We start from the raw sequence: 288,358 nt of genomic DNA, 5'->3' as shown, positions 1-288,358 counted from the left end.
TCTAGTGAGTTGTGTTGTGAGTGTAAGATACAAATTATATTTTGATGACTTAGTATGCAAAATAAAAATCTCATTGGTAGTTTTATATATTGCGTTGAAATGATAATATCTTGGATGTATTGCATTAAATAAAATGTAACTAAAATTAATGTCTTTTTAAAAACCTTTTAAAATGTGGTTATTAGAAACTTTAAAATTACATATGTGGCTCACATTCGATTTCTATTAGGCAGCTCTGGCATAGGCTAAAGTTCCAGAAAAAGAAAATCTGTTTCTTCTAAGAAATTTGTATGTATTTTTTGTTTTGTTTTCTCAAAGGAAATATGGATATTGTAGTCAAATTAATTTATCTTAAAGTGTAAATTCTTGATTATCAGAATCTCACAGCTCAACTTTTGGCTTAGTATTATTTCCTCTAAGATCTTATCACTTTCATGGAATAATTTAATTTTTCCTCTGGTCTTATCTTCCTGCTGTGTCTGTGTTTGTTCTTGCTGTGGTTTAATTTGGTTTACATTTGCCTAATTGATCATGTTGTGTGTGTTCTTGTGAGCAACACCAAACCATAGTACGGAGAGCCCAAACTTCCCTGTGAAGTTCGAGCTTAAACACGGCAGGACATGGACAGTGGTCTGATGAAACCCTTACATTTGAAAGGAAAATGACAGAAAGACAAGGGGTTGGTGTTTCGAGGGCCCAAAGCTCCATCTAATTCAGTGGTTCCCAACGTGGGGCACATGCCCCACAGGGGGGCAGTTTGACTTTTAAGGGGGGCAATTCGAGAATGAGTTAACAGTAAATTTTTTGCATTTCTTATGGTTCTAGGAGCCGCATATACTGTATATAAAAATATATTGTGACATATTTATGCATTTTAGTTATCTATTATATGTTTTGAAACATTATTTGCTATTTTTTCATATCACTTCATATTATTATCATTTAACAATTTCTTAGTGATTTCTTCCTCAATACTTCAACTGTCCTTTAATTCTTTTATTTTTCTCTTTCATGGATGCCATGTTCTTTGGAAGCTTGTTTAAACCAAGTTAATGGCCTTTTAGGCTTCCTCCACATGAATAGGAGTTCACTTTTTAAAAAAATATATTTTATTGATTTTTTTTTTTTTTTTTTTTTTTTTTTTTTTTTTTGCAGAGAGGAAGGGAGAAGGATAGAGAGTTAGAAACATCGATGAGAGAGAAACATTGATCAGCTGCCTCCTGCACACCCCCTACTGGGGATGTGCCCGCAACCAAGGTACATGCCCATGACCGGAAATCAACCTGGGGCCTTTCAGTCTGCAGGCTGATGCTCTATCCACTGAGCCAAACCGGTTAGGGCAGGAGTTCACTTTTTTAATAATAAGAATTATATGTCACAGGGAGGGCCATCAGGATTTCAGAGAGGCTTAGGTGGGGCATGGCCAAAAAATGGTTGGGAACCACTGGTCTAGTTCAACACAAGTCTTCTATGTCTGAAAGCCACTCAGGTCTGTGGCTAGAAATCTCTCTCCGAGTGTTTTAAATAAGACCCAGCTTTTCACTAATTGAATGTCGCCACTTAAGTGATAACGTCAGCGTTGCTGAGTGATTTCCTGCTGCTGGATAATGCTGAGGCGAATCTGAAGTATAAGAGCGCAGCACGAGAGATGTTGATAACATGGCCACACGATGCCACCATGGTAGATCGGCTGGTACATGGAGTGCAAAGTGTTTCAGTCCTTTTTACTATGAAACCCAGCTGAGTGGCTCACTATAATGATTGTATTTGGGGTTATATTAAAAGATCAGCTGGTCCTATAAACCCTGGGCATTCACAAAAACTTTCTTGTTTTGTGTTGTATTCTAGCACTTGCCTTTCTCAGTAGAGTGCCTTGATAAATTTCGTAAAACCTTGGATCCCATCTTTTCATCCGTGAAATGGAGGTGATGGTAGTTCTCTCTCATGGCTGCTGGGAAGTCATGTGTGAGGAGAATTTGGGGTACTCAAAGTCATGTCATTCTCTCCCCTTCCTGTCTTGCCCCCCATTATGTTCCAGGCCACCATTTGCTATGTGGGGACATGAATTTCCTGACTACTCCCACCTCCCCTGACGTCCACCTCCACCATCATTTCCTGAGTAGCTGAAATCTATTGAGTGTTTCTTCTGTGCCAGACACTTTACTCTTATGTTCTCTTACTAGCTTTGGACCAGATGACGATATCAGGTCTTAGGGAGGTTCATATCTAGGCTGGGAAAATTATAATTCTTTCTTATAGTTGCAAAGAAATAAAGCCGAGATTCACAAGCATGCCTGTCTGACTCCAAACTGTTTGACCCTTTCATCACATACATTAGGAGCCGTAGCTTGTTGTGGTCAGGCTCCGAAACATTGATTACTGAAACATTGATTACTGAACTGACACTTCAGGGTAATTCCTCTAAAAAAATTTTGCCTGCATTCAGGGGGTAGCCGCTCTGTGATTGGCGGGGACCAATCTGGCATGAGGCTCAGCTTGCTTCTTCCTGGTGAGGACTGCAGAGAGAAGGAAGGGCGTGCCATTTTATGTGATACATTTTTGTTGTTGTTAGTCCTCACCTGAAGATATTTTTCCATTGATTTTTTAGTGAAAGTGGGTGGAAGGGAGACAGAGAGAGAGAAGCATTGATGTGAGAGAGACACATCTATTGATTGTCTTCTGCACATGCCCCTGGCCAGGGCCAGGGATAAAGCCTGCAACCAAGGTACGTGCCTTGACAGAAATAGAATCCAGGACCCTTCAGTCTGCAGGCCGATGCTCTATCTCCTGAGCCAAATTGACCAGGGAAAGATAATTTTTTTATTTAGAAAGTGGCACATATATTAGATAACTTTATTATAAACACAAAATACCTCAATCAGAGTGAGGGTTAAACATTATAACCTATTCAAGCTCAACTCTAGGGCTTAGTTTATAAAGTAACTAACATAGGCTCATCTTTTTAACTATTACTTTCAAAGCAAGGGCAAAAGTCTGTGCTGGAGTCTTCCCTACCCAGTGAGCATAGGATTGATGGTTCATGAACTGTCCTTTGGCAGAGGGCAAGGAGAGACTACAAAAGGAGGCAGGCTGCTCCAGATGGCAGGTGGCAGGTTTAGTAAGCAAGGGAGATTACCTATGATGCTTGCCTTGGGTGACCACAAGCCCAGACCCCTGACCCCCTCTGCCAGCACCTTAGAAGTTTATATAGAGGCCTTGCCAGGGTTCAGCCACAGATCTGGTCCAAAGGTCTCCCCAACACACCACTATCTCAAGGCTGCGTCCTTGACAATGGCTCTGGCTGTGGGCATGGTGGGCAGAATGTACATTCCACGGACGGGGAGGGAGTGAAGACCCTGGGATTGCTTGGGTCCAGGTTCAGGGTCAATAGTGGTCACATCCTCTTGATGACCTGCTCCAACAGTGGTGTTAGCATCTATTGTAGGCAAGTATGTCACAGAGTAAGCCCCTCTTCCGATGCACATCTTCCATCTTTGGGTAATCAAAATTTAAATGGTCAGAATGAAGCAGAACAAACCACACTAAACCAAAAATGGATGCAAGAAACATCATTTTATTGGGCTCTAGATTTTCTTTCTTTCCCTCAGTCTGTCTCCTTCCAAATGTGTGACTTCTTTCTAAAGAGGAAAGACCTAATTCTTGCTAGTTATTTTGAGAACATATAAAGTTTATTCCAATAGACATAGTAAAGTTCATTTATTTATTCATTCATCAGAAAATATGTACTGATCACTCTGTTTAAATAAATGATAAACTTTATAGGTATGAACCATGTCCTACTTTAGGCACTGGAGAATGAGCAGATATTAGAGCTTTTCTGTAAATTAGGTGTTTTTTTTTTTTTTCTTAAATATATTTTATTGATTTTTTTACAGAGAGGAAGGGAGAGAGATAGAGAGTTAGAAACATCGATGAGAGAGAAACATCGATCAGCTGCCTCCTGCACATCCCCCACTGGGAAAGTGCCTGCAACCCAGGTACATGCCCTTGACTGGAATCGAACCTGGGACCTTTCAGTCCGCAGGCCAACGCTCTATCCGCTGAGCCAAACCAGCTTTGGCGTAAATTAGGTTTTGATGGAGGAGAGTATCAGTGAGCATGATGAGGTAAGAGGTGGACAGGAAGAGTCTAAAGAGCATGATGGAGTCATAGAGAAGGAACAGATGTTGGAGGGACAGATGGGGACACACCAAAAACACACTCTTTTCTTCCAGCTGCCTCACATATAACAGATATTCAAAAAGTAATTGTTGAAAACGCAAATGAATTTTGTCAAGAGTTGGTTCCTTTCCAAAAAATGCACCCCAAGCGAGCCTTATCATCAACTGCTTCCCAGTCCCGTTGATGGTATCATGCGGAGATCATGGTGAAGCTGAGACACTTGAAGACCCTCTCTGGTGGCGTTGAATATCATGGTCAAAGATAAATGAAAAGTGAGGTTGAGAGGATCCTTAAGAGGCTCCTTTGTAAAAGCTACAAGCATAAATGTCAGTTTGACTTGCCTTATGTTGTAAATCTTGCCTGTGGTTTTAAAATTTGGAGGTCTATGTATAAAGCAGGGAGAAGTAAGTCTGCGTAGGGCCTGCTCACAGCTGGGACAGCAGAATCAAAGGTGTTGCTTCCTGCATCACATTCTGCAAAATGCTCGCTAACATGTGTGCCTGGCTCTGTTGCTTTCAGACGTTTCCTTTATAGCCTTTTCTTGTTCATTGTCATGTGGAATGTGTAAGGTAAGATATGTTGAGCTTAAAAGTCTCATCAGGGATTACTAGGCCATTTTTTAATCACTCACTATCTTATTCGAAGTAAGTCAATGTTTTGTCATTTTGAGAAGACATTTAAGAGTTTAAATATATGTTCTTACTTAGTACAATTGCCACGTTATTGCTTGGGGCAAGTTGATGTAAAATATTTAAATAGAAACAGCAGATTAATCCCCAAAAGGAAAAATAACATTTTGCTATAAATCATTTTCCCTGCAAACCTTGGAGTGAAATTCTTATGGTGTTTCTATTCTCCTCTCGGTTCCTGAATGAATTTAGATTAGACTCATAACTTGGTTTTTGTCATTTCATTAGATAGTCTCGCTTGAGCTAAGTTGCATGCCCTTTCTTCATGGAGAAACTTTACAAAAGGAAATAATTTCTGGCTGAGCATCATGATGCTGTGTTTCACATGGGACAGAGCAGAGGAGGAGTGATGAAGGATGTTATATGTAAGACCACAGGGGTTTATGGAGGCCCACAGAAGATGGGTCACCATGGTGATATGCTTTCACTCATTAGGGAAAACTCACTCAAAGTTCTGTTTAAGTTGGGGAGAGCAACATTCATTGATTTATTTTTTCTTAAAAATTTTTTATTGTAAAATATATCATAAAATGTATCATTTAAACTATTTTTAAGCCCACAATTCAGTGGCATTAATTATATTCACAATGTGGTGTAGCCATCACTACCATTTCTAAAACTTTCTCACCACTCCTTCCCTCAAACAGACATTCTGTAACCATTAATAACCCCTCATCTTCCCCTACCCTCCATCCCTTGGTAACCTCTAGTCTACTTTCTATCTCTATTAATTTCTATCTCTATTAATTTGCCTATTCTAGATATTTCATGTAAGAAGATTCACACAATATTTGTCCTTCTTTGGCTGGCTTATTTCACTTTGCATAATGTTTTCAAGGTTCATCCATGTTGTGTGATGTATTGGAACTTCATTCCTTTTGATGGCTGAATGATATTCCAGTGTATGTGTATATCACATTTTATTTCTCTACTCATCTGTTGATGGACACTTGTTGGTTCCAAACAACTTGGGTTATTTCTACCTTTTGGCTGGTGTGAATGATGCTGCAGTGAACGTTGGCACTGAGAGAGTTAGAAACATCAATGAGAGAGAAACATCAATCAGCTGCTTCCTGCACGCCCCCTACTGGGAATGTGCCCACAACCAAGGTACATGCCCTTGATTGGAATCGAACCTGGGACCCTTCAGTCTGCAGGCCTACACTCTATCCACTGAGCCAAACCGGTTAGAGCTTGATAATTTCATTTGATGTGCTGAAGTTGTTTTTTTTATTTTTGAGAAGTCTAATTTATCTTTTCTTTTGCTCTTACTTTTGATTTTATATCTCGGAATCCAAGGTCATGCAGAGTTATCCCTGTGCTGTCTTCTAAGACCTTTATAATTTTAGCTTCTATTGTTAGGCTGTTGATCCATTTTGAATTAATCTTTGTATATGGTGTGAGGTAGGGATTCAACTTAATTCTTTTGCATGTGGAAATCTAGTTGTCCCTACTCACTGATTCTTTCAGCACAAATATTTTTCTCATCAGTGTCTTCAAAATTTTGAGAATTCAATTTAGATAACAGAGAAAAAGTAAGACAAAATAAACTCCTCACTGCCTCACACTTTAAGGGTTAACTCTACTTCTGATGTCTGTTCCAGAGAGGAGCAGCATCCACAAACTATCTTTTCTTCATAGCCCTGAAAAGTGCTCTTCCTTCTTTGAGGAGATGTATGTGTGACAGCTTGTTATGGAACTAGGAATCTTATGGACAACTTGAAATAGAGATTTTCCAGTGACCTTTAGGGTTAGACTGTTACCTGTACAGTTCCTTCATAATGTCAGAAGTAAGCTTGACCCAGCTGTTTGGGAGCCGCTGATATCATGAGGTTATTTTAGCAACTAGAAGATAATCAATATCTGGACACCAGTTGATGGGTTTGAGGAGAGATGCCTCTGGCAGAATCTCAGTGTCATTTTGATTTTGACAGCTCAGGGCCCATAACTTGTGTATGTTCATCTTTCAACAATTTTTTTTCCTCAGTGAAATATGTGGCTTTTCTTTTTTTGCTAGTAAATTTTCCTTAATAAAGGGTTGGTTATAGTTCCTATAGGGAAGTTGCAACTTTCTCCACTCATTGTATTTCAATAAAATATAATGAGCATCTATTATGGGTTAAGTGTTCTGCCAGGTATTGGGAATCCCATAAAGAATAAGAAACTATTCCAGCTCCAAGGCAACTTAACAGTGCAGTGAGGGAGATAGGTACCTATGTAGTCAAGCATACACAATTATCGAAGACTGAATACAGTACTTTCCAGAAGTACAAGAACTGTGAGATTTTACAGGGATGGTTTTCAGACCTCAAATGCCATAGTTCAGATACTGTCTCTGCAAACCACTGTGTGTGGGAGAGCTGGTTACTTAAACTCTCTGAGCCTTGGTTTCCCATGTGTAAAATGGGAGTGATTGCATCTAACTCAGAGGGTTGTTATAAGATAGTAGCGATACAGAGATATAATAGGTGAATGTTCCTGGTGAGCACAGAGTAATCATTCAAGAACTAATGTTTATAGAGTGTCCCAGGCAATCTCAGTCTCTCTACATAACGACCTCAAACAATCTGTGAGACAGCTATTAACCCCATTTCTGTCAAATGAAATGGAGACTTAATGAAGATTAAATTGTTTGCACCAAACCCCATAACTAGCCAAGAGTGTTGTTGGAATCTGAAGGTAAGCAGTTTATGCACAGACCTTACACTCCTAACCATTTTCTACTGCCTTTCAAGGGAACAAGTAATGTCTCATGGTCATACACTTGAAAGAATAATTATTTAGTGTTGGGGTAATCATGGAAGGCTTCCTGGAGGAATTAGACCTTGAGCCTGGCCTTGAGGTATAATAGAAAACCTTTATCTTCTCTCTCTCTCTCTCTCTCTCTCTCTCTCTCTCTCTCTCTCTCTCCCCCCCCCCCCCCCCGGCTTAAACACATTGTGTTGTGTTAACACTACATGGATAAAGAACAGTATTTTGATTTTTTAAATGCCCCAGGGTTATCTGCCAGCTTCCTCCTGATATTTATTAAACCTGATGCGGCTGTATCTCTCCAACCATCACATTTCGCTGTTTCATGCTGTGAGCGACAGCGTCTCCCACAAGGGCTCTGGTGCAGAGGCGCACACAGGGCCACAGTCCAGGGCTGTCGCTCAGGGTTCGGGCTTTCATCACCTTCGGCAGCATGCGAAAATCGTAGGTTAAAAGGGGGCAGAAGTTGAATTTGCTGTTTTGAGGCTAGCCCTGGTTGTTTAGTAAATATTCTTGATAATGAAGAGCTGTCCTAAAAGCCCCCCAAAATTTGTAATCTGATAAAACGACAGTTTAGGATGCTCAAGTGAGAACCCTGCCACACTATCCTGTAAGTCCCTCTGTTTACGTGTTGGTAGTACACACAGCCCATGATTATGGGAATTGGCCCCATTTGTACCCACTACGATGTTGTGAGCATATTCTTCTAATATGATTGACAGCACACACTATATCAAGATCTTTTTATTCCCTGTATTAAAATAATATGAACTGTGAGAAGATGAAAGCTTCATTTACATAACCTGAGATAAAGAAGGTGAAATATTGTAATTATCCTTTCAAAGGCAAGTTTTCACTGCTATTTAAATTAACCTTCACAAAGAGCAAGTTAACCCCAAGGAGAGCTCTTGTCCCATAAAATCTACTTGTGAAATCGGGGCAGTTTATAAACTGCAAATAGCTAATTGGTTGGTCAATTAGCTATTTGCTATTGAGATGCAAACTGCGAGTTGAAAATGATGACAGCGAATTAGGGATTGCTGTGCTGCTGTAGGGCATTTTCATCTTTTTCTCTGATAATGTTCCATTTTTATTTGGGTTAAATGACAAGATTATTACAACTGGCCATGCTTTCTTGATTTTTTTCAAAGTAGTGAGGCAGAAAGAACAATGATCTGGAGTCAGAAAGTGTGGGTTTCAGTCTGAGCTCTGCCACCCACTAATTCTATGAGCACATGAGACTCATTTTACTCCTAAGGTTCAGTTTGTTTGAATTCCAATGGTCTAGATGATATCTACCCACTGTGAAATGCCAGGATTCTAAAAGAAAGCTCACGGTGCCTACCAGAGAAATATATAGTTACAGTGATATTTTAAAATTCACTATGTCACAAATCCTTCATGTCTAACATTAAGTTTTTTTGGGGGGGTGGGGGGAGCAACATTACACTGAAACAATGTGTTTTTCCCAGCAAAGGTTCTTTTCTTCAGTCATCAAAGTTCCACTCCAAGGACAGATATATTTATATAATTTATATATTATCCTATATAATAAAAGCCTAATATGCTAAGTGTCCGGTCATCCTTTCAACCAATCAAAGCGTAATATGTTAGTGATATGCTAAGGCCGCTCAACCACTTGCTATGACATGCACTGACCACCAGGGGGCAGACAGTCGACCAGTCAACCAGTCGCTATGTTGTGCACTGACCACCAGGGGGCAGACACTCTGGTAGCTTAGCTTGCTTTTGGGGCCTGGCTTATCGTGACTGAGTGAGAAGGGCCAGACACACCCTGGATCCCTCCCTGGCTGGCCAACCTCCTGTGGCCCTCTCTAGGCCTGATCATGCACCTGTGGGGTCCCTCATCCTGGCCTGCACCCTCTTGCAATCCTGGACCCCTTGGGGGATGTTGGAGAGCTAGTTTCGGGCCCAGCCCAATCCTGCAGGCCAGGCCGAGGGACCCCACTGGTGCACAAATCCATGCATGGGGTCTCTAGTGTTTATATATTTACTAGTACATCTACCACTTTTTTGTTTTGTTTTATTGCTTAAAGTATTACAAAGGGTATTACATATGTGTCCTTTTTTTTCCCCCCGCCCTTGACAATCCCCTGGCCTCCCCTACCCCCCAGTGTCTTATGTCCATTGGTTATGCTTATATGCATGCATACAAGTCCTTCAGTTGATCTCTTTTTAAAATATATTTTTATTGATTTCAGAGAGGAAGGGAGAGGGGGAGAGAGATAGAAACATCAATGATGAGAGAGAATCATTGATTGGCTACCTCCTGCATGCCCTCTACTGGGGATGGAGCCCACAACCTGGGCATGTGCCCTGACCAGGAATTGAAATGTGATCTCTTGATTCATAGGTTGATAACTCAACCACTGAGCCACACCAGCTGGGCGAACATTATTTAAAAAACAAAACAAAAACCAACCCTGAAGTTTCTGAGTTATATAAAAATCAGAATGTTCTAATGGTTGTTTTCATTAGAAAAAAACAGAGAACAAGGAAGCCATAGCTTGTCTGATGCTTTGAATCTCATTACCAATTCAATAAAATATTAAAATAAAAATGAGGTTGGTTTTTTTTAACCACAAATCACAGTTTCATCATTTGGGGCTTTAAAAGAAAAATAATTCAAAAGATTCTCGCTTTGGTTATGCATTGCTGTCTATTTTAAGCCCAAAGTTAGTGGCTTAAAATGGCAACATTGATTATTTCATGGTTGCCATGGGTCAGGAATCTGGGTGTGACTTATCAGGGTGTCTCTGGTTCAGGCTGTGTGGTTGAAGTCACACTGTTTCAGAAGCTGTGGTTTCATGCGAAAGCCCAACTGTTGGGAGGGATTATTGTGTCCTCACTTATGCAGATGTTGGAAGAATCTAGTTCTTTTTAGCCTGTTGGAATGAGAGCTGTTGGTTAGACTCATCCTCTCTTAATTCTTTCCTTTGTAAGCTTCACATAGGATGACTCAAACATGGCAGCAGAGAGAGAGAGTGAAAGAGAATAAACACCAAGGACAGAAGCAACAATTTTTCTATAATTTGATCTCATACCTTATGTCATATTCTATTATTTAAAAGCATGTCAATGTTTCAACTGACCTTTAAGGGGAGGAAATTATATAAGGACATGAAAACTAGGAGGTGGGGATTTCTGGGGGTGGGGGTGGGGGTGGGGGGTTCTTAGAGGCTGTCTACCACAACCCCTAATATTCTTTTACCTTATTTATTTCAGGAAAATGATTCTAGATCTAGAAAATAATTATTCTGTATCTTTTACTGTAATGTAAAACCATCATCTTTACAACTAGATGCCATTTATTTAGGGCAGGTAAATTCCAGCCCTACCTTAAATCGATGAAATGTTGGTATTTTCAATGGCTTTAGTGGACTGTGGGTATATGAACAGTAATTATCAAATAATGTCAAGGGTATAAAGAAGAAGCAAAGGTGGATCACCTTGTAAATTGAGGTAAGTCTTCCAGGTTGGCTACAGGTAGCTTGTAATCATGGTTTATCAACCCTCTCTGTTCAGAAGTCACATGAAAATGGGTTTCTTTCAGCTTGGTTATTACTGTAGCCTCTTTGTTTACTAGGCATGGTGAGGAATGTGCTATTCTGGGCCAAAGAGATAAGTGGACATGATTCTCTCTGTGCCTTCACTAACTGCCATCTTTCCCTTTCTGGTATTCTCACCACCTCTGCCAACTTTTTGTTGTTGTTGTTAACCCTCACCCAGATATTTTTCCATTGAATTTTAGAGAGAGTGGAAGGGAAGAGCAGAGAGAGAGAGAGAGAGAGACATCAGTTGGTTGCCTCCCACACATGTCCTGATCAGGGCTGGGGCTCAAGGGTGCAAATGAGGTATGTACCCTCGACCGGGATTGAACCCAGGTCCTCTCAGTCTGATGGCCGACACTCTATCCACTGAGCCAGAATGGTTACTCTGCCAACTTGTACTGGCAGGAAAAGGTAGGAAACCTGCAACTTGGAGTCCCCCAAAGTATGAGCTCATTAATTGGTATTGCGTTGTAAGCGTGGCTTTACAAAATGACAAGCTCTGTTCCCTGGTGAAGGAATCGAGGTAAACAGGTGGGAAAGATGTTTTTCTCTCTGGGGGGAGCCTTCGGAGGGAAAGTGTCTCAGTTCACATTTAGGGGGGAACTGCCTACCCCACTTACAGGCAAAGTCCTGTTTCCGTTTCCAACCCAGGGTCATGGAGCAGGGTGCTGAGCCGAAGGTCATGCTGCTGGGGACAGCAGGTAGAAATTCCGTCTCCTCGTGTGTAGCTCTTACTCTTTGAGCAGGAGAAAAGAAAGGGATGATTCTAAGATGCTGGAGAAGAGCTCTAGTCTTTCGTTTAGTAAGCCAAGTGGAGATTCCGGAGAGAGACAAGTTGTGGGAAATGGTGAATAAGGTGGGTTTGGCGATAGGGCTAGGAAGGAAGGAAATTGACATGAATTGTAATTCACAGGTTTTTTTTTTATTTTTATCCTTGAGATGGGATGTTGTTATTTCTAGTTTTTAAAATGAGACAACTCGTGCTTCGAGAGGTTGGCTGAATTTTTGGGTCCTTCCTATGGGATAATGGTAGTTCTTATTTCACCGGGTTGTCTTGAGGGTTAAACGGGCTCACACATAACAGTGTTTCATAAGTGCTGCCTGTTGTTCTCATTCCTCTGATTGCTGTTTCACAAGGTCCCATAGCGAGGAATGAGCAGGGTAAGACTGCGAACCAACATACCTGACTCAACCTTTTCTGCTTCCTCTAAAATAAGCAATGTGATCGCTGGTGATGGGAGGGTGCCTCAGGTGGGTGAGAGAGCAAGGAAGGAAGAGGAGGAATTGCAGGGGGAGGAGGAGAGAGGGCTGGGAGCCGGTCTATGTGACAGCAGCTGGAGAGTGTGGGAGTTGATGTGGGCAGACATGAAGTGCTAGGAGGGTTTTAAAGTCAACTGTGATTTATTTGGATTTGATATGATATTGAACGCCAAGGGAGGCTGTTGGGAGGTGCATTATTGGGTCAAAGCAGAGGTGGGGAAAAAGTTTTAGAGGCGACATTCTCAGCTATTAATAAGGAAGGGAGGGCAGAGGATGAGAGGCTCCTTTTAAAAGTAAACAAGATCCAGAATAGTAGAGAATAGCAGGCAGACAATACCCGAGGATGGGCTGAATAAACATGGGCTTCAGAATGCTGCCTCAGTTCTTGGCCATTTTTTTTTTCTCTGCAAGGCTTAGAGACCATAATGGTTTCCATGAAATAATGTGGCTGGCACCTGGGGATGGAACATATGGGAATGAGAGGTTTTGCATGGAGCCAGAAATCCAGCCAGACTTGCCAACACGACTTCCTGGTTTTGTCTTTGCTGGCAATGAGGACCACAGGGTGTGGGTGCCTGCAAAGGGCCGCATCGGCAGCACAGATAAGGTTTGCTGAATTGAAAAAGTCGAATTCCCCACAGAAGCAGGGCGGTGACCAGCCCGGGAGTATGGCGAGAACCTCTGTGATCCATGGCTTCCCCACTTGGACTGGGGCCAAGATGGATTAATGTAAATTAGAGGCCACGGAAAGTTCTGGGGTAGAGAGGGTGCTGCCTGCAATGACAGACAGTTCTAGTCTGAAGAGACCTTTACACTAAACTACATGTTTGGGCTTTATTTATTAAATATATTTTTATTGATTTCAGAGAGGAAGGGGTAGAGAAATAGAAATATCAATGATGAAAGAGAATCATTGATCAACTGCCTCCTGCACGCCCCACACTGGGGATCGAGCCCGCAACCAGGGCATGTGCCCTGACCAGGAATCAAACCGTGACCTCCTGGTTCATAGGTTGACGCTCAACCACTGAGCCATGCCGGCTGGGCTGGGCTTTGTTTTATGGAAGAGTGGTAGGTCTACGCTCCTATATCCTCTGTTCAGTGGAGAAATGCCCACTCCAGTGGGGTGAGGAGGGGCGTGGTCCCCTGACTGCAAGTACTGAATGTGTCCTTTCCGAGGGGGACACCACCTTCTGGCAGCAGGGCCACAGTTTTCCAGATGCTCGGCCATGGGGGAGAGTGTCACGTTCACCTGTGCCTTCTGGAGGGACCCCTAGACCGAGTGGGTCCTCTCCATCTCCGAACCTTAGTCCCACCCATTTCTGAGCTAATCCAGACCTGGGTGGGAAATGCGTCAATAACCCCAGCTCCCTACCTGATGGGGCCTGGGATGCGCCTTGCTGCTTTGGCTGGAGAATCCCAAGCACCAAGGATGAGCCCTCCTCCCTCCCTCTGAGGGCCCCTGTTTGCTGTATTTCTGGTCTCTGGCTGGGTGTCCTATGAATCAACAGATTGTCCTTCTGTTCTTTTAATGCCCTTTTCCTCCTATATATATAATTCAACAAATTAGATATAATTGGTATTTTATAATTGACTAGAAGCCCAGTGCACTGGTAGGGTCCCTAGCTGCTGCCGGCTGCTGGCCGGGTACTCCCTCCCTTTCCTGGGTCACCTGCTGCCACCGCTGGTCAGGGCCTCCCTCCCTTCCCCTGGCTGGCCCGCCCCTTGGTCGAACTCCTGGAAGAACTCTGGTTGAGGGGACAATTTGCATACTATGCTTTTATTATATAGGATGTGCTGAAAGGTAGAACTTAAATGTTTTCATCAAGAAAAATAGGTAAATATGTGAGGTGATAAATGTAAGATGTAACTAGATGGTAGAATCCTATCACAATTGATACATATATCAAATCACCACTAAACATTTAAAGATTTTGTCATTTATACTAGAATAAAGCTAAAAAAAAAAAAGCTTCCATTTCCTATTGCTATATTCCACTTCTCCCTGAGTCATCAGAAATAAGTTAAATTACATCCAATGAACTCTGCTTGAGAACATAGGCAAGGAGGTCATACACTTTACCCAGATTTAAACAAAAAAGTTGGCATTTGATCATGGAAACTTCAGTTATCTGGGCAAGGTGGACTAGACAGAAAAAAGCAGCTGCTATAGTGCTTTGTCATATCAGGTGGCACCCTGAGTAATTACATCAAATATTGAAGAGTCACTTTTAATTTTGTCGCATGAGTGGTGACATGAGCCTTTTGCTTCTCTCTCTCAGTAGAGATCTGTTAACGCTGTCTTTACAAAATCTCTCAACTCACTGTTCACATCCAAACTTACTTCGTTTCTACAATTTGTGGGCTTTGATGTCATTATCCTTTTAAATATGTTTTTGTTGATTTCAGAGAGAGAGGAAGGGAGAGAGAGAGAGAAACATCAATGTGAGAGAGAGACTTGGATTGGCTGCCTCCTGCATGCCCCCTCCTGGGGTTTGAACCTGCAACTTGGGCATGCACCCTGCCTGGGAATCGAACCAGCGACCTTTGGGTGCACAGGACAACACTGAGCAAAACAGGCCAGTGCGTGATGGTGCTTTTTCTTAAACTAATATCAAGGAGATTAAAATTTCAGTAACTGAAGTTTCTCAAATCCAGATGTGATTTCTGAAGCACAATATGAATGCCTTTAAAATGATCTCTAGTATTGAACAACAGTGTCTATTACAAGCTTCTAGATACTTATTCTGAATCTTTTACCTGATATCATAGGCTGGTCACTTCTGTTCTCTCAACCCTCTTTTTCCCATTAAGTTGTATCTTTTTTCATTTCTGGCATAACATCCATTTTTCAACATTGCATTTTTGATTTGTCCATAAAAGAAAGGGCTGTGCTCTTCTAAATAGTGGCCTAGAATTGTCTTGCCTTTTGTGTGAAATGCTTTGATTGTTTCTGAAATCATTCTAAGGATCTATAATGTTCTATGCATTCTGTTTTTCTATGGAAACTTAGGTAATTTTCTGAAAAACACCGAATAGTAAGAATGGCTCCAAATGTACAATTTAGTCTTAAAGTTAGTATCAAAATCCAAATTCTGCTGAGATATATTCTAAAGATTCTTTCTATTGTTAAAATAACAAAGTATGTTCTTTTAAAAATACTTCATTTTTGAATGTGGTTTGAGCCACTTTCCAATTTTTTAATGTCCTTCCCTTTTTCCTCTCCCTCTTCCTCTTTTCCTCCCTCCTTCCTTCCTTTTCCCCCACAAGTAGTTCAAATCCCTAACCTGTGGCAAACCTTATTCTAGTCTCTGGTATGTTCCAAGAAGAACAAGTAAGTCCGTCTGGCTGAAGTGGAGTGAGCAAGGAGCAGATGGTAGGAGATGAGGCCGGAGAGGTGGAGAAGTGACAGGAAACATGATCCCGGAAGACCTTACAGGCCATTGTAAAATTGTCAGCTTTTATTCTTAAGAGATGGGGCCATTGGAGGGTTTGAGCAGAGGAGTGACACCATCTAGCTTTCAGGATCACTCTGGTTGTGTCCTGAGAATAGGTTGCAGAGGGAGCAAAGATAGAAGCAGGAAGACTTGGTAGAATGCTTTTGCAGTCACCAAAGAAAGAGTGATGATTCTTGGTGAAGATAGTAGGAATTGACCAGATTCCAAATGTATTTGAAGATAGAATCAACAGAGTTTGCAGGTAGAGAGAATGTGGGGTATTGATAGGGGCAGAAATAGAATATTGGTGATCAACTATAATTGTAAGAAATATTCATCATGATTTGTTAACCATGAGTAAAGAAGGCACATTCTAACCTGGCTGGGAATTGCACATGGGACCTGGGAGCTCACCTGGTAATGCGGCCCATTCGCTTCGTTGAACCCTGTTTCTGCTTAATTGGCTCAAGTAGTGACAGGCAGCTTGGGCCCATTGATTGTCCGGTTACAGGAGGAGAAGTAATAAACTATGCCATGTGCTGCCATTAGGTCCATTACAGTGAGGGTGAGAGCTGCCTACTGCACCTAGCGATGTGAGTAATCAGGCCAGATGGCAGGAACAGACAATTGCATTGATGTCTTTTGCTGACAAGAGGTACAGGAAAGTGGGTTCGTTGCTGCAGGAGAATGAGAATTCAAGGTAACCAAAATGAAGTCTTTGTAGTGGATGGTGGAAATACAAGTGACCTAGAATTTTTCAGCTGCTTTTCTTTTATTTTTTTTTACTAGAGGCCCGATGCATGAAATTCTGGCACCAGGACCTGGACTTCCCTCTGGCACCTGGGACCCAGGCTTCCCTCTGGCTGCCAGCAGGCACCTGTGCTTCCCTTGCAGCCCCGGCTTTGTCTGGAAAGTCGTCTGGAAGGACGTCCAGTCTAATTAGCATATTATACTTTTATAGATTTTTAAAAATCTTTATTGTTGACTGTATTAAAGCTGTCTTTCATGTTGTCCAAGAGGACTGAGTATCCTGCACACTTTCTTTATTCATCCGCTGAGATTTACTGATCATCAAACTTGGACTTTCAGGTCTAGAAACTTTTTCTTTTTTAAAAATTTATTTCTTTATTGATTTCAGAGAGGAAGGGAGAAGGAGAGAGAGAGATGGAAACATCAATGATGAGAGAGAATCATTGACCGGCTGCCTCCTGCATGCCCCCTACTGGTGATTGAGCCCGCAACCCAGGCATGTGCCCTTGGCCGGAATCGAACCTGGGACCCCTCAGTCCGCAGGCTGATGCTCTATCCACTGAGCCATGTCGTCTAGGGCAGGTCTAGAAACTTTTATGATGAAAGGAGTCTGCTAAGAGAATATTTCCATGGTTAATGAGACTATTAGAGCTCAATCTAATTAGGATCTGATAAGAAGCATTACATTTGTTTCAGCTATTTTGATTGATTTTTTTTCATGAAATTAATAATTAATTTATTCAGAAATATTGATCAAACACCCACTATGTATGCGTGAGTCAACAGCTAAGGATAGAACGATGAGTGTGGTGTAATCCTGAAGAGGTAAACACAAACTAACAGTGGCAGTACAAATTGACTTGGGCTCTGATGGAGGTCCATGCAAAGCGCTGTAGTAACAGGAAGTAGGAGAATACAGCAGGAGTAGATGAAAGATTAATAGGGCAACTGAAAGGAGATGTAACGGAGCCTTCAGCTCTTTATTGTAAGCAATAGGGATGCCCGGGGGAGCGATTGTAAGGCATCAGCTGACCTTATTGCAGCTCTTTAATACACACAGTGGTGCACAACCTCTCTCGCCTCCAGGATCCTGATAGATACTTTCACATAGCTATGGAAAAGCTCGGAGAGAGGACTGCAATCACTGTTTCCATGGAGTTCAAGTTTTCCAGGACCTCTCAACATTATCTAGTCCGACCCCCTAGTGGAGATCTAAATCCCCTTTCTCCCAAATCAGCAGATGAGTTAAGTGCTGGCCAGATCCAGCCAGCTGTGTTTACACCTAAAGGGAAGCAGAAACTCTCTCTAGGAAATGGGGAAAAAATTGTGATGTCTGAGGACAACTTCAAACTAAAGTTTTAAACTTTAATCACTCACCGTGTCTAAGAAAACATTTTTTTAAAGCAATGCAGTTTCAAGTTGAACATGACAGATAACAAGGATGATAAAAGATTCCATTGAAGTTGAGAGTGACCCTGAAAGAGTTAAGGACATGCTGGCGAGGGAGAGACACTCCAGGGTGCCTCCTTCCCCTCCCTTCGTGTGCTAAGCAGGTGATTATTTTGTTTAATGGTTAATTCAGGGCTGGTGTTTAAAGCTGGCAGACAGCAACATGGGCTGGATTTGAAGCATGGTTGGAGGAGGTAGCTATTATACATGGCTGAGCTGAGATAACCAGGGGATGGGGCAATGTAAAAGGATGCAGATCTGGGTAATGACAGGCCATGGTTTCCTGTTAAATATTAAGAGCTCAAGACCTGGCAATCACTGCTTTGAGCAACAACCACAGTAACAATAGCACTACAATTATAGGAAGAGGAGGAATTAACTTTTTTACAGAAAACTAACTCTATGGGACATTATGCTATGGACTTCTCATGAATTATCTCATTGAATCCTCATAACACATTTATGATATAAGTAATATTTCTATATATTCAGATGAGGAAATTGAGAATTACAGGCCAGATATGTTAGGGGCAGAAATAGAATATTGGGGACCAGCTATAATTATAAGACATATTAATCATGCTCTGTTAACCGTGATTGTTTGGGTCTGATTAAAGAAGACACATTCTAACCTGGCTGGGAGTTGCATGTGGGACCTGGGGGCTCACCTGGAAACACAGCCCATCCTCCCCATCAGGGAGCTGCCTATTATCATGGAAAGATTAACAAACTTGTTGCAGAAACCAGAGCCACCAGCCCCTTGAAGACCCCCAGCCTTTGCATACCCACAGACCTTTGCAAATCTCCAGCCTGCATTACCTGTTAACTGCCCAATTGACATACCCTTTTGCCTACTTCCCCATATAATCTTTGTCATTCTACCCAATATGAGCAACTGGCTTATGGGGAAGGGCAGAGCAGCTTTTTGTGGATGACATGCTGCTCTCCCATTCTGCTGGCAGGATTAGAATAAATGCTTATATATGATTATATGCTGTCTCTGCTTAATTGGCTCAAGTAGTGACAGGCAGCATGGACCCATTGCTTGTCTGCTTATAGAATGGAGCTGAGATTTGAGTAGAAGTACTTTTGGCTCAGCCTCTGTGCTACAGAGTTATCTTTGTCCATGATGCCTCTTACCTGACACACTGTAAGCTCTTTCAGTGGAACCGCATTCACTTGACCCTTGCAAGCTCCAGGTGTCTATCCTAGTGTCTTGTAGGTAGTAAATTCATTGCGTGAAGAAATGAACGAACAGAGCCTGTATCAACAATGACAAACACTTTACCTTAAGAAAGAGAATCCTGTAATTCCTAAAGTATTTCATTTTTAACAGAACTCTTGAAAAAAGGCAATGATAAAGTAATAAAAAAGTATGTAAAATATTAGTTTCAGCATCATTTTATTTAATTTTAATTTTTGAGATTGTTCTGGGATATTCCCATTTAAAAAGCGGACAATCTCATGAAGCCAGAATCCCCGAAACCCGCAATGTGCTCTATTGATGTGCGTGTTTTCCTTTCACATGGTGGTGACTTGTGTGTTTAATGTTTTATTTCTAACACAAAATTAAATTGTTTAGTGACTTAAACGTGGAAAATTTGCTCTGTACCAAAGTATCATTTCTGGACTGAGTGTGATAAATGTTCCCTGGTTACCACTTGAGTGCCTCACCAGGCCAATGTCAGAGATGTGTCCTTTCCAGATTAATTATTAGAGCAGGCAGACTACATGTTCTCATGCTTCACAATGAATACTCGGACTGTTTTGAAAGAAAGATAATTTGGTGCTGGAAAGGGAGACCATTTTGTGTTTTCTGGCTCATTCTTCAGGGATAAAAATAAAGTGGAGAATCTGCACTTTCTAGTCTTTATTGCAGTGCAGACGGCAGCTGATTAATTAAGCTGTCACCTAACTGTAAACAACCCCTGTCAGTTATTTTACAACTTTAATAAAGTTTTTAGAAATTTACATCAAAATTTTAATCAACAGTCCATGTATTATTTATAGTACCCGGGTAGTATCAGTGTGGTGTATTTATAAGCATTGTGCCTGGTGCCGAATTTCAAACTTGATTCTTCATTAAATTTTAATTCCCGAACTTAACTCCCGTAGGTGAGCACAGAAAGGAAAATTACGAAGTCCTCACCCATCTTGGAATGGAGAGCGCTGGCCAGGCTGCTCCAGGCTTCATGGAGCCCAGGGGGGAAATGTCTCATGGATGGCCCCCAAATCTCCCAAAGATTTTGACACTTTCTTTCCATCTTTGCCTGTTGAATTGCTGAGTGACCAGTATTTCTATATGCTCAGCACTGTCCTAGTGACCTGGAGGTAACACAAGTTCTTTACAAAATCACCGAATACCTTAGAGCAGCGGTTCTCAACCTGTGGGTCGCGACCCCTTTGGGGGTCCAACGATCCTTTCACAGGGGTCGCCTAAGACCACCAGAAAACACATATATAATTACATATTTTTTTCTGATTAATCACTACGCTTTAATTATGTTCAATTTGTAACAATGAAATTGCGGGTCACCACAACATGAGGAACTGTATTAAAGGGTCGCGGCATTAGGAAGGTTGAGAACCACTGCCTTAGAGGAAATAAATTATCCAAAGTCAAAGGATGAGGGGAGAGAAAGGCAGGAAGGTGAGGAGGAGGTGTGTGTGGGGGGGAGTATCTGACACAAAAAATGCATGCCGAGCTTCCTAAGCAGCTCACATGAAAAGTGATTAAGGCGAAACTAATGTCTTCATGTCATTTGCAGGAGGAAAGGCATAATTTTTAGAGCTGACTTTAATGTTATTCTTCGAATTTATGTGAAGGGAAGGGAATGTGGGGAAAGCAATTAAAATAAAATTTCGTTCAACGTGTGCTGTTTAGATTGGCACTCATATTAATTCAAAGAATGGGAAGATTATCATCAAATATTTAGCACCCTTTTGTGTGAGTCTAGCAAGTTCAGTAAACACAGTCTCTAACTTTTGGGAGTTATCTTTCTAAGGCAGAATTAAGATATAGTATGCAGAAATCTGACCATTCTGAGACAGGGACAATATTCACTGTGGTTTGAGATAAGCAGAATAAACAAATCTCTACTTATGCAGGAGCTCGATTTGTTGGTTTGAAAAGCAGAATTTTTAAAGCCTGAATGTATCACAAGCCTGCTTCCCATAGGATCACTGTTCTGTTCATTTAAAAATAGCCCTGGAGCTTGGCCAGCATGGCTCAGTGATTGAGGTTCGACCCATGAACCAGGAGGTCACAGTTAGATTCCCAGTCAGGGCACATGCCCAGGTTGTGGGCTTGATCCCCAGTGTGGGACGTGCAGGAGGCAGCTGATCCATTAGTCTCTCTTATCATTGATATTTCTATCTCTCTCTCTGTCTCCCTTCCTCTCTGAAATCAATAAAAATATAAACAAATAAATAAAAATAGCACTGGAATTGTTATAGGTGAAAGTGGGGGATCCCTTTCTCCACTGGGTGTTGGGGGTCTGGGTCCTTACAATATCTTGAGAAGAAGAATTTCCTGAGACTCGCATGGGAGGCTGAGTGGTTTTTATTTGCATGGAATTATATCCTTGGGTTTCCAAAGTCCCATTTCCCTTCATCCTGTCCTGGAAGAGGTGCAGCTAGGGATTCAGCAGAGCTAAAGGCAAAGCCAGTGTCCAGAGCTTCCTTTCCAGGAAGGATCTGAGTCCTGTAGCATCGGGCGAGGTGCAGTCCATCAGTCCATTGTGTGGGGGCCATGTGGCTGTGGGCCACCTGGGTGAATGCAGGAGCACAGGAGCAGGAGAGCCTTTCGGCCCCTTGGAGAAAACCAGGAGCACCAGAAGGCAAGGGTGAGAACCAAGAGCCCAAGGGCCAACTCCTTAAGAGTTTAAGAGATTAACGATTTTTAAACTAGAGGCCTGGGGCACAAAATTTGTGCATGGGTAGGGTCCCTAGGCTTGTCTGGTGATCAAAGCTAATCTGTGGGGCGACTGGCGGGGTGATCGGGGTGGGGGGGGGGCCCTGCTGGCACCCGCCTTGGCTGGCCTGGGGTCTGCAGGCTGGGGGCAGCTCCTGTGTTGAGCATCTGCCCCCTGGTGGTTAGTGCACGTCATAGCGACCAGTCGTTCTGCTATTCGGTCGATTTGCATATTAGCCTTTTATTATATGCAATCTTCCTGTGCTTGCTGTGGCCACACCTACTCTGTGTGACTGACAGGCAAGTACCTTCTCTATTTCACCCAGACCTGTGAAATTGTCTATTCATTTGTCTATCCTCCCCGTCTGGTGGCTTCCTTGGGAGTGTTAAACTGCAGTTTCCTGGCAAAGGTGCACAAATGAATACCTATAATATTTGGCCTTCCCTCTGCTCCTTTCCAGTTATTTACAACTGGGTTAAATTACAACAGTATCATCATGACTAAGGCTTCTTCTCCAAGATTATTGACACCTTGGTTAATATTGAAGTGTCAGAAAAATGTTTCTCAAATTTGCCAGTTGGCAAATGGTTTCCCTTTTAGATTAAGTGATGAACACTTTTCCTAAAAGGGTGCAACATGAATAATGCTTTTGCTCTCTGTCAAACTTAACTGATTGGTAACCACCAGATGCTCTAAGGATATAACAATTTCTTCATTTTCCCCTGAGGTATTAATTGTACACCAGCAGCTGGCAGCTGGCCCTGGAGACATATTTTGTTTGGCTCATAAGGACTCTTGTTAATTTTCTTTCTTTTTTTAAAAAAAATTTACTTACTGATTTTAGAGGGAGAGGAAGAGAGAGAGAGAGAAGAAGAGGAAGAGGAAGAAGAAGGAGAGGAGGAGTGGAAGGGAGAGAGAACGAGAGACAGAAACATCAATTTGTTGTTCTACTTATCTATGCATTCACTGATTCTTGTATATATCCTGACTGGGGATCGAACCCACAACCTTGGTGTATTGGGACAACTCTAGCCACCTGAGCTACCTGGCTAGGGCTTTAAATTTTGTTTTGTTTTGTTTTTATTAAAACAAAATAACATTTAATGATTGGGAAATTTTATCAAAATACCCAGGTTTATGCTTTCTCTTGAAAAATATGGCCAGGCTATTTTTTCACACGACCAAAAATCAGTTGGAGCTAAGAATTGCTGCCTCCTTAGATACTTAAGTTCTTCTGTTTACAATGTTTCTCAACATTTTAATCATTTTTGCTCTCCTGAGGAGCCATTGGAGACATTGCTTTTCTCCTAATTGCCTTCTGATCTCCATAAAACTTTTGTACCATGGATATACTGTACATCTGTTTATGTACTGTGGCCCTTTGGAGGCCCACAAATCATTGTAACATCTAAGCATTTTGCACCCTCAAGAACTTTTTGCCCCTTGGAAATGACATCAATCCCACAGTGAACACATGCTGCTCTAGACCCTGTGGTTCTCTGACACTGAGGCTGAGTGGTTCATGGGACTAAAAAGAAAGTGTGTCAAAACTGGACCACCATAAATCCTATACCTCCCTACTTTTACTCCTTGATGGGCCTGGCCCATGTGGGCAATTACATTTGCAGTCTCTGATCTGCTTGGCATAGAAATAAATCATCTCTGAGACCTCTAAAGGTTTTGAAATCAGGCCACAGGCCTGAGAGTGCCTTGTGCCAGATGGCTGCAGGCTTCTATACTGAGCTATATAGAGTGGCCATTTTCTTCAATGATTTCCTTAGGTGAATGCAAGATGCAAGGTTATCAAAAGAGGTCATAGAGAATGTGTTCTGGTCTTGATATAGTAAATTCCTTCATTTAACTGGTAGCTGGTGGTACTCAACAAATATTTATTGAAACATACTCTTACGCGAAGCACTGTGCTAGGTTATCGACACCAATAAACACTATGCATACTGAGCTGGGCACAGTGATGGATTTGATCATGAGAGTTTTCTTCTGGTTCCCCAGTTTAACTGTTGGTATTTGGTAAAAATTATTAATAAAGGATTTTAAATCACTAACTTTTAACTGCTGAAAATAGAAGGATCAGCAAAAGTAGGAGGGGTCTACTAATTTGCTAATCATTGATGCCCGTTAGTAAGTTGAAGCAATTTGTGATGTTTTTCCTTGCAAACAAAACTTGTATGTTTATTGAGACAAAACAAGAAGATATAGTAGAAATGCTCACAGTAGGAATTTAGATATTTGAAAGAAGTATCTTTTGATCTCATGAAGGGTAGAGTAGGGCTCAGTTGTTTGGGGTTCACTTGATAATTGGGTGGTGTGACTAGATCAGAGATAATGTTGAGCTGGAGGCATGATGCCCACGGAGGGGCTTTTTTTGTTGTTGTTAGCAAGACTGATTCTTGGACACTGTTCCTCTAGGTTCTGATTCTGGGGTCAGGTGCGTTCAAAACTAGCTTGATGGGCCTGTTAAGATGCCCGAGTTAGAATGACAATAGAAATCACTGGACTACATGAGCTCTTGCAATTCTCAATATCAGCCCCTCAAGAATACGTATGAGGACCTGAAGGATGAATCCAGCTGGAAATTCACCAGGTTTCCTAACTAGCTGAATGCCTTGTACTGGCTGGTAATTGGCACCAGCATATTTTGCTGCTTGGCGCCTATGAAAAGAGGTAAGTAACACTATTTGGGGAGGATGCTTTTCTCTGTCTGTGTGCACTACATATAATAGGATAGGTGATATGAACAAACCAATTCTCAGCTTTAAACGGATAAATGTAGGTCCAGCGCTATTGCGATTAAATACTATGTAAGGGTTCATTTTGTTGTTAGTGGTAGAAAATCAATTGAAATGACTTAAGCAAAGAGGGGAATAGTTAGTTCACATTTTTGAACAGGAGAGAAATGGATCCAGACAGAAAACTTTAGGTTACCTCTTTCTCTATTTTTCAGTTCTGCTTTCTTTTGGGATGGCTTCCTTCTCAGGCCAGGTCCTGCAATGGTGGGGAAAGATGGGCTGCAGCTCTGGTTTGAGGAATCTACAGGGTTAGCAACTCCAGGCACGGGGGAGAGTTTCTCTTACACAAGAGAGCCAACCAACAAAAGGGCCATAGCGGGTTCTCATCGGCCTGTTTGGATCATGTGATGGTCCGAGAACAATCACTGTAGTCAAGGGGAATCTGACTGTAACTGGTCTGACAAGGGTCATACTCTAGTCTTGTGGTTTGGAGCTCCTGTCAGTTCAACCTGAAATGCATGGGCTGAGAGTGGGGAGTGCTCTTCAAATGAACATAGGGTGCAGTTGCCCAATTGGTGGTAATGATTTCTGGGCAAATAAAACCCAAAGATGGTCACTGTAGATACCGTAAAATAGTAGCAAATATCATCTGTGAGGTTTCTGAGATAATAAAATCTATCCTTAATTCTAAGAGAACTTACTAATGTATGGGTGGGTACAACTGGATTTAATCTCCTTTTATTATTATTAGTGAAGGTCATTTCAGAAACATGGATTTACCTGAGGGAAACAGTTTTCCTATTCGAAATAGAGATCAAACATACCCTAGGAAACTAATAAGTTAGTGTGGAAATATTTTCACTACCTTCCTGTTAGGATGCCTGAGTTAGAATGACAAGATAATTTCTTTTTTTTTTTTGTTTGCTTTACTTTATTTTTGTTAAAGTTAAAGATGTGAATAGTTTAAAGATTCCAATAATATCACATATGTATTATGAAAAACAGTAGTTTATTGCCAGCCCACCCTCATTTCATCATTTACCATTCCCCAGAGACAACCTCTTGAGAACATTTTTAGTGGAAACAACCCAAATGCTCATGAACGACTGAATGGATGAATTGTGCTATATCCATACAATGGAATATTATTCAGCAATTAAAATGAATGGAACACTGTTACGTGATACAACATGGAGGAAATTTGAAAACATTACGCTAAGTGAGAGAGGTCAGTCACCAAAGACCACATAGTATATGATTCCATTTATATGAAATCTCTACATCCTACCGAGCCTGACCCAAATCACAAAACCATGAAAAAATAAATCCCTGTTGTTTTAAGCAACAGGGTTTGGGGATGGTTTATTAGGCATCAATAGATAATGGAAAGAAAAATAAATGGATAAAAAAAAGATACTATTTCTTTTCTTGCAAGATGGTCAGTATAAGACCAGAGAAGTCTGACGCTCAAAGCAAATCCAGGACCTGAGAAGTCCAGAATGCCAACACCTGCAAGACACTTGAGGAGGCCAAGAGGTGACAACTTGGGCACATATTAAAAACCTGTGCAAAGTTGAATAACAATAAAGTAACAGATGGTCATCTTTTCAAAGGGACGAGAACAGAGCCATTGAGAGACACCAGTGAGAGAGAATGTTTATCTGAATACCTTTTTATAGTTTGTGATATTTTAATCATTGACTGTTTAAAAATTTATAAATAAAAACTTGAAAGTTACTTATCTATAACAAAAAAAAAATCCTTATCCTTCAAGTCATCATGTAGGCAGAGCATGCCCTCCGTTTCCCTGCTGTGTTGATGGTGACCGGGTCCCTGTCTGCTTCCCAGGCAAGAAGTGGTTTTCCTGAAGCTTCAGGCTATGCCTCTTCTGTCTGGAACACACCAGAAGCGTCCAAGTCAGCTTCCCAGGTGCACAGTTCCAACCCCTCAATGATGATGCTTTTCTCCAGGAAAAGCCACTGGGCAGAAGCCTAGATGGCAAGCTGGTAACACACTCTACTCAGAGAAGAGAAAAATGACACTACCTAATGGGCAGATCCGAAAACTCTGGGCTCAGAAGTTCTGTTAAAAATCTGAGGAATTCCTCAGTTTACAGCCATCTGTGCTTTCTCCCCCATGGAATTCTTCCTCCCTCATATGAATTTCTCCTGAAGAATTCTAATTAAAATAGACGTACTCCCTCCCCCTCCCCAACCCCCGATTATTGGTCTATATACTCTATGTAGGGAAATGCTGTTTTAAAAAAGATTTTTGGAAAACTTGGGCTGTGGGAAAGTCAGCACACACAAAGGGCTAGTTTCATTTATGTAGAAACATAAGAATGCATTATGTTATGCATAGGAGGATTCTGGGAAACTGAGGCTGGGCTAGTAGTGGGTGGTGGGTGGTTAATGTGGTTTCTTGGACTTTCTTAGATGTCTTCTGCATTTGAAACATTGGCTTTTTATTGTTATTACTAGAGGCCCAGTGCATGAAAATTCATGCACTTGGGGAGGGAGGTTGGGGGCCCTCAGCCTGACCTGCATCCTCTTGCAGTCCAGGAGCCCTCAGAGGATGTCTGACTGATGGCCTAAGCTTAAGTCTGGCCTCCTTCTGCGGGAAGTGACTGGCTGGGAGATTGGGGTATGGTGCTGGCTTACGAGTGGCTGGCCCCACCCCACAATCACCCCTCCACCACTCCGGTTGCTGCTGATCTCTGATCACCATCCCCTCCCTCTGCCCACTGGCACCTGCCTTGTCTGGCCTGGAGCCGCCTGCTCACCTGCCCCGCCTTCTGCTGACCAGTCTTTCTGCCATTCGGTCAATTTGCATATTAGCCTTTTATTATATAGAATTTTTAAAAATCCTCACCAGAGGATATTTTTCCATTGATTTTTAGAGAGAGTGGAAGAGAGAGGGAAAGACAGAGAGAAACATCGATGTGAAAGAAACACATTGAAACACATCTTTTGGTTGCCTCCTGCACAAGTCCCAACCAGGGCCTGCGCCAGGGAGGAGCCTGCAACTGAGGTATGCGCCCTTGACCAGAATCAAACCCAGGACCCCTTGGTACGCAGGCTGATGCTCTATCCACTGAGCCAAACTGACTAGGGTGAAAAATTGGCATTTTAATTCCGTGGGACCACTACCTGGTTGCGTGTTTTCCTTCACTTTCCCCAGTTATCACCCGCTACACACTGATAATGCAAACTGACCAATAAAACTAAAGCAATTTGGTGGAAGAAGCAAGATAGACCTCCAGTCAACCTAAATTCATGTTTGAGAAAGACCCTTAGATGAGGAGGGAACTCCAGGACCTGAAGTCTTCTCGGAGTTGTGCTGACAGAGGCTTGAGTTAACCTTGCTTTACCTTTCTGAGGTCTGAAGAAGGCCCCGTGGCTGAGAATTGCTACCTAATTTTATTTTCTAGGCAGAGCTGACACCTCCTTCTCCCTGTCTTTACTTTGCAGGCTCTCTGTTGATCTGGCAGGAGCGTGCAGGTTTTTTTAAAATGATGATGTTATCTGTTTACTATTCAAATGCAATTTTAAATGGTTTGGCTCAGCACATTTGAATCAAAAATCCCATTAAAGATGCAATATTCCTCTGCTACCTTTTTTGCCGGGCGCATTCGCATGGCATTCCTTTCTCAATCGAAATATAATACTAGATACCTGTTCAGAATGATGTGATTCCTGGCATTGAATTTGCAGTCGTTAAACAGGCTGTTCACCTCCCTATCGCGGAAATTCGGTATTCATGCATAATTTTCTCCCCTGCATTTACAAAATGTGTTATTAGCCACGTGATCTTGCCCTTGCTCTGCCTTTTCATTTGAAATCTCCTAACTTATTATTTTTGCTCCTACCATCTGATAGAATTCACGAAATTGCTGAGTTAAGATAAACACCCTCTGATTTTTCCTCCTTTTTTTTTTCTTCTCCTAAGAATGATGGGAGATGGCTAGAAATGAAAGAAGAGGGGTGAAGAAAGAGCAAATTGATCACTTACTTTAAAGTAAAAAGTTCTGACCACAGGATTGATGAGAAGCGTGTGGGATTTTAAATATTTTGCATCTACTTAACTGCCTAATTGCATGGGTGCATGAGCTGGAAGAGGCAGAAGGTGGTTGAAACCAGTCAATTTTAGCTAGTTCTAAAACACCGAAGGCAGCACGAGGGACTGCGTTTGTTCTTTGGAAAATTTTAAACTTCTTCAGAAGGCACTGTTTATTAAACAAGGCCAACTTTCTGCTTGGGCAGCATTTTCCAATTACAGAGCCTTCTCTGCGGTACCTGGAGATGGAATCAGAGACCCCCCATGCGTTCTGGGCTGCGCCCGGCGGTCCAAAGCCAGCACGTCCGAGGCTGAGTTTTCCTTTCTCAGCATGCCGCAGCCTAGGGTTGTTTCCAAGTGCTTTGACATGTTTTCTGTGTGGTGAATCTGTGGGAACAGGATGCCTGCAATAATTGGCCAGCTGGGATTGTCTGGGTGAAGCTCCTGGAACTCGCCATCAACAATTGCATCAATTGAAATGGTTCTGTTGCTGCTGTTCCCCAAGTGTGCTTGTGTGTATGAGTAAGCGCATACATGTGTGCACGTGTATGCATGTGTGCTCATATTCATACATGTATATCTGTGGCTACTCAGGACATTGGCTTTTTTTTTTAAGAAAAAAATAGTGGGTAATTATTTAGAAATCTGGGACTGAATCATGAGAGCATGCTCATTAGGGGAAGAAAATTCACCAAGGTGGTCTTGGAAGGTAGATAATATGGTATAGACCAGCCGTGGGCAAACTACGGCCCGCGGGCCGGATCTGGCCCGTTTGAAATGAATAAAACTAAAAAAAAATAAAAGACAGTGCCCTTTTATGTAATGATGTTTACTTTGAATTTATATTAGTTCACACAAACACTCCATCCATGCTTTTGTTCCGGCCCTCCGGTCCAGTTTAAGAACCCATTGTGGCCCTCGAGTCAAAAAGTTTGCCCACCCCTGGTATAGACTGTTGGTGAGGGTATTCAACATTCTTTAGGTAATAGCTGGGCAATCCCAGTTGTGATGATCATGAGAAAATAAAATCCAGTAATACAAGTAATATAACAAACAGCAGCAGCAACAGCAGCTTAACCGAGGCCAGCTCTACTGGCCTAAGTCTTTCATGGATACAATCTTACGCAGTGGCCAGAGTGCTGCAGCCAAACTCTGAGTTTGAATCCTGGTTCTATCACTTACTAGTTATGTGAGTTGGGGAAAATGAGTTAACCTCTCTGTGCCTCACTTTTCTCAACTGTAAAATGGTAACAATAGTTACACCTCGCTCTACCAGAGTATTTGTTGTCAACTTGATGCATCTGTACCACCCTTGAGGTCTCCTGTGCATTGAGAAGAAGCCGGGAGGTACCACTCCTAGAATATCCTTGTATGTATGGTTTTGGGTATAGTGTGCCAAGGAGAGGAGTTTGTGTGAGATTTTCCTGGCAGAAGAGATGTGGCTACTATGTTCCAAAGGAGGCTGTTACCAGCAGATGTGTGCACAGGAGGATGAGAGGTTCAAACTGCCGTTCAGGTGAGCCTGTCGAGAATCACCTGTCTCTGAGTTGCTGGCCAAGATAGATAGTGAGAGTTTCCCAGAGGCCCTTAGGATGAGCAGTAGCCAGGGCTGGAGTTGAGTCCCGTTGCTCAGAGGCAGCAGGTCTTGGTGGTTTTCCTGGACAACATGGCCCAGCCTTTCCAAAAGGCTGTGTAAGCTTCTAAAATCCCTGCATTGGAATTATTGATATGCTAGGAACACACAAAGTAGCTTCTGTGTTCCTGACCAGATGCTGACCAACACACTATGTCATAAGGTTGTTGTAAAAGTTTTATAGGTTAAACAAATGTTTAGACTAAAAACAAGTGTTCTCCACTGCAGATCGAGTCCATCATGCCCACTGTTAGTCCTCACCTCAGCTCCAAGAGGTGGTGGTGGGCAAGGAAGTGGTTAAGAGTACAGGTTCTAGAGCCAGCTTGACCATGTTTGGGTGTTTAAGTTCATTCAGATATGGGCTGCAGGGCATTGGGCAAGTTTATACATACATTTCGGATAGGAATATTACTTGCTTCATATGATTGTTGAGGAGATTAGGAGAGTTAATTACACACAAAATAAAGTGCCTGCCTCAGAATAAAGCCTTATTATTAGTAGTATGTTTTGACAACTTGTCCAGGTGATTGGCTGAGATTATGGCCCCATCCATCTCATTTGATGTTGGGGTCCTGCCCCAGCAGGTCCAGGAGTTCCCAAAGGTATGGACGGAGTCGGCGAAGAAGGAATGACATGGAGACAGCGTTCAGTTGATCAGAATAGCCAGGTCCTCTAGCCAGGTTCTCCAGCCAGGTTCTCTATTCTCCTGTTACCTCTGTATTTATACCATTTGATTTTAATCCTATCCATTCTATTCCAAAGATTAGGGTGTTTGTTATTTCCATTCCAAGGTCACTACTCTATTGTTCTGTTACACTACAAGGAAGTAACTGAAGGAGATTATCCTTAGTAAAGATTATGTAGCTTAAGCGTGATTGTTCATAGTTAAGGTGATTAACTACCTGCCTGGTACTTAGTTAAGGGGTTTTACTGATTTATTCTCTTCTTTAGTCCTGTTAATCCCTAACTCCAGGGAAAAATCCCCACCTGGGGAAACAACCTTTCTCAGAGAGGTGACCCTGGTTAGAACACATAGCGCTAAGAAGGGGAGCAAACATATTAAGAACAGTATGCCATATACGCCAGGTCCCTTGAAACATATGCTGTGCAGATGTTCCTTCCCTGTAGCGACTGTGTCAAGCAGCGAGGATGGACTGGCTTCCGGCAACTTGAGACATCAAGGACACTGGAGACTTGCTTTTGCAGATCATGCCTGGGTTTGTTGTCAGTGCTCCCACATTTGCCTCCTGTGATCTTCACCTTTCTGTTAGACTGGCCTCCAGTCTTCCCTCACCCCCTGATCCTCTTTGCTGGCCTCCCTGTTATTGAATGGCCTGAATGGGTTGCCCTCATGATCTGCTGTTTTATGCTCCAAATTCCTGACTATGCTGGCCCATTGGACCTTCCTCCGACGTGTCTGGCTGAGATTGGCCAGAGGACCAAGAAATACTTACCTCCCCTTAACTAGTTATTGCCCCATGAAGTCCTTTAAGGGAAATAGTTATATTGAACAAAGCAGGTTAAGTGAATGTTTTCCTAGTTGGGCCTTTGGCCCCAGGCCCGGGGAAGGATGCCAGTGAGCCTGGCTGGACCATGAGGAGGAAGCCTTTTTCTTACGCTGGATCAGCCCACGTGGCCAGGCACAAATGCAGGCCCAAATAATGCAGACCACTCTGAATTTTGGATCATTCCAGTCCAATCTGGGGAAAAGGCAACACACTTTCTACCTCAGCTGCCTCTTTCATGATGGATCTAGGCAAAGTAAATCGCCACCAAGGCTGATACATAAAAAGATGATTGACCTTGGACTGATATGATGACGAAGCCAAGGATTGAGTACAAACTTCAGAGAAGAATATTTGATAATAGCCAAGAATATCATCAGATCTCGTTCTAAAAGCAAAGATAGAGATGAACACTGCAGAGCATTGGCAAGTAGAACAGGTGGAATCAAACAGATACTAGTACAGGTTAAAATGCTGGCTTAGTGACCTCATTGAGTCTACTAACCTTTCAGTACTTCAGCTTTCTCATCTATGAACACAGAGGTAATTATATTTATCTTCTTGAATTGTGGTCAGCATTTGAAAGAAAATGTCTGTGTAAAAGGCAAGCATATAGTATGTATTGAATACATTTGAGTTCCCCTTCTATTTAAGCAGTTTGTCCAAATTATCTCTTTACAGTAATAAATAAATGGGGACACAGGTTTGATTTCAGGATTAAATGTGTGTGTATATATGCTTAGGACAGATTGTGGAACATCAGCAGTGTTGCATGGGTGTGAGCTAAAATAAGCACTTAAACTTCATCATTAAAGATAAATATATTTGACAATGAGATGTGGACAATTCCTAATGATACATTTTAGAGCTTTAAAGATAAAGCTTGATTTGTGTGATAATGTCAATAATCGGAACATTTCTAAATTAGATCCCCCCCCCCCCCAAAAAAAAATAGAGCATTGAATAAATCCTCCTAAAAATGGAAATTTTATAATTAAATTGGAAGGATTTTAGCAAATGTCATACTCCCATCCTAAAGCATTCTTTGAACCAGGTCAATGGTTTTAAAGACTCATGGATAGTTGTGGAATTTACATCATGGTATACACAGTCAAAATGGTGGCTGGGGCACAGCCAATTCTGTGCAAACCCCTGAATTTGTGTTATTTGCAAAGGTGAAATTTTTGAAGTGACATCCCTGTAAATACTGAATAATCGTTTGTCCCAGACAGAGCCCTCAGGGGACAGGAGAAGAGAATGAGAATGGAGCAGATTTGAAACTGACAAGAGTGAGAGATGGCACGTGAGATAAACAGCAAGTGTGGCTCTGTGAGATGAACACGGGCTGCTCAGCCGTTCAGATGATTGCATGATTGATGGCGTCAGCCATGGAGGAAGTGTCCAGTAATGTAGCTGTAGATCGGCACTGAGAGATAAATCATCCTGCAATTGTACGCTGCTATCTCAACACTAATGGGGTAGAAAAACACTGCTGTTTTGAGGGAGGTCCTGAGATCATTGCTTTCTAACTACCTGCTACCGGGGTATTGACAAGAAAGTTAAATTGAACCCAGGACAGCATTGCGAGGCAACTGGTTGGGCTGGGAGAGCAACAGACTTCTGCCATGGAACTGTAATTTCAACTGTTCTTGGGCTATTTGCTAATCTAAAGGCGAGAGAGCCTCTTTTGGTTGCAAATAGAATTCAGATCTATCTCTCTGCCAAACCATGGCCTCACTCTCCTGTCTTCTTCCTGAATTCTCACAGGTGGTCCCCAGAGGGACATCTTGCTGTCAGCCCACAGAAGGTCTTCAGGGACATTGGGAAAACTGTTTTTTTTTTTTTTTTTTTTTTTTGAAGAATGCTAACTGTGACCTAACTTGGGCTAGTGATTTTTATAGGAAGGAGAAAGAATAAGGGAAGAAGACACTCACTTATTGAGTGCCCATGTGTGCGGTAGGCACAGAGCTAAGCTGTTTGCTTCAGGAATATCAAAGAATGAAATCAGATCCACCAGTAATAAGCTGAAGAAGCATTAAGTAAAGACAAAAAGACTCTATCTCATGGGTATATGAATTCTCAGCTCCTGACTGCTCGGAGAGGGACTGGGTGAACATTTGTCTGAGTTGGAGAAGGCATCATCAGACAAGGGGACTCTTGAGGACTTTCTCAGCATGGGATGCTATGGATTGTGGCATATTCTTACATTGCTTTTAGTCCATCACAATTTAAGGGTAAATGCTGTTCAGAGATGTGGAGGTGTTCTCAATGACATATTACTTTCTATTTCAATCTGGGTGACTATTGGGTTAGCCCCAAACCTGATCTTACAGGACTTGAAGGAGCTAAAGACAGTGGTTCTGGAACTTACTTTTTTCACAACATGTTCCTCTAGATTTGCATAGCATTTTCACATTTTGAAATTCTTTTTATATCTAAGAATGTAACAGCACATAGTAGGGTGTATACACACACACACACACATATGTATATAAAACATACACACATATATAATATACAGATATTTTATATATAAATATATGCACTATATAAAAAGTTTTATGTATGTATGGGATTTTATTTTATAAAAGAGGATTAATAAGTTTACCCTCACATGACCCAAGAAATTACATTGTCTGACCATGTTACAGATGAGACTATTAAAGTCCAAGAAAAGTAAACTTCTCCAAACTAGTCTTAGAATTGGGATCAGGCTCCACCCTTCCCCTCACCCCCTTATTTTTTAAATTACATTCTCTCTCTTTCAGAGAAGTGCCTTTCTTATGATGTGTGATTCCTTCTACAATCTTGCTCCCATACAAAGGCATCTAATGACAACAAAAGTCTATTTCACCTGAAATACTCTGAACTCATCACTCTGCCTAATTGCTAAGCAATCCAGCTAAATATACATTTGAACTGTATCTTTCCAAAACAGACACCAAGCTTCCCTTCCAGTTTCAGACTAGAATTTTTTCTTTACTGGGCTAAGTTTGCCCAGGCACTGAGGCAGAGAACTCTGATGCTTAATTGAGAGGAGTGGTTTAAGTTTAGAATAGATCATTGTAATTGTTGGGAACCTAACAGGATTTCAAATTGGTGTTATTTTTATTTGTGGACAGAGATTTTCAAGGAGCTCCCTATACCTTTGTAGCACTTCAGACCCATTTTAATCCTAAAGGACGTTACATTTCCTCATAGAATATTAAAGCTGGAAGGTAATCCTTAGAGATGATTTAGTCTTGCAACTTTATTTTACAGATGTGGAAGCCAAAGGCCTAAAGATTAAAAAAAAGTCCACACAAAAGATTCTCAAAGGTCAAGCCTAGCCAATGAACAGATCTGAAGCTCAGAGTTGGGTCTGGTTCCATGCCCAGTACTAGAGTGACTAACTTATGTCAGCCTACTCTGGACTTTCCCAGTTTGTGGGAAACTCTCTTAGTTCTGAGCAAGCTGGGATGATTGGTTGCCCTATTTTGTGCTGTTTCTAAGGGAGTAAGTTACTTATTTCATTGGCATAAATGCAAAATGGATAGACTTAGAGGCGAATCACCCACTGTAGTTATTGATGGTGTTCCAGCAACTGGACAGACAGATCCCACATGTTCTGTTGGGATTGTCTGGCACGGAACACACATTCCACAAACATTTGTTGGATCAGTGAATGAGTGAGTTTAAGCGCCTTGAAGTGGGAGGATCACACTGGTCTGCTTTTCTCATTGTCATTCCTGTTCCTTTAAGAGGGTGTCAATGATTATTTGCTTTCTTACCTGCCCAGATTTTGATCCTGAGATACTGGGTAAGATTAAGCCACATATCACCTATAAGGCTGCTGTTTTGCGGAAATTACTTCCCAAGGTGCTTTTCACAATGGTTTTGAGTCATCTTGCCAATATTTCAGGAAAAGTGGCAAAGAGAAGGCAAAGAAAAGTTATCATAATGAGAAGTGACAGGAAGGCAACTCCCTCGCAGGGCTTGTCAGGGGAAGAATTGCTGAATAATTCAAAGAACAGATTTATTCATGTCTAAGACATTTCCCATTCCAGCTTTGGAAACATCTGTAGAGCAGTTCAGGATTAGAAATTACTCAAGACCTAGTTTCATTACTGCCCAGCGATCAGTTGGAGGGACAAGTTTCTTTCGGGGGCTGGGGGAAATCGCTGTTTTAAGGCCATGAACAGGATTTCCTGGGTTGGCAGGCCCTCATTGCTTCCTCCTTGCCCTGGGAAAGTGTAGTCAGGGCCAGCAGGCCAACAGGTCTCTGGGAACAAAATGTACTGACCTCTCTCGGGGAAATCAGCAATTTCTACGGCAGCTGCTTCTGCGCTGCCACCGGTGGTCTTTGAGTTCTTGCAGCTGTGTCTGGGCATGGACAGAGGCAGGGACTGGTGGTGAAACTCACATAGGCTATGAGTCCAGGTTAAATGAATTTGGTTCCTTTTAAGGAATTTCTGCAAGAGTTTAGAGGTCGTAATGGTAAAAGTTACATTTATGGATAATCTGTGAAATGTGTTTATTTATATTACCCCTGGCCTTGTTATCACAGGTCACCGAGGGTTGGCTCTACTTGTTCCTTATCTGCCCCAAGAGGACTTGGGGGGATTTATTATCTCTTCTCACTAAATCCCTGACCATGTGTATATCAATTTGCGAACAGACACACATATGCTTGGGGACATCCCTGAGAGAGGGTCCTGGGAAGACTGTGTTTCATAAGCTTTTACTATTATAAACACCTCCTCACATTTGATAAGCTTTTACCTTTTTTTCTCAGGGTAATTTAGTAGGTATATTTTTATCGACAAGACTTTCCGAGGAAGGTAAGAGGACTGTTAATACCCCCATCTCTGGCAGGTAAGAAAATTGAGCAACAGAGAAACGAGGTGATTTTTTGCAGAAGTTACTCATGTCGGAGCTTCTCCTGGAACCTGATTTCCCATCGCCCAGCCCTGTTTGCCAAGTTGTATATGAGGACCAGGAATTTCAATATTCACCTTTTCCCACTCCTGTTGGGAAGTGTCCTCTAATACTGCTAACTGGATGGCCACCATTTGACGAGATGGATCAGAAGAAAACTCTTGCTTTGTTGAAAGTTCTTACTATTAAAGTCCGTCAAACTTAAACAAACATGAACTTACTTTAAATCTAAAAAACAACAACAAAAGACTACTCAAATTAAGCCGAAAAGGAGTTCGTATTTCTTAAGCGCTATGATAAGTGCCTCCTGTACCTTTTCTCCACAATGCTTGTGAGGTGTTTGTACAGTGTTTCTGTTTGTTGAAGAATGGTCTGAGCACATAGGAGATGTCTAGGAGAATGTGTGGCTACTAAAGTACAAGCTATTATAAACCACTTGGTTTAAGTACAAGTACATATTGGTACAAAAACATATATACTTAAGCTATAAGCCAATTCCATTTAAATAAAACCCAATAGATAGATATTAGTTGGGAATCACTCATTGTGCTGGGCCCTGAATAAAACATTATCCCCTTCCTCAAAGAGTTTGTGTTCCACTGAAAGAGATAAGACGCTAATTAAAATAGAATACAAAGACAAAGGACTGGCAGCCAGGTGGTAGAAACCGTCTACAAGAAGGTAGGGCTTTGCAAGGGCAGGAACCACGATTGTATTATTTAAGGTCATATCCCCAGAACTTAGCTGCTTGTTAGATTTGGTGAAGATAAAACATGAACAAATGAATAAATTATAACAGAGAAGCATGTCAGAAAGAGAACAGGACTGTCCTGAAAGAGTTGGGGAAGGTTTCATAGAAGATGAAGGTTGAGTTTCATATTAAAAGTTGAGTAGGATGTCAATATACCAAGTTAGCATCTCCAGGAGAGAAAGGGGCTAGTAAGAGAAATGCTGCAAGTGCATACAGCACTGGTGGTTCAGAAGCTAGCAAATAGGCCCTGGGGTGAGCTCTAGAAGGCTGGAAGGGGTAATGGGGAACTTTGAGAGATAAAGTTGAAGAAGTACCAAGTTAAAGGTTTAGATTAACTTGTGCTACAGGGAACCATCATGTATTTTTAAATAGTAGAGCAGGCTCCAATTTGTGCTTTAGTAAAACCATCTCTTGCATCTATGTGTAGGAGAATTTGGAGGTGGGAAGTGGGATTAGGCCAACCACTTACCCACTTAATTGGTAATGAGATCCTTAAATTGCCTTTTCAAGCAGTAATGGGGGTGGGAACTGGGGGAGTAGATTCCCAAATCATTGGATAGGTGGAATGGATAGAGTGTGGTGACTCATTAGGTGTGGGTGGGGAGGGAAGGGCAAAGGTCAAGATGACTGTTTCTTTCTAGTCAGGGACTTGGGTGGATACACCAAACTTGCACATTTACATAGTTTGTGGGTTTCTGAAAAACCCCCATGATTTAAAACCCTGCTAACTAGGTCAAAACCCTTAAATTAGAAGTGCGATTTCAACCCTAACCTCATGAGTGCTTTCTCTTGCAGCTTTGCTTCTTTTTTTTTTTTTTTTTTTTTTGCCAGTATGTATTTGAAACAGGACAAGATGATGCCTCTTTTCATTTTGTGGAGAAATCAGAGTTGGTAGTCATTTTTGTTTTGACATTTGCACAGTTTAGGCATGCCTCATAACTAGTTTTCAGGGCTTCAGTAAGTAACGCAGTGACCAGAAGCTCCAAAATGGAACTTAGAAATTTCCAAATGACACCCAATTAAAAAGTGTTCCAGACAAAAAAGCAGCAAACCTTGCTGTGAAACGTATTCACAGTTCCATTTCCCCAAGATGGGGAGGGAGCTGCAACTCCCGGCTGATGTTACTGCTGAAAGCATTTGACTGCAGCTGTAATTATGGACAAGCGAACTATAAACCAGAATTAGGGTTATTGGCAATTGCATCATATGAGTCAGGCCATGATGGGTTCATGGGTCTCTCAATTGTTTTGCTTGAGGCACAGAGATATACAGAGCGAAAAACTTATAAGATGCAGCATAGAAGAACGGACTAGGAAAGAAATTGTCTCCATGAGCTGTTTAAAAATATATAATTACTAGAGGCCCGATGCAGGAAATTTGTGCAATAGTAGGCCTTCCTTCCCCCGGCTGCCGGCACTGGCTTCCCTCCAGCACCCAGGACCTGGGATTCCCTCTGGCTGCCGGCAGGCACCTGGGACCCAGGCTTCTTTTGCAGCCATATGTGTGTGTGACTCCAGATGGCATAGTTTTTTTGTGTTTTTTTTTTTTTCCCCCAATGGTCATAAAAAATACAGAGCATGAGATATACCCTCTTAATGTATTCTAAGAGTATAGTATTGTTAACTAATTTGCATATTGTTATAGAGCAGATCTCTAGAACTTTTTCATCTTGCATAACTGAAACTATACTCATTGAATACTAACTGCCTATTTCCCCTCCTTACTTCTCTATCTAGGATTTCCGGTACTATGATGGATAGGAGTGACGCATGGGCATCCTTGCCCTGTTCCTGATCTTAGAGGAACAGCTCTCAACCTTTCACCATTGAGTATGGATATTAGCTGTGGGATTCTCATAGATGGCCTTTATTATGTTGAGGTACATTCCTTTTTACCCAATTTGTTGAGAATTTTTACTATCATATTGTACTGAATTTTGTCAGATGCTATTTTTTTCATCTATTGAGATGATCGTGTGATTTTTTATTTTTCATTCTGTTAATGTGGTGTATCACACTGATCAATTTTCATATGTTGAAACATCCTTGCTCCTCAAGGATAAATCCCACTTGGTCATGGTGTGTGTATAACCCTTTTAATATGTCACTGAATTCAGTTTGCTAATATTTTGTTGAGAAGCTTTGCACCTAAATTCAGATAGTTGGATTTTTAAAATTCATCCTTCCACTCTATTTCTTATGATAGGATATTTTAATGTTTACATTTAAAGTAATTAGTGATAGAGACTTACTATTGTCATTTTATTAATTGTTTTCTGTCTTTTAGCTTTTTTGTCACTCTTCTCTTGCTGTCTTTTTTTGTGTTTTGTGGATTTTTTTTAATAGTGACATCATTTGATTTATTTCTTGTTTTCTTTTGTGTGTCTTCTTTAGGAATTTTCTTTGTAGTTACCATAGGGCTTAAATAATACATCTTATGGTTACAATAATCTATTTTAATATATTAACAAAAACTTTACTTATTTACTCCCCCTACTACCACTTTAGCAAGATTACTTGCTGAATAACCTTTGTTCAAATCCTCACATCACCACTCTTGTCTGAGCCGCTATCTTTCTCTAGGGGGATTGCCATAGTTTTTTTTACTAGTCTTCCTGTTTTTTTTCTATGCTCCCCCTTCTTCACTGGCCTCCTTGCCTTGCCCATTTATTCTCCACACAACAGCCAGAGAGGTCCATCTAACACTAAATAAAAATAAAATTATGTCATCCATTTGCTTATAACCTATCAGTGGTGGTTTTCTATCTGATAGAAAAACAAAACCAAAGTCTTTTTAATGGCTTACAAGTCTCTTTATAATCAACTCCTGACTCCTCACCTCTGAGGTGGCTCAATTTCTGCCATACTGGCTATTTTGTTTTTCCATGACCACACCAAGAGCCCTGGCACTTGCTGTTTTCTCTCCTTGGGAATGCTCTTTCCCATATCCATATGGTTCACTTTCTTACTTCCTTCAGGTCTCTGCTCAAATATTGGCTTTTCTGGCCATTCTTTACAAGCAGCAATTCTCTATCCCTTATACACAGCTTCAGATTTTTTCCATAGCAATTATCATTCTTTTAAAAAATATATTTTATTGGTTTTTTACAGAGAGGAAGGGAGAGGGGTAGAGAGTTGGAAACATTGATGAGAAAGAAACATCGATCAGCTGCCTCCTGCATGCCCCCTACTGGGGATGTGCCTGCAACCAAGGTACATGCCCTTGACCGGAATCGAACCTGGGACCCTTCAGTCCGCAGGCCGACACTCTATCCGCTGAGCCAAACCGGTTTTGGCCATTTGCACTTTCATAAAATTAAATGAGCTACCTTGGTCTAAGTAGTGAGTTCCCCATTATCAGAGGTGTTCAAGCAGAGAGTGGGTGAGTAGGTAGTGAAAGGTGTAGGTAAGACCTACAAGACCATTGAGGTATCTTTAAACCTTGACATTCTAGAATTCTATAAACATGAGGGGGAAGCAAGAGTGTGTTGACCATTATTGCATATCATCTACTACTACACCATTCATTCATATCTAGAAACTATTCCATTTTTTGAAGAATAATAAAAAAAAAAGTTTAGTCCTGGCCACTGTGCTTAGAGGTTAGCAGTGGTTCTCAACCTTCTGGCCCTTTAAATACAGTTCCTCATGTTGCGACCCAACCATAAAATTATTTTCATTGCTACTTCATAACAGTAATGTTGCTACTGCTATGAATCATAGTGTAAATATCTGATATGCAGGATGGTCTTAGGCGACCCCTGTGAAAGGGCCATTCGACCGCCAAAGGGGTCGCGACCCACAGGTTGAGAACCACTGGGTTAGAGTAATGGCCTGGGCACCAAATGGTTGCAGGTTTGATCCCTGGCCCTTTGGGGTGCATGCAGGAGGCAACCAATCAATATTTTCCTCTCACTTTGGTGTTTCTCTCTCTCTCGCTCCCTCCCCTCTCTTCCCTCACTCCCTTCCACATTCTAAAAATCAATGGGAAAAATATCAACGTGAGGATTATCAAAACCACCCCCCCCCACATTTTAGTAAATATCTAATATTGGACATGAGAAAATATCTAATATCTCATTAAAAAATAACATTAGGCCTGGCTGGTGTGGCTCATTGTTTGGGCATCATCCATGCACCAAAAGGTTGACAGTTTGATTCCTGGGAGGGGGCATGCAGAAGGCAGCCGATTGATGTTTCGTTCTCATATTGATATTTTTTTCTCTCCCTCGCCCTTCTTCTCTCTCTAAAAATCAATTTAAAAAATCTTTTAAAAAATGACATTAGACCTGAGTGGCCCCGGCCCTGGATACATGTGCTACCAACAGTGGTCAGGGGGACTCTCAAAGGCAGCTCCCAGAGCAAACAAAGGCTCAGGCAAAACTGGGAGTGGGTCTTCAAAAATCTATTTTATGCCCTGACTGGTTTGGCTCAGTGGATAGAGCACTGGCCTGCGGACTGAAAGGTCCCAGGTTCAGTTCCAGTCAAGGGCATGTACCTTGGTTGCGGGCACATCCCCAGTGGGGGTGTGCAGGAGGCAGCTGATCAATGTTTCTCTCTCATTGATGCTTCTAACTCTCCATCCCTCTCCCTTCCTCTCTGTAAAAAATCAATAAAATATATTTTTAAAAATATTTTATATTTTTATTTTTTGGTGAATCCCTTTCTCTGTGTTGACTATTGTATATTGAATGGCTAAGCCCCAGATCTATTGTGATAGAATAATGAGGAGAGGAAGATATTTGGGGCCCTGAGTTTTTCCCATGTCTCCTAGATCAGAACTTCTCGTTCTTTATGTGCACACAGTCCCTGGGGTTTTTGTTAAAAATGAAGATTCTGATAGAGCAGGTCTGGTATGGGGGTGTGAATTTCTGTATTCCTAATAAGCTATTGAAGGAAGCTGACTGCATTGTAAAAAGAAAGGTCCTAGTTCATTTTTTTTAAGGGGCTCTCTATGAAATGGCCTCTTTCTGGAGTCAGAGGCAGCAAATCTCCCTAGCCTGAACACTTTCTGAATCTTATGATGTTAATTTTGCACCAAGAAAAGCAGTGACAATTGCTTACTAATGAATATAAGCTGTTGAAAGGGGCTGCCAATTAGATAGAAACAATTCAGCTTGCATTTCACTATCCGGTACTATATTAATTATGCATGGTATTTCCAATAAAAAAGTGTTTAGATAAATTTTTAAGTATTTAAATTTTTTAGTGGTGCATGGCTAATAAAATCAGTGGTGAAAGTGGGTAGTTACAGTATGTTACTGCCATCACCTAGAATCTAGACCTACTACCCTGTTGTGGGACTTGGTGTATGAAAGCTCCAATCCCAGGATGCGCAATGGCCACTGATGTCAATCTGCCCAAATATGGTATTTCTTTACCATAGGGGTTATTTGTGTCACTTAGCCTCTGATGAACATGACTCGTGATTCTCAGTTTGCCATTTTTTCCTGCCCTGAACAACAAGCAGGGAAAGATTTTACTGTTACAAGTGAAATAAAAATTGCTTGGCTGGATAATATGCAAATTTTATTTACTTTGCATTCTGATCAACAGAAAATCTAATACCAATGGATAATAAAAAGCTTGTATGACTTCAGAGATGATCACTGGAACACTAGGCATATGTGGCTTGAGTTTTATTTCAAGTAAGGATTTTGAAGGTTATAAGACCAGTCATATATGGTTATATATTTATATATCTTATACATAGATCTTTATATTTCTGTAAGATAGAGTTCTATAAGATATCTTTCTATAAGATAAAGACATGCAGTCCTTTCAACCATGTATCTTCAGTTCAGCTCTTTCTCATGAACTTTAGACCCTCCTTATCAATAATTGTTCCAAAGCACCATGTGTTCAACATGTCCTAACTCCAAACTTTGCCTCCTCTTGAACCGTTTCTTCTTCTTCCTCCCACTGTGCTGATGATGGCAGTGAGCACCCACAGGCTTATCCAATCAGAAACCTGAGTAATAGTCTAGATTCTTTTTTGTCATCAAATACAATCAATCTTTACGGTAAATAATGCTAATTATTTACTCATTATCCATTATTTTTCTTACTCAGAATGACAATTTTGTTTTTGTGTGACAACATGCTTCAATAAAAATAGTCACCACATAGACTCTCTTGCCTCTAAGGGTGATTGCACAATCTCGCATTGGTCTGTGGGATAAGAGAGGAAGTCTTCTGAAACTTCTGATAATGCTATTGTTTTCTTTCTACAAAAATACACCAAATAGTGATATTTTTGCTTCTTCCTTTCCTATATACCTGCCTGAGCACAGACAACAATACCTGCAGGAACAGAATGGTGAAATAAACAGGAATGGCTATGTCTCAATATATTTTTATTTACAAAAACAGGCAGCAGGCTGGATCTGGCCTGCATACTGTGTGCCAACTCCTGGTCTGAGTCACGGTGGGCATGCAGATGTACTGAGAAATTCTTAATGTAAAAGCTAGAGTTCTGTGCTGTATTTATTGAGATCTCAGAAGCCACTGAACCAAAAAGTGGAGCAGAAGTCACTCTGAAGCAATAGAAACAAAATAGGTTGATGTACTACTTCACAGTCCCCATGTCCCCAAGACATCTCTCTCTTTTTTTGTTTTGTTATTTTATTTTATTTATTGGTTAAGGTATTACATATGTGTCCTTATCCCCCCATTGCCCCCCCCCCACCCCCCAATCATGCCCCCACCCTCCTGGTGTCTGTGTCAGGCTTATATGCATGCATACAAGTCCTTTGGTTGATCTCTCCCCCTTACCCCCACCCTCCCCTCCCTTCCCTCTGCGGTTTGAGCATCTGATCGATGCTTCTCTGTTTCTGGATCTGTTTTTGTTCATCAGTTTATGTTGTTCATAATCTTGAATGTATTCAGTTGTTGCCACCCTTGTGCCTTGGACAACTAATTTGAACTTGACGAAAGAAATACTCCCTTGCATTTCCCCATTTCCCTTTGGGTTTTCATTCTTTCATATTCTGACTAGTCCTTTCTTTGCTCAGTGCCTGAGTCCTTTCCCCTTCTAATCAACATCCTTGACCTCACCCCTCTATTTTTTAGCTTGTTGACTACTTTGTACAATGTCTGAGGTTTCTGTTACAGTCCCTATTAAGTTCCCTTAGGTGGAAGGGGTCAGTAATCCTGGGAGTTCCATAAACTTGGAAGTTTTCTTAATCCTGAGCATGAATGCTTGCAAACTCCAGGAGACACCCTGGGAAGGAGCTCATCATAGAATTTATCTAAAGTTAAGGGTGAATCATAAACCCTAGTAAGTTATAATTCTGGAAGATCCTATATTGATACACACAGGGTATAGGAAGCAAGGCTGTGGGTGCTTAGCCTCATTAGAGGAGCAGGCCCAAGAATGTGACGTTTCTTGAAGGCAACAGCCACCTGATGTCAATGTGTAGCCTTATAAAAGATCCCCAATGAACAAGGTAGAGTTAAAAAGTTAAGTTCTTATGCCAGGATCTTATCCAATAGCCAACCAGCAATTCTATTTTTAGTATGTTTTCGTTCTCATTGGAAAACAATTATCTCTTAGGAAAAGAAATATTTGTAGTCTCTGCCTCAGCTTTTATTTTCTAGTGCTGGTGATGGCTTCAATAGTAATATGATCAACACTTCCCCAGCTCTTTGCTTAGGGCATTGTTAGTCTTTTATACATATTTATTTTATTTTATTTTGTGTGTCTTGGCACTTCTGACACTTAATAATGTAATTTACCTTGATTGCACTGAAGATGGGACTCTCCCTGACTCAATTTAAAAATTAATGCATTTAATTTTAGAAGTGTGCAATGAGATGCCTGGTGACTCAGTTTAGTCAAAGGCGGATTTCTAATTGCACTCCTAAATCAGAGTGTGCGCTAGTGCCCTTCTGGGGTTAAATCCTGCAGAAGTTGGGGGCTATTGAGGATTGCTGACTCAGTTTTCCCAGACTGTAAAAGGGAGTTGGAGGTGGTAATCTGTATTCAACAAACCCTGAGTTTCTAAATATTTAGTATTAATATTCACTACTCTTCCTAAAGTATAGTGTTTAGGGATGCTTAACAATGAATGAATTTCTTTTTCTCCCCTTAGGCAGTTTTTGAATTCCATTTGGCATCACCTGCTATTTTGTTACATATTTTCTCATAATTGCTTTTGTGTAATCAGGGGTTGTGGAATAAAGAAAAAATGACGAGTCATATCCCAAGATGTGGAATCTAGGGCGCACCTCAGCATTATTTTAGGATTATTTAAAAATGGATTAACTGCATGCTTTTTTTCTTTCTCAGAACAATATTTTCTCATTAGAATGGATTTATTATCATATTTCTCTTCACATTGTAGTTTGTGACAAGAGAATGAATTATAGACCTTTTCAGAGAGACTTTTTAAAATGACTAGATGATGCTTTCTCCCCTGTGCCATTTGTTAGTGTCACAGGGAGGAAGAAAACAACTTTATAATGACTTTTCTGGATGAGGAACTGAGCTGTATTTCTTGGGGAGGGTGTGGATCATGCTTTCAAGGGGTCAGGTCCAATTACCTAATGTCAAGGATGAAGAATCAACTTGATATATTTTGGTGGAGATTGTGACTTGGAGGCAGTTGACTTGGTTGATGAAGATGTTTCAGAAGCTGGCCACTTGATTGGAACCAGGTGGTAATCTTTGAGTTCTGGAGTTCAAGGCAGGAAATGAGAGGGAATGGGTTAGGAGGTGGCTGCGAGTTGATCATAGGAGTACTAAACTATCAAAGTAAAAAAGCTTTCCCCTAAAAATTGCAAAGGATACTGTTGACTTAAGAAGTGGCCCTGGATAAGTGATTAATATTCTTCTGTAGGCAATTAAAAATGAAGGACAGACATCATATGGACTTCTCTAAATAGAAGCCTTAAAAATGATGGAAATAGGGATTCAAGAAAAAAGTTGATAATGGATTTAAAAACTCTAACAATGAAAGTTGAAAAGGAATGAAAACGGGGCCCACTCACAGCTTGATACCCAGAGTATGGTCCATGGACCAGCAACATTGACATCACCTGAGAGCTCGTTAGAAATGCATGGTGTGGGGCCTCACTGAAACCCACTGCATTTTAACAAAACCCTGGAGTGATTTGTGTGTAGGTTCAGGTTTGAGAAACAGTGCTTTAGCTTTAGACATGAAAAAGATTTCTCTTTATCAACAATACTTTGGTAGCATAGGGTGACTTTTCCTTCTCTGTTCTGGGAACCACACTATTTGGTTCTATGTTGAATAATCTATAATAATGAAAGCATAATATGCTGATTAAACCGGACATCCTTCTAGTTGTCCTTCTGGAAGAAGCCAGGGCTGTGAGGGAAGCGCGGGTCTCCGGTGCCAGAGGGAAGCTGGTACCAGCAACCGGGGGAACGAAGGCTTACTCTTGCATGAATTTCGTGCATTGGGCCTCTAGTTGCATAATAATGAGAATGCTGTTTTATGATATTCAGTTTGTGCCTTGATATAAAGGAAAAGCTTGGTACACTTGAGGTTAGAGTTATAGAACAGAATGTAAAGGTTATAAACCTTGATAATTTACAATAACAGCAACCGCACCCTAAAAAGAAGGATTGAGAAGGGAAAGAAGAGCGAGAAAAAGCGTAAGTACTAAAGGGAGTAATTTTTTCACATTTCACAGCAAGGAATCAACAGATACTGGTTAAAGTTGAAAATTCAGGAAACAGAGTTTATTTGTCATATTTGAAGGCATAAAAGAAATACATTTAAAAATATAATCAACAAAATTAACCAAGGAGGTTGAAGCAGGGAGGGAGGTGGTAGGCAGTGTACATGAACTAAACTCTCCATCCTTATAGAAAGGAGTTGATGTCGGTGCTACCCAAGGTTGATGAATCACGAACTAAAGGCAGAATGCTCTTATCATTAAGTTAATTTATTTGAATAACACAAAGATCATGAGGGTTTCACACAAAGCTGAATTTCTGAGGAATTCCCTTTTGCCTCAGTCCGTAGTCATTGTGATCCCTCGATGGCAAGCATTTCACCATTTTTATGCCACGCAAGGACGTGGGCATTTTTGCTGAGTCTGAGAAACCCAGGGGCTGGGGTTTAACTTAGTAAAGGAAGAACTGAAACTGGATGGAAAATGGAGGTAAGAGTTTACTCCTCACTCTGTGCTCTGTTTGTTGCTTTCATTTTAAAAAAAAATCAAGTGCACGTGACATATTATAAGGTTATCATTACAAATACATCTTTTGTCCCTAGTTATTATAATACTTTGAAGCCTAGAGAAACCCGATAAGAGGACCTAGATATATGAGCTATAAATAGAAATGATGTGTTAAGATTCTGATCTAGCTTCAAGCTTCCTCCTGGAAGAAGTTCAGCAACAAGGGCAGAAGAAGGACTGCAGGTTGTGTAAGGAGAGTTGCATAAGAAGGGACCGTGTAGGCAAAGCTCCCTTTGCTTCTCCGAGCCTCAGTTTCCTCTCCAGCCTGACGTCGTGCACTACGTGCCTATCCTTCCCCAGAGTTGCTATGAGAATCAAAATCAATTGAGTTTACAGAACATTTGCTTCAGACTCAACAAATCCATATGAAAGCAGAGACACAAATTACGTACTACCAAGCTCCTATTACATGGAGTGCACCCTAGTGGATGGGAGTAGGAAAACATGAATTTCTGTATGTCAAAGACTTAAAAAAAAAAATCTGTGAAGTATTATAGCACGGTGTTATTATTTTTGCCTAACGTCATCTAGCTGCAGACCTTCTATTTGCTCAGAAATAGAAATATATTCTTAATCAGGGGCCCAGGTAAATCTCGTAGTTCATAATCAGAGGGGAGAAAACAGCTGCATCTCGGCTGCTCCTGGAATGAACAAGTAGTTCAGGGATGAATTTCTCTTGAAGAATGTGTTGGTCACATTTTTCATATCCATGTGTTAAACATGCCTGCAAATCTGTTTCCTGCCCCCCCCCACTCTACTCAGAATTATTTTTTCTTCCCTCCCATTTAGGAAAAAGTATTTGATTTTGAAATTGCGTTCTTGTTTACTCGCTGAAAGAGACTGGAAAAAAAAGAGGCATCATCCCTCCATCTTTTTAGGGCCTTAGCTTCTCCTCAGGTCAGTATCAATTGAACGCTTTCTAAAAAATTAAATGTGCCAGACCTTTGCTGGGTCTTCATGAGCATGAAGTCATCCAGTGTCACTCAGGGTGGGGCCGGGGGTACAGAATGATGCAGCTAGGAAACAAGGTGGGGTTGGAAGTGAAGGGTCCTGTGTGTAGTGTTGAGCGACGCACGCTTTATTTTCTAGGCATCGGATAACTGTGGAAAGTTTTGGGGAACAGGCCAGTATGTTATTGAAGGCAGATGCGAAGTTGCATCCCTAATAGACCCTGAGAGTAGTGATTTAAAGGTGATAGGTGATTTCCTCAATGTTACAGAATCAAGACAGGTGCTTTGTTAGTTTGCGAGGGATGCTGTAACAAACTGCCACCAACGAGGTGGCTTTAAACAACATGTATGGTTTCACAGTTCTGGAGGCCAGCAGTCCAAGCTCAAGGTCAGTATCTTGCAGGGCCATACCGCCTCTGAAGGCTCAAAGGGAGAATCTTTCCTTGCCGCTTCTAGTTTCTGGTGTTTGCTGGCAATCCTTGGTGTTCCTTAGTTGTAGATGCATCGCGCCAGTCACACAGCCATCTTCTCTGTGTGTGCCTTCACATCATCTCCCTGCTGGCCCTGTCTACCTCTGGGTCCGGATTTTCCTTTTTAATAAGGACACCAGTCATACTGGATCAGGATCCACCCTAATGACCTCTTCATAACTTGATTGTTTATAAAGGTCCCGTGTTCAAATGAGATCGCATTTATAGGTGTTGGCTTCATTGTATTTTTTAAGGGACATACTTCAACCTCAGAGGTATTGATATATTATTATTTTTTTATTTTCTTTGTTTAGTGTTCAGAGTAATGGAACCTCCTCTTTTTTTGGTCTACTCTTTTACCCTCCCAAGGGTAAAAGAGACTAACCTTTTGGTCTACTCTTTCACTGAGAGGTAAAGAGACTAACCAGTTAATTAGGCTATTTTACTCCTTTTTCATTCTCTCTCTCATCTCTTTTCTTTCAATCTATCATCTATCTATCTATCTATCTATGTAAATATACATTTATTTTTTCACTATGAACTTTCCTTGTTTTCACTGGTGACAGATATATGTGTGAACTCTATGAAAGATTAACATATATTTGACTCTACTTATTGGAGGGTGAAAAGACACTAAAGTAATAATGATAGCTAATTTCATTGAAGAAAAAGATGTTTCCCTTAAATAGTGAAAGATGCTTTTCATTTAAGATATTTATTTCCTAGTGAAAGAAATAGTTCTATCAGCGGAAACAATGTCATTTGTGAGCAAATTGTTGAGCGGCATTTCCTGGTCCAGCCAATAACATTGGTTTATGCACAGCAAATCATTTCAATTTACCAACTGTTCTGAAATTATTTGACCGAGGAGAAAACATTAATTCAAATCCTGTTACAACGGACATTGAAATAGGGTCATGAACCTTGGAGAAGATGAGGATGAATCGTTTTCTCTCTGATTTGGAATGGCCTCTTTTATCATTGCTCAGTGTTTTTCCTCTTTTTATTTGTAACTAATGGCTTACCACGGTTCAGGTCTGCCGGTCTTAATCTACAAACTAGGCCATTAGCAGCCCCAGTCTGCATGATGGCATGCCAATTAAAATTAGGAGATTAAAGAGTAATGTTCCTTGCCTTAGACCAGTTTGCATACCAATGACAATTTCCCCAGCTATTGAATGAAGAAATACTTACATGGCAGTGAACTTGATATCATTAAGTTTAGGGAACATTGAATAGTGTGTGAGGGCGGAGGGGGACCAGACTGCTAGAGGACTGGGAATTAAAAGCCAGAAACAGAGTTTTTAATACTTGTTTTACTTTTTAATATTTATACATTTACTTTTACTTTCAACAAGCATTAAATTTTCATCTATATAGAAGGAGGTCAGGCTAAAGGAAAAAAATAGTCAAACTGCATATTTCTCCATTCCAAAGAGAATCTCAGAGCTACAGTGTTTCTATCTGTGAAATAAGAACAAGGATACCTAGCCCTGTATTACAGCAAAGGGAGGAGAGATGATACGATAAATGAGATAAGTTTGGGATTCATTCTTAGAATTTTTAAGAAGATATCTAAAGAAGGATTCAGAAATAAGATGTGGAAATTCACTCAATTTAGCTTGAAAAGTGGAAAATTTAATGTAGGCTTAACCCATATAAATCTAGGGTTTTCATGTTCTGTGTCTCAGTTTCCAGTCATTTCTATACCAGCATAGTGTAGCATCTGAAATACATTAAATAAAAATGTTATTTTTTGGGGGGTGGGGGTGCGGCTTTTGAAGATGATTTAAAATAACCTAATTTGGAAACTATAGCAACGCTTTCACAAATCCCCTTTCTAATACACTTGACCCCCAGACCTCTCCAGAATCTTTCACTTCAATAAATTATCTCTAGAACCCTTTCTGAAACTCAGTGCTCCTGAAATTTTTTTCTATCTTTGTCCACGTTCTCGGTCTCCCTCCCCCACTCCTTTCTTATTCAGTCGAGAATTCTTCCCAGTTTCCTCACATCTTGCCAGAATTTTACCCATGTTTTCGATTTAAAAGAAAACTAGTTAGCAAGAGATAAACTTCCTTGTGTCATTGGGAAGTTCTCAGGGACTGAAACAACATCAGACAACTACCGCTTCCGCCTCTCTTGTTCCTGGGCATATGGTCCATCATTTGTTCTGCAGATCTGCTTGGCTTTTCTCTAATACAAGTCCAGGTTCTCTGCCATTTGCCTGTCTGCATGTAGTTCTTCACAATGGACCATCTCGAAATGATGGTCTCAGCCCTCTAATGTTTATGACCTTTTAGAAGGAATTGCCTTAATTGATTCCCAGGAGAGATAACTCCCAAATAGAGAGCCTACTAGCCCAATTTGGTTCAGGTATTTACCTCTGGTCAAAAGGGCAGCGGTCATGTGACATGTGCATTAGGACATAATGTTGCTGGGAGGGTTGGCGGAGTGGAGGAGGGTGTGGCGGAAGTAAATAATGTGGTATACCCAGTCCAGAGGAGACACTGCAACCTCTGTAGCATAGTGTAGTTATTTCAAACTCATTTTAGTCATCCGTCCATTGGCCTTTGTACTAGGTCCTGAGTCTATACTCCTTACCTTTGGACATAGACACCTGGTTTACTTGGACTTGACTTAAAAGCCTGTTTGGAAGTTTTGCTCACTCAGGAACCAATATAGAAGGAGGTCCTTACTACTGTCCTCCAAGGTTATGAAAACTCCTTGTGACAGTTGCAGGATATTCAATTTTCTTGGAGGAAATTCTTGGGGGGTGAAGGCAGTGTGTGTGCAATTTGAGTAGCATCCGAAGTAAGGGGAAGCTCCACACCCCCAGTGGAACCTGCTTTGGAGAAACTGATGGACTAAGTTCTCTTGGTGTGGCAAACATTTCCATTAAGCCCACCCAGTGCTCTGAATTTCCCTCCACACCCACGCTAAAACAGGAAACACTACTCTACATTTACATCATTCATACTATCTATTATCCAAGATAGAAAGTGATGAAAACGATTATCCAAGATAAAGTGATGATGATGATGATGATAATTAGTTTGGCTTGGACTATTGCAGTAGCCCCTTAACTCTTTTATCTACTGCAAATGTTACCCCTTTCTAATCCATTTCTAACATGGGCCAAAATTATATCTCTGAAATTAAAAAATAAAAATTCTATGGCTTTCTAGTTACTAAAGGACAGTGTCAAACTGCTTTATAAAAGCCCTTCATTCATCTTATCCTAACCTACCTTCAGAATTTCTTAAATCACCTACCACCTCTTTTCTCCTTGTATTTCTTTTTTCGTATTTTTAGTTTTTTCATTTAACGATGCAAAACACAAATGCTGATGACATAGTTTCACATATAACTCTTCTCTCTCACAACTCAACAGATGGAACTGCTTTCAACTCTATATGGAGCATACTGTATTAGTATTTAAAAAGTTTATTCTAACCTACTTCTCCTTTTATATTCTAAAACATCTTCATTATGTTGTTTGATGAGATAGACCCACAGGAAGATAGTAGTATCCAAGGCCAGCCCCACTTTCAGCCAGTCAGGTTTGTCATATAGCGGCTCCCGAACATAGAACTTGGACTGCACTGACCAGCCGCTCAGGAGCCTGGCCAGGGGCCAGAAGCCAGGAGAAGGGCTGCAGCAACATGGATCGTGCCATCTTGCCTGGCGGGCTCCTCTCCTTCTATTTCTTATTCACTGAAACATTCCCAGGGCTTAGAAAAATGTCTGGAACATAATAGGCACTCAATAAATTTTGTTTAATCTCTTTTTTTCACTGGTGTCACTCTTACTCTCTTTCTTTTTGAAGTAAATCTTTTATTTTTTCAGTATATCACTCTCTAAGTTCTTTTCTTATATTAATTCTAAATATGTTTGTGTTCATGCATATTCTTATTATTTTGCAAATCCACATGTGTGTGCACCTTTAACTCTGACATCATGCTAGAACCCCAATAAGAAATTATTTGATTGCATCTTCCTTTAGATTTGTGTTACCTTTGTCAAGGAAGACAAATGGAGTGTGCTCATCTGTGCTCAGGTCAGAAATAGGACCACATATTGATAGCAGCGGGTGTGACCCTGAGGCTCTGACTTGGAGGGCTGGACTGCACCATTGATTGGTGAGAGAGTGGATATTCTGCCTGCTTATTCTGATGAATAAGTATCTCATGATCTGACATCTACTAGAGTTCACATGCTGCAGTTACCTGGTTAGTCATTTGCCTGTCTAGCGTTTAATCTGTTATTATGGTTTCTTTTTTTTTTTTTTTTTTTTTTTTTTTTTTAAATATATTTTATTGATTTTTTACAGAGAGGAAGGGAGAGAGATAGAGAGTCAGAAACATCGATGAGAGAGAAACATCGATCAGCTGCCTCCTGCACATCTCCTACTGGAGATGTGCCCGCAACCCAGGTACATGCCCTTGACCGGAATCGAACCTGGGACCTTTCAGTCCGCAAGCCGATGCTCTATCCACTGAGCCAAACCGGTTTTGGCAGTTATTATGGTTTCTAAACTTGTTTACAATGAGGAGGTTATCTTGCTGATGCAAGAAGAATGATTTTTTTCCCCCATCATTGTTAACTTTATTCTCTCAGTTTCCTGCAGGTCTCAATGTGTGACAATCATTTTATTTAATTACCTGGATATTGGACTTACTGTTTCATTTCCTTAAAACCCCCCACTAGAAGAATTCAGACTTGTACATCTTAGGTAGAGGTGACAAATTGTATCTCTTTGACCAAACACTAGTTCAATTCCTCTAAGCCTTTTTCTCAACTAGACCTCAACTTTTGGACTTCTGTGTCCATCTTTGCATCACTGATTTTAGCCAAGTCCTGCTTTGTCAGTTTAGAGAGAATCTTCCACCCTAATTTTCTTATCACTCTTGATATCTGGACAAATTCTCCATCCTGAAAAATCCCCAGGTAATATCTAACCACCCTGACCTGCCTTCAGCAAGAATATTATTAAGTCTATTTAACCAGAATAGCACCCCCCACCCATCTCTGATGTTTCTTCTTAGTAATTGTACATCCACTGACAGCCCATCCTGCTCCTTGTCTATAATCTCAACTTTTCCTTGTTGTACTTGGAATTGAGCCCAATTTTATACTGAGATCCTTTTTCCCTTATCACGATAGTTTCTGAATAAAATCTGTTTTAATCTCTTTTAACTACTATCTTGTTTTTTTTTTTAATTTAACAAAGGATGTTTGTGTAATGCTTTATATGGTTGTATCCAAAGGTATCCTCTACATTTAGTCAACCACAGTGGAGACTAAGCCTCTTAGTTACATCAGTAACCAAATTCATGGCTCTGCATCTTTTTTCTCCTCTAGATTTTGATTGGAACACTGAATCCTATTGATCTGGGCCCAGCGACTCTTTGAACTGTAGGAAATAAAAGCCAATGTAGCTATTTTAGCAGAAAGTGTTTTACTATAAGGATCTAGGTCTAACAAAATTCTTGGAAGGGCTGTAGACCTCCAGAAATGACCTCCTGAGAAAGCCAACTAAACTTGTCTATCAGGGAAGCTACTTCTCTTGCCAGGAAAATGGGGAGTCAGGAGGCTGCCTGGAACTGTGCCCTCAGGAATACACCTTTCTCTACCCTGAGTCATAGGCGGCTAGGGGTAGGACATCCGATCGTGCCACAGTAAGTCCCAATGTTTCCAAGATTGTGTTTGCAAAGGCAAAACCAAAAGGGAGGAAGACCTCCACCTCCACATCTAAAATCTCATGAAAGTGCTTCTAATTTAGTGGAAACTAGTTTATATCCAGAAATATCTCTTCAAGGGAATATGGAATATAAGAAGGAAATTAGAATGGATGGTGAATGAGCTGCTCCACTATAACCTATCCCAAGTCCGTATCAAGCATCAAGCTTACACTGCTGGTTTTCACATGGCGTTCAGCATTCTAAAGGTATGGCTGGAGGGTAGGCCATATTTTTTGCAAGTGGGAGGATTATGTCCGTGGGACCCCCATCTCCCAGCTATTTGGTCCAGCGATTCCTCACTTCCCAAGGCTAGTGAACCCATAGTTTCACCAGTAGCTGATTAGAATCTTCCTCTGGGAATTTAAACTAAGACACATAGAAGGAGTTTTGACTATGAGGACCCAATCTGTATGTTCAGAGGGTGAGGTCCCCATTATGTGTACTATGAATAAACAATCAGAGAAACTTAGGAAGAGAAAAATGGATAACAAAGCACATAATCAGAGATAGAGCAGGCCCCTGAGAAACAGGAAGAGGAGACTCGGTTTCTGAATTTATAATTTCCAGAGAGGCCGAACTCTGTTTAATTTCCTGCTTTGGATGCTCAAAGAATGCCTATTGTATCCTTATAGTCACACCTTCCCTCCCCCATTTTTCTTGAGGTAGTTTGAATGGGTTTCTGTTCCACACAATAGAAAATTGATTAAAGTAAAAATTCACAACTTTTGGATTCCATTATTTTAAACATTAACATTAGTATTGGAGAAAGACTGCTTACATGCATTATTATCCTCAATTTTCTAACTTCTTTCTATCCTCAAAGACAAGTTTTTGGCTGATAGAGCTATTAGGCTGATCCACATTAGTGATGTATACAGAAGCCACAGAGACTGCATGAGGGAGAAAGTTTTAGGTCATTTGAAAAAAAATCATTTTTTTAAATCCTCACCTGAGGTATGATCATTGATTTTAGAGAGAGAGGGAGGGCAAGAGAGAGAAATACCCATCGGCTGCCTCTGGTATGTGTCCCAACTGGGGATTGAATCTGCAACCTAGGTATGTGCCCTGACCTGAAATCGAACCCACAACCTTTTGGTGCACAGTATGACACTTCAACCAGTTAAGCCACCCACCGTGGAAAAAAATCACTCTTGGTAGCAGATAAAGTTGAGAGAAAAGTGTAGAGAAAGGGTGAGTACATGGTGGTGTAGTGGATTACAAGTGGGTTTGAAATACTTTTTAACCACTTTTGGTAGTTGTGCTATTTGTTTTTTTGAATGGGGCATTCTGATTGAACCATATAAGTCCATAGATTTAAAGAGCTACATCCACAAAGACCACGTGCTTTTATAGAAATATTTCTGTTGTATTTTGGCTACATGTTGGAATATACACATATATTCCAACAATATTGGGGTGTTATATATTTACACACACACACACACACACACACACACACACACACACACTCTTCAATTTTCCTGTGAAGGTAGCAATAATACTTTGGAAGTCCCCACCCCCACCACTTTATCTACAGAACATTGACTTCACAGTGCGTTGGTGACAGATTGTGAGGAGCATTTTTGTAGAAGGCATTTTGTGGTCTGTCCACAATGATGTAGACTGTTCTGCAATAGATGCCCAGTTCAAATGACTAAACTGGCTTTGTCCATAAACATGATTAAGTTCCATAATAATCATGGAAACAAAATTTTCAATAGGTGTTAACTGTGGCTTGGATAGATATAAATGTTAGTGACTGGAACAGATGAACATATCCTTTTAAGATAAATGCTTGTATGAACAATGAAAAAGTACATCTAAAAGCCATTTCATGAGGAATTTTTTTTCACTGACTCATTGCCTGGTTTTAACTACATGGAAAAAAAAAAGCTTTAACCCTGCATCTTGCAAATAGTCATTGGGTATGATTCATTGTCCTTTGCTCAGCAGAGAATGTGCTTTGAGGTAACAAAACAAAACAAAATGATACCAATTCCTGTCTCTTCTGTGTGAAGCACTCTATATTTTTTAAAAATGTAAACCTTTCTTTGTTTTCAGGGCAAATAACATACTTAGACCCATCTGTGGTGCCAATTCCCACAGGCGTCTGCTGGAAGAAGGGCTTTCATAGCTTCTGGAAGGCTAAGGTAGAGATATTGTTCACTCCCTGGGAGGAGATTTGGCCTCTCCAACTTTGGATGCTGTTAGGTTTGGTTCAAGAACAGGAGAGCCCGGTATTTATAAATAATCCCTTGGATGGATAGTTCCTTTGAAATGGCAATGAAAGCAGCATAGAGATAAGGTGTTTATTTTTTATTGTTAACTTTCTTTTTAAGGATAGAAAATATCATTGGCATTTTCTGAATCCCTAGGGGCATGGGAAAATAAAAAAAAAATTACGTCTTCTTACGATGCTGCTTCTATTCCCAAATATTCCGTGTCTGAACAGCTCTTGTGTAGCCCCTAGCTTCCCCTAAGATTCAGATCTTGTGTTGTGATGAGTCAGAATAACTTTAAACTACATTTTCATCACTTGGTAGTTGTGCTATTTTTTCTTGAATGGGGTTCTCTGATGGAATCACATAAGTTTTCAGATTTATAATGGCCAAATCTACAAAGACCATAGCATAACACTTCAATTAAAAATTTTTTTATTAGCCAGTTTCTGGCAGAAAATAAAAAGATATTTCAGTTGCTATTTTGAAGATAATTTCATGACAGGGCTGCTAACAGATGTGTGGCAGGGGTAAGAGTCCCAGCAAGGGGCACTGATGTACCTCAGAACTAACAAGAGGGAGCTGTTGTGCCCCTGGGCCCCAAATCCAGGCTGGAGTTCCCAAGTCCCAGACTGGCTGTAGAGCAAGCCCAGGTCTGGTCACATGCTGTTGAGCCTGGAGCCAGGAGCCCAAGGAGACATCAAGAGCAGTATTTCTGGAAGAAACTGAAACCCAGAGCCAGGCAGAGAGTCCAAACCCATGAGATAGTCCAAAGGGAGTCAGAAGGTTGTTGAAAACAAGGTAGGCAATGACTGGATAGAATTTGGACATTTTATTTCAATAGTATGGTGGGAGGCATCCTGTGGAGATGTTCTTAGTCTTTATAGAATAAAAATGTATAGGATACCTTAGCCTGTCCTGCAGTTACTGAAAGAATTCAGCAGGTTAGGTATTAAACGCTAACTAAGCCTTATTGTCAACAATTTGGTAGAGCAGTAAGTCTCATATCTTGTGTCCTGGCTGTGTCAGGTATCTCTACATTTCTTGTTCTGGATCTATTTTGATGGCCAACCCTATTCTCTGGTTTTTGGCTCTCATTGAGAATGAATATGGGGTAAGAAAGACATTCACTTTGTACTCCCAAAGTCTTCAGCTATCTCACCTAAAAGCCTGGGAGGTACTAATGCTACTTGTTGTAACAAGAAATCGTTGAATCTCAGGGATTGAACTCTATATAAGTTTACTTCTTTTGTCTACTACAGTCCAATGTAGGTAGGGTGGCTCTCCACCATCTGGAACCGGTGGCCCCTCACCATAACCACAGAGAGATCTGGGGTATCTTTGGGATGCTTTTAAGTGTCAGGAAGAGAAGAGGATTATATGACTCCCATCCCATCCCATTGGCTAGAACTCAGTCAAATGGCCAACTGCAAAGGAGGTTGGAAGATGAAGCTTTTTTGTGGGTGTTTTAGAAGAGGATTCCATGGGTCACTGCCATAATCATAAGCGGAGAAAGCTCAAGATACTGGGAACAACTCTGTAAGACGATATCCCTCTTGGAGAGCTACCATATATGTGGCTTTGACATCTCTCAGAAAGTCTAAATCCATCGATGGGGGTCCTTTTGGAGTCAGGAGTTAGAGACTAAAAAGCAGCAGGTAAAATAACTTAAGTTTAACATATTAATGGCTAGGACTATGATGCAACTGCTGAGATCTACAGTATTGGGAGACTGGTATGTAGACAAGAGTAACAGGTCAATAAAAAAATCATTATGAAGAACTCCAAACTGGATAGACATAAGTAGTGATTTCTAGGTCTATGGTAGGGAAATTGAGAAGAAGCTGGATTCATTTTGACAGAAGATGATGAGATTGGTTTTTGATGTATTGGCATGAATTCCAAACAGAACCATCCTGGGGATCCTTGAAGAAGTACCTGGGGAGCCATATCACAGGTACTCTAAGCCAGGAAGCAAGTACTAGTAAATACTATAGAAACAAATGAAGGCATGACTAACTATAGGGGGAGAAAGAAAGAGACCTAGAACTCAATTTGGGGTAATATTCTTGGATAATGCAAAAACACATATGGCATATCATAGGTTTTGCTTGTAGAAAAATCTGAAATAAACATGGGAATGGTTTCAATAAATCAAAATTTTAAAATTTTATATGTTCATTTTTTGCCATTTTAAACCTTCCTTTTTAACATTTGGGATACATGATACATGATACATATTCTTTTTTCAGGGTAAAGCAGTTGATATTTAATACATGTATGAACTAGTTTGATATATTCCACAAAGTAAAACAATGACTTAATAATGCTATTATCTTAATGTAAGTGGTTATTGTATGGAGCCTTGATCTGTCATCTGTATACCTATATAAAACTCTAGCATCTTAATACTAAGGAAATCACATTTTTCAAACCTACTTAATACAGTTTTTAAGGGAACTATTTCTTGAAATTCCCCAAAGTTACTTAGCTTTTTCTAACCAGCCTTTTAAATAACCATCATTTTATTAAAAATAATTGGATGAGTTATGACAATGAAACAGGCTAGTGAAATATATTTCCTGCCTTGACTTGTTCATTTGCTTGCACGACTTTAACCTGTCTGGAAGGCAGATTAACAACAATTAACAACCCCAAAGGAAAAGTTAAATGATTAATAATGGATTTAAACAGATGGCATTATAGCTGAAATGTGGCAGTAGGAGGCAGAAGGGACTGGCATTCCGGAGGAGATAATTTTGAGACATTTTATTTCTCTCCATACATTGCATAACTAAAAGACTCTTTCATGCAGGCTTTGAAGAAATCCTCTTAGTTTAAAACCTCTGATAGGAACGCACAAGTGGGCTTCTTTAAGCACACACTCTGAGCTATATCTCTTGGTTTTTCTATAGAAAAATATCAGGGAGGATTTAATAAAAAAGATTAGAAAAAAGTTTTTTTCTGACACAAGTTGTTTTAAGAGAAAGTAGGTTCAGAGTCAAGAAGGCCAACCTCTTATCACTGTCACAAAACTTGGAAAGTTCCCTGAGGCACCTGAAGCCTGAGTAAAATGACTGTATTTTTGCTCATCAGTCATTGCTTAGTAAGGAAAGCAGATGTGTTTGATACTGGAAAGGTTGTGGTGTGTGTGTGTATGTAGAGTTTAAAAGACTCTGGTGTTTAGGCACCATTATTAAATAAAATATTACAAACAAAGATAAGATACTTTGCTTACTAGTAAAGATAATATAGAGTCATCTTTTGATTCCTTGTATACCCGAAATATAACAGGAAGCTATGGAGGAGGTTCAGGTAATGTGGCTGAAAACATATAGTGAAATATGTACAGAATATTATTTTCTTATTTGCTTTTTTAGTCAATAAGTATTTAACAATTACAGAGTGTGACTCCGGTAACAATTACAGAGTGTGACTCCGGCTCTCATTTTGAGAGTCCAAACCTTACACAAAATTTCTGGTTTATTAACCATAAAAGCAAAGAAAACTTACAACATTTTATGTAAACTGCCTCTAAGAATATGCTTGGAAATGCCTTTCAATAATGACTTAAAAGCAGGGCATAATATCTACATTTTGACCTTCGGTTAAAACAGTTGAGATTTCTTACTTGTTTTCCCTCTTTTTTTTCTTTCTGGCCCTGGAAATATCCGGGGAGTTAATAGAGTAGCCCCTCAACCTTCCCTGAATGTGACAAAATCTATGCCTCTGTAAGTAGAAAGTCCAGCCATGCTAACGGGTGGGGGCAACCGTGGCAACAGCGATTTGTAGGAAGGCCTCTAGGTTAGAACAAGTCTCCCCGTGGGGAACTGCCTGCCTTTGTGGACGCTGCTGCTGAGACATCTCTCAGGAAAGAAGGGGAATGAAGAATCCAGCAGAGCTAGGAGGCTATGCATCAAAGGAGCACATCCATGCAGGAGGGAAATGGAGCTGTGGCTCTCATGCATGTTGCCGAGGGAACTGGCATCTAGGTTCAGTATCTAAAGGGAAAGCCACATGTGCACTGATGTTATATAGTACACTTCTAGAACTCAGGAAGTCTTTTGAGAGCATATGAGCTTATATTACTTCACAGATCAGGAAGCTGAGGATCAGTTGCAGGGGTCCTCAAACTACAGCCCGCGGGCCACATGCAAATACACATATTGTATTTGTTCCCATTTTGTATTTTTACTTCAAAATAAGATATGTGCAGTGTGCATAGGAATTTGTTCATAGTTTTTTTTTTAAAACTATAGTCCGGCCCTCCAACGGTCTGAGGGACAGTGAACTGGCCCCCTGTTTAAAAAGTCTGAGGACCCCTGGTAGAGTTTGGACTAGAACCTAGATCTACGGGCATATTCCACTTTGCAATGCAGAGTTAGGGTGCAAGGAGTAAACAGTCAATGAAGTGTCTCTGCAGATCTTGTTCCTGATAAGATCAGCAGTTACACTCTGAGTAAAGCTAATGGAAGAAAGATAATCAAAGAATTTTAGTGTTTGAAAACCTTGTAGGTGGGAGTTCAAATGATACTATCTCTAGGGAACAAGAGGCCATAGAAACACAAGGGGTAAGCTGTTGTCTGAACATATTATATTGTTCAAATTCGGGCTGGTGCTTGATTACTGGACCCAGGCTGGGATCCTGGGAGTTCTGGCTGAGTGTGGGTGTGGAGCCAAGCTTGGCACAAGTCTGTAGAATGAGGAGCCCAGAGAGGTCAGGAATTTGATATCCTTGGGTGATGCTGAGATTAAAAGCCCACACAGACAGAACATACTAAATTATTTAACTGAGGAGATTAGTATGAGCAGTGGAAATTGGGTATGAGGCAACTGGATAGAAACTATGCACAACAGAGCAAGAAAGGTTAGGTTATCCCTAGCCAGTTTTCTCAGTGGTTAGAGCATCAGCCTGAGGACTGAAGTGTCTCAGGTTCGATTCTGGTCAAGGGTGTAGACCTTGATTGCAGGTTTGATACCTGGCCCTGGTTGGGCATGCATGGAGGGCAAGAAATCCATGTGTCTCTCTCACATCAATGTTTCTCTCTCTGTCTCTACCCCTCCCTTCCATTCTCTCTAAAAAGAAATCAATGGAAAAAATATCATTGGGAGATAACAACAACAACAAAAAAAAAAAATAGAAAGAAAGGATAGGTTAGCTAAAAGGTTATGGGTTGATTACAGTTGCCATTCTAGAAACTTTCAAAGGAGAGCTTGGTGTCACACCAGAAGGTGGTAGGGAAAATCTCAAAGGTGCTAGCCAGTATGGAACTCATTGTCTGTGACTGTTTAGAGAAGCTGAGTCATGAGATGGAGAAATGTGGCAGGGAAGAGATGTCCTAAGGTTAGCCTTCATCCCTAATTTAGAAAAATGTCTTCTGACCCACTGTGTACATGTAGGTCAAGATGGTTAGAATACAGGATGGTGACTGGGAAGAGCTGTTGACTATCTTTTTCATTCAGACAACAAATATTTTTGAGCACCAATTTTCTGCTGAGTATTGGAGATACAACATGATAGACAGGGTCCCTAGCTTCATGATGCTTATGATATTTTAAAAAAGACAATAAGCAGATACACAAATAAAAGTAAATAAAATTGCCGGAACCGGTTTGGCTCAGTGGGTAGAGCGTCGGCTTGTGGACTGAAAGGTCCCAGGTTCAATTCTGGTCAAGGGCATGTACCTGGGTTGCGGGCACATCCCCAGTAGGAGATGTGCAGGAGGCAGCTGATCGATGTTTCTCTCTCATCGATGTTTCTAACTCTCTATCTCTCTCCCTTCCTCTCTGTAAAAAATCAATAAAATATATTTTAAAAAAAAGTAAATAAAATTGTGCTATGAAAGAAATAAGTGATAGGATTTCTCATGATTGAGGAAATTCTTTAGAGTAGATGGTTTGGTAACACCTAGCTGACCAGATGTTTAAACTGATGAGAAGGATTTATCCTTTTGGAGAACTGGTGATAAAACATTCCAGACATAGGAAAGAACAAATACAAAGAAACTAAGGAAAAGTATATTTCAGGGTGTTCTAGGGACTGTGAAAGACCGTGTTACTATAGCATAGTTTGCGTGGGGAGAATGGCCAAGGTGAATTTGGAGGCAGACAAGAAGGAGCAAAAAGGAGATCACATTGGGCAGGCATTATTGGTCTTGCTAAATATGGTAGCCAGCCTCCAAGATGGCTCCCAATGATACCCTTCTGTGGTTCTTTCACACAGGGAATCAGGGTTAGTCCGTGTTATCTTGACGACAAGGAGACTGAAATTGCACATCAAAAGACAAAGTCTGGTCTAAGGGTTTCCCTTCCTCAGTTTCTTAATAAACGCAAGAACTGTTTGTAGTGTTTGCAGCCCTATGTAGAAACGGGACATTTCCCATCCAAAGAGCATTGGGCCCAGGGGTTGATAAGGCTTTGGATGGGTGCTCTTGTTGTTGGATGGGTGCTGAGGCAGCTAATACGAAGACTATAATCAAATTCATGTAGAGGCAACTGATGACTTACGCAAGGCCAAGGATGTTCTTACCCCATTTACTGCATTATCCAGGGCTCAGAAACTTTGGGTCCATCGTGTGACATCCAATCACGATTTTATATTATTATATATGGGACATGAGAAACAAATTTCCCTCCAATTTTATGTATCCATAAAAAGCAAGAAATCATGGTTTAAAAAACATGTGTGTGTCTTTGTTGCAGACAGTCTCTCTTAATGGTGTGCAGATGCCTTTTGTACATCATCCTTCAGAAAAATAGATAATAGACATTGTTCTTTAATTCTTTCTCTAGGAGAAGTGAAAACCATTACCTGGCAGTGACAGGAAAGCATCAGGCTGACTGTAGGAAGTTTCCCAGTGGCTTCTTAAAGCACAAATATACCCAGAACAAACACAACTATAAGATAAAGCCTGATAGGTGTGCCATTGGAGGTGCATATTTCAAGGTGCCTTTGAGGTTTGGGGACCTCATTTTGGAATTTTGAGCCATCTTAATAAGCAGGTGCATCATCTCGGTGAGGCAGGAGGTCAGCTGGGTGCACTGAGGCGGAACTGATTGGCTAAATTGCCAGTGGCCATAGAGCTATCCAGCTACCTCCTGGCGCCAGAAGGACAGAAACAGCTGTATCCAAGCTGCACTGAAATCTGTCTCTAATTACATTCACCCACTAAACACTTGGCTACTTACCATTGGAGAGGGGTTCATAATGGCCTTTACATCTTTCATCCTTTTAAATAATTTTGCCAGGTTTTCCCTTTCTCTGGTTTGAGACGTCAAATGTTGAGAAAGCTCATTTACAAAATGCTCTGTTTCTTGCCTGATGTAATGTAAAATCATCGAATAACTGCAGGGTGTTTACTTCTTGAAAAAGAGAGTGAGTCAGTTCACGGGGGCACTACTGCATCTATGTTGTTGCCCCAGGAAGATTCACCAGCCAAAGCTCTTCATTTTTCTGATGGCAGCTCGCCCAGGTTAACTGTATGTTCCCGAGTTAGTACTAGGGATTGCTATTTGATACAGCTTTCCACAGTTCCATCGTGGATAAGGTACTACTCCATTAGCACTGGGAGTGACATTAACAGGTCAGTTAAGGTCTCAGAAAGTGCTGTATATGCCAATGTCAGCTAGCACATGGCAGGACACTGGTAGTCATTAGACAGGTTGGGTCTGCTGAAGGGTGTTCATTTTCAGAGCCTTGACAGTGTTATGCTCCTAAACAGAAGTTTTGCCTTGACACATGGGAACTGTACTGCTTTCTGAAGCCTCAGTCTTAGCCCAACCAAGTGGCTGTAATTTGAAAATGACATTTAGCAGTTCCTGTAAAACACAGGGGCTACTATGATACATTTTGTTTCTTATATGATGCGAGCATGAGTCCCATTAATCTTGCTGAGCCTTGGTTTTTGTCATGTGCCAAGTGAGGATAATAACATAAATAAAGTAAAGGGGGAATGCCTTTTCACCACTTTTCTTTCCAAGAGAGATCTACCTTGACTTTGATAATATAAGCAAAATGCTTAGAATGTTGTCTAGTACTCATTAGCATTCAATAAGTGTTTATTACCATTATTGAAAGTAATTTGGAACCCTGGTTTAGTGATAGGGAAGTTGAAGGGCAGCTGACATGATCTCTGGTTACTCTAAGAATTCATTGTGGGAGCAGGATTAGATTTGCTGACTCTTGCATTCTGGTCTGATGTGGTGTTTATAATCTGTATTTGTCTTAGATGGTTTATACTGAAATCATCTGTGTAGGAACCATTTTTGCAGATTTTGTGTTAACAAAACAAACAGGAGAAATTTCTTTTTCTTTTCTCTCAAAATAAGCACTTTGCAGAGACCAGTTGACCCACTCCATCCTTTCCATCCTTTCTCAACCTACCCATCACTGTTACTCCTCTGAGCCAGAGACCTGCCAGCCAAGGTCTCCTGACCTCCACTGCTCTACTTTTCCTTCATTAGGACAGAATTCCAAGAAACTTAGTTAAAAGGAGAGTAGAAATAAAACCTAATAGAATACAGTCCTTTCTTTTTCGTTTTTTTGCTCAAATCCTTTCACACTCAATCTATATAATAAAGAGGGACTATGCAAATTGACCATCACTCTGCCACAAAGATGGCAGTGCCCACAGCGGAGGTGGGGGCAGCGGGGATGGTTTCTGTAACACAAGATAGCTGCATCCACAGCAGAGGTCGAGTTCCTGTAACAAGCCTTAAGGAGCAATCAGCAGGGACCTGAGGCTGCGCCCCCGCTGACCACGGGGCTTGACAGGGGACCCCAGGCCATCCCCCCACCCCAGCACCAATCTGAGGGACCTCAGGCCATTCCCCCATCCCCAGCGCCAGGCTGGGGGACTTCAGGCCATTCCCCCCACCTGGCGGGGCTTGATGGGGGAACTCAGGCTGCGCCCCCCGCCCTGGCACTGGGCCAGGGCACCTGAGGCCACACCCCCTGCCCAGTGGGGCTTGATAGGAGACCTGAGGCTATGCCACCCTCCCAGCAGGACTTGACAGGGTACCTTAAGGTACACCCCCTGCCCAGTGGGAGCTTGACAGGGGACCTCAAGGTGTGCCCCCCGGCCCAAGCTGTGGGACCTCAGGCCGTGCCCCCAGCACCAGGCCAGGGGACCTGAGACTACACCCCCCTCCCAGTGGGGCTTGACAGGGGTGGGACCGGCTGGGTCTGGATCTAGCCCAGTGATCAGCAAACTGTGGCTCATGAGCCACATGCGGCTCTTTGGCCCCTTGAGCGTGGCTCTTCCACAAAATACTGACTTCTGTGCATGGGCCACGAAGTTTCAATTGCACTGTATGTGTGCACCCACACATGGTATTTTGTGGAAGAGCCACACTCAAGGGGCCAAAGAGCTGCATGTGGCTTGCAAGCTGCAGTTTGCTGACCACTGATCTAGCCCAATGGGGGGGGGGCGGGTCTGGGTCTTGTGTGATTTTGAGGCGCATGTAGGTGGGCGGGGACTTTACTCTGGGTTCCGTGGTGTGCCCCAGATGCTGACAGGAGGAAGATTTTCATATACATTTTACTAAATTTCTTTCATCTATGACACTTCTATTATAGAGAAAGGGCAAATAGCAATATTAAAATATTTCCTCTAATTAATCGCCTTTTAATGTGCATGAATTTCATGCACCGGGCCGCCAGTTCAATATATTTGTAATTCTGAGAAATAGGTGACCAGGGTACATTTTCTTGCCAGTTGGATCAACTGGCGATGACTTTCTGGACCATTGTCTTCTGAACGGTTCGGATGACGTATCAAGGTTCAACAGTGAAAAATTATAGTGGTCAATTTAAATGACTCGAGTCTAGAAATTGAAGGGGAGATGGTGGTATCTGTGCCAAGTATTTGGCATTCAGGCCTTAAGATTTTGGGTTAACAGCAATTCTGAAAACTCTGTTAGAGCAGGAGTCATTGTTGACTCACCTTGGTTTATCCCCATGTCCATCTGAGCTTTGCATTTTATTTCTCAAACTTATTTTTTCAGAAAATATTTTTTGGGTGCCTACATTTTAGGAACCTGACTAACCAGATAAACAGGTTCCCCTGACAATATACAAGGTATTACCAAGTTCTATAGCTTATCAGCGACTTGTTCTGTCTCTCCCTCTTCCTTTCATTGCCATTGTCTCAGTTCAAGCCCCCATTATCTTGACCTGGGCTGTATCATAATGGTTTTCTAGGCAGAGGGGAAAACACTTCACTCCACCATCTCCACAACTGCTCAAGTTCTTAAAACACACATAAGAGTTCTCCCAAACGAAGGATAAAGAATGCCAAGAGAAGAGAGAAAGAAAAGAGGAAAGAAGAGAAGTGAGGAGAGGAGAAAAATGGTAGAAGCAGGTGGACAGATACTGCCACTGAGAGATTATTGGGATAAAAAGGCACTATTTGAAAATAGCCACTGATGTCAAGAAAGACAAATTTCTTCTCTTAGAATTTAGCAGATGGGCATAGGACCCTTCTTGTCTTTCTTTGTAAGCTGTAACAGCTTATGATTGCTACAGTGTCTTAAATGATGTTCTAACTATCATCTTGCCCTATTAATTCCATCTATCTCAATGTTTCTAGAAAAATGTTTCTAAAATATGCATCTCTAGTTATGTCACTCCTCTGCTTAAAACCCTTTGATGGCTCCCACTGCCTACAGCAGAAATGCTGTCAGGACCTATTAATGCATTAGGATAATTTGTGAAGTGTGAACCGCATATCTGCTACTAATTGAGTTAAGGTATTGAAGATCAATAGTGATTTGTTTTTTAAATATAGAGTTCACAATTTTGAACTTCAATATTCTTTCCTGAATGGAATAGAAAGAGGAGGCGTTGTGCATAATCAGCAGATAATCTTCTCTATGCCATGGGATGCACCGTGTGGCAACCACCATCGAGGACTGTGATGATGTCATTCTCATTTCACTCAAAATTTGAAATTGTCCAGGGATATGTGTCCTGCATTTCACCATCAATTGTAATAGATTTTATAACAGAAAAGCCTGTGGCCCATTGAATAAAGTCCAAATTTCATAAAGGCTAAATAAAGATGCCCCTGATATTTTGTTTTTCTCTTTCGACAACTATTTGAGAGTACCACCTTGCCCCCATCTACTTATTCCATCTACTCTCTGTCTGAAATGTTTTTTTTACCCCTCCCAATCAATTTGGTAAACCCCCAAAATATTTTAAGATCATGATTCATTTCAAGCATCATTTCCTCTATAAAGTCTATCTTTATACTCCTTCCTAACATCTCTTAGGATTGAGTGCTTACACAATTGCACGGAAAACTGGAAGAGTGAGGTCTTTCCTTTTGTGCTTCTCATTCATTTCATTAGGTACCATTAGGAAGTTTCTGTTGCATGAGTCAGAATCACTCAGGGCCTGCTTTGGGAACAAACAACTCCAAAATCTCAGTAGTGGCTTGCAACAATAAAGGTTTATTTTACTAGGACTGCTGACGCTCCATGTCCATTTTGAAATGGCTGGGATCTCTTTCTACACCATCATTCAGAGATCCAGGATAAGTAAGCAGCCATCATCTTAAACTTAGCTGGTTACTGTGCCAGAGGGAAAAGAGAGTTTCATATAATCCATTAAATGCCGATATTACTTGCATTCCTGATCTATAAATTATAACTGAAAACCTGATCCGGTCCAAATACAAAAGAAAGCCAGGAAATGCAATACTACCTTGTGCATGTCAGGCAGAGAGCCAGAGATATTTGGTGACTTACACTTACTATGACCATATATGCCCAACATAAAGCCAGTCTTGGTTCTCTCTTAGACTTATGGGAGAGGCCTATTTTCCTCAGCATACTGACATGGCATATTTAGATACAATTGACATTTCCTTAGCAAGGAGAAGGGAGGGGTGGTCATTGGACAGATAACCAACAGTGTCTGTCTCATGTTGTCCTTTTAACCCCTGGAACCAATTTCTGGGGTTGGAACATCTTGGAGCTCCACAGCCTACTCCATATTTTTCATTTCACAGATAGCAATGATAAGCTTTGCATAGCTAAAAACTCTTGGGAACCTTTGTTTTGGGAACTTCCTCTATAACAGCGGTTCTCAATCTGTGGGCCGTGACCCCTTTGGGGGTCGAACGACCCTTTCACAGGGGTCGCCTAAGACCATCGGAAAACATATATATAATTACATATTGTTTTTGTGATTAATCACTATTCTTTAATTATGTTCAATTTGTAACAATGAAAACACATCCTGCATCTCAGATATTTACATTATGATTCATAACAGTAGCAAAATTACAGTTATGAAGTAGCAATGAAAATAACTTTATGGTTGGGGGTCACCACAACATGAGGAACTGTATTAAAGGGTCACGGCATTAGGAAGGTTGAGAACCATTGCTCTATAAGATCTCACTTAGATTTCAACAACTATGAGCTAGGCATTGTTTTCCAGATGGAGAAACAAAAGACCAGAGAGAATATGCAGCTTGCTCGAGGTCACAGAACTAAAAATTACATTTGGAGGAACCAAATGTAATGCCAGTCTGCCTCCTGACTCCGAAACTCTTGCTCTTTATTTCTGCAGCATCTTACATGAAACCCTTAGAATACTAGTAACCTCTTTTAAATATATTTTTAACCTGTACCCATTGTTATCTGAGGGTATTCTAAGTCTTGGGTTTGTTCCCTGCTATTTACATCGTATTTCTTTTTGTTTTAAGCATTTCTCTCTCTACAGTTTTAAGGGAGGGTGCCAAGAATTTATCTTCCTGCAGCCCTGTTCTGACAATGTGAGGGCATTTTGCAGTGACAGCGTGCGTTAATTCAGAACAATGGATGGCACAGTGGTTTTTCTGCAGAGGGAGATTTATACCTAGTTCTTCCTCTCTGTTAACAAGATTTATTCACAGGTCTGAACAACGCACGCCAAGGGCTGCATTTTCTCTTCCTCCAGACCCCCAAAGAGCTATTGATATTTAATAAAATAATCATGGTTATGACTTGAAACGCCTGCTGTAATCAGATCAAACAAGGCAATCAGGTTGTTTTTTTTTTTTTTAAAGCAATGAAAGTAGTTAGTTTATGGTGCCTCTTTCAGAGAGTTTGGGTGGGGGTTTCAGCTACAATGATGCCAATGTTTTATAAATTTCTGTTGCTTGAATAGACTGAAATTAACATTTGATGACTTCTTCATTGATATCTGACATTTTTTTTTCCATAGGCAGACTCTAATAAAGAAGTCTTAGAGCTATTAGACATATTTTAGAAGAATCTTTTGATGCGTATCTTCACTGAGATTATGAAACTTAAATCATTGCTGCTATCAGTGTGAATACTAATGATATAGCCTGCCAGATGGAAACCTTCCATAAATTTTCACTTTCCTCTTACAGTCAGTTGTAAATCTTAAGTAAATGACTTCTTGGGTGAACTATGTTGATGTCAAGCTTTAATGCCTTATGTCCACACTGATTTCAATGTCATAAGTACCTGGAAGGCAGGAAACTCTTAATTAAATGTCATTTTTCCCTCCATTATTGAACTAGAACAGAGTGCAGACTCTCCTTGCATTGTCTGTGGCTTCCCGGCGAATAGCTCCGCTTGCATTGTCACCGGTGGGTTCTTTGGAGCTATTTAAATGCTTTGGTGTCATGCCTTTCCTCCTCTGTTAACTAAAACTGTCTTCCGCAATGTGTCTCTTAGACAGTAAAGCACTGTTTCCTTTGTCCTTTGTTCTCCATTTTGACAAAACACATTCTGTAGGTTCCTGCCTCATTTTAACAATTTTTCTTTCCTGCAGAAATTGATGTTTTACTTCTCTTCAGGAGTGCTCATCTCCACATGAGAACCACACTGCATAAACCTTCCTTTTTCCCTATGGGGAATATATCGGTATTCAAACCGAATCTTCCAATTATGAGGTGCTTCTCATAACCTGTGGTTGCTTATCACTTAAATTTCTTGTGGAGCATTTTTCTTTTCTTTCTAAAATAGAGTCGAACTTTGAAAGGTATTATCACTTCTATGTATAAAAAAAACAGGAGACTAAGCAAAATAAAGTTAAATTTAAGATTGTTTAAACTTTCTAGTCTTTGGAAATCCAAAGGAAAGAGGTGATAAAAAAAAATTCAACAAAAATACTTATGTAAGTCAATAAATAGTCCCTGTAGAAATCTTAGAAATCCTACAGGTAAAACAACTTTTTCCAGTTATTGAGTTATTTTTTTCAACAGCTGTTTATTTATTGATTTGTTTTGCCATTAAACCTGTGAACCAAGTGATAAATGTGCTACTTTTGTTGTTACAGTGTAATGCATTGAGCTTTCTCTTGAAGCTTCATTAAAATTATATCTAAAGCACCGATTATAAGAAAATGATTAATAATACAATAACATAGAACAACTGTTCTGTAGAGCTGTTTGGAGTTGAGAGCTTTTTCATCAACATTGTTTTGTTCTCTGCTTCCATCCACCCAGGGAAGCAAATGCCCGTCACCATTTTTTTTCTATCAAGTGACAAGAACCATCATTGTGTAGAAACAAAGGCACCAGCAAAACATTCTAAGCCATTAAAATAATTTTCCATCCTGGTTTCAGTAATTAGTACATTTCAGTTTCGATAACTGTAATTAAACCTGACCTTTAAGCTAATCGTGTCTTGACATTTATGATTTTGAACTGGCTTTCCTGTGGTGAGGGTGTGTTATATTCAGGCTCTAATGAGTAGTTTTGTAGTATTTACCTGTTGTCAAAGGGTCTCTGTTGTGGCTTGGAGGGGGCCACTTCACTCGGCATCCTGTTATTGGAGGCATAATGCTGCCACTCTGAAGGAGCATTATCTACCACAATATCAGGTTGACACTGAATTTTTGTTAAGAGCAAAATCCCTGCTGGAAATTAAAAACAAAAATTAACCCAGAGTTTGAGTACGGGTGACGTGGGCTTTCATGGGATCTAACCATTTTTGGTAGGATGAAGCTTTCTAGCTGCTATGAGAGAAAAGCTGAGTCAAAGAGGAATCCCTGAGGGAGGGGAAATCAAGATGGCTGGCATGGTCTTGCTAACTTTTATTAAGCTTGAATGGTAATGAAGTCTTTCCATGATTTTTTTAAAAATATATTTCATTGATTTTTTACAGAGAGGAAGGGAGAGGGATAGAGAGTTAGAAACATCAATGAGAGAGAAACACTGATCAGCTGCCTCCTGCACACCCCCTACTGGGGATGTGCCCACAACCAACGTATATGCCCTTGACTGGAATCGAACCTGGGACCCTTCAGTCCGCAGGCGGACAAAATCCACTGAGCCAAACCTGTTAGGGCTTTCCCCAGTTTTTACCTTCTTAGAGGCCACCTCCAACCCAGTGTTTTCCTTCGTGATATTAATAACCATAGCTAATATTTACCAAGCACTTACTACATGCCAAACACTGTGTTAAACCCTTTGTATATATAAAGTTTTAATATTTTAATGGTCCTATGAGGTAGGGGATATTCTAGTATCTAGCACAGTAAATCCATAGTGCTTTGATTTTCTTTAAGTGTTAAATGACAATATCTGATGAAGTCAGATAACATTTTGAAAGAGTAATGTCTGTGTTTCTTTTCTCCATTTCATTTGTATGATCAGACCCACCACTACTCCTACCCCACCCTATTAATCAGAGGCATCTATATTTCTTTTAGGAACCAGAAGAAAAAATCCAGTTTGATTTTCTGATCTCCAAAGAAGGTCTTGAGAAAGCAGGGCCATAACCAGAAAACTGGAAGGACATCCCTCTCTAGGCAGGTCTCTGCATGAAAGAGAGGAGGGACAGGGAGGATGGGTGTCCTCAGTTGATTGGAAGTAGGAGGGAGGTGAGTTAATGGGAGATGGTGATGCAAACTAAGAAGTGAGGTGGTATGGGGAGTAGATAATAGGAATGTCCAAGCAGAGCCCAAGCGGGTAGCCTGGAAGCCCAGCCATCACAGACAGACTCTTTGCTGCCAGTGGGGTATACTGTACATTGTCAGATAGGCAGAGAAGTCATGTTAGAGGAGCCTTTGGTCTCACTAACCTTGTGAAATGTGGACCTTTCATGGAGAGTTGCCTGCAGGTGACTCATGGATTGTCCAGAAGAAAGATACCTCTAATGAACCCCACTGAGGCCATCTAACTGCTCTGGGGAGACATCCACTTTTTTCTGTGGCCTCAGGGACATAAATAAGAGTCCCAATATCTGTATTAAATAGAGGTTGTTATAGAAAGGCAGAGAGAGACATTGTATAAAGGAGAGCCCAAGCTTCATGCTTGGATGGAGCAAGATGGTGAGGGAATGCTCTCCTCTTACATAAATTGAGATTTTTGTTCTCACTAGGTATTTATTTTTAGCTGAGTAATTTTGGTAAAAAACAAACAAAAAATTCTTGGAGACTCAACCAAATGGATCTCTAGTGGTAGAATTAGAGGCAGGTGGATACTTGGGTTCAAAAGGGCATTTTAAACTTCCTTTCAAGTAGACTCTCTGGGTTTCTCTTTCTTTCCATAATATAAGGATAAGTTTGCTTTTGGGGCATCAGAAGAAGGCACCAGAAAGTGCAAAGTGTGTTTCACCATTGTGTGATATGAAGGAGTAAGTTAGACTAATTGTGTCCATTGACCAAGCAGTGGGAAGGGATTGGGGGATAGCATTATCATAATAAAAGGCTAATATGCCAAGGGTCATCATGCCACCGTCACAGCAGGGACCTGAGGCTGTGTGGCGCCAGGGTGGGGGACCTGAGGCCGCGCCCGACTGAGGCCATGCCCCCCGCCTTGGCCCTGGGGCCTGAGGACCTGAGGTCGCGCCCCCCCAACCCCCCCGCCGAGGTTGCGCCCCTTGAGGCTGCATCCCCTGTCTGGGCGCTGGGTCATGAGGCTGCGTCTCCCACCCAGCAGGCCTTGACAGGGGTGGGGCTGGCTGTGTCTTGGTGTTGCCCAATGGGGGTGGGGCTATCTGGACACTTCTATTATAAAGAAAGGGAAAATAGCAATATTAAAATATTTCCTCTAATTAATTCCCTTTTAATGTGCACGAATTTTGTGCACTGGGCCACTAGTATATAAGATAAAAGGGGAACAAGCAGCTATAAAGTGATTAGAAAATTAGGATGTAAATTTTGGCAAAGCTATTCAAATTTCAGGATTAGTTTTCAGTCTTCCTTAATGCCATCTTCTTCACGATATAGAGCAGGGGTGGGCAAACTTTTTGACTCGAGGGCCACAATGGGTTCTTAAACTGGACCGGAGGGCCGGAACAAAAGCATGGATGGAGTGTTTGTGTGAACTAATATAAATTCAAAGTAAACATCATTACATAAAAGGGTACGGTCTTTTTTTTTTTTTTTAGTTTTATTCATTTCAAACGGGCTGGACCCGGCCCGCGGGCCGTAGTTTGCCCACGGCTGTCTTAGACCAATGGTTAGGTGGCAGTGCCATGCATTACTTAACTCTGCCTACCTGACTAGACCATGAGTGCTATGAAGTTGGGGGCAATGGATGGTTTTGTTCGGTTTTGTTTTGCTTTTTATCTGTGGTGCTTAGAACTTGTCAGAAATGTTTCTGGTTGTAAGTCCAGCTTTTGGAAAATATTTGCCCTTTCATGAAAGGGTGGTCTACATGTGGCCAGTCACCCCATTTAGTTGCTTTTTACCTGTCCCATTGCCCAAGAGGAGTCCGTTCAATAAGATTTGGAGGCTGCAAAGACTCCAGATTGTTGACTTGTTGGGGTTTGGGAACCTCCTGTCATCGACCAGCAGATGGACAAGGTACAGTCAGCCAGCTGATGACTCCAGGTGTACCTACTGTGACGAAGAACCCCAGGTCACTGGTGCTGTTGGCTTACAGAGGACAAGGAACTAGGCAGATGGTTCATTTGTTCTCCCTCTGGGGCATCCTGTAGACAGCAATGGGTCTGCTATCCAACAACTCCTCACAGAGACAAATAGGCAAGTCCTATCGGCACAAATGTATTTTATGGGTCAGATGTCTACCATGATCCTGTAGCTCTGACCCCTGGTGGATTTATTATCTGGGTCAGATAGTCCCTTGGTGTCTTGAAGGCTATAACCTGTGAAATATGTGGTGGGTAAAACAGCTAGCAAGATTGCCATTCCTGACGTGTTATTGGCCCATAACTCTGCCAAGGAGGCTCAGAAAGCTGTAAATCTGATGTGAATTTATAGTGGCAGACTGAAGTGTAGTCAATGACAAAATGGCCTGATCACTTGCTTACAGAGGAGCACCAAGACATCGAGACCCCCAGAGCTGGCCTATCATGAGTTAAAAATAGCATCCAGTTTAAGTTACTTTTCACTCAGGCCTACTCTAAATATTCAGCATGTATTTATCTACCTCTGCAGCTCAGAGCCTCTTCTGACTCCGATCTTTGCATTTCTGGGCTAGCACTCCATTCTTTATCAGTAATGATCTTCGTGGAGCCATTTGATTTGTCTGTGCATTGACACATGGTATTTGGATAAACCATGATTTATTTCCCCTCTTGCTCTGCATGTGAAGTTTGGTGGCACGTTTTACAGGAGGCCACCTATGATAAGGACAAAGGTCAGTGGACAGCTGTTCAAACAGAGAGGGTTAGCCTTGAGGATCCTGCCCGTTCATCTGAACCTCAGCTCTCGACCTGTTCATTGACTGTGTTTGCTAATTGGATCTTGAGTGCAAAGCAAGATACAATGCTCAGCGTCATTCACTGTTTGTTTATCCAGAACATGACTAAAGGGCAGAGCAAACAACATCCCTATGGAGTTGGGTGTTTTGGGCCTTGGCATTCACCAGATGGGGTCTGAGAGCTGGACATTTGCAGGTAGAATTTATTAGAGGATCCCGAGTGGCAGGCATCTCTTCTGTTTCCTCTCCCATTTAAGGTGGGAAGCTCCTTACTCCTTTCTCTGGTGCTTGATGATAAAGCAAGTACAAAGCAGGAAAGCATATTTTAATCAGGGGGCTGCCACAAGAAGTTCTATCGGATCTATCCAAGAAGACATTTTTCTTAATAACAGCACCTCTTTTTCTTGCTGTAACTGTCAAAATGTATTCCCAGCCAATCCCACTTCACATACTCTCTTTTTGACAAAGGAAGGAAAGAGAACAGAAAATAAAGAAGGAATAAATTGACTGTAATGTGGCAGATGCCTTTCTCACTGCTTATAACTGTGTAAAGAAACAATACGATGCAGTAAAACTCGGCACATTTTGTTTGCTTTATTAGCTCTCACTGCATCTCCAGCTGCCGCACCACTCCAATTTTAGACAACACATGACATCACAATTGCTTCTGGCATTTTACAATAATAGACACTGGTGAGAGTCGTATGAGCCCCCCACCCCCACCCCATTTTATGGGCACTTCTCTGGAAAACAGCAACCTCTCATTTGCAGAGCATGCACATTTTGACTGAGGTAGTTTTCCACTACGTTGCTTGCAGAGATAGTCTGCCCTATTTAACTTCGAAGGCAGCTCTCACCAGTCCCCCAAATAGACTCTCAGGGGTTCAGGTCACATCTGCCAGCTGATTCAGCGTGGCACACCTGTCCAGGGCCCTGAGCCTGGGAGGTTAGCACAATTAGCCAAGACCAGGGCAGCCACGGATCTGTTCTCAGAAATTCCAGATTCCTCAAATGCCACCTTGGACCACTTGGTAATCGTCCTGAAATAATATTTTAGATTCTTCAGATACATGGGGAGATGTACTTTCCCTCTGAGGGGATGGTCTCTGTTACGTGACAAAGACCCAGCTAACGAACGACCCGGAGCAAGGAGGTGGCTAAATGAAGTTACCAATGCAAATGCGAGCTTACGATGGACCCAAGCAGTGGAGGTCAAGAACATCTTTATAAATCTGTGAAGCGGCTGCTGGCTTAGACTGCTGCGCAGCAGCTGAGCATTGTTAAACTGTGTCACAGTCCAACAGCGCCTGGCTTGCATATTGATGCTCTTTAATCTTGCTGAGCAAACAGACTGTATTTATCCGCCGAGGGAAGGAGCTGCTCTCCCTCAAGGGCCAATGCGGCCAGAAAGTCTCCAGAAAGACATTCACTGATGGGACTGGCAGGGGTGGTGGAGATGACTCAAGTCCCGCCTCTCCGTGTGGGGAAGGAGAACCAGAGATGGGAAGCGACTTGTCCCAGGTGACGTAGTTGTTATGTGGTGGCACTGAGACTGGTTTTCTGGTCTTTCGGTCTCTAGAGAATCATTTTTTTTTTCTCATTGGCACAAGCTCTCTCATAGCTGAGGAAGAGCCTGTGAACCTACAGGTTCTGCCGTCCTGCAAAGTCATGTGGTGATCGCGGTCCTGAGCTGCCTGATGTGTTTTCTCTTGGATGCACCTTAGTGCTGGCCTCGGGGAGGAGCAGTGCAAAGGCCTCCCGTCCTTCTGCTGCCGCAGCCACACGGGCGTGCGGTGACACGGCCCTCTCTTTGCCTCACTAAGGTGCTTTCATGGCTCATTCCTGCAAGCCCCTCCCCTCTCTTGTGGCAGACATAGTGTGGGAATAGTGATAAGTTGCAATTTTTAAGAACTGTCACGAGGATAAAATGAGATAACGTATGCACCGTGCTTAGAACAATGCTTGTACTGAAAAGGCTGAACCAAATAAAAATATTTGACTCTATCCTATAAAAAGGGCAAATTAATATCCTAAAACTTCATAAAAGTTAGATTTTGCTTTACAGATCTTGCTAGTCTTGGAGGGTGGCCACAGGGGTTGGGGCGAGACTCAGTCGTGGATATGGGCTTAGGTCACTGGAGCGAATTGAGAGCTGTGGAAGCAGACCTGGGTTTTGAGCCTGCTTCTTACCAACTGTGTGCCCGTGGGCAAGTTACTTACCCTTGCTGCGTTCAGTCTCCTGATCTGTGAACAGAAATAATAGTCTACTCTCTCCTGCATTGTGACAGTGCCATAGAAAACATGAGTGTCTGCCCATGGTCGGCATCCACCATGAGCGGCTGTACTGTGGTTGACTCACATGCCCTCTCATTCCCATTGGTCCTTCAGTTGCTCACATGCTCTTCTCTGTAGCTATCATCCTCCTGTTGCTCTTTCCACTGGTAACAAACTTCACTCTGCCATTTTGTGGCCTCCTTTGGAATTTTTGCCTCCCATCCAGGTCCTCCCCTGACCCCCGGTTATCTGCCCCCCTCTTCTTTCCCTTCCTCCTCAGTTTCTCTGCTGTTAGCTCTGGCAGAGCCTGCCCCTTTTGAGTCTCCTCCAGTTACTATATCCCTGAGAGAGGCCTGCCATCTTCAGTGCACGTTTCCTACTTCCCATGGACTGGGGACAAGTTACACAGCCTTACACTGAGGCATCACCACCGGCAAAAAGTGTCCCTTGGTGATGACCCTGCAATCCTGTGACTCTAAGCAGAAGCTGGATACCTTGATGCCCCTTTCCTTAGGGTGAACGTGGTCACGCATCATCCCTTCATATGTTCTCTGGACTCAATTTTGTCTTCTAATATTTATGCTGCTGTCTGAGGATCTCCCCATCTTTCCCAAAGGTCTCTTTCTGTTTGTTCCCCAAGTCCTATATGATTTTTTATGTAAAGGGAACTCTTAGTAAACTACTTTAATATGCTAGGATCTCCCACCCAAAGTACACAGACCCTTGCTACATGCTGCTCGTACAATTTTCTTGGAAACATAATGTGGATCAGGATTGGGGAAGCAATCCATGGAAACGAATGTATTGTGTTTTTTTTTTTTAAATTTTTAGTATTTTTGTGGTGGCAGCAGACTTAGACATCAATGAGAAATGACTGGTGTCTCAAGCTTGGTAAAACCTCTCCAGATAACGGTCAGAAGGTACCAGTTCCTTCCGCTGTCTCAGCTGCCTCAGGAGGCTCTTCCCGCATGTGAGACGAGCTGCAAAATTCATGTGTGTCTGGCTTTATAAACATTTACTATCCTCTACTCGTTCCACCAGAGACCAGGAGGTTAAAACATGTACCTACACCCCTGTAACCTCTCTGAGCAAGTTGGGCTTTGCTTTTGATGAGCAGGAAGCTTCCCGAAGGGGTTGTAATGATACCTGACCCCACAGGCGCGCATGTCCTGAGATCACAGAACAGACTGCACCATTTAAGAGCATGGCATTGAAAATTCATGCTGTGCCTAAGGAAAAGCAAGTTTAAGAGCTAAATCCTAAACAGGCTTTTCTCAGTACTCATCCTTCTAAACAGCTCTTTGTTTAGTCTCAACTTTTGCCCTCTCTAACTCTTCCCACTGGAGGTGTTTGGTCTTGTAATTCAGATGTTTTGGCTGAATTATTTTGTATGCAACTGGGAAAAGTCACCCAACCTTTCTGTACACAAGGGGATCGCAATAGCTGCATCAGAAGGAAGTGAGACAGGTGACATTTATTGAGCTCTGACATGCACCGTGCGTTCTTTAATGTAGTAGACTTCCGTCACCTTGTGGGGTATGTAGCATCCATTCTCCTTTCCTCTGATAGCATTCAGTTTCCTCTGGGCAACTCACTTTGCCCACTCTGTGTGCTCTTCGTGGGAGTCTAGATCCAGGGGCCTCTTTTATCGTCATTGAAGTTGATGAGATCCCTTTTGCCAGATCGTTCTTTGCTTTAACCAATATACCTAAAGGGAAGTCACATAATTCAAATACAGTGCATCAGACTTTCTGGTTTGGGGGTCTTAGATATTGAGTAAAGTCAGTATTGGAACTCACACACTATAAGAACAACTCCACCGTGGGGTTGTAGAGTATTTCCTGCCATGAACACTCTCTGGGTGTCTCTAGGTTCCCACTGGGTGAGAGCCTGATCCTTTCTCATTAATCTTTTCACTCCCTCCATGTTTTATAAAACATGTTTTTTTTTCTTCTTCATTTTTTTGCAACTCCCCAAATCCTTATTTAGATATATAACATTATTGTATTTGATTCTGTATCCACGAGGCAGGTACAATAATTACTCCCATTGTCCCTATGAGGAGACTGAGGCTCTGAAGTGTTAAGTCATTTATCCAGGTCAGGTAGGAGAAGGAGACGTTGCAATCTGAACCCAGGGAAGGAGTGAAAGATTAGGTATGATGTAAGCATTTGAAAGCACTTTTGCACAGTCCTTAGCTCATAGGAAGCACTTACCAACGTTAATTAATTCTAAATCTCTGTGTTCAGTGACAAGTGAGTACCTACTGTGAGAGAAAAAAGTAATATAGTCAGTGGTGAAATAAAGTAAAGTGGTGATTCAGTGGTTTGTAATTTCACACTAATATTGTTCATCATCTTTGTTCATTTGTTGAAACTTGGTCTTTTTAAGGGCAATTTCTCTGCTCTGGAATCTCATTTCCAGAGAACATTAGGAATTTGGGTACTTGGCTGTCTTGAACAAGGTCTCTTAAAAACAAGCCAAAGAAAAAAAATAGAGAACTCATGGACATGGGCAACTGTGTTTATTGCAGGTGTTGGTAGGAGAGAAGTAGGGGGCGGTGGAAGAGGGCATAGAGGGGGTAAATGATGATGGAGAAAAAAAGCCACAAGATCTGGACTAAATTTCTTGGCGCTTAGTGTCGCCAGGCCTTGAGATAGCCACTGCCCAGCTTAAAGACCCCACTGACACCTTGGTTCTGCCTTAAGCAAGAACAGTCAGTCACTGGGCCCTCCCAAGGGAAGAACATGTACCACTAACAGTCTGGGGAACATTTCCATGCGAATTATTTAACAGAAATTCCACAGTGTGGCAGGGACTACTTACCAGGTGTTTGAAACAGGTAAAAACTAACTGTGTGGCAACCATTTCAATTAACCCTGTTTTTAAGTGTATCAGGCCTTCCCTCTGAATTTCTCAAGAGGCCAGTGTGATTTCTTCCCAAGGCGTATGTTCACCCAGGCACCTCAGTTTCAGATATGTTTATGGCATATACTTGGTGCTCTACTGATATATAATGAAACCCCAGGCTCAGGCCCTTGAGTGTTGATGGTTCATGGAAGCATTTTTAATAGAATGAATTCCTAAGGGAAAGTCAAATCATGTTTGTTATTTTTTTTCTTCTTCTTTAGGTGTTTTCTACTTTTCCTTTCATATATATATATGTTTTTTAATCCAAGGCTAACATAGAATGGACCCCGGGCTCCCGGAGGTGATTGTGTCAAATTCAATCTGACCACCTCCCAGTGGTCATTCCGCTCATTTGGAAATGATGAAGGATAAGTAGTACCAAGGCCTGCACTTGTTTCATAAGCAGCACCAAGGCCAGCACCGAGCTCTCCAGCTTCCTGCGGGGACATTTCCTGTTGCAGTGAGGTGGTGTGATCTGTAAGACTCAGATAGCTAGGCTTCCTGACAGTTCTGCCTTGGTCAATACGTCAGTGATCAGTGCGGGGGCTGTTCTGTCTAACACAACTCCTGGCCTTTGCACACACTCACTCTTCAGCTGAGGCCCTGATCACGCTGGGGGTGGCTTTCACACGCACCTCTTGTTAAGGTTGCGGCTGGGTTTTGAAACAATGAGGCCTGAAACTTCCAGAACTGTGAGAAGGAACAGATTACCGTTGTGTATGCCATTAAGTTTGGTAGGGTTTTTATGCAGCAATAGGTAAGCAGAACACATAATGGAACCACCAGAATTAGAACTCCACTCCTTTAACTTTTGTCCATTGCTTTGATTGCTTCATGCCAACAATTTCTTGACTTTCACTTGGCTTAAATTAGATTTTACAAAGTGTTTCTATTTCAAGTATACTGAGGGTTTTAGACTATTTTTAGAAAATGAGATAACTGGAAAGGATATCAGTTATTATTTATTTGAACTTCCCTATTATGTAGATTAAAAAAAAAAGAAGACTCAGAGAGTTCATCATTTAGGACCATTGTGAGTTGTGGGATGCATTGTAGATGGCAATGAGGAGACTCCTAAGCAATTGTGCTCAATCAAGTTGTTCCCACGCACAGTTGGCCATGCATGGGTAGTTTTATCAGGCCCGCTTGATCAAATAATTTGGGCTTCCACTTGATTTTGGAAGCCCTGAATTATGCCTGAGAAAAGAATTTATTTTCTAGTATCCACTTCATGTTGTGCTTTGTCGACAGAATCAAAATACTCAGTTAAATGTAAACAGAAGTGCACACACATCCGGCAATTCATTTGTATACTTTTCATTATACTTTGAAAGCTTTTTTCCTTTCCTCTTGAAAGAGATAGGAAGACCTGGATTAGAAAATTGAAAAAATAGAAAAGGTGTATAAAAACCAGGGTGTTTGCTGAAGAAGCCAGTCTTCTGTGGTTGGCGGAGGGAATACATATTGCTCGGAGAATGCTGGAGGAAGATTGCAAGAAGGTGATGGGGGATTTCTATTTTTTGCTTTTGCCCACTCTGCATATATCTGCCTGAGGGCTAGAAGTTAATCTTGTTACCCAGGGTTTTTTTTTTTTTTTTCTCTCTCTTCTTTTCTGCTGCTCCTGGTCCTTTTTAGAGGCTGCAGCTCTCAGTTCCCGGAGGCTGAGTGAAGGAGGAAGCCTTAGGAGGCCCAAGTGCCACCACCTAGAACAGTGGTTCTCAACCTTGGCTGCACATTAGAATCACCTGGGAATCTTTTTAAAATCCTGATTTCTGGGCCTCATCCTCTGGAATTCTGTTTCTTTGCTATGGGGTGGGGCCACAACATTAGTAACAAAGAAACAGAATTTCCGGAGGATGAGGCCCAGAAATCAGGATTTTTAAAAAGATTCCCAGGTGATTCTAATGTGCAGCCAAGGTTGAGAACCATTGACCTAGAACATTTGATACATTAAACATAGAGCCAGCCCTTCCCTCCTGCCGAGCGCTCAACAGTCTGCGTGCAATTTTACTAGTGCCCTGATACCTCTCTCTTAATGATACATTTTTAGATTTCTAAACTTTCACCCCTTTGAGTTTAATTTTAGTTGAATTATTGTGGGTTTTTAAGTGTGTTTTGTCCTCATTTTGGTTGGATGTTGATAGATTGGTCTTTGAGCTCCATAGAGTGTAGCTCTGGTTGTCAGGGAGGAAGAGTTGCCCCTGAGAGGAAGTACCCTGTAACTTTTAGGTATGCCTGAAGCCTTAGCATAGATAGGCATGGCCAAGGAAGGCTGGGGTGTGTGTGTGTGTGGGGGGGTTTCTTCTTTATTTTCTTGTTCAGTGCCCAGCCCATGACACACACTGAGTGGCCAGATTATTATGACCACCTGACGTTTGTAGGCAAATCAGCTATAGTTTCGCGCTTAAGTTGCTAAAGGGCCAGACCATTATAAATAGGGAAGCAGGTTGTTTACCACAACAGTAGAAGTGATTTTTTTCTGAAGATATGGGTAAATAACACGATTTAACAGCTTTTGAACGTGGGATATATTTGAACGTGAGTGGCCAGATTATTATGACCACCTGATGTTTGTAGGCAAATTAGCCGTACACTGCATCGTATGGAATATGGAAGCCGAAGGCCTGTTCGAACACCTTTGCTGTCTGAAGTTACCAAGATAAAATGTCTCCAATTCGCACAGGAACACAAGGATTGGACAGTCGAGCATTGGAAAAAAGTCATGTGGTCCGATGAATCACATTTCCAGTTGCCTCATGAACATGGCAGAGTGAGAATTGGGCGGAAACAGCATGAAAGCGTGCACCCCACATGCATGAGTACAACCCTTCAAGCTGGTGGGGGCAGTGTTATGGTTTGGGGCATGTTTTCCTGGCATGATTTGGGCCCTTTAATTTGTGTGGAATAACACCTGAATAGCACAACATACCTAAGTATCGTTGCTGATCAAGTTCATCCTATCATGTTGATGGTGTATCCCAATGGAGATGGCTTCTTCCAACAAGACAATGCGCCATGCCACCGTGCTCGTATTGTGCAGGAGTGGTTTCAAGAACATGAGGGAGACTTTACCTTGCTTAAGTGGCCCCCACAATCACCAGATCTCAATCCAATTGAGCATTTGTGGGATGAAGTTAAAAGAGCCATCAGGCAGCTGGTTCCACAGCCATCAAATCTCACAGAACTGGACAGTGCTATTCATCAGGCATGGTGTCAGATTCCTCGCATCACCTTTCAACATCTCGTGGAGTCAATGCCAAGAAGAATCGCCAAAGTATTGAAGGCAAAAGGTGGCCCAACAAAGTACTGATGGGGTGGTCATAATAATCTGGCCATCACGTTCAAATATATCCCATGTTCAAAGGCTGTTAAATCGTGTTGTTTACCCATATCTTCAGAAAAAAATCACTTCTACTGTCATGGTAAACAACCTGCTTCCCTATTTATAATGGTCTGGCCCTCTAGCAACTTCAGCGCGAAATTATAGCTAATTTGCCTACAAACATCAGGTGGTCATACTAATCTGGCCACTCAGTGTAGTATCTCTGATTATGAGAAGAGAGTGAAAGAAAGCTACCTTTGTTTTGGTCCTTTGGCTCAGAGAGTTGAGTGATATGAGAAAAAGCCACTTTGGTGTTAGGGGACCGAGGCTCAATCCTCACTCCCCATTTATGAGACAATGGGATGTTACTTAACTTCCTGGCACCTTAGGTTCCTCATATATAAAAGAATAATAATTATAATTACTTTATCAGTTAAGTGAGATGCAATTCAGCAGCTATCAATCCAAAATAGGGGATTGTTTTTTATTTTGTTTTGCTTCCTGATAACATAATCCATGCCAAAATTTGAATTTAGTATATTTAATATTCTGATCATCAAGTTGAAGTAGAGAAAAATCTGATAATTCCATTTTTATTTTTTATATGAAATACAGCTTAAAGTTTGAACTCCATTGAAGACAGAATTTTACCTGTCTGAATCTCTTTTGTGTTCAAAGTTCCTTTCAGAGACTCTTTTCAAGCGTTTCTCCTCCCCCTAACCACCCCCTACAATTTCCTGGGAGAAAAGATACTTTAACCCATTCAGTAGTTTCTGATAAACTTAAAATAAGTGGTATCACTTTCATTCCAGAAGATGAAAGCATATTACTATCATTATGCTAATTTTTCCCCCAAAGAAAATACTCCTGCTGAGTTTTATTATTGCAAACATTACATTTCATCTCAGGAATGCCACCAAACTGCAGTGGCTGTAGGTTTCATTGCACTAACTTACTTGTATGGGATAAAGACATAGTAGTTGTTAGCATGGGTGAAACAGTGATAAATATCCCTGTTTTCCTTTTCCTGACACAAGATTGCCATCCTATAAATCATCGAAATGCAATCCAATTAAGCTTAGAGTGTGACATTAGAAGGTCTGATCTGTTGCTTTAGAGAAGGAAGGAGTGAGGTTTCTTTCTTGTAGATTACGCTGAAGATCCAGGCAGGAACACTGTTATATACATCCTAGGAATCATGGGACAGTAGAGTTGCATTTCAGATGAGAAATCTGTTGTTGGGATTACCCTTGAAAATCGTAGGAGGCAACTCACGGGAGCCTGACATCTGTGTGAGGAGACACGGTGCAGCCAGTTCCCCAGCAGCGTGGGAGCAGAGGGCTCTGGCTCTGGTTGAGCACCAGGGGAAGGCTGGGTGGCTTTGGGCCAGGTGGTGTGAAAAGCAGCATGTCTCTTTAGCCCTTCATTCACACTCGCTGAGAGTCAGGTGAGAGCTCACACTAGAGACAAGGGACTCTACTGAGGGGTGGCTGAGTCGGGACCCCACGTCACTCACTCCCAGAGCAGGGAGCGGAATTTTGGTTTGAATCAATTACATGCCTTGTGTGGTGATTGCCACATCTCTCCTTCTCTCTTTTTCTTTGTACCTGAGATCATATAATTAAAGACTAAAAAGTTAAATGTGTCTATAATAGAACTCCCCTGAAGATGCACTGAAGTTTTCTCATTATTTTTCAAATTCCTCTGTTTTCAGACGCAGGATTTATTAGCGCTTCTGATTGACTTCTCCTTTTATCCCCAGAGTCTAGAGTTGCAGAGGCTGATCAAGGATGATACAGGTTTGCTGAATGGCTAACGCACAGTCTCCGTTTCTGAGACATTGATCCTTATGGTGTCTGCTCAGATCCACAGGGGACCACAGAGCTTTCTGAGGGGTTGGGCAGTTTCCTTTGTTGAAAAATGTTCAGCCTTTTTCTCTGTCAGAGTGAATAATTTATTTAATACAGTCAGCTACAGACAGGCATTTTTTTTTTTTCATTTGTGTTTTATCAAAGCAGAGACAAACTCTCTATTCACTTTGGTAAAGAATTTTTTAAACTGCCCACTAAGAGGAGTTGTGTCTTTTGGTTCAAAAAGTGGACATTTGATGCACTGAAGTTGAACCTCTGAACTCTAAAATTCTGAAGGAGCGTGGAACAGTGAAAAGAGCACCAGACTCCGAGCCAATTGAGTGTGAATTACAGGCCAGGCTTTGGAATGAGAGCTGCTACTTAACCACGAGCCAGATCCTGTTATAAGAGCTTTTCATATATTAGCTCATCTATAATCTTTCTCTTAAATCCTAGGAGGTAAGGCTTTATCTGCATTTTAAAGTAATGGAAACGTAAGCACAGAGAAGTTAAACGTCTTGCCCCAGGTTACCCAGCTTGGAAGTGGCAGGACTGGGGATTTGAACCTAGGCCATCTGGTTCAGAGCCCACATACTGCACTGTTCTCTGCTCTCTATCTCACTAATCCTCTGCAACACAGTCACTAGGATCCACAGTTCACATGTGAAGTTAAAAATGAACTCACATTTACCTGCTTGCAAGGAAAAGATACAGGGCTTGCGCCCAATTTTCTCTGAAAAGCAATAATTGTCAGAATACTGTTTCAAAGAGGGACTTGCGTTTAAGCTGTTGTTATGCCTTGCACAAGCTCTGTGACCTCGTGTCAGTCACTTATCCTTCTGAAGACTCAGTGTCCTTATCCCCAGAGTGGAGATGATGCTATAGCTCTGCCCATCTCACGGGTTTGAGAAACAGGTTAAATAATATCCGTGAAGCTTGTTTCTCAATAGTGTCCTCATCAGTGACTAGAAGAGGGATCACTTCCCTCTTTCATCTTCCCAGAGATGATGCAGTGAGCTGTAACCTGGAAGAATCCTTCCCAGGAGGCACTTGGATCCTGAAGTACTCAGAGCTCCCTCATCAATCTGTGTGGGAGAGAAGTCTCTAATGACTTAGCTTGGGAGCCCAGGCTCAGAGGGGACCGGGGTTGGGGGTAGGGGTGGGGCAGAGAAGGTACCTAAATTAACACCAGATATTTTTGTAAAAATGACAACATTTTGAGAAAGAGAACTGTCTCCTAAACCAAGCTACCATAGAAGATCGTAGAAGGTTTATTCCCATGGCACACTTATAATTTTACTAGAGGCCTGGCACACAAATTCATGCATGCGTGGGGTGTGGCCAGCCGACCTATGGGGGTGATTGGGCCGGCTGGCCAGAGGGAAGGGACACGGGAGGTTAGCCACCGGCCCCACACCCGACTGGGGTGGGGCGGTGGAGGTGGTGGGGGGTGGGACCACGGACAGTTGGCTGGCTGCCCCCAATCGGGGTGATGAACTCCTTTAGCTTTTAGTTCTCTGTGAAGCTCTTTTTCTGGCCTTCAATACTAAATGAGCTTTGCTGGGGAGAGAAGGGCATGGCAAGAAATATTCAAAGTGACAAAGAGCAAGGACCTGCAGCCAGGGTGACCTTCCTTTTGAAAGGATGCAGCTGCTCCGGGAGCCGTGGGTCCGGTCTCTGTGAAACCCGGGTCTTTGCATCAGGCAAGTGGAATTGCTGAGGCCTATTTGAGAGTCGCCAAGGCTAAGAGCATGATCTCAGAACAGTTAAAAACACTCTGAAGGGATGTTATGGGTTCTGTCTCACCAAAAAGCCCATGCCTGTCTGTGCTACACCAACAGGGTTTCTTTAACCCTGAAGCCTCCATGCACATGCCCATCTGCCTCCAGGAGCTGATGGAAGGTTGAAAGTGGCCCCTTAGATGAGGCCGGTGCCAGGCGACCTGGCAGGTGTCAACAGCTCGGCTGTCTGAGTCCCAGGTGTAGGAAGATGGGCTCTGACATCACCATCGTGCAGAAGATTTGATGGCATCGTCAGTGGCTTCAAAGCTTGTTGCTACTTTGTTTTATTTCCTTTTCCCTTTAAACCTCTCCAGGTTGCATGTGTTCAAGAGAGGAGCAGTCTTTGCAGCCTTCTCGGTGGAGAGCATGCCTTCCATCTGGGTTCACACGTAGCTGGACAGAGTCCTGTTTAGGAACATGTGTGGGTCTTGCATTATTTGCGCTATGACTGATAAAGAGGGTTTTCGATTCTGGCACATGAATATGTTTCCTGCTTACCCACGAGGGCAGGAGGCTGAGTACAGCCACAGGCACAGCTACAGTTCCTCACTCACTCACAGGCCTCCATCCAAGGGCGGCGATGCAGGCGCTTTGCACACGGAGGGGGTCGGGGAGCAGGGTGGGGCAGCAAATGCAGAACACGGCCATCCGTGGCCCTGCTTTTCCCAGACCTTCTGTCTCAGCCCCGATCTTCCCGCTCTGGGTCTTCCTCTTGAGGCAGATTCAGGCATTTGCAGGACATGATGTTTATCACACGCTATTTCTCCATGTGGGTGGTCAGCATGGGGTTTCCTGAATCAGGCTTCCTTCGGCATTGTTTTGGTGGGTGGGGTGGGTAGCATGAAGGTGTGAACACAACCCATGCGGACTCCTCACTGAGCACCTTCTGTATACCTGGCCGGTGTCTCCCCTCAGAAGGAGGGTCGACAGCTCAGTCATGTGCTCCCTGTGTCTGCAACTAGCAGGTGGAGGGCCCCATGAGGCAGGGGGGCGATGGGCCCAGATCAGGCTGGTTGGCTGCTGCAGTGCATGTCATAGCTACTGGTCATTCTGGTTGTTCTGGAATAATGGTTGCTAGGCTTTTATATATAGAGATAAGCTGGGCTATTAGAATACAGAAAGCCCAAGGATGCATTTATGACAACATATAAAGACTGATGTTATTTTAAAAACTTATAAACTTTGACTAAATATTAACAAGCATTATCCAAAATCCACAAAGAGTGACTCAAGGAGTCTTGGGGTGGAGGCAAGTGAGGGCAGGAGGTAGACTTTGATTCTGAGGAACAGGGTTTATGAGAGTGAATCTGGTACCATTGGAGGCAACTGAGTTTGCAGAGTAAATTGGGGGCTCCAAGTGCTAGAAAATGGCAATTAAATGGAACTTAGCTTCATTTTCTCTCAGTAGCTCCTAGAACCATGCTTCTGCTAAATTCTTATTTCAGTTATTAATGCTGTGAAATTATTCTGTGGATTGGCTGGGTGGTCTTTCTGTTGGTTTTCCTTGAACATTCACATGGCTGCATGGAACTGGAGGGTTGGCTGGAGGTCAGGCTCAGCTGGGATGGTTGAGATGGCTGTGCCTTTTCTTTTTATGGGTTTTCATCCTCAAGGAGGCTAGACATAGTGGGGGCGGCAACAGGAGGACAAGCCCCAATTAAACAAGCCCTTTTCATATCTCTGTGTCATATTTGCTGATGCCTTATTGGCCAAGGAAATTCATGTAGCCAAGCTCAGAGTCCAATCAGGAAGACACTTGATACAGGTGTGGCTCCTGGAAAGTGTGATTGACTGGGAGAAATTAATTTAACAATCTATGATAGTCTGTGCTCTGTTTCATATGCAAATACACTCATCCCTTCTAAGATTCTCAGTCTTACCTAACCATGACATCATGGAAGAAGCTTATGAATTTATGGTCTAAATCAGGTCTAAGTGTGGGTGAGGACCTTTGGGTCCAGTTCCTCCTGATCTTGAGACCTGTGAACTAAAAAGAGAAGTTATCTGACCCCTACCTACACTCAGTATACAATGGTGAGACAGAGTCAAGATAACCACAGTAGGCGGTCTCTAAAAGAAGAGGCAGGCCCTTGCCAGTGTGGCTCAATTGATTGAGCATCATCCCATGTACCTGAGAGATCCCCAGTTGGTTTGATTCCCAGTCAGGGCACATGCCTGGCTTTCAGACTCGATCCCCAGTAGGGGCATGCAGTAGGTGGCCAATTGATGTTTCTCTCTCATTGATGTTTATATATATTTATATAATCTCCCTCTCTCTCAAAAAATTAATAAAAACATTTTTTTTTAAAAGATGAAGCAAAAGAGGTAAGATACGAAGACAATAAGATCTCAAGCGTTGATTTGACTGATCTGGCTGGCTAAGTGGGTGTCCCCTTCCTTCCTCGCTACTCCATGTGTGTCCCTTTCGAAACTGGGTGCTAGGTGGACGAGGATGACCTTTCCTATAGAAGAGAACTGTTCTTTGGTCAAGGGTACATGACCCTGCTAGAGTTCCCAAACAAGCTCCCAAGTTCCATTTGTAAGAGAACACAGGGTAGTCAAGCTTTGAGACTGTAGACCCATCCAAATGAGGCACTGCCTGGATAGTCTGTCTTTCTTTGGAAAAACAAAACAAAATAAAACAAAACAAAAAGAGAAGGCTAGGAGGCCCATTGCAATCACTGGTCCACAACAGTTCTGAGCTCCAGGAAGGCATACAGTGTCTGGGCACCTTATTCTGCAGAAGGAACTGTTCCTTGATGAGGGGACCTTGTTCTGCCCCTCCAGTTGATTCCTGGTCCGTTGTTCTTTGTGGCCCCCACCTCTATCCTTTGGGCTTTTCTAAAATAAATCACTTGTGTTTGTAGCTAAGTAGCTTTCTGAACCTGCTGCCTGCTTATAGAATGCTGGGGCCCCAAGCCTCTTTTCAATTTGAACTGTCTCTGCTTCCCCACTTATTATTGAATTTATTGGATGACACTGATTAATAATCAAAGCATATAGGTTTCAAGGTACAACTCTATAACACATTGTCTGCATACCGCATTGGGCGCTTACCACCTAAAGTCAAGTCTCTTTCCACCCTTTCCCTCCAGTTGATACAGCTTTTACATTTGGCCACATGGTGGGGATTCTATGACTGGTTGGGTTCACCTCATGCCCCTAGTCACATGCATAATTCTTTTTGAGACAGACCTCTCTCTATTTTTGGCTGAGTGTCAGGGTGCTGTGGGACATAGCCTTTAGATTTTTACAAACTCTTTATTCCAGTTCAGAGGGTCTAACGAGGCACTCTGGTAAATCTTTCTGAAGTTCTAACAGAATGTCTTATAGATAAACTTTTAATTTGATCTCAACCCTGAGGTCATTTCTTACTTATTGAATCTTTTACTGACTAAAGGTAGTAAAAGTGTGAAATAGTTTTGTTTTCCAACCCAGGACAGCCTGGTTCTTTTATATTTCCTTGAAATTCTGCTTGCAAACTGAACAGTTCTCTATGACCAATCTCTCTCTTCCTTGTACAAGAAAGCCAGTTGACACTTTCAATGTTCTGCCTGAAAAATCTCCTTAGAAATATGCACAAGTTCTTCTATCTTGCAAATTAATATAGGCTACAGTTTTGCCAATTGATTTTACTACAGACCAGAGCCACTATTTTTCCAGCCTTTAATAGCAATTACCTCACTGTGGCAAACAGAATAATGACCCCCTCAGATGTCTATGTTTCAATCCTCAAAAATTGTGAATATACTACATTACATGACAAAAAGAACTCTGCATGTGTGATAAAATTAAGGGTCTTGAGATAGGGAAATATCCTGAATTATCTGGTGGACTCCATGTAATCACAAGTGTCCTTAGATGGGGAAAGAAAGAGGGAGGCAAAATAGGCAGAGGAAAAGAGATGTGATAGAAGCAGATGGAAGAAAGGGGGTAGGGGGGAGAGAGAGAGATTTAAAGTTTCTACCTTCATTTAAAGATGGATTTGAAAATGGAGGAAGGGGCCGCAAGTAAAGGAAAGCAGGCAGCCTCAGCTAGAAAAAGTAAGAAAATGTTGTCTTCCCTAGAGGTCCCAGAAAGAATGCACCTGTGTTAACACCTCGATTTCAGCTTTGTTAGACCCATTTTGGACTTCTGATATTCATAAGTATAACATAATAAATCTGTGGTTTTTTTAAAGCCACTATGGTGATTTGTTACAATACGTGATTGGATCCATCCCATTTAATGAGCTCAAGTCCGAGTTGAAAGATTCCCAAGAGAATGTCCCCTTCTCCTTCCCCTTTCCTCTTTCCTCACACCCTCTCCCTCCCTCTCTCTTTTTCTTCCCCTTTCCTCTCTTTGTCCTTTTTCTTCTCCTCCTCCTTCTTGCCGGTTGGAATGTCTGCATTTTTATTAGAATGGGCAGTCAGAACAGAATGGTTTAGTATTCTAGTAAATCTTCTGTAAACTATTGGTGTTTAATGGGAAATTTTAAGCATTTTCTAAGTATCTTGGTCCCTTTTAAATTATTCTTTTTCACTAAAAATAAAAGATTCTGAAAAGATATTGTTCCGTTATGTCATCTTGCAGAGAAAGTATTCAGATTGGTATTTGTTAGCTTACTTACAATTTGTATTATCTTTTAAAAAATATATTTTTATTGATTTTTAGAGAGGAAGGGAGAGGGACTAAGAGACAGAAACATCAATGAAGAGAGGGAATCATTGATTGGCTGCCTCCTGCACACCCCCTACTGGGGACAGAACCTGCAACCAAGGATGTGTCCTGACCAGGAATCAAAAGGTCACCTGCTGGTTCATAGGTATCATTCAACCACTGAGCCATGCCAGTTGGGAAAACTTGTATTATATTAACTCTGAGTCTTTAATAAATCAGTGAACAGATGATGGTGAGATAGAATCATAACCAACAAATCTTTTGTCTTTCAGTTTTATTTAGTGCATTCAGGGGGAAAGGTACTCGTTCACAGTAGAAAAGTAGAAGCTCTCACTTAGGATCTAACTCTGGGGTTTGAGAAATGTGAGCCAATAAAAACACTTGAATGCTAAATGTTTGCTGGGGACTGGACATCAAGGATTCACTTTCAGAACAGACCAAGAAAGACTCAGAGCTCTTCTGAACACTTTCATGGCTTGACAAATGGACATATGAGCCATTTATCATAAGCTGCTCAAGAGTTCCTAATTTAATTTCTTATTTTAAGCACTGTGAGAGTTCAGGGTGTCAATGTGTCTTGGGAATACTCAAGTGAAAATGAGAATTATAAGTAGAATTCCTTTCTTAGGACAGAAGAAAATGCCTATCATTCACGAGTCTAAGATTAGTCTTTTATTAATTAGTGAAGGCACACTTCCTGAATGTTCCAAAGAGAATGTGTGTGTGCACACTCTGCACGAGTGATGCTTGGTCAGAGGAGGTGAACTGTGGGCTGTGGGCAAGCGTGTGTATGTCACATGCCATTGAATCAGCACCGACTCCTGCTGACCCATGAGTGATGTCACAATGTCCTGTCCTCTACAGCCCTGCTCAGCTCCTGTAGACTCATGACTATGGCTTTTTAAATAAAGCCACTTCATCCCATATTTGGTTCTCCTCCTTTCCTGCTGCCTCCTATTTTTCCCAGCTTTATTGTCTTTTCTAAAGAACCCTGCCTTTTTATGATGTGCTGAAGTAGGGCAGCTTCAGTTTTATCAGTTTTGCCTCCAGCAATGTTTTAGGTTTCATTTGCTTAAGGACCCACTTGTTCCCCTTTCCTCCAACACCATATTTCAAAATAGAGCAGTGAGGGATGGGTAAATGTTTAATAACTGGACTCTCAAGGAAAAAGAAAAGCCTGATTAGTAGCACTTGCCAATTTCCATGCTGTAAAAAAACCCTACTGTGTCCAGTGTCAAGCTCCCTAACTGAATACCACTGAATAGGATTTGGGAAGAGATGTCCCCTGTTAGCTCTCATCAGCTGGTTCCACGTGGCATCAGCAGTTCCATCACTGCAAAGAAGATTTCAGGGGCAGAAGCCACACAACAGTCATTTCCATCTGGGGCTCTTCTAAGCATCTGCATCGGGCTTTAAAACATGAGGAAGGTGAGTAGGTTAAGGATTCCTCTTCCTTTATTTTCAATTTTTCCAGATGAAAAATAATTTAAAATTACACTGATAACATGAAGGACACTGTCATTGGTATACTCTTAGACCTGTCTTACATTAAAGCCTAAATCTTGAACTGCCTCAAATGGAGAGATGCTAGAAAAAGCAGCCGTCCCGAATGACAAATCCATCTAGGTGATTAGAACACTTGCTGGATTTCCTTTTTTCTTTTCTTTTAGTAAACTGTGATTCCAGTTTTAATTTTTGCAGAGACATGTTATATGAAAGATTAAAGGCCTTTTTTTCTCCAGTGATTCATTTAAATCAATTATGAATAAGTTGACATCCCTGGAAAGCCTTTGAATATTTTATTATGTGTACTGATGGCACTTTTAATTGGAGAGGGTTATACTTAGCTACTCCAACTCACTCTTTCCCCAATGCAGCCTCCCCACCCCATCAATCTTAGAGCTGCTGTGTTAAAAAACATATTTAAAGATTATTGAAAACAGAGTGGGAAGAAGAGAACCATATGATATGATCTCATGGTTCTGAATGTCTCAAGGCGATTCATTATAGGATAGGATGAGGTTCATGTTATCAGGTGGCTCCTCAGGCTGTGCCGAGTAGGGATAAATCAGCTGATGTGTCTGGGAAGTATGTGCTCAGTGTGTTTCCTACAACACAACTGTTGAGTCATAATCTGAGGAGGATGACAGTGTCAGAGCCTCTGAGGCTGCCCAGAAGGGCACAGCTCCCAGAAGTTTCTAGAACTGAGAAGGTGGTGCCATGCTTTCTATGAACCAGGCAACAGAACCAGGCCTACGTCATCAATCATAATCCAGGTATTGAAACTAGGGGCTGGAGTGGGAGGGATAATCAAACCACATGCCACCAGGATGTTTAGAACAATGCAAAATAATGTTTATCCCATAACACCCTTCTTAGTTGCTTATAATAGCTAAGACTTTGGAAATAATGTAAATGTATAAGAAACTAAAAAATTAAATTATGGCTCACTAATACACACGTGAGGAGAGGGAAGAGTCCCACAGAATGGTCTCCCAAGTAGGGAGGGGGAAAAGGTCCCACTGAGTTCCTGTTTCCATGGTTTATAGAGGCTGCAGTTCCTGTGTCCTGATAGCCCCTCTGATTGGTCTATATTCCCCTTTGAATTGGTTACTGTAGTGATTTCTGAGGCCCTCCTCCCTCATGGTCCTTCCATTCCTCTGGGCTTTCTTCTTTTCCATCTGAATGAAGGGCTTTCTTCTCTTTATTTTGTAAATATAGACCTTTCTTGGCTACTTCCAGTTCCCTTGTCCTATGGAAATATACCTTTGGTGCTCCCTTGTCTTATGGAAATGTAACTGCACCTGGCTTCCTTGTGTGATGGAGATGTACCTTCTTTCAGTCTGCAGCCCAGTGCTTTTCCATGGACCCCCAGTCTAAAAATTCCCTAAGCCTGCCTATATCCCCTAAAATTTCTGCTTCACCTGGAGAACCCTAATTACTACACACACACACACACACACACTCACACATATTGGATATATATGTATATACAATGAGTCCTCACTTAAAATCGTCAGTATGTTCTGAGAACTGTGGCAAAAGGACACATTAAAACTAATTCACCATAGGCTAATTGGTATAAAGAACAGTTAAGTTCCTGTGTCTTGTCACCTTGTTATAATCAAAAACATTGACCAAAGCAATGTTATTTGAGGACCTGCTCTGTGTGTGTGTGTGTGTGTATGTGTGTATGTACATGTAGAGATGAGAGAGAGAGAGAGAGAGAGAGAGAGAGAGAGAGAGAGAGAGATTATAGGAGTTGGTTACATGATTATGGAGGCTGACAAGTCCCATGATCGCTATCTGCAAGCTGGAGGCTCAGGAAAGCCAGTGGTTGGATTCTAGTCCAAGTCTGAAAGCCTGAGAACCCAGGAAGCCAATGATATAAGCCTCAGTCCAAGTGTAAAGGAAGACCAATATCCCAGCTCAGTCAGGCAGAGGGTGTGAATTCTTTCTTTTGACATCTTTGTTCAATCAAGGCAGAACCTTAAGGGATTGGGGGTTGGATGATGCACCCATAGTGGGTAGAGCAATCTGCTTTACACAATCTACTGACTCAAATACTAACTCACTTGGAAATGCCCTGCCAGACATGCCCAGAGTAATGGCTAGCCAAAAATCTGGGCTCCTGTAGCCAGGTGAAGTTGGCATATACACTTAACCATCACAGTGTTTTAGCTCAGAATGTATACAATTAAGTAAAAATCATTTATCGTAGATCTCATTTATATATATATATATATATATATATATATATATATATATATATATAAATATATAAAAGACTGGAAGGATTAAGGCATTTGGGGATTATGAAAATCCTTTTTCCTATTTTGTGTATCTACATTAAACAGCTGCCACGTAATAATGAAATAATAGCAAATGGTGAAAATGAAAAAAGAAACTTACGAATGCTCTGCTCAATTTAAGAGAGATGTTTATGAGAATCTGGCGATGGCCCTAGTGTTCTGGACTTATTTAACCCCCCACCCCCTAGTTCTATATGTGTCTCCCTGCCCCCCACCACCCCTCCAGCCTCACCTTTCTGGGAGGGGAGTGCAACATGAACCCCAAGTCCTAGATTGAATGGTTTTGCTTCCTATCCCTAAAGGTCCTCCTCTGGACCCTATTGGAAGATGAAGACCAGGACACCAGCGTTTTCTCCTGAGGGTCAAGGAAGCCAAAACTAGTCTTAAAGCTTCCAGTAGGGAAGCAGGTCCCACAGCATGACTGCCTCAGACACCAGGCCTAGCTCTCAGTTTCCCTGGCTTGTCTTCTATCCCTCCCACGGACATGCTCCTGCCACAAGGGACTGCAGAGCCCCCAGAAACCTTAAGCAGCTCATCAGGATGCAGCCGCCCTCGCGGCTCAATCCTACTTAATGTCTATGTCAGCATATCCCTCGCCTCCTCTAAGTTTCCGTCTGAGAGCCGTGTTTTTAGTTTTCCTAAATGGAAGCATGTCTCAAGAGGAGGATTAGCCAATTGGCTAAAGAACAAAGAATCAATTTAGGTTAAAATAGTTCCTTTAATGGTGGTATTTTGCATCCACAGTAGCTTTCCAAGGCACTGTGTGCTTTTGTCCGAAATCCCCAGTCCTCGGGGAGCCGCCAGCGGGCTTGCTCTTCACCATTAGGCAGGCAGGGATTGGCTGCAGTAGACCCTGCCTTCTGTTGGAGAGAGAAGCTGAGCCAGAAAAGGATATGACTTTTAAACTGTCTGAAATGTGATGGCAACTATTAGGGTGTTTTATTTCCAATAAAGAGAAGAAAGAAAATGATCAAAACCTATAGGGAGGGGATAGCTAAAGGTGTCTAGTCTTGCCTGTACACCAGCTAATGATTACAAGAGATGGTCTAGGAAGGTCTCCTGGGAGGGAGGGAGCGGCTTGGGTGCAGTCCCCTCAACCCGTCCTGCTTCCCTGCGCTTGTTGTTTACTTGAGTCCTTAGCTTCAGTGCCTTCCCTGCCTCCATGCCATACTCTCCCCCAAACCTCATTCAAGCCAGGAACCTTTCAGGGCCTCCGGGCCTCCTGACTAACACAGGGCGGCAAGAGCAGAGTGAGCTATTCAGTAAGAGAAAGGATGGCTGAGGCACAAATGATTTTTCTCTCCTTAGTTTTCTTTTTCCAAAGGAAAGAGAATGGAAGAGATCTTGGAAACTTGAATGAGATGGCAGGTGGCACCCGTCCCATGGGGGGATCCCTGCCACAGCCCAGGAGGAGCAGTGGAGGGCCCAGCACCCTTCTCTCCATTGAAGGTGACGTGTCCATAGTCCCCCAGGCCCCCAGACTGTGGAGGACCTGGAAGTTCCCAGTGCAGGGCAGGGTTGAGGCAGAGGCTTGCTCCAATGGACTCTAACCCCTCAGGAGGGAGGTGGCAATTGCAGCTGCTGCACGTGTGTATGTGTGTGTGGTGTGTGTGTGGTGTGTGTGTGGTGTGTGTGTGTCTGTGGTGTGTGTGTGTGTGGTGTGTGTGTGGTGTGTGTGGTGTGTGTGTGTGTGTCTGTGGTGTGTGTGTGTGGTGTGTGTGTGTGTGTGTGTGTGTGGTGTGTGTGTGTGGTGTGTGGTGTGTGTGGTGTGTGTGTGTGGTGTATGTGTGTATGTGGTGTGTGTGTGGTGTGTGTGTATCTGGTGTGTGTGTGGTATGTGTGGTATGTGTGGTGTGTGTGTATGGTGTGCGTGTGTGTTTGTGGTGTGTGTGTGTGTGGTGTGTGTATGGTGGGTGTGTGTGTGGTGTGTGTATGGTGTGTGGTGTGTGTGTGTGTGGTGTGTGTGGTGTGGGCGGGGTTGGGGGGGCTAGGGAGGCATTGATTACCAGAGGAGGAGCTCTTGGGGGAACAGCCAGGTGGAGAGGTCCCAAGGCAGAGCAGAGCATCAGGGAAGGAGTAACTGGCAATCCCATCGCAGCAAGAAGAGTTTGGAGCTCATCCCTTCTACTTCGTTAAGAACCGAAAGTTTTGGGAGTCGGGGAACACTGGACTCCGATGGGAGTCTTGTTAAGAGGTATTCGGTGCTGCGGCCCTACAAGGAAGATGGCATACATCTTTAGAACCCAGGGCCTAGATAGCCTCTGCAGGAAATAGATGTTACTTAGTACCGAAGCTAAACAGGTGAGGCTATAGTCAAAGCTTTGACTGTGCACATCCACACACACATGAGGTACACCGTTATATACGTGCACAATATCTCTAGGTCACTGTATCTCCATACATGAAGGTTAGTACCTTCATGTGCTAACGAGCCAGCTATGAAAATGTCTAAGCTTTGACTGTGCACATCCACACACACGTGAGGTACACCGTTATATACGTGCACAATATCTCTAGGTCACTGTATCTCCACACATGAAGGTTAGTACCTTCATGTGCTAACGAGACAGCTATGAAGATGTCTAAGCTTTGACTGTGCACATCCACACACACGTGAGGTACACTGTTATATGCTGCACCTCATATAACAGTATCTCTAGGTCACTGTATCTCCATACATGAAGGTTACTTCATGTGCTAACAAGACAGCTATGAAGATGTCTAAGACTTGGTCCCATACAGCTTTCTGCCCCCTCTATGCAGATAGTCACCTTATAAAGCTGAAATGGAAGTGATCATAAGGAAGGCTGCATTTTATGTATTTTTCACAATAAAAATTTACCCTCTTGCAGGCAGGGTCCCAGGGTCTTCTGTGGAGACTTCATTTTTTTACAACTGATTTTTCAATAAATGATTATGAAAGTAATAAACGCTGGTGTCAGGAAATCTGAAAGAAGGTGACTAAAAGGCCAATGGAGATAATGAAAATCATCCACTAGGAGCCCTTTTTGAGAGAAAGGGATCTCTTTGCTATTTCGATATAACCTCCTTTGCATTCAATTCAGCCGGAGAAGCAGTCACCGTGCCCTCGGACCTCTGAGCATATTGGAGTCGCACAGCGTCTTTGAGGACAGGGTGATGGAGTGAGGGCTGTCAGGAGTCTCCTTATAAGAAACGCTGTGCTACCTCAATGACCATTCTAATGAGGTTCCAGCCTAATTACACACGTCATATTTGCCAAGTCATCGAGGGCTTTGAAGAAGAAAAGAAGCCTTTAAAACTCCAATATCAGGCTAAGTAAAATTCGAAAACGGCCTTTTAGTTTTTTGTTTCTAACATCAGGCTCCAAGAGATGGAGTTTGGGAGCTAAGGCAAGACCGTAGCACATTGCCGTAAACTTCTAATGGCAAAGATGTCACTAACCTGCCTTTATATTTGAGTGACTTAGAGAGGAGGCCATTGGCAGAGAGATGTGAAGCAGATTGGGGCAGACTATTAACCAGCTGGGTGTCTCCCACGTGGGGGTTGAAATCATCCTTACCAAATTGCCCGAGACAGGTTGTGCAAAAGCTATCAGCTGTCGCTTGCTTTTAACTTGCCACCAGTTTCTTCTAGTCATTTCTTATTATTGTCTTTGTGCATAAATGCGTCTGTACAGATGTCTGCATTTATTCCGTGCGTAATACATGCTCAGGAGGAACTTATATTTTTAGGGAACGATTAGGGGTAGAAGAGGAGGAGGCGGGGGTGGAGGTGGGCAGGGGTAGCGCGGAGACTACAAATGTGTTTGGCAATTATAGGTGTGCACAAGGCAACCATGTTTCCAAACGATTCCAAGAAATCAGGCAGCATCTGTGCCTCCCGCAGCCTCCTAGTGGGATCATTGCTTGGAGGTGATGGTGCTGGAGGTGAGACAGGTGCTGTGCAGACGTCGCCAGGTCTGCCCTCTGTACCCACCCACACACTCTGCTTCGAACTGGAGCAGAGTGATCAGAGAAGGAAACAAGCGCACACCACCACAAAGCAGAACAGAGTTGCATGCAGCAATGAAGAAACTGCACAAGCCAGAGAGGATTAGCAAGTGACTGTGATGATGGGTTTGGGGTCAGCTCTGTGTTTTACATTAAAACCTGAAATAAATCTCCGTCTGTTAGGAGGAGCTCAGCAGCTCCTTGTGAATTGTCCACAGCTGCTCAGATGCTGATTATCTCTCTTTTCTGCAGGAAATAAGCCAGGACAGGAAATCAACCCCACTGTTTAAAACATTTTCTTTCACACAGGCCTTATCTTCAGGACATTATCACCTCAGACAGCTTGCTGGTGGGAGGGGATTTCATTATGTAGGCCCGCTACCTGCAATCCTGCAGCCATTTTCTTTGGTGAAGGTTGGAGGCCATGGCTTTAGAAGGCCATTCCCTTCATTACTGCATGCAATAGGGCATCTGCGTTCTCTAAGGGCTCAGGGGAACAGGCCCCATGGCTGCCGGTGTATGTCGGCCACTGGAGAAAGTGGGATCCAGTCCTGGTGTTCTGTGGCCTCGGTGCTAATGGGTCCACACCTGGACTTAGAGCATTCCTGAATCCATTCCTGGGCTTTTAAGGAGTTCTTCTCTCCAGGATTCATTTGGGATCATTGACTTTGGACTACGTCGTGGTTGTGATAAATTTTTTTATGGCCCCTGGAACTCTTTGCCTTTCCCCTCCACCCCTCTCCTTTTGAACCTTGGGGCCTTCTGAATATACCCTTCACTCAGGTTCATCCTGGTTTTGGTTAGTGCCAATGAGAAGTGGGCAACCAGGAATGAGCAATGTCCCAGGGTCAGAAGAGAAGAATTGGGTTCCAGTTGCTATGCGACATCCTTACCCTTTGCACAATCTCTTTAAGCTCAATGCCCTCCTTTTTTCCTTATCTGTAAAATGGGGGTCACTGTTTCCATCACAGGGGTGTTGTGAGGGTCAAATATGGTAATGAATTGTTTAAAACCCATGGAGCCCTAGCCAGTTTGGCTCAGTGGATAGAGTGTTGGCTCTCAGACTGAAGGTATGGAGTTCGATTCTGGTCAAGGGCACGTACCTAGGTTGCAGGCTCAATCTTCAATGATCGATGTGTGTCTCTCACATGGATGTTTCTCTCTCTGTCTCTCCCCCCTCCTTCCACTCTCTCTAAAAATCAGTGGGAAAATATCCTCAGGTGAGGATTAACAATAACAAACACAAAAACAAAAAACAATAGAACCCCGTGGAGATAGCAGATCTCCATGCACTTGACTCAGCTTGGTGTTGGAAAGAAGGTGGATTTCTCTGAGGACAGACCTGCAGGGGCCCAGGACTTTGGCTTCTGGGTTCAGGTTTGAGCCCGGTTAAAACAGAGGCTGTCGTTAATCACAAGGTTTCATGTAACTCCCTCAGATGTGTACTTCTGTGGGACCCTCCTATTTTCTCTAATTATTTGAGCTTAGTAAGTAGAGAACCATGGACTCAGGGAAAATTTTTACAGCATATACTTCAGACAACTCCAAAGGAATAGTTTTCTTTGTTGAAGACAGCCTGAAAAGCAAAACATAAGGCATGATATGGGTTCACCATTGCTTTTTGAGGCTGATGGTAAAACTTTATGGTATCCTCATAATATGCACGGTTGAATACAAATTATATTGTTTCATTATAGTTTATTATTGTCTGATGATGGATAGCGCTGCATTTTTTAAGAGTTGTCATTTAGTACCCACAAGCCAGGGTCAGAGATCTGAACTTTTTTGTTTCTCTCCTCCTGGTGGCTTATGATTTTTAAGGCAGCCAGGGGACCTGAGGGTGGCACTGATGAAAGGGATGACAGATATGTGAAGGCTGCATTGGCTTTTCAGAGACAAGGGGATCCAGAAAAAAAAATTAATTTAATTTTTTAATTATAGTTTACATTGAGTATTACTTTGTATTAGTTTCAGGTGTATAATCAGCCTACTAGTTAGATAATCATATACAATATTATATAAAGTGATCGCCATGGTATTTCCAGTACCCATGTGGCACCATCTATAGTTATTATAATATTATTGACTATATTCCCTATGCTGTACTTATATCCTCATGACTATTCTATAACTACAAATGTGTTCTTCTTAATCTCTTCACATTTTTCACCCAGTCTCCCAACCACCACCCCTCTGCCAACCATAAGTCTGTTCTCTGTATTTATGAGTTTGTTTCTATTTTGTCTGTTTGTTTATTTTGTTCTTTAGATTTCATATATAAATGAAATTATATTTGAAATAGTATTTGTCTTTCTCTGTCTGACTTACTTCACTGAGCATAATACCCTCTATGTCCATCGATGTTGTTGCACATGATAAGATTTCATTCTTTTTTATGGCTGAAGAAAAAATTTTTAAATGATAACCCCTTGCTTAGAATGCTCTTTGTGTAAAGGTGGGTAATGGTAATACCTGTAATGATAAGAATAGTTGTAGTAGCAATAATAACAGTAATAATAACTAATGCATATTTATGGAGCACTTAGCATATCCCAGGCTAATCATTTTACATGCTTTATCTCATCTGAGCCTCATCTCACAACCTCCCTGTGAGTTAAGCACTAAGGTCATCCGCATTTTATTGGTAAGACAGCTGGATCTGAGAGAAACTAACTTGCCCAGCTAGTAGGGGAAAATCTTGTTTCATTGTAGTGGTAGAAGCTGATTAGCCACGTATCCAGCCTGGTTTTGTGTTTTCCTGGACACAGAAGGAGTTTTCAAATTTCCCAGCTTCCCATGCTGTTAGGTGTGACCATGTGACTGAGTTCCAGCCAATAGGATGAGAGGGAAGAGATGGACAGCAGCCCTACCTGACAGGCCTAAACAACTGCCCATAATATATATTCTATGCTGTTTTCTTGTGTGCTGCCAGGATTTAGAGACCTCTGACCTCCAGTGGATCGCAGAGATGTTTGACTGAAAGAGCTTGGGACCCTGAATGACGGCACAGTCAACACTGGCATCCTAAACTCAGCTCTATATAAGGTAGAAATAGATTTCTATTATGTTAAGGTATTGAAATGTTGGTGCTTATTTGTTACATCACATTTTTTTTTGCATTTATCCTGTTTTCCCAATCAATATATGCCTGGCACAGATATCCTTTTGAATAATGCATTGCTCTCTACTTCCACATATGGTTATAGAAAGAGGTTTACTTATGAGAAAACTGGCTCAACAGGTATATCTTCATAACGGTGACTGAGAATCCACAATGTTTTGTCTGTCTGAGTTCAACAACGTGTTTCACTGCAACATACCTTCGGTGTCTTGTTTCTTCTTTTGTTCCATCCCCCTCCCTCCTTTCTATCCTTCCTTCCTTCTGATTAAGTTCCATCGACCATCTACCATGCTATGCCAAATAGAAGAAAATGAATAAATGCACTCTCTTCCCTTGAAGCGTTCAGAACCAATGGTTGGGTCAGGATGTATAAGTCCATAGTGATGCCACAATGTGAGATGACAGGGCACCTGCCCTAGGAGGGGCACCTGACTTGAGCAGGGACAGGCAAGGAAGGCTTAGAGAAGATGGGGACCGAGGTGGGAAACTTCGCAGAATGTGGGACTTCCTTGCTGAAACATAAAAATACCCCTACAGCCGTAACCGGTTTGGCTCAGTGGATAGAGCGTCGGCCTGCAGACTGAAGGGTCCCAGGTTCGATTCCGATCAAGGGCATGTACCTTGGCTGCAAGCACATCCCCAGTGGGGGGTGTGAAGGAGGCAGCTGATCGATGTTTCTTGCTCATTGATGTTTCTAGCTCTCTATCCCTCTCCCTTCCTCTCTGTAAAAAAATCAATAAAATATATTTAAAAAAAATACCCCTACAACTCTGGATGAGTTAGTCAACCTTAGCTGGAGATAATGTCATGAACTATTCTCAAAGGAGTTTGGGGAGAACATTCTAGACCAAGGGCAGCATGAGCAAAAGCAAGGAGGTGAGAACCAGTTCTGGGGGAAGGGTAAGCAGTGCAGAGTCACAGGGGAGGATAAATTGTAGGATGGTGCTGTGGAAAATGAGGCGGGGGAGTTCGGCAGGAGAGACTGTGCAGGGCTTTGTGAACCATATTACAAAGCTCGGAAGTGTGTTAAGCAGCCAAGGGACTGATGGCAGAGGCTGGAGTCCACAAGATAAGTGAGGAAGCCACTGCAGGAGTCCAAGCCGAGTCAGGTGGAGAGGAGAAGCAATTTGAGCGGTATTTTTAGAGGACAAAATCTTTGTATTTGGTCGTTGATGAAGCAAAGGGATCCAGGGAGAGAGCAGATCCAGGGTGACTTGTGGGTTTTGAGAAGAGGAGTTTCCTAGTTACTAGGAACTTGGCAGAGAGCCTTCCTTTCTTCACCTCGGTGTTGTGCCCCGTGCCTGTGGTCTTGCCATCCCCTAGGGAGAGCGGCACCTCCTTCTCGTCCAGCAGGGGTGCCTTTCCTGCCACCACCGTGCTGGTGCTCAATAACCACTGAGGTCACTCGGTGAAGGGGCTCAAGAGCTACCTTAGAAAGGTAGACTAGTGCTAAGTACATGAAAAAGAGCATGGCTAAGAGTGAAATGGATACTTAGAGCAGAAATTCAGCAAGAGCCTGGCTTTGGGGACAGGAAACTCTTTTGTGCTTTCTTTGGCTTCCAGAACCTCCACATGGATAGGGCCACCCCCAGAACCTTTCCTCTCCAGACCCTGTGGCATTTCTAGTCACCCATTGGAGTAACTTTTCCACCCATCACTCAAGAAAAGTTGCTCTTCTCAGCACTTCAAGTGTATGCACTTGGGGGAGGAGGGTGATTCCCATGGTCTTCATATGGCGCTGGTTGAGCACTCACACTGTCTCAGGCTCTAGACCAGGGGTGGGCAAACTTTTTGACTTGAGGGCCACAATGGGTTCTTAAACTGGACCGGAGGGCTGGAACAAAAGCATGGATGGAGTGTTTGTGTGAACTAATATAAATTCAAAGTAAACATCATTACATAAAAGGGTACGGTCTTTATTTTCAATAGTTTTATTCATTTCAAATGGGCCGGATCCAGCCCGCGGGCCGTAGTTTGCCCACGGCTGCTCTAGACTTACCATCTTCCATATGTGATATCATTCAAGCTTCATCTCATAGCCTCCCTGTGTGGCCAGCACTCTGCACAGGTGATTGGAATCATAAACATTAATGTAGTGCTTAAAGCAGTTACAGATTTTTCTTTACCTGACTGTGAGCTCCTTGAGGTTAGGGACTGTGTTTATTATTCACTGTATATTTGACATAGTGTCTGGCCAGGAATGTTTCCAGGATCAGTGGATGAATTGGTTCCTTGAGGGAAAATAAAACAAAACTGAGATCAGGAACAGAATGCAACTTTGGTAGCCAGTTGCCTAAAATAATTGGGGTTGGGAAACCACAGGGCTCTCTTCCCAAGTTTGCGAGTTTTTCAATATTTGACCAAATAGTTATTGCATTCATTTTAGACACAATAGCATATTTGCACAGAAAAGTATTTAAGTTCTAGCTTACACAAAAAAACATAGTTTCCAGTGCAAAGAAAACAGGTAGGAATTAATGGAAGTTATGCATCTCATTAGATCAAATTAGACCTAGAGCTTAGGTTGATTCCTGTGACTGTAGCTGATCCACTGCTCTGTGTCCTATAGATCTGGCCGAGTCTGGGAAATGAATGGCAACCAGCTCCATTAGTTCACTCAGTCAGTTACTTAATAAAAGTTTATTGAGTGTCTATTGTATTTATAGAAATATGTTAAGAGGGAATGAGAGAGGAGACAAATATAGTGTCTTCTCTATAGTTGGGATTTTAAAGAATTCAATGCATTTATTTGAATAGCTCTCTCTCTGAGTTTGGTGTTTATTTTGAAATGAACTTTGATGGATTATTCACATATTTTATGGGTGTTTATTTTTCTATATCACAAAATTATATAATTATGTTGATTAAAGGATCTTTTAAGTGTATCCTACAGATGAGGAGATTGAGATCTGGAGAAAATTGGTTATTTATCAAAACATATGTGTAAGGGCAGAGGTTAGAAATTCTTTTATTCAAATCTAAGTTGTTTTTTGAAGTCCAGGCACAGTAAATAATGGCTAGTATTGAAAGCAATGAATGATCTTCTGGTGCCTGGTAAAACTGTTGTAATCAAGAAGTATATATTATCATCATGTCTGTTGTTTATTAGTCTATTGCACAGTCTTCGTATTTAAAACAAAAAGATCTGTTTTCAACAGTTTCAGCTTATTTCTATCTTAAAATCAGAAGCACAGATTAGTTTTCATAAATATTTTGAGAATATACCCTGCTTTGAAATACAAAACCATAATAATAATAATAATCCTACACTCTTAGATCAACAACAACAAAGACACCCACCCATAAAGCAAAGAGACAATCCAGGAGTAAATCATTATGACTTTTGGCAATTGTAGAATTTTTTTTAATTTTTTTGTCATTTTGCTGGGAATCTCACTTATAACTAGATGCAAATATAACATTGATTATATCTTTTAAAGATTCAAGTTACTCAGTAAGACAAGGTTCAAACCAGAATTTTTTTCTAAATGTGGTTGGGGGCAAAGATGTAAATTACTGATTTGAGTTCAGTTTAGAAAGACTGAAATAATAATGGGGTCAGGGAGGAAATGGACAAAAGAAAATGCTGTAGGTGAATTAGTTGATACATTTGTTGGCTTAAGAGGGAATTTCACAGCCCTTGGAATGAAAATTTTCTCATTGTGCTGGAAGGCCGTGACAGAGTCAGCCCTTAGTTGCTAGCAGTTCCAGGGATAGCACCGTTTCCCACATTTTAATGCTCTCAAGCTTGGTTTCTCTCCTTTCCAAAGGAGGAGCAGACCATGAAAATGTGGAAATGTGATTAAGGTAAAATCAGTTGCCATTTGTGCCTTCAAAAAACATTCTTTAGGCCTCAGCGACTTGCATAGATTATGCAGCTAGAACAAGACTTATGCAGTTAGACCAAGAGAACATAAGGCAGGATAAGTTGTAAGAGGAGCTGGAAAAATCAGACTTTTTATCGAAAGAAAATAAAAGATGGCTCAAATAGTAGAGGGGCAAAACTCCTACTGCAGTATCAGCAAGATACCATGGGGCTTTTGGATTTACAGGAGTCGTGCGTGGTTCACCGTAATTGTAGGGTCATGACACCAGGCAATTTTCCTTTATGTTTCTCTGTTTACTATCTGCCCCATTACACATCATTCCGTTTCCTCTCTAGCATAACAGCTTCCTGAAATCTCAGCCTCTTTTTTTGCCTTTCTATAAATCCATCTTCATAACTACCAGGGGTGATCTTTCTAAATGTGTGGCTTGGACATATCACTACCCTTGCACAATGTATTTCAGTGTCAGACTCCCTGGCCTGGTAGAGAAAGTTCTTCACAAAATGGTCCCTATTTACTTTACTGGTCTTATTTTTTTTTTCTCTGACAGATGATGTGGCCATTGCAACTACCTTTGTGTGCAGTGTAACGGTTTGTCAACCTTAGCCCTTATATTTGTCATTCTCTTCTTGTCTAACTAGAAAAGTGCCCTCATCTGGGAAGCTTTTCAAACAGAGGTGAACACTCTTCTCACAGGTCTCACGCCTTATCACACTGAACCTGGGGATGGCCCACTGAGGGTGGGGGTGGCCTCTCGACAGGAAGACCTAGGCCTCCTGTGCTGGAATGGTGCTGACAAGCCATCTAAAGGGACACATTAGAAAAGTCATACCTCATAGAAGCTAGCACCTTAACTGTTTCACTAATCACCTGGAAAAATCCACAGCCTCACACTAGTAAGTGATGAGTAAGGCCTTTTATGATCATAATGATGATGACTGTGATAATTGGAATGATGACAACCATCATCTCCACTTGCTTGCTGTGGGTGGACCAGGCACCGTGCTGAATGTTTTTCATGGACCATCTCCTTTAATCTTTACAATAACCTCCTTATGTCATTATTATTATTACCCCCATCGCATACATGATGAAAGTGGGGTTTAGAGAACTTATATGACTTGTCCAAGGTTGCATAGCTAGCTGGTAGGGACGTAGGAGTTGACCCTGTTGTCCAACTCTCTTTTTAATATCAGATGATACAACTTTTTATTTTGATCCACACATAGGAAGGGATAAAAGGGCTGCTTGAGTTCCTGATAAAAGTTACTATCTGCCTTCACTATTTAAATACAGGCTGGGGTAGGTAGGAGTAGGTTTACAGTTGTGGTTACATGAGACAGAGTTTATTCTTGTATTATTATTTATTAATTATTATATTATTTTTTTGCACTGCACCAGCTCAGCCAAGGGTTTGGTGAGCCTGAGGGAGGGTGGTGAAGGATTGAAGAAAAGACAAAGAGAATAAGCTGGGTCTAGGTGGACCTCCTGTGCCTGGCTAACGCCACAGAGAGAGATCCAGAGGCAAGCTGAGCCTTTATATTTTATAGCCAGAGGTAAACAAGGTAGTGGTCACCATAGTTACAATGTTCTTGGGAGTTTCATTTGTTTTGGCAGCACTTGCTGCATCTCCCACAGCCCATTAGCTACCCAGATAGGATCTAGGAAGGTCATAAGGTCAAGCCTAATTATGCTAAGAGAGTTGTGCCCTCTAAGCTGCGACTTGATTGTGGCTTTGCCAACAGGTCAGTTCTAGGCTTAACCCTGTAGCCCGCTCCCTACAATTTTTCATACAAACAACTGTAAGCCGACTTTTGCCTCACCCTGTAAATGGACTACGTGTCTTTCAAACTCATTTCCCCAGTATGTATCTTTGTCCCTAGCATATATGAGTAAATGCATAATTGAATTAGGGGTGAATACCAGCAAATATGAACATTCTGCCATTTTAGCGTAAATGATGACTGGGGATGTGTAGCACAGTTATCCTAAACATAAACATTTTCTATCTTAGGACAAGTAAACCCAGAGGTTCGACATCTATTTTATTTATATACTTGATCCTAACTTGATTTTAGTGTTATTTTTGTTTTGAGACTTGTCAAAAGAAGTAACAACCAAACAAACCCAATGTTTACAGGCATTCTCAATATTCATCATGAAATTTTAGAAAAAGGTAAAGTTTTTATGATTCCTGAGACTCTAATGTTAGTAGTTTACTTAAAACTGCACCTAAACTTCCTGGAGGGATTCAGTTAAGGAAATGCCACAGGGCGGCTGCCTCTCCTGAATCACTTGCTAACACTGAGGCCAAGTTCACACTGTGGACCTGATGCTGGGGAAAAAATGTCTCACCAAGCACCTGGAGGTTTTCAGTGGCTGCAGCACTCCTGCGAGCAGAGTGGCTCTCAGTGCTCTGTCCTGTAATATAAAACATCACTCAGCAAGCTGCACTCTCCCATCATTTTTATAGCAAAACATAACACACGTTTCCAGCAAGGTCAGAAATGTCAATAAAAGGTACAAATGGACTTGCTGTAATTCTCAATTCTGAAGAGTCTGATCTCCTTAGTGCATTGGAGCTGAGGCTTGAAAAGCAAGCATATTTTCAAAGGGATCCTTGAGGCTGCTTTAGACTTTTAACTAGGGCACCTGCCTATGCAGCTGGAGTGTCCTTTGGGGGACAACAGAGGACTTTGACCTTGGGTCAGGGCATATGAGCATATAGGAAAGAAAACGTTGCATGGCTGCCCCTGGTTCTACCCTTGGTTAGGCTTTGGCAGTGTTTGAAAAAAGTTTGGGGTAAGAAAATAAACTTCACAGGTTACTAGGAGCATATATTCGTTTTCTGTTATTGCATAACCAGTCAGCACAAATGAAGAGTCTTAAAACAATACTCATTATTTTCTTACAGTTCCGTAGGTCAGAGATTGGGGAGGATTTGGAGGGGTTCTTTGCTTAGAGCAGTGGTTCTCAACCTTCCTAATGCCGCGACCCTTTAATACAGTTCCTCATGTTGTGGTGACCCCCAACCATAAAATTATTTTCGTTGCTACTTCATAACTGTAGTTTTGATACTGTTATGAATTGTAATGTAAATATCTGATATGCAGGATGTATTTTCATTGTTACAAATTGAACATAATTAAAGCACAGTGATTAATCACAAAAACAATATGTAATTATGTATGTGTTTTCCGATGGTCTTAGGCGACCCCTGTGAAAAGGTCATTCGACCCCCAAAGGGGGCGCAGCCCACAGGTTGAGAACCGCTGGCTTAGAATCTTATGAGGCTGAAATCAAGATGTTGGCCACACTGTGGTCTCATTTGTGAGATGTGAGAAAGAATCCAGTTCAAAACTCATTTAGTTTGTTGACTGAATTTGGTTTCTTGGGTATAGGAATGATTTCTTGCTGGCTCTCAGCCGGTTCACCCTTGGCTCCTGAAGGCTGCTCTCAGATCTTTCAATGTGGTCCCTCCATCTTCAAAGGCGTTAACACCATATTGAATCCTTCTCATATTTGGAATCTCTCTTTCTGTTCTCCATCAGGAGAGACAACTTTCTGTTTTGTTATTTTTAAGGATCTTGTGTAACTAAATTAGGTCCATCCAAGTAATTGCATTTTAAGGTCAACTGATTTGGGGCTTCAATTGCATGTGCAAAATTCCTTTATAGCGGCACCTACATTAGTGTGTGAGTGAATAGTGGGGTGCCAGAAACCTTCACAGGCCATTTTAGAATCTGCCTACCACAGGACCAATGTGAACCATTTGCTTTGCAAATGCTATGTAATTTAAAGCTTTCAATAATCTATAAGCACACAAGTTAATTGCCTAATTCACTCACGCCATAAGTGATGTAGCTGGCAGTGCTCCCAGCCTGTTCTGACTCTGTCATCAGTGCTCTTCCATAGTAATAACAATGACAATATTAATAAGAACAGCACTCCCTGTGTGCCAGGAACTGCCACTTTTCATGTGCTAACTCATTTAATCTTCACAGCAGTCCCGTAAACGGGTACTATTATTGGTCTCATTTTGTGGGTGAAGAAGCCATGGAGGAGCCAGCCAGCTATCAACAAGGTTTTCATTAGTATAATTAAACCACTGTAGTTAATCTCAACTTCTCTTTATCAGTGCAACAAAGTAAGATTTCAAAGGGGCCTCAAACATTTTACCGATACCCATGCTAGATGCTCACTGAGTTCTAGCTTGGCCACCTCTCTCATTCATGTTTTTCTCTCCTATACCATAGGATGTGACAACTTTTAAGACTTTTATTATGTTCAAGCAAAAGTTGCACTAGACAAAGTTTGACGGGCAAGGGAGATTTTATTCAAGACTAGAGGCACGGTGCATGAATTTGTGCACCAGTGGGGTCCCTTGACCTGGCCTGCAGGATGGGGCTGAAACTGGCCCTCTGACATCCCCCAAGGGGCCCCAGATTGTGAGAGGGCACAGGCTAGGCTGAGAGATCCCACAGATGCATGCATGATGGGGGCCAGGGAGGAACACGGAAGGTTGGCCAGCAGGAGGGCTCTATGGCGTGTCCGGCCCACCTTGCTCAGTCCCTATTGGTCAAGACTCTAGCAGCAAGCTAACCTACCAGTTGAAGCGACTGTTCCCTGGTGGTCAGTGCACATCATAGTGACTGGTCGGCCGGTCTTAGCATATCATTAGCATATTACACTTTGATTGGTTGAACGGCCGACCAGATGACGGGACGCTTAGCATATTAGGCTTTTATTATATAAAATTATTTCCATAGGGAAGAGAGGCCAGAACTGGTTTTAAGTTTAATGCTACTGCAATGAAGGGCTGGAGAGTTTTAAGACCTGGGGAAGGGGGGTGGTGGTCGGGGGGGTGCTATTGAAGGTTGTCTGTGTTTGCTAAGTATCTTCACCTAAAGGAAAAATAAACTTTGTCTTATATTCAAGACAGGAGGTAGTTTTACAACTTGGATCAAGATGCCTGCCAAAGTTAGGCTCCTACTTACCTCTAGAAACTGAGAGATCGGGGTATTATCTTCTTTCACGATTACATGTCCAAGGAATGGCTCCCAGGTCCTTGAGAAACAGGCAAGAAGCTTTGAAAAAGATTTACATTTCAGTAGCACAGAGAAAGAATTTATGACCAGGAGTTTTCTAAAGTAAATGCTGTAAGAAAAGGGAGGTTAGGACCTAGAGTCAGGAAGGAATCTGTCAGTTAAGCCAGGGGAATCATAAGGCCCTCTTGGTCAATTGTGAAGACTAAATAGATAACGTATGCTATCATGTCTTATAATCTGAAAAGTACCATCCAACTGTCACTCCTCTGAGAATCTCTTCTTGACCCTTTAAGTCTAGATTCCGAGTTCTTCCTCTATGGCTCCAGAGCCCCTGATCCTTCCTGAGTCTTACTGTGATATTACATAGGCTGCTAATAGCCTAGGTGCCCATCAATAGCACTATACATAGACATATAAATAAATAGTATATATATATATATATATATATATATATATATATATATATATATATAGAGAGAGAGAGAGAGAGAGAGAGAGAGACTATAAATAACAGTGTAAACAGATTAGGGTACCTCTATGTACACAACCTGTGTACTATGGCCATTAAAGAGTACATTGATGAATAAATTTAATAACTTGCAAAATGTTCAGAGTAGATTGTTATGTTAAATAAGGGCAAATTATAAAGCACCATGAAAAATATGATTGCAATTAAGTAACAAAGCAAACAAACAAACCCCCCTAGAAGGAGATATACCGAAATGACAGTATTTATCTGTGGGTGGTGGGGTTATGGATGTTTTTTATTTTCTTCTCTGTGCTTTAACATGTTTTTGGATTTTCTACAATGAAAATATATTACTCCTGTCACCAGGATAAAAAACACAATTTTACACAAAGAACGATGGATAAAAAAAGGCACGGAGGCATTTTTTTTTTTTTTTTTTTTTTTATGATTCCCCAGCTATAATCTAATGGAGGCTGACACAGTACTTTGTAATATTTTCTGAGTAATTTCTTGTCTCTCTTTGCTATGATCCTTTTGGTGGTCCAAATCCAGACAGAGATCAAGGTGACAAAAGGGCTCACTCTTCCGATCCATTGTTGTACACAAAGCTTCCAGCCATGTAGGCAACGGGATTGGGGGGAAGGATGTATAACAGGTTTGTGGTGATCCTTTCTCTCTCTGCTACATCTGCATCCTCAGCCTTGACCTAATGTCATTAGTTGATTGATTAATAGATGGGCACATTTATTTCCAGCCCTTGCCCTGCAATTATCTGGCTGGTAATAGTTGTTCAAAAATGGCATGAGCTACATTTTTAGATGACGAGTTTGCCATCACAAGAGGTATTCAAGCAAAGTCTGAATGGCCACTTATAGGAATGTGATGGAGAGATTCCCAGCCTTATGTAAACCAGCTGGTTGCCTTTGTGAGATTGGAGACCCTCCCTCAAACTAGTTCAAGGATCAAGGGGTTTAGTGGCAGGAGCCCTTTCCTATCATCTTGGAATGGAATAGGAAGCAGGATAGGGGAACTGGGAGAGCCATTGAGAGCCAAGGCAGCCTCTCTCTCTCGTGGGTTGCAAGGTGGCTCTGTTCTCTGCTTTCCTCTGCAGTTGAATTTTGCATGATCTTTGCTAACCCTACTTAAGCCACAGAATCTCTCCTCCAGCAAACTACCAGAGACACTGCCCCTAGGGAGCAAGACAGAGGCAGAGACAGAAGCACAGATTCCAAGGTATAGATTTAGTCATGCACCCGTGGTCAGTCCTATCAACAATTTTAAGTGATGAAAAATATATCAATTGGTCAACATGCTTAAACCTTCCAAAAGGGCATACCTCTATATGAGGTAGATTTCCTCACTAGTTTTGCTTACCAGAATGTTCTTCATCACCTCTCCTTTCTTGATCAGATGGTTTCTATCCTGACACCCGCTGGTTAGAAAAGCATTCTGAAGTTGGCTTTCTGACTTGCTGTTTGAATTATGTGATCTAGAATTCAAATGACTTTATCTGAATATAGCTCAATTATTCTAATGATGGGCATGGAAACTTGTGTTCTTATGTTAATCTGAAGTCATTTCCTATATTTATTCGGTGAGCAGAGCCAGCTGACTAGGGAACTGAAGCCATCTTTGAAAATATAAAAAACCATTAATAAATATAGAAAACACTGGGAGTAAAATTCCTCTTCTCTGTGTCGTAGCGAGGCCTCAGGTTATAAGCTGCCAGTTCATTCTATAATCTTTAATGATATCCAGCTTCCTTCCTTGGTTGCCTTTGCCTGGAGCAGGGAGCGTTTCCTTAATAATTTATGCCACATTTTTCATCTCCATTCACTTCATCATTTAATCAGCAGAGTTGTAATTCCTCTTCCCCGGATACATCTTCATTTTCAACCCCATTACCTGTAGGGGCTCCAAAGGCTGGCCCCTTCTTGGCATGGCCTTGCTATGCTCTGGGTGCTCTCTGGGATCTCTGGCAATCTGCTCCCCACTAATTAGTGCAGATGGAGCAGGAGGATGCAGAGCTCATGAGGGAGGAAGCAGACTCTCCTGGTGAGTATGGAGCCCTTGGGGACCAAGGCACTTTGAGAAGCTGCTTAAACTCTGTCAGGCACAGTGAAAGAGCAGTTTATGGAGTCCTGTTACATGATAGGTTTCTTATCTTTCAAAGGGTATTTCCAAAACTGTTGGCTCATTGTCTTGAGGTCTAAGCCAGCTCAGAATCTATATATATAGAAGGCTAAGTGACCGACCATATATCCATCCAACCGACTGACCAGCTGGCTGGTACATATGACGTGCACTGGCAACTTAAAAATAAACGTTGACTCATGCATGCACAATACATATAAAGCTCTTGCTGGCACCAATTGCATGAGTGTGTTTTGATCTGTCATTGTTGATTGTGAATTTGGTTGACACTTCTATTATAGAGAAAGAGCAAATAGTGATATTAAAATATTTCTTCTAATTAATTTCCTTTCAATGTGCACGAATCTGTGCACCGGGCCACTAGTAATAATCATAAATATCACTTATTGACCCTGACTTAATGCTGAGCACTTTGTACATATTAATTCATTTTTTTATCACAAGAAATCCCTGAGGATTGTATTACTATTCCTGCTTCACAGGAAAAGAAACTGAACCTCAGAGACATTAAGTAATTATTGGCTAAATGTCTTAGTCCATTCTGGCTGCTGTAATAGAATACCATAGGACTGGGTGGCTTAGAAATAACAGAAAGTTGTTTCTCACAGTTCTGGAGGCTGGAAGCTTGGTCCTGGCAAATTCAGTGTCTGGTGGGGGCCCACTTCCAGGTCCATAGATGGCTCTCTTCTGGCTGTGTCCTCACATGGTGGAAAGGGCCAGGGAGCTCTCTGGGATCTTTCTTATAAGGTCACCAATTCCCTTCATGAAGGCTCCCCCTCATGACCTAAGCACCTCTCAAAGGCCCCATCACACTGGGGATTAGGTTTCAACATATACATTTGGGGGGTACACAAAACATTCAGTCTGTAGCACTAAGCTAGGGGATGGCTGAGTCAGGTCTATCTGGCTCCAAAAAAGGTGTTCCTGGGTATCTTCCCCACTGTCTCACATAGGTGGGGTTCATCTTTGGATCCCTCTTCTAGTTCTTTATGTGCCCCCTTTTCTCATGTCTGGTATCTCTTGGCTCTATCAAATTTCCACGGACCTGTGCTGTGTTACATGATTCCTAATCAATGGGTATCCTGGAAATTACCTGGTACACTGATAATTTCCCCTTATGTGGTTGGCATCCTTTAACTGGAATGGCACACTCTTGAGAACCAAAGCTAATGACACACTTTTTCATCATCATTTCTGGAAGTAGGGGAAATAGTTTTGGGTGGAAGCTTTGCCAGACAACCCTTATCATATAGGTAGTAGTATCCCTTTTGTTTCTAACCATGACCAGCATATAGAAGGTGCTTAGTAAATGTTTATTGAATTCCAGTGAAATCTCAAATTTAAAAGATATGTCAACATTTTGATATGCATGGAATCAAATACATCATGGTAGACTTTGGACATCTGGGCTGCAGATCATCAGAGCTCTGGCAAGTTCTGGAGCTCCAAAGATTTTGATTTGAGACCCAATCAAACCAGGCCCCAGAACTTGCTTCAAAAGGTCCAATCTGTCTTAATGATGTAGGGTTTCTGTTGGGCATATATATGGGTTTGGTGGGGGCTTGAGGTAATGGGTGCAAGAACAGCTGGCAAGAATATGACATAAGAATCTGAGTTCACATTTTCTTATTCCTACATCAATTCAACAAATATTTATTAAGAGCCTACCAATAATCAGATACTGTTCTGGTATTTGAACGAGAGTAGCAAATCAAGCCGATAGGTCCCTGACTCCATGGATTTTACATTTAGGTGTGTGAGACAGGTTTTAAACAAGTAAACAAACAAACATGGTGTTTTAGATACTGACAAGTGTTGTGGAGGCAAATAGGTGTTGTGATGAAGACAAACTGGTGTAGATGATGTGCTATTTGCTGTTGGTAGAGTGGTCAAGGACAGGCTTTTGGAGGAGGTGAGATGAGCTAAAGAGCTAAATGATTTGTTGGCATCCCCAACTGGAGCTGTCCCAGCAGACGCCCATGTTGCAGCAGCTCATTTTTACATGGCTATTGCTCTCTTATTAGTCATGTCTTGGCTTTTCAAATTCAATGACAACACAACGAACTTGATAACTGGACCTATATGTTCAGTCTGTGCCACTTTTTCATCCTGGGAGGTTTACTGATGGCTAGGTTCAGGGTAGCTCATGAGAGGTTAAAAGGAGGTCGAAAGAGCTGAGTGTAGGAGCCAGAAAAAGGCACAACCAGGTAACTGTTGAGAAAATTATTTACTATTTAGAATTTTAGATTTCTCACCTGTTAATTGGTAGGATGGGGTGTGGGTATTGGAAGGAAAATGTCCTACTTCATCTCTATGGTACATATGTGAATCCTTACTTTTCATTCATCATTAAATATATCCCAGGGCTATTTATATTTACAAAAATAACTAAAGTTGACATTAGCCTTCACAATAACTTTACAAAGTAGCTACCTTTATTGTCTCCATTTCATAGATCAGGAAACTGAGGCACAGAGAGCTAAGGAAAAGAGGTCTAACATTTATGGAACATTCACTATATACAGAAGGTTGCATACGGTGACTTTCACACATGATCTGGATCTCTTGAAGTATCCATTATACAAAGGGAAACCGAGGCCCAGTGAGGTTATATGATTAGTTGAAAGACCGCAAAAGAAAGAGCCGAGCCAAGGTTTGACCTCAGCACTGTGCTGCTGCCAATGTTCCTTCTTTTCCCGCACATCATGGGTAGCTGGCGGATGGGTGATCTTCCTTTACCAGCAGAGATGACTGTGGCTTCCCCTCTGTTCTAGCAGAGACACCATTCCTGGAGGACTCTAGATGTAGTTTCACTCACTGTGCTGGGCTTGGTAACTATCATATGGGTTATGGGGCTCCAGTGCCTGACTGTACCTATCAATATCACCAGTGAGGAAATAGTACCAATCTCATAGATTTTCTTATGAAGAGTGAATGACATGATAAATGGTCTTTACTGCCATTTTGGGGAAACATTGTTTTCTTTTCCTTTTGTCTCTAAACCTGAGCTCAGCACTTCACATTGAATTAAATACAAACTACACGCTTGATGAACAAATAAACGAATAAATATAAGAAGTGACAAGTTAGCAGCTTGGAGTTTTGGGACTGGAATTCTAGTGCAGGCTCTGTTGTTATCACTGTGGGACCATTTAGAAGTGATCACTTTTGGACCTTCGCTTCCTCCCTTGTGTCCTGGGGGAGTTGTCCCAAATAATCTCTACGACCTCTTGTAACCTGGGATTTTTAAATTGTTTAATCTGGAACCAATAAAACCTGGGTTAATGTCCTGACTCTTGTCACTACTTAGAGACCCTATCTGATGCTTTATCTGATACTATAAGTACCTGCTTTCTTGTTCTCCATGTGGGTTTCTTTGAGTGTAGACTGGGTTTCACATTTGGGGTTTTAGGGTAGGAGGGGATATCCCTCCACTCCTTTCATTTTTTTTTTAATGTTACTCATTCTCAAGTGGGTCAGTGTGAACCCACTTGACAATGTCTACAGACACTCAGTTGTCCCAGTGGGGATGGAGTGAGTGGGCCAGGGATGCTGCTAACCAATCTACAATGTACCAGACCCCCCCTCCTCCCTATACACACAGCGAAGAGTTTTCTTGCTCCAAATATCAATAGCATTGAGGGTGAGAAGCTCTGTTTTATGTGGAGAATATATTTGCACAGGATGAGACTCCTCTAACATGGAGCTTGAGAGCATGGCTCCTGTCACCTGCCCAGGTAGCAGGATGCTCACTAGCAAAGTCTGGGCTTAGTGATTAAAAGTGCACATAAAATTCCCCAGTGCTTCAAAGGATTCAAAAGCACAATGAGGGAGCCCATTATAGTGTATCAGACTCCTGTACAGAGCAAACATGTTACCTGCCCCAATGATTTCTGAATAGGTAAGGGCTGTGGCCTCTACAGGGGGCTGTTTTAGCTGAGGACATGTGGATTGTAGCTGCATGAATAGTATTAATATTAATGGGAATCATTATGCTGCCCACACTGGAAATTTACCCCCAAATGGGTAGCAATAGCCCACAGATGGAGGCTTGTGGAAATGTCTCACTGGCAGGAAACACGGGGAAGGAGTGCATGGGAAGCAGTGTTGGTTGCCAGCTCATGAATGGCTTCAGGCCCATTGACCTATGCAGGGACAAAGTAGGGCAAATAGGGCAACGTTATCCATGACCAGTATGAACCCGGGTGACACTGGGCCAGGTCAGTGGTCTCTGGTGCACCCTCCTTCCCTTACAGAGCCTTTTCTGTTCATTTCCTAGTGCTGTCCCCTGGCTCCTGTCATTGGGGTCACAGCCCTTCTGCTCCCTGCCCCCCATGAAAGTGGGTTAATAAACTCACTTTCTCTAAGGCATCAAGGACTTGGAAATTCATTTCTTCAGGATGATTTGTCATTTAAAGAGAGTCAAAAAGACTCTGAGGCATAGTTATTTGTTTCTCTGGAGGGTCTGTAAGGGTGCCTCCATGGATGTCATCTGTGCCTATGTGAATCCCAGAGATCTTGATTTAAGCTGTTGTGGATATATATATATATATATACATATATATATATATATATATATATATATATATATATATATATATATATTTGCATATCACAATTTCTGGAAGCTCTTATTAAGAAACAAAATTCAGTTGAGTAAACTTGAAGGTCTAATTGGCTTTATGAAATGACACATGAATTGGGCAGCAACCAATCCAGCAAGGAGAAGGGAGCTCTGAGAGGCTGTACAAACCAGAAGGTTTTCCTAGGAAGGAAGGTGGGGGCAGGGGAGTTATTAGCTAAAGAATAGAAAGGATTATTTTTAGACCAGGACATCTTTTTTGGGGGTGGAAGGGAGGATAAGAATTTTATCATGCAAATTGCTTCTTGTTACTTTGGGGGATAGAAAGGGCCCATGTGGTGTCAGATGACCTTACTGGTGCTTGACCAGAAAACTCCAGACTGGCTGATTAAGATTAGATTTTGGGGAGAGGTGGAAACTGGAGTTAAATTGGATAGCGAATGTAGGTTTGGTATCATGGGCTTTTAGCAGAGTGACGGCACTCTGGGCCTGTGGTTTTCCCTTTAACACTAAGCAAGCGGAGGAGAAGTGAAGCTGCCCTGTCAGAGGGAGAATCAGGCCGCTGGGGTCCTCCCCGCACACCTCTGGGTCCTGAGGCACTTCTCTGCACCCACTTGGGCTCCATGGAGGAGAATTCCTCAGGCTGTTCCTCATCATGGTCCACATAGAAAGAGATGCTGGTTGTTTGGCATCCAGAGCGTTGGAAGAGGTCTGCTGGAGGCTGGGGGCGAAGGCCCAGCTGCTCTGAGAGCTGAGAGAACCAGTAATTGTGTGTGGTCTGGTCTGGGAAACTGTGCCAGGGAACATAGCATGAAAACCTTTGTTCTTGGGAGACCTGGACAAAGCCTGGCCACTTTAAAGCCTGGAGATTGAGAGGAGTAGAGGATTTAAGAGTGAACAGGATTGAATTCACTCTTTAATGCATGAAGTCAATATTCAGGGAGCACCTACTACGTACCAGATACTCCTCTAGCTCCTGGGAAGACAAGGGTTAACACATGCCTGCCCTCAAGGAGTTTATACCCCAGTGGGATGAGGGTGGGGAACAAGTAAACCACCAACAAATACCATATGTCATCAATAAGCTTTACAAAATAATGCAAGATGAGGGACGAGCACTCGAGCGGGGATTAACTAAGTTAGGGTGGTCAGGGGAGGTGCTTATAAGGACGTGGCCTTTGACTGGAGCCAACCATGTGAAGTGCCAGTGGAAGAGGGTCCCAGCACACTGAGACGTGGGAAATCTTCAGCTTTTCCTGGTGTGCTGGAGCATCAAGAAAGAAACTTCTCTCCCCCTTCCCCTGTTGTGGAGTGATCAGTGCTGGAGTTCAGGTGAAACTTCCTTGGTCTCTCTTTTTGTTTTAATATATATTATTGATTTTTTTACAAAGAGGAAGGGAGAGGGATAGAGAGTTAGAAACATCGATGAGAGAGAAATATCGATCAGCTGCCTCCTGCACACTCCCCACTGGGAATGTGCTGGCAACCAAGGTACATGCCCTTGACTGGAATTGAACCTGGGACCCTTGAGTCCACAGGCTGATGCTCTATCTACTGAGCCAAACCGGTTAGGGCTCCTTGGTCTCTTGTGACTACATTCTGTGCAAGGGCCCAGGTGGGAGGCTCTGAAGAAACACCATTATAGCAACATCAATATCAAAGTACAGTATTACATGAGAAAAAGTTCCCTTCTATTTGGGATAGTTAGAATGCTTTTTCGGAATAGACAGTATATGGCCTTGGTCTCCTAAAATAAGTCATTCTGCTTAAAAACTCAAACTTGCAAATTACAACTCCAGAGAAAAAGCCATTGGGCAACTGTCTCTCCCTGGGCAGCTTTCACCAGGTGATGATGATACTCAGACATGCTTTGGGCACCACTGCGTAGTTATTATCAAAGCATAGAGACAGTCCATCATCCACACTTCAGTCACTTATGCACTGTCCCCTACAAGCTGCGTGGCCCTGGGAAGGTGACTGCATGTCTCTAAGCCTCAATTTCCTTAGTAATATAATAACGGTGATAATACTCATGCCAAAGGATAGATTGTTGTAAGGTGGGCCAGTCAGGGTTCTGAGTTGCAAGCAACAGAAACCAAGTCTAGCTGAGGTAAGCAGAAAAGTTTTATTCTATTGAAAGAATCACCTGATGTGATGGAGAACCAGGCATGAAGGTTGTGCAGAAAGAGCAACAGCTGCAGAGTCAAGCTACAAGGCTGGTCGGGAAGGAGCACTATCATCGCTGCTTCTGACTCTCACTGCTTCCTGTTCAAGCTCCGGGGCAGGGCACAAGTGGTTGCCTGAAACTGGAGCACATGCTTGACTTGGGCTGCAAGGGTCGCAGCTTCAAATTGAGAGGCAGGCTCAGCCACCCAGCACGACTCATTGGGGGAGAATTACTTAAACATAAGGAGAGGAATCAGGTGATGGAAAGTAAAAAAATAAACACAAGTGTTCACCCTCTGAAGATTAAGTGGCATTGTACCCAGCACACAGCTGGTTGTGAACAGATGTGAGTTCCATTCCTCCTCCCTTTGGGTTAATATCTTTATTGTTGATGGTAGTATTAATGGAATTTATAAAGTACATTCAAGTGATTTGCAGCACTTAGTCATTTATTTAGTTTTGCTTTTCTTAGAGCTGTTTTAAGGGAACTGTGTCACACACCCCTAAAAACAATATGTGGAAGACTATAAAAACAGGTTCTTGCAAAAATTCGAAAAATATCACTTTATTTCATTCGCATGGTTTTCAGACTTTGCTATATCTTCAGAAACTCTGCCCTTATTTGTCTCCATATAAAACCAAGTTATACTTTCAGTATTTGCAATATGGCAGGGTTTTAAACATAAGCCTTATGAGTGCTGATCAGTGGTGGACAAGGATACGTTGGAACGTGATTTGTGTGTCTGGCTCTGCTCTGCTTGTTTTCTTCCTTAATGACTAAGTCACTCCTTGGAAATAAATGAGTCACTTACAGAGACTCTTGCAGACTCTCAGGCCCTGGGGGCACTTTTTAGTGACTGCAGAAAAATAGGCCGAGTGTGCGGGTGTTAGGTCCAGCCCAATTCATCTGCTCTGCATCTCCCTTTAGCCATTCCATTTGTTTAGGACGCAGGATAACTTATTATGAGGAGAGCAGAGCTGAGTTCAAAACTCTTATTCATCACTCACGAGCTGGGTGACCTCAGGCAAGTTATTTAACCTTTCTGGACCCCAATGCTCTCATCAGAGGGTGAGAGTGAGAATTTTGTAAAACACTGTCTATAAAGTGGCTAGTAGAATGCTTGCGTTCATGATGTATTCTCAATCAGTGGATGACATAAAGACCATTGAGGATAAATATATGTTCTGTTCTACTAGATCTATTGTATTTTTCTCCTTCCCATTAAAGATATGGAATAACTGTGTGATAATGACAAACACCAAACCCTTTGAGGGCAGGGATAGTGTTTAATTAATTTGCCCTCCTGGGGTTAGAAGAGTGCTGTGCCCAGAGAACAGAATCTGTGCCTATTTAGTGATAGATGATGTGACTAGAGCTCATGGATGGATCTTTGGGGTTAATTGAAAAAAGATTCTGGAGTTTTAGACAATCATGCAACCAGCTGCAGACAAATTCTATAATATCACAAGGTATGGTTAAGAAACAGGCTTTATTTGGAAAATGTATGAAATGAGGTTTAGCAAGAATAGAAAATGCACAGTCCTGAAATTTCTCATTATCCCCAAGATGAGGCGATCTGGGGCCAGTTTAATCTGCTTAACAAACTGGGGATACATTTCAGGGCAGGAAATATGGCCCCTATTACTATGCTTTCTTATGGATGCTATGGTATGAATGTTTGTGTCTTCCTAAAATCCCTATGTTGAAATCCTAACACCTCAAAGTGATGGTATAGGACAGTGATGGCGAACCTATGACACGCATGTCAGAGGTGACACGCGAATTCATTTTTTTTAATTTTTCTTTGTTAAATGGCATTTAAATATATAAAATAAATATCAAAAATACAAATCTTTGTTTTACTATGGTTGCAAATATCAAAAAATTTCTATATGTGACACGGCACCAGAGTTAAGTTAGGGTTTTTCAAAATGCTGACACGCCGACCTCAAAAGGTTCTCCATCACTGGTATAGGAGGTACAGGAGGTGGGACCCTTGGGAGGTGTTTAAGTCATGTGGGTGGAGCCCTCATGAATGGGATAGTGCTTTTACAAAGGGGCGCCACAGAGATCCTTCACTCTTCCACTATGTGAAGACACATACGGACCAGCGAGATAGCTCTCCCCAGTACCGACTGTGCTGATGCCTTGATTTTAGACTTCCAGTCCCCAGAACGGTGAGAAATAAATTTCTGTTGTTTATGAACTACCCATCCGTGGTATTCTGGTACAGCAGCCCAAATGGACTAGGACAGAGAATCTAGAAATAACGTGGGAAAGTAGCTTTGGCAAGTGGGTGTGGTGTGGAGGGAGAAGACAGATACACTGCGTGGAATCCAGATGCTCTGGATCTGGGTGCTGCTATTTCCAGGGATTCTCTGGGAAAACTGGCTTCATAGAGATTTTGGGGCCTGTGGGTCATTGCAGGCCCCCCTGCTGGGGGAGGACCTAGTCCATTGGGCAGTTGAGTTATAGGGAGGCTCTTCTTGCTGGGAAATAGGGTTAGTCCCAGGGCTTAGCTAGCTCATTGTTCAGACAGTTCAGAGAAAACCTCTGGAGTCATTTTTAGACAATCCTGGTTACAACACATAGAACTATCTACAGGTGCCACATTTGTACTCTGTTAATGAGATAGTTTAACAATAGTAAGAGTAGTCCTATGGTTGCTTTGATATTAATATTTCATGTTTCTCCTCAATTGCTTCTGTTTCTTAAGTTTTTCTTTAACTTCCTCTAAAGTTTTTACCAATAACTACTATTTCTTAGGCTCCCACTTTTTATCAGTCACTTGACATAAAATGCTCGGGAGGACCCTGAAAGGCTGACATTAGGAAATCCATTTTGTAGATGAGGAACCGAGTAGCACAGAATGGAGATGATTTGCTGAAGTCCCCACACCTAGTACCTGGTCAGGTGAGAAGTGGATCCGAGGTCTGCCTGCTGTTGAAGAGGGAGGAAGAGTTGTGCCTTTGTTGGCTTTTCCTTTCGCCAAGGAAAGGAACAGAATGCAATGGGTTCTGAAAGGCTCAAAGGATGAGGGTCTTTCACATGCTGGGCAGTCAACACCAGGAATGCTAGTTACCGGGCATGCCAGAGAGGAAGCAGGTGTGTTCACTCTGCCCTCATGCCATACATCCCTCAATCCATACTAGCAAGAGTGTGGATTGGAATGTTATGGATACAATTCATACATATCTACAGGCCTGCTAGTCATTGACTAAGTAGTTCATTCAATTCAGCTGGTCTACCAGACTAGTTGGAGCATGCTGTCTGCCACCTTGGCTTCCACAGTCATGAATAAAAAAAAAAAAAATGGATTCCAGAAAGTCATGCCGCCAAAAAAAAAAAAAAAAAAAAAATGAACACCATTATTTTAACCTAGCACAAACGTTGTCATAAAAAATGTTTATTGTTTTAGTGCAAACTATTTCCCCTGTGAAACTCTGAGCTGTATCCTTAACCGAACATTTTTTTGGTCTTATGATATCGGACATCCTAGTCCCAAATTTAACATTGCAAAGCCTCAACTTGTTATTAAAAAGGCCTTCCGCTTATATGAGAACCTTTAGCTGGTGGTGAGAGGGACAGGGAGAAGTGACCAAAAGACACATTTGGCTTGGAAAGCATTACACATTGGCAAAACTCCACTCTGTTCCAGCTGATTACTGTAACACAGGGAGGAGAGAGAGAGAGAGAGAGAGAGAGAGAGAGAGAGAGAGAGAGAGAGAGAGAGATGCAAAGGCGGAGATAAGAAAGAAGCTCTTCTCAGTCGGCAACTTATTGATTGCATGAGCCGTTCACTAATGAGACAACCACAAGAAAGCCAGCTCCAAAGAGTTTCTATCCCCAAATGTGCTGACATGTTTAAAATGGAATGTGTTTGCAAGAACACCGCGTGAGACTAGGGATAAAACACTGCGGAACCTTTGACACATTTCTTGGGCTCACAGTCATATATTATTCATGTTGATAATTAATCACAAGGTCTATTCACATCACAAGCACAGAAGAGGCAGAGTTCAAAAGATTGATGGAAGTTCACTGCCACAAGTGAGTGTTTTCCTAAAGGGAGAAGTTTGTTACTTGGGTTTTCTGACTTGTGTTATGCCTAGAAATGAGATGGGCGAGGTATTTTCTCAAAAAGTAAAAGTTTGGCAAGACAATTGTTCTAGAAGTTATGAGAGAGACAGGTCGCTATTTTTGGGGGGACCATGAATTGAAGAGTTGTATTGGAAGTGTTAGTACTGTGCTGCCACAGCAGCAAATAACATCTCAATTCCTCTAGAGTGTAAAAAGTGAAGCTGAAATGTACACACAAGGGAGGGAATGGGGGACATCTGCAATAGTCTCAATAATAAATTAATAAAATCGAATAAAATAAAATGTCCACATAAATTAATGAGACCCTCCTATAACACTGTGACTGCTGGAATCTATGTGTGATGAACTCTTTTATCTACCCCCAACTCTCGGGGGTTCCCCCAGGTTCCTGTGTGCTGGGCCAGAGTAATGAGGTCTCCAACTGGAGAGTGTAGCCCAAATGAAGTCTGCTGTCCATTACATTTAACTTCCATTTCTAGTTCATGTCTAACATAAACTACATGTGATTATATAGATATCAGGGTGCCAGTCATGGATGGCATCCTTTACACTGATAAACTCCTTTAGCCCTCACAAGAGCCCCGGGAGAAAGTTCTGACTCCATTTTACAGATGAGAACATTGTGTCCATAGAGAGGACACTCATTTCCTTTTCAAGTAATAGTTCTAGCTCAACACTTCTGGAATGCTCAGTCCCTTTTCATTTTTATTTATTATATTTTATTTTTTGGCTTAAAAAACAGAAATTTAATCTCTCATGGTCCTGGAGGCTGAAAGTCCAAAATCCCGGTGTGGACTGGACCACACTCCCTCCGAGGCTCTCGGGGAGAATCCTTCCTTGAGTGGCTTCTGGTGTTGGCAGCCTTCTTTGCCTCCTGCACTCTGCTCTCTCTTCCTATGGCCTTTTCCTCTAGGCCAGCGGTTCTCAACCTGTGGGTCGCAACCCCTTTGGGGGTCGAACGACCTTTTCACAGGGGTCGCCTGAGACCATCGGAAAACACATATATCATTACATATTGTTTTTGTGATGAATCACTATGCTTTAATTATGTTCAACTTGTAACAATGAATTTGGGGGTCACCACAACATGAGGAACTGTATTAAGGGCGGCGGCATTAGGAAGGTTGAGAACCACTGCTCTAGGCGTCTGTATTCACCTCTGCATGTCCTTTACCCAGACCTTTGTCGTTGGATTTAGGGCTTACCCAGATAATTCAGAATGCTCTCATCTCAAAGCCCTTGGATTGGTGACATCTGCAAAGGACCCACTTCTAAGTAAGTTCACAATGGCAGGTTCTGGGGGCCACCATTCCCCCAGGGCACACATTCTCCCCACAGTTTTAATGGATAGGAAGTGTGACCCAGAAGGAGAGTGGAGGCACAGCCTGGACCAGCTTCTCTCCTTTCTTCTCATGATCAGCCCATTTTTTTTTATATACTTTACTCTGCACTTCTCATTCCAGAGACTCATAAATGACCATCACTTTCCTCCAACCAGTATGAAAATTCTATCATTGTGCTATGTCTTTTTCTGGTTTCAAGTGAAACAATCATAACCCAAACCAGTAAAAATGAGATTTCCCCCCTTTAACTTATATAACTACAATGTCCAGGTGTCGAGCCAGGCCTCGCTTAGGCATGCCTGTTGCCAGATGTCCCACAGGTACTCTCAGGATGCTGTTTCCAGCTCTCAGATCCTCCTTCCTTTATGCTGGCTTCATTCTCAGACGGGATGCCTTTCATAGATGGTGGATACTGTCTTCCATTCTACCAGCTGAGCAATGCTAGGAGATTTACTGCAAATTAAAGTTGTCTTAATAGTTTCTTTCCCCACACCATTTCAGCTGAACTAGGAGATAGGGACCAGCTACTGGAAGGCTTGCTGAGGTGGTTGTATTCTGAAAGTTTATTTAGAGAGGCCCCTTTCAGTGCAGCTCTTTTGTTAGTTGCTGATAGAGTTATGACAGGAAGAAGAGGCCCGGTGGAGTGAAAATAATCTGGATTTGGGGCTTCACAATAGTTTTAAGTCTCCTTTCTTATGTCTGTGACTTTGGAGAAACCTTACTATATAAATGGGGTCATAGTAGAGGGGTCATTTTAGATGTCAAGGTCCATGACTACACACAAGATGACATGATCCAAGGAGCTCCTGACTGTGTAATGAGAACATTTTAAACTGTCCACCTAGACTTTCTGGTTCCAAATTCCATAGAAGATACAGACTCCCAGACACAATTTCCAGGTAAGAACAACAAGAAGGCTGCCAATGGGTCTTAGTAGGGTAAAGCCATGGGATTGCTCTCAGGGGTTGACAGTATTGTAGCAAAGACTGGGGGAGAGATGATGAAGAAAAAGCAACAAAATGGTGGGACATTAGGATCTCATTCTAATTTGTCACCATCACTGTCTCTTGCCTAAAGGCTGAGTCATCCATTATCTGATCTATTCTTCTTATTGGACTAAAGCAGGGTGAGGAATGGTCCTGAATGAGGCACTGATGTAAGGAGTCTTGATCATAATTGTGTACCGGAGGTCGAAAACCTCTAAACTGGAGAGGCTATGTGGATAGTGGGAATCAAGATATGATGGAAGCGGACAGACAATGGGAAATCAACATCACATAGGGAGAGACACAGGAAAAAGGGGAAAAATGAAAAATGATCCTTAGCCAATTTCAGGCTTAAATTCTTCAGATATACTTAATTATTTCCCAAATGTTTCTATAAACTAGATTCAGATAAATATACTTACATAAGCAAAGTCAAAATCAAGGAAGTATCAACTAGGATCAGGGGTGGGAAAACTTTTTGACTCGAGGGTCACAATGGGTTCTTAAACTGGACCGGAGGGCCGGAACAAAAGCATGGATGGAGTGTTTGTGTGAACTAATATAAATTCAAAGTAAACATCATTACATAAAAGGGTACGGTCTTTTTTTTCTTTAGTTTTATTCATTTCAAACGGGCCGGATCCAACCCGCGGGCTGTAGTTTGCCCACGGCTGAACTAGGATGCTAATTGGAATAATTTACCAAGCTAAATTTAACTAGCAATATAACTAGACTAGAATGCTGGCCAATCTATTCTGAAAATGAATTGAAAAGTTATAGCAGTTTCCTGGTGAGCACAGTGCTAGGACAAAGAGAGTTAGTTTCAGGACATAAATGTTTTTTGACAATGAAATAAGATAACCCAGGGTTCCTTCTCTGCAAAGAGGGACACATAGGAACTGAGCCAGGGCCCCTCTCTTCTGCCAACACGAGGCTCCCTGGCTCTTTTCCTAGGCTCCAAGGGGCTCTGTCTCCACCCTTTCTTCTTCAGCCACTCATTCTCCAGATAAGCTAGTACCTTTTATGATGTAACATTTACTTTTATTTTCTTGCTTATTTACTCTAAATCATTTTGTTTCTAAGGCATCGTTTCCATATCTCACATCTCTTAAATTACGTTGACATTGCAGTTTGATTGTCAGAGCTCAGGCTGCATGTTGCTGTCATCCCTATTTCTGTTGCTCACCGAGAAATTTTGATCAACCACTCTACGAATTTGTGATTGACACGTGGAAAGAAGAAAAATGACCAATCTATATTTTAGAACTGCGTCTCCCTGCAGCCCCCTTGCTAAAGAGAATTTTGCTTCCCACATTTGCCCCCTGCTCTCTGAGGTGGGTCTGTCCCTGAGGTTGCAATAGTGCTAAAATCACCTTTGGACACATGGCATCCTGGCTGCACTTTTGTTTCTCGATTAGGTACATGAGAACTGGGAGCTAAGCGGTCTGAGAAGTGTTTTCTTCTAGTCTCAGCATGTCCCATTTCTGTGGTTCTTCTCTTGGGCTGGGTTTCATGACATCATGGGGACCAGACTTTGTAAGAGAAGGTTTTACAGTGACATTTTAATGGGCCCTTTAGGGAATGAGAGGAACTCATTCTCTTCTTTGCTAAATGCTTTTCTAAAAATGTCTGGAGCTGCATTTACCCTAACAGATGAGTGTGTGTGTGTGAGTCTATGTATCATAGGTGAGGTGGTACAAGACACCATTTATTGAGAGTTCATGGGGGTTGCATTTCTTTTTTTTCTGACCAGTTGCTTTTACTAGTCATGCTCCAATGAACTTTGGTCTGGAAGGGGAATGACAGCAGTGATTTCATTGAAGTGAATTGGTTTGTTCTCAGAGAACCCAAAGGATTACACTAAAGTAATGAGAAAGGAATTGTTTTAACAGTTAATTAAAACAAAACAAAACAAAATAAACAAAAAAACTGCCACCTACATGGGGAGATTTCCTGACAATTACATTTCTTTTCTACTGGAGGTGTTGTGCAGATTCTTAATTCAGAAAATTAACAAAATTTGTAAGAACACATCAAACCCCTGCAGTAACAGATATGCCCACGAAGCCATGATTATAGCACCATTTTAAGATGATGCCGGAGGAATATTGTTTAATTCCATAATGGTTGCAGCATCCTCTGCCCAGAGAAGAAAATGCCAGCACCAAAAATTGCTGCCATTGATTACAATGTGGAAGTCGATGATTAAAACCATCAGGTGACAAGAAAGCTACGTCAATGGGTGGTATTAGAAGTAAACCTTGACAGCAATACACAACATACACTCATCCAGAAGGACACACACAACTTCTCCCCTGCTTTCATAGCATAGAAGTAGGAGAAGTCATTGGCAGATCCAAGAGCTGCCAGGGCAGCCTATGTTTGATGAAGGGCCATGTATGCTCAGTGTCCTTGTGGCCTCCTTGTTTCTCCACGTGGCTCTCCCCATGGGAAATGTCACACAAGTGGGGCTTCCTCACCGTGTCCAGCCCTTTAATTCCCCGTTTATGCAGCGTGACCAGCAGCCCTCTCCTTGCACAGGGCACCTGTGAGCCTGGAGGCCTACCTGATGTTTCTAGAGCCCTAATCACCCTGGATGCATGCCAGCACCACCAATAACGGGTATTCTTAACTTCCAGGTGTGCACCTTCGATGGCCCTGAGACTCAGGGCGCTTTGCAGAGTTGTATGCTGACAGGTAGCCCTTTCCCAATGCCAAGCAAGTACAAAGTGGTTCGGGAGACCACGAGGAGACAGACGGGCAGTGCCAATGTGTTCCTCTCCCCAACAGGCGCCAGGAGGAGACAGGGCACACTTAGACTTTTATTCTCTGTATGTAGCTCTCAGACTGCTTTTCTGGGAGAAGCAGCAGCTTGCCTTTAAGTAAATATTTGAAAGGCTTACTATTGTTGCTTAAAATGTTTTGGTTAGATGTGAGCACAGTGCCTGATGATATTCACCTCATATCTCATTAGTTCATTAAAGGGTGGGGGAATTACATTCCACAGAGACCTGCCTATTAAGGGAAGTAATTCTATTAAAATCCTAATTATTATTTTAGGGCTTATAAATTAATATGCGTATTTGTGAAGTGTTCCCTCTCCCTGCTTAGGATGCTGCATCGACAATTAAAATGTAATAAAGATGATTAATAATGAATAAACATAAAATTAAAATATCATAAAATATGCAATTAAAAAACACTAAAAAAAATCCTAGCTGAGCAAAATCATTAGAAAAGGCTAATCATGACTGGAGGAGAAGTGCTTCGGGAAGATGATGTTGTTAAGCACTACTTAACCATGGAGAGCTTTTAAAAATCGCCTAATTCATGACTTATCAGTGATGATAATGTGAATCTTTTAGACCCTTGATGCCTGAAATGAGCAAACCAAAGGGACCCGGATCATACCTTGATACCTAATTTGACCTTCCATTTACTTGTGTCCTACAAAGGCCCATTTTGAACCTGAAGGAAAGTAGCCAGATGTGTTGTCAAGCATGTGTCCCTGGTACTAATACATTCCAATACCATTTCATTACATTACTACTGTTCATGGGAGTATTGGCATGCATGCATTATTCAAACCAGCTCTCTGAATAAATGAACTGGATAACCTCTGAGGTTATTGTGTGGTTCAAATTTGACCCTGTTCTGCGGTGTAACAGAAAAGCCTTGAGCAGATTTAAGACTCCTGGGTCTGATGGTTTTGCTTTTATAGGCCTCAGTTCTTTATCTATAGAATGGGGAGTATGATACCTTCCTTATTGAATTGCTGGGGAGAACAAATGAAAAACATGTATGTAAGGTATAAAAAGTATACATTTCTAGAAATGATACAAATACTTTTGCTTTAGCGAATGAGACACTCACATCCAGGTCTGATGTTTAGGCCCCAGAGCTCTGGATGATCATTTGGAAAAGCAAGTTGATTTCACTTCCCTTCCTGATTTCTGACTTTCTGTTCCTTTTTTTTTTTTTTTTTTAATCTCACAATATATGTTGCCTTTGCTTCATTCTTTCTGAAAAGACATGGGATGGAAGTAGATAAGAAGTTAAAGTGCTGTTTTCATTGTTTTAGAAAAGGGATTTGATCTATAGAATATCGTCATAGGGGTAATAAACCCATCGGGGTAGGAAATTTTGTAACTTTCTATTAGAAATTGTCTCCTTTAAAGATGCTTTGATTTTCAAGATGCTGCTGGTAAAATGTCCTGTGAAGGAAAAGCATTGAAATTCTTGCCTATATTTTTTATGCGCCAGAGAGGAAATTTTTCTTTCTAAACTAGCAGGTAGCTGAGAGCGTGAGGCTGTGAGGATGTGAAAATAACAATCTGATCTGCATTGTGCCTGATATTATGTTAAGTGTTCTGCATAACTTATCCCCAGTCGTCATTGCAATACTGAGACGCTAACATTGCTAGTCCTCTTGCGCACATAGGGAAATGGAGGCACAGGAGGGTTAACTTGCTCAGTGTACGTAGTTGTAACATTCTATAACCCCGTAAGAAGCTGGGATCCGGAGTAGCATCTTAGGGAAAGGAAGGCTTTCCACCAAGAAGGAAGACAGACAGCGTTGGCCACACCTCCACCCCAGGCTTGCCTGGGAGCATCACTGTTCTCATCTGACCTAGATGGGCAGACCCTATGGACGGGGAAACACATGTGTTTACTGGATAGTATTTCATCAGGTACTAGGTGGTATTGGTACGCATCCCTCATCATGGTGACATTTGTTGCTTCTTTCAAGAAACTGAATAAGATAGTTTAGTACTTCTCCTCCTTTAACTCTTAACAGATATAGTAAGAACACAGAATTTGTACTTCAGTTTTCTCATCTATGAAATATAAATAACAGTGGTACCTATCTACTCAGGAGGATTAAATATGCCAATCTGTGTAAATGCTTAACCTAATATCTAAAAAAAACAAAGGTTCAACCAGTATTAGCTGTTACTGCTCTGGTTTTCTTTTCTTCTTTTAAAAAATATATTTTACTGATTTTTTACAGAGAGGAAGGGAGAGGGATAGAGAGTTAGAAACATCGATGAGAGAGAAACATCGATCAGCTGCCTCCTGCACACCCCCTATTGCACACCCCCCATGTCTTTTCAGAAAGAATGAAGCAAAGGCAACATATATTGTGAGATTAAAAAAAAAAAGGAACAGAAAGTCAGAAATCAGGAAAGGAAGTGAAATCAACTTGCTTTTCCAAATGACCATGCAACCAAGGCACATGCCTTGACGGGAATCGAACCTGGGACTTTTCAGTCCACAGGCCGACGCTCTATCCACTGAGTCAAACCGGTTAGGGCACTGCTCTGATTTTCTTAACTACTGGGGACAGTTAGAGAGCACAGAACTTAGGGTTTTTGTGATTGAGCACACCACAGGTCATGAATCCACCCATTGCCCCTTATGGTATGTCATGAACTGTGAGTCACTCCAAAATTCATATGTTGATATCCAAATCCCAATGTGAGGGCATTTGGAGGTAAGAGCTTTGGGCAGTGATTAGATCATGGGGGTGGCATCCTTATGAATGGGATGAGTGCCCTTATAAAACGAGGTGAAAACTTGTCTGCTCACTCTCTGCTCCCCATCATGTGAGGGTACAAAAGGAAGGCAGCCTTCTACAAGGCAGGCAGTTATCATTTACTAGCCTGGATCTGCCAGCACCTTGATCTTGGACGTCCAACCTCCGGAACTGTGAGAAATGAATTTCTGTTCTTTATAAGCCACTCAATTTATGGTATTTTGTTACAACAGCTCAACTAGACAAAGACCTGTGACAAAACATAATCCTGGCTACAAAGTTCTACTGGTTAAAATTTAGTGCCCATGGAATTGATATTAGGTGAGATGCAAGAATCTCCCCCTTCCTCTTCTCCTCCTCCTCCCCAGAGGGGCATCCTGGTCAGTGGGAAGGATGTTTGCCTGTCTGGTTCCTTTCCTGGGTTTCTGCTGGCTATCCTTTCCACATCATCACTGGTTGGTCTCCACAGTGGTTGTGGTTTAAGGCTGATGGCAGCAAGAGCCGGTGTTGGCAGGGCCTGAAGGTATTCGCCATCTGTATCTGGCTGGTTGAACATTGACATTCAAAGCTGGAGTGGTCTTGGTACACACACGCCCCCCATCCCCAGTCCCTCCATCCCCACCCCTGCTCCGTCAGCATCAGCTCGACTTCTGCTTCCTGGTGAAGAGGAGCTGTCACATCCCCCTCTTGGCTCTGTCAGCCCTCAGTGGACTGCGGCCCAGGTCTGTGTGCCAACATGATGACTTTGTGTCTCTCCATTCAGGGCCCAGGAACATACCCCGAATGCCCTTCAATGCCTCCATGACACAGGCAATGGGATGGGGTCCTACCCAGCCTTCATCTGGTTCCCTCACTCCCCAACTAGGGGGGTTAATTAGTAAGCCTCCCATTTTCAGACACCTTTACAAGAGAAGTGAATGCCAGATTCCTTGTTTTAAAATCACGCTCCACCTCAGGGGAGAGTCTCCAGCTGCCTCCACACCTCTGGGGATTACCTGGCAGTGCAGCTATCATCATCATCCTCAGCTCTGCCTCTGCCATCTCTGCTCTGCTGTTGCCCAGACTCACCCCTGCCTTTTTCCCCGGGAGGAGTTGCCGAAATGAGGTACTGCAACTGTCTCTACAGTCTGCGTCACAATCACTCTACCTGCTCCACCTTGTCCGCCTGAAGGGGTGTGTCTGGAACCTGAGAAAGGTGCTTCCTTCACTGTCAGGACTGAAGAAGGCATTCCTTTTCTCATTTATCTTAGCTTGCTGCCACTTATTGGATGCTCGCCACCTGCCAAGCACTGAGCTCTGTGCCTCTTGGGCAGCGTGACGTGAAAGCCTAAGAGCTCCTCATAACAAATAAAAGCAGGGTACCCTCCTGCTTTTACAGAGGATGAGGTTTAGAAAAGTTAAAGTGACACAGCAAGACTAGTTAGTGTGTGTGTGTGGGGGGGGGGTGGGGGGGGGAGCACAGGGACTCTCATCCTGAGGACCGTGGTTCCAGCAGCTCAGTTAATAATTGAGAAGCTGAATATTTCCTGTGGGAAAGCACACCACTGGATGCTCAAACCACAATGAATTGACTATTTATTGTGCCTTTTTATGTTATTCTTTCTTCCTGGATTCTCTTATCTCTATTTGGAGAGCTCCAACTCATTCTTCAGTGCTCATTTTAAAATGTTACCTTCTTTATCACTTCATTCCCCATGTCCTCTTTGGAGAATGAATTGTTCGCCCACATGGTGCCTCCATAAGGCATTGTGTGTGCACCTTTTTAATAACACGTGCTGTGGTTGGCTGATTTCTCCTATTCTGAGTCTTCTCCTCCAGGTTAGAATAGTTCTGAAATTTATCTGAAATTTACAATGAATATGTGCATTTAATTTTGCATTTCTTTTTTCTCCCCTCCCCGTTCTTAATGTCATGTTTTCCAAAAATGACTCAGAATCAGGAAATATGGTCAGTGCTTACCTGTTAATCTTCCCTGATGTGTTGTGCACTCCGGAGTGCAGGCTCAGGTAGACTTTTCCCCCCATCTCTTGTGACCTAAGTACTTGGCAATTTGTCTTTCACATTATAAGCTACTGAATAAACGAATGAACACATGATGTACCAAAAAGGAAAGTGATTGTGTTAAACAAAATGCGTTTAACTTATAGCTTCAGACAGAATTGGGCATTTGCTTAGAAGTTTTCTTTTGAAACTCTGTGCCTTGGAATTTTTATTTCAGTAAATCAACCACATTTTTACTAGCTGTTTGACTCCGCACATGCTGTCGCCTCCTAACTATATAATTGTACATCAGTCTGGAAAGATGGGATAATAGTATTTATCTGCATCAGAGATTTGGAAGGGTTTGTAAACTATTAAGTACTATGCTCATTTCTCTCAGGCTTATACTATAATCTTCATATGTCACAGAGCTGACCTGAGTGGCTAATTAATCATTGATGCTCTTACCCTAGAGCAGTGGTTCTCAACCTCCCTAGTGCCATGACCCTTTAATATAGTTCCTCATGTTGTGGTGACCCCCAATTTCATTGTTACAAACTGAACATAATTAAAGCATAGTGATTAATCACAAAAACAATATGTAATTATATATGTGTTTTACGATGGTCTCAGGCGACCCCTGTGAAAGGGTCATTCGACCCCCAAAGGGGTCGCGACCCACAGGTTGAGAACCACTGCCCTAGAGTATTGATGGTTGCCCACACAGCAATTTCCCCTTTCCCCCTCTAGTATAACTGGATTTTAGGAGTTCACCTCTTCCCATGCAGTCATGTGCCCCAGCATACACTGGTCACACTCCCCTAAGGGTAGCAAGGGCATTTCCATTTGTCTTGTGAGTAACATGTTAGGAAAAGACATCGAATCCAATCAATGAGCTTTGAGGGCAAAAGATCCTGAGAGCGCCTTGAAAATATTTTTACTGCTGGCAAGGAGAGCTGCAGGCTCTGACTGTAAGAATTATGTTTGCTCAGGTTCAGGGAGGGAACTAGAGTCCAGAGATTACAAGCCTCATTAATAGTAATAAAGAGCATACATTCTTAAAAAATAAATGAACAACACATACATAAATAAAATATATAGACAGTGCCATTGGGAGTGAACGTGTCTTTTTTTTTTTTTCCTGTGGGCATTATTATCTGGATGTGACACTTGTTTCGTTATTGCACTGCTATTCGGAGGTCATATTGATACTGAGGATTTTCCAGAGACAAGGGTTGAATGGAACATGACCCATGATGACATTTTGAGTCTCCGTATCACCCAACCCAGAGCCTACCTACCCTGGACTACCAGTTATGTCAGAAAATATATGATTGTATTATTTAAGCCAGCTAGAGTTAATATTTCTGTTGCCTGCAGCCATCAGAATCCATCTTCACTCTTATATACCCTACATGCTAATGCCCCCCCCCCCCACTAAACAATTTCCCTCTTGAATCTTTTTGCTCTGCTATTCTTCTGCAGTGCTAATATTATTATCCAGGAAGGATGATCTTCTTTTTCAGTGTCAATGACTTTTATGCAAACCTCTTCCCCACTCAGCTTAGTGTGGCTCTATTTCCAAGGCAGATCCAGGCACCCTAATGGCCCCTTAATTCAATAGACATCCTGGCATTGAGGAGGACATGTGCGATTTATTGCTCTATAGGCTTATATTTTGGCTGCATGTTTTCTTGGTGAATTTCATTATTATTAAATTTACAAATATATGTAGAACAGCTACAGGGGTAAATACTAGCTCGGTTCTGGGGATACAAAAGTGAACATATGGCTACAACCAGTAAGATTTTACTTGGGGATTAGCAAGCATTTTTCTGGCCAGTCATGGAAAAGGATGGGATCTGAGGAAGTTTAAGAAAAGGAAAAGCATATCATTTTCCCTTGACTGATGCTGCCTCAGGAGGAACAAAGGTTTTTCTAATTATCCCTAAAATTAGAAAGAATGGTTTAAGTGAGCAGTCGGTTATCTAGTTGAATGTTAAACTCATTTTCTGTTTCCTAAATTTCCTGGAGAAAAGAATGCCCCTCCAATATTAATGCTACCAAACAATGCAGGGACTGAAAGCCAGTATTGATGCTGTTTGTAATGGAAGAATACCAGGTGAGGACTTAGGCACTGGGAGAGAGCCCTCCTAGGCTTCTAGCCAGCTAAGGCTTTGAGATAGTAAGCCATTGGTTCTCTCCGGTTATTCCATCTGGGAGTCTGTGGGGTTGCATGGTGCCTAAGCTCTGACCTTAAGCCATATGAAATTTTATCATTATGATTAATAAAGTTCAGAATCAATCACGAAACAATAAATACCTCTAAAATATAGGCAAATAAGGGTGTCCCAAAATTCACGCAAGAAGTAATTTTGATAGAAAACACAGGTTTATAATTAAAAATTGTAAATTTTGTAATGATTCATAAAGTATACAGTATAGGGTTATGTATGGTATAGCATATCGGGTAAATGGCCTTCACGGCACAAAAAACTGGATTATCATGTCGCGATAGCGAGCACCATTAACTGTTATTGCCTGAGCAGCTGCATTTCGGTCATGGAAAATTTCAACAAAAGAGTGCGTATGTGCCAGCAAAGCTGTGGAGGCCATTAACCTGATATGCTATTCCATACATAACCTTAAACTGTATACTTTATGAATCAATAAAAATTTTACAATTTTTAATTATAAACCTGTTTTTTCTATCAAAATTACTTCTTGCGTGAATTTTGGGACACCCTTTATAATGAAAGCATTTAATTGCTAGAGACAGGTTTTACTCACACAGATGAGAAACCCCAGACTTTTATGAATTGGGACAAGTTATTTTGGGTGCCAATATCCCAGATTTTTAGCAATGGTGACCAAAGCTCACAGATTCTCAAATAGTCATTTACCTCCTCTTTCGGGCAGTTCACAAATCAGCCCTGGTTGACTAGGTTTCAGGGAGTTTCAGGCTACAACCAGTAAGTACTTCAGTTATGGGCCCATAGATCCCATGACTCTGAGTTCAGTTCTTTGTGCACTTGGCTGTTTTGAGCCTCTTGTGTGTGGCTATTAAGAGATGACATGAGTGGCATCTTTCCAAGTTCTGCCCATCAAACCATTCACACATATCCATGGACAGTGAGTCCAGATAATATATTGTCCAAACTGAGGACACCCTGGAGAGCGAACGAGGATCCTTGATATAATTATGTTGGGGGATAGGAGTAACCTTGGACTGGCTTGAAAACACCTGGTCTTATGCATACCCTACTCATTGAGCACCAGCTGTGTAGAAGTGGGGCAATTCTATAGAATGCGAAGACATACACAACTGCCCAGGTCATCACTTCCAGCAAGTTACCATGGTCCCTGCTAGCCATCGCAGAGGTTTGCAAATGCCTCTGCACTCCACCTTCCACACTCTGTGAGGTCTTTGTAAACCTCATTGAATGTCCGATTCCCTTGCTTTGTTTGAAATAACAAATGTTGAATGGCTAATTGCCTCATAGGAAATCCTTTCAATTTGTCACTTTGCAAAAAATCAAATAAATAAATAAAATATCCCTGCTTTATCCCTTTCTGATATAATTAATTCTACTTTTTTTGCATTTTCATTTTTCTCGATGTTTAATTCCATTATTTAAAAGACACCAACAGAAGAGAGTCCTTTTTAAAATTAGTGGAATAATTGTGCTGCTCATGCCAATCTGTAAAAAGGCTGTTGGGAAAAAAAATAGCATGACCCAATCTCAAACATTAAATGATTTAGAAGCAAGGCCTTCAAAATCTGATTGAAGGGATCACATTGAGAATTGTTTTTATCTTGGCTTGTATGCTTCCTGATGTGTTCTATCTCCCCAGCACAGCACTTTACTCTAGGAGAATATTAATCATGGGTTCCTAGTTAATTAGTTAATACTATGAATAGCTGCATTTTTATATTTCCAACCCATTGTTTCTGGCACTCAAGGGCACATAGTAAATAAACTTCAATTTTACAGAAAATCATCTAACTATTGAGATAACCTGAAAGGTGCTTAAGTAATTGCCTGTATGCATACCAACCTTTTCACTACTATGGAGGAAGAAGAAACTTTAGGGCATTTCAAGGCGCCTAAGTTGGAGGAAAAGGTTCTGACTACCCTGGCTCATAAAGCATAATTTGCAGAGTTGGCTGGCTTGATCCAAAAATCTTAAGGGCTTTTTATATCTATATGCTCTCTTCTTTCTAAGGGGGGCTACCACTCCCTGGTGGTAAGGTATTCATAGAGACATTACATATAGTAATTATAATAAAAATAGCACTTCCATTTGCATAACAGATTATCACTTACAAAGTAGTTTTGAATATTCATTATCTCATATGACACTCTCCACAACCATTGAAAAAAAAAAGATTTTTGGCAGGGAATATTATGAGTTCATAACACTCCATTTTCTTTTCCTCCTGGGAAAACACAAGATATTTCTTGGGTTTCCTTGGAATCAGGTATGTCATGGACTAGGCAGAAGTGATACATGCTATTTTTAAACCTTTGCCCATTAAAAATTCCTGCTTATTTTTTTCTAGTCTAATTTTCCCACATTAGCCAGTTGGTTGCAAAGAATCCAGAACAGGACTTCAGTAATCTAGTACAGTGGTCAGGAGTCTATGGCCATTGTGTCAAGCTGGCCTGCCATCTGTTTTTATATACAAAGTTTTATTGAAAGTCAACCACATGAATTTGTTTACATATTGTCAGTGGTTGCTTTTGTGCTGCAATGTCTGAGTTGAGTAGTTATAATACAAGGCCTGTAAAACCCAACATATTTTCTTCCTGGCCATTTCTTTCCAGATAGTATCCTGAGTCCTTGACTCACTGTGTGGAAGGCTGCAGGCTATACCAAACAGTTATGTCAACAAGATATAACCTTGTGTTGGTGTTAAACCACTGAGGTTTTTATGTGTTTCAGTCTTTATTACATGATTGTTTTATATTCAATATATTGTTAATGAAGCTCTGAGAAGTTATTTATTTAGGCTCACAGAGTCATAAACTAGTAGTGGTAAACAATCTAGAGGTTGAACCAACCTAGGTAATTTAATTCCAATGCCAGTGTACTCTTCAATATATCTTAGATGTCACTACTGAACATATTATATCAAAAATATATAATATGATACTATAAACTAAACTAAATACCTAAATGCCTAAAATGTAATAAGCCATGAAAGGTTAGGAATAATTAATGTGGTTCTCTGACTATCCAGTATGACAGAAAAAACCACCCTGGAACAAGGGATGTTGCAATACCCTTATTTTATAGGCTGGTAAAACAGGGCCTTGGCAAAGTCAGTCGATTTCCAAAAATAGTGATACATGTTAAGATAATCAAATGATATAAGATATTGCGAAGAATTAAAATGAGTTCTTCAAATTATCTTCAGTGCCTTTCTTTCAGGACATCTCAACAGAAAACAAACAAACAAACATAAAAAACACTAAAAAAGAAATGAACAAAGAGAACATCCTTAGTGTAAGAATAAAGTGAAGAAAATCACTGGGCCTTCAACTGCTGAGTGACTGGATTTTACCAGTTTTAAAGAGGGAACTCTGGGACTTGGGGTTTAGTGAGCATCTTGGTGGTTTGTGGACATGTTGAGCTATTGATAAGTGGTGGATACCTTCTGTTGGGGAGATTCCTGCTAAAAATCTAATCTCAATTGTTATTTGACTCTGTCCATTAGAGGCCTACAACCCTCCTCTTATTTGGAGTAATTCAGAATTGATACTGTGTGGAAATTTGGGTGTGAGGAATAATTGAGGTGAGGGTACATTGGAGCAAGGGAGACATGGATTGTCAAGATGCCATGAAGAGCTAGCCATAAAAGAGACCAAATTATGCAATAACCACCAGGGCCCTGGAAGGGATAGGGAAGGCAAATTCCACACAAAACAGTTTACATTATTCATCTTTCATGTTGAACACCATATTAGCATAAGCTGAATAAGTCCCAGGGTTTCATGTAGCCCAGTCTCACTGCAGGATCATAGTTAAATGACTCTAACCCAGCATTCTGAAGTAATAAAAATAATTATAATTTTAGTTGATATTTTGAATAATGTCAAAGGAGCTCCACTTGATCATCCATAACAGTAGTTCTTAAATTCTTTTCCCAAACTCCTCTCATTCTCCTACTCGCTCGCCACAGTATCTGCCCATGCACTAATTTTTATTTTCTTTCCTGTTCTTTGGTTTTCCATGAAATGCTTCGCCACAGTCATTTCTTTGGCCCCTATGTTTCTGTCTCTATCCCCTTTTTCTTTGACAACTCTGCAAAATGTCTCCTTAGTGGGTAGGTAAGGGATAGGTTGAGCAAAGGAAAGAGGATATATATTCTCATACATAAAATATGTTATGTTTGCCTCTGTTACATAAGAAAGGCAAAAATGGAGAGAAAATATTGTGAGACACACCATAATTAAATCATAAAACCTTTGTTGCAAACAATCTAGAAGGCATTAGCTTTATTGGATTGAGGACCAATAAGCCTTGATGATCTTTACTTCCAGATACATGGGCTTGGCAAGGTCCATTGAAGGTTACATCAGGGTTGCTTGAGAGCAGTTGTTAAACACCCAGTCCTTTTTGTTTTTGTAAAATAATAAGGTGCTGTGACTCATGATTAGACACATTCTAAAATATCTACCCACCCACCACCTATTCCTGACCACCTGTATTCACTCTGGCATGGAGATTTATTCTAGCCAAATGAACCAACTGAGAAAGAACATTGACTCAAGCCAGCCATGAGCAAAGTGGTACTGAACCCATGGGGGTGTTAGAGCTGCCTTACCAGTGCCTCCTGTTACAGAATACTTGTGAGATGCACAGATCAGTACATCCTGAAGGTGATGTTTGGGAACCTTGGCCTTGACAGGCGCATAAGTATACATGAGGACGTTGCTCTTTTGGAGCTAATCCAGTTTAATTAGTTGATGTCTGCAGTAGCTATGAGACCATAAAAAAACGCACACAAGGTAAATGAAAAGGTACACAACAAAAGCTACCTCTTCCTTTTACCAGCCTTCAAGGGAAGTAGCCTTGAATTTGGGAAGATATTGTGTTGTATCACCTGCAAGAGCTCCTTTTGTAGACCAAAAATGGTTGAATTTCATGTGGTTCGGCCTAATGTGCATTTTCTTCTTGGTTGAAATAGTTTGTAAGACATTTAGTAGTCATATTTAAATGCTATTTGAAATTCCATGTTAGTGGTGGAAGCACACTGCTGGAGGCTGGAGCTTAATCTGCTTATGCATTTCTTATTGTGTTACCTTGGAGAAGACGTCCTACCTATCGTTGACTCAGTGCTCTTATTTGTATGATGGGTATTAAATATTTATAGGAATCAGAGGCTTCGGGGAAAGGATGAAACACACTAACCTGTGGGAAATGTGCCTGGCATCAGGTAAATCACACAAGTAAACCTTCCCAGAAATGTGTTTATTTAGGTTCACACAGACCACTGCCGTTGGGTCCCATGCAGTTCAGTAGAAAAAGGTGGACATTTCACATTGTGAAGCAACAATAACCAGAGGCGACTGAGCTCAGCTCAATAAAATGAATACTTAGGAGTGTCTTCTATCTGCTAGGCATTGTGCTGGGGCCGAGGGATGGATCGAGGTCCTTGCGGAGTGTCAGTCCCTCTCTTTAGCTTCAGAGGGCCCCTGCTGGAATTCTTGCATGTACATGATGAATATGTAGACACTGGGTGTGCAGGCAGCACATTTAAGAAATAGTCACAAATGCTGCTTGATTTGGTTGTAGAAGGAGGCATTTGATTTAAATGTGGGATTTTCTCTCAAGGTTATGTTTGTGAAGTATTAGGCTACAAAGCATGGGCGCAATGTCACACATTTTACTCGTTTATGCGTTCCCCAGATGCAGCGCCATGTGTGACCTTGCTCAGCTCTCCAAACTGTAAAATAAAAAATTACCCAAACACGATCGGATATGTATAAGAAATTACTTTGCAAGTCACGGTTGATTTCTCAGTGCTTGTTTTTCTCTTTCAGCTGAGCTGACAATTTTTTTTTTCTTAGCCTAAAATCCCCTAGATGGCACTAGAGAATACTATATTTAAGTGGTTTATATAATACCCATAAGTAGATGAAGGAAAGTAATTTTTATTTTTCTGCATATAAATGTCAATAAGAAGTCGAGCAGGATGGAGTGGAATGTGCAAGGTTAGCGTTCATGCATTCGGTATTTTAAAAGATGCACTACTAGATGCTCCTTGAAAATGAAAATTGCTAATTTGCACTGTGGATGTCTCAGAATTGGTCTTTGGTATTTTAATTAGAATAAAATTCATTTGGTGCAGATGAAAAGACTTGTAGGAACAGCAGAGATCCCGAGGCTGATTGCTGGTCCAAACAACATTTATATCAAAGCCATATAACACAGAGGGTAGGAAGGAATGGGTTTAAAAGGGGGCCCTGAACTTGAATGACCCAGGGAATGGGCAGGTGAAATGCATGAAGAGGCCTGGGTGTCACACAGTGGGATGTAGCGGCATATGTGGCAGAACTAACCAGCTACTAGGCACAGGTGCCAAGAAAAATCAGCATACCTGCGGGTCCAGTGTGGCCCACAGGCTGTGAAGCAACAACTTTTGTAAATCTAACCCTGATAGTTTTCCGGTTAGAAATCTAAGGCTGAGATACTGTGTCTTACCCAAGGTCACATCGTTATTTAGTGATAACCTTGGGGCTCAGATTCCATTTCCCTGACTCCATTCTGAAAAGTTGTCTCCAGCACCTCATCCCTCTCCCATTATTCTTTTCTGTCCTCCTTTCAGAAGCCCAGTGTCCTTGTTTCATGGGACGGTTTGGGTGCTCTAAGCTGTAAATGGCTTATGTGTTCTCAGCTCAATAGGTTTAAACAATAAAGCAATTCTATCCTTTCCTATTAGGAAACTTGAGGTAGCACAGTTCTAGGGTTTGCTAATTTGCAGCTCAATGATGTCATCATAGGCCAGGATTTTCCCCCTTTGCACACTACCATCATTTCATTCTCCATTTTTGCCCCATGGGTGAAAAACAGCTGCCACAACTCCAGACATCCCAGCCTATATAATAAAAGCCTAATATGCTAAGTGTCCAGTCATCTGGTTGGCCACTCAATCAATCAAAGCGTAATCCTACATAATAAAAGCACAATATGCAAATAAACCTAATGGCTGAACCGTGGAATGACCATCCAGACAACCATCCAGATGGCCATCTGGGACCACGTTATGACACCCACTGGTGCCAGGCAAACAAAGGCAGGTGTGATGCGATTGGTCAGGGGCCAAGCCATTGCCCCATGATCACTCCACAGAGGCAGGCCCAGGCCACTGGCCAGTGGGGAGATCAATCAGGGGGCTAAACGATTACACCAAAGACGGAGGCCCAGGCTACTGACTGGTGGGCTGCAGCATATGTGTGGGACCTCACTCTGTGAGGAAAGCCTGGGTCCCGGGTTCTGGTGGCCAGAGGGAAGCCGGAGGGAAGCTGGTGCTGGCAGCTGGGGGAAGGAAGGCTTACTCTTGCACAAATTTTGTGCATCGGGCCTCTAATCCTATCTAGTAAAGAGGGAATACGCTAATTGACCCTCACACCATCGCAAAGATGGTGGTGCCCACAGCCAATAAGGAGGAAATATGCTAATCAACTGCCACACCCTCAAAGGTGGAGGCACCCACAGCCACAAGATGGCAGCGCCCAGTCCCCTTAGCCCTGCCAGGGCAGCAGGCATGCAGGAAGACCGGGCCTGCCCCCAGACCCTTCAGCCCCCCAGCTGCCCAGGGCTGCCCAAAGCTCAGGTAATCAGGGCCAGCCAAGGCTTGTGCTGCCTGCAGTGGCAGCAGCAGAGGTGTGATGGGGCATTGCCTTTTCCTGATCGCCCAGTTGCCTCCTGCCCCTGAGGGCTCCCGGACTGTGAGAGGGGGTAGGCTGGGCTGAGGGAACCCCTGCTCCAGTGCATGAATTTTCATGCACCAGGCCTCTAGTATATAGGTTGACTTGCACACGTGCAATACATATAAAGCTCTCATTGGCACCAATCACATGTGTGTGTTTCGATCTGTGATTGTTGATTGTGAATTTGGTTGATACTTCTATTTTAGAGAAAGAGTGAATAGCAATATTAAAATATTTCTTCTAATTAATTACCTTTCAATGTTCATGAATCCGTGCACTGGGCCACTAGTACAGATATAAGCACATTGAGTGGTAAAGAAAATTCTTCTTTCCCTGGGTCTCTTTTACAGTGTGAGGGCACCTTTCTCAGAAGCCCCCAGCAAACTTGACCTCATCTCTCATTGGCCAGAACTGGGTGACCCTGCCCACTAAACAAACCAATGACTCACAAGGTGACGGGACAATGCTCACTGCCTTGCAGCTCTCAATTGGGTGAGTGCCCCTCCCCCAATGGGAGGATATGGAAATGTGCAAGGATATTCTTGGTTTACAAAGTGATTAAATGCCTGTGTGAGGCATTTAGGATCCAGGACACAGAAATAAAAGTGTCTTTGATATCCAGGCCAGTCTCTGAGGATGAATAATTATCATACCCAAATGACAATATTGTCTGGATTGGAAAACCCTGGAGCCAATCAGGAGTCCCTACTGAGTCACAGGGAATGATCATGGAACCAATTTGGACTCTGGCAACAGGCAGCCAGGGAGGCCTGACCACTGCTCCTGTTAGGGTCCTGTGTTAACACTTTCAGAATTCTGCACAGGTAGCAGACAGCTAAGTGCTCAAAGAAGGCTGGCCTCCCCAGGCCTTTTGGTAATAGGTAATAAAATAATAATTATCAGGAGTTTACTTGGATATCATGAAGAAGAAAACTGTTATTCCTCTTCAGAATAAAAAAAAAATAAAAGCAAATAAACACGGTTGACTTCTCCCTGAACACCACAGGTTGAATCTGTGAGGCTCCACTTATGCGTTGATTTTTTTTCAATAAATACATACAGTACTCTAAATGTATCTTCCTTTTCTTATAATTTTACTAGAGGCCTGGTGTACAAAAATTTGTGCACTCAGGGGTAGGGGGTCCCTCAGCCCGGCCTGTGCCCTCTCACAGTCTGGGACCCCTCGGGGGTGACCACTTGCTGGCTTAGGCCAGCTCCCCGGGGAATTGGGCCTAAGATGTCAACCAGACATCCCTCTGGCAGCCCAGCAGCCCTTGGGAGATGTCCATTTGCCAGCGGGGAGCAGACCTAAGCTGCAGTTGGACATCCTTAGTGCTGCTGAGGAGGCAGGAGAGGCTCCCACCACCACTGCTGTACTGGCAGCCATCAGCCTGGCTTGTGGCTGAGCAGAGCTCCCCCCTGTGAAAGCACACTGACCACCAGAGAGCAGCTCCTGCATTGAGAGTCTGCCCCCTGGTGGTCAGTGTGTGTCATAGTGACCAGTCATTCCCAGTCTTTCTGCTGTTAGGGTCAGTTTGCATATTACCCTTTTACAATATAGGCTAGAGGCCTGGTGCACGGGTGGGGGCCGGCTGGTTTGCCCTGAAGGGTGATCTGGATCAGGGTGGGGTCCCGCTTGGGTGCCTGGCCAGTCTGGATGACGGGCTGATGGCTGTTTGCAGCTGGTCACACGCCCTTCAGGGTCGGGGTCCTCACAGGGGTGCCTGGCCAGTCTGGGTGAGGGGCTGAGGGCCGTTTTCAGGCTAGCAGGCGACTGAAGCTCCAAGCCTCTTTTTTTCTTTTTTTTCTCTTTTATTCTGGGATTTATTTATCTTCTATAGCTGTCACTGGAGCTGAGAGCCGCTCCAGCTCTGAGACCCGGCTCCAGCTCTAAGGCCATGGCTGGCTGAAAGCAGGTATCTGGGGTTTGTTTGGCTTCTATAATTGAAACATTGTTGCTGTCCTGCTCTCTCCAGCTGTGAGGCCATGGCAGGCTGAAAGCAGGTATCTGGGTTTGTTTAGCTTCTATAATTGAAACATTGTTGCTTCCGGAGCTCAGAGCTGAGCTGTGGCGGGTGGGGAACCGTGGCTTCCTCCATCACTGGAGCAAGCAAGCCTCATGTTTGCTTCAGCTGCATGGCTGCTGGCCGCCATATTTGTTGGCAGTTAATTTGCATATCCTGATGATTAGCCAATGGGAAGCGTAGCAGAGGTATGGTTAATTACCATGTTTGTCTATTATTAGGTAGGATTTTCCCCTAGTTTACTGTAAGAATGCAGTATATACTACATATAACATTGAGTAACATGCAAAATATCTGCTCATTGACTGGTCATGTTAGTGTCAGTAAGGCTTCCCGTCAACAATAGGCTAGTAGTACTTACATTTTGGGAACTTATACAAAGATTTTTGACAGTGTGGGGGTGGGCACCCCTAATCCTGCATTGTCCCAGGGTCAACTTTAAATGCTTTTATTTGCTTTTGGGGTGAGGATAGGAGCAAGTAGATGGCTGGTGAGAATAGATGGGTTTGTGTATTGGTTTGACTTCTGCTGCGGGAGTTGGGAGGCCTGGAGCTAGAGAAGGCTCTGGACTTCTTTGGCTCCTCAAACTGTCCAGGGAGGGAATAAATGATGGTGAAGCACCAGCATCATCTTATGGAAAGAACTCAGGCTTTGAAGCCTCAGAGACCTTGGTCACCAAAGATGGGCTTGTTGTGGTGTGTGATGTCCTTGGGAAAGTCACCAAAGGTGTCTGGGCCACAATTATGCCTCTGCAGAAACGTGTTAGCAATGCTACCTGCCTGGAAAATCATCACCACGGTCATACGGGGGAGTGGGAGGCCAGTCCCCAGCACAGTGCCCAGTGCGTCAGGTACCAGCTCTGCCTAACATGACACTGTCACCTATGTACTTCCCCTTTCTCCCCTCAGAGGGGTGGGAGCTCTAGCAAGTAACACAGAGGACCCCGTTAGCTGAATTTGAAGCTCAGACTAACAACAAGTAGTTTGTTAGCAGTATAAGTGCACTGTGAGACAGACTGACACTAACCAGTTATTTGTCGCTTAACTGAACTTCGAATGTCACTGGGTGTCCTGCCTATTTTCCTGGCAACTCTGTCCCTGCAGGCCCCGTCTTCCTCGGGTTCTCTCCAGCCACAGAATGAAGCCTACATTCAATGTCCCTCCCTCACCCACGTGTTTTAACCGTAGCGGGGCCCTGGCAGACCCATGGACAGCACCAACATGTGCTGCGTTCAATGCATCAACGCGTATTGGATTTTTTTTTTTAAATATATTTTATTGATTTTTTACAGAGAGGAAGGGAGAGAGATAGAGAGTTAGAAACATCGATGAGAGAGAAACATCGATCAGCTGCCTCCTGCACATCTCCCACTGGGGATGTGCCCGCAACCCAGGTACATGCCCTTGACCGGAATCGAACCTGGGACCTTTCAGTCCGCAGGCCGACGCTCTATCCACTGAGCCAAACCAGTTTTGGCATATATTGGATTTTTTAAAAGCAATACAAAGTAATGTGTATTTAGACCATAAGACCATAGAAACTTCTTTCCGTGAACGACCGGCTGAGGCTCAGAGGTCCCTGCCGTGGCTGAGATGTGAGAAGCTCTCCAAAGCCATCTTTGTCTCCCAAACTTCGTGGTTCATCTTCTCCCCGAGTGTTTTCTTCACAGTTGGACTGTTCCGCGTCGGCGCGGCTCTGCAGCAAACACTGTGCTGCACTGCTGAAAAGGGAGGCAAAACAGTACCATCTGCGTCTACAGCTTGCAAATTACAGCTTGCAATCACCTGCTATTAAATAAAGACACTTGAACAATATTTGGGGTTTTAAATTAGCAATTTACATCACAGGACTCTGAAAATACTAGTCTTTTAATACTGCAATTTTCTTTCCTTTTAACCAGGCATCAACATCTATTGAATTTTTTTTAGAAAAGCAATACAAAGTAATGTTTATTTAAACAATAGCCACCCCTGGTATGGGACACGCAGATGGAGACCCAATAGCTCCTCACTCCAGGGGCGACTTCCTGGGAGGGCCCTGAAGGGGCTGCACCTCTCTCATTTGCATCACAGAGGGAATCTAGGCATTGCCTTTAAAAAACAAACAGGCTTGGCCACAGCAGGCTAAGTGTCACATAAGAAAGTGGTCTCAAGCCGGGAATTAGAGACGGAGTCTTTGTTCCAAGGAGAAGGAGCAAGAAGGCTGAACGGGAGAGAGCTGAGTGGGAGTACTTCCCTTTGTCACTGACATCAGGGCTGAATTGGAGGGGACTGGCGTTTGTACCAGGCACGCTGGATGCAAAGCGAGATGGGGGTTGGAAGCACACAAAAAGAGCAAATGAGGCAGGCAGCCTTGTGCCTCACGGACACTGTTTACACAGACAAAGGGTTATTTCTATATCTAAATATAGTGGCTTGTCTTGGAGTTATTATTGGACCCAGGCTCCCCCTTTCTCTTGACATCTGAGTTAGGGAGTGGGACAGAGCCAGGAGCTGGCAGCACTGCAGAGAGATAAGTATGAGCTTTGCAGGGTGAGTCACTGGGTAGGAAACTCCTCCACACAACCAAAATGCTTTCCCGTGGGTCTCGGCTCTCCTGGCCACTCAGCTACTTTGATAAACAGCTGCTTTTCACAGCTTCCTGGCGTCTGGCTTCTTTCAGTACTGGGTTTCCTTTAATCCTAAAAAAAAAAAAAAAAAGGCTACTACTGTTTGTTGTGCATACCTTGCCATTTTTGCTTTTACATAGCCCAAGACACCTGCCTAAATCTTGAAGTCTTTTCATTGTGTCCTGAATTTTTATAGTATGTGCTCAATAAATGTTAGGTATTATTATTTTTTTAATTAATTAATTAACTAATTTATTTATTTTTTTTAGTTTTATTGCTTAAAGTATTACAAAGGGTATTACATATGTCTCTTTTTTCTCCCCACCCTTGACAATCCCCTGGCCTCCCCTACCCCCCAGTGTCTTATGTCCATTGGTTATGCTTATATGCATGCATATAAGTCCTTCAGTTGATCTCTTACCACCCCCCTTCTGCCACCCTACCTTCCTTGGCCTTCCCGCTGCAGTTTGACAGTCTGAGGCAGCTCTGCCTCTGTATCTATTTTTGTTCATAAGTTTATAATGGTCTTTATTATCCATGAATGAGTGAGATCATGTGGTATTTTTCCTTCATTGACTGGCTTATTTCACTTAGCATAATGCTCTCCAGTTCCATCCATGTCGTTGCAAATGGTAAGAGTTCCTTCTTTTTTACAGCAGCATAGTATTCCCTCGTGTAGATGTACCACAGTTCTCTAATCCATTCATCTACTGATGGGCACTTTGGCTGTTTCCAGGCCCACTGCATGGGAAAACATATTTGCCAATGTCATATCTGATAAGGACCTAATCTCCAAAATTTATAGGAAACTCATACAACTTAACAAAAGGAAGATAAACAATCCAATCAAAAAATGGGCAAAGGATCTAAATAGACACCTTTCAAAAAAGGACATTCAGAAAGCCAAGAGACATATGAAAACATACTCAAAGTCACTAATCATCCGAGAGATGCAAATCAAAATAGCAATGAGGTACCATCTCACACCTGTCAGAATGGCTATCATCAACAAATCCTCAAACGACAAGTGCTGGAGAGGATGTGGAGAAAAAGGAACACTCATGCACTGCTGGTAGGAATGCAGACTGGTGCAGCCACTATGGAAGACAGTATGGAGCTTCCTCAAAAAACTAAAAATGGAACTCTCATTTGACCCTGTGATCCCACTTCTAGGAATATATCCCAAGAAACCAGAAACACCAATCAGAAAGGATATATGCACCCCTATGTTCATAGCAGCACATTTTTATTCTTTTTCTTAGTAGTAAAGGTCCAATGTTATGGCACACACAATTCTAGCTTGAAAGGGAAAGTGTTTTTCTTCTTTATTTTTATTGTTGCATTATTACAGATGTCCTTATGCTGCCCCCCACCCTCCACCCAGCCCCCACCACTGCCTTCCCTCTGGCCATCACCATAACGGAGAGTGTTTTTGAGAAAAACGTGCAGTTGGTTTCGGCTCAGTGGACGAGCGCAGTGGGTGACTGGGCTGGAGGTGTGGGCAGGTAGATCCTTCCCAGTTTCCATTAATGATGCTGCTCAGCTTCACAGCTTCAGTTGTGAGTCAAACCAAACACAGTGCCGGTGGAGCCAGCCGGTGGCTGTTAGTGATGTACTTGGTAAAGCAGCAAATCGAATGAGTCTTAGACGTTTCCCGTCCTTTTAAGCTTATTGGTCACCTCTGATGCCATTTGTCACTGTATCTTGTTATCTCTGTTAAGATCTAATGTTAGTCTCCCAGTTCAAGGATTAAGCTGGTTTCAATCTAATCTCCTACATAGAATTCAGATGATTTGGTGCTCAGCTCAACTATTTCCTGGCCAGAGGGTTTTGTTCAGGTCCTTTAATTAGGTACCATTTGCTGATAGAATCAGGGGATAATAGATTCTTTATTTCGTGTTGATTACATACACATTTTTTTAAAGGCTTTTAGAAACTAAATGTATAACCTATCACCAAAACATAACACTGAAGTCATTCCTATTTGCTTGCATAGAATCTACCAGGAATCCCATTTTTGCTTTGAAAGTATACACTCACTCTTGGGTGACATAAAAGCCCTCCAAAGGCTGTTGCTAGATGTCTGGATTCACGGCCTATCACATGTCTGTTAAAGAATATTGTAAGTGTAGCACTTAGATATAATCATTATCTGAAACAAAAACGTCTTCATCCTCTTTGGATGATTAGACTTTGAATGTTTTCTCAGTGGTGCATGTGTGTTGGTCAAAGATGTGATGTGTGTATGGTACGAAGAATACAGTGGATCCTCAGACTTTGCCCCAAGTGGTTCCACAGAGGCTGGAGTGAGGGTAAAGTAAGATAGCTGTGAAAGCCCTTTGCACACTGTGCAATGCTATTTTTTTAAAAAAGAGATTTGAATTACACAGTGAATGCCCATCCTAGCATTGATGTCAGGGCCTAAGACCAACATGTAACTTGACTGGTCTTATAGCTATTAGCCTGTGATATTAGTCTGTAGAGTGTGTGTGTGTGTGTGTGTGTGTGTGTGTGTGTGTGTGTAATATATGCAGAGCATGTGAATGCATGTATAATCAGGTTTTTAAAAATGCTTTTATTGAATTTTTTGCATAAATAATGTTTTTCAAAGTTCCTACTATAATTTCGTTTCAATTATGATACTGCTAATTTCTTATTTCTGTTTCCATGAGATGTTCATGAATCATTTTGAGGAAGAGAGAGAGAGAGAGAGAGAGAGAGAGAGAGAGAGAGAGAGAGAGGCAATCTAGTGAGAGAGTAATCTGCTAATCTGTGTTAAGACTTCAAACCATTTGTATGCACACTTCCTCAAAACTCAATAGTTTCTTAAAATTCAATAGGTCACTGGTCCTGACATCTTACAAGTCCTTAGATGCTTGTTATCATTCTTCATATCTGTTTTTTTCTCTCTAATGTGGAGAAAAGATGGTTTACCTATTTTAACTTCCTTTACACTTTTAGCTAATTAAGAAAACTTAATTTCAGGCTTTCACACTTAAAGAGCTGCTCACAATATTCATTCACTCAGATTGCACATAATGGATCTGGCACTGCAGGACTGTAGATGAGAAAATGGCATGTATAGGAGCCATGGTAAATGCAGGGTGCAGAATGTTTCCATCCGTGATCCTTAGGTTTATTAATGCCATAAACACATTGCGGCTGTCTCTCTCTCCCTGCAGAATTGCTTGCAGAGAGCCAAATTGATTGGTTTTTCTTTCATCTTTAAGAAATTTCCTCCCATCTCCTCTTTTGGAGCTGGCAATGCTAACAGGATCATGGAAATTCAATCTCAGAAGGCATTTCAAATGTCTTTAACATCCAATGGCGCATCCCATGCTTGAATCTTTTATCATACATTCCCACCGAAGGGCTAGCGAGGATCCTCTTGAATACCAGTAGCCATGGGCCACTCACTACCTGTCATGGGAGTCCATCCCACTTTCACACAGCATGAGTGGTTCCAAAATTATTTCTATACTGTTTAGAGATTATTATGCTGACTTTTGCTCTGTTCTCAATGGATAGACAAACATGTGCAATCCTGCAATCCCCCCCCTGCTCCCATGTGTTTGAAAACAACTCTCCTATCTCCTGCATGTTCCTACATGCCAAATATTCAGGATAATACAAGTTCTTATATGATGTGATTCTCAGTCTAGACACCCTGGATCCCTCTGCTCTGAATATACCATAGTAGTTCACTGAAAAGAATAATATGAAAACAAAAGCCATCGTATTGAGCTTTTCATAGATACCAGTGTTCTATAAGCATCACCTTTAATATCCACAGTGCTTGGAGTTGGGCATTGTCATTTTCATTCTATAGATAAGAAAAACAAGGGTAGAGAGAAGTTGAGTGGTTTTCCCAAGGTGCAGGATTTGAACGAATGTCTTTACTGATTTCAAAGTTCATATTCTTAACTCTCCATTATAATCCCTTTTATGAGATGTGATGACAACTCCCCCCTCACCCAGAGAGTAAGCTGAACGCTCCAGGTCTGGTTTGAGCAATTCAGAGTGGAGAAAGGTGGTCACTGACTTTGTTCTAGAAGTGATGCCAAACCAAAGAGCTGATCAGGATGAGGCCACCCAGAGAAAGAAGGAGGGGAAACAAAGGAGCTAGCCCAATGAGATGGCTTATGGAATAGTTGAAAAGATGTGCCCGGTAGGTGAGAGACAAGCCCTACATAAGTAATGCCTCAAGTGCAAAGTTGATATGTGAAAAAGCACAGAGATACGGATTCTGTTGCACCACCCTTAGTGTGGGCTCCAACCAGAAATCCAGGTCAGAAAAGTTTGAAATCAGAATCATGGGTGGAAGGAGTGCATTCATTAAAAATGCAGGTTCTTAGGGCTTATCAGCAGACAGCCCACACCAGGATGTGGGGGAAAGTGAAGTCTGAAAATTAATATTTGACCAACGCCCCAGATAAAGCTCACACATATACTAACGTTAGAAAAGTAGTTGTGTGTTTTGTCAGGGCATTAGTTTCTGTTGCTGCTACAATAAGTTACCACAAACTTAGTGACTTAAGACAGCCCATATTCATTATCTTACAGCTGTGGGGGTCAGAAGTCCGAAGGGGAGGTCAGGACAAAAGTGGGTTTCACTGGACAAGATCAAGGTGCCAGTCGGGCTCCATCTGTGCCCTTGCCGCTCCAGCTCCCAGCGGCTGCCCCCTTCCCTTGGCTCATGCCCCTCTCCCATCGCGTGGGCCTCAGCAACTGCTGTCATGTTTCCGTCTCTGACTGGCTTTCCTGCCTCCTCCTTCCCTTGTGAGGACCTTTGTGATTACATTCCCTAAGATAACTCCCTTGTCTCAAAATCCTGAATCACATCAGCAAAGCCCCTTTTGCCATGTAAGGGAAGATTCACAGGGTCTGGAGAAGAGGAGGTGGATATCTTTGGGGAGCCATTAAACTGCCCACCACAATTGGTTTTGAAACATTTCAGAGAGCCCTGGCTGGTCGCTCAGTGGTTAGAACATCCGTCCGCCTACTGAAGGGTTCCAGGTTCAATTCCAGCCAAGGGCAGGTACCTTGGTTGCAGGTTTGATCCCCGGTCCTGGTTGGGGCATGTGGGAGGCAACCGATGGATGTGTCTCTCTCACATTGATGTTTCTCTCACTTTTCCCCTCCCTTTCTCTCTCTCTAAAAATCAATGGGAAAAATATCCTCAGGTGAGGATTAACCACACACACACATTTCAGAGAAATGGGAAGGGGCTCCGGGGGAACATTAGGTACAGATAGGGTTCCCACACCCTCCAGGAGTCCCCTGAGATATCTCCATACCTGAGGACCCTCAAGAGCACAGCTTGAGAGAAGCAGTCCAGCGAACATGCTTACTCGAGTCCCTGTGGAGGAATCTGACCATCAGTCCTCACTTAGTGCTCCTCCCTTGACTTTCTAACAGTTTACTTTGCAACTGTCATTCAGCCTCCCTAGCCTCAATTTTCTAAGACACCCCATTTAGACTCACTGCAGAAAACAAGGCAAACATGACCTTGCTTTTTCAGTAATAAAATCACTGTTTGAACTGATTATAGGAGACAATGTCTGGCAGGAAGGGTAGGGGAATTCCAGTTAACTTTGCATTTTTTCTTTAACCTTATCTAACTTTTTATATTAAAAAGAAAATAAACAAGTAATTAGTGGAATTTCTAAAGGTATCCTTTTTGTCTGTATATTTGTATAGCTCTGTCTCTTGTCATTAGGTGTTCCCCCTCCCATGCACCCTAACACACACATATGTATATTCTTTTGGATTAACCTGGACACTGATTGTGATAGTTTAATCCCTTTTGTAATTTCTTTCCTTTGAGGTCCTCTATGGGCTCTGACAGAACTTTGTAGATGTTTCTGAATTAATCTAAGAAAAATGGCCCTTAGTTATATCTAATCTAATAAAAGAGAAACAGGCAAATTGACTGTAACTCTACTACACCCACAAGCCACGCCCACCAGCCAATCGGGAGCAAATATGCAAATTAACCCAACTAAGATGGCGGTGGCCACGGAGCTGGAGCGAGCAGGAGGCCTGGGTTGCCTCCGACAATGGAGGAAACCAAGCTTCCTGCCTTCCCTTCCAGCCCTGGGCTCTGCTCAAGGCTACAAAGTTTCAATTATAGAAGATAAATAAATCCCAGATACAGTGGGGCCTTGACTTACAAGTTTAATTTGTTCCGAGACTGAGCTCATTAAGGAGCTTGTTAACTCAAATTACTCTGTCAACTCAATGCAAAAAATCTGCCGAGAGACAGCTGGTATCTCAAAAAACTCGTTAGTCAGGACACTCGTAAGTCAAGGCCCCACTGTACCTACTTCTAGCTGGCTGTGGCCAGCCTGAAAACGGCCATCAGCCACTCACCCAGGCTGGCCAGGCACCCAGAGGGACCCCAATCCTGATCCAGGACACCCTTCAGGGCAAACCAGCGGCCCCCACCTGTGCAACAGGCCTCTATCCTAGATAGTAAAAGAGTAATATGCAAACTGACCCTAACAGCAGAAAGACTGGGAATGACTGGTCACTATGACACACACTGACCACCAGGGGGCAGATGCTCAATGCAGGAGCTGCCCTCTGGTGGTCAGTGCGCTCCCACAGGGGGAGGTCTGCTCAGTCACAAGCAAGGCTGCCAGCAGCCAGCACAGCGGTGATGGTGAGAGCCTCTCCCGCCTCCTCAGCAGTGCTAAGAATGTCTGACTGCAGCTTAGGCCTGCTCCCCGCTGGCAAGTGGACATCCCCTGAGGGCTGCTGGGCTGCCAGAGGGATATCTGACTACCAGCTTAGGGCAAATCCCCTGGGGAGCAGGCCTAAGCCAGCAGGTGGACATCCCCCGAGGGTCCCAGACTGCGAGAGGGCACAGGCTGGGCTGAGGGACCCCACCGAGTGCACAAATTTTTGTGCACTGGGCCTCTAGTATTTTAAATAATATGTAACATCTGTAAAAGTTATCTAGTAGTAAATTAACCAAAGGCAGAGAATTAATGTTTATTCCTTTAGAGCAGTGGTTCTCAACCTGTGGGTAGCAGACAATGAAAATATATCCTACATATCTGATATTTACATTACAATTCATAATAGTAGCAAAATTACAGTTATGAAGTAGCAACGAAAATAATTTTATGGTTGGGGGTCACCACAACATGAGGAACTGTATTAAAGGGCCACGGCATTAGGAAGGTTGAGAACCACTGCTTTAGAGGTATATATTTTTTGTCACTGTATTAGAACACCTTGGGCCATCTGTCCTATGACAATACTTGAAAAGAGATGGATTTAATAATTTTCCTCAATTTCCTTATTATTCACTTTGTACTGCCATAACAAAATACCATAGACTGGGTGGCTTAAACAGCAGAAATTTATTTTCATACTCCTGGAGGCTGGGAAGTCCAAGACTAAAGTGCTGGAGAGGTATGTTTCATTCTTTGGCATCTTCTTTAGGCTTGTAGATGGCTGCCTTCTGGCTGTGTCCTCCTATGGTGAAGAGAGAGTAAGAGATCTGGTATTTTTGACTCTTCTATTGGATTGGGGCCCCACCCTTATGACCTCCTTTAATCTTAATCACTTCTTTAAAGGCCTCATTTTCAATACAGGCCTATAGAGAGTTAGGGCTTCAAAATATGAATTTTTAAAGGGCACAAGTCAATCCATAGTCTGTCCTCGAGTGTCACAAGTGTTTCCTAATACCTGCAAGATTTTGGTCATTTCATTATAAAATACTGGAGGTTAAGTGAACAAAATTCTTGCATGGATAGGGTCCCTAGGCATGGCTGGCAATCAGGGCTGATTAGGGGCCTTCCGGCTGTTGGCCAGGGCCTTCCTTCCAGCTGCTAGCTGGAGTATCCTTTCGTTCCATACCACCCCCTGGTGGTAAGCACACATCATAATGAGCAATAGGTCTGTTCGTCAAACTCCTGTAGGGACAATTTGCATATTAGGCTTTTATATATATAGATGGTTCATATAATTATGACAAGGGTGAAGAGCAGAAGCTTGAAGACTGTTTAAAAATTCATATGTTGCTCTTTGTTTAGAGAGATTAATCATCTTTTCTTCTTTGCAAGGTTTCTTACTAGGCAACAGAAGAATCCTGTCTTCAAGACTTCCCAAATTCAAGACAAGATGTAACTGGATACAATCATTGTCCATCATCCAGATAACCCTCCTCTTGGATGGAGGGCTGTCGATGGTTTCCTCTCTCCTCTGCTCTTCTCAGATGTGTGGGGTCTGGATGGGGTTCTTTGTTGCTCAGAATTTTGAAATTAAAAAGAGCACTTACCAAGAGATGTGGTAGAAAGTAGTGAGAGTAATATTGATCATTATTAGTATTTGTGTGTAAAGCTCCTTTGATATTTATCTCTGGAAGTTCTCAATAAAGTGGGTCCTGTGAGTAGGAACAGACATGGAAGAGTGGTGTAGGCATGACTCTCATGGAAGGGGAGCAGAAAAGGTGGATTGTGCAGCGGTTCTCAACCTGTGGGTCGAGAACAATGAAAATATCTGCATATCAGATATTTACATTACGATTCATAACAGTAGCAAAATTACAGTTGTGAAGTAGCAATGAAAATAATTTTATGGTTGGGGGTCACCACAACATGAGGAACTGTATTAAAGGGTCGCAGCATTAGGAAGGATGAGGACCGCTGGTTTAGGGGAAGGAGTCTCAGATTGATGTGCAGCTCTGAAAGTCTTGGCCAGGCTGACAAGAGAGAGCAGAGAATGCCTATGAGAGAAGCTGCATTAGGCAGGACTTGTCTAGCTTTAGTCTGCCGGGGTCCAACCCCAGCGGGTCCAGGGGTCCCCAAAGGTGTGGACAGAGTCGGCGAAGAAGGAAGTACACGGAGACAGCGTTCAGTTGATCAGCAGCCTAGCCAGGATCTCCAGCCAGGATCTCCAGCCAAGTTCTGGTCTGGATCTCCAGAGAGGTTCTGCCTAGGATCTCCAGCCAGGTTCTGTGTCCATGTTCTCTTGCTAGGTTCTCCAGGTTCTCCAGCCAGGTTCTGTAGCCATGTTCCCTCGCTAGGTTCTCCAGCCAGGTTCAGTCACCAGGTTCTAGTCAGGTTCTCTTGCCAATTTCTGTAGTCAGGTTCAGTCCAGGATCTTTTGCCATGTTCTCTCGCTAGGTTCTGTCTCTAGGTTCTGAGGCCAGTTTCTGTCCAGGATCTTTTGCCATGTTCTCTCCAGCGAAGTTCTTCTGTCTCTAGAGAACATTCTGTGTAGGTTCTGTGCCAATTTCTGTCTCTCTTCTTTCTGTCTTCTTACATCTGTATTTATACCAGTTGATTCCAATTCTATCAATCTCTATTTCAAAGGTTAGGGCGTTTCTTATCTCCATTCCAGGGAGTAAAGATTATGTAGCTTAAGCATGATTGTTCATAGTTAAAGTGATTAATTACCCACCTGGCACTTAGTTAAGAGGTTTTATTCCCTCCCTAACATCAGGGGAAAATCCCTACCTGGGGAAACAACCTTTCTCAGAGACCTTGGTTAAAACACATAGTGCCAAGAAGGTGAGCAAACATATTAAGAACAGTATGCCATATATGCCAGGTCCCGTGAAACAGCAAGCATGGACCGGCTCCCGGCACTAGTCTCCCTGCTCTGTTCAGTTTGTAATAGAGAGGACCCCAACACTCCTGTGGACCCAGGTAGAACATGGCTGAGATATAAATGCTGTGGCATGTCTGCAGGTATGGCAGCCGAAGGCTGTGTGCTACCCATGCTTCTCATTACAAGTTCACCTGAAGAGAGCTCTGAGAGGTGCACCTTCAAGGACACTGTAGGAACCTTTCATGTTCCACATTATAAAAAGAACCAAGTGATTAATTGGAGCATAATAAATGGAAAGGCATCTACCTGAATTCTTGTCAGACATTTCTGAAACAGTTCTATCTATCTATCTATCTATCTATCTATCTATCTATCTATCTATCATCTATCTATCTATCTATCTATCTATCTATCTATCTATCATCTGTCTCTCATCTATCTATCTATTATATATCTGTCTTCTTTCTATCTCTTTTATATATTAACACATTGCGGACCAGTAGTTTTATTGCTAGCATTACCCAGTGGCCAGATAAGTTTCTATTGAACGAGTATAAAAAACGTTTTACATAAATGTTAAAGGCATACTTTAAAATTAAATACCATTGCATTTTGCAGTTATTTATTACATGTTCTTACAAGCTAATATCTTTTTAAAGTATGATACTTTGTAAAACACTGTGTAATATGAAGCAAGGACTCTTGTGATCCATCCACAATGTGTTAAGTAGTTATTTATTGAAAGGAGGAGACCAAATGCTATGCTTGAAATAGAAAAAGGTGGTTTTTTATCAGTCTAACAATCTGTTTTCCAGCCTGAATTTTAGTAATCTCCAAGGAAACTCTTGTCACTATAAAGAAGTAATAGAATTTATCTGACAATCATCACATTAAACTATTTGTAACCTGGTTGCAATAATAAAAACAATAACAGCATTAAGGGGGTAAAGTTCCTGTTCAAACTTTTCTATTTTATAGCCTCCTTGCCTTTCTCTATTTGCACAACCCTGGAAACTTGTCCATATCACTACTAATGAGCATAGCACATAAAGGGAATAAAATCAGATCTCTTGGCGGCCTCCTCCTTCAACTCCAAGCAAACAAATAGATAAGCATTTCTGTTTCTAGTGCATAAGAACAGATGGACAAAATATGAAGTGATAAATAAATGCATATTGAATAAATGAATGAATAAATGGATAAATAAATGATGATATGTTTTTAGGCTGGATGGAGCGAAGTATATTGGGGAGGAAAATGATGTATAAATTTTTTAAAACATCACAACTCCAAAAGTGGAGGAAATCATGGGTTGACTTCCAGGGATTAATATGATTTATTTCATAATCTGCACATCTTAACCTAATATTTGAAGAAAGAGTCAAAAGAATTCATTCCCCTATGGTTGCCAGGAGAATAAGCCTTGCCTAACTTGGTTGGATCCTACAAGAAGTGTGGGCACCTTTGACATTGTGGAAATCATACTCGCCTCTGAGCCAGCAGACAAGGATTAGAGTCTGGCTTTGCCACCAACCATGCTGATCCCCTGAAGAACTCACCTCGCTTCCTTAAATTCAGTTTTCTCCCTCTCTGGGTGAGATGAAATAGTCTCCAAATCCCTGAGCCATCTAGAAACGCCATAAAATTGAAGTGATGAGTTTAGGCTCTAGTTGGGGTGGGCTGTGGGAGAACCCTGGAGATTATTGCATGCTAAAAAGAAAGACGCCGGCTAAGGATAATGTGGACAAAAGAGACGATTGAAGCCAGACTTGGGGAAATATTGCAAAAAGCTGCCTAGAGAATCTCAAAGTGATTTTCAAATAACACCCAAGTATTCCCAGGGATGCTCAGGGCGAGACAATGCTCTGCTGTTTCAGTAAAGAAAATCTGTACTGTGTTCTGTGAACTTGAATATAGTCAAGGACATACATCATAATTGTGTGCCAAACCAGCCTTGTCATAATAAGGTACTTTCTGGGAACAATTCTTTTCTGGAACAAAGCTCTGTGAGGTATGCGGGAGCCTATAGTACTTTGAATATTATCTTTATGGTAATGTGAAGGATTTTTTGTACAAGTTTTAACAGAATTAAGTTCAGATATTATAAATACTATGCATGGTAATGGAAATCTTTGAAAGTCATGGACCTTGTGTTTTGGATATTACGATGACTTCACCGATTTATTACAAACCTCATCTCTTCACCAATGCAGTCAGGAAAGCAATCCTCCTGACCTAATATGTTTCCGCCATTGATTAGTTGCTGGGACAACAAAGATGAATAAGACAGGTTTCCACAAGTACATTTGTGAAGAATAAAGGTCTAGAGACACTGGATTTAAATAAAAAGGTAACTGGTCATTCAAAGTTCTTATGCATTTGGAAGAAGCAGAGTGATCAACTAGAGCTTTTGAGCTCTTTGGCAGCCACACTTAGTGCCACAGGAATCTCAGAGAATAAAGAAAATCACTACCTTTTCTAGCCTTGCAAATAGTCCTTTAAATGCTTTTACAATAACAAGTTTTACCTACTAGGGCACAAGTTCATGAAACATGAAATTAGAATGATAGGGGATCACATTCATGCCTTTAATTGTTTGTAGACATTTTCTTATTTGTTTTTAATATGTTTTTAATTGATTTTTTTTAGAGAGAGAGGAAGGGAGAGAGATAGAAACATTGAGAGAACATTGATCGGCGGCCTCCTGCACACCCCTACCAAAGATCGAGCCCACAGTCTGGGCATGTGCCCTGACTGACTGAGAATTGAATCAGTGATCTCTTGGTTCATGGGTCAACACTCAACCACTGAGCCATACCAGCAAGCTCCCTTTTTATGTAAATTAGGGTTAAATAATCTCTACTCATTTACAGGGCACCAGTCCACTGAGCATAGGCTTTCAGGGCTGGAGGCCAGCACTATTTCTGGCTTCTGGTCTAATCCTTCAAAGATTCTGTTTACAGATTTGAAGACTAGCTTTGGAGAAGGCACCCAGTTCATTATTACTTGACCTCTTGCCATTGTCAGTTTGGATGACTCCTTCTTGGAGTTCTTTTCTGCCTTGGTTCTATGATTTCTCCTGATTCTTCCTTGCCTCTCTATGACTTCCTTTCCAATCTCTCTGGTATATTCTTGTTTCTCCCACTTCCCTCTTTGGAATCATCTAGATTCCTCTTTTGTGTTCAAATCTATATTAGTTTTCTATTGCTGCCGTAACACATTACCACAAACTTAGCAGCTTCAACCATCTAAATGTATTATTTTAAAGTTCTCTAAGTTAAACGTTTGACATAGGTCTCTTCAGGCTAAGATTGAGGTGTTTGTCAGCAGGACTGTTTAAGAAGAGGATCAGTTTCCATGCTCATTCAGTTTTTGATGGGATTTAATTCCTTCTGTTTTTAGAACTGAGATCTTTGCTTCCTTGCTGCTGTCAGCTGATATCCCTACCTAACTTTGATAAGTCACCATAGCTTATGATCCTCTTCCCCATCTTCAGAGCCAGAAATGAATGGTTGAATCCTCTCACACTTCCTATCTCTCATCCTTCCATTTTACCTCTCTCTGCCCATAGCTGAGGAGCTAGCAAAGTTTTTGTTATTTTAAGGACTCACATGATTAGATTGGGCCCAGTTGGATAATCTAGTATAATCTCCCCATTTTGCAGTCCATAATCAGCAAAGTCCCTTTTGAATATAAGGTAATGCATATTCATGGAGATTATGGAGATTAAGGCATAGGCATCTTTGGAGGACTATTATTCTGTCTTCCACAAAGTCTAAAATCTAATCTGTTATTAGATTCTATAGATTGTACCTTCTTGCTGTTTTCATATCAAATCTCTGCTGTGTATGTCAAAGTCTGGTACTTCTAATCAACAACCCTGGACATCATGTTGTTCTTGCTTTGTTACCGAACAGCTCCGCAAGTCACCCCAAATATGATCAAGTCTTTTCTTTGCTAGAAAACTTTCAATGGCTTCCGCTGCCCACAGGATAAAGTTTAAAACCATTATCAAAGCCCAAAGATTCGGATCTGCTTTTTTGCTATCCTTTCCATCCCCCCCGTCCCCAAATATCGTCTTGCATGTCTGTTATCTAGTTGTGCCATGTATCAGTGCTTTGAGTTATATGTTTCTTTCCATCGAACATCTCTTCTTCCACTGTCATTGTGAGTCTTCCACTACCATCTCCATGCTAATGTAATGGTTTCCCATTGAACAGAGACTCTGACTCGGCTATAACATCATTTCACTCAGTGTTATTAGAAGACAATATCATTTTTTCTTATCATTTTTAATTCAGCAAAAAAAGAGAAAACCTGGGTGAATGCCTCTCTTCTCTTGGTGGTGTGGAGAAAGAGAAAGACTCACAGTGATGATAATATTGTCTGACAGAGGGAAGCAAAGCCAGCATTTTGATCCAGTATGTGCCTTTTCTGTATTAAATAATCTGTCTCTGGGTTCTCTTATTAGAACAGATCATTGGGCTCTAACTGAATTCTTGAGATCTATGATGCAAAGCTTCATCATTCTAGAGAGTGTCCCTGACAGGGAAAAGAGTAAAAGTCTTAATAAACAAAGCAGTTTGACTCAATGATACTATTATAGTGGATATCACATTTTCTCTTTTTGACATAGACACTTCTTATTCCTATGGACACATAGAGTCCTCATTTACTTAGGGCTTGAGTGTATTTGCATTGGATAGTATTGGGAATTATTATTAGGGAGTCACTGTTCTTCTTAAAAGCCAAATCAATCCAGTTTTAGAGATAAGACTAGTTTCTCCTATTCAATAGCTCCTCTACTCCCTCATTCTGCTCTGGACGCAGGAATTGAACTCCATCTACCAATTGAAAAAAGGTCTTGGTCACCTCACCCAAAGCACTAAGTTTACTTATGTTTCCAACACCAGCTAAAAGCCTCAAGGAAAGCAGAGAACAATGGTTATTGCATTTCTCCCTGCTTGGGCTGGAGATAATGAGCCTCTCCTGCTGCCCTTTCACATGCATAATGCCTACTGATGTCATCGGGAGCCTCATGGTGTGCAAGTGCCCTGAGATCACATGTATCATCTTGAAAATAATAAGGACAAAGGGACACCCCTTTTTTAAAACTTGGCAAAGAGAGTCTCTGTGGTGCCAAGCCTCTCTAGATGGTCCCAATTAAGAAGAAATAATTTTCCTGGAGTAGAGTGGCTGCCACTGTTTTAAGGTGAGCTTTTCATGAGGAAAGGATGGAGCAGTTCCCAAGACTTGTTGGTTTTCAAAGTCACTTCTCCTGGGACACATGATTAGGAAGTGTGGCAGTCCTCTCAGAAACAGATCAAACACCTGTCACTTCTATAGATTGGAAGGGAGAGTTAAAACAAGAAAGGAAAAAGAAAATTCTCAATTGTAGGAGACACACTGCTTCTTTTGGAAATTTCTGAACTCCTTTGGGCTTTTTGTTCCCTCTTTTAAAATGAGGGTTTGGGTCTAGATCAGTGCTGGCCAAACTTAGCTCATTATTGATATAACTTGGGGAACTTCTTAAAAAAGGAAAAAAATGGTTTCATGTGTCTTCTCAGAGTAGATCTCGGGTAAATTCTATAACCTGCATTTTAAACAAATTATTTTGATCATTATACAAGTTTGGGAAACATTTGTGGATGATTTTTGGTATTCTGAATACTATAATTCTTTCTTCTTTTAATATTCATTATGTATTAGAATATAAGCCAGTCTAGTTAATGCTTGGGTACATTAGGGGAGACCATACTCTGAAGCTAAGTCCAGTTATTGGCTCTAGTGGGCATTAGGAGAACAAATGTCAAAAGTTGGGGAAAAGTCTAATCTGGCAAACAGAACATAATATTAAGTGTTAGATAGTAGAACTTGTAATGGAGCATCCCAAAGGTTAGGTAGAGAAGAAGATGCTGATCATTCATCTTCAGGTATATCAGTAGGTATTTCATAGAGATCTTCTAACATCTTGCACTACATAAACCACTGTCCCTACATTGTTGCTTCACACTAAAGCTTAGAGCAGTGGTTCTCAACCTTCTGACCCTTTAAATACAGTTCCTCATGTTGTGACCCAACCCTAAAATTATTTTCGTTGCTACTTCATAACTTTAATGTTGCTACTGTTATGAATTGTAATGTAAATATCTAATATGCAGGATGGTCTTAGGCGACCCCTGTGAAAGGGTCGTTTGACCGCCAAAGGGGTCGTGACCCACAGTTTTAGAACCGCTGGCTTAGAGTTATCCTTGAGTCGTCTCATACACTCATTCTGAGCATGATCAAGCCATCTCAAGTGATATGTACCTGCCCTACTCCAACATATATCCTGAATCTGACTGCTTCTGACCATCTTCAGCACCATAATCCTAATCTAAAACCCCATCATTTCTTAGGAGACCTACTGCAATAGTTTCTTGACCGTTCTTGCCTTAAAACTTGCTTCTTTGGCATTCTATCTATGCAAAGGAACCAGTATTACTTTACACACACAAATCAGGTTATTGCACTCCCCTAATTAAATTTTGATCAGATCTGTTATAATTTTCTCGTAGGTGCAGGTTATGGGTAGATGATTTATTTTTATCAATTTGAGAACGCTTAAGTGGTCCATAGATGGTCACTCAGTGACTGAATGACACCAAGAGTGTCCCTTAATCCAGAAAGATAATATTTTTCTTACTTCCCTTCTTCCGTGTCGCCTTTGCCAACTAATAGCTAGCTGAAACTTCTGCATATATAAAATCTTCACCTTTCTTACTCATATTACATGAACTCAGAAATCGAATTATGCTTACTGCTTTCCTAAATGCAATTGATGTTCTGCAGTTTGTTGTTAGGAGAATTTTCTCAATAAAGTGTTTATAGTAACTGTTTTTCTTTCCTAAGTACCTTTTCTTTACTGAACATTGGAGTAGATGACTCTCTACTAAACCTCAGTCAAGGAGCACTGGGGAAAGGCATTATGGAAAGAGGAACAGTATGTCTGAGGACGCAGACCTATGCAGTAGCAAGGCAAATTCAAGGCAGTGCAAGTCATTTGATGTCCTCTGACGGAAGCAAACAGCGGGAGGGAACTTCATAGAAGGAGAAGGAGGTGATGACAGTGAGATGAGGAGAGGTAGAGGGAAAGGACGGCTTTCCGAAAGGAAAGCTATTCATTCAAATGGTTATCCTGTGGTCAAAGATAGCAGCTAGTGTCCTAGAATCAAATTCAGTTCAAACTTGTGTTTTCTTTGGCTTTCATAAGCCAACATTTTAAAGTAATCTGGACATTTCTTATACAAATCTGGATTTGGGGTTTGGGTTTCTGTTGAAAAATCAGAACTGTTGTATGGGACTTCTCTTGTGTTCTTGTCTGGCACTGATTGCTTGGAGCTGAGTGGCTTCTCTTCCATTTGGACAGAAGCCACAGCCTCCACTACGACTCATAGCTAGAGTCCTGTGCCAGTCACTGCACATTATTACACTTTCCCTGTAGTTTGTCTTTTAGCTGAGAAACACTTTTCTATCTCTGTTTCAAACAAAAGTTGGAAAATGTGTGCTAGACTAAGAGTGTGTTTCAAGAAAAAAAAAAAAAGAGACAAAGCATATTTCCTTGTGGAAGCTTAGAGTATTTCTACATTTTCAATAACTAGAGTCTCTGTCAAAACTTGAATGCAGGAGGCCTATGCAAAACAAACCATAATGAGAATTCTAAAAATTGTGTGTAAAAATGCAAATGGGAAAGATGTATCATGAAAATTTGAATGATTTAAAAAGGAGGTGAAGACTAAAGGCCATTTTTTAGCTGAATAAAACACATAAACCAGCTTGCACTAACTAGTCCATTTCACTCCCCCATTGTTACCTTCCTAGCCCCTGACATATGGGTTTGTTACTAATCTTTGCAGCTGGAGACTTATTAATTCCCGGAATGTTTAAACAGATGTTTCATTCCCAGAGTAGAAGGACATGGGAAGGAACTTTACTTTTTTACAATAATGCTGCTTTCTTTCCAAACTTTTCCACTGATAAGTGTTGTAAGTTGAATTTTGTCCTACAAAAACACATGTTAAAGTGCCTGTGAAGGTGACCTTATTTGAAAATAGGGTCTTTGCAGAGATAAGCAAGTTAAGATGAAGTCATATTTGACTAAGGTGGACCCTACCCTTGCTCAATATGACTGGTGTCTTATATGAAAAAGAAAAGAGACACATTAGGACAGTGGTTCTCAACCTTCCTAATGCCGTGACCCTTTAATACAGTTCCTCATGTTGTGGTGACCCTCACTTTCACTGTTACAAATTGAACATAATTAAAGCATAGTGATTAATCACAAAAACAATATGTAATTATATATGTTTTCCGATGGTCTTAGGCGACCCCTGTGAAAGGGTCGTTCGACCCCCAAAGGGGTCACGACCCACAGGTTGAGAACTGCTGCATTAGGAGAATGCCATGTGATGAGACCCTGGAGAGAGCTCCCTGTGAAGGTGGAGGCAGAGAGTAGAATAGTGAGTGTACAAGCCAAGATGCACCAAGTGTTGCCAGCAACCATCAGAAGCTGGGAGAGAAGCAGAACAGATTCCTTTTCAGAGTTTCCAGGAGGAACAAACCTGCTGACTCCTTGATTTCATACTCACGGCCTCTAAAATGGTGAGAGAATACCATTCTGTAGTTTCAAGCCACTGAGTTTGGGGCAATTTGCTTATGGCAGCCCTAGAAACTAATACAGGCACTTGAGGTATATATTTAGATGGTGGGTCTTGCCTCAAATCATCCTCTTTATTCTTCTGATTCCTCATTATCAATGACATCAATTTAGAGCCATAGGTTTTGTGCTTCCATTTCAGACTAATTGTTTTATTTTTCCTCAGAGGAAAGTAGAAAGATATTTTCCTGGCCATACAAAGTGTGTGGCTTCAAGCCATCCATTTGTGTCTCATGCCCAGGATGACTTGCTGAGCTTTCCTCATCAAGTGCATACTTAAATGTCATATGCTATGTGCTAATGTGAAAGGCAGTTTAAAGGTATCTTTTATCAGTAAACTGTGATAAAGGGAGGCTCTCAATTGATTGCTGACCTTTGCAAGCAGGTTTCCTTCACCGAAATAATCAGGCTCTCACTGTATGAACCTGCTGTGTTGGCTCCCGTGGTGACACTCCCTTGGAGAGGATAACACAGTGGGGTGAATCTTCCGAAGGACACTGACGAGGATTATTCTTCTCAGCAAGAGCTTTGTTGTCATTCTGTACCACATTCTCAGATGCTGATAAACTTGTTAAAATAAACAGGGATGTTTTTTCTATCAAAAAGAAAAAAGAAATGTCTTGGAAAATACAGTCCTACTTTTTGTTTTATGTCACACACACACACACACACACATCTATTCAGAAGTGAAGCTCATTTGCCCAAGAGATAATTTTAAATTTTACCCAACAGGTCTTAGCTGAAACTCTCCTTTATTTGACTTTTTAAAATGCAGATTCACTGACAGAGAGCTAAGAAAGGAGATAGGCATCATAATTCATTAGCTAGACTTCATTCACCCCCATGGTGTCATGTAATTATTTGTTAAAGTATTTTATTATGGGTATGTAACCTTAAAATGATTTGAGAAGCCTTAAGATTTCATGCTTTGCTTTCCCTTTTTGTGTCTAAATTATTAAAATTGTCATAAACTGGGCTCCTTTGAAGTGCACGTGGCGACTGAGGGGCTGCTGTACCAGGCGAGAAACGCTTTTATGGCAAAAGCCCTTAGAAATGGAAATAGCTTCGGAACAGATCCGGATCATGACTAATGGTTTGTGATCGGTATTGGCTGCCCTATTCCAACCCTGGCTGTTCACATGGGATTAGTAAAGAGAGTTTTCTACTGAGTGTTTAGGACCAAGTGCGAACATTTTTCTTTCTTTGTTCTTTGATACACTGTTGTCTTTGGTCAATGTATGCCCCACATTTATTTATAACCTTAGTTGGCTACTGTTAATAATGTAATAAGCATCTGTGAGCCTGCCATGCAATACATAAGCTAAGACCTTGATCAATATCCAACTGTATGTTTCACCCCGTTCATTCGGTCCTGCCAACCCCTCTTTCTGACACTGTGTTCATTTCCTTGCTGTTGTTTTTATTGCCTCTATAACCATTCCTAAAGCAGTATGTATATTTTAGTTATTTTTAGCTTTTAGAAGAGTGTATAAAGCTTCCTGTAATCCTTTGAGATTCAGAATCTTACTTAATGTATAACTAAGATTCATTTAGTTTGTTGCATGACACTGTAATTAATTCATTTCACTGCAATATAATGTTCTATCATGTGAAGGTAGCACATTTTGTTTTTTTGTTTTCAATGGGCAATTGGGTTATTTTTAGGTTTTAGGTATTGCAGACAGTACTGCTGTGAACATCCTCTATTATACCTCTGCAAAGATTCTCTTGTGTATGAAACCGGAGTTGAATTGCTAAGCCTTCAGATATATGATATTCAATGTTAAACTATAAAGGCAAACTCTCTTCCAAAGTGATTTTACTCATTCCTATTCCTACCAGAAAAATATTAGAACTCTTGTGGCTCCTCTTTAACACTTGGGCTGGTCAGACATCTAAATTGTTATAAATTGAAAGGATATGGAATTGTATATTATTACGGTCTTATCGTTGTATCTCTGATATAGTGGACAGCTCTTTGGATATTTACTAGTGGCTCAGTGCACGAATTCATGCACAATGAAAGTAAATTTAATTAGAAGAAATATTTTAATATTGCTATTTGCCCCGCCCCCCAATTGCTGTCCCCTCCCTCTGCCTGCTGGCACCTGCCTTGGCTGGCCTGGCACTGCCTGCTCGCTAGCCCCGCCCCTGGCTGACTGGTTGTTCTTATGAACCTGATGTGTATTTGATAAGTTCTAAATGGAGTCCCCTATTTAATAATGTTTTCTAGATTTGTACTGCTGGAGAATAGAAGTGTATCTGACTTTTGTGTTAAGCTTATATCTATCTACCTTGATAAATGCTTCTAAAATTTTTATTATTTTCTGAGGTTTATAACCACATGATAATATCTCCAAACATAACAGTTTTAAGTCATCTTTTGTAATTTAATTTCTTTTGCTTGCTTAATTGTAGTAGTTAGAACATTCAATATTTTGTTGATTAGAAGTGGAGATAAATGTGCTTTCTTGTCTTGTTCTTGATTTTAAAGCTAATGCTTTAGAATAATGCATTTTTATAAAAAGACACTTTAATCAGGTCAAGGGTGTTTCTTTCTATTTCTAATTTACTAAAAACTTATCATGAATGAGTTTTGCATTTTACAAATTTATACATCTATTAACATAATTACATAATTTTCTCATGTAGTCTGTTACTTTAAAAAATTATATAAAATCTTATATTTAATATAATTTTATAATATAAATAATCTTTGCTACCTGGAATAAACACAATTTGGTCACACAGTAGTACATTATCTTTTTAATACACGATAGTAATGGTTTTGTTTATTTTGGGGGAATTTGAGGTCTATATTTATGAGTGAAATAGGCTCATTTTGATTTGTTTGGCTTTGGTATAAGCATCATATTGGGCTTATAGTTTGAACTGAGGAGTAATCCCCCTTTTTTGTTACCTGAGAGAATAGGTACAAAAATTTGTTGAAAGTTTGTTAGTGCTTATCTTTTAAAACAAACAGGGCCTGGAGTAATGTTTATAGAAATGGTTTTTTGACCACTGCTTCAGGCTGATTAATTTTACAACTCTTCAGATTTTAATTTCTTCTTGGTAAATTATATATTTTTTAGGAATGGCATAAAATTGTTAATACTATTCTCTGATCTCTTTATTTTTTATATGATCTATGATTCTATTCCCTTTTCTTTATAATAATGCTTCTACTATTCTCTCACACAGAATTAACAGAGGTAACTTTATTTTGTTGAAAAATTTATTTAAATGATCAACTTTTTCCTTGTTAATTTTTTTAAAAAACTTGTTAAAAGAATTTCTGGTTTTATATTTATTATTCTTTCCTTCTATTTTATTTATCTCTTCAGGTAGCCACCTAACTTCTTAGTGTGAATACTTAGCTCATTAATTTTGAGGCTTTTAAAAATTTCTCATATAAGTATTTCAACTATAAGTTTCTTAAAACAAATGTGCTTGCTGCTTTTCATATACTGCTTACCATTATCTTTTTAAAATGGCCACTGTTTCTCTAACCTGTGAATGATTTAGCGGGATTTAATTTTTGTTTGTTTCTTCTGATGAACCCTGACAGATAAACACTCTGAACTCAATTTGCTGACCTAGAAAAGTAAAATCTTAATAATACATACATTGCAGATTTGTTTTGAGAATTAAAGCATATAAACCATGTAACACAGTGCCTAGCATATAAGTTTTTATCAAAAACATTAGCTGGGGTTATTTTTCATTATGTGTTTATGAATCATGATATTTGTCCAAAATTGGAGAATTGGAGGTTTGTAGAGACACTCTCAGCATGCTTAAGGATAACATTTTGCTTAAATTTTATATGAGGCTATATTTTGTATTTAATTCCATATTAATGGAAAATAAGAATTTTGAAAATGCTACTTGTGCATATTGTATTTTCTTATAGCTTACTATGCCTCTCTCTTTATATTTAAAAATAATATTTTGCTCTGACTAACATAAGACATAATCTAAATTCAACAGCTATGCCCAAAAGAAAATAAGTCATAGAATGCCCGCTTTAAATGAGCATAAAATATTTCTGAACAATGTGCATTTATACAATAAATAGCTACAATCCATAATCAGTGAGCAGAAAATCATAGGACAAAGTGCTGATAGGAATTTAACACAAATTTTCTTGTGTAGGTTTACATTGCAGTGTTTCTATAATAAACCAGAAAAGTTATCATTTAGCTTTTGCAGATTGTTAATTAGTATCCTCCCTCTAGTGTGAAAATGCTCTTGCCATAAACAAAATGCTAATGTTTTAGCCTAAAAACAAGGCATTTGCTTTGTGAGTTTAGTTTTCTCTATTTGGGCTCTAACTGTAATTTTTTAAACAGCATAATTTGATATTTCCACAGTGCCTTAGAATTTTCAAGGTCTCTTCCAATCCAAACTCTCATTTGACCCTCACAATTTTTGATGAGGTGAATATAGCAATGTTCTGATACCTGCTTTCTAGATAAAGAAACTGAAGCCCAGAGTAGTAAAATAACTTAATTCAAGATTAGGAGAGTTTCTAAGTAGCAGAACCAAGAGGAGAGTCAAGATTTCTAATGTCCAGTCAGTGCCCATTTTAGTAAACCCTATTCCCAAGTGTACTGATTACTCTACATTCAGTTTACTCTTAAATTAGCCAATGGCCTTATACATGTCCTGGGATTATGTTCCTACAGGATAGTTCTTTTAGATAACAAATATATGTACTTATCTTCAACTAGTGGCCTGGTACATGAAATTCGTGTGTGTGTGTGGGGGGTGTTGTCCCTCAGCCCGGCCTGCACCCTCTCCAATCTGGTCTCCCGGCCTAATTAGCATATTACCTTTTTATTGGGTAACATGCTGTGTATTGTTCATTTGCCATTAAATACTATGAACTACTGAAAAATTATAATGCCCTGTTTAAAAAAAGATGATTTTATTTAACTTTCATATAACAATACTTGAACAAAAAATATCTGACTCCTTGGTATTAAGTAAGTTATCACACTGTCTTTGACTATTGGAACCAGGAGTCGGGAGGCATCCTTGGTCATTCTGATCCCAAAGTCATGCTTTAGTAATTGTATTACGCTGTAGCAAAAGAATGAAAGATAAAGGAATGAATAAAGTGAATTTGGTAGTGATGATATTTTCATGCACTCTACAGAAATCTGGGAAGTCCTGTGACTTTTGAGGAAGGTCATAGTAAGGGCTTTGCAACCTCTGTCAGATTCTCTTGGGACACTGCCTCTCAGAATACTTTCTCTTGGAAGTGAGCTGTCATGCTGTGTAGCCTATGCCACATGGTGAGGTGGTGAGTAATAGCACCTGCCAACATTCTCAGCTGAGACCAGCCTTCATGTCATCTCAGTCAGATTCCAAATATGTGGGTGAAGAAGTCACCTTAGAAGTGGATCTTTGGTCACTATTGTTCTGGTTCCCATCCCTCGGGCGTCATCCCCAAGTATTTGCTTCCTTCTAGCTGAGGCCTTAGGCATCATGGGCAGAGACAAATCATCCCTGCTGTGCTTTGTCCAAATCTCTGACCTGCAGAATTCAGGAGCATAACAAAATTGTTGTTTATGCACCGAGTTTCAGAGTGGTTTGTTACAAAACAACTGTAACTTGATTGAAAGAGCTATTTATCCTGTATAATAAAAAGCTAATATGCAAATTATTCCCTCGACTGGGAGTTCGACCAGGGGTTAGGCTGGGAGTTTGACCAGTGGGCAGGGCCGGCAGCCCCTCCCCTGGCTGGCCCTGCCCCAATCACCTCCCCACCCCCCAGATTGGGGACAGGGCCAACCAACCTCTCATGGCTCCCCTCCCCCCTGGCAGGCTCGGCCTGATTGGCCCAACCTAGACAGACCAGCCAGACCCCACCCATGCATGAATTCATGCACTGGGCCGCTAGAGGCCCAGCGCACAAAATTGCACACGGTAGGCCTCCCACCACTTCCGCAGGAGCTGGTGGGAGCCACAGTGCACCTGTGGGAGTCAGGAGAGAGCCACTGCTGCCTGCAGGAGCCGGGGGTGGGGGGGAGAGGGACCAAGAGGTGCTCCATGCATCTCCTGGTGACTGGTTGTGCACACAGCCCTGCCAACCCGTGTGCGCCTGCTGTGCTCGCAGCCTCCTGCTGATCGGTCATTACGGGTGAGGATGTGATGAACATTTGCATATAATAGCCTTTTATTATATAGGATATATATAATAATATATCCATTTGGAATTCCATTGTAGCTACCAGACATGCTGTAACATGAGCTGTCCTAAAGATATTTGGTATCACCCATAAATTTTACACATCTAGCATCATCATTAAAAAAGACAATTTTTACAGAGGATAGACTTTTAAGATCAAGTTGTTGGCAGGGTTGGTTTCCTCTGAGTTTTATCTCCTTGGCTTGAAGATGGCTGTCTTCTCCCTGTGTTTTCATAAGGCCTTTCCTCTGTGCTTGTCTGTGTGTTAATCTCTCCTTACAAGGACACCAGTCATATTGGATTAGAGTGCACCCCAATTACCTTGTTTGACCATAATTACCTCTTTAAAGACCTTATGTCCAAATGCAGTCACATTCTGAGGCACTGGAAACTAGGACTTCAGCATATGAATTTTTAGGAAAAACAATTAACCCATAACACACACACACTCTTTTCTATCTCTTATCTATCTGCCTATCTATCTATTTGTCTATCATCTATCAATATATATATCTATCACCTATCTATCTATATATCTATTACCTATCTATCTATTATCTATCTATCTATCTATCTATCTATCTATCTATCTATCTATCTATCTCTCATGTATCTAAAATCTATCTCTTCAACCAGGAGAGGATTAAGCAATTTAAATTTTGACTTTAGCTTCATAAACACATTTTGATGTATCTCCTCTTGCAGTCTCTGAGACACTTGTTTTTAATTCTCTAGGAGTGATTTCAAGTTTCTGTTGCGAGTGTCATCCTAAAAGAACAGTATCTATTTAATGATGCTTCCAGTTTCACCCTTGAGGAAGGGAACAGGAAGAAAAACAAACATCTAGGATTCTTTCTATGTGTTACAGCTGGATATTGGACACAAAGATACGATCCTACCAAATGAGTTCTGTAAAATTTTTGTTGTGTTTTGATCACAGGGACACACGTTCTGGTCATCAGACATCCTAATTTAAGTGTCTCAGCATTCTGAAGCTCATCAAGTTCAGAATATTCTTGGTGAAAAGAATGTAGAGCCTTCATAGAAAATATTTGTGCTATTGTTCTATTTAATTGTGAGGGAAGAAAGAGAATAGTCACAGAAAAAATTGAAGAAATACAAAAAAAAAAAAACAACAACCAACAAACCTTAAAGATCTTTTTTTCTTCTACCTTAGACCTAATAAAAGAAAAAGAAAAAAATTGGTGTTCTCTCTGCTAGAGGAAAATGCCTATACACTGTGAATATGAACTGTTTAGATTGTAATGCAGTGTGTCAGATATAAAGGCTCTTTTTATATTAATTGAGAATGTTTCAGAATCTCCTGAAGAAATATAATTATTTTGGGGAGTACACCAAGGTTCTGTACATAGAACACAATTAAAAATAATAAATTACACCTTGGTCAGTGTGGCTCAGTTGTCCCATGCACTGAGAGATCACTGATTCAATTCTGGGTCAGGGCACATACCCAGGTTGTGGACTCAATCCCCAGTAGGGGGCATGCAGGAGGCAACAGATCCATATTTCTCTTTCTCTCTCTCTCTCTCTCTCTCTCTCTCTCTCTCTCTCTCTCTTCCCCCTTCCTTTCTCTCTAAAGTCAAAAACATATTTAATAATAATAATAATAATAAACCACATCAATTTCAAAGACTAAAATAAACTTTAGCCAGAGGGAAATTGGAATAGTTTGAATGAAATTGGAATAGTTTATGCCCATGACTCCAGGTCAGCTAGATCAAAGTCTGCAAGGTGGAAAATTTCTTTTTGATCCCTAGATATTATCTCTCAGTCTGTGGGCCTTGTCTCTCTTGCCTTTTAGGAATCAACTATATTTCATATATTATAGTTACTAGTAGTAGACACAAACAGGCTTAGAGGGTGATACTGGCATTCATGGTTATCTTTTGGAGGACCACTGACTGAGGTCACCTTGGGGTTTTGCTCCCTGTATTTTAGGAATCTGCTTGTATATTCTTTTCCTCTCTTTTCCACTTCCTAATGCAGATAAATAAGGAAATAAGGTAGCAGATCTCACTTATGTCAGTTTACTCTCTCACTTGTCTCAGTGAGCAATTTGCATCTAAACTGGCCTTAGTGCTTTGTAGGACTGGCTTAGTTTTTCTCTGGGCATTCTATACTTTCTTGCCAGACGTCTTCTCTGATCATCTATAATCATCTGAAGTTTTGCCTGGCCCCTTTCTTCTCTACCTAAACATTTTCTCTCCATCCAACTCATTATAACTTACAATCATTTTTTTTTTTCTGGTCTATGGTTTGACCTATATACCCTACTGTAACAGAAGCTTTATGAAGTCCAAGACCATATCTAAAGTTATATATATTTTAAAGTATATATGCATATTATAAAATTTATATATATACCCTGGAGCCAACCTCCCATGGTCTTTCCCCGGAGTCTGTGGAGTGGCTGGGTCCCTTCAGCAGGTGGGGTCCCTCAGCCTGGCCTGTGGGGATCGGGCCGAAACCGGCACTCTGACATCCCCTGAGGGGTCCTGGAGTGCAAGAAAGCACTCTGCAAAGTTGCTGTCATACTTGGTGTGGAATGCAAATGCAAGTGTGCAGTAAACCAGATCTGGGCTGACAGTGCCCCAGCAACAACATAACCCACAGCTGAGGTGGAATAGTGCAGCCTGATGAGGAATCAGGCTCCCTCCTCTCTGGTTTCAGGGTGCATCACTTGAGAACCGCCACTGCCAAGTCGCTGCAGCTTGGCAGCTCTTGTGTTGAGCATCTGCCCACTGGTGGCCAGTGTGCGTCATAGAGAATGGGCAGAGGGACACTTAGCATATTAGCCTTTTAGATAGATAGATAGATAGATAGATAGATAGATAGATAGATAGATAATTACACATACAAATAAGGAATTGTGAGAAAACAATGTGGGATTTCTTTTTCAGTTGTTATATTTTTTTCTGATCACCAGCATTTACTCCTTATCAATGATTCTGTCTTATAAGATAATTCACAAGTCATAATATCCACCTCTGGATTTCAGGGAGAACTTACTAAAAGAATCACTTTTCTTTTTCAGATGACTGGGTAAATCTCATTTTCTGTAATGAAAAACAACTTTACATTCTCTTCTATCTGTGTGATTTTACCTTTGTCATTTTCTTAGACACCAATAAGGCAATTTAGGTAGATTTTCCAAAGTTTGTCTTATCACAGTTACATGGAATTCAAGATAGACAATTCTAAGTTATAGTGGCAGAACTCACAAGAATGTTCACCTTTCTGCGAGAGGCAAGTATCTACTGGAAAGGAACTCAGTGGAATCTTTTGGAGTATTGGCAATGTCTTAACATTGATTTCGGTGATGATCACATGGGTGTGTACAAATAAAAACAATTTATTATGCTGTACATTTAATATTTCTTTATTTTACTATAAGTTATAACTCAATAAAACATGTTATGCATTTGCTATATTCTCTGCATTTCTAGATTTATGATGCTCTGGCATCTGAGCCCTCACTGACAGGGGAGAGACTGCTCTAGTTCTTAGAGATAGCAAATGATTGGCCCAGGAGCATGACTTTCAAAGGCGAACTAACCAATCTACAGCCCATACTCAGAACCATTTCTTCTATCTGGCTTTTATACTCCAGTAGACAACATTCCTCTGCTCACATCATTCCAGAGGGGCCAATTAGAGATCGCCCTAAACCTAGACGGGCTATAGCCAGAAATCATTCAAACTCGCCCGTCCTAAGACTGCTTATCCCTGCTGTGCCTTGCCTTTCCCACGGAAACCATGATAATGGCTCCTGATTGGCTTCCCCTCCTTCACTCCTGCCTCCTGATGAGCCCCGTGCTGCTCCATGTGACCCTGTGTGGCATGCACACTTCAAAGGGAGCTATAACAAATTATCTCTTCAATGGCAATCAGCTGATCTTTTCATCTCACCAGACCCGAATAGTAAGAATACCTACATTTTAAACACAGCAGAGCAAACAGATTTTAGTGCCAGGATGTCTCTTGAGTCATTCTTTTGAGCAAAAACAATTAAGACATAGTTAATTCCAGAGTTTGTGTTAAATAGGAAATATTATATAAATAATAAATCAATCAATAATAAATAAAGTAGTTTATTAAACCTACTTCAGTAAGAGAGATGATCTCCTTCCTGGTCTTAGTAGTGTCTCAGAAAGGAGGGGTCAGGGGTAGCTATTTACAGGACTTTGGCTCTGGGATTGAGCCACTTCAGGCAGGTCTTCCAGTGCAGTATCTGATTGGGATTGGGTACAGCATATTATATAGTGTTTTTGATTGGGTGGGCATAGTGAAGCAAGAGTCATGGAGGGAAGTTAGATAAATAGTTGTTCCATAAGTGAATTGTTTGGTCAAGTGAACAACCCATTGTTCCTAGTGTTGGGGCTGTTTGCCCAGATGAGCAAACTATTCATTTAAATTCACTGGCTTTAGGAAATTGCTGGAACCAATAGTAAATTTATTTATTGGCTTACAGCCTTATCTTCCTGACCAAGAATCTCCTGGAACAAATAGGAAATCATATTGACACAAGTGGTTTCAGATCTCAATCCCGATAGTAAAAGCTATGTAGATTCAGGTGGTCTCGGTGCTCAAAATTAAATGCAGGGGAGGGAGAGTGCCATTTTGTTCTGAGAACTCTGAAACCATTGGGATGGCATGTAGTTTTGAAAGGGGACACTCAGAAAGAAATCAATTTTGAAGATGTTTCAGCTGCATTCTAAGATTCAAAACTAGTCTAAAACTTCCTAGAATATGTATTTTTAATCCAAGTGCATATGCGTGTCTAACTGGCTGTGTTTTATTTCATGCAATCCAGGACCTCCATTGCCTCAATATATTAGGAATGGAAGCCTTCTATATGCTCATTCAAATGTATGACCAGGTAGCAAGTCATGTGTGTCACTTGGTATTTTGGCTTCTGAGGTTAATTATTTGCATGGCTCTGTTTTTTTTTTGTTGTTGTTGTTCGCTTGTTTGTTTGTTTTGCCTTATATTCACTCCACATGTAAAAGAGTTGAAAAGCATGGACTGTACTGCCTTCAAGACAATAGGTTTTGATGATCCCAGCATATTGACACTGGCTGGCTGGCCTCTTATCATAGTTCCTCCTTTCATGACTTATAGCAGTTTAGTCACAGTTGGCCTTTGTTCCTACATTGGCTAGTTGATATAAAGAAAAATTCCGGGGATTAGAACAAGGAGAATAAGTGGCGTCCATTTGAGTTTTTCTATAACATCGTGGTCACAACATAAGCCCCTTAGTATAAAAGAGTTGAGCTGAGTTGGGTCAAGGTTAAAGGGTAAACTATTTTGAGTCATTGAAGGAGTATTGCTGCAGATGGGGATTAATACCTTCCATTTAAAAGTAGTTTCAAGCCCTAGCTCAGTGGTTCTCAACCTTCCTAATGCCACGACCCTTTTATACAGTTCCTCATGTTGTGGTGACCCCTAACCATAAAATTATTTTCGTTGCTACTTCATAACTGTAATGTTGCTACTGTTATGAATCATAATGTAAATATCTGATCAGCTATATGTGTTTTCCGATGGTCGCGACCCACAGGTTGAGAACCGCTGCTTGGCTCAGTGAATAGTGTATTGGACTGTGGACTGGAAGGTCCAGGGTTCGATTCTGGTCAAGGGCACATGCTCCAGTTATGGGTTTGATCCCCAGTAGAGGGCATGCAGGAGGCACCTGATCAATGATACTCTCTCATCATTGATGTTTCTATCTCTCTCTCTCTCTCTCCCTTGCTCTCTGAAATCAATAAAAATATATTTAAAAGTAGTTTCAAAATGATAGGTGTGTAAAATTAGAGAACATAAGAAAAGAAGTAGTTAACCAACCCTGGCAACCCCTGAATTCTGTTAATTGTTTTGGGGATCTCTCACTCTAATACATGGTACTTACATGACATCACTCAATACCAAGGCTGGTTAGGATTTGACCTTCTGAGATTGACTAGAGACTTATTACAAGAAGTTAGGAATTTTTCAAACAAGGGTTTAAAATGAGACGTGACCAGAGGAATAAGTCATAATATTTTCCAGTTAGAAAGTGAACACCTTGCCCAGATGGTCTTCTCACAGGAGAATGTGTGCAGAAAGAATAGTTAGTACTTGTATTCCCAGCTCTGCTTAGATGTATGACAGTAAGTATTATATGCCTCAGGGAACAAACTGGAATGTCAAGCTGTATTTTGGAGGACAGTTTCTGTAGCTAGGCTGAAACTTCATTCCACTCTGACCTATTCCTTCACTCAGAGGCATTATGGACAGCTTCAACTTTGCTCCTTCCTCAAATAGCAAATTTTAGGAGGAGTTTTCCATAATATATCTGACTTCCATCATGGTTGTATATTGTCTTTTCCAATTTCATGCAATCTTCAGGTCCTTTAAGCCCATGGATTTGATGTATTCATACAATTTTTGGTAGGTGCCGACTATGACACTTCTGTGAAAATGACTAGGGAAACAAAAAGGAAGACATCATGTCTGTCCTCAAATAGCCTTTTTAACAAATTTGCAATTTTTCTCATGCATTTTACTTCTCAAATCCTTTACATCTAATCTTATATGGTATCCATTTCCATAAGTATATCTAGTCTGTAGAGCTACATGGGACCTTTATTGCTCAAGACCTGGGCTTTAATGTCATCATACCTGAGTTTGTATCAGTTCCCTCGAGGTGAGTTTAGGGACTACTCTAAAGTTCAGTACCCATTTTATATATTTACATGTAAATGAAATAAAGCATAGGAAGTGTTAGCATAGTATGCAGCATATAGTAGGTGCTCCACAAATGTGAAGTCTTATTAGTCATTATTATCCAGTTCAAGGGTTTGTAATATTTTTGGCTTTGTAGCCACATGGTCTCAGTGGCAACTACTCAGTTTTGCAGTCATAATCAATAGGATTACAATGAATTTGGCTGTGTTCCAATAAAACTTAATATACGAAGGCAGTGGCAGGCTGGGTTTGGGGCATGAGCCATAGTTTTCTGACCTAGTCCCATTTTCTAAAATTTTTAGAAAAGAAAATGAAAACTATGTCAGCAAAATTAGTGATCCTGCATGCTGTGTACATTTGTGTCATTAAAATTATTACATTTGCCCTGCAAGTTAGGATGTTGATAGTAAAGTTATATAAATTAGGCTGACCTTTCCTGCCAATTCCCTTAATGTGATTCCTAATGCTCCATTTTACTGAATTGGGTCTGAAGTCTGAGGTAATAATAATAGCACCAGTATTTGCCTCTCAAATGAAATAGACTTTTTTCAGAACTTAAAATACTAAGACAACTAGAGTGTACCAACAAGAAAGAAATGACATTCAGTTTTCATTGATCATTTCTTTCCATGTAGACGTACCCATGATCATCCAATTATTTCTTCAGGCTAAATACTGCTATGTTTCATTTTCTATATCACATACTTCAATTTTTTATCTAAACATATTTTTATATCCTTTCTGCCTTTATTATTTTTTTTGGAAAAAAAAATGTAGTTGAAAAAACACATGCCTCATGCAACCCAGAAGCTTCAAGAAATAGATGGTTTAGAAATAGACTTCGGAGAAGAGATTTGGAAGAACAGAGAAGCTTGGGTGGCATTTCAGAGGGCACACCTGGTGATGGTTCTGATGGCTGTGGCTCCAGGTCCATGGCAGGTGTGAAACCAGCTGCTCCTCCGCTTCCAGCCCCTCCATAGCTTCCCGCTATGTGCCTGTACTTCTGGTTCCCATTACTATGCAGCGGGGACTGCTACCGTTAACTGTTTCTGTTAATGCTGCCCTTAGTGCTGGTGGCTGCCATCCTTGTCTACCATGTTCTGGGCCCTGTGCTAGCATTCTAGCAGCTTACAGAGATCTGTACAGTGAGCCCGTACAAAGGTATTATCTCTGTTTTACAAATGTGAGCTTTGAGTCTCAGAGTCAGGAAGGGAAGTGTCCCAGATTGTGTGTCTGCGTGTCTGTGTGTGTTTACTATGTCATTAGGAATCACCAGAATTTCTCAGTCCTCTTCCTGCTAGCAGCAGGCCTCTACCGGTAAGACATGAATTTATCAAACCCAAGCCATGTCACTGAGTGGAATTTGTGTAGTTTAACTATTTCCATTTTACCAGTATGTGTCAGCACACCCAGTTTAAAGCTGCCAGGTTTACCTGCCAAAGAGTAGGTCTGTGATTTTAGGCAGAGCTAATGTTTCTGGATCTCACTTTCCAATTCTGTACAGGGGAATAGTAATGTCATCTCTGTCTGTCTTATCGACCAAATGACTCAGGATCATAATTGCCAAACCACCAGGACTATTGCTGCTGCTGCTACTCCCTGACTCAAAGCAACAAAACAAAATTCCCTGAGTTTTTTCCGAGCCTGCTGTTCAGCAAGGCGCATTATGTCACACCCTGCCCTTGGAGGTAAGCCTAGTATCCCCATTTTAGAGTTGATGAAACCAAAGGCAAGAGAAAGTAAATAAATCAATTGCTAACGGCACACAAGTGCTGTGTCAGGATTCCAGTGCTCTCAGTTCTACTTCCTGCCTCTTCTCCTCGACCCATGGAAACCTCCCCTGAGGGTGAGCACATGCACTAATAAGCCATGATATTTTTCCTACACCTCTGCCTCCTGTTTCCATGAACAAAAATTCAGCTGCCTGTCCTCAGAAGAAAAACACAGTCATTTTGCACCACTTGGGCGCCTGCATTTTAACCTTTGGCCTCAAGTAGCTAGAAAGGCTGCTTGGATTTACTGGTAGCAGCTTACACTGGTGATTCAGTGGGAACATGGTAATATTTCTCGAGAAGATGAAAACTGGAACTTGCAAAGTTCATCAAGGAAATTCTTCAAAGGCTCCAGGACCCCTTTTTGTTATGTGTTTTTCAAAGTGGCTGGCAAAGCAGGGGCAGTTTATCACTAATGCTCCTGTTTGGAGAAGTACACTCTGATTTGTGAGATAGCAGATATGACTTTTCATCCAAGTATATTACACTGGCACCTGTGAATGCCAAGGAAACGGTGAAGAAAATATATATATAAGAACAAAATCAAAGTTTTCCGAAAATGAAAATGGATCTATTTTAAGCTTCTGTAGCAAAGGCAGCCACCTGATCGAGATGCAGAGAAAGAGCTGGAGTTTGAAAAGTAGAAGGTAGAACTTTGTAAAGATTTCACCAAGTTTGACTGAGGTCCTTGTTCTCCAGTGATAGATATTATTAACTCAACATTTATTCAGCTCTAACGAGGCCATTTTTTTCCCCAATCGTTTCTTCAGTTTAAACTGTAGGACAGATCATTTGGTAAAATCTCTCTAATTATTAAAAATATTCAAATGCTTTGATCTAGTTCCTTCAAGAATTTTATTCTATTGACACATGTACCTGGGTGTTTGAGAATTTAGGTATAAGAATATTCAATGTAGCATCATTTGTAGTAAAAAGTATTTAGAAACAACCCACATCTCTATCAATAGAGATTTAACAGTATAGCTTCAACACGTGTAAAAAGTTGACAGAATTTCATTGAGAAGTTGACTACTCAAAAATATTTTAAAATGTTTAACACTTACATGCATTGAAACAATTTAAAAAATGACATTACATAAAAAAGAAGTTACAAAAATATATGTATAGTATGATACCATTTTTGTCGAGTTTAGAAGCAAGAATTATTCTTATTCAATAAGAACTAATTCTTACCCACAAATATATTTAATAAACATTTTTTAAAACACAGGGAGATAATACGTCAGTGTGAGGAAAGTGGTAATATCTGGAGAGGAAACAAAGAATAATGATGCATTTTTTGTAGGTGTGAAGTTTTCCATCTCTCCTTTCTTCCTTTGATCCCTCCCTTCCTCTCTTCCTCCCTCTTTCTTCCTCCTTCTTCCTTTCCCTAAAAATTCTTAAGCAAGTGTGGCACCGTTTCGATACTGCCATTTCTTTGTCGCTAGACACACAAGTTTTGCTTTGTATTCTTTTCCATATTTTACTATATATTTTAATTATTTTATAGTTAAAAGTAAAATATTTTAAAAAGTATCACTTCCCTATAAGGCTCTTTCCTGTTCACATTTTCCCAGTTCTGAGCCAGTCTGTTAGTACTGCTGCCTCATCACCACTGGAGTACCTTACCCAGGCCCCTGGGTTCCCAGGCTATCCAGCTGGCATATTGCTTCCAGGTTATTCCTAAAAATACTGTGAAGCAGCTAGAGCAAGCATCAGAAAGTCATTGATTTTATAGATAAAGCCCTTTTGTTCAAGGCTTTGTAGGCAGAACCCCATCCAGTGTTCATCTTGTTATTACACATTGCCTTAAATTATTTCATGTCCTTTCTATCTTGAAAGGTAGTCCAAATTCATTGTGCATGGTACACACACATGATGAAGATCAGCAGCAGGGCAAATAGATTTCACCTCTCTGTCAAGTCAAATTCATTAGTCATTCTTGTCTACAATATGAATTTCAGATATTTATTGGGGACCAGCAAAAAATCAGGTCCTGATTATATCTCAAGAGCTGGACATACAGTGTTCATGCCTCATAGTTACGTTCTAGGCAGTGAGAGCCATGTGGAAGGTGTTTATGTAGTGGTTATTCTTAACTTCTTAAGTATAAGATGTGTTTGTGCTTCCTTTTCCATGCCACAGGCACACAGAAACACACACATGACAAGCATGACATGTCTCTTGTTTGATCTGTTTCAAACTTCAGACTACAACATTTTACCCTGATGTTCATAACCGTTCTCACAGCCTTGCTATGTTGAGTGACTTGCTCCGCATCAGACAGCTCAATAGGCTGCCAACCTGGATGATTCATGGCATTTCTTAGTAGTTTGAAATCATACCTAGTGCTATGCCCAATTAAATAATCAAACCATTTCATTTGCATTTTCCTATCAATTGCAATTTATCTCCCTCCCACCCCCGACCCCCGGTCCCATGTTCCAATGGTATTAATCTAAAAGAATCAGCCATAGCTTCCAGATTGTGTTTCTTTTAAAGGTTGTATATGAAGAGGCTCTTAAAATCTCAATCCTGGCCTCAGTGTCATAGGAGTGATCTGTCTTTGTCAGAGACAATTCCTGGCCCCACTGCCCCATTCATCTCTGAGAAGCAAAACCACGGCTGGGGGTGATGAGCTGGCCCTGGAACCTCCCCGGGAGGAGCGTGCCTCTTAAAATCATCTCCTCTCAGTCATAAGGTCCTTTTCCTCTAACCCCTCAACATAAAATCTGGGGTGTGAAGTCTCGCTCTGTTGTCATATCCATCAAATGTCTCGCCATCTATTTCCATTATCACTGCTGAGCACAGCTGGGCTTAATGAGCTCTTCCAGCAAAATGAATAGGAATGGAGGGCATACAGAGCCAGCAAGGAGGGATTAGAATTTCTGTCTCTCCACAGCAAACACCTCATAGAAAGGAAAAGTGGTAATTTCCGTTTTAGTCCTACAATGAAAACCAAGCTAATAAACCACAGACCCTAGGTGCTACAGGAAAAAAGAAATTACAGTAATTTCTTATATTTAGAACTCCCACTTTCAAAGTACCTCCAAGCTTTTAATAGGCTTTTTCTCACCCTCACATCCTCCCTGCTGTAACGAAGCCTCCTGGAACCATGTGTTAAGGAATTTTATTCTTTTACAGGTTGTTGCCTTATTTTCGTGCTTCCGAAGCACATGGCCCACAGACACTACTCTGTCACGGTGGGAGCGTTTTGTTTCTATTTATTTATGAGTATTGATCTTTCTGCTCCCTGGGCCCTTAGGATTCTTTCACTATGGTTTATTTTTAAAGTTCTTCTCTAAAACCTTTACTGATGTTCTCTTGGAACATCATACGGATGCCTGCTTTAGAGGTCAAGCTCAGAGAAATGGAGACAAATGGCCTCAGTAGCTACAATCCAAAGACCTAAGCTTGAGTCCCGTTTTGATACATTATTTGACCATGAGTAAAATTAACTCTTTTTTTGGTACTAATTTAACTGGGAATGAAGTGGTTTTCTCTTTTTTAAAATTTTTATTGATTTCAAAGAAGAAGGGAGAGGGAGAGAGAATAGAAACATCAATGATGAGAGAGAATCATTGATCAGCTGCCTCCTGCACACCCGCTACTGGGGATCTAGCCTGCAACCTGGGCATGTGCCCTGACCAGGGCTCAAACCTTGACCTCCTAGTTCATAGGTTGACCCTCCACCGCTGAGCCATGCTAGCTAGGCATCACCTGATTTTCTCTTTTTAATTACAACATTTTATGACATGATAGCATGGAAGTCTCAGTGAACTCCATCTCTGCCTACCCCTTTCTCTTGTCAATTCTGATTCCCCTGTTCTCTGGGAAGCTGCTCTTTCTTGCCCATCAACCCAACTTTCATATTTATCTTCCATTTTAAAGCAGTTGTCTTAAGAGGTATTTTTTGTTTTGTTTTTTAGTTATTTTCTCTGTTACTGATTAGATAAATAATATTTTTCTCAGTAAATTGAATAAAAATGATTTAATTTGAGTACTTTATTGTGCTGCAGCTGAGTAGCATTTAAATTTTTTAACTCCCTTTGGGTTGGGGGGATATTTAGCATTGCCATATGGTGCTCACACCATTTCCCCTCTGGTTATTCCTGCAAACGTGCAATGGAAGTTGGTGTCCTGCATCTATGTTCTGAGATAATTTTACAGACTGAATTGATGAACAAAGACTTTTTATTGTCTTTAGGATGTGACTTGATTAAAAACAACTGAACAAAAGAACAAAGGTTTAAAATATATTTTTATCATGGGGATGTCAAGTTCAGCATGGAATATATAGTCAATATATTGTAATAACAATGGATAGTGTCAGATGGGTACTGGACTTATTGGGCTGATCACTTTGTAAGTTATATAAATGTCTAATTACTCTGTTGCACACCAGGGACTAATATAATATTGTATGTCAACTATAATTGAAATATGAAAAATGATATAAAAATACATACATATATATATATATATATTGTTTCTGTGGATCATATTTTCCTTATCAATCTACTTTTAAATCAGCTATGCTCTTTCTGGAAGACCATTGCCTTCATCTTATTTTATAAAATATGCTCATCTTGGCATTTGAAGCACATGCAGGATACCTGTCTTTGCAGAGGGAATATGGTGGGCTGTTCAGTTTTCTCTCCCTTTGCTCTCTTTTCTCTTGCCTCATCCTAGACTGGCAGGTTGGATTTTAGGGGATAGGAGAGCAAAGGTGCCAGAAAATGGCTCTGTGCACTTTGGGCCTGGCAGGGATTGGACAGTGACTCTCTGGGGGTGCTTTCATGACCTGTTTAGAGGCTTCCCTTCTGGGCCTTTGGATGAGGAGAGTATGATTTCCCCTGAATTCCCACTGTCTTTGGAAATTCAGACCACACAGACAATGTTTAATAGCAAAAGCCAGGCCAAAGGGCAATGTGCATGGGTCATTCTAAGGTAGACACAGAATCATTGAAGTGTATAATCTAGAATTACTACCCATTAGGTATTACCCAAAGCCTATTATCTAAATGTTTGGTTTCCACTTTTTATTGTTGGTCAATAGGAGAACCTATTAGAAGAGTAGGGATGCATTTGGTTTCATGAATAGCTAGAAATATACTTGAGGCCCAGGGATCTTACCTCGTTGTCACCCAGATCCACTTCCTACAAATCCATGACCACTGAGAAGTTGATTGACAGCAATCATAATGTCATTGCTAACTAATTATTTTTACATTTTTAGAATGTAAGGCTTTAAGGTTTTAGAGTAGTTTTAGGTTCACAACAAAACTGAGGGAAAGTACACAGATTTTCCCTATACCCTCTGCCCCAAGCATGCATTGGCTCTCCCACTATCCATATATTACACCATAATGAGACATTTGTTATAACTGATGGACCTACAGTGACACATCACAATCACTCAAAATCCATAATTTACATAATGGTTCACTCTTGGTGTTGTACATTCTATGGGTTTGGCAAATGTATAATGACATGTGCCCATCATTATAAATCAGAGTATTTTCACCGCTCTAAAAATCCTCTGTGCTCTGCCTCTCTGATTACCCTCAACCTGTAAGTGGAGAAACTGATGCAAATACAGGAAATCTGGCTCAAGAGCCTACAATCTTCACCCCTACACCCTAGTGATTTTCTTAGATTCAGTCTGAAAAGTATCAGGAAAAATCCATGATGGTCCCTTTTGGCTTCTCTGCCTATTACTAGATCTGCATCTGCATCCAGAGATGCAGAGTCAAGTAATAAGAATGTTTGATTAGAAACCCGTGGTGAGAGCGGGAAGAAAGCGTCATACAGGAGGGCGAGGGAGGAATGCTTGATGGATGAAACAGTGGAGGCCTCTCCACTCCTGACATTCCCATGGAGTAGTTGTGTGGCACTTGCTTAAATGCATTAATGATGGGAAAACCACTGCCTCCAGATATAAACATTCTGAAATACTATTTCTGGAAATTTCCCTCTGTGCTTTAGAGCAGATAGGAGATGCTGCTGTTTCATTAGTTGAAATGCATATCTAACCTAGAATCCTTTGCTCTCTTAAAGCTTTTGAAATGGCACATCACACTCTCAGAGCAACTGGACTGAGGGATTGGGAGAGCTCTTATGGTGCATTTGTTGCCAGAGGAACTGAAAATGAAAAGACCAACAGTGTAATATTTCCAAGCACTTGAACTCCAAAGAGTTTTGTTTTTGAGAACTTTGTTTTATCGTTTTTGCTTTTTTTTTTTCTCTAAATAAAGGCTCAAGGTCAAGTAATTGCGATAACTCTGTTTAGACAAATAGAGGGAAATCATAGATGACTTAATTTTTTATGGATGCTAGGTAGCATATTGTGAATGCAGTAAAGGGCTCTGCATACCCTTCTCTGTAGCGGCAGGATTGAGGCAGCCACCAGTGGCTGCGACAGAGGAATTCAGGCAGCCACCTGCAGCTGCGAGGGAGGGATCCAGGCAGCTGTGGCTGTGAGGGCCTACTCTTGTACAAATTTTGTGCATCGGGCCTCTAGTTATTATATAATCAGCTATATATTACAAATTTAATCCATAAAACAACCTTTGAAATGCTGCTATGTTTCTCCAGGTTAGAGATGAGGAAATAGACTCAGAGAGAGAAGTACTTGCCACAGTCCTAAATCCAGTAGGAACAGTCAGCATTCAAATTCCAGTGGTGTAAATCTAGACTTCAACACTCAGTTCTATACTGTTTTTCAATAATTAATTTTTATTGAACACTTACTACATAAAAGATTTGTCTTATGCACTTTAATTTTCATTATAGTACTAATTAAATGATGGATTAAATTGTGAGAGTTCAATGAAATAACATGTTACAACAAGACAAAAATGAAATAAATGCAAAACATTATTCTAATTATAATTACTGTTCTAACTTTAGAGAAAATTTATAAAGTAATATTCATATTTTTAATTTATACAACTAATATTTTATACTGTATACTTTATATAAAATTTTATAATTTTGTAATTTTATAATTTTATATATGTATTATAAAACATATAACTATATAAAATATTTTAAAGCATTATATATAACATACAAAATTATGTCATCACTAGGGGTTCAGTGCACAAATTCATGCATCTTGAAAGGAACTTTGGGCTGTGAGGCTGTGGTGGGCACAGGGATGAGTCTTGGCCCATCCTCCGTGGCCCCTCCCGGCCCTCCTGCTGCAGCCCTGGTCCCCTGTCTGCTGGCAACCCTGCTCCTGTGCTGCTGCTCCCATGCACTGATGGTGCGGAGTGATTGGGGCCGACACTAGGAGGGGGTGCGAGCAGGGCCAGTGCCATCATTGGATGTGAGTGACGGCTGCTGCCTCGATTGCCCCTCAGGAACGGGGGGAGGTGGAGAAGCCCTCAGGGGTGATTGGGACCAGCACCGGCAGCAGGTGTGAGTGCTGGGTGGGACCATAGCATGCGGGAGCAAAGCATTTTCAGTAATCATCAGAAGCTCGCCCCGATGATAGCGACTGACACTGTGCCTTGGTCTGGGCACTCCTGCTCACCTGTTCCACCATCCTGCCTCAGCTGACGCCCACCATGTTCTGCGCCCCCCCCCCCAGTGGTAAACGCACGTCATAGCAACTGGTTTGGTTGTTCCATTGTTTGGTCTATTTGCATATTAGGGTTTTATATATATAGATACTAGAGGCCTGTTGCACAAAGAGATTCACGCAATAGGCCTTCCCTTCCCCTGGCTGCCGGCACCGGTTTTCCTCCGGCACCCGGGACCCAGGCCTTCGCTCCGGACAGAGCCTTCAGTCTTTATTCCGCCGCTTCACCTATGTATGCAAATTAACCTCCATCTTTTTTTGGGTTAATTTGCATACTCTCCTGATTGGCTGGTGAGCGTAGCAGAGGGATGGTTAATTTACATGTTTGTCTATTATTAGGTAAGATAAGAGCATTATTAGGCTATTTTATAATTGTTTTAGGTCTAGTATTCATATACCTGTGGGATAATACTATTGTTTTTCCTAATTCATAAATGAAGAAATAGAGGTTCAGAGATGAAACAATAAAACAACTACTACTCATTTGTGATTCCCAGATCCAAGCTTTTATTTATGTATTTATTTATTTTTTGTTAATCTTCACCTGAGAATATTTTTTCCACTGGTTTTCTTTTCTTTCTTCCTTTTTTTTTTGGAGAGAGTGCAAGGGAGGGAGGGAGAGAAACATTGATATGAGACATATTGATTGGTCTGCAGGAGCCCAGACCAGAGCCCAGGATCAACCCTCTAACCTAAGTCTGTGCCCTTGACTGGGAACCTTTGGTGCTGGGACTAATCCTCTAACCACTGTGCAACACCAGCCAGGGCCCACGCTTTTAATTTCTCTAAGAGTCTGACTCTGACAGCCCTAATTTTTAAATCCTTTCTCCTTTTTTCCCTTTTCCACTATCAAAATTGTATTATTTACTTACAAGTCACAGTGAGCTAATTTATATTAAAGTGTTCAGCAAGTTCTAGTGGACCAATTCACTGGTGCTTTCTTCAGACAATGGTTATGCATGAATGGTCATAATTTTTCCTGAGCATTAATTATGCTCTAAGTTATGGGTCCTCAAACTACGGCCCGCAGGCCACGTGCAAATACAAATATTGTATTTGTTCCCATTTTGATTTTTACTTCAAAATAAGATATGTGCAGTGTGCATAGGAATTTGTTCATAGTTTTTTTTAAACTATAGTGCTGCCCTCCGATGGTCTGAGGGGCAGTGAACTGGCCCCCGGTTTAAAAAGCTTGATAACCCCTGCTCTAAGTAGTATGCTGTGCCATATATGCACCTCCTGAAAACATCACAAATACTATGATGTTAATATTCTCCTTCCACTTGGAGAACCTGAGGCATGGAAAATAGAAGTACTTCCCAAGGTCACCCAACTGGTAAGGGCAGAGTTAGTAACCAGGTAAGCATCCCTCCTCTTTCTACCACAAATCCACTTGCTCCATATTTTCCTTCCCTACTGTAACAGTGAAAGTAGTTTCCTTACTCCTAAAACCAACATTCCACCTATGCTCTGTATTGCATCTTCTCTCACCCACTCGAGGATTTCGAAGATTTAGCTTCACAATTATCACCTTTCTTTCCTACATCAACAATTTCTGCTACATTAGAAAATTTCCAATAGAACACAGTTATGCTCTAGGGTCCCTCATATTTAAAAAAATAAATAAAAAGTCCTCCTTTGACCCCAAGCCATCCCTTCCTTCATTTCTCTTCTCACCTATAATGGTAGAAGCTTTAAAAGATGTATAATAACTCTCATTGTCTCACCATCTCACTCTAATCAAGGTTTCAATGAAATTCCTTCTATTAAAGTTGCTGTGACTATTTTCAAAGCCACTGTCACTTTTGTGATTTCATCTAACTTGACATAGCAACTAATGTGTAATGTAAAGTCCATCGGGTACCGAGCTGCCACTTGCACATGGGTTGGATTTTAGGCTTGTTCGTCTGTTTCTATCCTTGTAGCAAAACCACTCTTTTAATTACTATAACTTTATAGAAATGCTGAGTATCTGATGGAACGAGTATTTTTCTCTCTCAGCTTCCTGCTTGCTTGTTTTTTTCTTTCTTTTCATCTTTCTCTTCTAACCCCGCCCCCCCTTGCCTCCTTATTCCTCTTCAAATATCATTTTGTCAAGTTTAATTATTTTCAAAATAATTTTAGTAGGGTTTTTTAAAGTTCAGTGAAAAGCCTTTTGAAAATTTTTGTTGAAATTGCATTAAATATAGATATTAATCACCATCTTTGTGATTTTGCTGTCACAAAAAGATACCTATTATATGAATATTATAATATTCCTGATAGTAAGTTTGTTTCCCCTTTTTTAAGATCAATCATACTAGATTATATATTTTATTATTCTGTATAATGAATAAATTTTATTTTTAGTGATTTTTTATTTCACTAATTTGTTCTCCTTTCTTCATACTTATTTTTTAACCTACTTAATTTTTTTACTATGTTATTCTTTGTTTAACTTTATCAGTTGAATGATAACCTCATTTCCATTACCTTTATTTTGCAAAATACACAATATTATTTATTCCTCTCCTGATATTTCAATATGTACATCTTACAAAATTTGATGTCATGTTTCAGTTTATTTCTGTTCTAAATATTTTCTAATACTCATCATAATGTTTGACCAATAAGTTATTTAAAAGAACAAAATCTATATATTTTCAAATACATGCTATTCCAAATTATATTTTATCAGTTTCCAATGTCATTGCCTTATCAGAGAGCATGGTCATGGGATACAAATTTTTTCCCTCTAACCCCTGGTCAGATAAATCATTTTTCTTCCTGGGGAATAAAAGACATAAACAAATGCTACAGATGTTACAATAGTGGTTCATCTGTGCAGGAAAGGGATCCTTTGAAAAGGGGATGAAACATCCCCAACACCCAAGACTGCTGGGTTATCTAAATGGACAATCCCAGCACTGCATGTGAAATCCCACATTCTCACTGCCTGCTGCTTCTTCCCAGAAGGAGGAATGAGTGAGGGCCAGCAGAGAGAAAGCAGGCGAATTCTGCTTTCAAATTCTCAGTGTGTGGATGTGAACACCTGCACGTGACACACATGAGCATAATTTTCTTTAATGAACACTCCTTTTTCTCTCCAACCCCTCTCTACTAGAATACCACCTGTCACCTCAGGAAAACCTGAGGTGATCACAATTGCTCTAGCATCCGAAGGAAAAATGAGAATTTCCAGCCAGAATGAAAGAAAATGATTTGAGTGGATGAATTCTGAATTCAAGGAAAAGAGACTTTGTTCTACATTGTTTGTAAATCAGCTTATTATTGGGAATATAACATGCCAGACAGCCCCAAATGTGCTGTCTAATCGTAATAAACTCTGTGGTGCAGGGGTGGGTGTGGGAGTACTGGGAAGAGTAAAGACAGTGGCTTCCTCACATGTACATAAGGCCAGGAGGACCCCATGCGTCAGAGGCCCTGTGCACTAGGGCCTGCTTTACCCTGCACAACACAATTTGACTTAAAAGTAGCAAGGCTTGCATGTGAGTAAATCCATCTAGTGTTATTGGTTGCACTACATTACAGTGGGGCCTTGACTTACGAGTGTCCCGACTAAAGAGTTTTTTGAGATACCAGCTGTCTCTCGGCCGATTTTTTGCTTTGAGTTGACAAAGTAATTTGAGTTAATGAGCTCCTTAATGAGCTCCTTAACAAGCTCAGCCTCAGAATGAATAAAACTCGTAAGTCAAGGCCCCACTCTAGTGATTTTCAACATTTTTTACCTCATGGCATACAAACTAATTACTAAATAACATTCTGTGGCACACCAAAAAATATTATATTTTTACCAATCTGACAAAAAATAGGTATAATTTGATTCATTCACATTGGACGGCTATTGATGTGTTGGGCATTGTCATTTTTTATTGGACAATCTAAGGGAAAAGAAGGTAGTGCCCCTGGCTACATAGTCAGGTATTGCATGTTTTAAAAATTCTTACGGCACAGCAGTTGAAAATTGCTGTACTAGAGGATAAAGTTCTCAAGTTCTAAAGAATTCTGGGGTGAACTGGGGCAACAGAAGTAACTTTCTGAAACTGTTTTCTAGCTTTAAAGTAGAAATCATAATAATAGCTAACTTATACAGTTGTGAAGTTCCAATGAGACACTCTATAAACAATTAACAAAGTGCCCGGTACATGGCATTTTAAGTAGTATTGATATTATTATTATTATTATCTTCATTTATATTTTCACTTGTATGAAGGACTCAGGGCCATGACCTCTTGTTTTCTAGTGAAAATAATATATGTTTTGTGTGCCAGACTAAAATATGAGCACAGGGTGGAGTGAAAAACACAGGATTTTTTGCACAGGCCCACTGTTCTGCCATAACTCACTTCTGCCCAAGGATATGTAATTAAAAGCCAGGAAATCAGCTCATGTCTTTTTCCTGACCCAGCCCGTCCCAGATCTTCTTCTGCATCTCAGATAATGGTTTTGTCACCAAGAAAATGGTCCTTTGGAACCACAATTATTCAAATATATAGATTGCTAAGCAAATCTGCCAAGACTTCTACTTTATGCCTCTGAATTTGAAAGCTGCAAGGAGCCACATTACCTCTATTGCATATGGAAAAATGTAGATTTAATTATACCATCCTTCTAAATGAAGTCACTCAGGACTCTTATTAGCACCAAACACTCTTCAGCATGATTTACAAGACCCTAAATGGTTGGTCTTGGTTCATTCTCACAGACTCAGGTTTTCATGTTCCCTACCCTTTAGTTTATTCAACTCACCTGGCCTCAGATTTTGCTAAAATATTTTTCCTATTGCCTATGATTTCTTATGGCAATTAAAAAAGTGCCTGATCCATAAGCATGGATGTGCACACAACACAGCAGTTTCTGAAGTTAGTTTCTCTTCATTTGTAAACCAAGCTTAGAGAAAATGTTTTGCAAGTGTATTTTCATTTTGATGTAGAAATTATGTCAAAGTAGTTCAAGAGTATAGTGGGATAACAGAAAAATTTTTCAATAACATAATTTTTTAATTTCTCTTTTTAAACTGACACTATTTTATAGTTGATAGAAACAGGAGATGGGTGTTTATTTTTGGCTAATATGAAAATATCATCTGGCAGAGAAAATATGGAGCAACTAAGACTGAAATCACTTTAAGATACTTGACATTTGTTGATTCAAAAAATACTCAGGAATCCCTGCCCACATCTTTGACTCCCATTTTGATGGGATTAGTTGATCATCTCTGGGTGGTAGCCAATGGGAGATCATGCTAAGAAAAGCAATTGATATTGCTGAATGAAAAAAAAAATTGAGTATGCTACTACTTTACAAAGATTGGAGTGATTTCAAAACAAATTTCTGTTTCATAAAATATGCAGTAAACAATACTTCTAGAGCAGCTATCATTAATCAGGTCTTTTGTAGAAACCTAGAAATTCTTCAAAAGTTCTCTTTTGTGTAAAAATCTGCCTTGCATGAAAATTGAATTAATATACAGGGCCTAAAACTGAGCTGTGTAAAAGGGTAGTTGGAGGTGGTGACAATTGGGATAGGAAATGACACTTAGTTTTGTTTAGGACCTCTATAAAATGACTGTAGGTGGCATGTTAATTGGAAAAAAAAATCATAATAATGATAATCTTTAGATTTTTAAGGTTTTTTAGAGAAAAAAATTTCAAGTTTGTTATCAAGATACCAGGTGGAATGTGCTTATGAGATATTATTAGGATAGCCATATTATTGATTCATGAAACAGAGGGCTTTAGAGTATTCCTGTCATCAAATGTTAATATTAATTATAGAAACATACTTTTGATGTAAAATTATCAATATAGTGGATTCATAGAGAGCAAATACTGACATTTTATACATTTAAATATAGGTGAAAGTTATCTCTAATATTCTATGATTTTCTGTGTATTGCTTTGTTAACATTATGACTTTAGACTCCTTCTTCTATAATGAGTATAGCAGGGTATCAACCTAACCTTTTCCAAGTATTCAAACAGTTTGTGATAGCTTTCAAAAAATGGACAAAGTTAAAATGAAGATGAACATAGCTTCTAGACCATTTAGATAATGCAGATGTCACTATAATTGAAGTCAGGGATGACATATAGACTTCGCTTGATTAAATTTAGCTCTGAACTTACTGGCCATAAGGACAGAAATGGAAATGGTATTACATGTTTCTCACTGATTATTAATTGGAAATATACAAGGTTTCTATATATTTTTCTCCCTCTCTCACAAACCTTCTTTGACTTATTCTATAAGCTGTAAAGAATAGCCCATTCTGTTTGACATTTTGTCTTTCTCCTTACAAATATCTATCAAAATATATTTTATTCTGACAGTCTACCCTGTATTGGTGTAAAATAACATCACAGACCAAGTCTGTGTGGGAGGATGGAAGAGTTCTTCCAAAGGTGATATTCCAAATACGCCATGGCCATAAGCATCAGAGATCCTTTATGTTTGTGTTGTGTAAAGATACAGGGCTAAATACCCTGACTTTAAGTACTGATGTCAATAGCTTTATCTTTATGAATTTTGATAAATTATTTGACTTCTTTGAGGCTCAGTTTCCACATTTTTAATAAGTATTATTCTAATAATATGTCCCTTAACATTTGATTGTTATACTATGGTAAGGTATTTAAAAAATACTCTGAATCAATGAATTTTTGAAAATTGTATGTAAAGTCTTTCAGCACACAGACTGAGAAAAAGGCTATTTTAATACATTTTCTTTCCCGCTAGGACAAATGCAAGACCTTAGAAAAAATATTGACCCATTACACTAATATAAATTGTATTTTGTGAAAGAAAAGGCCTTGCAATAATTTCATTTCGTTTTTTATGCTTAAAGATAGCTTACCACTGGAACTGAATACTTACAAAGAGGCAAGCCATTGATATTGAGCCTGAAACACTGCGACTCCGAGGAAGCAAACAGCTTTCCTAGTTTGTTTTGCTGTTTTCTCTGATTACTTAAGTGATGTCAGACAACCTTCCTCCCACAGCCTCTGCTGTAAAAGGAGCGTGGACTGTCTCAGAGAGCCTGTGTAAGGACGTGCATATGGCACTCATAAATGCAGTCATTCCATGAGTCTAAGCCGGAGCAAACGGTTGGCTAAACTGTTTTGCATGCTCCAAATACTTAGTGTCTTTTGCAACTTTTTTCTTTTTCTTTTTAGAGCCTAAGTGCTCTGATGTTCAAGAAATGGCATTCTGGGTCTAGTGTCACACAGCTCTGTGTAGAAGATAATTCTCGCTTTAATTTCTTGTTCCTCATTATCCTTATGTTTGCAGGTAGCTGTGCTTCCAAGACTCCATTCGGGTCGTTCAACAGAAAGACTCCTTGAGGAATCAAATATTTCATGTCGATTTCCACTGAAGCTACAGTTTAAACGAAATACCAAAACATAAGCTATAGCTTCATTTAGGGATTCGCTTATTCTCAGAGCCTTAAATTGGCCATTATCAAGGTCGCTGAGGCAGGATGAACTTTATCTTGCTGCCTCTGAGCCTCCCTTGCCTCACGGTAACCTTGAAACATCACTGAGGAGAATGTGAGTGTCTCTGAACCCAGCATTTGATCAGATTTATTCCAAAATGCAAGTTTACAATTGTTTTACTTCTCCTTAAATGTAAAATTGTTAAAATTAACTATAAATTTCCATTTGTTACTATGCTTTCTTTTGAATTAATGACATTGATCTTTGAGCCATATTATTAATTGCTTGAGCACTCATGTTCAGAGTAATTGTTTATATAGCTTTATTTTTTCTCTATTCTTTTTTAAAAAATCAAATCTTTATTGTTGAAAGTATTACCTATGTCCCCTTTCCTCCCCCATTAACCCCTTCTAGCCCAACTCCCACCCCCACCCCAGGCCTTCACCACCCTATTGTCTGTGTCCATGGGTTATGCATTTAGCTTTATTAATTTTAGTTTTGCTTTTGTCTTGTTTCCTCCCATGGGACAACCTCAAACCTTGATTAGTCATTTAAAAATCAATATCTTATAAAGGGAAAAGTGCTTTTATAACTTACTTTACAGTGTTTTGCTACACAGAGCATTATTGATTTACATGAAGAAATGCTAACTGTGTAAATCATAGGTAAATCTTATCCATGGCTTATATATATAGCAGACTCAGCATGCACGGGCTGCTGTGTGGCAAAGAAAAACGCATTACTAAAGTAATTTATCATCTACTTATTCTCCAAAATTCATTTAAAATTAGGCTCAAATCTGCTAACTGGCAGCTTATTGTGCTATCCATTTATTTTTGTGCTTCTCATGTTTGCTTATTTTGAATGACACCTGATTTTAAGAGGTTGGTACTCAGAAACTTTTAAATGTCCAGTTAGAAATTACTTAGTCCATGATTAAAACAGTGACCTGCCATCCATTTGGACTGATTATGTGTATTTATTTTATTTACATCTTCAGTCTCAATAGATACTTCGTCCTCCTTTTCCTTTGTAGCACTGAGCCCATGAGTAATGTGGATGTTCTTGCTTTCTTGTTATTCTATATGCAAACTATGTCTCTAGGACTAGTCTTGAGTGACCTGTAGTCGTTTAGGGTCAGTTTATGGGATTTGTTAGGGGTGAAAATGCCCCTCTAGTTTAGACTCTTTGGAAGATGATGTAGATGCTGAGCCTGCGGAGGGCCATTCATTCCTAAGAGGACCAACATTTTGGGCTCTGGGATGATGTTAAATCACATAAGTCCAAAATTTTTGCAAAAGCAGGCAAAATATAACATAATGAGGTTAATTGAAGAAAGCAACATTGAGAATGCAAAAATAAGAAGGTAACTTTTGTAAAGTGAAAAATCAACCAAGAAAATATCCCGTTTTTCACAAACTAGACATATTTTAAAGCTTTCTAATAGCCCATACTGCTTCCAGAATAAAGGCAAGAAAGAACTGTTTTTTTCTGTGAAACAATTTATAATTATTCTGCGAAATGGTATAATTACGTGTTAGGTTTCTTTTGTTGTTTGTTTGTTTTTTAATGTGGAGTGTGGTTCCAAGTACTACTGAGAAGAGCTGAGCCTTTAGAGTCAGCTGTAGGTTTGTAACGCACTTTCATATCTAGCCGCTGTATGGATTTGAGCCTCACAGGAATGAACTTTCTTCACTGGGATATTGAGAAGACATACAAAAGGCAAATTCATCTTAGGAGCCTGGCATAGAGTTAGATGGATATTAATTGTCCCTTTTACCCCTTCTCTTCTCTATCAGAACTAAAATACAGTTGATTTACTTGGTCAGAGTGGAGGCTGATGGAGAAACACAGAGTTATCACTTGGACACGCTCAAGGCTGATGGTGGCACTAGTCCAGCCAGGAGAAGCCCATCCACTGTGAGAGCTTAAACTAAGCAGAAATCAGCTGCCTAGAAAAGCAAAGAAATCATGCTCATTCAAGACATAGCAATGTTTAGAAACCTAATGATTTGCAAAACAATATCAACGCGGGATTTAAATATACCAAAATTGATTACTTAGAACAGCTGAGGGAGAGGAAATGAAATGAGTGTGAACAGCCATCCGGATATAAAAACAGACCCATGTGATGGTTAATATTTAAAGGATTTTTCCCCCCTCTCTATTTACTACTTAATAGGATGTAATTTATTTATGTCTGAAAAAGTGAATGTGTTTTAGTGCTTTGGGAGTCTAGTATGAGCTTGTTTGTTTTAAAATAAGCTCGTATGATGGTTATCTAAGAAGCACTCCATGGATTAAAGATAAGGACATGGCACAAAATGTGAATTTAAAAAATAAAATCAAAAAGTAAAAAGCGATTTTCTAACAGTATTGGTGATTATGCTATACTTTGCAATAACAGTGACTCTGCTATAGAGTTTTGTGATTACCACACTTTACAGGAGAAGTGGAATTAGGGATATTACAAAATGAGTAAATAGCTGTATGTAAAATGTATGAGTGGTAGGCTTGTAGAATGTGGCAGAAATAGGAACAGCTATGAGAGACATTGTAATGTAATGGAGAGAAAAGTGGATGTGGAATCCCCTAGACCAGTGGTTCTCAAACTGTGGGTCATGCCCCCTTTGGCGGTCCAACAACCCTTTCACAGGGGTCACCTAAGACCATCCTGCATATCAGATATTTACATCATGATTCATAACAGTAGCAACATTACAGTTATGTAGTAGCAACGAATAATTATGTAGTAGCAACAATAATTTTATGGTTGGGTCACAACATGAGGAACTGTATTTAAAGGGCCAGAAGGTTGAGAACCACTGCCCTAAACCATTGTTTAAACCCTACTTCCACTACCTTTTCATGTAACCTCTCAGAGATATGCCACCTGTACAAAAATATAAAAATTGGATACTTCCATCTTACGGCTTCCCACCTCAACAGAATAACTGGTATCAGATTTGCATTTCTTCAGTAAATCATTATAAAACTAAACAAAATAGAACTGTTTGTATGTATTGAATGACACAATACTGTGACCCATGAGAGAAGAAAAACACCCATGAATTCACCCCATGTTATGTCTGGGTGCAGTTTCTGGAATATCAGACATGCTAGATTACCAAGAATATACACAAACCCAATATTGGCGATGCTGTACAGCAGGTGAAGGTCTCATAAATTGCTGGTGAGTGTGCAAAATTGTGAAACCATTTTGGAAAACAGTTGGGTGGTTTCTTAAACAACCACACACACTCCTAAGTATGTATCCAAAAGAAGTGAAAATATGTCAACAAAAAAACCCACAAACTTTTGCAAGAACATCTCTAGCAGATTGATTTTCAACGGGCCCAAAATGCAAACAACCAATTGTTTCCCATTCACACAATGGAAAGAAAAAAGATTTCATTACTGATAACACTCAGGAGGAGGTGGGTGAATTTCAAAAACATTATGTTGAGTGAAAGAAGCCAGACACACAACAAAGCACATATTGCATTATTCCATTTATACTAATCTCATTCAAGAATAGATAAAACTATGCTGTAGAAATAAGGACAATAGTTACCTCTGAGGGTGAAATAATTGTGAAGGGCATGATGGAATTTTCTAGGAAATGTTATATAATTTGATGGAGTATTGATTATACTTAAGTATATGCCAAAACTCATCCAATTGCACACTTATGATTTGGACATTTCATTTTCTGTAATTTTACCTCAGTGAAAAATATATCACAAAGTTTTAGAATTAATCAATATGTGTGTGTGTGTGTGTGTGTGTGTGTATATCTCCTATCTAATAATAGACAAACCTGGTAATTGACCATACCTTTGCTACACCTCCCATTGGCTAATCAGCGCAATATGCAAATTAACCCAACCAAGATGGCAGCAGGCAGCCACACAGCTGAAGTGAGCAGGAGGCTTGCTTGCTCTGGTGATGGAGGAAGCCAAGGATTCCTGCCTGCCACGGCCCAGCTCTGAGCTCTGAAAGCAACAAAGTTTCAATTATAGAAGCTAAACAAACCCCAGATACCTGCTTTCAGCAGGCCGTGGCCTCAGAGCTGGAGCGAGCAGGAGCCGGCTCTCAGCTCCAGTGACGGCAACCAAGTTTCAATTATAGAAGGTAAATAAATCCCAGAATAAAAAAAAAAAGAAAAAAAGGAGAGGCTGAAAGCTTCAGTCACCAGCCAGCCTGAAAACGTCCCTCAACCTCTCACCCAGACAGGTCAGGAACCCCAGTGGGGAGCCCCACCCTAAAGGGGGTGCGACCAGCTGCAAACAGCCATCAGCCCCTCACCCAGGCTGGCCAGGCACCCAAGCGGGACACCCACTCTGATCCAGGACACCCTTCAGGGCAAACCAGCCGGCCCCCACCCGTGCACCAGGCCTCTATCCTATATTGTAAAAGGATAATATGCAAACTGACCCTAACAGCAGAAAGACTGGGAATGACTGGTCACTATAACACACACTGACCGCCAGGGGGCAGATGCTCAATGCAGGAGCTGCCCTCTGGTGGTCAGTGCACTCCCACATGGGGGAGCTCTGCTCAATCACAAGCCAGGCTGATGGCTGCCAGTACAGCAGTGGTGGTGGGAGCCTCTCCTGTCTCCTCAGCAGCACTAAGGATGTCCGACTGCAGCTTAGGTCTACTCCCCGCTGTCAAGTGGACATCTCCCAAGGGCTGCCGGCTGCCAGAGGGATGTCTGATTGCCAGCTTAGGCCCAATCCCCCAGGAAGCAGGCCTACGCCAGCAGGTGCTCATCCCCCAAGGGATCCCAGACTGCGAAAGGGCACAGGCCGGGCTGAGGGACCCCCCGAGTGCACAAATTTTTGTTCACTGGGCCTCTAGTATATATATAATAGTATATACATACATATATGTGCATATATATGTATATATGGAGAGAGAGAAGCATAAGGCATTCAGTGAAACTTGAATTTTTTAAATATTTTCTTTTAATTCAAAAGCTATTTACACTCTAGTCAAGTATAAATAGCATAGAGGATTGGGAGAGTATCTCATTCATTTTTATCATTGATATCACATGATGAATGAAATATCTCTAATCTAGTGCCATCAAGTTTAGTTTAGTGATAATTTATTTTATGATCACTGACAGTTTAAAAATAACAACATATGAAATATATCCCCAGGTAGCCAACAGTAGAAACATCTGAGTGAATTATGGCATTGAAAACACATATACAGATAATTTTGCCAAGTTGTAATATAATATTGAATAAAAAACTAAAATACAGAATTTGCTATCTATCAATCTATCTATCTATATATAATGCTAATATGCAAATTGACTGTGCAACCATAACAACCAAGCAATCGGTCACTATGAAGTGCACTGACCTCCAGGGGGCACACGCGGAACATGGCAGGTGTCGGCAGCAGGCAGCAGAGGGCAGAAGATGGTGGGCATTGGGTGCGGTGGGATGGTGGAGCAGGTGAGTGGGGGTGCCAGACCAAAGTGGGGCGCTGGTTGCTGTTGTTGGGGCTAGCCTCTGGTGGTTACTGAAAATTCTTTGCTCCCGCATGCCGCAGTCCCACCTGACACTTGCACTGTTGCCAATGCCAGCCCTGCTCGCCCCTGCTGCCGGTGCCTAGCACCAGCCCCGATTGCTTGGTGCTGTCAGCAGGTGTGAGCGGCGGCTGCTAGCCCCGATCGCCCCTCAGGGCTTCTCCACCTCCCCCTGCTCCTGAGGGGTGATCGGGGCTGGCAGCCACCTCGTTCACCCACTGCCGGTGATGACCCTGCTCACACTCACAGCTGGAGCCGGAGCCACTGCTCGCACCTGCTGTTGGCACCTGGCGCCAGTCCTGATCTCTTGGTGCCATCAGTGGGTACGAGCAGCGGCTGCTGGCCCTGATCACACCTGAGGGCTTCTCCACCTCCCCCTGCTCCTGAGGGGCAATTGAGGCAACAGCTGCCACTGGCACTCGCTGGTGGTGCCAGCCCCAATCACTTCACGCCATCAGTGGGTTTGAGTGAGGCTAGCACTGTCATAGCATGGAAAAAATGGCAGCAGGAGTGGGGCTGCCAGCAGACAGGGTCCGGGAGCCACGGCAGAAGGGGCCATGCAGGGGCACAGAGGATGGGCCAAGACCCACCCCTGTGCCCACCGCAGCCTTGCAGCCCACAGTTCCTTTCAAGGTGCACAAATTCGTGCACTGGGCCCCTAGTATATAATATTATACCAGCAGTATGAATGTTTGAATGTGTAATTATGTCAACATGTGTATGTGTGTGCAGGGGGTATAAGTACAGTCAGAGGAAATGGATAAAATATATTATTATGTTATTACCTCTGGTTGGTGGAATTATAAATGAATTTAATTTTCTTTTTCATACTTTTGGGTATTTTCCATCTATATATATAAAAGCCTAAGCAACCGGTCTCTATGACACCCACTGACCACCAGGGGATTGAGCTCCCTCCTGTCTGGATCAGGCCTGCGGGGATCAGGCTGAAACCAGCTATCCAACATCCCTCGAGAAATCCCAGATTGTGAGAGGGCACAGGCCAGACTGAAGGACCCCACCATGGTGCACCAGCCTCTAGTTATTTAATAAAAAGCAAAAATTACTTTTATCATAAGAACAATATGTAGTATTGAACTATTTTTCAAATTTTATAGCACTTCCAAAATTCAAAGATTGCTTATGCATGAACCTGTTTAATTTTCACAACTGATTGTTGTAGGTAGGATAAGTGCAGTGATTCCCATTTTACAAATGAGAAATTGTATAGATGTAGCTCAGAAAGGTGAAGAGAATAAATCAAGTTTAAATCCCTGAATAAGTGGCAGGGCAGGGGCTTGCATGTGTGTGTTGCAAGTTCTGATTTTTTTCTTTTTTTCCCCCTATACTTTGTTGATTCTAATCATCAATGAGACAGATGATCTTGTAAGATGTGTTTGTATTGAAGTCCTCCTAAAAGAGTTTAGTAGAGCTTTAGTTGAATAATTTAGTGGCAAAAGAGAGAGAGGGCAATAAATAGTTCAATAGAAAAAGACGCTGATTTGGAAAGGTAAATTTCCCATGCATGGGATATAGTTGGAGGAGTTATCTATAATAATAAAAGTGTGATATGCAAATTGACTGAATGACCAAATGACCAAACAGCAGAACGACCGTCCAGATGACCTTCCAGACGACCACACTATGACATGCACTGGTGCCAGGCCAGCCACGGGGGTGTGATGCGATTGGTCAGGGGGTCCACCATCACCCCAAAGAGGGAGGCCCAGGCTACCCAGCTGGCGGTGCTGCGGTGGGTGGGTGGGGCCCCCTTCTGTGGAGCAACTGATATGGGGGCCCCCGCGATCAATCACCGCACAGAGGGAGGCCAAGGCCACTGGCCAGCGACACTGCGGTGGGTGTGTGGGGCTGGCCAGCAACCACCCCGTAGAGGGAGGCCCAGGTCAGCCAAGCAATGGCACCCACGCCTGTTGCCCACAGAGGGAGGCGACGGGTGGCAGGGGGTGGGGGGCAGCGCTGCACAGATGGCAAGCAGTGGTAGCGATGGGGGTGGGGCCAGCTGCTGGCATCTAGGGGGAAGGAAAACCCTGATAGAACCTGATTGCCAGCCAGGCCTAGGGACCCTACCTGAGAGGTCCCAGATTGCAAGAGGGCACAAGCTGGGCGGAAGGACGCCCCCTCCCCGTCATGCATGAATTTCATGTTCTTGGCCTCTAGTCACTAAAAAAAATAAAAACACCCTGTCTGAGCACAAAGTTGAAAATAAAAGCTGTTAACTGATTTTATTGTGTACTTCTTAGCTGAACCCTCCTCTTTGCTTGTAGCAGGGCTTTGCAGTGTCTGAGAGTAATGAGATATTGTCATTTTCCCAAAATTTTATTTCATACTTTCTGAGCATACTTGCTGCCAGGTGTTTTTGGGAAGCCATGGGAAATACAAGCTGCAATTAGTAGCTATCTTAAAATTCAATTTTGCCAGAACATCGTGTTCACTAATAGAACTCAGAAGAACAATTTCATCTTTGCTCAATGTATTCTTCTGACAAAAGAATCCCTCCTGTCCCAGAATTCAAATCTCGCAAGAGTGTAGTCTTTTAAAACCAGCTTTTCTCCAAACTTTCTGGCTTGGCATCATCGCTTTTAGTTGAAACCAATGCATTTTGTTATATTCTTGGAATACAGAGTAGGAATATTGACAGTGGATGCACAATTTATATTATTTGATTTCTATTCTGAACGAAACCTCTGTTTCTAGGTACTTACCCAAACTACCTATTTGTTAACTGGTTCCTAGTCTTCTTAAGATCAATAGTTCTAATTTTTTCCCTGATAAACATCAGCACTTTAAACAAATAAAAATATGTGTCATGTTTTTGGAAAGATAGATGGCATCTTGAAGTAGTCAATTCTGATACAATTTGTTTTGTAAATTTAACATGATTTCAATACACTTAACAGCATGTTTCATCCTCAAGCCATATTAGTTGGTTATGAAATCCACATGAAAAAATACACAAAGAAATGGCCATATAAGGTGACCTAAAACACAAGAGCATTAGAGGAGAGGAGTAGCCCTACCAAATATTAATATACTATAAAGGCTATATAACTGGAAGCCTGTGGTATGTGGGTATGAAAGTTCAAAAAGACCAAAGGAATTCTATAGATTCAAATACATTTAGAAATTAATATTGATGCAGAGAAAGGTAGATTTTTAAAAATATATTTTTATTGATTTCAGAGAGGAAGGAAGAGGGAGAGAGAGATAGAAACAGCAATGATGAGAGAGAATCATTGATTGGCTGCCTCCTGCATGCCCCACACTTGGGATGGAGCCCTCCACCTGGGCATACCAGTATGTGTAACTCCATCTATTGAAAAAAAATCTGCATTATTAACTGGTACACCTGGTATACCTGACCGGGAATCAAACTGTCACATGCTGGTTCATAGGTCGATGCTTAACCACTGATCCATAATGGCTGAGCTAAAGGTAGATTTTTAAAAAAATATATTTTATTGATTTTTTACAGACAGGAAGGGAGAGGGATAGAGAGTTAGAAACATCGATGAGAGAGAAACATCGATCAGCTGCCTCCTGAATACCCCCACTGGGGATGTGCCTGCAACCAAGGTACATGTCCTTGACTGGAATCAAACCCGGTACCCTTGAGTCCGCAGGCCAACGCTCTATCCACTGAGCCAAACCGGTCAGGGCTAAAGGTAGATTTAAAAAAAAAAATGATTTTGGGATTACTGGATCATCATTTGAAAAAATTAAAACTAGATTTATACTTCACCTGCTGTGTACTAGGAAAAATACCAAATGGAACAAATACCTAAATGTAAAAAACAAAACCATTTAAATTTTAGAAAATATTATTGATAAAATACTTTATAATTTGGGAATTAAAAAAATCCTTCCTAATTTTTAAATTTTGAAACAAAAAAAACAACGATGAATTCATTTAAAAAGACAAAATACTTTTTATGGGTTAAGAAAAAGAACAGGAACAAAGGCATGAGACTTACAAAGGGGATAATATTTGCGATTTATATTATGAGCAGATACATAAAGAGTTACTGAAATACCTGCTAGCCCTTCATCTTATCCTTGTAGTCTAGCTAGCTTCACCAAGCGGGTGCATCACAAACCGTCACAGGCTCAAAAACTTTTTATAAGTGAAGACATTAGTAACCACTATTTCATGTCAATACCATAATGTCTCATTGAGGTTGTCCTGCTTCATGAGAGCTTTGCATCAACCCTGACAATTTTAGCGTGGGGTCTGGACTAATCTCCCGCCTGGCTTCCTGTGAAGCAATTGCCAAGATGCACTGCTACTTGGGTCTAATCACTAAAGAGCAGAAGTGAATGAAGAGCCAATTTTCAGGTCTCGAGTTATATTGCAAGGTGCCAAGACCACTGGCCATTCTAAATTAGATTGATACTTTTACTGCTAACCTGACCGCTTAAAAGTCATTCATAGAGTCAAGGTTGTTCACAGTTTGGTGTCAAAGTACTTTGAACTTGACATTGGTGGAACCTATTTTAAAAAAAGTTTAAGTCACATCTCATGAACATTTTATTCTTGGTCTTTCTTCTGACCTTGCTAGCACAGTGACAACTAATGTCAATTGAAATCTGACAGGACATTTAAACGCCAAGTACATAATTTTAGTATTAATTTTCCATAATGCCTTGGCCATTGAATTTTGTACCATCCTTGCACTGGTTTTTTGAAAGCTAGGCATGGCTGGCTGACCCAAGATAACTTGCAGACAGTTGGTCAATTAAAGAGAAACCCAATGATTGCACGTAACGATGGCTTCCTTTAAAACCTGATGGTTTAAGGAAGCTTGAACAGAATGAAATTACCTTCCTTGCTCAGTAACTTAGAACATTCTCTTTGCTCAGTGACACAAATCCTGAAGCAATTTGGTCATAAGAATCACCCAAGTGAGAGAAAAGTTGAAAATCAGTAAGTCTGTGTAAAAGTGGTTGGATTTTGTGGCTCCTCAACAGTGTAAAAGGAAGTAAGACTCTAAAGTGTAGTTATTCAGAGTCTGACTTTCAGAGGAATTCTTATATTAGCAAACTCCTACTCACCCAGCTTTTCGCTGAAAATATCATTATTTTGAAAGGAGGACTTAGCATTGCATGCTTATCCCTTATCAGCAGTGATCTTGAGGGCGGCTATGCATTCTATTACACAGGCAGAATCCATGCCTGGAAGGCGCTTAGGATGCTTAGAGTCAATTGGATTACAAACCTTCAAGCACATATGTTTCTTCTGGTAGAAAGTCATTTTTTTTAACACACTGTGGGAAATATAAGCTAGGTTTCCAGGTTCATAATGCAAAATTTAAAGCAAAGTTAGTAGTCTTTATTTTTATTTTTGAGTGAGAATAAAGTAAAGTATGCTGGGATTAATAAATATTAAAATTTGAATAATGAGAGATCAAGAATAGATACATTTTTCTTTCTAATGTAGATATAGTTATAAATAGCTTTCTAACTTTACTTGCACAAAAATATATATTAAACTTGTGTCTGAGAAACTTGTATAGACTTATAGAGCTTCCAAAAAATACCAGAAAGATATGCTGACACAGACATCTTTGACTATCCATGGCCATTGTAAATATTTTTTTTCCTGAGAAAAATTTTTTCTAACATATAAAAAATGGAATTTGTTAAAATAACTATTTCCTCTCTTTTTTAAAAAAAAATTACAACATACATGATTTTTATTATTATACAAGTAAGGCAATTTTAAGTTATTACCATGTTATTCTTTTCATATAAATAGTATCTTTTTATTTTTTAATCCTCACCAGATATCCTCTGTTTATTAGAGGGCGGGGAGGAGGAGGAGGAGGAGAAAGAAGAGGAGGACGGGGAGAGAGAGAGAGAGAGAGAGAGAGAGAGAGAGAGAGAGAGAGAGAGAAAGAAACATTGATTGGTTGCCTCCTATACTTGCCCAAATCAGGAATCAAACCTGACACCCACGTTTGTACCCGGGACCAAGAATCAAATGAGCAACATCTGGCGCATAGATAATGCTCCAACCAACTGAGCCACCCGGTCAGGGCTAAAGTAGTGTCTTTTGCCCTAGCCAGTGGTCGGCAAACTGTAGCTCGCAAGCCACATGCAGCTCTTTGGCCCCTTAAGTGTGGCTCTTCCTAAGCCTTAGGAGTACCCTAATTAAGTTAATAACAACATACCTACCTATATAGTTTAAGTTTTAAAAATGTGGCTCTCAAAAGAAATTTCAATCATTGTACTGTTGATATTTGGCTCTGTTGACTAATGAGCCCGCCGACCACTGCGGACCTAGCCGATTTGGCTCAATGGATAGAGCGTCGGCCTGAGGACCAAAGGCTCCCAAGTTTGATTCCAGTCAGGGGCACGTATCTCCGTTGCAGGCTCCTCGCCAGCTCAGAGCTCCTGCAGGAGGCAACCAATCTGCATTTATTTCACATCGATATTTCTCTCTGTCTTTCCCTCTTTCTTCCACTCTCTCTAAATATCAATGGAAAAATATCCTTGGGTGAGGATTAAAAAAATATAAAAATAAATAAATATAGTATCTTTTTATAAATATTGTTTATATATTGATTAACAACCTGACCCCAAGTAAGAGGCTGGGAGATCATTTAAACAAAATATACCTTCATCTGAATTGTGGGATAAACTCATTTGACCTTTTGTTTAGTGATTACTTCCAGGAAGACTCTCAAAGTCATTTGAGCAATATGAGTAATATTTTTCATGAAAGACAATTGGCCACACACATGGAGATTATTTTTATTTATTTATTTATTTATGTATTCATTCATTCATTCATTCACACAATATGTATTGAATGCCTCCTGTTCCCAAGCTGACGCTAGGTTCTAAAGCTGCACTGCCCAACATGGGAGCCACTACTCCAGGTGACTGCCAAGCACCTGAGATGTGTCCCTGTGACTAAGGAAATAATTTTACATTTTATTTAACTTTAATTAAAAATACTTAAAGCAGTGTAAGTTTTAATTGCTCATAAATGGAAAGTTCAATGTTTTAGAAATATTAGTTTAAATAAAATATAGTCAAATAAGTTTCACCTGATTCTTTTGACACTGTTTATATGGCCACTGAGATATTAAATATCCAGGCCTCATTATATTTATTTAGGACAGTGTTATCTTTGGCGAATAAAATAGATACAGTCCTCACCATCATGAAACTTTAGTTCATGATTCATTATGAACTTTAGATGTGGAAGACTCCTTTTGGTCACTAGCTTTAGCAATGAAAAAATTTGTACTAAAAATAAATAGTTAACAAAATCAATTGAGAGTAAAAAGTAAATAAAGAATGTTTGGATATTTTTGCACTGAAAAAAATTTTTAAGAAACTAAGGGATCTTAAATGTCTAGATGAATGAAGTTTTACTCTTTTATGTGGTTCTACTATATCCCATTTTATTGTGGCATATTAGCCAGTCTTTGATTCTGGACAGAAAGCCCATTACTTTATAGAAGTTTATAAAATTATTAAAAAGTATTTATCATAATAGCTCTGTGAGATAAGCATTACTTCTATTTTACAAAAGGAATATAGCTTTAAGTGACAACTCAACTTTTAAAAATTTATACAAACATACTGAACAGAGCAAGGATGCAAACTCATATTAATAGTTTCAAATTTTATACTTTCTCCCCTACCAAGAATCAGGCCCCTTGAAACTGGAGAAGAGGCCTTTCCAAAACTATTTCCTGAAAATAATACTCTACTTATAGCTGTGGTCCAGGAAACTCATGCAACATGTGGAATGATTTTGTCCTTAACCCCCAAAAGGAATGCCCCTTCATCCATTCTGGAATTGTTGGTTATTATACCAGTTAGCCAAAGTCATTCATTCTTCTCATAATAGGAATTTTTTCAGTTTTGTTTCTCTTGCTTAAGGCCCCTGCTACAAGCCACATTAATGACAGAACCAGATACTCTTAGGTTTGGATGTTACAAGAAACATTAATGAAAATAGGTTTCCCAATATAAATCTGACATGCTCACTAGGAAAAGGCATCTATATACCAAGGGACTAAGTCACGATTTTGAGGATGCTTATAGTTTAGAAGCAGATTGCTTCATAAAAGAGAACTCTGTAAACCCAGATGAACAAAACAAAATTTAATTAGCCAAGACTAAAATTAGTAATTTAATACTGACTAATATTCTAATTTTTAAATGAACTTCTAAACATATTTTCCAATTTAATCTTTCACCCTCAATTTAAAGTCTGTACTTATATAAATAGAAATTAAAACCCTCAGAATTGAGAAAAAAATTGGGAAACATATTAGTATAAATTAAAAGCCAATAAATCAGAAAGATACAAAATAATATTTAGGAAAGGAAAATAATGTCATATATTTATTAGTTTAACAAACTCTTCAAAACAATAGTTATTATAGAAATTGCCTGCTTTAGGAACCTTTTATTTTTATTTTTTGGCTATATTGTTATTTTTGTAGATTCCACAAAAAGCTATACTCCTTCTCACCAGGACATACTTGAATTAATCAGTTTGAAAACTAGACCATGTCACAAATCTTATTTAAGTATGACAAATCATTTATTAAGGAAATGATACTATTCTTTACACATGATCAAATAGAGCAAAACATCAAATTAATGATATTAAATTGTAAAAAAAAACAATTAAGAAATGCAGATGTTCATTAGGGAAGGAGACTTACACCCAAGTCTCAATTATAGCTCAGCAGAAAGAAATAAAACCTTCCACTGTGAGATATACTAATGATAGATAGAGGCGCCTTGCCTCCCACTTCTCGCCAAAGTAAATGAACCAGTGCATGATTCCTGTAATTGAATGAGTCCCTAACAAAAACATTATTCCTGATTTTGTGGTATTAATGTTGGATTTTACAGCACATTTTCTCTGTGAAATGCTTGTCTCTTGAGGCTTCATTTTACAACAGGTAACTCAGAGAAAAGCAAGGCTTATCAAAGTTCTAATTTGAGTTTGTAGATTTGTCTCACTGAAGAAGAATGTGGATGTTTTAATAACCATATTAAAATGCCAAATAAGATAGGCATTACAAATATGACAAGATAAGGAAAAGGACCCATTTTTACTTTAAGAAAAGCTTTTCAATCCAGCTTGAGGAACTCCTCATCATAATTAAAATCATGCAGATCAATACAGTTGCATTTTTAAATTGCATCAATCCTTTTCACTAATGCAAAAACTACTTCTCATTGGTCTCCACAAAGGGAAACTATAAATAGCCACCACAAATAGCCTGTGATGCATCATCACTATCATGAAACACAGATCTTAACATCTTTCCTCCCCATTGTGGCACTCGGACGTTTTATTAAATACTAGAGGCCTGGTGCATGAATTCCTGCAAGAGTGGGGTCCCGTCAGCCCCACCCAAAATCGGGGTGTGTGTGTGTTGGGTGATCGGGGGCAGGGTGTCTGGGGGGAGGGACCACCAGTGGTTGGCAGTCCAGCCCCGCCCCTGGTTGAACTCCTGTCTGAACTCCCCTTCGAACTCCCAGTGGAGGGGACAATTTGCATATTAGCTTTTTGTTATATAGGATAGTGAATTACAACTAATTCAATGAGTTACAATCCTTTTCATGTAGTAGGTATTAAACAGACCATGCATTTTAAGCTATTTTGTGATTATATATAGTAAACACAGAAATATGTTGAATTTTGCCAGGTTTTTAGGTGAAAAAAAATGACATTTTATTTTCTGGAGTGTGCAGTTGAAGGCATCTGCATTGACTACTTTCATGTAGTTCCATAAAGTAAATTTTTTAGTAGTTTTTCCCTTTAGAATTATTATTGTAGCTCTCTTAACTAGTTAAGGCCATTTATTACTAAGAGATGGTGATTGTTGTGCCCAATTTTGAATATTTGTGGCAGGTGAAGGAAGATATGGCAAGATATGTATTGCTTTTATACAATGTAAACAACAACAAATTTAATTTCTTTTCAATGGTAGAGATGGTTTTCTTTTTTATGTTCTCATATTAATCAAATTTAAAAATACGCCAGGTGGAATGCTACATAAAAGCTTTAAGGAAATGTCACATTTTTGAAAGGCTTTAATGGGGACTGATGGGGAACACTTATGACAATGGTATTAGAATGCCTAAGGAGTAGAACTAGAAGAAAATAAAAGGGAGCTCTTTATAGAAATTCAGATTATAAACAACCATGAATGAGAAAACCAAATAAAAATAATGATTAACAAACTTAATCCCCAAAATGCAAGTGGCTGAAAAACATTTGTGAAATGTAAATACAGCAAATAAATTCATCCCAGTTCAATGTCATTACTGCTAAACATCCCAGTAATTTGCAAACTAAGAAATAGTAATGTTGCTTATATATCTTCAGGAAATGTTCCAAGATTTTTTCTTTTCAGTCTTGGACTTCATGTAAATTCTACCCTACTTTACAGTCTGCCGGGGTCCAACCCCAGCAGGTCCAGGGGTTCCCAAAGGCGTAGACGGAATTGGCGAAGAAGGAAGGACACGGAGACAGTGTTCAGTTGATCAGCAGCCTAGCCAAGATCTCCAGCCAGGATCTCCAGCCAAGTTCTGGTCTGGATCTCCAGAGAGGTTCTGCCGTTTATTGTCTTGTTACATCCGTATTTATACCAGTTGATTTTAATCCTGTCAATTTCTATTACAAAGGTTAGGGCGTTTCTTATCTCCATTCCAGGGAGTAAAGATTATGTAGCTTAAGCATGATTGTTTGTAGTTAAAGTGATTAACTACCCGCCTGGCACTTAGTTAAGGAGTTTCATCCCCTCCCTAACTTCAGGGAAAAATCCCTACCTGGGGAAACAACCTTTCTCGGAGAGGTGACCTTGGTTAAAACACACAGCGCTAAGGGGAGCAAACATATTAAGAACAGTATGCTATATATGCCAGGTCCCTTGAAACAGCAAGGATGGACTGGCTCCCGGCAAATTCCCCCTTTATTATTTTTTAAAAGTAGGCATTAAAAAGAAAAACCCCAAATGCTCTCTTGTATCCATTTTAAGAGTAGGATTGGTGCTTTCCGCTGTTACCTGAGTCCTGATCTATCACCCCAGAGAGAGCTTGCCAATCCTGCACTTTCCCGGGGTGGAAAGGCTGCAGCGGGGTTAAGGATAAGGCTCCTTGGGCCTACCTTCTCCCATGCCTTTACATTTACCTTTCCTTCCTCAGAAAAGCATGGACATACTTCTTGTATAAAACGTTCTGTCTGACTGGGAGTAACCTTAATTCCTCTGCTAGCAAGCATATGTGTTAAAAGACCAATACAGAGTCTTATTTCTTTAGACTCAGTATGGCACATCTTCTTAATCTAAAGATCAATACAGAGTCTTCTTTCTTTGGACTCAGTATGGCACATCTTCTCAATCTAAGAATCAATACAAAGTCTTCTTTCTTTGGACTCAGTATGGCACATCTTCTCAATCTAAGTTCTGTACTATCCACCTTCTTACCCTACTTATCCTCTATAGGGGGGTCTGAAGTACCCTGGTGGAGTCCTATCCTTCCCGAATGTGGGGGTTCTCAATGGGGGGGGGGCTTACCTAGGGGAATCCTGTTCCAGGGGTTCCCAAAGGTGTGGACGGAGTCGGCAAAGACTATCCACCCTCTTCCTACGGTGGAGTTCGATCCGTCCCGAGTGCGGGGCGCTTACCTAGGGGTCCCTGTTCGGGCGCCAGATGCTGGGGTCCAACCCCAGCAGGTCCAGGGGTTCCCAAAGGTGTAGACGGAGTCGGTGAAGAAGGAAGGACACGGAGACAGTGTTCAGTTGATCAGCAGCCTAGCCAAGATCTCCAGCCAGGATCTCCAGCCAAGTTCTGGTCTGGATCTCCAGAGAGGTTCTGCTTAGGATCTCCAGCCAGGTTCTGTGTCCATGGTCTCTTGCTAGGTTCTCCAGCCAGGTTCTCCAGGTTCTCCAGCCAGGTTCTGTAGCCATGTTCCCTCGCTAGGTTCTCCAGCCAGGTTCTGTCCAGGTTCTCCAGCCAGGTTCAGTCACCAGGTTCTAGTCAGGTTCTCTTGCCAATTTCTGTAGTCAGGTTCAGTCCAGGATCTTTTGCCATGTTCTCTCGCTAGGTTCTGTCTCTAGGTTCTGAGGCCAGTTTCTGTCCAGGATCTTTTGCCATGTTCTCTCCAGTGAAGTTCTTCTGTCTCTAGAGAACGTTCTCTGTAGGTTCTGTGCCTAGGTTCTGTCTCTCTCTGTCTCTTGCTGTCTTGTTACATCTGTATTTATACCAGTTGATTCAATCCTATCAATCTCTATTACAAAGGTTAGGGTGTTTCTTATCTCCATTCCAGGGAGTAAAGATTATGTAGCTTAAGCATGATTGTTCATAGTTAAAGTGATTAATTACCCACCTGGCACTTAGTTGAGAGGTTTTATTCCCTCCCTAACTTCAGGGGAAAATCCCTACCTGGGGAAACAACCTTTCTCAGAGAGGAGACCTTGGTTAAAACACATAGTGTCAAGAAGGTGAGCAAACATATTAAGAACAGTATGCCATATATGCCAGGTCCCTTGAAACAGCAAGCATGGACCAGCTCCCGGCAACAGTCATTCTTCCTTTCTGTCATTCATTCCAAAGTATTTATGGAGTGGCTACTGCATGCTAGTTCACTGTTTTGGGTGCTAAGGTAATGCCGGGAACAAGAGCGTAGAGGTCAGTGTTCTCTTGGAGCTTGCCTTCCAGTGGAGGGCTGAAGACATCCCGAAGATGGTTTCAGTTATTGGTGAATGTTTTAAAAATCATTGGATCACTGAGTTATTTTGGTTAGGGCTCCTGTAACAAAGTACCATCAACCGAGTGGCTAGCTTGTAGAAGCATCTCCCCAATTTCTACCTTTGTTTTTATGTGTTCTTTCTCTCTGTGAGTGCTTCTGTGTCCCAATTACCCTTCAGTATACACCATTCATATTGGATTAAGGCCCACCTGTTTACCTCATTTTAACTCGGTTGCCTCTGTAAGTGCCCTATCTCTAAATAAAGTCATATTCTGAGAGATTCTGAGTATTAGGACTTAACATATCTTCTTTGAAGGCCACAGTTTAACACATAACAGTTATTTATTAGAGACTGACTGGTGGTGGTGGTGGGGGGTGTTGTAGAGAGTTTGGCTAGGATGGCATTGTCCATGTCTGGACAAATGACAAGAGCAAGATGATAGAAGTTAAGGCGTCAAACTTTTCTTGAGAAGCAAATACCAGTGGAAAGGCCCTCAGGCTGGAAGTTTTGAGTAGACAGGTTGTTATGGCTGGAGTATAGGGGCAAAGACTAGCAATGTAGAAGAAGATCAAAGAGGCAGGTAGGGCTCAGATGGTAGGACTCTCTGGCAGCCACGAGAAAGAGTTTGGATTTATCCTCATTTCAGGAGTCAGCAGCTAAAAAGTTGTAAAGATGGAGTGGCATGATCAGATAAATATTTTAAAAGATCACACTGGCTGACATCTCTCCTTTCTCTCTGTGAAGGCCTGTAATCACTTCGGCTCTTTGAAATCTCTCTTTTTCTCAACAGCGAGAGCATCCATTGTCGTTCTCACTCCGTGAATGTGTGAGCAGAAGTACAGGAATCACACACTCTTAGGGGCTGTGTCTATCCAGAAGCCTCAACTGTCACCTTGATGAAAGACCCCTCTCTCAAAGCATTGCGCTAATTGGTTGCTACACTTGGCATCATTTCATTTTATACCCATTCAAAAATTTCAGGGATTAAAGTCTTCATGGATTTTTTTTTTAACATAGATGAGAAAGCTCATCCTTCCAAGTCCAGGGTAAACCTCACCTCCTGTTTGATGTTTCCCTCAATGACCCCACAGCAGTCATTGCTTCCTTCATAGTTCTAACCTGAATTTTAATTCGTTTCATATTTTATTGTAGCTATTTATTATCTGATGCTCCAGATAGTCTGTGAGCTCCTTGAGTTCAGGAACTGTGATTTGATTTTTTTTTTTCTTTTTATAGCTGGCATGTTGCACTACCCCTGACTACAGGAAGAATCTAAATGCATTCTGAGGATTACATTCCTTAGAAGCGTCCTCTAAAATAACTTTATTTCTCACCAACAAGAAGCTAAAGGTACCCAAAACAATGTGATTTTAATAACAGACTTGTGGTTTTGTCTTATGAATGCCAGACTTTTATAGATGAATTGTCCACATTCCAGAAGCGACTCGCTGGTGCTGAGTCTGGGCTTGTCATGAGTACAGACTGGAACCCAGGAATCTCCCCCAGTGGCTCTGTCACTGATTCATGTTTCTGGGAAAGACTTTCACTGGAGAATTACCCCCCCACCCCCTTCATGTCCCATAGGAGGCGGAAGGTGAAATCCATTGTTAAATTATTCATTTATAACTTTTTCAGACCATCGGTTTATTATGCATGTGGAATTTCACTTTGTGATAGTAAACTTGTAAACCTGTAAAACTTGGAAATGGCCATGCAGGCACTAAGAAGGAAAGGGTGGTGTTGTTTTAAGTGCCTGTGCTGTGACTAATTTGTTCTCTTGGGTATGTTGACATAAATGATCTCTTGTAACAAATAACTCCACTAATGATCTGTTGCCCTGTGAATCAAATGAGCTTTGCATGCCTTGCAGCTTGTGCATCCCAGTCTTTAATAACTCTTTATATCCATATATATGGCATATAGAGCCATGGGCTAGAACAGAGAACCCAGCAATCGACCCAAGCCAGGCTCATACTTGAGATTGAGCACATTTTTGGAATATCTAATGGATGAAGGAGTAGAGAGAGTGGTGATGGTAGAGAGGCTCACCCAGAAAGTAAGGAATGCAGATATTCTGTTTAAATACTTGAGAAAGATAATGTAGAATTGAATAGTTATCACCTTTTCCCCAAACTTGGAGTCTCCTTATGCAGAACGCAGGTACATCAGTTCATGGTGTGAGGCCTTATGATGGGTGTGGATTTGGAGATCTTGAGAAGCAGATGGAAGCATTTCATGTGGGTGCAATAGCATGGATTTTACACTACAAGATGGTAAAGGTTATGAGCATGTTGGCAAAGGAGATTTGGCTGGCGAGGAATGGTCAAGACATTGTGTGACAGCTATCCCAATGAAAAATAAATGTCAGATGGAGGAGGGAGAATGGCTGAAGAAGTGGAGTGGAGGATATTGTGAGGTTTAAATGGCATAGTATTTCCCAGACAATCCGTATCTAGACAAAAATAGGTATTAATATATGTCAACTATTATCATGGGGCTCAACCCAACTGCTACCTTTTGTGGGTGGGAGAGTGAGGAAAGAGGGCATAGCATTTCCCAGTCAAAGGGCAGAGATGAACATGTATGGTGATTTTGAAGAATGATGGGGGAAAGCAAATCTGGTTAAATGGCCAGGCTTTTTATTAAAAGATTTTGGTATCTGTTCTAAGGCCATGGAGTGATTTTTTTTTTCCTGGTTATCTCTCATATCTTGGGTAAACAAAAATGTCTTTTTCCATATGATTTCTCCATTTCAACTTGAATGGTCTACCACTTTTCAAATATTAAGTAAAAAGAAATAAGTGAGGATTATTATTTTTGTTCTTTAATACAGAAGTTACAGTATTATGCAATGCTGTTTTCACTCAAAATACCCCTCTTGCAATTGAATGTCTGTAACTACAAATTTTCTTAATTATTTTTAAAGCATTGAAGTTTGAAAGAAGGCTCTAATTGTAGTAAAAGTAAAGGAGCCCTGGGTTCTGAGCAGCGTTTATCCCAGTGATTACCAAACATATGCTTTATAACCCATTAGCGACTGCTGCTCTGAGTTTACTTCTCTGATGATAAGTAGATGTGTTATGCATGTTGCTATAGCTGCTTTAAGATTTGGATTAGTTCTCAAAAATATTTTGGACCACAGGGACATGAAACAGCAGCAAGACTGTAGTCCATCATCCATAATTAATTTGATGTCTTTCGGAAGAAGTTCTTTCAACTCTCTGGGATACTTTTTGTTCATCTGAGAAGTAGGGACAGAATAAACCTTTAAAGTGAGAGAATGGATGAAAAAGCCTATATTACCTTGGCAAGAATTACCTATTGCATAGCTATTCGGTCTTTAAAACAATATTTTATTACTTCCATCTTAAAATTAATTACACACTTTTATCAAGGGATCAACACACATAAACACATAGGTATATTGTTTTGACAAATTCATTTTTTTTCTATTAAACTAATTGGTTGATTTTTTTTTCATTTTTTTAAAGATTGTATCTTTTTAAAACATACTTTTTTTCTTCTTTTCCAAATAGGAAGTAGAGGCTTTTCTATAGGGCAGTGATTCTCAACCTTCCTAATGCCGCGACCCTTTAATACAGTTCCTCATGTTATGGTGACCCCCAACCATAAAATTATTTCGTTGTTACTTCATAACTGTAATTTTGCTACTGGTATGAATCGTAATGTAAATATCTGATATGCAGGATGTATTTTCATTGTTACAAATTGAACATAATTAAAGCATAGCGATTAATCACAAAAACAATACGTAATTATCTATGTGTTTTCCAATGGTCTTAGTTCTACCCCCCCCAAAGCGGTCGCGACCCACAGGTTGAGAACCGCTGCTCTAGGGAAACTGTAGATGTTCAAGGTAAATAGTTTCCACTTGAGGAATGAGGTTAGTTTAGTAACCTGCATACAGACTCTGAGCTGATATTTGTGATAATTCATGTTTTTTATTCCAACAATCTAATAAAAATTTTAACAGGTCATAATGAGTGATGGCATGACTTGTTTAAACAATCATAAAATTTAGGGCCAATCCAAATTTTAATTTTTATATTCACATCTCATTTTCATACCAACATTTTAAATTCCATAACATGTTCCTATCTGGATTATAAAGAGGAGAAAATGCTTTCTCTCAAGAGTTGTCAGTTTAAGTAAATGCTTACTTGGCCTGTGTCTGAAATACCTTCCCAATCTCTGAATATGGAGTGCTCTTGCCCATTCTCAGCTGAACTTGGAAATTTCTGGAAGCTCATGGGGTACTAGGAAACTAGAAAGTGAATACAATGAAACTGGGTATAATTGAGGGTAAATCAGTTGGGCACATTGTTTAGTTGCTTTAAAGACAGGAGAGACAGCATGAGTGGGATACATTTTGTAAAAACCAGGCTGTGTGTATGGTTTCTTTGCCCAGGACAAGAACATTATAATATTAAAATAATTACTTTACTATTTCTTCTGTGAAGGACACTGCTTGGCTATAGGAGAGTAAGCTTAATGGATTTTGTTTTGGTGAATATATACAGAAAGCCATAAAGATTTAAGTCAGCTGTTAATTGTCACCTAATAATTCCAGACACTGTCACATTCAGGGTCAGAGGATTTTTGAGCAAGAAAACAAGAAAAAAAAATTCTATCAACTTACATGCAGCTTTTCATTATTTTGCTTATGCCTGGGCAGCATCAATCGGGATTTTACATCCTCCTGTTTTGGGAAAGAGACCAGAAGGGAGAATCATCTCTTTGGTCCTGATGTTCCTCAGCAGACAGTGCTGCAGGTAGTTTCCACTTATCACTTCAACATTTGCTCTCTTTGGGGTGAGCGGAATTAAAAATATTTCTTGCAGGCATACAGAGAGTAGGTGTGAAGCAATTCTCACTCTATTAACACGTTTCTTGACAGCATCTCACATGGGTCAAGACATGCTAAGGTTTTAGGGAACTGAGAGGTGTGCAACCTGGAGTGGATGCATGTTCTAGAGATGGTTTCAGAAGAGCCCAAGAGTCATACGAGCTTCTCTTTAAAGGACTTGGATTGCTGTCCAATGAGTTTGACTGGAGAAAATCACTGGGCGTAGGCAGCTTTTAGTCAATTTAGGTTCAGTTTCAAAAAGGTTCCCACCGTGAATTAATGTAAATATTTAGAGGCTGAACTGAGAGGATGAGTTTTTCAAAGGTAGTACTTGGTAAAAATGTTATTTCTGCTGTGATGGGCATCTTTGATAGAACACAATTAAATGCAATATCTGACTTAGGAAAATAGGTTGTTCTGACCTCTGCTTCTCCTACCATCACCTCTGTTGTGTATCTGAGAATGTGGCCTAAAAAAACGCAAGGCTTCCATCCTCATCCAACAAGATGATATTCTACTGGATTTTTAAATGTGTGTTTCCTTTTCAGGAACTCTCAAATAATTTTCTGTAGCCAATTATCTGGAAGTCACAAGAGGCAGGGTTTTACAGGTATATGGGATATATTTTCTCACCAAGTCCTATAAGTATTTTGAAATGAAAGCTTTCTCTGAGTTTTGTAGCACATTTTTTCTTTGGGACCGGCATTGGGGAAATATAAGACAGCTGTAGATATTGGTAATTTTGCACATGAAATGGCTGTAGATTCATAAAGATAGAAAGTAGAAAAAGTGAACCATTTATCAAAGGGCTTTTTAAGAGATTTCTCCTTGCTTCTGGGCGGATATTATCACTGAATGGGTGGAAAACATAGACTCTCAGAAGGTTCCTCCTTCCAGTGAACACTATCAATGAGACTAAATCTTTTGTCTACAAAAGACAAAAAATAATAGTTCATAGAACCTCCCCAGTTTCAAAAATAAACAACTGTGTTCTTCCTAATAGCTTTGTATGAGTGGTTTGGGGGTAAACGGTGTCACTGACCCATTGGTTAAACAGTCATTGGATAAGCCAGTCTTCTTTTTATTGAAGAGTAAGACACGGTGGGCACATGCCCGGCACATGTACTTTACAGGTCTGGTGTCGAAATATGGTCAGCAAAGGACACATTGATAGTGTCTGCATGTTTGGCTAATCAGGAAAGAAAAACAATCCGCTTTGCATGACCTTACTGGATTGTTAGAGAAATAGAGGGTGTGCATGCAAATAAAAGCAGCTCCTAAAATTGTCACTTTGTTTTTCACTTTTACCAGGAAATGTGGCCTAGTATGTGAGATGCCATAGGCACTCATTAAGCTGGGATTTACTTCGGATTTGAATGTGTTGTGTGTGTTTTTTCTTTGCCTTGTGTTTGTCATTGAGATAATGGAAGAAATTCAAACTCCCTTAGCATTTTAATAATTGGTACTATATGTGTCAGGACTCCTCAGCTGTCCCAGAATCATGGCTTTGGAATTAAGAGAAATGAGTGACTGGTAAAGGAAGGAGCTTTAGTGACTATCAAGAACTTTTCCAATCCTGACAATTTCACTCCTTCATCTCCTATTAATTAGTAAAGGTTTTCTTAAGTAGTGTTTTACTTGATCCCTGGTAGTTTAATAATAACAACTGTATACCCTACAGTAGTTTTATTCTAATTTTCAAATCCCAATCTTTCTTTTGATAGATTTTTAATTGAAATTTATTTATTTATTTTTGAAGTAATGATTTATTTTAAAACTCTGTATTAAAGAAATGTACAATAAAGAAAGTGCCAATCATTCAATAATTTGGTATGCAAACATAAAACATAATTTACATTAAAGTGAATGTCTTTCTTCTCTGTCTTAATGCAGACAATTTTTTTTTAAACTGTGGCTTCTACCTTAAGGAAGATATTACAGTGGATAATGAACGCTAAAATAATTAGATAGAACAGAAAATGTATTGCATATGATATAAGTGTATTAATGAAGCTTGTTTTAATTGTGTGTGTGTACTCTTTGATGTAAATGTTATTTCTTTTTGTAGTTAACAATCAAATTAGTTTGAAAGCTAATGACTTAGACATGAACAAAATTCAATCTTAATCTTGAGAGAGCAGAACTAGAAACAATTGCTGTGTATAATGACAGTTAAAAATGGGACAAGATCCTAAGCCAAGAGGGAACATGAGGATGAGGGTGAGAGAGAGAATGAGAAGAACAAAGAGAAAGGGGTAGAAATAATGGGGTCCTGCTTAAGAGGTCCTGCTAAAGATACTCCTTTGCCTTAGATTCTTTTCTCAGAGACGTGAGATAGGCAATGGAAATAGTGCATTTTACAAGAGCAGAAACAGCTTTTAACATGGGGATGGTCTGCGATGTATGATTTTAGTACTTCTCCCCCTGCCAAGGATCATCTTCTGGAAGATGGTACAGTGAAATTCACTCTAAGTTTTATCCCCTTGTATCCCTTATAAAATGTGTGTACTTCCAGGTAAGGCCCCCTTTCAAGTTCATGCAGGTTATCTATCTCCCTGCTTGAGCCACTTCACCAGCCTGGGACTCAGGTTTTTCATTCTGAAATGATGTTATAGATGAGATGACCTCAAAATTCCCTTCTAAACCTGCTATTATGTTTATATAGTTCATATGTTAGATGACAAGGGAAATAAAGAAGAGCTTTTGATAGGAATAGAGTGGTAGCAAGTTGGAGGCAGAAACACACGTGTAGGTGGGAAGATATTGAAACCCAGAGTTCAAAATGGGTCTCCAAATTGAAAAATGTTTCAAGGACTGACTAAAGAGAATATAATACTAACACCACTCATTGGTTATTCGCTGTTTACCAGATATCATGGTTAGCTCTAACATTTTTCATTCAGTCCCCACAAAAACTTCTGTAGTGTAGGTACGATTAGCCTTGTTATCAATATCTGGGATACAGCATAACTCAGTGATTAATGAACAGAATCAGACATCAAATCTAGCTTTGTCTGTTATATAAATCCCTTGCTTTCCAACTGTATACCCTGCCAAGTTCATATGTTAGAATTAGGATTGAGTTTTATATTACTGAGAATCTGTACTGATAATATTGATATTCAAAACATTACCTGGTGTACCGGTTCATAATGCAGATTTTGTAATCAAAGAAAACATGATAATTTCAAGAGAAACATCAAAAGTGCTTTATTCAAAGTAATATCCATTGCTAGCTACACATTTCCCTATCTTTCAGGTAATTTGTGGATACTGTCCCAATAGAACTTTTCTTGTTTTGAGGCAAACCATTTAGAGACCCAGTTTTCCACTTCTTTGTACGTTTTGAAGTGCTGCTCAGAAAGTGCGTGTGCCATCGATCAGAACAAGTGGTAATCTGAAGGAGCAAGGTCTGGTGAATACAGCGGTTGGGTTAATCCTTCCCAGTCAAGATCTTTTAACGTGTCTTTAAGTGGTTTTGAAGTGTGTGATGACGCGTCATCATGAAGCAAAATTACTTTGCCGTGTCTTCTGGAACATTCTGGTTGTTTCATGGTCAAAGCGTGGTTCACATTGATTATTTGTTGTCGGTAGCCATCAGTAGTAATGGTTTCACCTGGTTTTAGAAGCTCATGATACACCACACCTTCCTGATCCCACCAAACGCAGAGCATTGTCTTCTTTCCGAAGCGACTTGGCCTTGCAGTCGATGTTGATGGTTGACCTGGACCAACCCATGATTTTGTGCATTTGGGATTCTCAAAATAAATTCAATTTTCTTTGCAAGTCACAATTCTATGCAAAAAAGACTCTCTTTCATGCCGTTGAAGCAACATTTTACTGATGACTTTTCGGTTTTCCATTTGTCTTTTGTTCAGTTGATGTGGCACCCATTTTCCTTCCTTTAAAATCTTTTCCATTGCTTGTAAACAATCAGAAATTTTTTGCTGAGCAACATTTAATCTTTCTGCAAGTTATTTTTGAGTTTGACACGCATCTTCATCCAATAATGCTTGTAATTGTTGGTCTTCAAACTTTTTCAGTTGACCTGGATGTTCTTTGTCTTTCACATCAAAATCATCACATTTAAAGAGTTTAAACCAGTGCTCACAATACCTTGAGATGGAGCATGTTCACCATAAGCTTCCTGAAGTATACGATAACTTTTTCTTCAAAATAAAGTAATGAATTAAAACTTCCCACAAATCCTCTCTTTTTTGGCATGAAATTTCTACATTTTTAAGTGTAAAAATATCATGATGTTAACACCTTCAGCAAATTTGACATATGAAGTTTTGAAGCTTATTGTCAATACAACAAAATAGCATACATATCAAATCACATATATGTCAACATATGTGTAGCTCCATCTATTGAAAAAAATCCGCATTATTAACTGGTACACCTAGTAAAGCATGCACTTCATAATGGGAAAACGCAGTGATTAGTATAATATGAAGCACAGAGGGTCAGAGTCAGAACAGAGGGGCTTCAACATCAGGTGCATATTCTATTAGGGAGAGCTTTGGTGAGCTACAAAACCGCTGGATTATATATAGTTTCTTTACCTGGAGAAGACATTAAAAACATTCTAATCACCTGTCCTGTGTACTTCAGGATTGTAACCTGTCTGCAAATATTTTGCCAAGGATAAAGCACTGACTAAATGAATAACATTATTTAATTTATTCTTGAACTTACCTATTGCCTGAACAGGAGAAGGGCTCTATAAAATGATTCTGTTTAATCTATTCTGCTTTTTCATGATAAATTTTGCATCTGCATGAAGAAATAATGGAAATGATGTTAATTTTTAAATTGAAAGATAGCTGCATTACAAACATCCAAGTGAGAAAACATGTAGTTGACTGAGAAGGGTTGCCTGATAGGATGTGCTCTGAGATTAAAAGTACAAACACAATGAGAAACAGTGCAACCTGAAATGGAAGATCGAGATCAGATGACTTGGATGGCTGATGGCAGAGGCAGTTTGATAAAAGCCAAGCAAGATAAAAGTTCGCAGAATCAAAGGAGGAACTGTTGCTTCTCAAAGATGAGGTTGCAATGGCATTTTGAGCACGAAAGATGTGGTTGTTGTTATATAAAAAATAAAAATCCATAAAGGCCTTTAAGCCAACAGTGTTGCAGGACAAGAGTGAAACAAGTTAGCGAGTTTTATTGTAAGAATTTGGAAAAAGAAAATCAATGTGAGTTCTTTTTTTTCTTCTTCTTCTTTCTTTTATCAAGTGCTAGTTTTCCCTCCTTTGGATTCTGTGTGAAGTGCTAGCCATCTGTCTAAATTCTACCCAGGGTTAAAGAGATCCGGCTTCAAGTGCCTGTGTGGGTGAAAAGTTGGGCAAGTTTCAGCATTTTTTTAAATAACAGTGAACATTGCCTTGATTAGATTGAATTTTGAAAAGCAAGTATCCAGAACTAAATTAGGTCACATTCAGTCACTTTGAAAGTAAGATTCAGAATACAAAAAGCCATGGAGCCTTTAAGAATTTTGGAAGCAAAATGCTTTGGAGATGAAAAACAGAGGTTCAAAAACAGGTAGAAATTTGACCTTATTCATATTTTAATGAGTGGGTGGGAGAGATCAATCAATGAACTTGTGTGCATATATGCATAACCATGGACACAAACAGTGGGGTGGTGAGGGCCTGGGGAGGGGGGGGGGGGGCAGGCTGGAAGAGGTTAATGGAGGAAAGGGGGACCTATGTAATACTTTCAACAATAAAGATTATTTTAAAAAAAACAAACCAAAAAACAAATACCATGTCCACTATAATCTAGCTGTGTAATAATTAAAAAATTGCATATTAGCCATTTAGCCAGTACTTACCTTTATCAACTTTAGTCTTCATACCAACACTACAAAATAATTACTATTATTACCCATGTTTCAGAGGAAAATAAGAGCCTTTACAGAATTTGATTGTGTTATCCACATTTATAAAGCTAGGAAGGGAGAGTTCAGGCCAAATTGGACTCATGTTTCTGGATATAAAACTCTTTGTGACAGTCTGGAAAAGTTAAATGTTTGCATCCGTTTGGGTTTTTCTCCAAGCAGTCCTTAGACAAGGGTTTGAATGTAGAAGATTTAAGAGTGAAGCAAGGATAGGAAATAAGGAAGAGGTGGGAGGCAGCCAGCAAAGAGTGTTATTCAGTCAGGAGGAATTGGTGGGTCACTGGAGCTTAATTCTGCTGGGAATTCTGGGATCCAGGCGAGAAACCTTGCTTCAAAGGTATCCCACAGAAGGGTCCAGGGAAAGCGGAAATTTTGCATAAAATCTCATCAGTCAATAGTTGAGGGCTGCTGAGGAGGAGGGGTACTTAATTCCCTGACATGTTGCATTGAGGACATGGGCAAGGCAGCAATAGCATCTCCTCTCCTCTCCTCTCCTCTCCTCTCCTCTCCTCTCCTCTCCTCTCCTCTCCTCTCCTCTCCTCTTCCTCTCTCCTCATGTTAATCCTTATCAGGGGATATTCTTTCCATTGATTTTTAGAGAGAATGGAAAGGAAGTGGCGGGGAGATAGAGAGAAACATCAATGTGAAAGAGACACATGGATTGGTTGCCTCCCACATGCGCCTCTGACTGGGACCAGGAAGGAAACCTGTGACCCTGCTCAGGCCAACATTCTCAACTGAGCCACACTGTCCAGGGCAGTAACAGCACTTTATAGAGGACATTAACAAATAACCTATTGCACCATACTACTTCTCATAATCTTACCGTGATGTTCTTAATAAGCATATATGTGCATACAAATATACACACACACACACATATACATATTCATTGTTCTACCTAGTAATTGCAAGGTATTCAATATAGAAGTACCCTTATATAAATGATTTTTATACAGAGACTCATCATTTCTTTCATTTCATATTAGAAATAAACACATTTTATTTAAATCTCACCAGATTGCATTTACCTTAGGATAAGGTATTTCATAAGGTTGCATTTACCTTGATTTGTTCAGCAAATTAAGCTATAACCTCCTATAAAGGAATTTGTCTTCCATATTATTTAACAAAATTGTATTTGACATTTTAACTCAAAAACAAACAAAATACTATTGCACACATCATTTTTCCTAAACATTAAAAAAAACAATTAAAAATATGTGCTAGGCTGAATATTTTTGCAACGAGCTGTTCTGTGAACATTTGAAAGTGCTCTCTATACATCAGCAGAGACATTTGCTGTACTGAAAGTGTCCCCATATGGCATGTCATTAGCACATTGCATAGAACATATTTTTATTGTTGCGATCAGATTCACCTTTTTGTGTGAAAAATCTCATGTGTTTGAGTATAAAAAGATCTGAATTTTAGTAAACTAAAATATTGACCTTATTTTTTCTTTTAGTAAGTTAGGCGTATAATGGATAAAATATGTATAAACCATAACAAACTCTTGAAAACTTATAATTGTAAAGTTAATTTTAAAAAGCAGGGCGACAGTATAAGTTCTAGAAAAATTATATAATATGAACTTCCTGATTTGGATACTAGGTAGGCAAGTTGCACAAATAGAACTATTATTTATACTGAACTCATTTTCTTATAACATTTAGAGAGATCCAAAAGAGAATAGGGGATAGAAATATAGAAATTTGGGCTTGTATCAGATCCCAGTAAAATCTTTATCTTCCTCTCTTATGAGAGAAAGAGCCAAATGGAATGAACATAAAGCCAGCTTTCTCCTGAGAGCAAATCTATTCCACACATCTACTATGAAGGTCTAGTCCTGGGAAAAAAACATAGATAGCATTGTTACAGCCAAACCCAATATTTTTCTAGCTTAATGAGCCAACAGGCCATTCCCTGAATGCCTAATAGGGTAAACGGCTTTATCACACCTTGATTTGATATAGCTGGGCAATGTGGTTGTGGTTAAAGCACTTTTTGTGTTTATTTGACTGTCCTAGACTAGTGGTGTTCAACCAGGGGGTGATTATTTCCCTCAGGAGAATTTCCGGAGACATTTTTGGTTGATAGGACCATGGGGGTTTGCTTTTGAAATTTAGTGGGTAGAAGCCAGTTATACTGCTAAACATCTCAGTTATACTGCATAACACACAGGAGACAGTTCCTTATAAGAAAGAATTATCTGGCCCCCAATGCCAATAACACTGATGTTTAGAAACCCTGACTGATAACTAAAATCTTTCACATATATAATATATGAAAGCAGTCCCTATTTCCTGTGGGAAGGTTAAAAATCATGGTTGAATGTCAACTGATCAGATCCTACTTCTGTTGTAAAATAGTTGATAGCTGATTCTGAATCAGAACTGGAACTCATTTCTCCCTTGCTCTAATCTGTGCCACAGAGAACAAATTACCCAGCTCTTAATTCCCTTTTGTTTTGCTCTGTTTAGTTTGGACTGTCAGTTTTTACATACTCCATACGCTTGACCCTCTTGGCAACAAACTCTCTCACAGGTGTGCTGGCTCCATATATTACTCATTGGACCATCTGCCTTTCGAAAGGACAGACACCAAGCGGTGGCTTGAAAGCCCTGCATGGTGAGTTTGAACTTTCCCTCTAGGTTCCCGCCTCGAAGCTCTGACAGCTTATTGCATTCTATCGAGCAGCCACAGTCAGGAGAGGATGGGAAAATGCATCTGACAGACCAGATGGCAATGCCTTCTCTGGTTTCTGTTGTTGCTTCCTGCTCTCTTTCCTATCGCTTCCTCCCTTGGCTGACAGGTCTCACCAGGGGTTTTGAATTTGCTGGCTGTGTAACCCTTCGATTCATTTATGAATGTTGAGCTTGTTATTCAGTATCAATATTTCCTATGAATAGCATTGCCTTGTAAAGTTGGGCAGGTTCTCAAGTTGGAAGCCTAGTCAGACCTAATTGGAGTGTCTATTTCAAGAATCTTGACTTGCATGTTATTGAGAATGTGGAAAGTACTGGTTCAGGAAGTATTCTCTCAGTTTTAATGTATTATAAATCTTCATGTAGTGATTCAACTAGTTAATGTCAATACCCGTGGAACATTCTGGAAGGTAATTTGAAAGTTGAGGAGGAAACTTGAATAGTAATATTGTATGTGTCCAAATTATCATGTAAACACACCTATCATGCTTATATCACATAGAAAGTCACATCCACAAAGTAACTGGAACCTAAGAATTAGAGTTTTAGCATTTGAGGAGATCCTGTATTGAAGGAAGAATAAGACCTGGGCTTGAAGTTAGACTGTGTTGGCTTCAAATTATATCTCTGCCACTTCCTCTGATTCTACAATCTTGGGAATGGTGTTTAACCACTCTGACGCTCGTGTTCTGCATCTGTGACGCAGAGAGGGTAACTCCAGCCTCTCAGTGTTGCAAGGATTATGCATAGGTACATGTATGTGTACACACAGACACACCTCAAACCACTTTAGCTCATTTTTACTCCTGTAGCAGAGCAAGGTACAGAAAAGAAGAGAAATGAAAAAAAATAATTAGAATAAAAAACCCTCAATTTACAGTCTTGCTTTTTTACTTCCTGACTGTCTAAAGTTAGAAAATCAGCAAACTTCTCTGAGACACAATTTCTAAAGTACTAGTAGCAAAATAAGGCTACTGGAACATTAAATGGTTTCTGACCATTGTATGCTTTTAGACAACTAACCATGGGGCTCTCTGCCTTTAAATTGAAGCTCCTTGAGGAACCCAATATGTAAAAGAGGTCACTCATGGAAATTTTTAATTCAAGGGAGTTTGGAAAGGGTGCCCCTCGAGGCTCTTTCAGTTCTAAAATACTGTAAGTAACAAGTATTAGCTTAGACTGGGCCCTAATTTTAGATAAGGACTGCTTGATGTTATCATTCGAATGTGAGCAGCTGGAGTTGTATATGATATATGCTACTTCAATAGCTGAAACATGCCAGAATGTTGGGGACTCCCTCAACTTTAGGAATTAAGGAACCATGACTCTGGTATAATTCAAGTCAATCACTAGCTATAAAAAAACATACTGGAAAACTCTAATCTCTAATTCTCTGTGTTTATGTACACATATTCATGTGTTCTTCCTCATTTCCTCCTACCCTGTATTAATCCCTTAATAAAATGCTCTGCTTGATTGTAACAAAAAACCATTGGGTATTTGTGATGGGCTGAATTATGACCCCCTAAACTCATATGTTCAAGCCCTGACTCCCAGTACCTCAAACATGCAGCGGTATCTGGAGACAGGGCCTTTATAGAGGTGATTAAGTTAAAGTGAGTCCCTTAGGGGGTATTAATCTATCTGACTGGTGTCCTTATAAGAAGAGAAAATTTGGAAACACAGAGATACCAGAGCCCTGGCCAGCTTTGCTCAATGGCTAGAGCATTGCCCCCCCCCCCCGAAGGTCACAGGTGCACTTCCAGTCAAGGGAGAGTACCTGGGTTGCAGGTTTGATACCTGGCTTCCATTAGGGCATGTGGGGAAGGCAACTGATCAATGTGCCTCTCTCATATCCATCTCTCTCTCTCTCTCTCTCTCTCTCTCTCTCTCTCTCTCTCCCTCTCTTCCTTCCACTCTCTCTAAAAATCAATGGGAAAAATATCCAGGATGACGAGAGAGAGAGAGAGAGAGAGAGAGAGAGAGAGAGAGAGAGAGAGAGAGAGAGAAATCAATGGGAAAAATATCCAGGATGACGAGAGAGAGAGAGAGAGAGAGAGAGAGAGAGAGAGAGAGAGAGAGAGAGAGAGGAATCACATGCACAAAGAACCAAGAACCTTGTGAAGACACAAAAGAATGGCTCTCTGGAGGCTAAAGAGAGAGGCCTTAGAAGAAATGAACCCTGCTAACATCTTGATCTTAGACTTCTAGCTTCCAAAACTGTTAAGCAATCAAGTTCTGTCATTTAAGCCGCCCAGTCTGTGGTATTTTCTATGGCAATGCTAGCAAACTAATGTAGGTTTCATGTGCCACTTCAAAATACTACCTCACAGTTTTCAGAGTGATATTTTGAAGGTGCCCATGTGTGGTTTGAGTTCTTAGATATAAAATCAGTACTTCAAATTCAGAAGAGATTATGATTAAGTCAATTAATGTGTTATTTTCTCCACATCCCTGTGTTTATTTTCATTGTAGTTTATCACAGCCTACAATTTGATTCTTCATTTATTAACTTTCTATAACTCCATTGGATTAGAATATAATCTTCACAGAGGCAGGGGGTATACAGTTTATTCAATATTTAATCAGCAACAGTTATAAGAGGACTTGGAGTAAAATAAGAGTTCAATAAAGAATTGTGAATTTTTTAAAGTTTGGAATAATTTATCATCATATATAACATGATTTACTTCATCGTAAATCAGCTAACCATCAAAATAATCAAAATTCAGCCATCAGTTTTATGATGGTGGATATTTAGCTATAAAATTCTGCCTTATACAGACCAGGAAAGATTTTGAAGGGTTAACAATGGTTGAAATATGCTTTGATATTCTTTAAAAATGCAATATGTTTAACTACATATTTGTGAAGTGTGAGATTCAAGGCCATTGTCTGAAAATCCAAAAGCACTTTAGGGCTTTTATAAAGATGTCTGAGATTTAGTAAACATTCTCTAGAGACATTATTTAACTTAAGCTCCAGGTGAACTTTAGACCCAACAAATACTTCTTGAAAAGTGTATTCTAGTTTACTTGAAGTGGGAAGCACAGGGGAGATAAATTTCATTTATTTTTCTGCTAGGAGAGATATGCAAGATCCTGGCATGATGTGGCTAATTGGCTGGTAAAAATTTAGATTTGGTGTTCAAAGAATTAATGTTTCAGCAAGTGTTCAATATATCAAAATGTGACTACTTTAGAGAGGTTGACTTTAAAATCCTCCAAGTACATAAATTACTGGTAAAAGCAATTATGAATTTCTGTTTTTGTCTTTGCAAAACAAGAGAATTTTTGTGACAAATTTTGAAAGATAATTTGTAAATTTCACAAGCTGAATTGTATTTATAAGTATAGATAGTATTCTGTTGCATTGCGTAGTTAGCATATGCATTTTAATTATTTTTAATGCATTTTATTTTTCATTATATGTTCTGCGTAAAATTTAAAGCCATGCTTTTAAATTTAGGCAACTACAAATGTAATAAATCCCAGCTCTGCCACCTGCTCATTTTATAACCTCGGACAAATTACCTAACCGTTCTAATCCTTCAGTTTTCATATTAGTATATTATGATAGTCCATATACTTCATAGTTACCCTGAGAAATAAATTAGGTAATGTATGTAATGCTCTTAGATGATCTTACCTGACACATGTATTCAGTACATTTTAATTATTTTTAATTTTTATAGGGGTTTCATTTGTGCTTGTGTCTGAGCTACTTAAGGGCTTAGTATAGTCTTTTGGGTAACGGCACCAGAGTCTGAGACACATTGCTCCTCAGTTCTACTCAAACTTGGGAGCATTTTGTCACCTGATATATGAATCAGCGTAGTATACCCAGAGGTGGAGTATCCTGCCTCCAAAACCTGAGACCTAACAGGTATTATTCTTCATCCTTAGTGGCAGAAGATGCAAAATGCAAAAAATGTATCCCTTCCGAAGGGGAAGATAACCTAACATGTCTTAGAACTTCAGACCTGCACCAAGCCTCACTGATATAGTCAGCCTTCACATATTTATAGGGATTTTCTCTACAGGATATTTGTCTTCCAAAAATTACAACCTATTTGCCAATTCTCATTCACCTATGAGTCACCTATGTCGGGGATTCCCACTTGGTCCATTTCCCCTGGAACTATTTGTTACCAGAAAGTAGTGTTATCATAGGCCTGTGATTTATTTTTTAAAAGTATACTTTACTATTATCTGTCTTAAGCAAATACTTAGAAACGCTATTTCAAATTTTCATTCTTGGTAAGCATGAATAGAATATGTCTGCAAGATCATTGCATACCATCCATCAGAGGCTGGTTAAGATGCTGTAGCAAAGATTCCTCAGTGCACACAAGTGCAGTTGGGGCTGCTACCTGACTGAAATAGCAGTAGTCAGTGTCATCCTCCAGAATCCACCCAGCTTTTTCAGGAGACAGAGGCACGAATTAAATGGAGATATAATGGGCATCACCACCCGCAGAATGGCACTAACCTCGAGGACATGATAGTCTTTTACATTTTTGTCTTTTGGATAGTAGAAGGGTGCTTTCAGAGGTTACCACTTGCCCTTCCCCACTATGATAGTTCTTACCCTACAGGACAGTGAGCCAATGTAGGGCCTGCCAACTACCGAGTATATCCATTCAAGCGTTTATTTGGGGTTTAGGAAAATTACTACCAGTTGGGTTCACAAATGAAGCCGATGTACTGTGAGCCAGACACAGTCAGCATTCCACTCACTACCTGGCTTCTATAACCCCCTCTCTAACAAAAGGAACTGGCAATATTTTGGGTGTGATTTTTTTTAAAATTCTTTATTGTTGAAAGTATTACATATGTCCCCATTGTCCCCCATTGACCTCTCCCAACCTGCTCCCACCCTCCAGCCTAAGCCTTTACCCCCCCCCCCCCCGCCATTGTCTGTGTCCATTGGTTATGCTTATATGCATACAAGTTCTTTGGTTGATCATTAACCTCCCCACTCCTCATTCCCACTTCTGCATAGCAAAAGAAATCATCAACAAAATAGCAAAAGAGTCCACTGCATGGGAGAACATATTTGCCAATGTTACATCTGATAAGGGCTTAATCTCCAAAATTTATAGGGAACTCATACAACTTAACAAAAGGAAGATAAACAATCATTTCTTGAAAGTGGACATACAGAAGGCCAAGAGGCATATGAAAACATGCTCAAAATAACTAATCATCAGAGAGATGCAAATCAAAACGCCAATGAGGTACCACCTCACACCTGTCAGAATGGCTATCATCAACAAATCAACCAAGGACAAGGGCTTTGGGTTCTTGATTATCAAAGTCTGCCTGAACCTTGGGTAGGGCAGTCCTTCACGTCTTTGGGCATTCTGCTTTCCCTACTGAATAGTTCCTGAAGTCAGTGGGGGTAGGTTCCTTTGAAGCAGAAATGGGGGAATAATGTCACACATCCTTGCCACAGTGTTGCAAGGCCCTTCATTCTGGAAACTTGGCAGCTTCAGTACGTGGGTTTTGGGTCTGAAAACTGGCTCACATTCAGAAACTAGACAAAATTTTGGTACTTTTTATTGGGGCAGCTACTCTTCGCTTTCCTTAATTCCTTCTGTTTGCATAGATTGAAAAATAGCCTTAATGTCTCCATCTTGTTCACAGGGACGTGTTCTGTTACCCAGTTCCATAGCTCTCCGTATTTTACTGGAAACCCTGTTGGTACCCAAAACCTGTTGGGGATAAGAATTCAACCTTCTCAACCCCCTCTGAGATTCTGCTACTTTTATGATTAAATTTTACTTTTCTGTCCTCTGGGTTCATAAGATGGGGAGTCTCTTTATATTGCCACGGAGGACCTCTTAGGATTTAATTGCTGATTAATCACATTCAGTTTTTCATTCCCTCAAAATAGTAATCCAGTTCCATTGGATATAAGAACTATTTTCATTTGCTTCTTAAAAGCCTGATACTTCTTCCACCAGCGCATTCCCTTCCAGCACATACCAGCTGCTAAGAGTAAAGGTTTAACAAATTTTAGTGCCACTTCATGCCAAGAGATATCAGTATTCTGCCTGTTGCCTGCAAAGGTGATCTTGCGGGCAGCTGGCCAGTAGGTCGTCCAGCCTGCTTCCTTGGACCACTTCAGGCATTAACTATTGTAGACTGTGATTTCCAGCATCTGAGAGAGAAATCTGTGTGCAGGAAGCTTATTGGGTAGTGCCCTGAGGTCAACCTCTGAGACGAAGTGCAGCTGCAGGAATGGATAGAGGGGAGCCTCCGGGAGCTCTGGGACTGGGAAGGCCTCTAGCGCCTGCTCGTCACTTCATGTGGGGCGGGCGTGGGGGGCGGGGAATAGCAATTATTGGGAGACAGGAATCAGCTGAGAGCTGTCAGCTTTTAGATCCCCAGCGGCCATGAAGAGGGAGGGAGGGAGGTCTAGTCTCAGACCTAGAGCCCGTGCACAGTGTGCGTGTGCATGTGTGTGGGTGTGTGCACCCTCGTGTGTACTCATGCGTACTCATGTGTGTTCATGTGTGCTCATGTGTGCACGTGTGTTTGGGTGGGAGCTCGATGTTGTGCATCCACCATGTCTGCTTTCCGTTGGATAAGTATCTGATGATAATGCCCTTTGTTACTTTTCTTTCTGCCTTGTTCGCTTTTGCTCTATAAATGAACCCCCCACGTTACAATAAGACAAACTACCGATTAGTAGAAAGAATTTTAAAGAAATAAAGAAGGGCTGTTCTGTTTACCTGAGATTTTGCACCGTGTTTCCAGGTAGGAGTGTTGGTCTCACTCGAATGCATACCAGGGTATGGATGAGAACCAGGGGAGGAGGATGGCCTACTCTCTAGCTTTTACACATTCTCTTTTAAAATGTATAAGCCATTTCATTTGAAGCTTTGTGAATCTCTATAAGATGGTAAAAGGTCATATATCAATGTGAGTACCAAAGCACATTCCAAATCATGGAGTAACACATCTTTTTAGCTCTGTAGCTCAGCTCCTTCCCATTTGTATGGATTACTAAGCTTAACTGAATGTAGAATAAGGTACTGGCCGTGGGGAGGTGTTGGGGGCCAGATGTAAGCTGGCAAGGTCTTTGCACCTGTAGGGGCTAGCAAGGCTGGAACCCTTACCCACACAGTTTTCCCAGACTTGTTTGGATGGCGATCATCAGTAGAATGAGAGCAACCTTTGTAGAATAAGAACAGCCTTTCATAGCTTACCAAGAAGTCTGTAACTATTTACTGAGATATGCTGTACTGAGAACTTGTCCTTCTGCTATGTCTCTCCCTTAGAGATAAAGAGGAACAAAGAATACATTCCTCTTGACAGACTTCCTATTCAGTGTGTTGTGTATAAATAGGATTGTGTGGCTAATAAAGTTGCTTCAGTTCTTCGAGAACTGGAGTCCTCCCGATCCCGCTTTCCCGTCTTTCTTTCTTTTCTCAATTCCCACCTCCCTGCCTCAGCCCGGCTCAACCTTGTCAGGCTGGCCCTGACAGGGAGGGAGGTGTAAAACTCAGAAATACTGTCTTCTGTCATCCTTATTCTGTAAATGATATGGAGTTTTTTGATGGCTTATCTTAAAGGCATTTGCTGCAATAACAGGAGGACACTATACCCACCACCTTAAGTACAAAGGGGACATTTTCCCAATATTTGGAGTTTGTGGGTGCAGATCGGCATACGTGGTAGGCAATTTCCTTGGAAACAGTGTAGGCAACATACTTGGAAGTGGCTGTAGACCTCACTTGAACTAGTTCTGTTTTAAAAGAGGCAAAAGGAAGATTTTTTCCCCCCTTTTTCTTTTAGTGCGATTGAATGTAAAACGACCCGCACTCCATATGTAGATTCACTTGCAGTCACTCCCCATGGCAAGTGACATTGAGCGCTTTCCATCTCCCATATGTGAGGTTTGGGGAGGTGAACACGTTCATGTTCAGGGCGGCCATACCCTTTTTCCTCTGTGAGCATCTTCTGGTTTCTTCTGTCCAATCAGCAAGTGGCCGTCAGTGCCATGGTGGTGTTTCATCATGTTGCTTCCCCTGGTAAATTGCAGTCCTCCCCTGGCTAGGCTGTGACCACCTGTTCTCTCACACCTGTTTCAATTTATAAACCATATGCTGTAGTCACAGCTGAGAACCGCTGTAGACATGATGCGATCTCTCATAAATATTTCATAAACTCAGTTTCCTGCACTTTAAAATAACTCGAAGGCATTGATTTTACTGAAAAACATCACAGAGAGACTACCATACACTTTTTATTATCATCATAATTTAGGCAAAGAAAGTTGAAGTTTGTAGTCTTAAAAAATAACCCACATCAGTATTAGAATAGCACTACCTAGGATATATACTTTTAAACAAACGTACTGTCGCCTATGGTAAAATAATTCAAGAGCAGTAATTGGTTTCAAATATAGATATGATTAGGAAATCCAAGGAAACAGATGTTTTTACATAGCATTTTCTGTATAGAACTTGAGACATACCTCACAAAACAATGATCAAATTTCACTAAAAATCAGTGCATGCTAACTGACATAATGGTTTTATTATTTTGAGAATTTAAAGTAAGTGAATTTTTTTGCAAGTCATATTTTGCAAGTAACAGGAACCTAAAATTAAACTTGCTTAAATAATTAAAAAGATGAACTGGCTTACACTCAACCAAATAAGAGCTGTAGATGTTGAATTTCAGGCTTGGGTTGATTCAAGAATAAAATAAGTGAAAAAAAGAATAAAATAAGTGTAGCCAGAAATCAGATTTTCTATCTCCACTGCTCAGCTTTGTTTCTACAGGATAGTCCTACCTTTATATTCAACAAATGGATGCTCTCATTTCCCCAGACTTCATTCTTCCCTGTATACATTGCTGTGGTTTTAAACCATCCAGTTTGTGATAATTTTTGTTAGTCCTGGGAAGTGAATGTGATAGCTCATTTGTTCCACGAGTATTAAGGGACACTTTACATGTGCCAGGCACTAGCCTAGGTTGTGGTGATAGAATGTATGCATGTCAGAGAAAGCACTTGTCTTCATGGAGCACGTACTGCATGGAATGACAGTAAATAAAGGTACAGATAAGCATGAGAGATCACGTCAAGGAGCAGTAACAACTACAGAGGAATATGCAGGGTGTGATAGAGAGATTGAAGTCTACAGTTTCATGGGAAGTAATCCCAGCACTTTCTGAGGTAGTGATATTTGATGAGAAACCAAATTGAAATGAAGAATCTAAGGTATGTGAAGATCTGGAGTAAAAGCATTCTAGACCAAGAAAACACACAAGTCCACAAGCCTTGTGAGATGAATAAGATATTTTAAAACAAGAAGCATGCTCATGCACCGGTGGTATAATGAACAAGGCAGAGGAAATGATTTAGGGTTTGGTAACGCCACAACAGCCCTCTTAGTACTTGGTAAGGAATTTTTTAAAAAAAATTTAATTATACTTGGAAGCTATGGTAGTTTGTTTGTATACACGGGGGAGTGTATACTTTTTAATTCATATTTTATAAACAACACTCTGGCTTCTCTATGAATAGTAGGTAGAACAGGCATGTTTGGAGGTCGGGAGACCTGTTAGAAAGCCACTGCCTTACCTTAGGCAGGATATCACGATTTCTTGGTCTAGGATGTTGGCAGTGGAGATTATGATGGGAATTCAAATTCAGGACAAATTTTGATGGAAGAGAAAAATAGAATTTGCTGCTAGATATGAAGATATGACATGATACGTGAAAGACAAGGATGAATGTTGAATCCTAATTATTTGGCCAAAGCAGTTAGTGGTGGTGCACCATTTGGTGGTCCAATTCACTGTGCAACGAGTGAACCCCAAATGAGAAACAGAAGCCAAGAGTTTAATGGCTGAGTTTGAAATGCCTGTAGCATAACCAATGGGAAAGTCCTGTAAATAGGTAGATATTGGCATCTGGATCTTAGGAGTAGTTTTTCTATGAAGATGAGCTTATGTTTCAAAAAAACTCAATTGTTATGAGACTAATCCTTCCTAAATGGTTCTACCTATTAAATACAGTACCAATAAATATTCCAGCAGACTTTTTCCTTGTAGAAATTGAAAAACTGACTCTGAAATTTAAAATCAATGCCATTTAGCTAAAACAACTAAAATTTTTTGAAAAAATAATAACATAGAGGACATACTACTAGACTTCCAAGGTTTGATGTAAAGCTGTGGTAAATAAGACAACGTGTATTGGGAAAAGGATAGACATATAGATCAATGTAACAAAACAGCAAGTCCAGAAATAGACTCACACATAGTTAATTCATTTTTGACCACGTTGTCAAGATAATTCAAGAAGAAAAGGAAAGTCTTTCCAAAGAAGGAGCAATTGGACATCCATATGTAAAAACTTCAACCCATGAAAAATTAACTCAGACTGAACCATAGATGTAAATGTAAAACCTAAAACTATAAAATTTCTCAAAGGAAAGGAGAAAAATTTGTGAGGCCTAAAACTAAGCAAGGGTTTACATATAAAATCATAAGCTATGAAGTCATCCATTAGAAAAGAAAAATGAGAAAATACATGTCTGTTGTGTATGCCAACAGGACTAGTGTTTTGTTATGGAGCCCTAGCAAACTAATACAATATTCATCTACTAAGACAGTTAAATTTTTTTAAATGACAAAACCAAGTTTTTATGAGGAAATAAAGTGACAGGGATTCATATACAATCCTCCTCCTGTATATAGATTGAGGATTTGTTGAGGACTCCCCACCCCCCAATAAAATCCAGGGATGCTTAAGCCCCTTACATGAAATGGCATAGTTTTTGCATATAACTTACACAATCCTTTAAATCATCTCTGGATTGCTTATAATGTCTAATACATGCAAATGCTAAATAAATAGTTGTTATAATGCCTTGTTTAGGGACTAATGACATGAAAAAAAGTCTGTACATATTCAGTACAGATGCAACCATAACAGGCCTAATTACATAGTACATGTCAGAAAGAGTGTAACTTTTTTAAAAAATATTTTTGATCTGAGGTTGGTTAAATTCATGGATATGGAGCCTGTGGATAAGAAGGGCGACTGTACATTGCTGGTAGGAAAAACAAACGATACAACCACAATGGAAACCAGTTTGTCATTTTCTTAAAATGTTAAATGTACATTTGATGGCTCAACAATCCTATTTATAGGTATGCACTTAATGGAAATAAAAACAACCTGACCACACAAAAACCTGTATTAAAATTTCACTGCAGCATGATTTGTGATGGTTCAAAATCAGAAATAAACAAAAGTCTATTGACTGGTGAACAGAAAAACCTATGGTGCATCCATATGATGGAATGTGATTGAGCAGTCAAAGGTGTGAGCTCCTGATACATTCAAGAACATAAACAAATCTGAGAAATATTATACCAAGGAGAAGAAACCTGGCAAGAAAGACTGCATACTATATTGTTCTGTTTGTATGACAGTCTTGAAATGCAAAACTCAAGGGAGAAATAGGTGTTTTAAGGTGCTTGGGTTGGGTTGAGGACATCACTTACAAAGTGGTACAAGGGGAATGTGTGTATAGTGGAATATTCTTTATCTTGAGTGTGGTGATGATTATGACTGTATATACCTTTTAACACTCCTGAAACACATCAAAAGGAGTAATTTTTGCTATATGATAAATTATACCTAAGTAAACCTGATGTTTTAAAAAAGAAAAACAAAATGAGAATAAAATGAGTTAAAGACAATCTAAGAACAATACGTTGAATAAAACAATAGCTTAATAACTAACATAATAATATTAATAAAAGTTTGTGTACTTACTAAAATTCAAGTAATATATATTAAATACATAATTTAACCTAAGGCTTTCATTAGAAGCCTCATAAAATAGAGAAAAATGTAAATTAGTTAAAGCAAGCATGTTAAACTCAAAGGCTAGCATGGGCAAATAAACAAGGTTTAAGTTTATGTGGGCTGCAAAAAAAACCCCAAAAGCTTCAGTTTTCATAGAAACACAGGTTTATTTCAATAGAGATATGCTGAATACAAAGGGCTGAAATAAATGAGTAATCATTAACATAAAATAATAGAACATTTTAATAAAAATTAATATTTTTCTTGAACATTAACCTACCAGACACTGAATAACTGCATAAATTAATAAGTGTAACACAAATAAACCAAAAGCAAAATATTTCGTGTTGTGCACACCAAACAAGTCAGTAGAAGACTAATGACATGGCAATTGGCGGCTAAAATATTCGCTGCTACTATTAGTGGAGAGAAATGGTACGCCTGCGCATAAGTCACGTAAGGGAAATGAATGCCACACAATTATAGTAATCAGTTATTAGTGAACGTTGTAGTTCGATATTAATAATTGTGTATAACAGGATGTTGTAAAACTTAAGTTATGAAATTTTTATAAAACGTTCCTTACATACCATTATATGAGCTAGGCCACAAAAATATTCATTGTGGGCCACATGCAGCCCATGGGCCGTGAGTTTGACATGCTTGCCTTTGCCTTACAAATATCTATTGAGAGAAGCATTTTTAAATATAAATAGCTGTAAGAAGAGATGCCATGTTTGAACTAATCTCTAAGTGCTAAGAATAGAACAACTAATTTTGATTGAAGATCCTGGGCAGGTCTTCAATGAGGAGGTGACATTTGCATTGAACTCTTCAGTTTTCTGTTGTTTACCAGTCTCACGCTAGCTTTAGTAAATATATTTTTCTTTGCATGATGCAAAATTCCAACACATCTCCATGTGGTTTTTTTTTACACATATAAGGTGTTTGGAGATGTTAAGTGCATTTTCAATTTGCTTTGCACTTGTGGGCACCATTAAACCCTTTCTCTTCCAAAGGTGACATTGTTTCCATAGTTACAAATTCATTTCAAAGTGAACATCAACACTGGAATCACTCAACTACTGCTCAGAAACTTCTGTGTTGGCACCTTAGCAGCAATAGATTCTGCTAAGAAATATGTTAACCTGTATTTCTTTTTCAGGCTATTTCTGTCCACCTATTGTCTTTTCTGTAAGAACATATTCAAGAGAAGCAATCCCATCTATGCTGTTACATAGATTAATGAGCAAGAAAAACATACTTGTTTTTCTCATGTAGTAGGCAGGAGCAGTGGTTCTTCATCCATGCCATTGGCACCCCATTATTTCACTTATATATTTAAAACATAGAGCCTACCAAGTACTAAGCACACAGATATATATGTATTCTTATAATTACCTTGAGGTGGGTGTTATAAATTGTATTTTATAGATGAAGAAATGAACTCGGGAGGCTTTCCACAAATACAGAAGTTTTTTAATCACAGATACAGTATATATTTCTCTCATTTTGGCCATCTCTCCATTGGAGTGTGGTTTCTGGCTTCGGAAGACTTGTCTTTTGTTTTTAGCTGGACACCCATCTCTTTTGGCTAGGGGTGCAGGTGCAAGATAAATACCTGTGATAAATGCAGTTATCATGAAATTGGCAGAAGCACTTGGCCATTAAGCTACAACTAGCTTTTAAAAATAAGAAAGAAGTTTAGGGAAGAATTTTGTCTTTGACTTGCTGGTCAGTAAGAGTAGTATTCTCCAGGGATCAGTGCTGGGACTCTGCAGACTTATTTAACTGTCTTTTAATATAAAAGCTCTGGAAGAAAGAGCACGTAATGGGATGATCGAGTCTGCAGATGGAAGTAGGGCCTCCTGAGCGGAGACGTCCCCGGCTAATGGCAGTAAACTCCCGCAGTTGCTCATGCGGCTGTGTGAGTGCTCAGAGCTGGCTGCGGTAGGTGAACTTGAGGGCAGGCAAGTGGTAGATTTGACCCAGGTAAATTATTTTCAATTTGCTATGGGTCCAGGATATTTTCTCTGAATAAAAGAATAACCCTCTCTTGAGTATCCTCAGGAAAGAAAAAAAAATGAAAATGAGAAAATTGACTTGCTGCAGGCAGTTTTGGGGGTTTTTTTGGACTTCAAGGAAGAGGTCTTGCTAAAGGCAAATGAAGCAACCAGGAAGTTAAAATGCTGTCCTGGCCAGTGTTTCCCATTGGTTAGAGCATTGGCCCTCGGGCCAAAGGGTCATGGGTTCGATCTTTGGCCCCAGTCAGGGTGCAAGCAGGAGAGAGCCAATCTCTCTCATTCTTTCTCTCTCTCTCCCTCCCTCCCTCCTTCCCTCCCTTACTCTCCCCAAACAGGAGTCAAAGAACGTCTGTCTGTCTCTTTCTCCTCTTTCTCTCTCCCTCTCCCCCTCCTCCCTCCCTTCCACTCTGTCTAAAAAATCAATGGAAGCAATATTCTCAGATGAGTATTAAAAATAAATAAATAAATACAATTTAAAAAATTAAAGTGCTTTATTTTAAACTATGGGAATAGTTAAACCAATATAAACATAGAATTTAGATGCATATTTTTAGATTAATAAAAGATTACATACATGTGAATGTACTATCACCTTAGTAAAATACAGCTAGAATTAAGCCCATATTTTTAAACTTATAAATTTTTTCAGGAATATTTGATAGAAACACAAATACTTTATTCCAAGCATCTTCTATTAGCAAAATAACCCATGCAGTGGACAAGGACATCCGTCAGCCTCCTAGACTATTCACCCTGTTCTCATTAACTCTTTCAAAACTCAAGGACGTAGGGATTCTTGTTCCCTTTTTGGAATTTAAGGAATTAACTTTCAAATAGGTTAGTTGCATTTCTTCTCATCAAACATGTAGCCAGGGAATTGGCAAAGATTTAGATTCATTTCTTTTTGTTTCCAAATCCAATGTTTGTTTTTGGACATTGTATTAAGAAGAGGGAAAATGGGAGTTTCCAAAAACAAAGCAATTTCACTCTAAGCTGGACCAGACTTGAGAGGAATACTATGGGTATTGAGATAATAGAGAAGGTCAGAGTCTCACACAGTTTTATAATCCATATTTTCATCACTGTTAGCAAAAGCTTTCTAATTCAAAGATTAATATACTTTAAATATTAGACACTACATATGCCCAATTATGTGGTACTAATAGTAATATTTATTGATCTACAAGATGCTTTAAAATGTTACTTTTTAAAATCTTCCCATTAAGCCTACGAAGAAAATATTTTTATTAAACAAAAATCTGAGAGAATTATTTTTTTAAATATATTTTTATTTCAGAGAGGAAGGGAGAGGAGAGAAAGAGATAGAAACATCAATAATGAGAGAGAATCATTGATCGGCTGCCTCCTGCATGTCCCCTATTGGGGATTGAGCCCATAACCAGAGCATGTGCCCTTGACTGGAATCAAACCCAGATCCTTCATTCCACAGGCTGACGCTCTACCCAGTGAGCCAAACCAGCTAGGGCCTGAGAGAATTTTTGACTGTCATTGCTTTCTCCCTAATATCTCTCTGGTCTTTATTCTTTTTTCCATCTTCAATGTAACACTCTCTTTTAAGGCTCATTCCTGAACTACTTCCCTGTATACTTATAATATGAGTCCTACCTACAGCCATTTCCGATCCAATCTCTTTCACATTCTGTCCAGTCATTTCCTAAAATGCAACTCTTATACTTACTTGAATACCCTTTGCCTCTGAAATGAAGTGAGCATTCTTTACCCTGCACTCCTCTTCTGCTCTGCTCTTTCATGTCTTAATGAAGTCAGTGACTATACATTATTCTTTCAATTATATTGTCTGGGAAGGGAAAGATCGTGATTTGATTTTAGGTTGATGGGGGCAGAGCCCTTAGTTTTGTGTTTCCTGTTGTGGATTCAGAGTTAAGAGTTAATGGGGAAAGAGAGGATAAAAACAATTGGAGAAATGAAGTCTTAGAGGATCCATATGAAGAATGGAATTACTAATGTATACTCTTTGTAATACTTTAAGCAATAAAAAAAAAGAAATAAAGGGTAAAATTGGAAAAGAAAAAAAAGAATGGAATTACTAATGTCGATGAGTACACTGTTATATAGATGCAGACAAATTTAGGGATGTAGGGATTCTTGTTCCCTTTTGGGAATTTAAGAAATTAACTTTCAAATAGGTTAGTTGCATTTCTTCTCATCAAACAGGTAGCCAGGGATTTGGCAAAGATTTGAGTGGGATGCAGCTAAAGCAGTGCTTTAAGGGAAACATAGAGTTTTAAATGTTTTTGTTACAGAAGAGTAAAGTTCTAAAATCACTGACCTAATGTTCTGTCTGTAGAAGTTAGATTAAGAAAAACAAACTTATTCTAAGTAGAGGAATGAAAATAAATAGAGCAGAAATGAGCAGCGTAGTTTTTAAAATTTATTTTTATTGTTGACGGTATTACAGATGTCCCCCATTAGCCCCCTCCACCCACACCCATTCCCCCCTCCAAGTCCTTCACTACACTATTGTCTGTCCATAGGTTATGCATATGTGCATATAATTTCTTTGGTTAATTTCTTCCCCACCGCCCCACCCCCACTCCTATCTCTGTAAGATCTGTCCATCTGTTCTATGCTTCCATGTTTCTGGACGTATTTTTCATCAGTTTATTTTGTTCATTAGATTCCACATGTAAGTGAAATCATGTGATATTCATCTTTCTCAGATTGGCTTTTTTGCTTAGCATCATAATCTCCAGGTCCATCCATGCATCTTTTTTACAGCTCCATAGTATTCCCTTGTGTAAATGTACCACAGCTTTTTTTATTTCAAAGTTAGGAAAAAAACCTCAAAGCTAGTTACAGTATAAGATCAACAAAATTGCCATATCCTTACCTAGACTATTCAAGAAAATAAGAGATGCAGCAGAAGTTACCAATGTTAAGAATGCATGAATGGTTATTATTACAGATCCTACAAACACTAAAGGGATAAAATATTATGAAGAAGTTGAAACAATCAAATATGGAACTTGGACAAAATAGCTACATTTATTATAAAATTAATTACCATAATTAATAAAAGAAACAGAAAATTTAGTTTTATATCTATTAAATAAATTGAACTTGTTATCAAAAATCCTTCCACAGCCCAGCCAGCATGGCTCAGTGGTTGAGTGTCGACCTGTGTATGAACCAGGAGGTCACAGTTCTATTCCTGATCAGGCCACGTGCCAGGGTTGTGGGCTTGATCCTCCATGTGGGGCATGCAGGAGGCAACTGATCAATAATTCTCTGTTATCATTGATGTTTTTATCTCCCTCTTCCTCTCCCTTCTTCTCTAAAATCAATATAAATATATATATATTTTTTTTAAAAACTTCTCACAAAAAGAAACTCCCAACCCATATGGTTTCACACATGTTCTCTCAAACATCAAGGAAAAATTGATAACAAATTTATAAAACTTTTTGCAAAAATCAGTGGAGAAACACTGCATGAATTATTTCACAAGACCAGCAAAACCCCAATACTGAATTCTGACAAAATTACCAATCAGAAAATTAAAAACCATTATATTTCATGAATGCAGATGCAAAACCTTTAATAAAACATGAGCAAATAAAATGCAATGAGAAAAAGATAAATGCCATGTCTAAGTAGAAATTATCTCAGTGATGCCAGGTTGAAAATAAACCAACATAATTTACCATAGTATCATAAAAACGTAAAAACATATGATATTTTTAATAAATGCGGAAAAAGCTGGCAGGATTGAACATTGATTATGATGAAAAACTCAACTCTCAGCAACCTAAGCAGGGAACCTCATTAATCCGATGATGGACATCTTTGTAAAACCTGCAGCTAACATATTTAATTCTGAAAAACTGAACTCTTTTCCCCTGATATTGTGAGCAAGGCAAGGATGCTTGCTATTACCATTTATATTTAACACTATACTGGATGTCCTTAGAACTACAATAAGGCAAATAAAAGAAAATTTATGAGATAGGCAAGGGGGAAGTAAAAATTCTTCCTAATGGCACATGATATATTAGTTTACATAGAAAATCCACTGCGTTTACTTACCAGCTACTGAATTAATAATATGACAAGGCCACAAAGTAGAAGATTAATAGATAAAATCCATTGCACTCTTATATACTATCAGCATACATTTGGAAGTTGAAATTTTTAAAATTCCACTTCCAATAATTCCAAACATTTAGAAATATTTAGGAATAAATCTAAAAAATATGTACAAGACAATACACTGAAAAATAAAAAAAACATTGCTGGGGGACAAAAACAAAAAATAAATGCAGAGGGATGTCATGTTCATGGGTTGGAAGAATGAAAGAGAAAACCACACAAAACCACTAATGATTACTGTGCTTCCAGACATAATGAGCATTTTACTTCCAAAGGAGTGAGTATCAGTGGGATTCGGTTTCTCAAGTGTAACACAGCAGGCTGGGAAACTAGAAGGAATACAACCTAAATCCCATAGACAGGCAAGACATATTTGTCATGCAGAGGGAAAAATGTGTATTTGGAAGAATTCAGAGATTATGTCACTCAAAAAACAAATCTAAAGATATTACTAAAGATAGGACATTCACCGTATAACAAAATAAATGATTTCAAAATAAAGAAGTGTTAAAGAAAAAGGGAAAGAGTTGTGAGAAATGAGCCTTGAAATGATTTTTTTTTCTTTTGTTGTTGTTGTTGAATTAGAAGTAAGGTGCTGTGACACGAGGATCTGGGTTCTTAACTATTATGTGACGTTCATTCCAGAACTTTAAGTCCATTGTTTCCTGAAAAGTAAATTAGAAATATTAATTGTACAAGTGAAAGGGCATGGCACGAATGGACTGGAAGAATTAGGGTCCTGTTCGGCAGGGTTTGGCTATCCCAGTGGTCGGGGATATAATAATACCTACTTCTGCATATGGGCCACGAAGTTTCAATCGCATTGTACATGCGCGCCCGCACATGGTATTTTGTGGAAGAGCCACACTCAAGGGGCCAAAGAGCCGCATGTGGCTCTTGTGCCACGGTTTGCTGACCACTGGGCTATCCTAAGGATGTTCACAGAGGGCTAAGAGTATGGGGATTTGGAAATTGATGTAGAGGGGATGTGGTACTTGAAGGATTACTTGAGCTGATAACAGTTGCTCTTAGAAGGTAGCTTGTTATCATTTACGCTGGCAATTAACAATCATTTACAATCATTTACAATGGTTATCATTTACAATCTTTGTTAGAAGATTGCTTGTTATCATTTACTCAGGCATTGGATAGCAAAGCAAAACCAAGGAAATCCAGTGAGCTCAATTATGTTACTCAGCTGTGTTCCTTCAGCGTGTGCCGGGGGAGGGGGCGGGGGATGAGAAGAATCTTTTTTCAGGCTCACTTTGCTTTCTGTGTAAGAAAGACTACATTAGTAGGAAGCACTTCTAGCCAGTCCTGTTCCCACAGAGAGAAGGAGTATCCATTTCTCAGGAGAACAGAAAGAAGGGATGAATACCTTCTACTCCTATGGGGTTACGTTCTCTCTTCCCGGGACCAGCGCCAAAAGAGAGAATGCGGGGGTTCAAGAAATCTTGAGTAGAACGCGACGAGGGTTAAGAAAGAATGAAAAAACAAGACTGAGACATAAATAGAGGGAAAAGCTGGGCCTGGGTGCGGCTTCTGCCCTCTGACAGATGAACAGAGTGCCTCCCACACCGGTGGGATCTTTATTTATATTCGAAGTAACAGGAAGTTACATCACATCTTGTGGGCCTTGGGTTCCTGGCGACATAATGGGATCCACCCCCATAGCACCTGGGCTGGAAAGGTCAGACTGAGTGGCGTCCTTGCCTCTTGGCTAGGACCGCCTCCAGGGCGTGGCTCTGCCTGCACCCTGGGTTCAGTTGACAATATTTTTAAGAACGCCCCATTGTGCTTGCCAGTGGCCCCCCACATACTCCTTTGCTTCCACTCCCATGAGAGGGTTAAATGTATTCTTTAAAGAAAGTTGTGCTTTATTTAATTATTTGTGTAGCACTTGGTGAGAAAGAAGGTAGATCTCATTATTCTTGCCTTACGTCTATATTATAAAAAGCCAGTGGCCACAATGCCGTAATGACCAAACGACCGGTCACCAGGAGGTGCACTGATGGGTCCCGTGGCCGTGGCGGGAGGGACTCTGGGTCCCGTGGCCGTGGCGGGATGGACTCTGGGCCCCATGGCGGTGGTGGGACTCTGGGTCCCGCACGATTTCATGCGCTGGGCCTCTAGTTTTGTAAATAATAGTTTTAGGCAAGTGAAGCTGTTAAAGCTTTTTAGTTAGAAAACTGTAAGGATTGTTATTTTAATGTTAAAAAACTCAGTTAATTTTTGATAAGATTTTGAAATACACAGGATGATGGTCATCAACATTATTCTTAAATCGGATATTTTTTTCAATGACTGAAGTGTTGTACAACTTGCTGCCACATAATTATTTTACTTTTTCCAATGAGCACATCTTAACCCCACTAAATAAGCTTTCTAAGGTAGTGTGGACCATGAAAAAAATGAGCAAACTTTGGTAGAGAAATACTGTTTGAGACCTGTCCAAACTACCCCATGGTGGTTGGATTGTGCCTCTGAGGAAGGTCTTGGTACCAGACCTTTTCCTTGATTTGGGACTTGAGAAGGGCAGCTCAGGAATGGAGAGCAAGGAAAGGGGGCAAAGGGTGAAATATAATTAAAATCTCCAGGAAACTTTAAAGAAAAGCTCTGCTATGTTCTCCTCATTTGGATCTTCATTGCATCGCTTTCATCTCATGTAAATGTATACTGTTCTACCTTCCATGGTATTTCATGTGTCTTTTCCATAGCCCCTATAGACCACATCATTTCAGTCGGGGACCGTATCATACACTTGTTGGTCTCCCCACCTACAACTTAGTAGAAGGTGTTTTTTCTTGATATAAGTTCAATAGGCATTGCTTGAAGTAAATTAAAAAAAAAACACACCAACACATCCTAAGTTCCTTTAACTAAAATAAATATGAGAGCATTGCCTCCAAACCATTCCTATCTCACATGATCACCGATACAGAGTGAAATTTGTTTTATCAAAGCACAGAACCTCATTGCCAACAGCAATAATCCCAGCCCATCTTGACCACACCATCTTCATTCTACATTGAAGCCACAGGTGGCAAACACAAGCCGAGCTGGGTTTATTATGAAAATACATTGTTGGTATCTATCGTGCATGAGAAACTGATGTGCCCTAGGATTAGGAGTGGCACTTCAACTAGAATTCAATCAAACCAACCTTCTAGGGAGGCCAGGAAATGCGATCTAAAAGTGCTGTGGGAAGAGAAGGAAATGGGCTTGGAAATGGGCTAGAGTTCTCTGTTGCATGACTTGGCCAGTATTTTTCATTCTCCACCTAATTTTTTCCCCCTGAGATATAATTGACATAATAACCTTATATTCCTTTCAGGTGGACAGAATGTGATTTAATATTTGTATATATTGAAAATGATCAGCACAATTAGTCAAACATATAATACAATATTAACTATAGTCACCATGTATTCCCACTATTTATGTATTTTATACCTGGAAGTGTGTACCCAAATCTTAATTTTAGTGTGTTTTTCTCTTCAAATCAATGCAAATATCTAGTTCAGATATCTCCCCCACAGTTCAAATCAGATATCATATTTGATATTTTAAAATCAGGTCCAAAACTGAATACTTGATTTGTCTTCCCATACTCACCTGCTGTACCTACAACCCAGATCATCTCCAATAAGCTTATTCTTCTAGATTTGCTTTCAAATTTTGTTCAGAATTGGAGCAATTCTCATCTCTTTCACCTCTGGTGACTAGTCTGAGCCACCATCACTTACTGAAATGATTGCAAAAACTTTTAATTAGTCAGACTCTTTCTTCCCTTGCCCTTACATTCAATTCTCATCTCAGAAATAAGGGTAACGTATGTAAAGCATGCGCTGGATTCTGCCACCCTGCATTTTCAGGCTCCGGCTGGTGACATCCCTTTGCATGAACTGTTCCATGTCCCTTAGGCAATAAAGACATCCGTTTTCGAGGGGAATAATTAAAATGCGCTCACTCACAGTCAGGATTTGTAGACCCAACCTGATCATTTCATATTTTTTCTGTGACATTCTGTGTTCTCCACTTTTTATTGCCAACGTAATTGACAGTGATTACATAGAATAATAACTTTTTTTTTCTCCGCTGTGACATTGGGAATTAGCTGTCCTCTATTGTCTGGTGGGAATATAACAAATTATAAGGTACATAATAATCCTTCAGACATTGAAGAAGCCATAAAGACTGAGAAGCACCTCACGCTTGTCTTTCCACCTTTACTGTAATTTACATGTCATGTGATGAGAATGCAACTGCTCAAGCCTTACAGTGCTGTTTTCCTAATGGCAGCTTATGAAGCTCACCACATGTCTTTATATGAAAGGAGACTTCACAGGGTAAACAGATACGAGTCTGTCTTGTATCTTCTATCATTGCACTTTGGCACACACACCAACATATACACATGCACGTACATATATAAAATCTTCCACCTTCCATTTAGATTGTGTGGGGCCCTGGCTGGGTAGCTCAGTTGGTTAGAGCAACACCAAGGTTGTGAGTTTGATCTCTAGTTGCGGTGTGTGTTTGTGTGTGTATGTGTGTGTGTGTGTTTCCAATACATTTTTTTTACATGATGTTGCTAATGTTTAATATTCTTATGATGTACATTATATCTTATTTTAATATCTACATATATTATTTCACCATTTTTCTTAGAAAGTATTTTAATCACATAGTAAGATATTTGTGTGTGTGTAAATATTTTGCTGTATTTTTGCCTTTTTAATTTACTTGTTTCCTTTATTATATCAAAGTGAAGTTTCAAGTCCCATGAGGCTCTATTATAATGTTGGTGAGATCAAAAACAACTCTTTACAAATATCAGTGTTTACATTTATGTTTTCAATTGATGTTGCCAATACATTTTTACATTTGCCAATTTCATTTGGTATTTACTACCTCAGATGAATTATGATTGATTATTTTCCACTTAATTTATATTTTTTCTTCAAAAGTTAAAGTAAATCTTGTACATGATTTTAAAAACCACATAGTGTGTGAGGCGTTATAGCAAACAATATTATTTAATTTTCACCAACCTGGAAAATAGGTACAGGTTAGGCAAATGTTAATTTTGGTCACCATATTCTTGTAAATCCAGTAAAGTACACTTTTTTTTTCTAATTATGGAGCAATTTTATTTTTACATGCATAGAACTGTGTTGAAAAGTATGTAATATATGTGAGAAGATTGTATTTTTGGCAAAGCTACTGTAGTTGCATGTAAATTCTAGTTACTTTCTAGTTAATGCAGTTATAGGGAGGATATGTAGAAGGTTTACTGTGAGTAAAGCTCTGTATGGAGCCTTGCTAAAGGTTAACATGACAAAACATTGAAATATAAATTAAGTGGAAAATAATCAATCATAATTCATATGAGGCAGTAAATACCAAATGAAATTGGCAAATGTAAAAATGTATTGGCAACTTTAAAAGTTGAAAACATAAATGTAAACACTGATATTTGTAAATTCAGACTTGGAGTTTGCCCTCAATGGGCTTGTAGTCTAGAAGAGAAACTATAAAGAGAGTAAAATCCATACATGGAATCTTGCTCGAATCACCTCTTTCCACCAGCTGACCTCTTTCATTTGTTCCCCATTTTGTCTGTTCCTCTTGATAAACAGTGTTCTGTATCATGTTACTAGTTGTTTTGGCATTCTTGAAAAAATTTAACAACCAGAAAATAGGAGTTATATTTGATTATATCCAATTTTATCTGCCATCATTGAATACTTAATAAACATTTTTGGAATCAGTGGATGGTGCTCGTTCAAAAGGTATGTATTTATTAAAGGAGATTTTGAAAATGTTCAATGGTATTCTGAATGATAGAGCCATTAAAATAGCATTGATATCCTGATAAACATATGGAAGACAGAAGACAAAATATTTCTTTCTTTCATTTGATAAAATGTTTAGATTTTCCATTCATTAAGCATTAGTAAGCAATGCTAATCCCCATTCTCTATGGAGAATTTTCTCTGACAGGTCACTTTCTTTATCTCTCTTTCTCTTTCTTTTGGGATTGTTTAGTACTCAGTTGGAACAATGTGTACATTCAACCTTTTTTGCTAGGAACCATTAAGGAGAATATATGCTTACTGGAAAAGGCCATCAATGCAAGTTCCTCATTTATTAAGGTCTTTATGAAACAAATTCATGGGAATGGGGATCTCCTAATCCAGTTTCTTCTAAATAATTTAGTTGATGTGCAAAGAACCATAGACATTCATTGACAAATAGATACATTTATATCTAAGCTTTCCTTCTGGGACTGACAAGGAGTTTTGATGAACTGGTATATTTGTTAATAGACTCCATGGAAAAGTCTCTAGATATAACAATATGTTTTCCCTTATTAATAATGATCTTCAGATGGATGTTCAATATGAAGGGGTTGCCAAATGACTTTCCATGTGAGAGTAGCCATTTGAACTAGTTTGAACTTTGTATAATGATAAATATTTAGAACTCCAAGTACATTATGCACTGTGTTTACTAAAAAGCTTCTATAATCAGATGCTAAGCTTTCATGCCATGACATTTTATTTGGTGCGTACAATAGGCATAATACTAGGTAGAAGCTCAGTTTTAATTCTGTAGGTGTCAACTCACATCTGTTACCGCATCTCATCAAAATGACTGTCACTGGGATTAATAGAAAAAAATGAGTTTCACAATGAATCTCTTTATCAACAGTAGAACTGTTGCCCTCTTTGAAAACATAGCCTGGGGATATAGTCAAATCTCTGATCAAAATGAAGTATTTAGGGAAAAGAAAAGTGTAATTGTCTTGTGGAAAGAGCAGAGCATCAGTGTTCAGAGGCAAATGCATTTAACCAGTAAATCGGATAGAGAGGTTAAAAAAGAATGATAGCTGTAATCTTAAACATTTACTATTATGACCACATACCACTTTTGTTCTGTGTTTGTTGGTTGGCATTAAGTAGTCTTGTCTATATTTTTCAGCATTTCCCTGTCCCTGTGGATTAAGGTGATGTGTTATTCAGTGAAGATTCACTGTGGCATTTCTGTGTCAGGCTCTGGCCCTGGGCATGGCTTGTTTACACATAGCAAAAGCCATTTGTTCGTTATTTCCGAGTACAAATGGCTGCAGAAATGTCTTTTTATTCCCTTATAAGAATAAAAATCCCAGTACACTGGGTTTTCACAATGACATAAAAATCTCACACTTATTAAGGATTTACTCTGTTCCAGGTTTGGGGCTAAAAACTTAATGTCAATCTGTATATTTAATCCTCTCAGCTCTGTAAGGTAGGTTGTATTATTACTTACATTGCACATGCAAGGAAAATTATGTTAAAAATATCAGGGGTAAAATACATTATTCACTTGGACAGGAAGCAATTTGTACCAATAAATGACCTTTATTACCTGAACTTTTTTTTTCTACATTTAACCAAAACAACTCTACGAAGTAGGCATTATTATTACCTCAAACATATTAAATTGAGAAATAATGCAACTTAGGCAATAATGCATCTTACTTCTAGTAAGTAGAGCAGCCTGGGTGTTGAGATTTAGTATTTTTTGCAATCTAGTATTTTACTGTTCATTTGACATGATGCAGATATTGGCTAGCTATGGTATCATAGCAGCTACTGTGTGAAGTGTCACACAGACTTTTTCTAATATAGCTAGTAAGATGTAAATGGATATAGTGAATCCTGAAGTGTTATCACAAGGTATTAGTATAGTTCTTAAATTTAGAAGACTAGATTATAGATAAGAAGTTAGTTATAATTCAAATTCTAAGTTAATGTTCTTTAATCATAGTGTAAGTTAGAATATACTTTTATCAGATTGCTTATAATCATTTTATTATCTCATCCTATATAATAAAAGGCTAATATGCAAATCAACTGAACTGCAAAACGACCGGTCGCTATGATGCGCACTGACCACCAGAGGGCAGACACTCAACACAGGAGCTGCCCCCTGGTGGTCAGTGCACTCCCACAGGGGGAGCACTGCTCAGCCAGAAGCCGGGTTCACAGCTGGCGAGGGCAGCGTCCGTGGCGGGAGCCTTTCCTGTCTCCATGGCAGTGCTAAAGTCGTCTGACTGACTGCTTAGGCCCACTCCCCCTAAGCTGTCAGTTGGACATTCTTTGAGGGCTTCCAGACTGTGAGAGGGCACAGGCTGGGCTGAGGCTATTCCCCCTCCCCCCAAGTGTATGAATCTCGTGCACTGGGCCTCTAGTTACATTATAAAACATATGTGATCATTTTAAATGATTTAAATTTGCCTTTGAATAAAATTTGACATTTTTAATAAATAGTGTTTTGATAGACACACTACATAAATTATACATTACTTTGTGATAATCTCTATACTTATGTAACAGGCATTTCTAGGGTTTTGACAGAAATCTATTCCTGAAAATCAGATACTCAGGGTAAAAGCTCTTATTTCATGTGGGGGGAAATTATACCTCATTTAAACACCAACTAAACCTCCAGTCAACACTCTAAAATGCAGCTGAAACATGCTTTATATGTAAGTAGCAAACTATTATTTTAAAATACAAAATTCTTAAAATACTCCTTTCTGATGATCAATCAATACAGTTTGTTAACTTTTTCCCGCCTTCTTGCTTTCCTTTCCTCCTTGTCCACAGTTGTCTTTAGTTCCTTCTCAACTTTTTAGGGACTCACTAGCAAAAGAACTAGTTATGTAAGAGAGTCCCTGCAGAAATATACTCAGCATGAGTACACAACGACTGAAAATTATTCTCACTGGTTATGACACTATTTTGCCCTCGCATGCACCAATAGACACATTATTTTTTATTTTTGACACTAATGACCTTTTCAAATGTCCAGCTATAACTGTGTCTTATGACCAATGGTGCTTCTAATATAACTTAAGGTTTATCACAGTTATTTTGTGACAAATAGTGGGTTGAATTTTGGGGATGTAAAACTGCTCTTATAGAAACATTAGCGACATAACAGTTTGTTAACATACAGGAATGCTCCGGAGCACTGGGATTTAGTGCTAAAAGGCCTCCAACCAGGGAGGTGTTTATTGGGAAGAAGTTGTTCAAAGTATGCCTGTATTTCGTTGTGAAAATGAATTGTCAGGTATTAATACATTTCTACGCGTCCTGCGCAGTTCTTTGCAAAACTCTCTTTGTCCTTGTGTAAATTCAGAAGAGGAAAATAATCTAAGATGAACCATAGAAGTGTGTGGGCAGCATTTGTTTCTGAGCCTAAAATCAGAACACAACATTTCCTCAGGCCTAATGAGGTCACCGGTTCCACATGCTGAGAATTATGGATATTTAGAATTGCGGAATGATGTACAGTTAAAAGGTGGATAAGTTAGATTTTCATGGTAATTTATATTTGTTTATGTTATCTATGTTCTGTGCAGTCTTATAGCAAGGAATGCATATACCCTTTAACATCAGCCAAGAAACAAGCCTGAGAGTAAAAGCAGTGCAATAATTATAATTGACCTTGCTTTCAAGGAGCCCAAGAAGTACTTTTGTGCCACAGATGGCAAATATTATCATTGCACTTAAGCAAATTTTGCTTTACTTATGGATTTTTCTGAAGTTCAAATCTAAAGGAATTAACAATGGACAAGTGCTTAATGAAAGTATGAATGGAGATATGTCCTTTTTTTTCTGGTATGGATCCTGAGTGAGGTAAAAACCTGTGACTGGCTGCCCTGGCTGGTGCTCAGTGGTTAGAGATTCAGTCCATAGATTGAAGGGTCTTGGGTTTGATTCCTGGTCAAGAGCATGAGCCTGGGTTGCAGTTGCTGGTTCTATCCCCAGACCTGGTCAGGGAGCATGCAGGAGGCAAATAGTCAATGTGTCTCTCTCACATTGAGATGTCTCTCTCTTTTTCACCCTTTCACTTACTCTAAAAATCAATGGAAAAAATTTCTTCAAGTGAGGATTTAAAGAAACAGAATAAAGAGAAATAACAACTCCACCGCCCCCCCCCCCCCCCGTGACCGGCATTTTAGACTGATTGCTTTAGAAATAATATTCCTTCAGAATCATTCCTAGCTGTCAGTCTGCACATTGAGAAAGTTTTGATCTCTATGAAATGAGATTGAAACAGGACATTCATTTGTTGTGTATATATTTCTGAATTCTATATTATTTAAATGTTTTAAAATGTGTATATTGACTGTATACACACCCATGCACATGCATACATGACACATGCAATTTTATTTACACCTCAATGAAATCATCTTATTATCCCGGACTTTTTATGTTTTTATATCAGCTAGTGAACTTCATTGTATTAGAACAATTTACCAGTTACAAAGCTTGAAATTTAACCAAAGGCAACTTAAAGGCACAAAAAGCCCACAGAAACAGGTTAGGCTGAGTAAATGTAATTGTCTAGATAATCAGTTATTATATTTTTATTTAAAATGTTTCTGGGTATTTTTGCCTTCTCTAGAAATATATTTCTGAATATTTTCAAGATGTTGCTCTTATAATCATTAGAAAACTAGAGGCCCAGTACACGAATTCCTGCACTGGCGGGGTCCCTGGGCCTGGCCTGCGGGGATTGGCCAGAATTGGCAGTCTTACATTCCCCAAGGGATGTAGTAGTGCATGAAGTGGCAGGTGACTGGGAGGAGCCTGAGCCTGGGCTGGGCTCTGCATTGCTCCCACTCATCCCAGCCCCACTGCGCCTGCCACCACCCCTGCTAGGTAGGCTCGCTGCCGCTCTGCTGTGGTCTCCGAGCACCCGTCCTAAGGCGATACCTGTGTGCCCAGGACCAATAAATGGCTGCGGGCTTGTGCCCAGTCAGTCCCAATGCGGTCCTGATCCTAGTCCCATTCTGGATGGGGGAGGGGTTCACAGGGGGAGTGTTCCTGGGAGAGGCTTGCACCCCTGCAGCTGTGCTCCCCAGCCATGAGCCCAGTGTCTGGCACCCATTGGTCAGCTGAGTGGCACTCCTGCTGTGGGAGTGCACTGACCACCAGGGGGCAGCTCCTGTGTTGAGCGTCTGCCCCTTGTGGTCAGTGCGTGTCATATCTACTGGTCGACCAGTGGAGCGGTCAAAGAATCAACTGGTGGTTTAGGCTTTTATGTATATAGATAACCTGCTTTTATCATAAATACAACTTAAACTTCAAATCTCAGGTTTACAAATTTTGTGATATCAAGCAAGCTATTATTGCCAGCTCTATTCTGTTCCTAAGTTAATGTTTGCTGTGACGAACGATAATACCCCAAAGCCATGTAAACTGAATCTAAACCTAAGGAAATGTCATGGACTTACACATTCCTTATTCTTTCACAAACTGTGCTCCTTAAAGAAACCACCAGAGTACTTGATTGTGTATTTAAGGTTTAAAATTAACATCGGCCAACAAAAAGCAATAGCTTATGTTAATGAAATCTTTTAAATGACAATGTATTACTCCAATTTCATAAAAGTCAACTCCCCTGGCACCTAATCTTGAGTTAGTTCATCATTTTCATAGCAGTCAGGAGTATAACAGTTCTTAAATATGATATTAAGTCACACTGGTGGACTGAGAAGGAAATGAGGCAGAATCAAGTTGCGTTTCTGGGAATGTTATATATCATGATACTTGAGAGTGGAGCACCCCATATTGAAAAGTAATGAATGTAGTTCATAGAGCTAAATGTTATCTATGAGGTATATCCCATGAGGGAAAACAAGTCTGAGAACCACTTGTATAGTAGAGGGGTCCCTTCTCTAAAGGGTCTTGTTTTTTTTTCAGCCACCAAGCCATCATCTATATTACAATACCTACCACATGCATGGATGTATCACATCCTAATTCTGAATTAAGTTATAAGGTCCTCAATGCCATGTAATCCCTGCTCCTGTTTCCTCATCTGTGCAATGAGAGAAGTCACTCAGATGATCAAGCTTCTCTGGCTGGAAGGACCTTCAGACTTAGTGATGCAATCAACTACCTCAGTACTTTGAGAGTCTCCTTCATTTTCCTGTTCTTGATGTTATATATTGTTGGTTGCCCTGAAAACAGCTGGGTTTAAAGTTTTCACTGAAAATTAGCTCTTGAACTTTACTATCTAACATCATTTCTAGTCTTAGTAAATGTATGTGAGTTTAAAATAAAGTCCCCCTTGGACACCATCATAGGCAATAAGGTTTAAAAGGCAGGGAAAACTTCTCGTTGTTTATAAATGAGGAGGATATATTCAAGGCAGTAAACAGTCAGAAAGATAAGGCATTGACCAGTCAGAATGGAAACCTAACCAATTTAAGCATCTGCAGGCCAATATGCTATTTGGGTGCCTAATGACTGAGGTGCTAAACAGAAAACTAAACAGAAAATATGCCATAAACTTTGCCAACATCGTCAATGGCAATTTAACGAGTTATTAAAGTAGAACATGCTGCATGATGAATTGCATTCTCTGAGACTATTTATTTTTTTTTAGATTAGATGGCATCCAGTGCTAGAGAAAATGATGAAGCTTTTAAGGACTTTGTGCTCACTCTGTTAATAATTATTTTAAAATAGTTCTGATATCAGGATAACTAATGTTCTCAGTTATCAGAGAAAATGGGCATTAATATATTTTCCTATAAGGTATTATGTTTTTAAATTTTATTTTATTAAGTCTGACTTTCATTTTAAAATGTATGCCCCTTATGATGGTCTCCATCAGGTGCATGGCCTTATTGTATGTGGTATGAAAATCAATACACAATTTAGAAATTGTCTTTTAATTTATTCATCAGACTCTCATGCATGCTGAAAGCATATCACTGCATGTGGAGGGGACAAGCACAAGAAAATTTCCCTCTGCATTCACTCATATTTTCTCATTTCACAATTATATTTAGCTTCTTAAGAAACTAATTCAGACATATGGTAATAAAGCTCATCACAATATTCACTGCGTAAGAGAAAATGCTAATGAAGCTTGAATCAGAAGGTGTTTGAGGGTGAATGCCTAAATGGTTTAAAATTTTAAAACATAGAGATTGCAATTGATGCTGCAATTTTCAAACATGCTAGGTTTTACAGATTTGTCCAACTCGAGCAGTTTGAGCAAATGATCAATTCAGAGACTTTCAGGTATTGAATTCCTGTTATGAGCAATGAAGCCAAACTGTGTGAGCAGTGTGACTCTGTACTTTTCCAGGGGTTAATTACTGGCTCATCGACTCCTGGTCTTCAGAAGCCAGGCCTCAAGCTGGAGGCACAAGAGGCATCTGGGTCATGTATTTAAGTAATGGATTCCTGGGCCCTACTCAGAATTGACCAGCTCCAAGTCAGCAAGGGTGTGTGGGTTCCAGATATTACTATTTAAGAGGCTCCAGGTAATGCTGTTCCAGGTGCATTGTAGCATGATCTTCACAACATCTCACATGATGTGTGTCAGCTTTGTTGTGATATTTGGTAAGAGAAGGAAGAGGGAGAGAATGACAAACTTGCTTTCTCATAATAGGTACACAATGCATAGACACACAAGGCACTGCACTGCCTTCCCAGGGCAACCTCTTAGAGCTCTGCACTATTTCTCTTCCTAGCCATCATTTGTTACCTTTTGGTGAACTCATTCTGTGATTTGAAGGGACATAGATGCTCCCAAACTGTGTGAATAACAGCTTTAGAAGTTTTTAACTGTGTTTCTCTTTGTTGGGAGTAGCACATTTCTCAGACCCCTTGACTGCTCTTTGCTTGACAAAATGACACAATAAAGAAGATTGATATCAAAGTCTTTTAGATAATTTTGCAGGGAGAAGCTTCAGGAGCTATACGTTAGCTCCTCTATATTTGTCAACAGTTGAGTAGAGTGATCCACAAGAAGTCATTTAATACAAATGACTGAATTTATTTTAACACCAGTGTTGATAATAGCATTAAGCACTGTCTTAACTTAGCATCATGAATAGACTTTAAATCTTACCCAGTACATGACTATTAATCACAGCAAAGAAATTTGGAAAAGAGATAAAGAGTAAGGGATTTAATTTATTCTGACTCTAATATATGCATGCCCAGAGTCAGAGAATAGAATAATCTGTTTTAAAAGAAAAACACAATCAGCAAAAGGTCTCAATTCTATTCTATTGAATTCCTCTCAAGCTACAAATCCTTTTTTTTTCTGGAGTTTTTTTTAATCCAAGATATTTGCCATTTTCCTTCTTGCACATCTTAGCTTTGTAGGCCAGTACTCCACATGAGGAAAAGGTGAAATTTAAACTAGGCTTTTGCACTAGTGACAGTTGTTTTATTTTTTTATAGTTCTGGATTATGATTCATTAGGTGAAAAGTAAAATGTTTTCACTTTCAACTCATTTTTTTTTTTTGTCTTTTAAGTCTGTGGACTGAAATTAGACTTCACTATTATTTACACTAGAGGCCCGATGCATGAAATTTATTCAAGAGTAGGCCTACCTTCCCCCAGCTTCCAGCACCAGCTTCCCTCCTGCACCCAGGACCCGGGCTTCCCTTGCAGCCCCAGCTTCATCCAGAAGGTCATCTGGAAGGATGCCTAGTCTAATTAGCATATTATGCTTTTATTATTATAGATTTTCAGTGCTATAGTTATAAAATGAACATATCTAAAAATGTATGAATCACCAAGAGTACTGTGAGCAAGTTTAATGAGATTTTCTAGATTATAACCTTTCCCCCTAAATCAGCAGTTCTCAATCTGTGGGTCGTGACCCCTTTGGGGGTCGAACGACCCTTTCACAGAGGTCACCTACGACCATCGGAAAACACATATATAATTCCATATTGTTTTTGTGATTAACCACTTTGCTTTAATTATGTTCAATTTGTAACAATGAAATTTGGGGTCACCACAACATGAGGAACTGTATTGAAGGGTCGAGGCATTAGGAAGGTTGAAAACCACTGCCCTAAATGGATTGCTTGTTTTGACATAACTTATAAACATATTACTCTTTTAAAGAGCAAGCCTATGTTTGACTACTGTAGGAAACATAGACTGGGATACATAATTAAATAGTTACATTTTAAATAAGAATTTATGAATTATATACTGTTTTTGAACAATTCAACATATATTCTAGATCTTCTGTGATTCAGGTACTCTGTTAATTCCGAGCGTTATACAATACTAGTAAGAGTGAATACTCAGCTTAAAAAGACCTCACCATATAGTAAGTCTATATCTTTACATTCAGAGTTTACAGGATCCAAAGATCACATGGTCAGGATTGCCTTTGATATTTGAGGAGTTTGAGTAGGGCCAGAGTAAAATTGGAGGTCTAAATATTTAAAAGTTATAAGTTATGTTTAAAAAGTGTTTAAACAGAATTTTTTCTTTCCTCCAACTCTGAAAATATATCTGTACAATAACCTGGTGGATTAGGTATGAATTTATCAGATAAGGGTGCTCCATGATGAGAAATGTCCCAGAGAGAGTAGCCCTTAAGTTCAGGGGTGCCATCTTCCCAATTTTGGCTTCACCCTGGATTACCAAGAGATCCATGGGACTGCAGACACTGACAAGGCCATCTACCCATGAGTCTTAGAAAATAATTGTGTGTGTGTGTGTGTGTGTGTGTGTGTGTGTGTGTTATTGAATTAACATGAAAAGACAAGGATAGAAAAAAGGTTTTTAATTTTTGTTTACTGCCAGAGAAGAAAGGTGAGGTAATAAAAAAGAGCACTACAAAATGATTGACTAAATCTGTCCATGACAGAAAATCAGAAAATATGATATAATTAATTTATTTTAAACTATTTATGTGCATGTAAATACAAAGAAAAATATGAAAGGAAGCATCCAACATTTTTGAGAGTTATTTCAGGGTTCTGAGTATTTCAGTGATTTTTTAAAACTTTATTCAATATACAAATATATTGCTTGATTTTTTTATACAATGAATATAATTAATAATAGATCTTTTCAATGTTGGAAAATACAGTGTATCCTTTAGAAGGAAATATATGTGGGTTCTGTACTTATTAACTCTGGGAATTCGGGACAATCCCTAAAGCTCTCTCAGCCTTCAGTACCTAGTAGGTAGAATGGACGTACTGTTAAATCTTTCTTGTAGAATTGTTGTGGGGGTTAGCTAAACAGGAGCCTAGCATAGAATCTGGCATATGGTAGCCAACAATTAAGTTTGCTGCCAACATCATCATCATCACATTAACGAAACGATGAAAACTTAAATTCTATCTCTGATGTCAGTATAACTCAGAAAAGTTAATAGAAAAATTAATAAAAGAGAAGTTCATTTTCTTATTTGATTTTCCTCACCTGAAGTTAAGCCTGAGTCACACAGCCATAGTTTGGCCATGAACTAGCTTTGCGATCTTGGACATGACATGAACTCTCTGGGACTGCACTTCCACATAGATAAAATGCAAGAATTAGAAAAGATTAGTCCCGAGACTTTATCCGTTATGGTACCAATTTAAGTTATTGTATATTCATTCTAAATATGACTCTATACCTGTATCCTGATCAACACACCCAGTTCAGCATTGTTTCTTCCTTGGACTCGCGGGAGTCCCCTGCCTGGTTTCCCTGCCTCCACCTTAGCCTCTCATTAACCCACACTCTGCACAGCACCCCAAGTAGTACTTTGAAAACAGAAACCTTATCATGCTATCTTGGTACTTACACCCACTCACACACTTGGAATGCAATCAAAATGTCTAATCGCTGTTCCGATAAACTTAGTCCCTGACTTTCACTACGATTTTGTGTAGAGTCATCATCCACTGCTATCCACACTCTAATTACATCAATTTCTTCTCGCATCCAAACAGTCCAGGTTATTTCCAACTCAAGGCCTTTGAGTAACCAACTGCTTTCAACTAGAATGCTCTTTTCATGACCCATTGTTGGCCAGTTTTGTTTTTTTTTTGCTCAGCAGGTCTTATCTTAACTGTGGCTCCCTAAAGGGGCATCCCAACCACTTACCTGGAGAACCGCCTCTGCTGCTGCTGGCTGCCCCAATTTGTGTGATTTTTAGTCCCCTGTTAGGTTTCTACATGTCAGTTTAACTGATTTTGTATATTTTATTAGCTTGTTTATATGTTTTCATTTTCATTTCTCCCCACATAGATTTGTTAGTTTCAAGAGGTGAGGGAACATTTTAGTTCAGATATGTTTTCTGTTCCCAGTACCTGGAATGGTGACTGATGATAGAAGATGTTGAATTACTATTTGCTGGTTACTTGAGTTCAAACAAAAGGATGGGTGAATATGTGAATAATGAATGAATGAGTGCATTCATGGATACACATATGTGCGTTGTAATGTGGTAATATTCATCACTATCATTTAACTTGGTCCTGGCAGGCTTTTTCCTTTAACATAAACACACATTTCTAGGCTAGAAGGAGGCTGAGGCAGGAAAGGGACTACAGGTGCATTTTCCAGAGAGTGGATGTGAATTCCAATAAATTCCAGCATCATGGGGGAAGAAAGAGCAGGTGACCTTATCAGCGTTTTTGGATTCATCAAACACATCAAAACAATTTCAGAAGTTTGGGGATTAATATGGCACAAAACACAGTTTGCCAGATGTTGTCAACTTTCATTTAAAAATCCATTTTAGGCCAGAAACTTTATTGGGTCCTTTCCTCTCAGGTGACTTTGACTTTATCTGGGTAATTATAGCCAGCCTTCCCTGACCACCCTGTTACCCACTGCTGCCCTCTGTTGTTATAGTTTTACTGGTGGAGTTAAATCTACATGATTTTGTCTGTGAGACAGAAGTTCCAAAAGATGATATATGAGCCCTTCAAACACAATGTGCTGTCAGCTGGAAAGGACTACTGGTTATGTGGGTATGGGAGGAGTAGGTTGTGAGTACATCTGAGTTTATTCTTTTTTTAACATACGTTTTATTTTTTAAAAAATATACTTTATTGATTTTTTATAGAAAGGAAGGGAGAGGGATAGAGAGCTAGAAATATCAATGAGAGAGAAACATCGATCAGCTGCCTCCTGCACACCCCCTACTGGGGATGAGCCTGCAACCAAGGTACATGCCTTTGACCGAAATCAAACCTGGGACCCTTCAGTCTGCAGGCCGATGCTCTATCCATGAGCCAAACCGGTTAGGGCTGAGTTTATTCTTGTATTATTATTTATTAATTATTGTATCATTTTCCATACAAACAACTATAAACCTACTTTTGCTCTCCCCATATTAAGACTTTATAATGACCTATTTTTTGAAAGTGTTCTTCATGAACCTAGAGAGGAGAATGTGTACCAATTTGTTCCTCTTGAATTTTTACTCAAAGCATGCTTATACATGAAACCTCTTATGTATTGGCAATAGGAGTAATGCCCAGTTTGTTAATTCCAAAGAAGTCCTAGAATAACCAAGTTTACCTCAAGGTGTGGATCTGGTGGCAGTAATTTAAAGTTTAGTTCTGAACTTTCAATGAAAGATATTTTACAACCTGAGATATAATATTAGGTTTTATTAGAACTTGAGCCCCACATGATGAGATGTACCTCTAGTACCTGGTAAGGTCTCTGACACAATTATGGGATGTAGATGTACTCATCTCATTTTACATATGGGAAAACTGAATTTCAGTAATTTAGTAATGTGCTCAAGGTCAATACTCTGAAAATTCTGAATCCCAGTCTTGGGTCTGACTGAATTAGAACCTCATTCTTCTTTCATTATGTCACCTAATGGCAAAATCTGAAAGAATTTTGTGTTTGAAAATATGTATGGAATCCTATATAATAAAAGGATAATATGCAAATTGACTGAACGGCAGAATGACTGGTTGCTATGATTGATACTGACCACCAGGGGAAAGACCCTCAATGCAGGAGCTGCCCCCCGGTGATCAGTGCACTCTCACAGGGGGAGCGCCGTTCTGCCAGGCTTACAGCTGGCGAGCACAATGGAGACTCCCCGCCTCTGTGGTAGCACTATGGATGTCCATGGGGAGTGGGCCTAAGCTGGCAGTTGGACATCCCCCAATAGTTCCCAGACTGTGAGAGGGCACAGGCCAAGCTGAGGGACCTCTTCCCCCCCCCCCGCCCCAGTGCACACATTTTGTGCACCAGGCCTCTAGTTTAAAATAAAAATCACTGCTGACTAGGCCTCAAGTAGCCTGTAATACCATCTTAAGTAGCATCTGAAGCTGATAATTTTATGCAGAAATATCACAGTCTTGTTTTTTAGATGTCAATAATTCTCTCACTAATTAGTTCTTATCCCTTGAGATGTGTCAGGGTTACTATACTGTTCATTACAAGTATAAAACAAAATAAATCAGTCTCTATACTCATGAAACTTCCAAATCTGTTGTGTGTGTGTGTGTATGTGTGTGTGTGTGTGTGTGTGTGTGTGTCTAACATATGGATGGATAATTTTCTTAATGTAATTAATCCAAAAATTTCAATCATTTTGAGTTTTCAGCATCTGTACAACTAATTTAATTGTATTGAAATTTGTATGGTGACAGTTAAAAAAAAAGTGAATTTTCCATTCCCCAGAATAAAAATAAATTGTGTATCACAGCTATAGCTGGACTTAAAATTTTTCCATTGAAGCACTGGCAAAGGAGAAATACATATACAGATGGTCCACAACTTAAGATTTATTGGCTTATGATTTTCCTTTCTTTTTTATTGTATAAAGCATTACATATGTCTCTTTTCCCCCATCATCCCTCCTCCACCTCTCCTGCCCCCAGGATAAGTCCCCACCACCCCAGTGTCCATGTCCATTGGTTATGCTAATATGCATGTATACAAGTCCTTTGGTTGATCTCTTAACCCTCTCCCCCACCTTCTCTCTGAGGTTGGACGGTCATCTGTTCAGTGCTTCTTTGTCTCTGGATCTATTTTTGTTCATCAGTTTATGTTGATTATTATATCCCAAATATAAGTGAGATCATGTGATATTTATCTTTCTCTGATGATTATTATATCCCAAATATAAGTGAGATCATGTGATATTTATCTTTCTCTGACTGGCTTATTTCGCTTAGCATAATGCTCTCCAGGTCAATCCATGCTGTTGCAAATGGTAAAAGTTCCTTCTTTTTTATAGCAGCATAGTACTCCATTGTGTAGATGTACCACAGTTTTTAATCCACTCATCCGCTGATGGGCACTTAGGCTGTTTCCAATTCTTTGCTGTTATAAATTGTGCTGCTATGAACATAGGAGTGCATATATCCTTTCTGATTGGTCTTTCTGGTTTCTTGGGGTATATTCTCAGAAGTGGCATTACTGGGTAGAATGGGAGTTCCATTTTTAATTTTTTGAGGACTCTCCATACTGTTTTCCACAGTGGCTACACCAGTCTGTTTTCTCAACAGCTGTGCAATAGGGTTCCTTTTTCTCCACACCCTCGCCAACACTTGTCATTCGTTGATTTGTTGATGATAGCCATTTTGACAGGTGTGAGATGGTACCTCATTGTTGTTTTGATTAGCATCTCTTGGATCCATGGTCATCAAACTACGGCTCGTGAGCCACATGCAGCTCTTTGGCCCCTTGAGTGTGGCTCTTCCTAAGCCCTAGGAGTACCCTAATTAAGTTAATAACAATGTACCTACCTATATAGTTTAAGTCTAAAAAATTTGGCTCTCAAAAGAAGTTTCAATTGTTGTACTGTTGATATTTGGCTCTGTTGACTAATGAGTTTGCCGACCACTGTCTTGGATGATTAGTAACTCTGAGCATGTTTTCATATGTCTCTGGGCCTTCTGTATGTGCTCTTTAGAAAAGTATCTACTTAGGTCTTTTGCCCATTTTTTGATTGGGTTGTTTATCTTCCTTTTGTTAAGTTGTATGAGTTCCCTATAAATGTTGGAGGTTAAACCCTTATCTGAGATAGCATTGGCAAATAGTATGTTCTCCCATGTAGTGGGCTTTCTTGTTTGTTTGTTTTTTAATGTTTTTTTTTTCCTCTACAGAAGCTTTTTATTTTGATGTGGTCCCATTGGTTTATTTTCTCCTTAGTTTCCATTGCCCTAGGAACTGTATTGTTAAAGATATTGCTACGGCAAATGTCTGCTATTTTGCTGCCTACGGAGTCTTCTAAGATTTTTATGGTTTCCCGTCTTACATTTAAGTCCTTTAACCATTTTGAGCTTGTTTTTGTGTATGGTGTAAGTTGGTGATCTAGTTTCATTCTTTTTTGCATGTATCTGACCAAATTTCCCAGCACCACTTATCGAAGAGACTGTCTTGACTCCATTGTATGCTCTTGCCTCCTTTGTCAAATATTAATTGAGCATAATGGCTTGGGTCAATTTCTGGGTTCTCTGTTCTGTTACATTGGTCTATATGTCTGTTCTTGTGCCAGTACCAGGCAGTTTTGAGAAGAGTGGCTTTGTAATATAGCTTGATATCTGGTATTGTGATCCCTCCAACTTTGTTCTTCTTTCTCAAGATTGCTGTGGCTATTTGGGACCTTTTTTTTATTCCATATAAATTTTTGGAGAATTTGTTCTAGTTCTGTGAAATAAGCCATTGGTATTTTAATGGGGATTGCATTGAATCTATAGATTGTTTTGGGTAGTATAGACATTTTAATGATGTTGATTCTACCAATCCATGAACACAGTACATTCTTCCATTTGTTTATGTCTTCCTCTATTTCTTTTTTCAACATCCTGTAGTTTTCCGAGTACAGGTCTTTGACCTACTTAGTTAAGTTTATTCCTAGGAAACTTAATTTTTTTTGTTGCAATGGTAAATGGGATTGTTTTTTTTAGTTTCTCTCTCTGCGAAAGGCATTATTTTTTTATCATCTTTGGAATTGATAATATTTTGAGTAATTTTTCTGTTATTGATCAAGTTGTTAGATATGTTACCCTTATACAAATATATTTCAGCCAATGGACTCCTATATTTTTATAACATTTGACCAGAGGAAAATAAAGGAGGAAAGAATTTATAAGTCTGAAAGATGGCCAAATAATAAGAATGTATAACACTATGCTGTTTTTATAATTATTTTTATTAAATCGCAGAAGTTGCAGAAACATTGTTCTATGTTCTCCATGAGTTCTATATATGGAATCCCGTGTAAAAAAATTCTCACCTGAGGATATGTCTAGAGAGAGAAAGGGAGAGAGAGATGAAGAGAGAGAGAGAGAATAAACATTGCTGTAAAAGATAAACATTGACTGGTTGCACCTATATGGGCCCCAACTGGGAATCAAACCCAAAACCTAGGTATGTGCCCCGAAACCTAGATGTGTACCCTGATGAGGAATTGAACTTGCAACCTTTTGGTGTACAGGGATGATGCAGTTTTCCTGGGCCAGAAATACTCTCTCATGATGCTGGCACAGAACCAGTCAGGCTCAAGATCACAAGGGTAAACAGCTAATACTGTACTGTGTACTGTGCTTCCAGCATTTTTTGGATACTGTCTTTTGTGTTTTTGCATTCCATCGTGTTTGCAAAACATTCCTCCATGTCTCCTGCTTCTTGTGGGAGGAGAGAGGCAATTACTTTAGGGTTGAAACTCAAGATAATCACCCAACTATAGGCTAATATAAGTGTTCTGAGAATGCTTAAAGTATTTCCACATATTTATTTCTCTTTCTATACCAAAATGTCCAAAATAGATTGGGATCACTCTATGGAAATCTATATATATATATCTGTATTATTATTGGCACTTCTTTATTGTATGTTTTTTTTGGGGGGAGGATGGAGGGATTGCCTCCTCCTCTTTCTTTTACTTCTATCAGAATAACTTGGGAACCTTGATTTTCCTTCTGGTTTCAAGTTCAATCTTTTGTTGCTATTGATAATCCTAGAATTTTATGCATTACTTCCAGAGAAGGATCTTTGATACTTTAAAATCTTCTTAAAGTAATTCTGATGGACAGACTTAGTCCTTTTTTTTTTTTTTACTACAAACCCAGTTCTTATCTTACACCCCAAATTGTTTTGCTATGCATGCTATTAGGCTGAAAATATTAATGCCCTTCTTTCCTGCTGAGAAGTGATGAGGATATAGGTTTGTGGATAAACTTATTGATGAGAAGGGAAGATATTAATGTAATCTCCTAACTGGCCTCATATCATTTGGCTGTGCTCTGCACAAGTGCATCTGAAGACATTTATCTGATTCTAAAGCTGAGATCTTGATGAAAGCAGGTTAGCTCTCCTAGATTCAAATAACTGGGCTATATCCTCTAACCTAAGGGTGACTCTTGAGTATTCAGCCAGACCTGTGGGTTGAAAGAAAAATGGCCTTAAAAAAGTTTAGATTTACTGTGAATGGTAAGGAGGTGAGCAGTACAGAAGAAGAGAAGTGGCTGTACAACACTTCCTGCTATAAAAAAGCCTACCTTGAACTTGCTGATTGAGAAGAAATAATGCAGTGCCTTGCGAATAAACCATGCTGACGGATGTCTTCTGCTGGAATGGAGCTCCTTGCATTTACTCTCTTTCTGTTTGATGTCAGCATCTTGGCACTCAGCATGAACTCTACTATAGCTAACTGTTGAAATAGCTTATGTCCAGTCAATAATGAATGTTTCCTTCACATGTCATTATTAAAAATAACAGGTTCCAAAATGTGTGATTGTATGGTATACAATTCATTGTCTTCCTCTGTAAAAGTTGGATTTTCTTGTCGTTAGAGTTGAATTGTGTGTCGACATGGCTATGTTCAAGCATCCAGAATCCTGACCAAAGGCAAAAAGTTGCATTGAGCTAGTATAACAATTGTAATTGAACAGAGGCTTACATCTTGCAAAGAGCTTTTAGAGTACTGTCTCTGGAATGCTTTGTCGCTCTAAGGAAGATAACATATATATTTGTATTTCCACTTTAGTCAAGAGTGGATTTACGCATAGGGAATTTAAGTAACTTGCCTAACGCTATCACAAAACTTGGAATTGAGAGCACCAAGGCTCCCACCCTGAGTGCCTCCTTCCAAATCTAATGTTCCTTACTCTAAAAGCAAATTATAATTATCTGGAAATTGCTGCTCTATTTTTAAGCACAGAAAAGAAGGAGCACAAAGACCCCTGATGTTAGAGGAACTAAACGCCGCCCGGAGTACGTTAGCTATTGTATCTCGGCTGTTGCATTAGGTTAAACACTTAGGTACAGTCTGGTGTAGGCAGGATTTAAGTGATTTTTTACATTCTGGAATATAAAGCTATGTTTAATTAAAGTGTAGTTAACATATCATAGAATAATAGTTTCAGGTGTACAACATAGCAGTCTGACATTGACTGGCCTCCTATAAGAGGGTTTGCATCTGGCATAACACTGGGTTCTAGTTAGACACTGTTGATCAAAATAACATCACCCAGATGGGTAAAATATGGTGATGAAAAATGACGGAATTATTACAGAGAATTTGCAGTTCCATTCCACTAACTGGTTGTACTCAATTTAGCAAGGAAATTATAGGTTCACTTCTACAGAATAGATGCTTGTGGGTATAGAAAGATGTTTGTAAATAGAACACTCATGCCTCCAAAATAAGTGAGTTTGCTTTTATGCAATGCTTTAGTCTAAAAGAAAATACAGAACCACCCCAATTACTGATATTTTATGTAAATCTTTATTTTAAAGGTTTTAATAATTTATGGAAGAAAGCAAGTGACGTTTATCCATTTTCTTCTCACTCAATCTTCTCACTCAATCTTCCCAACAAGGCAGGAATCAGGTCTGTTATCATTGCCATGCGTTCATGGTGCCCTTTGAGGACTTTTTGTACCTTTGTGGTGATTCCATCATTAGCACTTAGTGTCGATTATAACATTGTTCACTTGTCCTCTCTCTTTATGATATGAAAACGCATCTATTTGCCATATGACTCTCCTCTACCTCCCTCCGCAGTAAGCTGGATACTTTTTCCTGCCTCGGTGATTTGGGCACTGAACGTAAGCAAGTGTCATTCCCGCAGAAGTTTTAAATATACTTGAGAGTTTCAACGTGGCCTCTTGTCCTTCTGGCATCCATCATGAGAAGAGCACACTCAGCATTGCTATTGGTACCAGAAAGGAGAGACAGTTGAGAAGATCTAAATTAAATGTGTAACCTACCGCAGAGCCCAGCTGAGGCCCGGCAAGCCCCGAGGAGCACCATTGACTTTTAGATTCATCAGTGAGGGGGGAAAAGATGCTGATGCCTTTAAGCCGCTAAGGCTTTGTGCTAGTTTGTTTTACAGCATTACTATAGCAAATCTAGTCAGTTCTCTGAGGAGTTTCCTGCCATGTGCTATTGGGAATGTAATGTCATTGTACTTCCCTATGTCTTCCTATACCATTTTGAATTAAAACACCTCTACACCATATGTTTGTTACCAAGAACAATCTGCTTATTGTCTATAAACATCTGCATTAGCTGCCCCGACAGACACTTCCAGCCATTGTTGTATTGGAGAGTAAACAGAAGTCATATAAATATTTGGTAAAAGACCGAACGATAAATGTTTATTTTGAAAAAAGGAAGAGTGACGAGGTTGCAGCTGGGTTTAAGCATCTTCCATGGATCATTGATCCATGCTTAGGCAGAAGTGCTGGGACTGAAAATCTCTCTTATCAGTAGAAATATTTATAAAGAAATGAATCTCATGCCTTCTTTTCCCCCACCAATAAAGAAGTTAGTCTAGCCTCAGAGTATTCACTTTCTCAAAAGAACAGTAGAAACATCTTTTCCACCCACTTCCCCTCAAATATGTGACCTAGTGTCTTATTCGTTTTACTTTCTAGTGAAACAGCTTTGTTCTGAATAAAACATATTTAATGTGAGTGATTTTCCTGTAATGATCTCACATGTCTTGAAAATGCAAGGGGCACTTTCTTTCTCTCTGTTGGCAGCATTACCTGGAGGGCTGTCCTCTGGACGCTCTTCAGTTCTCTGGGGTTTTTTTTGTTGTTGTTGTTGTCATTGGCCTTCCTGTTGAATGTAGGGTGAGCAGGATGACTTATACAGGAGAATCAATGTTTATGTAATCAGTTATGGGGAATTTATATTGTTTTCTTAGTTTCAATCCCTTATGACATGTTTCAGAACTACCAAAACTAATAATAAACCTTTAAAAATCATATTTTTTTACAAGTTTCTTTGATTGGTATATATTGTAGTTAGTAAATTGGTTTTATTACTTCTTCTTTACTAAAATGTATAAATGGTACTCAAGCAATTTGCAGTCATTTATCCAAGAGAGAAGAAAAATAGAAATTGAACAAAAATGCCTTCTATGTTATAACCGTAAAATTCTATGGCTAACATAATTTACCTATTCACTACATAAAGAAGTGAGTCAGATTACTCTTTCAAGTGGCTAGACCTTTATGTAATCTCAGTAAATTTTTAGACTTATGAAATAAGTTGCATATTACACATATCATAAGCGGATATCATAAAGGCATAATGTGATAAAATTGTGGTCATGTGACCATGATATTATTATAGGACAATGATTAAACAATATCTTGGGGTTAATTTGGGGTTTCAAAGCTACTGGAGAGGTTAATCTGTTCACGTGCCAATTTAGTTTACTATTTGGTTGTATTTTATTTCCGAAAGACAACTTTGAAGATGGGCCATGGACTCACTGGTCTTCTCTGCCCCTTGTTGCTAAGCAACAGACCCACTCGAGAGATTTGTCCAGCTAACGTGCAGTTACAGAGGAACCCTTGTATCCATCATGATGGTGACCCAGATACTACTAATGTCAAATGGTTCCCTTATGATGGCACATAGACAGAGAATAAATACTTAGAAGGCCATGATTTGAGTTGCATCTGTTTGCTTTTATTACTCTTCACTGGGCTTTCAAAAACTAGCATCACATAGGAATAGCAATAAAATATTCACAATCTAAGTATTTTAACTTTTCTATAGTAGTTAGTCAGGGCTCTCAAGTAAGTCCTTTTCAAATCAAACATTTTTTGAACAAACTGGAACAGAAAGGACAGACTTTGCTTTTAATAAAACATCTAGAAAGATTTTCCTCTTGGCCACTATTCTACATTTATTTTAGAAAATAGAAGGCATTACTCTATTTTGTTGTCATTTATTGCTTACTACCATTTTTCCAAATATTACATTGGTCTTGCTTATAAAATAGGTTACTCAAAATAAAAACAAAGCTACAATCACTAATGTAGCTTTTCTGTGTGTGTGGATCATTTTTAAATAAAGTTTTCTTCACGTTATCTCTTTAAATATCATATGGTAGGTCTGACACTCTGGTGGCGTTATTAATATGTCAATTAGAGTTAGGTTGAAAGTTCCTGAGAACAAATGGCTCCCACAAAGCAGGTGGGGAACCCTTATGATACTATGTCTTGAGGCAGACTTCATGGTAGTCCCTATTAGTCCCTTTGGAAAAACCCATTATCACTGCTTAAACAAAAGACCCTTTAGTAACCACTGGAGTAGTTCTACTTTAAATTGTCAAAAATAGAAAATGTACAGTAAATTTCTTCCTTTTAGAGTCGTATATATGTGCGTAGCAATATGCATATGTATATATGTAGAATATATCAAACACAAGGAATATATTTACCAAATGTATACCACTTAAAAAATGAGATAAACCTCTAAACCAGCTTAACAGATGGGTGAGTACAGATATCACTGCAACACTTTTTTTAATCCCTACAGCCTCCTAGAGAACACAATAGGAATACCATTTGAACCCAAATTTTAAGGAACAAAGATTGCCATGTCAGCTCACTGATTCTTAGAGCTGCCACTTAGAAAAAAAACACACACACACACACAAGGAAAAAGAGAGGCTTAAGTTATGTGTAGAAAAGATAAGAGGCAGTCATATATTGGGTCAAAGAAGAAACCAGGAAAGACAGTGCAAGAAAGGAATGATAGGAAAGCATTAAAGAGTAAAATAAAAAATATTGTTATCAAATCAGTGTGTGTGTGTGTGTGTGTGTGTGTGTGTGTGTGTGTGTGTGGTGTGGTGTGTGGCGTGAGGTGTGTTTGTGCACGTTTGTGTGCACTTGAATTTTGCCACTGACCTCTCTTCCTCTCTAATGTGTGTGGCTGGAGAAGTTGTTCACAGGCAAATCTATAATCAGATAGGCTTTTTGAAACCCATTTTTAAAAGAGGTTGGCCCAGAATGTGACTGATAACAGTTCTGACCACCTCATTCCACTCACAGCACATAAGATGCTTCAGTGAAGGATGGTTTGAAAAAACGTTTCTTAGGACAGAAGGTTTGAGGGCGACTTCTTCAAATGTAGGCTGGCTAGCTGTGTGGAGTAAACACTTGTCTCTCATTTTACTTACCAGTCCCTCCTGCCTGGTCACTGGCAGAGAAGCTGGTAGACGGAGAAGAGAGTGTGTTTAGTTTTGCCCTCAGAAGACAGGCTTTTGGGTGTGATTGCAATGCAAAGACAGGAGGTGAAAGAAAGGAGGAAGCACTGGATGGTATCCTTAAGTGGCAGTATGAGGCTGGGAACACATGTAGCCTAGTCATGTTCAGGTCCAGAGAGGAAGAGCATCAATCCTTCCTCCTGAGTAGAGAGGGCAGGAAGAGATGTAAGTGGAATTGTGTCCTCCCCCCGTAAGGCAAAGTATGGAGAGAATGGCAAAACCATTTCCATGAGAGAAAATTGGTGATAGATAGGTAGACAGATGGAAAAAAAATGGAAAAATGATATTTAGAATGGTAACTGGGCATAGTTAGAACTTTATGATTATACTAGAGGCCCAATGCACAAAATTCATGCAAGAGTAGTCCTTCCTTCCCCAGCTGCCGGCACCAGCTTCCCTCTGGCACCCGGTTCCCAGCTTCCCTCACAGAGGGAGGCCCTGCCCACCCACTGCAGCCCACTGGTCGGTGGCCTGGGCCTCTCTCTTTGGGGCGATCATGGAGCCCCCAGATTGATGGCCACACTGGTCACTGGCCTGGGCCTACGTCTGCAGGGCAATCATGGGGCCATGGTCGGACTGCCAACCAATTGCATCGCACTCACCTTAGCTGGCCTGGTGCCAGTGGGTGTCATAGCGTGGTCCTGGATTGTTGTCCCAGATGGTCATCAGGGTGGTCATTCCACTTTTCATCCATACGGTCGATTTGTATATTATGCTTTTATTATATAGGATTGATCATACACTGTGTATTTCTGTGTGTGTGTTAGAGTGTGTGAGTGTGTGAGTGTGTGTGTGTGTGTGTGTGTGTGTGAGAGAGAGAGAGAGAGAGAGAGAGAGAGAGAGAGAGAGAGAATTGAGACATTCTTTTGTTCTGAATGTTCTAAATCAATTCTAAACATTGGCTTATTGAATTTTTTTTTCTGTTATGTAGCTGTACATTATTTTTGTCTTCTGAGTGTATGCTAGTCAGTGAAAGGTGAGATAGTATTTTACTTTAGCATATTGTTAACTTCCTGTATCATGCCTTCATTTATTGTGCTGTACCACCTTATTTATTCTTTTGTTGCACTAATGCGCTTTGATGATAAAAGCAAAGAAATATATGCAAAGATAATGAGCTCTGGTCAAAGGTGAAAAATGCGTGCTATATTCAGCCTACCTGACAGCAATTGTCAGCATCGTATTAATTGGTTCTTAATGTAAGATCAGACTCTGTTGTTTACATCAAAACAAGATTATATAAGACATGAAAAAATTTGGTACATCAATGCACTTACTCTGAGCCATAGGACATTTTCGATTTAGAAATCCAATTCCTAACACAATCTGCAAGATGAGCAGTTTATGGATTTCAAGGGAGGCTTCAGGCAACTACTTGTTATCCATTCACTTGGATATTTTCAAAGACATTTTCTTTCTATGCCACGGAGCTTTTACCTGCCAACATTTTATCAACATGTTTTCAATGGGAAATTTATTTCACACTTTCTCATAACAACACCTCAATAGCCCACACGTCTCCAATTTGATAGGTCAGAAAGCACTGCTTGTGTAGTGCTTTGATAAGGCAGACATCCCAAAATGCCAGTTTGGACTTTTTCATTCTGGTGTACTGAAGACAGCATTTTCCCCTATCATCATTTATTGGGTATTGTAAGTCAGATTACAGAGTAAAGTTTAGTAAGGGGAGATTCACATCAATCAGAAATCCCCAGAACCGTCCTGCCCTTGCCATAAAAATGTTTAATTAACGAAATAATAAACATTTAAGATTATTAAATTCTACAGTAAAATATCTATTTTTGAAAATATTGAGGTTAAGTTAAAATTAATATGGTTCTTTTCCTGCTGGGTTAGTGATAAGGAAGCTTGGGCTTGGTCCAGCGTTCTGCTCCTCACTAGCTATTTGATTTTCATCAAGTCATTTAACTTCCCTAAGCCTTGTTTCCTCCATGCAAAATGGTGCTACTAACCTCTGCTTTAGGTGACTCCAGACTTACATGAATCAAAGAGGTGATATTTACTTGAAAATCAGGTAGCATGTGTAATTTTAACATCATTACATCCAAAAAACAGATAAGTTATGTTTCATCTCATTTAACCCTCCAGAAAAACCCACACTATACCTGGCAAATGACAAAATAAAGATCCAAATTTGATTGCCTCGGCTATTTCATTCCTTCTTAACTTGAGTTTTAAAGCAATGCCCACAACCAAAACAACACATGTCTCTAAGATCAGGAAGATGAGAATCCTGGGAAAATATAAAGTGACTTTCATCCAGTCTCAATTTTTTTTCTTTAAATATGTATTTCTTTATTGATTTCAGAGAGGAAGGAAGAGAGAGAGAGAGAGAGAGAGAGAGAGAGAGAGAGAGAGAGAGAGAAACATCAATGATGAGAGACAATCATTGATTGGCTGCCTCCTGCACACCCCCTACTGGGGATCAAACCCGCAACCCAGGCATGTGCCCTTGGCCAGAATCGAACATGGGGCCCTTCAGTCCGCAGGCCGATGCTCTATCCACTGAGCCAAACTGGCTAGGGCCCAGTCTCAACTTTTATTCCTCTGCCTCTTCAGAACCAAAAGGGCTACACACACATCTAAACCTATGCATGTATCTATATATGCATATTTTTAAAGATAAAATCAATGAGGTCATACTGATACCAATAATTCCAACCCAACACCTCAGTTAAAAAATATATTATTTTAATGTTGGTTTTAATCATGTTCTCATGATTAAGTCATAACTTATATGCATATATGCCCTACTCTTTGGGTAGGTCCTGAGAAAATAGGATGGATATGGCATGTCCTCTCTTATTATTTCAGCGTATCTTAAAGACTGCCAAAGGAGCAGCCTGTATGAGAAGATGTTTGGTTTTGTGTCTTAAAACCTTGCTTTCCAGTTTTGCTTCTGCCACTTCAGGCCAAGTGCTAATGCTAATATCATTTAAATATTTTTGGATCCAGTTTTGTCATCTTCAACATAAGAAAAATAATATACTGATTACTGACAAGGATTTAATAATAATAAAAACAGCAATGTGTGTACCCATGAGCGAAAAGTAAAATGATATTATGAGGCGATTTCAGATAGTTTTGGATTTTAAATTTTATTTTCAGGAGATTACCCCTTAGTTTATATAGTACATCAGATTTTGCAAAAAATTTCTGCATGGGTTATGTCTTTTAATATTCAAAATTGTTTGTATTAAAATAGGTCTCTTATTTTCTGAAATGCTGGCATTGGAACACCCAAAGAATAAATACATGGTCAACAAATGAACAGGGCAAGACTCACACCAAATCCATTGCTCTTTTACGCATTTTTATTCAGAGCATCATTGCTTCATAGTGTAGATATTAATACTACTAGCAATGAAAAGTCACTTAACCTAACTAGTATAGTGGTTTTCTTTATTCCCCCCGGGAAAACTGAATACTCTGTAAGTACACAATTATATAATGTTAACAACCCTAAAATACTGCTAGCAATTTCCAAAGGAGTTAATTCATTGGCATTTTCACAACTCAAGTACAAAAGTGAAGTAGCTTAATAATTCAGAATAAAATATCCTACACCCCTCTATTTCTAATACCCCTCTGAATGAACTTTCTATTTGGAAATTCATGTTCAGTTTCATATCTCTTCAAACTCCCTTCGGTAGCTTTGATTTAAATGCACATCTGTGTGATTCTATAGTGTTTCTTATGCTTTGAAGAGAAGAACCATGTTTTATTCATTAATGGAGTTGAAAGTAGTGAGATTGCCTTGATCTCTTATTTGTAAACACCCAAGTTTGCACTTAGGATAATGTTTGCACATTATTCATTGGGCAATTATATGCATAATGATGTATTTCATAGATTAATTTATCTCACAACACTCTTATGAGCCAGATACAATTGTGATCATTCCCATTGTGTAGGTAAAGACACTGAGGCTCAAAAAGTTTAAATAATGTTCCCATGTCCAAAGTACTTGTAAGCTCCAAATAGGATTTTAACCCAGGCCATCTGACTCCAAAGTCTTTACTTTTAGCTGCCATGATACATTACCTCCTATCATAGGTAATCACTGCATATTTATCAGATAGAAGAAATAGTGCTTCAAGTTGAAAGTGCTCAAACAAAGCCAGGCCTGGTGGGTTGGATTATGGATTTGTTTGATCTAAAAATTCAATTAAAGAAAAAACTAGGAGCTAAAATGAGTAGAGAAATTCAGATGCTTGATACCAGAGTCAATAGAGTATGTACAGAGTGTGGCTTAGGAACTGATAAATCAAAGTTCTAACCTAATGTAGTGGGAAAAGTTTCAGAATCATAATATCACAGTTTGAAGTCCTCCAGATTTCCATAGATGTTATTTATCACCTTAAATAAAGAATACAACATCAGCAGCCCATACCCACATCTCCTGAAAGGAGACTATCTATTATTATTTGCATTTATTTTTGATATTTTTGTATAAGATGCTTACTATCCTTCTGAGAAACAGATGTGCAAAAGTGATTTGGGGGCCCCTTTCTCCATTTAAAAACACTGTTGTCCCCCCCTTCCCCCCCGCAACTTTCCTTTGCCACAGTTCACACCCTGGCCTCAGAAGCCAAAATAATAATTTTATTTCTGGCTATGGGATTCTAGCAAATTGCTGAGGTACACAGATGAGAATTGATGCCTAACCCGAGTCTGTGCGTGGAAGAAGAGTTGAAATCTGCCTGTTTTTGCATGCTGTTTCTTGCCTTCCTTTTGGAGGGCCTTTTGCTGAAAAGTTCTGGGCTGTTCTCAACTCCCAATTTCCTTCAGTAGGAGGACGATGAAGAATGGCTCAGGATCTTTCTTTCCATCTGACACACGTCCTTCACACAGCCATTCTGATAAGTAGACTAGACATGAGGGGAAAAGGAAGGAATTATTTGACATTTTCCCACTTCACATAGTTAGAATGACCCAAGATTAGTGCCTAGTTAATTAAGTCTACCTTTTCTTCTTTGTGCTCAGGAAAAGGTCAAGATTTAGAAAAATCATAATCCAATCCCAGCCCTAGCACTTGCTATTTGAACACCATAGTTATTTATAGAAAGATGTTATGAAACCCACATTCTAGGAGATTTCTAAAGATAGTAAACTGTTGGGAATGGTCCATTCCTAGCAGTACACAGTTGATTATGATGGCCTAACTGATAGCTTCCATTGTTTTTGTGATAAACTCAATGCTGATTTTAATTTTCCATCTACCAGGTAAGAATATATTTACCCACCAGTGACTCTACATAGCAAAATCCCTCTTTCCATAAGAAAAAAAATCTATTGTAGTGAAAAAGCATAATAGACTATAGATTAAATCTCATGTTTGGCTCTGCTACTTGCTGGCCATGCAACATTTAGGCAAACCATACCATCTACATCCTCCTCATTTTACACAAATCACACAACTTTTTTATTTTTTCTAGCTGTGCTACTGTTCTTTATTTCTAAGTCAGGAATTAATTGCACTTCCACATTATAGGAAAATGGTGCAATCTGTCTCGTGCCTGTAATTTAGGTCAGTACATTTGCATGAAATGTCTTTATGTGTTGATTTAACGATCATAATTTAAATTTAGAGCTTGATTTTTAATGCTTTTTATGGCTTAACACAAAAATTAACTCTATGTTGTTCAGCTTTTTCAATTAGTCAGTTCTGCTGTTCGTTCACGTCACTCCCTCTGGCAGAATAGTTTCCATTATCAACAAGGCTTTATGGGCAGCCCACAAATCATTATGCTATTTGGCACAAACTTTTAGGTTAATGAGAGAAAGCTGATTTCCCTTGGTTTTGCTATACCGAAAATGCTTTTTCTGAGAGTCATATTTGTGAAAATCATTTGGCTCAGAAAAATCTGTTTGAAAACATGAAGGTAACATGTCCCTTAGGTGAGGATGATTAGGAATATAGGGATCATGCAATTAAGTTTAATTGGATTAAGTAGAGAAGACTGACTTTCATAATTAATTTAGTCTCATGATTGGTCTTGGGAGGGACAATCCCAAATGAAAAATATGATTGTGGTGGAAGAGCAAGAAATACTTCAAGTTATAAATCAAACCACAGATGATCTGGTTATCAAAAAGAATAAGTGAAGTTGCTGGGTCATATGGTGGTTCCATTTTTAGTTTTTTGAGGTAATTCCACAGGTGGGGGGAGGTAGGGAAAAAAGGATATGTGATTATAGCAGGACCATAGCATATCAGATCTATATACCAGCAATGGACAATTAGAATCTGAAATTTAAAAATCTAATAGAATTTACTTTAGAGCCCCAAAGTGAAATACTTAGGTATAAGTCTAAAATATACAGGCCAGCCCCAGCCAGTTTGGTTAAGTGGATAGAGCCTCAGGCCACAGACTGAAGGGTCCCGGATTTGATTCCTGTCAAGGGCACATACCTCGGTTGCCGTTTCCATGTAGGAGGCAACCAATCAATGTGTCTCTCTCAGATTGATGTTTCTCTCTCTCTGTGTCTCCCTCCCCCCCAACTCTGTCTAAAAATCAATGAAAAATATATACTCAGGTGATGATTAACAAAAAAATAAAAATAAAAATATAGGACATATACATGGAAAATTACAAACCTCTGATGAAAGAAATCAAATAAATAAATCCATGTTTGTGGACTGTAAGATTCAATATTCCTAATGTGCCAGTTCTTCCCAAATTGATCTATAGATTCAATGCAGTTCCCAAGTCAATATCAGCTTGTTAATATCAACAAATTGGTTCTCAAATTTATAAGGAGAGACAGGAAAGACCCAGAATAGCCAACACACTATTGAAGGAAAGGACCTGACGTGCAGGACTAACACTGCCCCACTTTGACTTCATATAAAGCTGTAGTAACTAACGCAGCATGGTATTGGCAAAGGAATAGACACATAGATCAATGGAACAGGATAGATAGACCAGAAATAGATCCACACAAGGAGAGCAAGCTAATTTTTGGAAAAAAAAAATAGCTAAGGCAATTACATGGAGGATAGTCTTTTCGACAAATGGTGTCAGAAAAGCTGAATATCCACTTGCAAAATGAAGAACTTAGACAAAAATGTTACAGCTTCCACAAAAATTAGCTCAAAATTGATCATATACCTAAATATAACATACAATGCTATAGGAGTTCTGGAAAAATAACAGAAAATCTAGGTGACCTTAGGTTTGCTAGTGATACCAAACCTAAAGCACAACCTGTGAAAGAAAAAAATAAGTTGGCCATTATAGAAAGACTGGAAAATAAAAGTGTTGAAGAGATTATGACAGATAATTAGCAGAATTGATCAAACCATTAATTCTTTGATTCCTAAATCACAAAATCTAATGCAGGAATAAAAATCCATATCTATCCAGTACTCACATACTGATTAATTGTAAACATCAAAGAAAAAGGAATGATCTTAAAAGCAGCCAACAAGAAAGGTTATATTATCCTTAAAGTAATTTTAATTCAATTTAAAGTAATAATAGAAGCCAGAAAATATTGAAATATGTCAATAGCACTGAGAGAAAAAAATAAATCTAGAGTCATATACTTAGGCAAATTATCATTCAAGAATAGTATTGAAGCTGACACAGTAACCTGTGGAATATTGCCAAGCTCACAAAAATAACTTGTGCCCTAGTTGGTTTAGCTCAGTGAATAAAATGTAGGCCCATAGACTGAAGGGTTGTTGGTTTGATTCTGGTCAAGGGCACATACCTCAGTTGCAGGCTTAATCCCTGGCCCTGGTTGGGAAGCTTGCAGGATGCAACCAATTGATGTGTCTCTCTCACATCAATGTTTCTTCCCTTCCACTCTCTCTGGAAATCAATGGAAAAAAATATCCTCTGGTGAGGATTAACAAAAATTTAAAATATAACTTATAAGAAGTCTATTCTAGATGTAGAAGATAGGACTGCAATGTAAGAAAAAATAAGAAATTAATTAGTAAAATAATACAGCTGATCCTATCTGATAAAAGAGTAATATGTAAATTAACCGTCACTCTGTGAAAAGCTGGCAGTGCCCATAGTGGCTGGAGCGGGACGCTGGTGGCGTCGCCCCGGCAACATGAGCTCAGTGTCTGTGCCCCAGCCCTGTGGAGGGAGGTGCGTGGAGGGGCCTCAGGGCAGAGGCATGGGCACCAGGCGCCTTCCCCACCGGAGCTGTGTGCTGTTTCTGCTGCTACTGCCGCTGCCTCTGCTGCTAGAGCCACTGCCATTGCTGGAACAGTCACTGGGACCTCAGCATGTTTCTGAGCATGTTGAACTTGCAGCTCAGGCACCCAACACCCACCCCACCTCACGTCCACTCCCCCAAGCCAACCTCTGGAGCCTCAAGTCAGTCTCCTGCAGCCAACCTGGGCAAAGGTACGTCCCCTAGCTGTCTCCCCATAACCCCAGCCCCAACTCCCCGCATCCTCCTCGCACCCACAGTTCAGAGGCTCTGGGGAGTCCGCTGCAGATCTCCCACCCAGTGCCACCCAGGTGCCCGCAGGTGCCTGTAAGTGCACCCCTTTGTGCACCCACCAGTTCCGGCATCCTGTTTCCCCAAGCTCCCTACGGAGTCTGGCTCTCACCCACATCCCCGCTGGCTCCAGAAAACCCCACTCTCTCCTGCACTCTGTTCCTTTCTGCGCTTCTTTTGCCTCCTGCATTTAGCTCCCTCCTGTGCCTCTGCTCCCCTAGCTCCCTATCTACCTCCAGTGCCCAGATTTCCATCCAGGTGAGCTCACGCTCCCTTTCACAAAGAGGAAACCTCGGCGTTCTCTAAGCACCCGAGAGCTTTGGACAGCCTGTTCGCGAGGGTTGGAAGAGTTTGGCTGAGAGATTGTTCCTCAGGTCAGGCAGCCAAGTGGAGTGAGTGTAAAATCCTTTCCCCTTCTAGTGGGGACCCAGCCTGCACCCTACCAGCTCCAGGGATTGAAAGCGGGTGTTTGTGGTTAGAGGAAACTTTCCAGCCAAGCGCCTGGCTAAAGCAAACCGAGCATCTGTCAGGAATGCTCTCTGGGCGCTGTTCTTTCCAGGAGCTTGCATTCCACTGCAGTGGAGGCAGCAAGGAAGCAATGATTAGTGCATCTGACAGCTAACGCTGAGGACTGGTAGGAAAAACACACACTCCCCAGTCCTAGCTGGCGAGTCTGAGTATGATGCAACTGTGTGTGCCTGTACAACAAAGAGAGAGGCTTAAGGAAATGCAAATGTTTAAGCATAGAGTAAATGACACTGCCACCAAGAAAGAGCACACTTAATTACACTTTGGACTTTTCACAGTCAGTAAGGACACCTGTATTTTGTGCTTTATGATTCACATGATCTGATCATTTGAGTTGGGCCAATACAAACAAGAAGGCACTGTTGGTTTTGGTTGAGGTAACGAACTGAGATTTCAGATTTCTTGGTTGTTTTCTCCTTTGCCCAAGTTCCCAGATTCTCAAAACTCTAGGATTAGTTTTGGGAAGGATGAGGGAAGAAAATATGTAAATACTCAGAAGGGTTAAAATCAGATAGAAGTTGAGATTATAGCCATGGTTTTTGAGTTGGCAAATGAATCAGTTTGAAATTCATGAGCCTGCCAGGCCGGGCACAGAACACTTGCGTGATTGCAGGCCAAGCTGAGGGACCACCCCCCATGCATGAATTTCGTGCACCAGGCCTCTAGTATTAATATAAAGTAATATGAGAAAGAAAACATTAGTTTTAAATGACACAAAATATGTCAGTCAAAATTAGGTGTGAGCCCTGCTGGCATGGTGTAGTGGTTGAACATCGACCTATGAACCAGGAGGTCACTGTTAGATTCCTGAGGTGTGGCTCGATCCCCAGCTGGGGGCATGCAGGAGGCAGCCGATCAAGGATTCTCATCACTTGTGTTCCTATCTCTCTTCTCTCCTCCCTTCCTCTTTGAAACCAATAAAAATATATTTAAAAATTAGATGTAATATTTCAACAACTTTGATAAATGTAAATTGATTAAACTTGCAAATTAGAAGGGCTGAAGATAAAAGCATAGAGAAAAGACAAAACACCAGGCAAACAGATCAGAAGAACGTTTCTCTAAGTATAGTAAAACAAATTCTGTGAATAAGGTTAATACAGAAGCCACCCAGTCTGTGGTATTTTTGTTATAGCTGCCCACATGGACTAAGACAGGTGGCTTTAGCAAATTTAGAAAAAGGCTGAGACAGAGGTTAGAGAGCTCCTCCAGAAAGGAATAATGAGTTAGACTTAGTCTTAAAAGAACAGTATGAGTTATCTAGGCAGTAAGGAGGGTATGACTGGTGAGGATTTTGTGGGGGCAAATGTTCAATGATGTCAAACAGCCTGATAGAGAAAACTTGCCCGCCGTATGGACTGGCATTCTACTCTGATAGAGGACCTTTCAAAATAAATTGAAATGACTTACATCACTGTCCTGCTGATTACCTGTTTTTCCTGACTGGTGCTGATGCTAAGGGTAGTAATCTGTTGGGGGTTGCTCCTTCTATTCTATCGTTTTGATTGGTGTGGTCACCATCCCTTCTCTCCCCCTTGGTTGTGGCTTATACCTGCAGCCTTCTTCAGGAAATCTGTGGGCTATTGAAGGTACTAATACCTCATAGGCCAACGTGTCAAGTCCCGGGACTTTTACCTAAAGGCAGGCACACTATTACAGTTCATACGTCTGAGATTCCTTGGAGTCAGGCTAAAGCTGGACTTTCTGTAGCAGTTCATTTTTGCATAGCTTCTTCCATTTGCTGGCTTATGCCCTTTATACTCATATGCTTTTTTTTTTTCTTCTAGAAGCATTCTTTTATAAATCACTTTCAAAAATCGCCGCCCTTCACTCTGCTTCTGTGGAACTCAGCCAAGACAAGGGGGGTGGGGGGGAAGGGGGTCTGTGCTCCACTCATCTTTGTGTCAAAGAACCAAAAGTGGAGGCGTGTTGTAAGTCCTGAAAAATGAATTGTGAAAGTGAATGGACCTGAAAATTGCATTTGTAGGATGCAAGCATATATGATAATTTGAAATCAGATAATAATTAGCATTTATGAGATATTCACCATGTTCTAAGCATCTTGCTGAACTTGTTACATGTATAATCTCATTTAAGTCCCTCAAGTCTCCATCAGGCGATCTGAATATCGCCTGTATTTTACTGATGAAGAAAACGAAGGCTTAGAGAATTTGCTTCTCTTGCAAAAGACCACCCAGCAAGAATGACCTGCAACTCCACTTAAGATTTTTGGTTTTGGTGCTGGTAGAACTCTCATAATTTGAACTTGATTAAATTGAAATTTAATAGATTTTAGAATGAGTTCATAAACCCTGAATGGTACATGTGTAACATATTTTTTGTAACACATTTTTGAAGGCTCTAATAAAGGAACTAGATGCACTGAGTTATTAAAAGGACACTTTATGTTTACTTACACAGAAATATTTGATTTATGCTCTAAGATTTATACAAAAAATTATCCTCACCTCACCTCCTCTCCCAAACCTGAGTTAACACCACATTGTTCATAGGCAGTACGCTGAACTTCAATTTGGCAGCTGGATTATGTAAAGCATAATTGGATCTACTCTATGCAATTAGAATTGAGATTTTTTTTGCTGCGGAAGCACTACCTTGCAGTTTTTGCCGGGAAGCGAGTGTTAAGCATTTTGTTTGGGGCTTGGAAAATCTGCCTTGACAGTGCTTCCTAATAGAACCAATTATCAGGTGTGCTGTTACACACACCTTCCAGACCCCAATTTAAATAGAAAGTAGTGACAATTCCTTTTGCGCAACAGTCTCCATAACACTTAAAATCCACCACAATGGGAAGACCTACATGTTTAGCAAGGTGACAGGGACCTGGGATACTTGGTACCTAAACATGTACTGCAGGGTTGTGATGACTGAATTACCAAACAAGAGAATGACAGATATGAAGA

At 40.4% G+C, this 288,358-nt stretch overlaps 1 pseudogene across 1 annotated transcript; it reads right to left on the bottom strand.

Moving 5' to 3' along the window:
* Positions 1 to 52,691: 52,691 nt before the first annotated feature.
* On the bottom strand, positions 52,692 to 52,923 carry LOC308528006 (NADH dehydrogenase [ubiquinone] 1 subunit C1, mitochondrial-like; annotated as a pseudogene). The gene has a single exon. The product of its transcript is annotated as an NADH dehydrogenase [ubiquinone] 1 subunit C1, mitochondrial-like (transcript).
* Between the last annotated feature and the right edge of the window lie 235,435 nt (positions 52,924 to 288,358).

The sequence above is a fragment of the Myotis nattereri genome, assembly GCF_964212035.1.
Source record: "Myotis nattereri genome assembly, chromosome: 1".
In the NCBI taxonomy this organism is placed as follows: domain Eukaryota; kingdom Metazoa; phylum Chordata; class Mammalia; order Chiroptera; family Vespertilionidae; genus Myotis; species Myotis nattereri.
The sequence above is the reverse complement of the archived record's forward strand: the minus strand, read 5'-3'. Positions and strand labels throughout refer to the sequence as shown.